Consider the following 276502-nt stretch of genomic DNA (forward strand, 5'->3'; position numbering starts at 1 on the left):
GCGGTAACACAAACCCACAGCTGCTTTCTGAGGAGCATTGTCATCTTCAGTATTCACATATTGATCTTATTTTCCGTAATATGTGGTTATGAAAATCAAATGCAACCTATGTCATGGAAAAATAGCGTAATGTTGGCTGATGCTGTGTGTGTGTGTGTGCTGTTATTGTTTGTTGTAACTGTGGTAGGTGGATGATAATCAGCGACTTTACCAGCAAGCTGCACAGACATATTTTGTTAAAGACTTTTACCCGTAAAAAAACACAAAAGATGAGAATCTGAGATTCTTTGTTTTTGCCGACTTTGTGCTTTTGGAAACGACTCTGCAGCTGTCACTGTTTTTAATTAAATAAGCGTAAGTTTTGAAAAGTGACAGTACATTTGTTTTTTTCCGTGGCATTGAGTCTGTACAGATAATGGACAACAGGACAGCTCCCAAAATAACTGTCACTGTTGCACCGATCACTGTATAAATGCTTCATGTCATACCACATAAACCTCTAACCCAAATTCCCAAAAAGCTGTGACGCTCTGTAAAGTAGAAATAAAAACAGAATCTCAGAAATCCATATTTTATTCAAAGTGTAACACAGAAAACATATTTCTATGTTTCTGGAGAATCTGGGTAACAACTTATTATAATGACACACCATTAAGCACTATTCATTGGTAAGTGCTTAATTCACCATTTATAAAGCATGTAGTTTCTAAATACAGTTTATTATTGATAACCTGATGTATAACATGTTCATTATATAATTTATCATGTCTAACAATCATCAACCTGTTAGTAGTTGTTATATTTTGTGTAACCTTATCTATTTATGCCTTATAAAGCATTTATAAATGAAAATGAAAGTAGATGAATGGTAAATGGCCTGTATTTGTATAGCGCTTTACTAGTCCCTAAGGACCCCAAAGTGCTTCACACAACCAGTCATCCACCCATTCACACACACATTCACACACAGGTGATGGCAAGCTACATTGTAGCCACAGCCACCCTGGGGCGCACTGACAGAGGCGATAAGATAGACTTGTTTGAGTCTAAGATAGCTTAGACTTGTTTGAGTCTAAGCTATCTTCAAAAGTGAAAAATGACACAGACGAAGCACAAAGAGATACACAACATACAAATATTTATTGGCAGATGCAAACATAATGCACCTGAGGTTTGCAGAATATTGAAATGTTGGGTAGGACCAGAGCCTGAGTTTGTAAGAGGGGTTTAAGAGAGAAAGACACACTGAGCAATACTACCACAGGGTAGTTTAAATTCTTCATTTAAAATAAAATAAGAATAAGGTGTTCACAAAATAATAGTGACTATTTCACAGAACGGTAACCATCATAATTAGAGTGCTCCTCATCTTAAACTGATAATCCAGGAACATGTCTCTGGGATTTCCTGAGGCTCAAATTTCCTCTTGTTTGTAGCCTGTTAGCTAGCTTTAGTCAGATAAGTCAGCGTAAAGTCCGGTTCACTCCGAAGTAGTCAGGGTGTCTGGTCCTGTGCTTTAACACAGGTAAACTCAGCTGAAATGAAAGAAGTTGTGGATCATCTCCTCCTCTGGTACACTGAAAGCTCTGAGCAGCTCCTCGGGGTAAAGAGGTGATCTGGTTAAGAGGTGGTTCTCCCTCGTCAAAGAGAAGGCCGAATCAATCGGCTTTTGCCATGTCAAAATCCCCAGCCTGCAAAACAGAGATGTTACTGCATCAAGTTAATAAATCCCAATATTTAACAGTCATGGTGAACATAAGATCAGAACTGCTACGACACTATTTCAGCTTTTTCTACATTTGTCAGCTTTACTACAATATGCAATTATTTCCTGCATATAAAGGTTATTTAAAAGTAAAAGTGTAAGAGGATAAGCAGTACTATATGTAAGAATATTAATCTGTTTCTGCCTGTATTAGCAGCAGGTCCACGTTCTGTAAACCTACTATACAACTAGCTGTATTTTGTTTAACGTGGAGGACTCAAATGCAACACACGCAGGGTGATTCTTCAACAAAAGCCAAGCCTTTTCTGTGGCTGATGAAAAGTCCTAAGTAAAATACAGAATTCCAGCAAAACCAGAACAGAAGAATGTGAGGCGCAAATCCATTCCGAAGACTTCAGACGGTTGCTTTTGCGCTCTTGTTGTTTTGAAACAAGTGAACTGGTTAAACCTCCTTTCTGAAACAGAGAACGACCAAAAATTCACAAAACGTAACTGTTTCATTCAATACGATACAAAATGTGGGACTGAGCACCTAAACTCATCATGGTACAGAAGTGACGTTAAAGGATCATTGTCCCATAGACTTCACTCCCTGGTGTTAATTGAAAAGTAATTGCCAGTTTAAATGATTGTCACACTAGCTTTACTTTTTGGGGCCAAGAATTTTTATCCTTCTTTTATGCTGTCTATGATGTGGTCCAAAGTGATTGATTTTAACAACCCCTCTGAGTTCCAAACGGTGGATTTTAACAGTGGAAAATGTTAATTTGGGGCACAAATCAGTACAAATTGGACCCATGAGAATAAAAGCTGTTCTGGCACATGAAAATAAAGGTGGGAAACTCATGTGCTAGAAGACCAAAAAACTGGGGAAGCTGAGTGCAGTAACACTAGTCAATAGATGGTGAGACTGTGGTAATTTTAGGGGAGTTTAGATAAACATTTTGCTATAATGTGGTAAAAAGTAAGCCTTCAAATGTATCCCTGAAGCATACTTAAGCAGAATGAAATAAAGAACTGGGCCTCCTGTAAGTGCCCTGTGTTTTTAATTTAGTTTTGAGGAGAAAGTATTTGCCCATAAAGATCTAATGAATCCAAGAGATGGAAATCATGTTAAAGCAAATTTACTAACCAATAATTTTAAAACACGGTACATAAATGTAAGAACAGGTTTACAAGCCTCACTAGGAGCTTGATACCAAACCCTGGAAAAGACTTACTTAAAATGACTGCCAACATTATTAAAGTTAATAATTACAACTGTGCTTTCAGACGGACTGCCACCAAAAAGTCTATTGTCAAAGTCTGAAATGATTTTGATGGCTAATACTGCAATCTACAACTAAAAGAATGCTTCTGAAAAGGTTGTAAGACAGTGAATTTAAAAAAGAAAAAAATAAATTGTAAAATTAACATGTGACTCAAACTGGCAGAGTACAGCAGGAAGAATACATACTTTATAAACCGAATAAATGGGCACATCTGTTCAAATCCTGGTGTTTGTGCACCTTAAGGGCCACTCAGGTTAGTAGCGTACGCACAAAATTAAAACTTCACTGCATTTGTGTCGTATGTGATTTACATTTTAGTCAGTAAATGTCACAATCAGCTGATCAGCTGTAAAATATTGTTAAGCAATAGCTAGCTATCAGCAAAACTATATAACATTATTAAAAATATTAGCCTAGCTTTAGCGTTTAGCAATTCAATTAGCATTACGTCCCATTACTGATCTTCTACACAAATGATTGTTTGTTTGATTGCTTTTTATTCTTGCGTTTTTGTTACTGGTTGTTTATTTTTGCATGTATTTATTTTTATACCTTTCCTTTTGTTAATTGTTGATAACTCTGAACAATTTCTCTAGTTGGTAAAGCAAATTTTTAAGAAATCTTCTGTCATGAACGGGCTGCGTTCAGGCAGGAATTGGACTCAAATGCAAACTCACTAAAGCAAAATGTGAACTCAAAATACAGTTTTGTTGCTGGGAACACAGGGAGCAATACAAAACTAAACTGGGAAAATCTACGAATATGAACTCCTGGGGAAACACAGGGAGAGACACGCAGCCATGAGGGAGGACGCAACAGAGAACTGAGGGAGACGCTGACCTAAATTCACAGAGGAATAACAAGGAAGTGAGAACACACTAGGAACACAGCTGACACTAATAACCATAACGTGACAGGGGAGACTGGACTGAACAGAATGAACACGAAAACGTGGGACCTTCACAATAAAACAGGAAACATGATGTGGGAGTGGAGGAGAGGCAGACGAGGGAGCGAGGGAACACGCTGGGGAAACATGGAAAAAATAGAAAAAAACATGAAGGGAACCACGGCACAAGAACTCACACCACAATATAAACACAGACACATAGAGAGACACAGAGGGCAGAGACACAAGGGCGAATCCAATAAACTAAACTGAACAACCTAGGAACCGCAGAATAAATAATGAACTAACAAAATACAAAAACACAAGAAAACTAAGAACGCTGGGTAAAAATGACCAGGACCATGACATCTTCTTCTGTTTTTTCATATATACACTTAATGGCCACTTCATTAGACACACCTAGTCTATTGCTTGTTAATGCAAATATCTAGTGAGCCAATCACATGGCAGCAACTCAGTCTGCAGAAGTTCAAAATGAGCATCAAAATGCAAAGAAAGGTGATTTAAGTGACTTGGTAAAAAGTCCCATGGTTGCTGATGGCACGCAGGTCTAAGTAATTCAATACCTGCACAGTCATTTTTAGGGCTTACTTAAAATGGGATGGCCAGACTGCTTCAGGCTGAATAGGAAAGCAACAGTAACTGAAATGACTGCTTGTTACAACCAACATATGCAGAAGAGCATATCTAGAAGTGCAACACATAAAACCTTGAAGCAGATGTGCTCCATACAGCAGACCACACCTGGCACCACTCCTGTCAGTCAAGAACAGGAAACTGAAGCTACAGTTTTCACAGGTTCACCAATACAGGACTTCTTGGTCTGATGAGTCTCGATTTCTGCTGCAACATTCAGATAGCAGAGTCAGAATTTATTGTAAACAAAATGAAAGAAAAATCTTCTGGTGTAAGGGTGTGGGAAATATTTTCTTGGTACATTTTGGCATCATTGAAACCCCACAGCTTACCCGAATATTGTTGTTGACCTGGCGACAGTGTACACATCTTCTGATTGTTGCTTCAGCATGATAAGGTACCAACAAAGTTCAAATAATCTCAAACTGGTTTCTTCAATATGACAGTGAGCACTGATTTGTACTCAAATGGCCTCCAGAGTCACATGATCTGAATCCAATATAGCACTTTTGAGATTTGGTAGAATGGGAGATTCATATCATGGATGTATAGCTGACAAATCTGCAGCAGCTGTGTGATGCTGTCATGTCAGTGTGGTCCAAAATAACTGAGAAATTCTTCCAACTTGTTGTTGAATCTGTGCCACATAGAATTTTAGCAGCTCTGAAGGCAAAAGTGAGTCGAATGCAGTATTAGCAAGATGTAATATAGTGGCTAGTGAATGTATATAATGTGCGTAGTTGAGGTTTTGTGGTACCTTCGCTGTACTTAAATGTTATATAATATAGTATGAGATACTTGGAGTCAACTACATTTCCAAATGTAATCTACCTTTTTATCCACCTGCTTGCATTTGACAGCGATAACATTTCCTTTTTCAGCTTTTTATTCTGCTATTGCTGCTCTTACTTAAGCAAAATAAGCACTTAAATTATCAATTTAAGCTGTCTCAAGTGCTTCTGTCACTTTTGTAATCCCACACTGATTCCATCTCGGTCTGTGGGGGCCATACCATCTGGTGTAGGACGCCTTGTTCTTTTTGTAGCTGAAGATAAATCTTAATTGACTCTGGCTGTATGTTTGAGGTCATTGTTGTGTGCTACGGACTGCATTTGAGCCCGATCAGATGCCGCTACGATGGTGTTGCTTGATGGGCAAAAGTTTCAACATCATTTGTAATAGTTTAAAAAAAGGAATACATTTTGTAATTTGATGTAATCAAAATTGTGTTAGCCTGATGATTCCTAATAGCTACCTCTTAAAAACTAAAAACCCCATCCAAAAAGTGCAGCCGGCAGATTAAATAAAAAAACTACAACTACCATTTGACCTAGATCTGCTTCCTAAATAAAAAACGTGTGCATCTCATCGGCCAGGAAATTGCATTAGTGCACATTAAAGCGACCGTGGAGGGGGGTCACAAGCTGTTTCCTCGGGAGACGCTACCTGCCTGTATTATGTGCAGGAGAGTGAGAGAGGGGAGGAAGGAAAAAAAAAACCTGGGATGCTGCTGTTGCATTTGAATGTGTGCCAGAGAGATCCCTCCTCTGTGTCCTTCACTGCCTCATTTCACTTTGTGCAAAACAGCATCACACCCTCTATTCCTCTGCCCCTTTCTCTCTCCCCGCTGTCTGAGTGACACCTGATATAGCTAGGATGAGCACTGTGCATGTTTTTGTGTGTGTTTGTGTGAGTGTGTACTGCCGGTTGTAGGTCTGCATGTTTCATAAAAGTCAAATTGTCCCATTTGTTCATCCGAATGACCTTAATTTCAGCATGCCTCCTGGCTCTGCGTCTGTGTGTATTGACCAGACATTTTAGATTCGGAGCCAAGATGAGTTACAGCAGTGGAGATGATGCACTGTCACTGCAGAGGTGCAGAGTTAAAAGCTACACATACTGAATGAAAAGGAGACCTTTTCTTTCACTGGGAAATGAAGACAGATTCGCTTGTGAGCACCTCAAATGACTTCGAAAAAGACTGTAAGAGAGGGGCAAAAATAAATAAATAATCCTGCTTGATAACAGCTGAGGAGGACAGTGATTTAGAGACAGTAGATGGGAGTAGACTGCATATTGATCAAACACCCTCTTCCCCTTTAAATATAGATTTTAGAGAAAATGTGAAGGAAAGTAATTTACTTGCCAGCTATTTCCTATGGATCACTGTGTGCAAATCAATCACTTGTGGAGAGATATTATCACTTAGAGTTAAAGAGTTTCTCACTTTGAAGTAAAACGCCAGATGTCAGTAACTTTGAAAGCAGTTAATGGTGATGGCAAGAATTCGGTATTACCTCTTCTTTGGACGTTAGCTGTTGGCTAATCCCAAACTGTTTTAACAATGTTGAGGTCTGGGCTGTGGGGAGGCCAATCCATGACCGATAGTGTTCAATTTATGCTTTTGTATCCATGAATGCTTTTACTGCATTGACCGTGGGTTTGGGATCATTGTCATATTGACAAATGAAACCGTTAGCAGAGGGTTTAGAACTTGGATCAAAGTCTGATGGTACATTTCAGATTTCATAATTACATCAATTTTGACAAGATCCCCAGCACCACTACCTGACATCCAGCTCTAAAACCATCACAGAGCCTTCATTGTGTTTTACAGTAATCACTCACTAATGATTCAAATCAAAAGTTTCCCATCTGGATTCACCACTCCATCAGACCTGTTGCCACTGATTTTCAGACCAGGGCTTGTGTGGAGATACTTTAGTGTTTTCTCTCTGTTTCCTTTCCTTAAGAAAGACTTCTTGACTGCCACCTTTTTAACTGACATCATCTCTGAGGAGGCTTCAGTGATCAGCTAAAAATGCAGGATCTACCAGTGTACCACTGTGTCAGATCTCTGAATAAAATAAAATAAAATAAAATAAAATAAAATAAAATAAAAGGAACTGCTATAGGTAGTTTTCAGGCCTGCCATTAATTGACACTGCACACCGTGCTTGGATATGTTTTCAGCTAAAACCTCTTTAAGAATCATCTTGTTGCTGCCTAAATGCTATTTTATGCCTTTATAACCACATTAGCGTTGGAATTTTACAAGTATTAGATAAAAGAAATGGGAAAAAATATATGCTTTGTCACAGTTAGTAAAAAAGTGCCTAAAGATAAAATGTAAAATTGGTTCTTTGCTGAGTTCTCTGTTCTGTGTAGACACAACACTGGTTCATCCCATTAGTTAGGAGCCTTTTTATGATTTTAATGATTCATATGTCAGTGTTAAGTAGCTTCTGAAAATCGTAAGGAACAAGGACTGGACTGGAAATGAGTAAAAAAGCAGCCAGTGTCCAAGGAAAACCATCCAGAGAACTATTGATCAAGCGCACTTTATTCAGGCTCTAAACTCTCTTCTAACCCCAGTTATTGCAGTCACATGTCAGCCATTGTTGTTGTTGATGTTTGGTTATCTTTTCATATACAGAGAAGGTTTCAGTCGGCAGCACTTTGTCAGATATTTTTTTAACAGTTTTATTTTTCTTCCTATGAATGAAGAAGCTACTTTTTTTTTAGGGATATGATAATAACTTAGACACAGCTCAAAAAACTATTCATCTCTCTGAGCTCATATAGCCAAATGTGCATTGATGGATGAGTGATCTATTAATTCTTAAGGATAATATTCATAATTTAAAATAGCTGAGATGTGTTTTGTGTGTGTGTGTGTGTGTGTGTGTGTGCGCGCGCGCGTGTATGTGATTGCATTACATAACTTTCTTCCATACAGTAATGCTGTATCACTGTGACAGAACTGGCAGGTGAAGGAAGGTTCAATCCCCACGATCTCCTCTCCGAGGCGCAGTAATCTAGCGTTTGTCAGAGTAGGAAGTGCAGTTTGCGGTAACAGTGAATTGAAAGTACGCCATAAATATGGCGCCAAAAGAGTTTTCAAGCTGATGATAAGAGCTGATTTTTCTCTCATTCTGTGTTGTCTTTTTTATTTTTTTCTTTCCCGGGGGGTGGGAGGGAGAGGGCTAGCAAGAGAAGACCCGCCTGTGCATTTGTGCAGAGCGGTGTGCACGTACACAGCACCGGGCAGAGGAGTGGAAGCGAGGCAAGGCACCGGAGCAAGTGAAGAAGACGAGGAGGAGAGAGCGCTGTGTTTTATTTTTGAAGGAAGGGGACGTTGCGAAACTGGCTTGCAATATTTACTGACTCATCGCTTGGAAATAAAGCAGACCCTTTTTTCTTTTTCTTTATTTCGTTTTCTTTTTAAATCCTCGCTTCTCCTCCTGCTCCTCCTCCCGTGCGGCTGGCACCGGAGAGGAAAACAGTCGGATTTTGACACCACGTTTGGGGTTGCTTTTTGCAAAATGCGACACGCTTTCCTGTGAGCGCTATGTTGTGCGCACCTCGCAGCCCGTTACGCCGTGAACGGTAGCAGGACCGGCCGCTGCACCCGCTCCGTTTGTTATTGACTTGTGGAGGCTGTATCTCATCCTGGCTGCCACTTTTTTTGGCTGGGGGGGGATTTTTATTTCGGATTTGGACTCGGTCGTAGGTCTTTGCAGAGCTGACGCGCTGTCAACACACCGAGAGGTGAGGTGAGGTGAGGTGAGGTGAGGGGAGGGGAAGGGACAGTCCTGTCACCTAGCGTGGACCAGGAGCCAGCTTTTTTAGCTGCACTGCTAACAGCCTGCCAGGGCACCGAGTGGGCACGCTGAATTAGTCCTAAACCGCCTCCGCTGTTGAACTACATGTGCCTGGCTCCCAATGATCTCCTAATCTCTGGGAATCGCCCGCCGTCCAGGACTGAGGACGTCTCTGTACCCGAAGCAGACAGCGATCAAGGTAAAATAAGAAATAACGCTGATTTAGTAAAAAAATAAATAAATAAAAGTAGAAGAAAATAAACATCCGAAGTCCACTTTGCTGCTGCTGCTAGTGCTATATCAGAGCTAGGCTAGCAGCTGTGTACGGACTTTCTCGCAGCGGACTTGTGAGTTACAGTCGCGGCTGTGGCGCTCCGCCAGTGAGCGGGGCAAACGGGTCCAGGAGAGGTGGCGATGTTGTGGGTGAGGCGTGGGGATATGCGCTTTACGTGTTGCAGTGAAGAAAAGACAAACAGCGCCTTTGAAAGCAGAGCCGGTGCACTCACTGCAGGGACATGAAATTAACCGGGGAAACTCGGGCCATGTTGTTGTGCTTGAAAAATGTGACGTAAACGAGCCAGCTCCCCCCGTGGGAATCAAAAGAGTGCGAGCTGGTTAGTTGGAGCGTATCCAAGAGTGTGGTTATTGTTGTTATTATGCATTTATATTTTTTCGGGGCGTAATTGTTCGCGGCAGTGGGGTGAGTCGTGTGGGATATTTTAAATATAAACAATGAAAAAAAGAAAACTTGCGGGGGTGTTGAGGGTCGCACACATGGAGAGGCGCATGAGGTGAAGTTGTGAAGAGAGGAGGAGGTCTGGGGTGGGGTGGGGTTGGGGTGTTGGTGGCACCAAACAATTTGCAGGCCCTGGGGATTTGCAGGTTTCTTCACTGCTCGGTAAATGGAGGGAGGGGGGTTCGGGCAAAAGGGACCAGCGGAAGCTGTACTGCTTTTAGGAAGGCTGGGCACGCAAGCATACACACATCAAGGAATTAGAGCAACTTCTCTCTGCCCCCTTCACCCCATCCCCCTTCCTCCTGCTTCGTGCTGTGCTGATCTAGCTGGCGTCAGAAAAGGGGGCTGTTGTTTACCTCTAAGTCAGAGCTCTCTCTGAGTGTGGCAGATGCATTCATACCTGGAGGGGGGGAAACAACAACACCACCAGGACATGACACGTGGATGCAGATGGTGATGCTGCAAGTCAGATGTCTGCAGGATTAATGTGTTATAACTGGGGCATTTGCCTCCTGTGTGATTTTTTTTTTTTTTTGTGGCCACCTACTCTTCAACATTTGCCTGGAGCACCTCCAAAGAACACAAGTATATCTGCCTATTAGTGCTAATTATTAATGGATGGAGCAATTTATCAATTTTTTTTTTTTTAGTTCAGAAAGGCTGAAGTGGCTCTAGCGTTGAATCAATTGAATTGTCTGGAGATTTGTTAGATGTTCCCAGTAGTGACAGCCTTCCCTCCCACCTACCCTTCCTCACACACGCATACACATGTGCATCATTATCATCATCATCACGATCGCCACTTGCAAGCAAGACCTGTGCACATATGCCAACAACTCCACGTGCTTCATGCCTACTCTGATCCTCAAGTATGGATGCAGGTAGCGATTACACAGATGCGCACAAATACATACCTTCACCTCAGATTGTCTTCCTCACACAAACACAAACACAGACACACAACCGTCCTCCTCCCGCTGGGTATGAAACCGGAGATGAGTCACGGTGTGTGGGGGTATAACAGCTCTCTCTCTATCCCTCTAGCCCCTTCTTAATTTTTTTTTCATATCTTTTTGTGATGCAGTGCTATCTTGTTCTCACTCATGCTCATTTCTCTCCCGCTCCCCACCTTCCCTCCCTCGGGTCTCTCTTCGCTCGCCTAGAGACAGTGGTTGTTTACAAAATCAGCGAATGGGGATGAGTGCTGTTGTTATTTTGCTTCCACATTTTTGATGACAGCCCTCCAGCCAGTCGTCTGTATTTCAGTTGCTTCTTCATCTTCCATTGCTCCATCTCATTCAACTCTCCCTCTCTTTCTGTACTCCATCCACTCTTTTGTGCTTTTCTCCACCAACTTCTCCATCATCCATCCATCGATCCATCCATCGTACCGCCACTCCCTTCACACCATGTCATTTGCAGACCTTTTAAGCCTCACATGTGCCCGTACTCACACGTGTGTCTAGGCGTGGGTGTAGTGTTGCGTGTGTGTCTGTGAGTATTAGTGTCTGCTGCGTTAAGCGCTCAGCTCTGATTGGCTGGAAAAGGGGGTAAGGTCCCCCACGTGGTGTGTTGTATCGCATTAGCTGGCTACGTAGGTGATGATGAGGAGGAGGAGGAGAGATGCTGTTCATGAATGGACGGCTGACGTCACTTAAACCGTACCCTCAATCCGTCACACACACACACAAATGGATGTTTTTACGCACATCGCTGATGAAGGCTGCGAAAGCGTGTATAGTTTTTGTTGTTGTTGTTGTTGTTGTTTTGTTTTTTAAGAGTTAGATTTGGAGATTTGTCGTATAGGAAGGATGGGAACCAGCTGAGCGTGTGTGTGTGTATGGCCGCCTTCAGGCGTGTTGGCTAGCTGTCATGTTCATAGCTCTCTGCTCTGATCTGCTTAGTAACCAACTAACTAACCCAGCAGCATGTGGGCTACTAGCTGAGGAGGATTTGTGTATCTGTGTCACAATACTGTAACTGTTCAGCTGAAATTTCTTGTAGTTTGAGACGATTAAACATTCTTAATTTTTTTCATTATTATTGTTACTTTGTGTTTCCTACATGCTTTTTCACAGCACTATTTATATATTTGCCCCCTTCCTGATTTCTTCGTTTTTGCATACTTGTCACATTCAAACGTTTATCATTAGACAAAGATCAGAGTAAATGCAAAATGCAGTTTTTCAATGGTGATTTAATTTATTAAGGGATAAAAAAGATCATTCAAAACCTACCCTGTGTAAAAATTGCCCCCTAAACCTAATAACTGGTTGTGCCACCGCCACCCTTGGCAGCATAAATTGCAATCATGCGTTTGAGATACTCACCAATGATAGTCTTTTACATCACTGCGGAGGAATTTTGGCACACTCTTCTTTCCAGATTTATTCGAGGCTATTTCGGCATGAACAGCCTGTCTAGGGTCGTGCCGAAGCATCTCAATTAGATTTAAGTCCGGACTTTGACTGGGCCACTCCAAAACATTCATTTTGTTTCTTTTGTTTTTTGAGATATTCAGAGGTGAACTTGCTGGTGTGATCATCAGTTACAGCAAAGTGTCCAGGTCCTGAAACAGCAAAGCAGCCCCACATCATCTCACTACCGCCACCATGTTTGACTGTTGATATGACCTGACCTTAACTGAGGCAAATAAGACCAGCAGTCCTTTAGATGTTGTTTGGGTTTTTTTATGACAACCTGGATGAGTCGTTGATGAGCTCATTTGGTAGGTGGACCATTACTGGGAAGGTAATACCACTGTTGACTGTCGCTGTGGTTTATTGAAGTAATAAAGTCTTAGAAATGCTCAACAGGTCTGGCACTAAGACTGGCAGCTGCTTGTAAAGTTGAACTCAGCTTTCCAAAAAAATATGGTTAATCAGTTTTTTTCATGATTTAATATGAGGAGTGGCATAATTAATTTTGGATAACTCAGGTTTGGATAACTCTTAATAAATGAAATCAGCATTTAAAAGCTGTATTTTGTATTTAACTGGAATATTAAAATGTGTCTGATGATGACAAATTTAAGACAAATATGCTAAAAAAATCAGGAAAGTAGAAAATACTTTTAACAACAAAAACTTTAATGTTTTATTCAGAATAAATTCATATGTGGAGTTGCCATTAGTTCACTTACAGTTTAGCTTAGTTCAGATTGTGTTAATTAGTTTGTCCTGCACAGATTTTTGTCGTGTCTTAGAGGTTTTGCAGCACGAAACAAACCATGTGTTGGCTTAAATGCTGCAGGCATGTTTTTATGCATTACCCTGATGTGTTCTGTCAGTGTTTGCTCGAAGCAGATGACCCCGCTGTGGCCTAGAACCTCATTAGCGGCTTCTTGTGCGTGTGCATGCGTGCACATGCTAACCTGCTGTTCTGTGAGCAGGAGATGACGTCAGACTTCAAGGGGAGAGGGGGTGTTTTCATTTTTATATATTTTTTTCTCGTGTCACTGTGAGTCAGCCTTGTTATTAAGGGATAATTGCAAAGTCTGCACACCTGCACAGAACACTGGCGAGGAGGAAAATGTGGAACATATTTCAAGAGAAGACTTTTGCAGGAGTAATTGGAATGTGCTTCCTAACTGTTTGGTCTGCAAAACCTGTCCCTGGTTGACTGAATGAGAGCAGTGGATGCTGCGGTGCACCAGATGTTTTTTCAGAAAAATTAATGATGCTTTTTTTTTGTTGTTGTTGTTTTTTTTGTTACATTTTACAGGAAAGCCTTTTTGAACAAAAACTGTGTCGGGAAAAAAAACTTGGTATTATAATTTTTTCATATCAGTGTAATGACTATTTCTGTCAAACTTAAATGTAGAGCATTATAAAATTATATTTTAAATAAAAAAAACTTAGGTATATATAGAACCTGCTATTGTTTTTTGTTTTTTGTTTTTTTTTTTTACCCTGGATGTCCTTTCCGATGCAGCTCCAAAAGGATTTGTGACAGACTGAACGTGGGGTCTTTGCTTGTTTGGAAATTTTGTGTGAAACCACAGATGTAGGTCTGACCGGTCGAAAGCTTCAAGTCTTACGGGAGAACACAAACAAAATGGAAAAATAAATTATTTGATTAGTTTAAAATAAGCAAAGTGGGTAAATTCAAGAAAAATTCACATGTAAACAAAGGAGAAAATAAGCAAAAATGAGCTATTCATTCAGCTCTGGTCCTCTTATGGCAGGACTGTCTCAACGAAGTGGGCAGTCAGGATTATATATGGACTAGATGTGTGACCGGATCACAGATCTGATGTTGGAGTGTCGCTCGCACTCCTGACATACTTGTATACTGTGTACAGCTGCAGTGGCTGCTGGATGCATTAGTCTAACCTGTTATGGCTCTAACTCTATACCCATCACATCAATGGTTCAGCACTGTGCTGCTCTCGTTGTCATTGGCCTTTCGTGTTGTCTGTCAAAACATGGTTTGAATGACTTCTGTCGACTTTATATTGGCCGTCTCATGTTGTAATTGAGTAAAGCTAGTTCACTATTAGAGCAGGGCGATAAGACCAAAAATATTTATCACGATATAGATTTGAAAATTTGCGATAACGATATAACTGACGATATAATTGACACTAGACAAAATACTTTACAACTCCACAACTTTATTAGTGAAAAAAAACCCCATCAATGTATTTTCACTTAAACAAGCAGCTGTTTTTTACATTAAAGTTGTATAAAAACGTAACAGTGCAAATGCAAATTCCTTGCTGACAGTTTAACCAAAAGGCATTTCCAGTGGAAACTGGCCGACATATCCTCAGCATAACCATGTATAATATCCACAAAACTTAAAAAGAGGTTATACACACACAATACGGTAATATTATGTTGAAGCACAGTACGTATCACTCCGCGAGGCGCCTGCCTACGATAGCCGTAATGCTCCGACAATCCATCAAGCGCTGCGGGTTCGTAGCTTAGCAAAGTCGTACTAAAACATTTGACAGATTTTCGAGCGCCGTGTACGACATAAAATCGTTTCGAGGTCAGTAAACACAACCAGAATTCATACATACACACGGGATTATAATCTGTCGACTTTCAGAAAAATCAAAGGATTGATTTTAAGTGTGCCGTATTTTCCAAAAAACACGGTAATAACGACGGCCCGCTAGCATGCTCTACCAAAAATAGTGCTTTGTTGTGTGTCTGACGGACGAAAGCCAAACCAGTTCCACACCACTGAAGTTGGAGCATTTTTACAAACCTGGTTCATCCGTTTCATTCAACGATCCGCTTTCGCCCTTGTCATTCTGCGTCGCCGCCATGTGCGTATGTAAACAAAGGCACTGCGCATGCGCGTTTTACCCTTATTCTATCGTGATATTTCATTTTCTTGTCGTTGCCCAACATTATACCGGTATTACCGTGAACGGTATGATATGGCCCAGCCCTATTCACTAGAATTATTTTTATAGTGGTATTGCACAGGAATTAGCACATATTGCTTTATCCTTTTTTTCTGATACTGTAAACCAGCCCAAAGTTTCAAATAATGAGGGATTATGCTTGTGTTGCCCACAGAACTGCTGCAGTAGCAAAGCAGGGCATGCACGCTTGTGTATGCACACGAAAGAAAGCTCACCCACCCTTTATTAACTGAAGTAATATGTAATCCCATATATGCTTTTTCAGAATAAATAGCAGAGAACAAAAAGAATCTGTTGCAATAAGTTCCTCATCCTACAGACAGACTTCAGTGCTATCATCTTGGACTGCAGCTGGTGGAGGTAGTCCTTGTTCTACTCTGTAGCCTCAGAGGACTACAGAGTAGCAGCACTAGCTGTCAGCCTGCTGCAGGCTCTGGTTAGGGTGACCCTCCTGCTCACAGTGGATCTCCAGAGGAGTATATCATGACCAGCTGTGGTCCAAGAAGGTAGAATTAGAGTTTGTCTGAGGGGCCACTGCTGTATGCAGCGACTGAACTGTCAAAATAAGAGCAAGGGTATTTGGCAAAACCTATTCGAGTGGCCCTGAATTTACACAGGCAGCAGATATCCGTAAGATATCTTCAGGCACAAAACTTTGACTATGAGAAGCCTCATCAATTTAATGTTCAGACTTTTTGTTTAGATGGGGCAGCCAATTAGCTTAAAGGGAGGGTTACATGCTGCACCAAGGCCTAATTTAATGAGGATTATTTTGATCTGTAAATTATGCAAACTAACTCGAGGCAAGTGAAAATGGGGATAATAGGACCCTTTTAACTACATCAGCCGTACTAAGAGATGCATATTATATGTACATGTGTTTAAGTAATATAGTATATCTGTGAAAATCTGTGAAATATTTAAGTTAGTTTTAAGCACACAAGATGTAGGGTCATTTCTGAAAATAGAGGTGAAGCCCACAGTTGTAGAGTCTCAGGTGACTCGTGCACAAAGTTAAAAAGCAGAAACATTTAAAATGTGTTATTATGCTCAGACACATTTTCCCCTTTCTTCCTGGTTTGCTGGGTTATTCTCTTCTCTCTCTCTACCTCCTACTCTTATTTCCAGGGGAAGAAACTAAAAATAAAAGTCTAGTTGTAAGCACATTGATGGACAGGCTGACAGATGCCGCCTGAGCTCCTGATGGGAAGAGTTTCAGGAGTAGGTATGTGTATGTTTTTGTGCTGAGCGAGGGGAGTAAACAACAGATAGAAACAGTATGTCCGGCCTTCCTTTGCTGTAGGAACGCACGGTGATTCGAGAGGAAAATAAGCCTTTACTGCGCTTATTTGTATTTAATGTACATGTGTCGAGATGCTACATGTGTGTTTTGAACTGCCAGAAATTAGGATAAACTTAAAAGAGAGGCAGAACAAAGGCGATGAGTTGTTGAGGAGGTAGTCGAAGACAGCGACAGAGGGAGGTGAAAGGTAGTAATAGAAGATGAAAGACAAGATGTAGGGTAAAGGATGGGAGGTGCAGGTAGTCGGGGTTACTAGAGGGTGAAGGGCAGAGTGCTCATCCTCAATCTCTGTCCTTGTCGTCCTTCCTTCCAAAGGCTAATGAACTCCCGATGTGGAGACGGGAGCTCTGGATCAGCCTTCCATCTCTCTGTGTTTCTCCCTCCCTCCCACCTTCCCTCCTCCCACCTGTCGTCCCCTTTTGCTCTATCTCCTCCCGGGTTTTTGGCAGAGCCCGAGGCTCCCTGGCTCCGATTCACCTTCTTTATTGTTTGTCAGCAGATTTTAGGAGATGGAGCGGGAGGCTTAGTTAGAAAATGATTTGGACCTCAGCCTTGTTCCCGCTTTTTTTTTTTTTTTTAATTCCCTTTCATTCTCTCTCCTATCTTTCTGTTTTTCGCTCACTCATCCCTGCTCCCATAATGCAGCGGCAGCAGCAGGAGCAGTGGCAGCATCAATAAATATTGTGTTAATGTTCTGGTGGCTGGAGCCAGCAAGATGATAAAGGAAATCTATTTGATTTCTGTGGCTCTTTTGTTTGGCCTCTCAGGTTTGTGTGCATATATGTGCGTGCACATTTGGTGTAGCAGCATTAAGTGTGTGTAAAGGTTTTTGTCTTTTGCTCCATTTATTCCCTCTTCATAACGCAAGCGCACTTCCTCTCTTCTGCTGCCGTCCTCAGAGTTTCCTTATTTTCTTCCCGAGTTTAACACTGTTTTACTGAGACGGAGTCCCTTAAGGATTTAACTGCTTCTTTATAGCTAGCATGAGCATTGTACTTAGAAACAGACACTGTCGAGGGAAGCTGCTTGAGGTATTGATATGCATAAAGTAAACTAGTTTGTATGTGCGTAATGCTACAAGGTATATGTGAGATCAAAGGCTTCAGGTATGGTCTATCTGTCAGGCAGCTATTTTTAGACTGAGCTATTGTGTAAGGTATTCCTAGAAAGCATTTTATAACCCTACCTACTTTGTCTACACTGCAATGCTGGGCAATTGAATTACGTGGGTGTGATTGTCTGATTTTGATTCTGATATGTTCATTTGTACAAGCCCATTTTGTTATTTTTGGTTGTAATCCTAAGGATGTAAACAAAGCAGTTTGTAACTCATTTACACATCTCCCTCCATGAGCCCTGTCCCATCTGGGAATGCCTGTACTTCCACATATGTGTCTTATAATTGCTTCTACGGCCGAATTTGATCGCACAGTCTTTCCTCGAGCTTGTCCATTTTGAAAATAGCTGTGATGGCAATGGCAAATGCACAAGGTTATCAATAATGAGAGTTGTACAAGCTGCCAAAAGAGCAGCAAAGCACAGCTTGCGTGGATGTGATGTCATTTTTGGGAGAGATTGCTTTCCCTTTGGTGTGTTTTAAGTGATGTGTATTTTTATATTTGATTAGGCAAGCACTGCTCTTCTTGGTTACCCTGCTTTCCCCGATGTAGTGCCACTGCACCCACCACAGTTTTCTTGTCATGAAGGTCAGCGGTCCCCAACCCCCAGGCCACGGCCCGGTACCGGTCCGTCAGTTGTTTGGTATCGGGCCACAAGAGTTGAAATTTATGGTTTTCAGGGTTTTTATCAATAACTCGGTTTCACTGGGTCTTTTCCCGTGTTGTAGTTTCGTATCTTATTTTGAAAGAAACATTTAAGCGTTACCATAGAGACCAGAGAGCATTAAGGAGCAGAGAGGAGGATGTTAATTTTAATGTTACTGGCTCATTTCAGGAGGACGCTGCTAATAAAGTTACACAATTACACAGTGAATTCGCGTTTTTTTTATTATATTTACAAACTATCGCAGCTTTTGTCTTGGTCGTATCGTTTATTTAGTTGTATTTATCTGCGTCAGCTTATATTGTCTGACATCTATTCAGCGTGCAATAGACATCAATTGTCAAAAGCTGATATATTGATCAAGTCGCCTGAGTCTATAAAATACTGAAGCTGCTTTTCTTATGGTTGCCAAAGTACATTCAACCAGTGGATTGGTACGTGTCAGTGGAGGAAAAAGGGAAAGGAAAAAATCCTAATAACAAAAAATAAAGTTACTAATAAAGCACCTAAATCGTAATCGTGAAATGGAAACAATATTCCTTTAGAAGCCTTTACAAACTGTCGTTTCTAGCATCGTTAACGTTCTTCATTTAAACCATGCTACTGCTGGCAGGGGGTCTTTGTCTTTTGCTTCTCTCTTATGTTACGCTTCACTTAGGGAAGCTTTGCTCCCCTGAGAGCAATACCAGAAAACTAATTCACTTTACGGAGACAACAGTCTTCTGTATTTGACATGAGTAGCAAGTTTCCTTCCATTCGGCGGATCCCCACGGAGCGTTCAGCGGGAGGGGGGGACCACAGGGGAGAGGGCTGATGGGAATGGTGATGGTGATATCAGCATCAGAGAGTGACTCATGACTGCTCTTAAGTGGCTCTGAGCCTAACAGTCAGTTAGATGTGAAGGGGTGGAGGTGTGTATTACCGAGTGAGGTCGTGAGCGCATGGAGTTTCCGGCTGAGATGTTGAGTACTGCTGTGTGCTGCGGTTTGTTTTCTTTTTCACTTCAGGTTTATTGGTGGTTTCTACCTTTGTGATGGAGCTCTCACTGTATCAGTGGGTTGCACTATACAGCAGCCTGTGTTTAAAAAATGTATTGAATAGCTGATCCACAACTTATTCCTTTTTTTGTTGAAATGCTGAAGGCTAGTTTCTTAGATATCCTAAACCCAGAATATACGTCTATCTCCAAGAGCTGAAAGTTAGCAGCACCATTTTAGCAGAGTTAAACCATAATATTGAAGCAGCTTTTAGATGTTGCCTTCACATGACCTTCTCACCACCATAAAACCCTGGAAAGGGTACAGACTGCACAAACACAAGGAGTCCAACTCAACTCCTAGAGCAGCAGTCCCCAACCTTTTTTGCGCCACGGACCGGTTTATGCCCGACAATATTTTCACGGACCGGCCTTTAAGGTGTCGCGGATAAATACAACAAAATAAAGCTAGTACCGGTACCGAAAAAAAGGAAATTTATTCATAACACACGTGAAAAGACCCAGGAAAACCGAGTAAACGATAAAAACAATAACAAAATAACGCTGAAAACCGATAAAAACCCTGAAAACCATACATTTCACACCTGAGCCTCAACTCTCACGGCCCGGTACCAAACGACTCACGGACCGGTACCGGTCCGAGGCCCGGGGGTTGGGGACCGCTGTCCTAGAGGATGGAGGAGGAAATTCTAGTTCCCTGTCACTGTCTATGCAGGATGCTTTTGGTCACATTATTGAGTTTGAGCCACCAAAGAAAGTGAAGCACGAGCCTGTGCACAGTCTGCGCGGACAGCTGTATTGATTACAGCAGAAGTTGTACGTATCTGTTCCTTCTGACGTGTGAGGATGGACAAATGAAAAACTTGCTTTAAATACCTCATGTGTTGCCATGATGGTCTGCAGCCATGATAGCAGCTATTTGAGGCTTTGCTTACACATACATGCACAAGGCAGTACTTTAAGTTTAATGCTTGCCATTTGTAATATCCCAAAGTACTGGATGTTTTGAACTGACAGTGATACTAGTTAAAAAGTTAGTGCGTAAATGGCCTGTATTTGTATAGCGCTTTACTTAGTCCCTATGGCGCTTAGTCCCCTTAGTCCCCAAAGCGCTTTACACTACATTCAGTCATCCACCCATTCACACACGCATTCACACACTGGTGATGGCAACCTACATTGTAGCCACAGCTGCCCTGGGGCGCACTGACAGAGGCGAGGCTGCCGGACACTGGCGCCACCGGGCCCTCTGACCACCACCAGTAGGCAATAGGTGAGGTGTCTTGCCCAAGGACACAACGACCGAGACTGTCGGAGCCGGGGCTCGAACCGGCAACCTTCCAATTACAAGACGAACTGCCAACTCTTGAGCCACGATCACCCTAGACAAAGGGCTTGCATGAAGATTTGTTGAAATATTACTGAGATACACTCAATTGGCAAATTTCTAATTAGCCAATCACATGCTAGCAACAAAAGTGACTTAAGCGATGGCATGGTTGTTGGTGCCAGAATTTGCTGGTCTTGGCATTTCAGAAACCGCTCATCTACTGTTACTTTCCCCATAACCGTCCCTAGGGTTTCCAGAGAATGGTCTGAAAAATAGAAAAAGTCCAGTGAGTCGCACCTCTCTGGGCGATGTTGATGCCAGAAGTCAGAGGGGAATAGCTAGATTGTTTGAAGGTGATAAGAAGGCAACGGTAACTCAGTAACTGCTCGTTACAACCAAGGCACACAGAAGAGATCGAACTTTGAAGCAGATGTGCCACAGCAGCAGGAGACCACACCAGGTGCCACTCCTGTAAGCTCAAAAGAGGAAAAGGAGGCTATAATTTACATTGGCTTACCAAAAGTAGACAAGAGAAGTCTGGAAAAAGGTTGCCTGGTCTGATGAGTGTTAATTTCTGCTGCAGCATTCAGATAGTAGGGCTAGAATTTAGTGTAACCACAGTGTAACCATGTTTTGATGGCTGCTTCCAGCTGGATACACACCATGTCACAAAGCTTAAATCATCTCAAACTTGAAAAGGACAAAGAGTTCACTGTACTCATACGGCCCCCACAGTCATGAGCTCTCAATCCAGTGGAGCACTTTTAGGATGTGGAGGAACAGGAACTTTTCATCATGGACCAGAATTTCTGAGGAATGTTTCCAGCACCTTGTTGAATCGGTGCCACGCAGAATAAACTACTACCAAAAACCGTAGGCGCACCATCCTTCCAGAATCATGAGTGCCTACACAAAATTTCGTGGCAGCTTTTCTCAGGACCAAAATTGAAATGTTCCCTCTGAATGTTTACTTGATAAATTAAATTTTTGATCACTCATCAATCATTTGCGACAAATTTACCGTATGCGCCAGAACAAAATCGCTGCATTACACATCCTTGATAGTCTAAACTAGAATAGCTTCCAGTTATATTTTTTCACACAGTGATGCCATCGAGTCCCCATGTTTGCCAAGATTATTAACATCTTAATGCCAGATAAATCACAGATGGGAGTGACACGTCCAAATAAACGAACTACACACAAAACTTGTTCTAACCCGTCGCACTTCATCTAAACAGAACACCAAAAAAAACTTCTTCCTCTTGAAGTGTCAGTGTTGAAAGCTGGATCGCAGCCTAATACACTTAGCACGAGAAACGCGCGTGTGTTTCGCTACCTTTCATGTTGCGATGTGTGAGTTAGTCGCCGCCTCCTTTCTTGCACACCTGTTAGCATGAACCTGATGAAGATGTTTGATGTGTGTGTGTGTGTTTTCTCTTCTCCCCCTTTTTTTTCATCGAGCACATACGTCTCTGTGTGCATGCACATACGTTTGATGTTGAGGTAAATACTTGATACCCAACATCACACACAAGTAGACACCCACTCTGACATTTCGATTCTTTCAGCTCATTCACAACAGTTGCCCTATTTCTCCATCTCTGTCTCTCTCCCTGGTCTCCCCGCCTCACTTTATGAATCTTTGTGATTCCTTTCTTTGGTGCTCTTTCTCTCTGTACCTGTCAAACTCTCTTTTTCCTACCTTGTCTCCAGTGACTGTCCAAAAATAGCTGTGTGTGTGTGTGTGTGTGTGTGTGTGTGTGTGTGTGTGTGTGTGTGTGTGTGTGTGTGTGTGTGTGTGTGTGTGTGTGGGTGGATGAGAGACGGGTTGGGGAGAGTGAAAATAGACTTGGATGTGTGCGAGCGTAAGCGTCGCAGTCTTCCCTGCGTGCCCTCTAGCAGTTGTTGTCTTGCTTGTGCACGCAGCATTAGGTCTGCACAGGAACACACACTTCATTAATTGATTCCTGTCCATCGCATCTCATTTTTTCACCCCCCCCCCACACACACACACACACACACACCGCCATGAAGGAAAGGAAAGAGTCAGTATTGATGAGGTGATCAGTAAACTGGGTTTGAACAGAGGATTGAAAGTGAGAAAGCGTCAGGCAAAGAATGACTGAGCGAGAGGTGGAATTTACCAAAAAAATAAATAAAATTCAAGGACTTGAGGATACAGAGAGCAGCAGCGAAGGAGATTGGATACTGTGATGGAAAGAAATGATAAGGTTAGAGGTGGAAAAGTGAGTGATGGAAAGGAAGCGAGTAAAAGAAAAAAGAAGGAAGAGAAGAAAGTCGTAAGTGGGCGGGGGGGCGCAGCTCGGCGTCCTCCAGGTTTGGATGTTGCCAAAGGCTTTTAAGATTTTTTTTTTTTTTTTTTTTAGGCTCTTTGTTCCCCGGCCAGGCAGGTCTTTACTCTGTTCAATCAAGCTACACACAACATTAGGATCATAGCAAAAGAGACACACAAATAAACACACACATTAAATGCACAAATACACAAATCTTCTCCCGCACGCACACGGAGCACTGCCTCAGAGAGATGGCTTGTTATGAAGCAATTTATATGCAAGGATTCTTTATCAAACCGACTGACCTCTGGCAAGTCGAGGAGTGCTGAGCACTGGCCAACTGTTTGTGTGTCTGTGTGTTCGTGTGCGCTGAATGACAGGAAGCTTTACTTCCCGGGTTTTGTTGTTGTTGGTGCTTGCGTCATTTCGGCGCGTGTACGTGCGTGCAGTTGCAGAGCACCTTTGCTCATTTGCACTGTTTAACTATTCATTTTTATATGCTTGTTTCTCTTTATGAATAATAAACCAGCATGTATCCCAGCCTCTCTTAGGTCGTGCATACGTGCCCAGATGTTCCAGCAGTCACTTAATGTGTTTTTATTGTTGATGGATCTGTTTTCTTCTGACAGCCAGACTGCATGCTCATCTCAAGAGAGGGCTGCATGTGTGTGTGTGTGTGTGTGCGCTCACTGGGCTTCTACAGCTACAGTCTCTTAATAATAGATCGCCATCATGGTAACCGTTGTTGTGCTGACCTTAAGTGCTGCACAGTGCTAAAACAGACACCGGCCACCGACTAGTGTTTTCCTGCTGAAGTAAGTGCACCGTCATCCACAGTCTGTCTCTCTCTGACTGGGGACAGACAGACAGCCAAGCAGAGGAGCGACATACTTGCAGACAGTTAAACAGATGGCAGGCAAATGGGTAGACGGGCAGAGAAGCAAAGAGTCAAGCAGTCAGACAGACAGAAAGACAGATGGCAAGCTTATAGGCAGACAGACGGATGGACAGGATGACAAATGGGATGCAGCCAATCATAGATCTGGAAGCTGGGGGACGGAGAAGAAAGACTCTTTTTTTTTTTTTAAGTCAGACTAGGCCAAATAAAAACTCGAATAATCTTTTACGATGCAAATGTGCGTTGAGCTGCACACGATCACATGTGGGTTAACTAGCCGTGATTAATCTCAGACCCTCAATCAATCGCTCAGTTGAGAGGAAGTGAAATGCTGTGGACTTAGAGTATTGATAAGGTATTTAAAGCAAAGCGAGCACATTTCCTTATTTCAACGCTCCTTAATGTATTTTCTGCTTTTCCCTGGTTTATTTCCTTGTTTTTAGAATTGTATTTTTTTAGTTTTAGTTTTATAGATGAAAGAATTCATTCAGTTATCAGAAAGAAATCACCCGTCAGCTGCTCTACAGGAAAAATCTTTGTTGTTATAGCATCCCTTGTTATTTTAAATGATGTGAAAGTTTTAGTCTTGCTTTTGTTTAGAGGAAACTTACTTCCAAAGGAAGTGACAAAACTGACGGAAAATTTGAAGCGTGGAAAGGTGGCACAGTCCCACTCACGGTGTGATTGACAGATCGGATTTGACTATCTGAGTGCAATACCTTTACTCTTGCCCGAGGTGGGCCGTATGCTGCTGTCAAGATGTTCTAAAGCAAACAGTGCTTTTTTTATGACACCTTATTTCCCGTTTTCAGCTGTAGTAGCATCTGCTCACTTAATAACGGTGCTGATGAAGTTTTACTGGCTGCAGCGACACACAGTGATCCCTATAAAATGATCACAAGAGTGGACTGTGAAACTCTGCAGGATGCCATGCATGCTGTCAGTATTAGCTTTACTTTTGGGAACTTCTTTAAGTGTTAACATGGTTTTAGAATTAAGGTACTAAATAAAACTTGCAGCTTTGGGGCTTTGAATTTTCTCCTAAACGTTCTTAGGGATAAAGAGTTTAAAGCCTGTGCTAGCATACACAGAATTAGGTCTGATTACTTTTAAATGTATCCTATTACTTTAGGATTTTATTCATGTGACTTTATGAGGTCTGCTGTGCTATTACTGGGTTCAACCCTCTTTTTTCTTGAGAACTGTGTTAATTGTTTGTGACTGGAAACATTTCTCAGAGATTTTGGTCCATATTAATATGACAGTAAACTTTTTTCATGCTTCTTCTATTGCCCAATTTTGGTGATCATCTGAAAACTACAGCCTCAATTTCCTGTTCTTATCTGACACCAGTCCCATCTGGTGAGGTCTTCTGCTGCGTTCAGAGATGGTCTTCTGCATAACTTGGTTGTAACGAACAGTTATTTGAATTACTGTTGCCTGTATCAGCTCAAAGCAGTCTCGCCGCGCTCTTTCCGTGAGTTATGGTCAGAGGGCCCGGTGGCGCCAGTGTCCGGCAGCCTCGCCTCTGCCAGTGCGCCCCAGGGTGGCTGTGGCTACAATGTAGCTCGCCATCACCAGTGTGTGAATGTGTGTGGATGGGTGGATGACTGGATGTGTAAAGCGCTTTGGGGTCCTTAGGGACTAGTAAAGCGCTGTACAAATACAGACCATTTATCAGCTTTGGAGATCATAAGAGTTTCATGACTTCAAAAATCGGTGTTTCTTATAGTATTATTTGGAATGACGACTGTATTCACTGCCCAAACGTTGTAGCATATGTTTTAGGAAGGCATCAGACCTCCTTGCCTTAACGGGTTACCAATTTACATCATATATTTATCTGTGCCTTATTTTGTCTGGTGACTAAACCCTGGTCTTTTAATTCAAGAAATTTTAATTTGGTGTGTGAAAATTCCCAAGCTTTGTTTACTTTAGTTTTGCCATTTTAGATTCTCAGCGGCTTCTTGTGAGAAACGTCACAAACAAATTTAAACAAGTGAAGCGAACTCCCAAAAACACCTAAGGGACATTCGCTTTTTATGACTAACTGTGGTAATTTCACCAAGGAGTACTTTCTCCTTCATTTTGATGTGAGCTGACAGGCTGCACCTCCTTTGCTTGCTGCTTTCACAGTGCAGTTAGATTGGTGAGTGCATGCACTGGAGCATTTTTAATAAATGTGATTTAATTGTACAGACTCGATGGTACACCTTTCAAAGTGAATAAAGTTTCTGAAATCTTGCTTCTAACATGCACGAATGTGAATTCATCCTTCGTCTTTGAGGAGCATGCGTACTTGGTGTCTGTGCTGTAGCTCACTCTACTCTATATGAACTGCTAAAACCAGCTGAGTCATGAATTTCTTTCCCACCTGCTGTTCGCTGCCCGCGTACGGCCTTTTTCTCAAGCCTTATATGTTGCACATTTCAGAGGACAGTCCCCTTTAAACATTCAGTCAGACACAGTGCTCTCAGCAGTGTCATAGTCAGCCAATTAATTAGCTCCCCAGGCAACTTGGCTTTTCCCAGCATGCATTAGTCAACCTTCTCACTGTAAATGGTTTGGGCTGACAGAAAAACCATGAACAGAAAATGTGGCTTATACCAGCTAATACCTAAGGTGTCTTTCTAAGCCCGGTAAAACTCACCGACACGTGCGCGTGCACACATACGCGCAACATACGTGTGTGTGCGTATACATATTTGTATCCAGAGCATTACGCAGCAAAGCTCCACCTAGTTTTAATCTCAGCAGAAGTGTAATCAGCCAGAGTAACTGGGGAAAAAATAAGTCACACCAGTGGATTCTGCTAGAGTAATATGGACTAGATTGCACATGACAGCTAATCTGAATTAATCTGAGCTGAAGGAGACCGGACTGGTTTTTGAAGGCAGACTTTAAAGGCTGATAGTAACATCTTAACGTTAAGCAAAGGGATGATTACCACTGGATCAATCACACCATTCCTGCATATTAATTGGGACACGCGGTTTGATGTGGAAAAATTTTGGATGTTTTTTGTAGTTTTCCTGCGTATGGAACAATCAAGATGCAATTAAGGTGCAGACGCTCAGCCTTAATTCATTGAAGCTAAATTAATTAACCACTGAGGAATAACATCCATTTTTATACACACTACCCTATTTTCAGGGGCTTAAATATAATTGGAAAAATTTAACTGATTATTTTTAACACTTTGTTAAGACTGCCTGATGTCTGGAAACCACAGACATCACAATTTGTAATGCATTGCTAGGCCTTTATTGTAGCTGTCTTCATTTGTAGTTTGCTTTTCTGCCTTCAGTTTTGTTCTCTGGTTGTAAAATACATAGTTAATAAGGTTGAGATCATGTGATCAGCTCAGCCACTGAAGAAGATTCTGCTTCCTTACCTTTAAAAACTTCTGGGTTTACATTAACAGTATGTTTTGGGTAATTTTCCATCACTACTGTCACATGCCTGAAAGAATAGCTCTATATACCGCAGAGAGCTTCTGTCTGCTTCTGCTTTCTGTCACGCCATCAATAATTATAGTAACCCAATGTGACTGGAAGCCACACATCCATGCATCCCCGTGACACCGGTATGTTTTGCAGGTACTGCGTTATGCATAGGCTTGTAGCCCATTCCAAGTTCCCACCATTCGGGTACAGGTTGATCTTAGTTTCTTCTGTCCACTCTGGTGATCATCAGTATGAGCCTTGTGTGCCTTATGATGGGCTTGGAGAATAATATACCTCCTTCCTGGAGCAAAACTGCTCATTTACGTCTGTAGTCCCGGGCAGATCACATAAAAATGTAAATCATTGAAAGGATCCTGCGCTCATCTACCTTTGTGGGAGTCTGTGGACATCTATGGTTGGTCATGATGTCGAGCTCAGCGGCCACTGATTTGGTCATTCCTAATAATCCTGCATTTTGTCTGAGTTATTATTATTATTATTGTTGTTAATTAAGTTAATTATTTGCCTGTTTCACATGCATTTGGTCCTCCTGTGACTGGATGTTGTGGTTCCCAGAAACAGCTTCCAATAGCAAATACCACATTTGGAATTAACTCCAGACTTTTAACAAGCTTTATTTATGGGAAAAAATGAAGAAAAAAAAATCACATCTGGCTCATGAAACAGGGAATTGTCCAATTTCATTCAAGCCTTAAGTCCTCACTGTGTAATACAATAATTTTGGGCAACCCTTTGAATTACAGCCGAGAGTCTGCCCTTCAGTTGCGCTCTGATTGTTTCCTCTGATATCTGTTGTGGTGTAAAGAGGCAAAATGGTGAAAATTAGAGAAAAAGAGAAACCATAACTCTTTTGGCTCTTTTTTTGTTACATACTTGGGCCACAGGGCAGCGGATAGCATGTCAACACCTACAGTGTGTATGAGTGAGTATTTGAATGTGGTCTCCGTCTCTTTGCCTGTACGCTTGGTTTTTTTTTTGGTTACTGAATTTAACTAATTCTGAATTAGATGAAATGGAGACCAGGTTGTGATGCATTTTTTTAAAATGAACCAGATCAATAGGAAATGTGGTTTTGTTTAATGTACTTTAAAGTTCTTTTATGGTTTAAGTGTTTGTTCATACTTCTAATTTGTTGTCATTACACTCAGATTTCTGTTGTGCGAGGCTAACAGACTGCTGTTTGCCTCTGCAGCTCCTCTGTCTTCCACTGAATTTTTTTTTAATAGTCTCCCGGTCGGTTTAACCTCCGAGCTCTGTGAACTCTCTGCTGTATTGATCTGGAATTCCCGATACCTCAGTCCTTCTCTCTGCTCTTTCCTAAACTTAATTCCTTCCTTTTCTTTAGACCTGTTTAGCCACACCAAATCACATCAGTTCGTGACATAGTTAAATATTTCATTCTGTTTGATGGTCTTCTCCTCTTTGTACAACAGGGTTTCATTGATTCTGACAGCTGGCTGCCTCCAGCTATTGTCCTGCTTCAACTCTGACGGAGTGCAGAGCTATTATAGTACGGGAACATAATGCAACACAAACCAACAGCATTGTGATGGAGTGAAACACATGAATGCAACAATGTGCTCTGATAGAGCACTATTTAAGTCATCTATAATTTTTGGGCTACAGAGTAATAGAAAGTACTTCCCAGTATTTTTCCCAGTGCTTCAGATTGTTTGGATTTTGGATTTTTGACTGTTGCTTTTTAATAAAGAATCTTAAATCCAAACATATCATAAAAGACTGTCTCACATTTATTTCTTAAAAATATAATATGTTTTTTAACAGATATGGAAAGTTGTTGGGTAATTGACTACTTGGCTCTATATTATCATGTATTACATTATATCTAAAATGATGCATTGATGCAGTATAATTCGGTACAATACATCCAAATGTGCTGCAGCTGTCGACTGATACGCATAGCACTGCATCATAAAACATGGGGCTGTTTGATGCACTCAAATAAAACAGTCTCATAGGACTGATAATAAATGACATCAGGCAACAAAGTCCTGTAATCTGCTTTTTGAAGGTTCCTGCAACATAATGCCTCGGCCTTTGCCGTTGTAAATATGATATGAGGATGTTTCTCTTTGCTGGGATTTCCCTCAGTGGCTGGCAGCCAAATATTACACTGTTCACTTAAAACCAGCTGGCTTCTTTTTACGTTTCTTTTTAATTCCAATAGTTTTAATTAACAAGTTGATATTCACGTATGTTTTACGGCTACAGTAAGATGGCTCGATATTATGGCAGTTAGTTTGATCAGATTAGACATCATTACCTACGAAATAATCTAAAAATAATCTGCTCGCAACTTAATGTTCATCCTGCTCCTTATCTGGGATCACCCTCTAGAGGAAGCCCATTTCAGTAGCTTGTATCTGTGATCTTATTCTGTCACGAGTCACAGATCCCGACCATAGGTGAGGGAGGGATTGTGAATCGAGTGGCAAGTCAATAGCTTTGCTTTCACACTTGGCTCTCTCTTCACCAAAGTAGATTTGTATGTCATCCCCATCCCTGCCAATGCTGTGCCAATCTGCAGGCCACTCTCCTGCTCCTCTGCTCTCTTATTCCTGAACCTAACCCTGAGATAATGTTCTCCAATTGGGGCAGCAGCTCATCCAGGAGTGGGCAATCCAACCTTTTCCAGCTGGGAACCATAATCTCAGACTTGGAGGCGCTAATTCTCAATCCTGCTTGGCTGTAGATCGTCCCAGTGTGATCAGGAGGTCAGTGTCTGATGAAACCAAAAGAACCACATCATCTGCAAAAAACAGAGGGTTGGTCTTGAAATTCTGTCCATTAATAGTTTGGTAAGTCCAGGTGGAGTCCTTCCACTGGGAACAGGCCCGACTGATATCAGATGTTTTACACTGATATATTGGCAAATAGCTAATGTTGAGCTCTACTTTCAGTGTGTTTGTACAGGGTCCTCATGTGTCAGGAAAAATAGATACAGATGAATACATTACGTTTATGTACGGTGAAAAAAATACATCTTAATTCGGAGAAAAGACTTGTGAGTATAAAAGTTTCAACCATTAGTTATAGGTGACCATGATGCGTAAGCATTAAATGTAGGATGCTTGTTTTTTCTGCTCCTAGAAATGTGAAAGTCACAGTGTCCTTTACAATCAAGTACTTCATTCAGAGGAGCTCACCAAAAAATAATATAAAAGATTTCATAAACTGCTTTCGTGGTTAGCTGCCGTTTTAGTCAGCACTATGGGTAAGCAGCAAAAGGAAAGTCAAAAGTCAAATTAAAAATAGATTCAATTATATAAAAAAGTGATTTAAACCATTCTGGCTCCAGAGATAAAAGCATGCCGTACCATCTGTTGTAGCCTTTTGGCAAGAAGGCAGACCATCACATACTCCCTCTTGTTTCTCTCCTTTTGTCTCTTTCTTTTTGGTTTTCGATTCAGGACGTAACCCAGTGCAGACCTGGTGTTTGCTTCGCTGCACTGATAGATATAAAGTTGTACATTTGCGAGTCGTTTCCCTCTCCTTTTCTCCCTCACCCACCCCGTCTCTCTGTAGAACACAAAATATCTCAATCTGCAGGCTAAGCTGGGATTCACCGAACTGATTGAAGACACGGTTGTGCATACTGCATGAGAGGAAGGAGGACGGAGAGACATACAGTAGAAAATAGGAAGTAAGGTCGGGCGACTGAGTGAAAGGAAAGGAAGGGTATCAGGTGCAGATATAGAAAAAGTGAGCCAGAGCTGGAGAGAAAAATTGAGAAAATGAACTTAGTGGCTGTTCTTGGCAGTTGTTGAGCCGTTGGTCTGCTTTCTGCCTTAGGTGATTCTGCTCCCCCCAAAAAAACAGGAGGGGAGGGGGATTTTTAAGGCGATACAGTGACATTTCCAATTACTGTCAAGTCTTTCACTTAAACGGGCCAGCAATTCCCCCTTTACGCATGCATTGAGAAATGCTGGGTTACCACAGGACAGGAGGTTAAAGAGACTGTCCGCTAAGCTTACAATCACAGCTTCAGCCCTCATGATAGCTTTATGTCTGGTTAACTAAAGATACCAGCAGCATCTTAAATAACAGGTGAGATTTTAATGGGCAAAATAGAACAATTAATCCTTTATTTTTTGTATTTTGAAAATGGTTGGTAGGTTAAATAACTTGAGCGGCCAAAATTTGCCAGATTGGCTGACAACGCTTTGTCGTTCTGGTCAGTTCAGTGAAAAAAATTGAAAAAGAAAGGGAAATGGTGCAGCCTTAAGAGGAAAACTCTTTATAATTCAGTCCAAAACATATGAGCGCCTGGCTACTGCTTAAATGTACTGCTTGCCTACCAGTTGCAGGACTAAAAAAACACCACAATTGGAACCAAAAGTGGGCTGTGATTAAGTAAAATGAACCCAGCTCTCCAACTGCTACTCTAACATTATACAGAAATCGCTTTGGACTGTCTTCACACAATGGGGAATAAGTTTCGGGATTTTGTACTTCACTAAGTAACAGCTTGTTAGCATTAACAGCAAACCAAATGAAATCCAAGTGTCAGAAGCTAGCTCACAGTGCCAGGGTGCAAACATTCCCTTCCTCTGTAAAGACAAGAGTCTGGTTGAATGGCTCTGTAATCAACCATCTGTTAAATGCAAAACCTCCTGTGCAATAATTGTCGCATTATTTACGCCTATGCTGTTTTGCAACCAGCAGCCGCTACCTCGAGGCCTTGGTCAACACAAAAGACAAGCTGAAAGAGTCGCTTTAGGTAATAGTTTTTTTCCCTACATCTTTATTTATTTTAAAACTAAACAAGCCGTTGACCTTTGCCATTCAAAATTTTAAAGTAAACTATATTAACGACTCTACAGCGTTCCGACTGTGTTGCATGCAGGTTTTTTTTCCTGGAAATATCTTTTTAACCTGTTATAGAAATATTAGAAGGTTTGCCATGACAAGATTTTGAGTTGTGACGGTACCAAAAGCACACTTTCTATGCATTACATCAAACACGGGTCGCGACTGTGAGCCAGGATAAGCAATCCCAGAATCCCTAATTTTAATATTTCCGGCTTTCTCTACAACCCCAATTCCAAAAAAAGGATACCGGTTAAATATGAATAAAAACAGAATGCAGTTATTTGCAAATCTCATAAACCCTTATTTTATTTACAGCGGAACAGAAGAAAAATGGCATGGCAACACATCTGAAAAAAGTTGGGACAAAGCCATGTTTACCACTGTGTAACATCGCCTGTTCTTTTAACAACAGCCTGTAGATGTGTGGGAGCTGAGGAGAGCAGCTGCTGGACTTTAGAGAGGAATGTCGTCCCATTCTAGTCTGATAGAGGATTCTAGCTGCTCAACAGTCCTCTGTCTTCTTTGTCTTTTTTTCTTTTCATATTATGATGTGTCAAATATTTTCAATTGGTGAGTCCAAGTCCAGCATTTGGACTCTTCTACTGTGAAGCCATGCTGTTCTAATAGATGTGTCATGCGGTGTGGTAGGACTCAGGCGCAGAGCAGAGTTCAGGGGAAAACAACGTTTATTTACACAGTCACCAGGTGCAGATATATACAGTGAGGGGAGCGGGGGTCCTGGGTCCGAAAGGGAAGTCCGGGATAGGAGTCACATACATGCTAGCTCTTCTTCTTTACAACGGTTCAAACAACAGGTTGGTCATGGGTCTGGGGAAACTGTGCACAGGAGAAAAGAGGGTTACACAGAGATCACAGCAGGTCCACAACGCTTAAGGATACCAGGCTAAGGTTTACTGACGTGTCCAGCACAATCATCCAGCGGTGAGGCTGTCTGCGTCCCGGCCTCAAGAGTCCAACCCATAATTAGAGCCTGGCGAGATGCAGGTGTGTGTGCCAAAGGCGGGAGCTTTCAGTGAGCTCCGCCCTGGCGGGGAGGAGAGAGGAGAATGTACACAAAACACATGTGGCCTTGTGGAGCCGGCCGGGCAGACACGGGGACCATGACAAGATGAAGGATGCTGTTGATCGTATTGCTGAAATATGCAAAAAAGACATTATGGGAGCATATGTTGCTCTAACACCTGTATATATGTTTTAGTATTGATGGTGCATTTCCAAATGTGCCAGTTCAGTAGGCACTGTTGCACACCGATACCATCAGAGGTTAAAGTTTTTGAGCTGAGTGCTAACAAAAGCCTGATAGTCCCGCTCCTCTTTAGCTGGGAAGATGCTGCGTCTGTGTTTTACAGAAAGAACTTCACTGTTCGTCTTCTTTAAACAACATTTTTCCACTTTTCCACAGTCCATTTTAAATGAGCCCGAGAGAAGACGGCGGTGTTTCCAGACCGTGTTCACATGTTGACTCTTCTTTGCATGATAGCGAAGTGAACTGTTTTTAGTGATTTCTGGCAGTTTTTCTGAGCTCATGTTGTGATTTCCACGACAGAATCACGTCTGTTTTTGATGCAGTGCCACCCGAGGACACAGACATTATTATTATCAGCCTTTTCTCCATATTTCCTGAATCTGTGCACGGCAGATGATGAGATATTCAAAGTCAGTTCTACTTCAGGGAACATTATTCGGAAATTGTTCCAGAACTGCAGGTTTTTTCTTTCTTTCTTTTTTTTTTCAGAGTGAGGGACTGCTGCTCATCTTTACTTCAGAGAAGCTCTCCCTCTCTAAGATGCTCTTTTTATACCCAATCATGCTGTAAATTAATCCAGTTAGTTTCTTTTCAGTGCACTGGTAGAGCTGTAGTATGAGATGTCCTTGTAGACATTTTAAAATGCCAGGACATTTTGCATACCTTGATTGATGCTCTTTAAACTCTCGTGGGATCCAGTGAATAATCCTTTTGTCTCTCTCGACTGCAAAAGGTTTCCTGACGTACGCTCTGCACCTTCTTCTTGGTGTGTTTTCATTCAGTTTGGGTTTACCACCTCGTTCTTGTCATCACCACCTCCTGCTGTTGATCTTTGGTCAGGCTGTTGAGCGACATCACTGTGTGTGTTATTAGGCAGCTGGAAAAGGAGATGCTAATGCGCACACGCTGTGGTTTGCTCAACTCGCACAGAAAAATAAATAAATCGAATAAAAACCAGCGTTTTACAAGAGAGACACCTGGTTGTTTTTAGTGCTCAGTAAATTGACCGGCCGGCTCAAACCGCAAACCAGGTCGTCTGAAGCTCAAGCTCTGAATCTTTGTGCTTATTCGAGCCCGTGCCTCAAAATGTCTCTGTTGCAGTTGCTTTAAAACACTCCCAAAATGACTCATTTAGCAGGTTGGTGTAAAACATAGACCCTCAAACTTATTTTATGTCTTATTTTCTCAGCGTTGACATTTTCCTTTAAGCGGTCAGGAGAGAAATGACTGAGCTGCACATGGAAAGAAAGAAAAAAACCAAAACGCATTGGTAGCCCGAGCGTGGTTTAAGTGGGTCGTCTGCGAGTTTAATAGGCGAGGGGAAACCCTGAGATGGATCCAAGCGTGCAGACTCGAAGTCAGACAGTCGTAGCCGGAGGAAGTCGGTGATGTACTTAACAACTCCCCTCAAAGGCAGGAAGACGAGGTAAAGCTAGACAGATGGGAAGAGGTGGAAAGACGGCGAGAGAGAGAAAGGCAACAGAGGTTGAGGAAGTCAATAATGTACTTAACCTTACTCCACAGACTCCGTGTCCCTGTTATTGTAAGGCAAGTAAAGACGGGAAGGGGGGAGGAAGAGGGGAAGAGTGAAATGGCAGGACTCTGGAGTGGAAATGGTCACAGGCAGCAAAGAAGCGCGGCGTTTTTTAGTTTTTTTTGTTTTCGTCAGCATAAATGTCAGAGTACTTAAGTGTGTGCAGGACAGGCGGGGAGGCCAGGCTACAGGAAGAGCCCCATTTAAGAGGGAATAGCCCAGTTTTACTGGCACATAAATCTCTCCTCCCCACTCTGAAGGTTGTAAGACAGCTCCTCTTTTAGGCTTCCTCCTTCAGTTTGGAAATACGCTAAAACCCCTTTTTTCTGGACTTTATCTTTTCCTTTTTCTTTAGCTCAGTCTCTGTCTCCTTCAGACTCTCTTGACCTATACCCTCTTTTTTCCCCTTTGACCCTCAAGCTAACAGCAGGCAATAGATTAACAACATTTTATTGGGCTGTTTGTCCCCACCCCCTTTTTCTCTTCACTATTCTTTCTATTCGATTCTAGCCAGAGATGGATTTTAAATTAAACTCAGTTTGTGAAAGTAAGCTTTATTTTTAGTCTCTCATTATAGTATACCATCGTTAACATTTATGTGTCTGACTTTGCATTTATTTGTGTGCTGATCTGACAGCATTTTGACTTTCATGCCTGTGGGTTCCTTCTGATCTTTGCCCACATTTTACAATTAAGAAATGCTCAAATTCAGGGTGGCAAAAGATGCCGAAGCTTAAGTGATTTTTGACACGACACAGACTGTCAATCTCTTTGCTTGAGTGAAGAATGCAATTTCCTCTAGAGCGTTCACAAATATTATAAACACATAGTTTATTTCATTACGAAAAGAGGGTCTCCAGATATTTTTAAATGGAGTGTTTATTGAACCTTTTGACTAAAATAAAAAAAAGTAATTTGTTGAATATGTTATTTTTTAATTTGTTTTCAATCTTTTTTTTGCATAAAATGTGCCATTTATTTAGCTCCTTTTACATCTCATGGTGTAGAAGTCGCAAAACCTCATGTATCAAATATACATTTGGCTTCAAAGGGATACGTTTATTTACAAAGTTGCTTAACGGCTTTTGGGGAAACTTTTGTTGGCTAATCAAAACCAATTTTTGGCTAAATATTTGAAATCGACAAAAAAGTTATTTAACAGTATTTTGAATTTGAATTGAAATAAATATTTCAATTTCAATATTAGAATCATTAATAAAGCCTGAGGGGGCTTTATTATGTATGTATATTACAGCAAGGCAGATGCTTGCTGTAATATACATAAGAAGCTAAATTACATAATTGGAAGGCTACTGTGGATATGGGTACCCGGTGGCTTTTAAATTTGCACTGCATGTATCTGTTCTAATTAAAAAATAAAACCAGCTTGAAATGGTTACATCTGAAATTAACGGTTGTTAGATAATAAAGTTGAGTATCTCCCTGATACACTCAATCAGGGGTGCTCAATACGTCGATCGCGATCGACCAGTCGATCGCAAAGGTAGTATTGGTAGATCGCATGGCATTAAAAAAATAGATGCCAGCCTATCATCCATCCCGTCACTTGATTGATACAGGGAAGCCAGTCAGATGACAGCAGATTTTTTCTGACGCTTAGGTCGCTGCGCATGCGCAAACAGCGGCGCGAAGTGTAGTAAAACTGACAAGCTAGTCAGCGAGTTAACTCCAATTTTTAGCTCTCGGTTTTTTCTCTTAAACCTGGCCGTCAGCAGCTACTGTCCGGACTATGCATCCCTGGCTGATTCAATTCAGTGCAAGTCATCAGAGTAAACTCAGGTAATGACAAAAAATTTACATAGTTAATTGTGTTGTGAAATATTGGATATTGCGGTTATGCATGTATATACATTGTAGATATAAAGAATCCTCAATATATTTATAAATAAGTATATGTTTTGGATTTTTGTAGTGGGTAGATCATTTTGACTTGGTCATTTTATAAGTAGCTCACATGCGGAAAAAGTGTGAGCACCCCTGCACTAAATGCATCTGCTGTGTTATGTACAGTAAGCTGATCTCTTGGCAGGGGCCCATTCATGTTGAGCGATATCCTTTATGACTCAAGTGTTTTGCAGTCTTTTTGCGGAGGAGGCAAACTTTCTGTATTCTTGGTTCTCATAAGATGAAGGAGTCCTTTGGAGTTTTCTCGCTTATATCGAGTGTTTGCAGTCTTTTACGTCATATAAGCACATCGAAGGCGTTTCCGATCTTCAAAAAACAACACAAAGCGGAGAATTTCTATAGAAATATGCTTTTACTTCCAGTCTGTTTACGTTACCTTGCTCCCTTTAGTTTCTGTTTGTTGGTCTTTTAGACCTAAAGACCACCGCATGATTTTTTTGTTAACCTCCCGCCGCTACTAGCGGTAGTGAAGCTGTGAAAATTAGAAACACTTTCATTGTACAAGTTGTTCCTTAGTATTGCAAACATGTTTCGAAAGCTTTACTTTGAAGGCAGATGTTTCTGTCGCACTTTTCACATTTTGATTACTGTTGATGACTGTTTGCAGGCAAATCACTGCCTCATATACAAACATCTGCAAAGCAGTAGCGAGGAGGTTTCGGTAGAGCACCGTATACCTCTTTGTCAACTCTTCTTCTTTTTCCTTCAACTTTATCTTCATCTTCTTCTGATTCCCCCCTGGCATCCTCTTCTGTCTCAACCACCCTCTGCACATCCTTCTTCACTATATCCGTGAACCTCTGCTGTGAACTTCCTTTTTTCCTCCCGCCTGACAACTCAAAATTTAATATCCTTTGTTGAATATATCCACTACACCTCCTCTGTGCACATCCAAGCCATCTCAGCCTTGCCTCACCAGCGTTGTCTCCAAATGGTTCAACCTGAGCTGTCCCTCTCACGTACTCTGATGCTCATCCTGGTCTTTTAAACTCGTAAGCATTTTGTAGACCTTCCCTTTAACTCTTGCTGTCAAACATCCCCCCCCCCCCACTACACTCGTGTCCACCCTCACCAACCTGCCTGCGCTCTCTTCTTTACCTCTCTTGTTGCTTTGGATGGTTGACCCCAGGTAATCTTCATCATTACACCTCCCTCTATTTCGCACACATGTATTCTGTCTTGTTTCTACTGACTTTCACTCCTTTTTTTCTCCAGAGCGTGCCTCCACCTCTCTACATTCTCTTTTACCTGCTTCCTGCTCTCCCTGCAGGCCTTTCATTGTAACCCCACAATCAGTCTGTGAAGGTTCTCAGTCATCCAGGTCATCGTAGTCAAAGGAGCTTGGAAAGAAAAGCGTCTGGACTTCTTTAAGTTGCTTGAAGACGTTTCACCTCTCATCCGAGAAGCTTCTTCAGTTCTAAGGTCAAATGGTGGAGAGTCCCAGATATAAACCTAGTGGGAGTATCCCCCCACAGAGGGACAAAAGGACCCCCTGATGATCCTCTAATCGCCTGAGCCAAGGTGGGAAACTGGGTGTGGGTCCCAATCAGCCAGAGTTTCGGGTGTGTTCATTGTGAAACCTGGCCCCACCTTATCATGCGACTCTCCACCATTTGACCTTAGAACTGAAGAAGCTTCTCGGATGAGAGGTGAAACGTCTTCAAGCAACTTAAAGAAGTCCAGACGCTTTTCTTTCCAAGCTCCTTTAACCCCACAATCAGTAAAACTGAAAATGTGCAGGAATCGCCACTGAGTTGCTTTGCTCTTGTGCGCCTTTGCGTCTCTTAGTACAGAAGGCTCCCAGTGGATTTGAAGGAAATTGAAAAATGTTGCAGGACAAAGCGAAAGGTGGTCAAAAATCTCATAATCTTCTATGCCTTTACAGCTTGCTTCCCCACTTCTTTAAAAAAACATCACTGAGTGAAAGCAGGTTTTAATCCCATCACTAAAACACTGCTGTGACTTTGCAGTAGAACAAATTCCTTCTGGATCAAACTGAATAGCGGCCCAAAGCTCAATTTTAGTTTTCAGTGCTTATCTTAGAATTAGAAAGATAAGGTGACAAATGAACATAATGCTGTTATTAGAAAGAGATGTCCAGATGATAGAGGTTGCTTTTTAGTGCGCTTTATCACAAAGAAACACAGCTGCTTAGAGCTTTAGAAAGCGTCCTAGATTTTATCTGGATGAGAGAAGCCTGTGTTTTTTTTTTTTTTTTTTGCTCTCACTTGATTTGGTTTCACTCCATTATAATGAAGAAAGGAGTACCTTCAGTATTGAAACAGATGCATAAGAAAGGGTCTTGTGCCAAAGCTGGCAGTGAATACAAGGCTAATAAAAGGATGGATTCATTGTCGACTAGTACAAGGATTCCCTCTGTATGTGTGGTGGTGGTGGTTGTGGGGTGGTGGGAGGAAAAATGGAACAACTGTATCCCAGGGAGTCCAAAGTGCTAATGTGTAACGGTGATCAAGTCAGTTTATTCTGGCAGGCTGCCTGCTGGAGGCTCTGACAGATTGGTGCCATCAGCACATTATTTCATTAACACTTGTGTTTTCATGGTGAACATCTTCTCACTCGTCATTTTTCTCTCTCTCTCTTTCCCCCCTCCCTCCCTCCCTCCCTGCCCGCCTGCCTGCCTGCCTGCCACCCCCCTAACAGATGGAGAGCGAAAAGAAGAGGAGAAAATACTCCACGAGCAGCAACGACTCTGACACCACTGACAGTAAGTTGGGATTCAGGGAAAGGGTATCTGTGTGTGTGTGTGTGTGTGTGTGTGTGTGTGTGTGTGTGTGTGTGACGATGGAATCCTGAAAGTGTGAGAAACGCGAGTTCCTCTGCTGCTTTTATACGGTGAGCTGCCTGGTCTTCGTCAATTCCCAATTCTCGTATTCACTCTCCATATAGACTTTCCTCCTGTCTCATGGTTGTCCTCCCTCTGCTCATTAAGACTTGCCATTTTAAAACCGAGCTACACTGGAAACATGAGCGCGACTTAACCAGTTAGCATAACAGAAATCACCGGTGGGAATAAGAACTTAAGGTTTGAAGAATAAAGTCTTTATTTTTAGAATAAGTGCGAATTTGTCGGAAAATGTCGTTCTTTGAGAGAGATGTTGCTACGAAAACAGATTGTAGTGCATCATTACTGGACGAGCAGATTGCAAAATTTGAGGCATTTTGAAACGGAGCCTGCAAATACAGGTGGTTTACTTGGGCAATACCACAAGGAAAGCCATCTTTTTCAGTTTATGCAACACAAAACAGCCATCTGTGTAGTAAGTACGACTTGGGGGTCTCGGAGGCTCGTCTTGTCCCTTTTAACAGAAAAACCTTCTTGTAGGTGTTTTGTATAATTGCATGTTGATCCAGTGGTTATCACCATTCCCTCACACTGGTTTAAATCCTTCAGTCGGCTAGGACCCCTCTGCGTGGGGCATGTTGTCCGTGTGCTTGCGTGGATTCTCTCTGGGTATTCTCCCAAAGTCCAAAGCCTTGTGTTTTAGCTTAACTGGAGATTGCTTTGACCGTATGACTTGTTATCTGTCTCTCTGGCTGGGCCATAAAGGGGCACTGGATTACCCCTCCAGGGTGTATCTGACCTTTCGCCTCATGACAGCTAGGATAGTCTCCAGCCCCCACGACCTTGAATCGGATAAGAAGTTAGGAAGATAGATGGATGTCCCCCTGCGTGTGACATTTTAACCATTCTTCCCATGCAAAGTTCCATTATTTGCAAAACCTTGAGGGTTTTCTTGCACGTATCATCAGTTTCAGGTCCACCCACAACATTTCAGTGGAGCTAAGATCTGTACTTGACTGTATATTGTACAGTCCCTTGTGTCTTTTCCAATTTCTCTAACTGGTACAAAGGTCTGTGTATTTAAGTCTTGTAATACTTTGTTAAAGTAAAGAGAAGATGTGCAGATCCAGATAAACCCTGATCTCTCCGGGGAAATCAAGTTGATGCTGTTTATTACGATACGAATTATTAAAAACAAAGTTGGAAGTTGCGTTTGAGTGCAGTTGAACTTGATGAACTATGTCAGTAAACACACCACAAACTGCAACCACGCTCTTTTTTTTTCTTTTCAGAAGCTGCATTATCGCGTCAATTCTCACGCCTTCGCCAACCTCTGCTGAGGTTGGCATCTCTTTATCACCACCGAAAAAGTAGATTCAGCTCACAATGTTTTGGCGTGCATCAGGTTTGGTTCTTTATTAATATCTGGACTTAGATATCTCAGACAAAGCCGTCTTTTGCTTGCAGGGCATGTCTGGATGTCAGTTCTGGATGTGTTTGAGCTCCCCACTTTACTAAATAAGGTGCTTAATACACGCAGACTCAAAGTCAATAAAGCGGACATGTCACATTTGCATTTTGCAGTTATGTCTGGCCTTGTGTGCTTTACATTTAATGTTGAGCACATAGTTAATTAGCTGAGTGACAAATTGATATTATAGGGTGGGATGCATGGTTTGACGGAGTGGCAGATATGTTTTCCTCCCAGAGTTAATGACACAAACTCAAACAACTTCTAAGACGAGCAGACAGGCAATCCTCTAAGACGAGAGGATAGGAACATCTGGCCAGACTACCGCATGTCTGACACTGGCAGCTTCTGTAGAGAAATGAATCTTTTAACAGTCTTCGAATGAAATACGTTGTTATACAAGCACAAATGGCCACAACAGCTGATGACTGTCTTTAAAATACGAGGGTTTATTCACTGAAGACAGCCAGCGATTTCAATTTCATTTTAAATGTCATTCTTCTCGGCTTTTGTCAGTTCAGTGTGACTAATTCTTGGCATTTTCGCGGCACGCATTTTTGCAGTAAGCAAATATATTTGTTTGGCTATTCCCTTGGCAATATTAGAGAACAGATCAAAATTAGACACATCAGAAAGCGAGCTGTACAATTTAAAAAAAACACAACAGAACCTGGCATTTGTTTTGGTGTCGCTAAACCCGGCTGCGCTAATGAGGTTTTCAGATATTATTTTAATGCTTGTCTAAATGAGTATAAATAAAAGAGTTATCCTTTCACAGCGTGGTGCCTTGAAAACCCATCTTGTTGTATTCTCACCCATCTTGTGGTACATTTGTGTGTACGCCAGAGCAAAATATTTTCATTTGTGACAATCTTTTTCTGGAATTAAATCCAGTTTGGTATTTCAGCTTAATATAAATGGAACTGTAGTGATAGAAGAGATTAGATAAAGAGAAGCACTGACATTACTCTAGAAGCTTAAACAGGGATCTGATCAGGAAGAATTGTCAGTACTTTTAATACCTTCTCATTGAGCTCCAGTGTGCTGAGAAATCTTGGACTGTGGAATTCATGCAAATGTTCTTTCACACATACCGCCAATTTAAATACTGCCGCTGACCAAACATTGCAGTGGAACTCCTCGATGACAGGGGCCTTCGCCACAGCAAGACAGCGGGCGTCAGGAATGTCTTGAGGAACACAACAAAGAGCCTGGTTGCAGCCTTTAAATTCCAAATTCTGAACATCTGCCAGATGCACCGGAACAGGCCCGATCCCTGGATGCCCCACCCACAACCCACAGGACCCAAAGAAACTGCTGCCAACTTCACAGCGGTAGACGCCACAGGACACCCAAGATGTGTTATGCCCATGCATCGAGGCGTCCAGGATGTTTTGGCAGCACGAGGCGTAGCCGTACACAATATTAGACAGGTAGTATAGTCGTGGCTGATCAGTGGGGATCTGCAGCCGGATTAAATCTGGGAAATGTAGTCATTCAAACTGTTTACACTACAGGCTAAAATGACCTCTGAAGGGCTTAACTGTTGTGTGGTCACAGCCCCGCGTGTATAATGCATTTTACAACAGGTTTAACAGGCTGTTTTGCAGACGTGACCGAGCCACCCCGCGTTGGAGGCCATGCACTTTGCTTTATAATCAGCCTTTAGCTGTTAGCTTCCCCTGCTCACTGCAGTGTGGGCTCCAGCTGCATCTGCTCACTGGAGGTTATCAGGTTTCTAATTGAAGGATGCCCATGATAATTTTGGCTGCTGTGCATCCAGCGTGGCTTTTAATTAACACGCGGCCACGATGGTAACTTCCAACTGCGCCGCGGCCTGTTTTGGTTATCTGGCCACAGTGATTGAGCTCTGCAGCTGCACTATGTTGGGCACGTGTAGATGTAACCTGCCTGGACACACACATTCTTGAGGAGTGCAGATTCATGAGTAAATGTAAAAAATCCTTAACAGATTAGTGTGCAGTCTGTTTTTATACCCTCGACGCTTACACGCATGGAACACAGTACTAAACAGAGAATGGTGGACAAGAAAATCAGCGGTGTCTGAGTGAGGTGTCATTCATCATCGGACTTCTGGAAGCTGTTTGGCTTTTTTGATGCTTGCGGTGGAGGCTGCTGCTGTGTAGGTGTCAAACGATGTTGCGACTGAGATGTATGATTAAAAAACTAATAACAGATTCTTGGCCGTTCTAGGATCTAACTGCCCAGTTTAACTTTGAAGAATGAAGGCTGGTTCTGTCTGACACAGATACTGTATATACATACAGCACCACACACTGTGTCCTATATCAGCCTGTAAGGTAAGCACACTGTGAATCTACGCCAGCGGTCCCCAACCCCTGCCGTTTGGTACCGGGCCGTGAGAGTTGAGGCTCGGGTGTAAAATTTATGGTTTTCAGGGTTTTTATTGTAATTTTTAAAATTGTTTTTATTGTTAACTCAGTTTCCCCAGGTATTTTCCCTTGTGTTATGAATAAATCTCCTCTTTTTTTGGTATCGGTACTGGTGTTATTTTGTTGTATTTATCCGCAACACCTTAAAGGCCAGTCCGTGGAAATATTGTCGGACATAAACCGGTCCGTGGTGCAAAAAAGGTTGGGGACTGCTGGCCTACACCTTAGAAAAGAAACAGAAGGATTCATATTTGAAGGTGCAGTCAAGAAGTTCTGGCAGTCACTCTAGCTCGTTTGTCCAGCAAGCACCCAAATACCTTATTGCTGAAATCCAAAGGGCCCGACTGTCCCTTTACTACCTACCCTGGTCTTTCCCCCTCTTTCTTGTCTATTCCTTAAGCAAAACAAATAAAGCCGGAAAGGCCAAAAATAAAGACGTTCTGGGACTGCGTTATGTCTAAATCAAGTTTGTATGAGCTGATTTTGAATATTGTGTTGACATTCCCTTGAAGCGCTCTGTATCTTGCATCTCTGGACCACTTTCAGTGCAACTTCTGTTTGCACTTTTTCCTCTGAGATGCCCTCACTCCAACCGGTCACGGCCGATGCCCCTCCCTGCCTGAGGTTGGTTCTGCTGAAGGTTTCTTCCTGTTAAAAAAGGATTTTTTCCTTCCCACTGTCGCCAAAGTGCTTGTTTGGGGGAGGTCATATAATTATTGGGGTTTTCTCTGTTTTCTTTGTATTATTGTAGTGTGTCAATCTGTAAGTAGAGCGGACCGTTAAAGAGGAAAAGATCACACACAAATATGTCTGTGTGTGTGCTGTAATGACTGACAATGTAGGCAAACTGTGTATGGTGAAAAAATGTAGGAACATTGATGTGTTAGTGGCTTCCAATACAGTATGTCTTTTTGTGTGTGTGTGTGTGTGTGTGTGTGTGTGTGTGTGTGTGTGTGTGTGTGTGTGTGTGTGTGGTGTTGGTGATTTTTGAAGAGAGGCTCTCAGCGCAGTTTGCTCCTCAGACGTCATGAGCAACATTAGCGGGGTGGCAGCACTGCTGTTGTGGAAAGGGAAATATGTTGAGTGGGAGGCAGCGCACGCATGCACACTCGCATAAAGTCACGGTCGCAGATGTTAAATCGCAGAATGTTGTGTCGATTTTATGTTTTATCCATTATGCGTGTGATATAATTTAATTGCAGATTCGATCCAATTTTTAGTGAGTTTCTTATGGTCACACGAGAAAAGTGTCGCAGGAGGATTTGGGGTTTATTTATTTTAAATTTAGGAAACAGCATAAGGGGCATCTTTTCCTCAATCGGTTTGGCCTCCATTCACAAACATGTACAGGCACACTTGGAAAGAGGTGTGCGCACACACACACAGCTGTTGATTGAAGCGGTGGGTGGGATATTGGCTCCGGTGTCTGGTTAATTGCAATTAGGTTGTGTATTAATAAGGTTGTAAAGGACCACAGTGGACTAACCGCTTAACAAGATGCTATTTATGCGGCCATTACTTATTAAAGCTTTTAATAGATCATCATCAGTCTGCTTCAATTAAAGGTCTGACTCATAGTGGTAGTGCTGCCACGGGCGTTCAAAGTCACAAAGAAGGTTTTTGTTTGGCTGCTTTCTTTAAATGCTTCTCTGCTGCGTTTGAATCACCTCCACTGGTGTGAATTACAAAAGTATTGAACCCCATCGCATGCTCATTTTAAGAACCTTTGATGAGCAGCTTCTTGCTCTCTAATAAGTAACCGATTCCCCGCCGGTTGGTGCTGGCTAACAGTGTTTAAAGAAACAACAAAAAAGTATTATCGTTTTATTGTAAACCCTCTCTGCAAAACAAATTTCTCCATAAAATTTCTTTGGCGTGAATTTCAGCACACGCTGTGCGCTCGAAGTCCAATCTACAGCCAGAGACCTGTTCCTCATTTTCCCCACTTTAAATCAACATTCACACTCATTAAACATTCTTGACAAATCAAACGCAGATTAAGTTGGCTTTGTGTTCTGATCCAGATGAATGAAGACTTGAAACACTCCCTTCTTTCCAGCTGTGAGTCAGAAAAGGAAGGTCAGAAAAGGCTAATTTGTCTGCCAGAAAAAAAAAATATTGATGTTTTCTCCTCTGGTCCTCAGCAGAAAACTTCACTGAGTAGCGAAAAAGATGTTTGCAGCTCTTCGGTAGGTTGTCTCCTTTGTGGCATCCAGGAGGGCAGATTTCAAAGATACATTTACGAATGTCATTCTCTCTGTTTTGAATAGATTAACACTTGTTAGAATGTTTTTATTGCAATAAATGCAATTAATTGCAAACAACTTTCTGTGCAGTCCTTTCAAGACATCTTTTGAATCCTTAATTGAAATCTACTGGTGAATTCTGCTACAGCAAGAATGGTTGTAGGAGTTTAAAAGGTTTTTAAAAAGTTAAAACCTTATTTGGGTGCAAAGATAAATGAAGAAAATCAGAGAGAGAGCAAAAGAGAGGAGGAAAGATGGAGGAACGTTAATAAATGGGCAAGTGCAGTAAAGAAGAAGTGAGTGCACCTATGAAGAGGACAAAGAGTGGATAGACGGTCCTAGTGACGTAACTGATGACATACATGGAGGTCTAGGTGAGAGGTTGGTGCTAGTACCGATTGTAAAGGACAAGAGTGATGTGCAGAGCTGTGACTGCAGTGGGATAAAGCTGATGAATCATAGCATGAAGATATGGGAAAGAGCTGTTGAAGGTAGGTTAAGGAGAGAGGTGATCAGTGAACAGTATGACTTCGTGCTGAGAAAGAGAATTACAGATATGATGTTTGGTCAAAGAATGTTGATTGAGAAGATCAGAAGGAGCTGCACTGTTTTTGTGGATCTAGAAAAGGCATATGATGGAGTGCCAAGAGATACTGTGGTACTGCATGAGGAAGTCAGGAGTAGCAGAGAAGTATGTGAGGGTGGTCCAGGACATGTATGAGGACAGTGAGACAGTGTGCTGTTGGAATGATTAGGTGGGTATGGGATTACATCAGGGATTGGCTCTGAGCACTCTGTTGTTTCTAGTGGTGATGGACGGGTTAACACATCTCCATGGACTGTGATGTTTGCACATGACATTGTGATCTGTAGTGAGAGTAGAGAGCAGAATACACGTGTGAAAAAGAGGTAGACAGGTGTGTCAGTGAAGAAGGAGTAGATGCAGTGGATGAGGGTTGAGCTGGGGTAAACCATCCAAAGCAATGGACAGTGCACGAGAAAGATGAAGAAGAGAGTACAGGCAGCAGTGAGTTGGTGGATGTGAGAGTCAGGAGGGATTTGTGACAGAAGGAGGAAGAAGAGCAAGAGTGAAAGGGAGGGTTTACAAGATGGTAGTGAGACCTGCTATGATGTGTGGTTCAGAGACGGTGACACAAAAAGACAGGCGGTGGAGCCGAAGACCGTTAAAGTGAGCCGTCGAAAGAAGAAGACAGTGATTTTAGAGAAAGATTAGATAAGATTCAGTATTGATACATTTTGCACTAAAGGATAAAGAAACTTGATGAAATATCAAATGATGCAGTGGCTCGAAATATCACTGTGCTACACCTGTTGTATCCTGTTCGATGGTGACGATTATGGTTTTATTGATCATATTCATGGAGGAAGTACTTCTGTTGATTGACAATAACATTGAGAAGGTGTGATTGGGGCTTTCGAAGAAAACGTCTTTCTGTGCATCACACATTACAACAACCTGGGAATTATGATGGGTTGTGAGCTGGATGAGCTCACGCTCTCGTTTTGATGACATTTCACTGCTGATTATATAGATGCAAGTGGAAACTAAAGTCTGTTTAGATAATGCTTCAAGATAAACGCCCAAAAAGGTGCCCAAATGTGTTTCAAGAGTGTTTGCCAAGTGTGCTATTTTTTCATTCCTTTGAAGGGGACTTAAACTCCTCCATTATAACCAGTTCTGGTAATTTCAGGTTCTAAAATAGTATGGCAACTTTGTTTTTTGTTTGTTTTTTTCCCAAATTAACTTCGTTCGGCTCTGGAGTAGAGCACATGGTGAGATAAGGTGTTAAACTGAGAGCAGAGGAGAAGAGCAAAACTAGAAACTCTAAAAAGAATTCACATACTTACACTGACTGTGGTATCATTGCTGTCTTTGTTATTCCTGCAGGTCAAGTGACGTCGTGGTCCAGGTCATCCAAGAATACGGGCACCAGCAGCACATGGGTCCGCCACCAGCACAAGAAACCATCAGAGGTAAGTTAGTTTGGCAGCTGGGTTTAGTGACTCAGACCCATAGAGTACACCAGCATGTGTTTAATGAAACCCAGTCTCTGTTTGACCGTGACAAGCTCACAATTTTGCTCCACTTCAATGAAAGAAATTTGTTTTTGGTTTGCAAAATTGGCAGAAATGGTCACATTCAAACATTTTTGGTCAGCTTGTCCATGTTTTTGAACAGTAGAATGATATTCAAATACCCAGTCACATCCTTTGTTTGCTTGGTTGCATGTAATGTGGGCATTGTTGCTACCGTCTCATGTTTCAGAGCTAGTTGCCACTGCAGATCTGTAAGAGACCACAGAGTATTTGATAAAAACATATGTCAAAACATGCTTATTCCACTGTCCAAGCGTACACAATCAGTGGAAATCAAATAAATTCACACAAAAGGCATTTGAGAGTCAGTGAATCAGTGAAACGGTCGCTTCTGTCCAATGTAAATACAGCCATCTCCGTCACCGCAGCAAAATCAACCAGGCGCACTGATGGCATAAATTGGTTGGCTAAAATACCAGGTTGTAACATCCATATGGTCATGATGAATGAGCCACGGGCTCTCAAATGACCACTCTGAGCAAGAAACTGGCATAATCCAGTTGGAAAATGGTGCACTCTACCAGTTGTGGCAATGTGTTGCCTGCCACAATCACACATTGCTCCCACTCTCAGTGAAGTGGGCTCTGATCTGTTTAAGGAGAACTCGTCTCTTGCTTTTTGAAGAGTTTCACTTCAAAAATAAATCTGCCATTTGGAAGAAATTGCATTTACTCTTAAAAAATTAGCAGGGGGGGAATTTTTAAATAACGCAGAGGAGGTAACTGCCTCTGACGGCAGATCTGGGCTTCTAAGGATGTTCAATGACAAAGTTCTTTAACAAAATGAATTCATATACTTTAAGTTAATTTGCTCCCACCTTATCTGTATCTCTGCATCGTGGCTCAAAAGAAATGTCAAAAACTAGCAAAAGTGAAGAAGCTCAAATATTCTGTTTTTCAGTGACTTTTAAAAGAAGAATGAATAAAGCAAAATGGCATGCATGCCCCGAACCACCCTGAAGTACGAGTCATCAGCAGAGCATCTGTCAGGCCTGTGCATTTGATGCTTCCTCCCCCTCAGCTCCATCCAGTTAACCACAGGCTGTTGGAAGGTCCTGTCAGCAATCAGTCTCTCAGTAATTACTACTTTAGCTCTCTGCTCTGACCCGGGCCTCAGCTGAAGAGCCAGGGGCCATGTTCCCTTTCATAATGCTGCCTCCTCGCTCCGGGGCACGCTGCTCTTTCATAAAGGATGGTGTTTTGAAGTAATGTTTCTGCTTTTTCCGAAGCAGTGAGTGACAAGAAAGGTTGAACAAACAAAAAAAAAGCGGGTGGCAGCTGACAAAGGTTCAGTGCAAAGTTTTCAAAAAGAGTTGTGAGTGCATTTGAACTGGTGTCAAGACAGCTTAACTCATTTAATGTAAAAAATCTGGTGCTTTTTGCTCTCTTGGTGCTGATAGAAATATCACGGCTGTTTTTCCACTTTAGTTTGTTTGGGTCTTTGAGCCTTTCTGTTTCCACTTTGGCGTAGTGTCCATCGCATTGACAAGGTAATGTTACAATTTTGTGATATCATTTCGCAAACATGCGAAAGGAAGGGATTTGTGGGATTGGTTACTTACTGTAACCCTAGGTTCTATGATTACAGGTGCAAAAGCTGGTTGCTAGATCTCTGTTTGTTTTACTTAAACGGTGAATCTTTACATTATTTGTAACGTTTTGAGTTTACCTGTTAATATTGCAAACATTCAAAGTGATGTTGCTTTGCTAACTGACAATGTCCACCTACTGCAACCATCAGAAGGCTAGGTTCTTTAAGCTTTTGATTGTTAACCCTCTAGAAATATCCATAATTGAGTTTAGTGTAGATAAGTAGAGACCATTTAAATCAGCCATGCGATTTAAACAGTGAAGAAAATGGATGGATGGTTTCAATCAGGAATTGTATAATTCAACAACATTATTGCTGGTATAAAAGTGCTCACTTGTAAATCACTTATAACTCACTTATATCTGTTACAGTCATTTTTTAAAATTCTCTTCCGGAAAGGCTGGAGGACAACTTCAGATTCGTTATTTCACGTTTAAATCAAGAGGTTGATTATCAGTGTCTGACCTACTTTTTCAACTTTAGAGGACTTTGTTTGTATCTGATTGTTTTCTGACAGCCAATCCAAAAATCAGGATCTCTTTGCACGGTAATTTACCAGGTGTAAAAGTTGGATCTAATTCTCAAAGTCTCTTTAATTTTTGACCTAGTTTTTTTTATTATAAGCAATTACCCTGCAAAATCAAGGGAAGACTGTTCTTCTGAAATTGCTCAGTGTCATCTTCAGAATTCATACAAAGCTAATGAGGAGGCAGTGGGTTGCAATGAAAAATGGCATTGATGAATACGGAAAACCCACACATGACTCAAAAAACTCCTTGATTACATGTGTAGTTATTCCTTCTAGCCTGTTAATTGGGCTCATGACTAAATGTTTCAAAGGGAAGTCATCCTTTGACAGCATTTTGAGGAGCTAACAAAGACACTGTCCTTAAGCCAGAATACAGGACTAACCCATCTTTGAGTACTAACTGGTTGCCTGTCAGCACTTCAACCAGAGGTGGCTGCAACTGCTGTCAGAGTGTGAATCGTCCTGAGGCGATAGCAACACCTTGCTGTGTGTTTTATAGTTCAAACGTCACATGCCTAAGAAAAAAGGCCTTCCTCCCTTGCTGATAATGCTAACATTAGTTCCTTGTTTTTACTTGATAGGCAGTTAACTACTCTCCAGGGTCAGGAGTGAGGTTTCCTTTGCTTGCCAAGTGTGGTGAGCACCAGCCTGGACACAAACCGAAAACAGACGCTCTGCAAAGCTGTAGACTCAGCAGCTTTTAAATGAGAGTTTGTAGTTTCCTTCTGGATTGTTGTTACGAGTGACATGACTATTTCACTTTTTTCACCTAGCTAATGACAAAGGATGAAAGGAAGTATGTAAGTGGTAGATAAATGTGGCTAATATAGACGAGCGAAACAACAAATGTCACATTTCCATGTGGTTTTTGTTCTCGAAATGGTTCACTGGGTGAAATAGACTTCTAGGCTATGATGCTTAAGTGTGCTCTATCAAAGATTTCTTCTAGTTTTTAACCTCCCTCCCCTTCATCCTTCCATGAAAAGCCTGGTTCTGTCAACTACTGTACATGGCGTGTTTTGTAGTTAGTCCAGTGGTTGGAACTACATGCTTTTTTTAAAAACATGTCAACAAAAACATTATTTTTAGGTAGTGAAGAATCCTCACGATTTGCATCCCCACTGGTGAGAAAATTGAACAGTAGCTCCAAATGTGGGTTTCTGGGTTTAAAAGTTTATGGGTTGATGCATACTCTTGGTCGGAGGGAGGTGTGGCAAATGTTAAACACTATGGACTTTGTAATGACAACGTAGTGCTTTTCTAAAAATGAGCCATCTTTATTTGCGCCTTTGCGAGTCGTACTCCAGCTTTGCCTTTTCTTAGAAGTGGTTTAGATGTTTTTTTCTCGGCGGAAGGAGGACACAGTCAAATGCTTCCTTTTTTTCCCTATAGTTTTTTTTTTTATCTTGTTTTAGATGAGGGTGGAGATGGAGAATTTCAATGGTTGCTAGATGCATAAACATAGAAAACATGAGATTGGCATTGTTGGGAATAGTTCAAGGCTGCAGGTGTGAAGAGATGAAAACTGTCTGCTACTGCTTACATGCAGCTTACACAGAAAAAGAAGCTTAGTTTACAAAAATCTTTTTTGAGGGAAAAATCAATCCATTCGTCATGGTCTCTATTGGGAGATGCGAGCAGACACAGCAAGGGTTTATGTTTATGATGTCTGTTGGTGTTTTTTCCTTTATGCATAGTGTATGCATAGGGAGAGCAAAGCTGCAGAATATTAAATATGCATAGTTAACATTAGAGAATAAAATGAATAGCAACTGGTCTCTGTGACCTTGATATTTTGATAACTTACTCTGTGAGTTGCACACAATTTAACGAGGATGATCTGTTATTGAGCAGATTGCTGCCTTTGAAATGAGGACTTTTGTACCGCATTTAATTAGGCATGTAAAATTCATCAAAAGTATATTTAATGCTGTAATACAAAAAAATAAAGCTATTTGGGACAGGAGTGACCCAGATGGTATTTTAGGGTTTAACAAATCTCAACAAACAAAATGAGGTTTATATTGTATAAACAGAACAGAAATAAGCTGTATACAGTCTGCAGCTGGGCATTTAGCAAAAGCTGTGACCTGCAATCAGTGATGCAGTTAATCAGCTATTTACAACTGGGAAGGGGAACAGTTAAATATTGTGTACCCACCAAAGGCATGAAGTTAAAAGCGATTAATTTAAAAAATTTTTTAATGCTATATCATGTGGGTAGTCTTGATTAAAACAAATAGAATACCTACACTCAGTCAAAGTACTGTAATCTGCTTATTAATCCAGATTAATGCATCTTAAGCCGTCATCATCATCAAAACAATATGGCAATATATAATATGTAGTCGCAAATTATGATTGCTTTATTTTCTGGGCCTACCAAAGCGGGATGGCATGATCGGAAGCACTAGTTTCACACCTTTCAACTTGTCACAGTATTTTCAATAACAAATATCCAGCAGCCCCGTGGAGGCGAGAAGGGTAAGATAAATGTTACCTGAGTAGGCTTTACAGGCAATTTACAGCAAGAAGGCTTTGAACTAGAAATGATAATATCAGCCACTTCTGGTGCAACATGGGAGGAAGGAAGTGGTATCAGCGGGGGGATTGCCGAAAAAGATGATGAGCAGGTGTGAAGCACTTTCGATAGCATTGTTGTTTAACTGTGTGTGTGTGTGTGTGTGTGTGTGTGTGTGTGTGTGTGTGTGTGGAGACAGAAGTCAGCTGTAGATGCTGTATATGGATTTTACATCAGCAGGGGTGGTATACAATATATCAGCACTTGTTCAGTGAAAGTAAACCAAAGTAAAATGAGATTAATATAGATTGTTTTATTGTTTAAGGTGTTTGATATGTAATACTTCCAAGATTTTAATTAATACTGCCTCGATTTTCCTTTTAGTGAGCATGATTTAATGTTAGTAACCTAAAGACAGCTTTATAGGATGAGAAGTTTATTTTGCTTATATGTAATTTATTCATTTTTTGAAATCATATATTGAGTGATGATATGATTACAAAGCAAAAATGAGTGGGTTTTGCAGTGGAAAGTGTTTGGGGTTTGACTAACATGTCTATTCATGTTAGTCATAGACTGTGTGTATGAAACATAGACATAACCACTTTGACATTACCCATTAGTCTGTGAAGCCATTTTTTATAGTCTCAAGTTAGCATTTTGACCACAGTCATGTTGCTGTGAGGTCTACATGTGTCTGTATTTGGAGGAGAATGTGGAGTGCTAAGTTATCGGCTAATGCTAATGCTAGCATGTTAGCAAGCTTTATCTATACGTTAGACACAGGCACATGCTAATTAGTGCTAAGTAATAGATAAATGGATAAGAGTTTTATTTACAAAAATGTAAGGGAAATTAGGACAGTTAACTGCACAGAAAACTTGTAGTATTAATTAGATAATTGCATTTCTACCACAAATACACTTGACATGGCAGCGATTGGAATTAGCGCAGACAGTGAATGGCTAACGGTGCTTTGACCAATACGCACCTTTAATTGTAAGCCTTAACAAAACAAAAATGCAAACATAGGTAAGTTGTTATCTATAAAAGGTAACAAAAAGGTAAAAAAAAATAAAGCATTGTCCGTACAGTTAATATGAAGTGGAAATTTGGTAGCAGCGAATTGTATGGGATTCTACAGATAGATGAGCGTTTTCATTGTCACCATCTTGCGCTTTTGAAAAATGAGAGATGTGATGAAATGTGAAACTGCACACACACTAGCTAAAATGTGTAATATTCCCTATAGACAATAGGTGGCCTCAGTTTTTGGTATTTTTGCATGAGCTTTAATTTTTTAGTCTGCTTGGTTTCTTAAATTTTTAATATCTGATTTCCCCCCCCTTTTCTAGTGAAAAACTTAAAAACTTAAAGTTTACCTTTGTCAGTTTGATGTAGTCCTTTTAATGTCTTCAAAGTGTTTTGACGTTATAGTTTTTGGCTCTTTGTTATTTATAGTTATCACGGCTACAGGTGTCTTTCTCATCTATAGCATTGATAAGAAAGTAGGAGCTGTTTCCGGTGTCCTTTTAATTTGCAGTAAAATAACAGAGAGATACTCCTTACTTACTAAATCCACATCCAAGCCCTGTCTGAGTAGAACAGCTGGGTCCACCTTTTCCAATATTTAGGTCATGCTCGTTGGCTTTAGCATTAACATTAGGAGTACCACAGCTACCTGTTCTGTCCGCTGAAGAACTTCAGATGCTGGATTTAATAATCTTCATACTGTTATCTGTTTGAGAGCAGAAGCTGTAATGCTTGATGAAATTAATACAATAAGATTTTTTACAGTGAACTGTAGATCCATTTTTCCTGAGGTGGAGGTATATGATCATCTGCCCATTTATAAGTAAGACTGTGCAAAAACTCATTTTTAAACAGAGGAGGAATCTGTTTTGTTTACATTACATTTACATTTTTTTTTAAAATTGTGAAATAAGCTATTTGTTCCATCCTTTAATCTAATGCACTATGTTATAGTGTGCTTTTCACACATATCAAGCCTTATACTTTAATACTTGTTAAAGTCATGTTCCAGTAGAAGAGAATAAAAGGGAAATTGAAATCTGTCCTCGGGGTATTGACAGACTGTGTGAACCAAAGCATTTTTAACAGCTTGTGTGTCAAGATTAGGGTTATTGTTCCAAAGATTAGGGTTATTGTTCCAAGGCAGATGTTATAGATGGATCCCTGTCAAGAGTCGTGATTGTGATATATTGTTATTTAGATCAGCCTTACTGCTGGCTCAGATGCTCTGCAATCTTGTATATGTGAACAATAAGGCAAGTAAACAATCACAGGTAACGATACAAACTAACTAATGTGTACTGTATGTATACATGTTAGTGTATTTTTACGTGTGTGTGTCCTCTAAGCTAACAGCTGCTGAAGCTCATTAGGGTCTGGTGGAAACAGCTGTGAAACTCCATGGCAACCAGATGCAAACAGCTCGAAGTTGATGTTACAGTTTGTCTCTTTCTCTCTCTCTCACACACACACACACACACACACACACACACACACACACACACACACACACACACACACACACACACACACACACACACACACACACACACACACACACACACGTGCCAAGCCTAGTGAATGGATGAGCAGGCTGGATGGATGGCGGAGAGTTTTGCATGTCGACACATACCAGCCGGGAGATGAGTGCAAATAAACGAATGCGGACACGCTCACACATTCACACGCCGCGAGCCAACATAGCGCCGAACCATCGTATTAAACTGTCAGCATTGCTCCCCCCTCGCTCACCTGCCAGGTGTTGAAAAGTTAAATAGAAACACATTGTTTGCACTTATTGGTAAGAGAAAAGAAAACGTGTCCGATTAGCAACAGGACTAGTTCTCCAGGGTTCTTGTAGGACATTTGAAGCTCTTCTTTGGATGTTGGCTGCCTTCTGTTCTGCTCTCAAGATGATCCCACATTGCTCTGGAGTGTGGGGAGAAGCCCATAGTGTTCCACTGTGTGTTTTTCTATCTAGTTATGTTTTTACTGCATTGGCAATATGTTTGGTATCATTGTCATGGTGAAAATTGAAGCTGTTTCTAATTTAAGTTAATCGCTCCATCAGACCTGTTACCACTGTTGTTAAGGCAGGTTCTTGTATAATTCAGCATACTTCCGCCTTTTCTCCCTGTTTCCTAATAGCCACCCTCCCACTGAGACCATTTCTTCAGTGAACATCAACTGAAGGACCAGATTTTTCCCCCCCCCATTTCTTAATCAGGTACACGGTCCAGACTGAAAATGACTGAAATGCACCTTGAAAGACCTTCAGCAAGCCTGCAAACATTTTTACTCAAGATCACTTTAAAAACAAAAAAAATACCAAAAAGTCAGGCCCATCAGAAGGAAAACATAAAGAAATGAGGGGTGGCTCGGTAGTTTTGCACAGTACAGTGCTCAGTTCAAAATGAGTTGTCCTGAGGTGTAGACAGTACTAGGTGTAGCCTGCGCCGACCTCAGTGAGGGCTGAAAAACTGTTATTTTGGACATTGCTTTTGTAGATATTTTCACTTGTTGTGCTTCCATCTCAGAGCTCTAAAGTTTGTTGTTGACACATAAACTTAGCAGCGTTGGCCAGAGAACTTCTTTGGGGAAATATAAACAATAATCAGCGGGTGTGTATTTTGTCTGGTGCGGAAAGTTAATATTTGTGCACTCATGTGCATTTGTTTTATTTCTAGTTAGCCATCAGCAGTCGGTGTGTGTCTGCGCTTGCCTTTCATGGCCCATATTTGTACTTTCGGTCATGTCTGATGGTTTCATGGCAGAACATCAAAGGGCTGGACACTAACTGCACCTGATGGGGTGGAAAAGTCTACAGAGAGAGAGAGGGAGAGAGATGAGTTTGGAAAGAAAGTACTGAATGGGAGGCATAAATTTATGTAGAGCTTTCCTGGTCTAGTCTGAGCACTCAAACCGCATTAAGCATTTACACATTTGCACACTTGCACACTTGCACACCCAGTTGTGGCTTAGGACCTGCTTTACCTCCCAAGTCACAGCTGTCCGCTTCTTCTTTCAGATTCCTTCTGATAACTGATGGTTTTATTGTCAGTTGCTAAATGTCAGGTTTTGCTTCCAGTCGCTCAGAAACAGTGAAAATGCCTTCCTGGAAAGCTCGCGCTGCGCTGACATTCAACAGTGAAACCGAGAAAATAAAAACTTGACAAACTCAGCAGGCGGTCCATCCACAACACACCATCCGTCTCTCACTTTTCTCAACTAGCAGAAAATCTCTCATTAAATGCAAAATGATCATGCTCATTTTCTGCCTCCTATGCATTGTGTGAACCAGAAGCAGATAAAGCAGACTGAAGGACAAAATGGTATGAAAGTTGAAAATAAGGAGATTCCTGCATCTCGTTGAACGCCTCATATCGACGACACAAGGCAAACGTGTCTGTCAGCGGATCTCTCCTGCTTTAAAAATAGATCTAGCATCAGAGTGGGCGTTAATATGAAGCCACTTGAGAAGTTGATGTACTGTTCTAGGACCCTGCGGGCCCACTCTCGTCGCATTTACTTTGGCCGGCACACAACACCAGACGGGTGGACTTTAATGCATCAGATGTTAAAAGGAGAACTCAAAGCCAATGGCAGAGACTGAGACAGGAGAGGCGTGAAAATGAAGCTTACCAAGCGAGTGCTGAAATAAGAAAGGCTTACAGTGAGCACAAAAAGGTGATCCAAACCAGCAAACAGAACCAAGGGGGCAAGAAGGGGTGTCAAAAAAGATGGCTTGGATTGGTTAACAGGACAGGCAGAGATGGGACCGGGATGGCAAGAGTTCAGTGACAAGCTGGCATCGGTGACTGTGTGAGTTGGGACCAGACTCAGTGGGAAAGTTTTAGCGGATCTGGTGGATAATGGCAGGTCTTCAAAGTTGTAGTGTAGGGGAAGCGAGGAGCGGCGCTGAGGGAGCTGATGTAGCCGCCATGACAGAGGGAAATTGTTCTTTGGGTCAAATACCACCCCTGATGTGCTATTTTAAAAAATGGGGGAAAAAAGCTTGACTTTTTATGTCTTTTTAAAAAATATTTGTTTTAGAAAGCTGCATTTAAGGTAAATCTCCTGGAGCTCTTGGCGAGCAGACACAGATTGGCTTTCATTTGATCCACTGTGTTGTTCCCTGTTAGTAAATTTTGCTTCTAAAAAGCACAACAACCGACTCAAGTTGCAGTCGATGCAGACATGCAAAGCAGCATTAATCATGCAGTTGTTTGGTTGTTTCAGCCACACATCTCCTCCAAAACTAGGTCACATCTCTCTCCCCAGCCTTTGCTTGCCATTTCACCAGATCGCCTGCCGTAGCTGCCGTACCAAGAATGATGTTTTACATTGGACTCTGCAGGGGGAAATTGGCTTATCGCTTCTGCCTCTTAAGTCGCCTTCACTCTTTCTTGTCAGTGACCCAGTTTTTTAAAAAACTTTATTTATTGGAGGAAGTGTTTCGATGCCTGTTCGCCCTCTTTCTTTTGCTCTCTCTAAAAAATCTTGCTTCATATTCATGACTGTACACATGTTCACACCTGGGAGCTGCAGAGTACAAGCACAGCCTCCACTGATCTGATCCACTGGAGTGGGTTTGGGGGCTGCATGCCTTGGTTTAGTCAGTTATTGTGCGGAAATCTCTGTTTTTAAACAGGAAGTTAGTTTTTTGGATTTTTTTAAAATTACAACTTAAAAAAACTTAGCAGATATTACATTTATTATAACAATTCTGCTCTAATTTGTTCACTTATTTTTTTCTGTCATATTTAGGCATCCAAGCTGCCCCAATACAATTCACAGTGCTGTCCAAAAATGTTGAGCCACCATTAGGGGCTCAGAGATTTTGACTATACCGCTCTACCGCGATAGCGCATGTTGATGATGTCATCAAGCTGCGCCTGTTTTGATCAAAAGCATCGCAGCGGCTACAACCATTATCATCTGCAAATTATGCCGACAGTCATAGCAAAGAGATGAAGCACTTTTGAAATATGGGGAAATCCAAAAACTGCGCTTCCTCCACTTCCGTAACATTGATTCATTAATGTTGAATTCTCTCGCAGCTGTTCTATTCCCATGTTGTTGCAGTATATTAATAACTAACCTCGTATTGTGGATGAATAATCTTAGTTGTTCTCCTGACTGAAGTTTGGCCTGTGTATAGCATCCAGCTATGCGATTGCATTTGTCCCTGACCACCAGAATCCCTCACGTTAACTTTTATCGAGTGGAAAAAAAGTTGGCATTCATCCTCCAGCTTCACTGTGCTAATGTTATGCTAACATAGCTGTGTCGCTAGCAATCACGTAGCACAACATTATATACCAGGTAGTCCAACTTCAGTAACCCTGCAAACGTCACTGCTGTTTAGTTTTCTGTCTTAATTTATGTTGGAAGTGGTAGCAGAGCTGTACGTTTTAATTAGTTTCAAAAATCTCTCAGTCAGAACATGGTATGTCATGTTTAGGTGGAAACTAGCGAGATAACTTCCTGTTAACTTCTAACTCTGGATGTTAAACTTAACTGTTACACCTGGTAAAGCAGCAACGCTGATGATTTTATTAAAGATGAAAGAATTTAGACCGTTTTTAACTCTCAGTGTTCGTTTGACTTTGGGATCTGAAGCGGACGGAGTTTTGGACCCAGATTACTCTGAAGCTCCTCACTACAGCAGCCGTAATGCTCTGACAATCCATCAAGCAGTGCGGCTTACCAAAGTTGTACTAAAACACTTTTTAACAGATTTCTGCACGTCAAAATTGGTTCGAGGTCATTAAGCACAACCAGAATTCATACATAAGGCACACTCTTGATTTTTGAGAAAATTAAAGGATTTTAAGTGTGCTTTATAGTGTGGAAAATACATTATACAGAAGAAAAGAATATATCGCGATATATATCGTTACCGCACGTGCTTCAAATTATACCACAATGTGGATTTTATCGCCCAGCCCTAGCCACCATTAATTTCTTGAAATCTTGCTCCCAAGAAGCCAAACTAGTCTTTTAAAATGGTCTTGAGCAATAGTTTTCCAGACTTTCTGAAGGACTGCTTTTTCACTTATTTTCAGTCCCGACCTCATATCTGACCATTTTCAAAGAAGTCTTTTTATCTTAAGTCACTTAATTCCAATCTTTTACTAATTCAAGCACAAAGAATACTTCAAGGAAAACCAGTGCTGTGTCTATACATAGTAGACAACTTGGCAAGAACCAAAAAACAGTTTCAAATTGTATCTTTATGCGCTTTATGCTAGCAGTCTGTCACAAAAACAGAACATTTGTGTCCATTTCTTTATTTGAATGTGTGAAAATTGCTAAAGGGAAGACAGTTTGACAAGGATAAAATGATACTTTTGTACCAACAGTTAGTTGGCAGTTAGTTGCAACAGGACTAATTTTTTGTTTAAATTGTTGTCATTATTTATTGAGGTGTGAGTGTCTACAGCCATCTGTAAAACATGGTGCAGGCTCTGTCATGTGGCTGCACTTCAGTCAGCAGTGTTGGAGGTCGCGATAGAAAAACACACAATGGAACACCGTCAGTCATGGACTGGCCTCCCCAGAGCCCGGACCTCAGCGTTGAAGCAGTTTGGGAGAGAACAGAACAAAAAGCAGCCAGCCAGCGTCCAACGAAGAGCTTTGAATGTCCTTTAAGAAGCCTGGACAGCTATTTGTGTCTAAGTCAGTGGTCCCCAACCTTTTTTGCGCCACGGACCGGTTTATGTCCAACAATATTTTCACGGACCGGCCTTTAAGGTGTCGCGGATAAATACAACAAAATAAACCAGTAACAGTACCAAAAATAGAAGATTTATTCATAACACACAGGAGAAGACCCAGGGATACTGAGATAACGATACAAACAATAAAAAAATAACAATAAAAACCCTGAAAACCATAAATTTCACATCAGGCCTCAACTCTCACGACCCAGTACCAAACGACTTACATGGCCCGGGGGTTGGGGACCACTGGTCTAAGACATACCAGGTCTAATCACTGCTGACATTCAGGCTTGTTAGAATTGTAAAAACATTTTGTACCTTATTTACTGTATTTCCATGTATGTTTTTGTGTATTTCAATAATATAAAGAATAAGAGGTGGCTCAAGACTTTTCCACAACACTGAAAGGCTGTTTAGTAGCTCCTTTGAAGCACTTTAGAGGTTAAATGCCTTGCCCAAGGACATTTGGGGAGAAGAGCTTATCGCTGATAAGACTCTCATTCAAGCAGTTCCTGGCTCCAAATCCAACTTACTTAACCTCTACCACACTGCCTCCTCATCCCTGAATATCAATATTAGAATTTAAATTTGTGGACAAGCTACACATATGTTAATTTTTTTGTGATGATTCTTCTATCTCTGACTCGTTTCTTTGAATACGTGATTGTGGACATGAATGGAGGGCAGAATTTTAGCTCGCTTGAGGCCAAAAATCACATCTGTTCAGACGGAGGAGCACAGTAAGTCAGTCAAAGCCTTATTGAAGCGGGAACAAAGCTTAATTGCATGACCTTTGAGTGAAGCCTTGGCAATCAGCCTGCCCTTGGCGTGGAGGGGAGCGCCGTCGCTCCACGCATCATTCAGGCCAGGGGCTTGTGATGAGGAGCTGGCGCTCAGAGAAATCTCAAAAGGACTTGTTCACTGTCTTGTCTCACGCTAATGAGGGGCATAAATTGTAGACTGAGTGTCTTTTCAGAGTTCAGCACTACGGAGCTAGGCTAATAGCTACGGATGTGACATTTCAGATCTAAGAAGGGAGAGGGGACTATAGAAAGAGCAGGAGGAAATCCTTTTCACATTCCTATCATGTCCTTTATGTGTCTTTTGAAAAGTGTCAAGCCGGTAAAGGCTGTTGATGCGAGTGATTTATGTTAGTGAGAAATGTTTCTGCATAATAGCGGCGACTCCCTTCCCTGTTGCTTTTTACGCCTTTTTCCTCCTTGCCATCCATCCTGAGTTGAAGCAGTGTGTAGCGAGCGCACTGAAAGGTTTCTTCAGGCCTGTGCTCTCTGTGCCCTGCATGGTGCCTGCTCTGCAGCGCTCACACAAAGAACAAGCTGCCATCCGAACCGTGTCTGATGCCATATACTGAGAAGAAGTGAAAAAAATATGTTTTGAACGGCACCTCAGGACTCAGTAGTAAAAAATCACAGGTGGGATATCAAAGAGTTTGTGTGTGTGTGTGTGTGTGTGTATATATATATATATATATATATATATATATATATATATATATATATATTAGGGGTGCAACGATACACAAAATTCACGGTTCGGTTCGGTTCGATACTTTGGTGTCACGGTTCGATATTTTTTCGATACAAAAAAAATGTTCATGCCTTTTTAATTTGTCATTTATTAAAATTATAAATATATATTTTAACTCAAAAGTACAGTTTTTAAATTTAACCCTAACCCTTGTGCGCGTTTTTTATTTTGACAGCGAATGCGCACCTGCGGACCACTTATGTGCAGCCCTGGTTATTTAGCTCGTCATATTGCAGCCACAGAAATTCTTTTGTCCATGAAACCATAAAGCTGCACTTTCTTTTTGCCTTATAGTCTGATTTGTCATAACTTCTCCGTTTTGTGGTAAGCTTTTCTTTGGCTGTCACTTCTTCACCCTGACCTGTCTTATTTGGCTCAGCAGAACTAAAATATATATCTGTCTGTGAAGGTTCTCAGTCATCCAGGTCATCGTAGTCAAATATATATCCTGCTGCTTTTACACACGCACTCACATAATCTCAGCGATTCTCTGCGCGATCAACCTCTCACATGTTTAAGCTGCGGGAGATTTCACTTGTCATGTTTGCATAGTAAGCTAACGATTAATAAGACGATGTCAGAGGAATTGGTGCACAAATTATCATCACTCACAGATCAGTGCTGTCGCTCTCTATACACAGTTCACGCGATTGCAAAGTGAAAGCAAAAAAACAAGCGCAAATTCAAACGCGATTTCAATATGTCACATATTGACAGTGGCTCACCGATGCCAATGACATAATAACCCAGCTACATTTCTGAAAGAATGCAAAAGCATTGACATATATTTTTCCTTCCTACAATAGCCCGACGGGCAGGGCAGAGATAGATTTTGGTACCCCGACTGAAAAAAATCGCTAGCCCCGGGACGTCGGGCTAGCGATATTGCGAGCCCTGTATCTGATTGAGGAATCACTCATCTTTGGAAAAGAGAGTTTATTACAGAGAAATGTCTCTTTCCAAAATAAAAGCTATACTATCCGCTTCTTCTGGGCTATATTCTCAGCAGCATAAGGAGAATCATGTGCTAACAGCTGTCTAAATGACTCGGCTAAAGTTAGTAGCATGCTTGCTTGTTTTTTTTCTGCTTCCACTTGTCTTTGCACTAGGATGATGTCGGCGTAAATGTGCAGTCATATTTGTTGTGTTCCCACTAGTGCTTTCAGGTTAATCTCGTTGAAATGACCTTAACGCCACAACACGGCAAATCTCCGTTAACGAGCTACCGCCGATCGCCCTGTGCATGGGGCTAGACGGCCAACACGTTAACGAGCTAACTGCGCTAACACACTAGCTCCCACCCATGTAATTGAGCATTGCGTGGCACATCCAACATACTGTTTTACTTTAGTCCATGACTCGCTTACCTTCAGGGTCATACGTCACATGAAAACCAAAATAATTCCAACGCCAGATCTGAATGAGGGTGGGGGAGGTGCCCTGCGCTCTTCCTTCTGATGATGCTGTCTGTGTTGAGCACTCAGTGAATCTGCGTTTGGACTACTCCGCCTAGGCTGCACTGTCGACCCTAGGCAGAGTAGTCGAACGCAGATTCACTGAGCGCTCAACACAGACAGCATCGTCAGAAGGAAAGTTGATCAAATAAATTACAAATTTTGTATTGTTCGATACATATGCGTACCGAACCGAAAGCACTGTATCGAACGGTTCAATATCGATACGAATATCGTTGCACCCCTAATATATATATATATATATATATATATATATATATATATATATATATATATATATATATATATATATATATATATAGACCCAACTGACCGAGTGCTCAGTGAATACCTCAGGCAGCAGAAACCCAAGAAAGAGGAGGGAGACGAGGAACCATCATGGAAGGACAGGCCCCTGCACGGTATGTACCACCGGCAGGTAGAGGAGGTGGCTGATATCCAGAAATCCTACCAGTGGCTGGACAAAGCTGGACTGAAAGACAGCACAGAGGCACTAATCATGGCAGCACAAGAACAAGCCGAGTATAACCTGGAAGTCCCGAGGTCAAAATGGGAGATGCCCCCAAGGGTGGTGGAGAATGACCGAGCTAAGATCCTGTGGGACTTCCAGATACAGACAGACAAAATGGTGGTGGCTAACCAACCGGACATAGTGGTGGTAGACAAACAGAAGAAGACGACCGTAGTGATCGATGTAGCGGTTCCGAATGACAGCAATATCAGGAAGAAGGAACACGAGAAGCTGGAGAAATACCAAGGGCTCAGAGAAGAGCTCGAGAGGATGTGGAGGGTGAAGGTAACGGTGGTCCCCGTGGTAATCGGAGCACTAGGTGCGGTGACTCCCAAGCTAGGCGAGTGGCTCCAGCAGATCCCAGGAACAACATCGGAGATCTCTGTCCAGAAGAGCGCAGTCCTGGGAACAGCTAAGATACTGCGCAGGACCCTCAAGCTCCCAGGACCCGAGCTTGAAGGATAAACCGCCCGCAGGGGCGTGCTGGGTGTTTTTTATATATATATATATATATGTATATATATATATCCATTTGTGACTTGAAAAGGTGCTGTAGATATATTTTTCATGTAGCCTCTGCATACTCTTTATTTTTGACGTAACACTTCTTGTTTTATATTCTGATCACTTAAGCAACGTGATGCACACAATAACATTATAAACTTGTAGAGATTAAACATTCACCTGCTGCCTGAAATACTAACTGTACTGAAAAATGTTTAGATTAATCAATAATAGATATTATGAGCAGCAAATATAGATGCTTAAAAGTCTAAAGTAGTCTTCTAATCCAGCCATGATGATACTTCTGTGTAGTTTATTGGCTGATTTGGGATTGTTTTTCACTCCATATCGCCTGCTTGATAGCCTGTCTCACTACTTAATCTCTTTAATTGTTGATTTGTTTTTCCTCCAACCTTTTTGTCCACTGTTAGTTTGCTTCTTGTTGCACGTGGAAAACCAGAAAACCTAAAATTGAAAAATCGAAGATGCAAAGTGAAAGCCTATTTGAAGAGGAACATCAGGAAAAGATGCACTTTGGTTCTTTTCTTTTGTTTGTCCCCTGGTTCTTTCACTTTTATTCTCTGGCTGTCCTGTAGAGGTGTCAGGTGTAGAGGTGTAATGTAGCACAACGTGGATGTGAAAGCAGAGTTAGGTTCACATCAAGTGTAGTAACAAAATACCAGTCAATACCTGCAAATCTGTGGTTTCTGCAGCCCTTTGAATATGCTCCATATTAACGTAAGACAAAGAGCAAAGAAATGTGTTTGGTCAGTTGTTTCTTTGTTGCAACAATCCTTCTTGCCAATAAATCTTACACTGTTGGAAAGCATGTTTACTTCCCGTTAAATAGTGCCACATTTGTAAGGAAAAGGCATTTGTGGGTTGAGTAGCAGAGATGAGTTGGGTTGCATCCATGAAAAACTTGCTAAATCATCTCTGACATCCCCCATTTGGTGCTTTATTGTTTGTTTTGTAGCCTGTTGGTTGGTCTTCGTGCTCACTGTCCCTTGTATGTGTTTGCTTTAAGGCAAGCTTTTGTTCTTTTTTGTGTTATTTTTCATGTTTCACATGCACCCTAATAATATTTGGTGGATGGTAAAAATCTTACCTCCTCCCAAATCCCCTAATACTTCGAAAATATTCAAAAGTAGAATGGGAGGCAGAGTCTTCAGCTTTCAGGCCCCTCTTCTCTGGAACCAGCTTCCAGTTTGAATCCGGGAGAGTATCTCTACTTTTAAGACTACGCTTCAAACTTTCCTTTTTGATAAAGCATATAATTAAGGTTGGATCAGGTGAACCCTCCCTTAGAAACGCTGCAATAGGTCAAGGGCTCTGGGGGATTCCCATGATGCATTGAGTCCTTCTTCACTCACTATGTGTTTATACAGCTCTCTTCATTTAATTATTAGTTCTTATTATCTCTGGCTGTCTTCCACAGCGTATCTTTGTCCTGTTTCCCTCCCCACATCCCAACCAGTCGTGGCAGACGGCTGCCGCTCCCTGAGCCTGTTTCTGCTGGAGGTTTCTTCCTGGTGAAAGGAAGTTTTTCCTTCTCACCGTCGCCAAAGTGACTGCTCATATGTGGTCATATGATTTTTGGGGGTTTTCTCTGTTTTCTTTGTATTATTATTATAGGGTCTTTACCTTATAATATAAAAACACAGTATGGCAACTGTTGTTGTGATTTGGCACTGCATAAATAAACTTGAATATCTCTGATTTCTGGAATTTCACTGGTTGGCTGATGACATTAGTATCTGAATCTAAGCATCTTAACTTCTCATAGTAGGGAAACTACACGTGTGTTTAATTATAACTCTGTTCCACTAGGAGAAGTCCTGTTTTCTGCGCTCTGGTTTACTGTCATGGATTACTGGGAGTCTTAATGGAACACAGTTGTAAATTATTGCCACCTGTTCTCTCCCTGCTGTTGAAGTTCAAATTTATTCCATCCATCCATTTCTTCAGCTTCTTATCCAACAACTACCCGACAACCCCAGAATTGGGGTACATGTACTTCACAGTGATGTGCGGTATTCTTTGGCAAGAGTTTGAGCCTTCTTTCAGTGCACGGGATACAGATTCTGCAACAAGGTGATCTCTTATAAACGGCCTGGCTTTTCCCTGGGGTCTTCTCCTGGTTTGACATGCAAGTTATCAAGTAAATATCTTCAGAGGTGGGACCAAGTCATTGTTTTGCAAGTCTCAAGTAAGTCTCAAGTCTTTATCCTCAAGTCTCAAGTCAAGTCTCAAGTAATGTCAGGCAAGTCAGAGTCGAGTCTCAAGTCACTGGTGTAAAAGTCCGAGTCAAGTCACAAGTCTGAAACTTTGAATTTCAAGTCCTTTCGAGTCTTTAAAAAAAAAGAAAAAAAAGAAAAAATAATGTTGCAGTTATGCTAAATGTAAATATTAGACCATGTAATTTTAAAATCTGTGTTTTTCTCAACACATGACAAAATAGTGAACTTAGAAAATATACACAAATTGTGAAATTGCACCTCTTTAAAATGCAGCTCAATTAAACCTAGCTCCAAGAATAATTTTCACCGACAGTTCTGAGATAAGCTGCATGTTATTCTTGGATGCGGTTGTAGGACCAGTTTTAAAATCGCATGACAAAAATATCATACACATTAAAAAAAAACTGTATCACCAACGTAGCCTGGACAACATTTGCTAGTTAGATGAAGTCAGCTATCTCATCTTAGCATATTTATATGCATATTTATAATCATACGGTTCTTGGAGTGAGTGCATACACTCATGAAGTTTAGTAACTTCAGGTCACTGCAACAAGCCCAGGTACAGTTTACCGACGGATGGGTGCAGGACCTTGAAATGCACCGTGTAGAACGAAAGACCATCGTACGTATCATAAATTTACCAGTCTCACAAATTGTCGTCATAAATACAGATTCGTTAACAGTTTATTAATAGGACCTTTGAGCTCAACGGTAATTAATTAGTAGTGGAAATAATTTCTGGTAGCATCACAGAAATGTAGCAGTGACAATAATACTGTATGCTGTAATCGTACTGGGCAATTAGTGATACAAAAAACCTGTTTTATCCTGTGAATAAAAGTATATGTTTTTGTCAATGTACCATAATAACAGAAGCGAAACGCAATATTGTGTCAGGACAATTCACTATTTATGCACAATAAACAAAGGAGCATAGCGCGACAATTTCTGTTCAGCGCCAGACTTGCTTGTAACCTATATCACTAATTATGTCATGAAAATGACGTATTAACTACTAAAAAACACTGACCTTCGTGTAAATGCTTGGAGCAGACTAACCTGTGAGCTGGAGTGTTCTGGGACGTTATATTTGGTCTTTGAATGGCTGCAATCCAGGCCATCCGTCGCGTCTTTGTTACTTCGGAAACATGGCTCGAACAATTTCTCTTCAACGACTAATCCGATAACAACCGATCTCTTTACCCGTCGGCTTCCCGTGGCTGTCATGCGTCATTGCAGTTAATAATACAACAGCTTCTTGACATTTTTGTGTTTCTTTTTATCGCTGTATAACTGATTTTAATTGAAAGCCTGCGTGCGCTAGTACCACTTGCCACGAGTTCCCAGAATCCTTTGCGGTTCTACCCGTGAATGACGTCACATTTTCAATCTCTATATAATATGCATGTTAAATTTTATATTTGGGGTAAAATATCAAGTCTTTTCAAGTAAACCGGTTCAAGTCCAATTCAAGTCCCAAGTCATTGGTGTAAAAGTCCAAGTCAAGTCACAAGTCTTAGAACATTTTTTCAAGTCAAGTCTAAAGTCATAAAATTAATGACTCGAGTCTGACTCGAGTCCAAGTCATGTGACTCGAGTCCACACCTCTGAATATCTCTGTGTCTTTGTTACAAGTACTAGTACTGGTTCTGTTATGGGGCCTCTACTTGGTTTAACGTGCCTCATTCAGGAGGCATCTATAACCCATCTGCAACCCAACTCCAACCCACTCGTCTTCTTTTGGTTTGGACGAGCAGCAGCTCTACTTTGAGCTGCTTCCAAATAACTGAGCTCCAGTGGAGCCCAGACACTCCACTTCCTGTCGCTCGTGGCCACAGGTGAGGGCAAGGACATAGATTGGCCAGAAAATCGACCACTTTGCCTGTGGGATTAGTGCTCTCTTTACCACTGCAGACCAGTACATCGTTCCTCATCATTGCAGACCCCCAATGTGTGCTTCTCCACTTGAGGATGCAATTCATCCCCAACACAGAGCAGGAAATACAAACTTTTCTAGCTGAGAACTGACTGAGAGCCCAGAGTTGGAGGTGTTAAATGTCATCCCTGCCACTTCACACTCTAGCCGCCCCATTGCAAGCTGGAGGTCACATCGTCTTAAAGATATAGGCTCTAATTTGCTGAATTCAATACACATTGCTGGCACTGAGATGCAGTCCTATCTTGATGCATCCTAGAGACTGTGTTTGAGTGTGTGGATCAGCCTGAAATCACTGAGTCACTCCACTAATGCACTGATCTCTTTCTCTGTCACACACACACACACACATACGCACACATGCACACGCTCTCTCCTCTCCTTCGTTCTGCTACTCTCTCATCAACCCCTTTCTCTCCTTCTCTGTGGTTTTCTCACTCTTAATCACCCACTCAGCACACACACGCATGCACACACTTCTTGAGTCCTGTGGACCTTCCAGGCAGCCAATCATTAGAGCCCTCGCTGTGATGTGGCTGCTAAAATTATCCTTCTCTCTCTGTTAGTCGACATCTGCTGTGACGCACTGTGGAGAACCAGGTAGCCATGATGCCCAGAGGAGAAAAACAACTTTTTTTCCCTTTTCTTTATTTGAAAAGAAACTCTTATTTTATTCTCTTGTCTTCAGTTCTATGTAGATGTGCACCTTCTCACTCCAGAGAGTGACATGGCACAAATTTGAGCTGTACGGTCTGATAAAGTCAAGACTTTCACGGTTATCATTTTTTTAGTGTTGCACTTTAAAGATGGTCTTTGCACACTCGTGTTACAACCAGCCGCACATAGAGACCATCATGGCGGAGGACGGAGAGCAAGTTGTTTTGGTGAAAACGATCTTATAGTTGCCTGACTGCCTTAATATTTTATATTTAAATGAGGTGTTATTGGTCTTCTAATAACAGGTTTTGATTCCAGGAGTTCAAATAACCTCAAAAATGAAACAGTATTGCTTCTTTACTAAACCAAAAAAACCCCAAACTCCTTTTCAGAGTTTCTCGTGTGCAAATTTGCAAATTCTTTCTTCTAAATTTCCCACTGTTTTCACATAAAGCTCAAATCTTTCTTAGATTTGCCACCTTTTTTCATACATTTGCATTTTTTCTCATATCTGTTCAGTTTTTTTCTTATAAATTTATGACTTCAAAGTTTTGCAGATTTTTGTCTCCTAATTTTGAAAGTTTTTCACATAAATCAATTTTCCCCCAATAAATTTGCATTTTTCTTCTCAATTTGCCATTTTTCCTCATAAATTTATTAATTTAATCCAAAAAGTTGCATTTTTTGTACTTCTCTCCACTCTCATCCCCCTATTATCATCAGTATTATTATATTTTTCTTTTATTAAGTCATAATTTAGTGATTTATTATTTAATTCAGTGGCTTTATCACACAGTCACACATTTGATTGACTTGTTCTCAAGGAGAAAAGATAAGAATGGATGAGTGCAAACTTGGTGAGTGCTTTAAGTCTCTTGGCTTCAACAGCGAGCGTACTTCAACAACACGTGGCCAAGGTTTACTCTTGACCCAGCAATGCTCTTTTTAAAATTCTAGATTCAGTTTGGAATCACTTTGGAGACATTAAATGATATTGTTGCTGTTGTTGTAGCAGCTGCTTCAGAGAGTCTAATCAGGTATCGATAAAAACACCAGTTTCTTCCTGTTAAAAGGGCGTTTTTCCTTCCCAGTGTCACCAAGAGCTTCCTCAAAGCAGTTGATTGCTGGGATTGTTTCTGTATTACATTTACCTTACAATCTAGATCACTTTAATCTTCACTGTCTTTGTAACAAGCGCATACTCGCACAGGGAAAGAGTGATCCATCGCCTCCTCTGTACTCTGTGCTGTTATCATCAGGCAGATAGGTTCACCAATGAAAATCCAATCATTTTAGGAACTTTTTTGTACCTATTTCAGCCAGAATTTTTAAACTGTGGCCTAAAATGAGCAGAGCTAGCAGGTGCTGTGCTGCACAATCGCAGACTGGCTCGTCTATTAAGACAAAAACATACTTTGTTGTTAATGCCTGCTTGCATTGTGTTTTTATTGAAGGGTCTAGCATTGGAGAATTCTCACTTTGGTGTGTGCGTCATCCAAAGCGTCATCTGAGCCTGTGATAATACACAAATACTTAGTTTAAATGCCCTTTCTTAGAATAAACAGTCTCATCCGTATTCACAGGCTTATCACTATTAGATAAATCCATCTGTATTTTCACTGTAAGAAGGCCATGCCAGACTTGAGCAGTCTAATAATAACACGAGGGATGAAGGGCATACCATCCTCTTTCTCTATCTGTCAGTTCTCTCATCCCTTTCAAAGTCACACATGAACAAGGATGATTGTTTTTCAAGATAACCAGCGAGTCAAATGATGCTGTGTTATGTCAGCTGGCCTTTAACAGCACTTAAAGCACTTTGTCGCTGTGCTTCAAGGAAACTGGCTCCGCAGAAACATAATAACGATGTGTACTGTGTGTGTGTGTGTGTGTCACTGCAGTGCCTAAATGCATTTTTCTATGACCCATATGCTCGCCTGTGTTTACGCCTGGGTTTCCTCATCTGCGAGGGGGTGTGTTCAGCTATGTTCGGCTGCTGCGAATTGGTGTGTGTTGGTCCTTTATTTACAGGAGTTTTGGTGTTAACCAGAAATTTTTTTGTGTGTATCCCTATCTGCCTCTCCGAGCGCACGTTTCCTGGAGTGAAATGTCCGCTTTCAACGGCCACACTATGTGGTTTCTGTTCTGTTGCGCTCAGAAGGAAGCAGGCAGCGTTAATCTATCACTTCTCCGCAGATGGTCAGAAATTTAAGCCCGGCCGCGAAATGAGACTGACAGGTAGACTTACAACACATAGACGAGCTGAATCAGAGCTGCCTTAAGCTCATAGTTGACACTGTTCCTGAAAAACACATTTCTTTTTAAAAAATTTGTATTATCCCCAGTTTCATTATCAAATAATTTGGTTAACGATTTCTCTCAATCTTTCTCAACTCAAGAAAATCTCATCAAATAGCCAAACACTGGAAAAAAGAAGTTGTAAATTCTCATCGAAGCGTAAAGTAAGGTTTGGATTACTTTCTTTTTTAGCTTAAAACCTGACTTAATCATTTGATTATTGATTCGGTAGTTGTTACCGCTCGAGGTAGTGGTGGCTCACATAAGTTTGGTTCTATTCGCAGCAGCTGAAGCAACAAGTGTAGTAGCAGCGCTCACGGTGATCGTCATATTTTGGACTGGAGAGTAGAATTAGACGCATCAACCGTAATAGTCTTGGCTAAAGTGGAACGAGGTAATGGTGATAATAGCTGTAAACGCAGCATCATAGTGTTAGCAGCAGCTGTCATAAACCTTTTCTGTTCTGAACATGAGTATAATACACTATTACAGCTTCAGGTGACTAAAGTGGCACGGTCACTTGTATGTTAAAACATGCCCGTGACAGTGATTGAGAAAGGCACATTTTTTTTCTGTACTGCACAAGGCTTGTTGTAATTGTTGTAGTAACAGGCAGTGGCAGCTTTGCCTTGTGAAGGATAGTCCGACTTTAGGACATTTAGCTCTTTCCAAACTTATTACTAAAAGCACGATCTCGCTCTTTGGGTGCTGCAGAGAGAGAGCAAGACCTCTCTTATGATTCACGACAAGCAAAAGTGCTTTATAGGCTAAATAATGTTAGAAAAGGTGAGCTACCAATGTTGCTGTTTACATGTCACTGTTGCTAAGGGTGCTTCGTAAACAGTCGCTTCACAAAAGCCTGTAAAATAATGTATGCATAATGTGACGCGATGCAAATGAAAAATGTTAAATGTCAGTATGGTTTAGTCTCTATTAATATAGCAGTTACAGTGTTGGTAGCGGTGTGGCTCGATAAACAGGAATTCTTTAATAGGGAAAAAATTCTGAGGCTGTCAGACTTTTTACCGTCGTGTACACACACACACACACACACACACACACACACACACACACACACACACACACACACACACACACACACTTCACATCCCCTGGTAATGTCATCAGTTCAGACCTAGATTGGACTTAATGAGACCCCTGCATGCTAACAGCCCATAACTCATCACAGCACACTGACCTACTGACTGATTGGACAGAGGAATGTGTGTGAGTGTGTGTGTGTGTGTTACTACTCACCTCACAGTAATGCTGAACTTGAGGTTTTGTGGAGCCTTAACCGAGCAGCTGAATCTAATCAGTTTTATGGAGAGACCATCGATCATGCCGCACTGTCTGATTAGATTGTGATGCAAACTTAACCGATAATAGAAGAGTTTAAATCAACAGTTTTGCTTTAAATTATCGTTATTGTGCAAACAGTATTAGCGCAATGCAATGGCTTTTATTGTTTTAAATTTAAAAGTTTAAATGTTCTGCCTTTTAACATGTGCAGAATATGGGAGTAAATGAAGGCTGATCGTGTAAACAAAAAGAAAGAGGCTTTAAAAACAGACAGTGGTGCAAAGGGGTAACTGTGGAAACCTTGCAGAAGAGAAATCTTGTTATTCAAGATGGAGACAGCGTGTGTTGTAACAGATTGGTGGTATTACCTTCAACCAGTCACGGCACATGGCTGCTCCTCCCTGAGCCTGGTTCTGTTGGAGGTTTCTTCCTGTTAAAAGAGCGTTTTTCCTTCCCACTGTCACCAAGTGCATCCTGAAAGCTGTTTGTTTCTGTATTACCTTTACCTTACAATATAAAACCCCTCGATGCAACTTGTCATTGTCGTGATAGCACTAAATAAATTCAATTCAATTGAAAAAATTCAATTGCTGAAACAATTTTTCGCAACGTTTTCTTCTTTTTGCTTGACGTCTGTTTGCTGAAGCCAAAAATGTTCAAATAACGGATACGGCATTTCTATTTGGCACAAGCTGCTCAACTTACGAAGTTTGAGTTTTCCTCCGTGACGTTGCCATGTTGCAGATTCACAAGTCTACACACATTTTGTGTGTTTTCAAAGACACAGTTCATACCAGGGGAGTATTACTGGAACATGAAAACAAAACAAAAAAAAGGAGATAAATGACATGGGCAGTTAGAGGTTTTGAATGTCAGTTTTGTTTTTGATTAACTGCCCAGTCCTAATGTGATTACACTTAAGTCTGGCAACAAAAAGGAATCAAATAAAATGTAAAGGTAGGAGTATCCTACAATACTCTGAACACACTTCTAAACTCCTTCCCTGATGTCTTCTTCAATCATTATGTTTCACTGTAGCCATTACTATTTGGTATTTTGGCAGACTTTGCCGAACTCCGGTGTGGTCTTTGCAACATGACCGCCTTTTACATTTGGGGAAAATCTAGAGAAAAGGACACTACAGACAGAAATAATATAACCGGATGGTTTAAATGAATGACATAACTTTTCAGATGCACTGCAGTTGTACAAAAATGAGTGTTGCGTATAGAAAAGTGTAAAAAGGCTGAATTAAGCTCATACTTTGTTGCAGCAGAAACATCGAGGAAAATGTCAACAAATTTGATGAGCAACTGACTGAAATGACCACTAACAGCGGGATTACTATGAAGACGTATATTAATTACCTTCTAAAGGGGATTTTCTTCCTATTGGAAATCTACTTTAGCATTCCTCCTTTTGTAGAAGTTGGGCTTGCACTCAGTATTTTCATTTGCGAATTGTGATTTATCAAATTTGGAAAGCTGAGTGGAAATGGCAAAATTCAATCACATGCTCTCCTCAGAACAAAGTTATTATGGTTGATGGATGTGGAAAATCTCTCCAGCAATAAATAAATCATGTGATAAATGGAAAAAGAAATGCACTTTTTGAGTAATTACTGACAGAGTTTCCATTGCTGCTTCAGGCTCATTGCACAACAGGCTCTCTCTTCCAAAAGCAGCCAGAGATTTGACATTGGTACTGTCACTCCTGTACATAACTCTTCATTAGTTGCTCAGTTACAATGCAGCCAAATTGATTTCTTTGTTTTGGTCTTTGCATGAAATACAGCCGGCACTAACTGACTCTGTAAAGGATAAACTAGTTACTCAAATCTAATCAGTGCTCGAAGGTCTCTGTTTTTCCATTTTTCTGCTGGATTTGTTTTGTTGCTCTGTGAAAGCTAAAGGGAGGAGAACACCCCCCCACCCCCCCACCCCCAACTCATATGTTATATTTTGTGTAAAAAAATAAAAAAAAATTGGCAGACAGTTTGGAAGCAGGGACTGCTTTCCTGCCCCTCTACCTGCTTGACTTTTACAGCCCGTCTCCTGGGACCTCTCATCTTCTTATCGCTCTCCTCTTCCATCTATCTGACTGTCATCCGTCACTGAGTACGGGCGACTCCCAACTGTCTGTCAGAGAAAGCGTAAAAAGATGAAGAGGGTGGGCAGTGGAATAGAGGAAGAGCAGGATGGTGTTGAGCTGGAGAGGCAGAGAGAGAGAGAGAGACGCGAGGTAGAACATAAAACTGCGGGAGCTTGTAATAGTGTTTCCTAGACATTAATTAGCCGAAGTCATTCCTGTACAAACACACAGTAATAAAACTGCTCCTCTCCTCTTTTCCCCTCCTGTCTCCTCTCCTTACCTCTGGCTTCTTCTCTTTTCATCCCTAACTTTCCCCTCTTTTCTTGGTTATCCTCTCTTCCCTTTGTATCTCAGTCCTTTTATTTGGCTCTCTATTATTTCCCCCTTTTTTTTCCCAACCATGCATTTTTATTACCCCCCCAACCCCCCGCTCTTTTTTCATCTTTTTGTCATCCTCTTTCTTTTCCACTACCATGTTTTTCGGCTGATGAGGAGCATGAAAACAGAGCAAAAGAAATGATGGAAGAAGTAAAAAGAGAAAGATTAAGGAGGAGTGGATTGCCCTTAGTCTCTGTCTTTCCTCCTCTGGTATTGCTGAAGGGGAAGACAAGATTCATGATGGCCTTGACTCACTGTCAACACACACTTACCCACACACAGACGAACACACAGTTACAGTACAGGTTGAACTTGCACGCACACACGCGCACAGGCGCAAACATCCTTGCTCCATTGCATTATTTATTTGTGCTGGCTGGCAGACGGCAGAAGCAGCCAAGCAGTAGAAGCAAGGATGCCGCTTTTTACATATGGCCTTTTAATATACTGCACTTTCTCTCTCTCTCTCTCTCTCTCTCTCTCACACACACACACGCACGCACGCACGCACGCACACACACAGACCTCATCCCCGTCCGGCCTTGTCTTTCGTCTCTCTTTCCACTGACTGAAATTAATTTCACTTCCTTTTCTCTGTTTCTCTCCCTCTCACTGCTTGGCCCTGTCCTCTCTTCACATAACATAATTTTTGCTCTTCCTCTTCTCCCTCTGTCCTCTTCCTACACGCTGTCCTCTATTACTGATATATGTCACAAAATGTTGTGGAGAAAGTCAGGATTTGGTGATGCTAAACCCTAATAGCGTGATCCCTGACAAACTCCAGAAATTGCTAGCTTGTGAGTGAAAATACCTCGACGACTATGGATGTGTGTGCATTGAAATGAAAATAAACAAATTTGCGCTCTCCTAGGGATGAATTTGAGTAATCTTGCATTTTCCATCATTAAGTGAAAACTGAAATTCATAATAACTCTGGAAATTGACCGAATTGCTGAAGAACTAATGGGAATCCAGTCACCCTTAGCTGCACTTCATTTAGTGAACTGTAGTTACTGCTACTTAACAAATGTTAGCACTCTGAGATGAAAACCTACGGTGGTAAACATGTCACAGTGATCACTCACTTAGCTCCAAGCACTACCGTGCCTGAGTACAGCCTCAAAGTAGATCTGTAGTCTTCTTATTTACTTATCCTTTGATCGGATTTTGATAAGATGACTCCTGATTAAATTGGGAGACTCTGGCGGGTTTAGATTGTTTTATTGTTTTTTTCAGGGATTTTGATGTGTTGCACCTCAGAGATAGTAAAGAGAGGCTTCCCCACACAGTTATACTGCCAGTCCAGGGACAGAGTGAGCTACTTTAAGGTTACAGTTTTTATTGCTGTTCACTGAAACTGAGCCTTGATAATAATGCTGCACACTGAACAGCTGGCACAAGTGTTTTTAATATCAGTGTACGGGTTATGACTGGCTGTTAATACAGCCATGCCTCATACAGGCAGCACCGGCATTAATGTAGGTGTTAAAAAAGCTTGTGTGTCTGTGCACACTGGTGGATGTGTGTCGTCAGATTATGTGTCTCTTTGTTCCGTCCCACATGTGCTGGGCCAGAGAGGAAGAGGATGCCTGGGGAGTTTTGACTTTGTCTTGTGATGCTTAAGCTAATTGAATGTATGAAAGTATGATCATAGGGAATAATGGTGGTAGGTTAATAAGGAAGATCATTAGTTGGCATGCAAGCTGTCTTTTCTGTGTACAGGATAACTAGCATCGAACCATTACAGTGATCACGTTTGAATGGATGAACAGAAATGAAATGTTCATCTACCTGTCGCACCAGATGGTGACCACTCCACAAAGAGTCCCTTTGACTGTTTGAGTCATCTGAAATCCTGGATGGCAAAAAAAAAGTGCTTTCACTGAATGACCCTTTCAAGCTCTACAAACATTCTCACCGAGGCATCGATATTGGTCTTTTATCCAGCCGCGTCCAATTTACTGTTAAAAATCTTGGTGTTTTTTATGGGTAGCTCCTTGACTTTTAACAATCAAACCAGGAATGTTGTGAAGGTCAGCTTTTATCAGCGGAGAATCATCACTAAGTCAAAGCCAGTGATGTAGAAACAGTTATCGACGACTTGGCACCTCTTGGCTTGACTGCTGCAGCTCCCTGTGTGTAGGATTGACAGTTTCCACCTTGATTGGAGATGGTTCAAACTGCAGCTGCTCAACGCTTAACCGGTGCAAAGAAAAGAGAGCACATCACTCCTGTTTTCACACAGCTGCACTGGCTACCAGTGAAGTTTAGAATAGACTTTAAAGTTGTATTTTTTTTTTTTTATAGAGTCCTCCATGGATTATCTCCACAGTGCATTGCAGATCTTAAACTCAGTATTTTGCCTCCAGGTCAATGAGTCCATCATCCCAACAACTTCTCTCAGTGCCCTCCTCTCGCCCAGGCAGCTGGGCCTTTGCTGTTATTGGCCCCAGGCTCTGGAAAACTTTTCCTTCCGACAAAAGAACCTGCTCAACAATTGAGAATTTTAAATAAACTCTAAAGAGCTACCAGTTTTTGCTTTTTTTATTTTCTTTCGACATCTGTTGTTTCAAAATGCGCTATATAAAAAAAAAAACAACATTTTATATTAAGTGTCCATATTGTTAACCATGTGCTATGGGAAGCTATGCTGTGCCTCGGTGGTTTGTTACCAGACTTTTTGGATGTTGCTAGAGGAGGTTATTGTAGATCAGATCCAAGCTAAAAAAGCCTTGAAGTCCAGTTTAGCTGTCCCTTTTCAGGTCCAGGTCCAAAGAAGAGTGGCTTCTATTGTTATCTTTGTCAGCAGAGTCAGCACTTTGCGCTGCCGTTGTTGCTTTTGTAAAGTAAACTGCTGGTCAGTAGTGGTTATGGCAAACCGGCAATCTTCTGCAGGCTCTTGCATGGCTGCAGTTGGAAGGTTGCTGAGCGTGGCCGCTTGCAGAGCACGCAGAGGAGATCATGGGCAGGTGAAGTCATAGTGGGCCTCACTGTCCTCAAAACAGAGCAGTGGATGAGCAGAAGTGGGCACCCTTGGTTTTGTTAGACTGGCATTTAGAGGATGGTCAACATTGGATAGCCACATTGCAGATGCAGGAGGTGACTGCTACGTCTTAAAGTAAAAATTCCATTCACATTGTACAAGCGAATGAATTCATCTGCGGGCTTTCTCGTGGTCCACTGGGAGACTTAAACTCCATCTCCATCCGTCGCTTTTTTGCTCATTTTTATCTCCACCCAGTTTTGCTTCTGTTATCTCTCTTTTAACTCCATTTTTCGTCTTACAAGTCTGTTTTTCTTCATCGTGTCTCTTAGGTCAAAATAGAGAAGATAAAAACACACATTGGGGATGGAGAGATGGAGAGGAAGGAGGGATGGAGGGAGGGGAGGGAGATGGGGAGGTTAATAGAGAGACAGATGGAGAAGAGGAGCTAATATAGCAGGGATAAGGAGGCTTAGAAAGTAATGATAAAATGCAGAGTGAAGTCATACGGTTGATTTGGCACCACTGCGAGGGAGTGTTGCTTGTTTTTTGGTTTTTTTTATGTGTGTGTGTGGCTTTGTGTGTTTATGCCTGTGTGTTCTTGACTGATGTCCTTGACTATATGACTGATAATATCGCTGCTTCAGGTCCCTGGTAAAGCAGACGGAGAATTTATGTGTGTGCGTTCGCATTATGTGCAAGAACGATCGTGTCTGCTTGAATGCATCCACTCCCTCGTGTCCTCAAATGCCGCATCACACTCAGGCACACCTAGTTTGTTTTTGTAAAATCCTCCCAAGAATTGTACTTTTAATGATTTCATATTGGTTAATATCAATAATTTACCACCACTTGAGTTTATCAGTGTTCCACTTGCTTCTTCCTCCTTACCTTTTACTTCTTCTTTCATCTGTCCGTGTGTTTCAAAATGTTTTATTCCCCTTGCTTGCAACCATTCCTTACATCTCAGTCTGTCCCATTCAAGATGTGAGAAAGAGGCTGAATGAAAAGATGAGAGAAACCAGGAGACGCTTAAAATACACGAAACCCGCTGAGTGAGAGATGCTAGGATGCACGGTTGTAGTGAAATGACACGTCCCTTCCCTCTCTGTGTCATCTGAAGTAACATCAGTTGATGGTGTCACATATGGTTCACCTTCAAGTTTGTATTTGCACTAAAACGTAATGCACTGCAATTATTTTTAATTGCAGAGGGAAGAAGCACCGACTGTGTGGTGCGCTGCTGGAATACTGGAGCAGCAAATCCCGTCCCTGTCATCCAGTAAAACTTTAAAAGGACTCCAGAGTCTATGACCGAGTACCCAAGAGAGCCAAAGACATTAAGTGCAACAAAATCTGGGATTTATACTTTACTAGACAAATGCATCTCAGTGCCGTTGCACATCTGTTCTCAGTGTTGTGTTGCCTGATCAAATGTTACACCAGTGTTTAGTGTCAGGCAGCCGTCAGCAAAAGAAATGCAAAAGATGCATAATTTTGAGGCCGCAAGAGATTTATGGTAAATCTGAGCTGGGAAGTCAAACACAAGCCTGACATTTTGTTGTTGTAAGTAACGGCTTTATCATGAGCAGTCTGAGCCTACAGGCTGTGAGGATCATTGAGGATCACTTAGGCCCTGAGACGGGGCTTGACTGACTGGAGGCTACTGAGGGAAAATAGATTGCATAACATAGCATCAGTCATTGTGAAAACGGTCTGCCTTTGGAACCGCACCAGGCTTCCATGTTTTTGGGGTTTTTTTTGTGTCACAGGTTATCTCTGGCCACGAGCATTGTTTTCCTGTGCATTAGTTGCAGTTTTGGAGTTACATGCTGGCTTTCTGTTTAAGTAAAACCCAAGAGCTGTTGAAGATATTATTCGTAGGACCAGCTTTCAGATGAACTGGGTAGTTTAAAAATGTGTTGTTATTGTGGGGTTTTCTGTGGGCCTAATGGTTGCACATGCTGTGACCAAACTGGTCTACAGTTTCATTCCCAGCTGGGGCTTTTGCTCTGTGTTCTAACCTTTTTTCTACCCTGACTTTGTCTCTCTCAACACTGTGCTAAAAATGATATATTCAAGAATTGTGCAAGAGAGTCAATAGTAAGTGTTAAATACAGTCTACTTTGAGGTGCTGTATAATATTTAGATTTGTAAACTCATATCAATATAAAGATTTATAAGATTTGTTTTTGCTGAAAGACACAGGCAGAAATTAGAAGATTGAAGAAAATAACAAAGCAGGGCGAGACTGTGTTAAAATCACAAACCATGCATAATATGGGTCACTGGTTCAGAAAGATATCTGACTCTGGATGCTTCCCAGTTTTTCTTATTGATGTTCTGTTGTGTACATGTAAACATGTGCCATTTTGCAGTAACTCACAATATTAAAGAATGATTCTGGATCCAAAAATCCCTTTTCAATTGGGCCAAGTCCCACCTTGGTAAAACCTAGCCAATCACACGACCTTCTTGCATTTTTTTTCTCTTCTTCTGTAAAGGTATTTCGTACTGACTTCATCACTGCCATGAAGCTGCCAGATTCAGCCCAGCTCGGCCCAGACGACTTCTACGTGCTTTCAGACCCTTGGAGACAAGAGTGGGAGAAGGGAGTGCAGGTCCCAGCCAACCTAGAGGCCATACCGGAGCCTGTGGTCAGGTAGGAAATACACAGAGAACACACCGATAAACACCCAAACCCATGCAGTAGTTTGGTATTTAGTACCAAAGGTATTTTTTCTTTTGTTCTCCATTTCATTAAAGCCTGAAAGGCAGATTTAATCTGCATTGCTCTTGTAAGCACTAACAGCTGCCAATGGGGACATGAAGTTGCTGCCTTTAAAGAGATCTTGGAAAAGTTTTGCATTTGAACTTTTGTTTGGCATGACTAATTGTTTTTCTTTTTTCTTTTTGGAATATTGTTAGATTGTAGATTTTGTTGCAAAGTTCATACAACTGTGAAAATTAAATTTGCTAAGGTAATTTTGATAAGCTCTTGTAAATGTGGCTAAACGAGCAGACGAGATGCCTGAAGTTCCAAAGAGCTTTTGCTGGAATGATTAAAAATAACAAACAAAGGGCAATTTTTTTTTTTTTTTTTTTTTTTTGGGGGGGGGGGGGGGGGCAATTAAAGTGTAATAACAGGTGTGGGAAGCCTTTACATAATTACATTTCCTGCAATTACACTAATTAGCAATACATTTGAAATGGAAAATATGCACACTCACTCCTGCACATGGAAATCTACAAAGGTATAAAGTGAGACGCTTTAGCTTTCTGTGCTTCAGTTCATTCATCCGTAAAAACACACACACACACACACACACACACACACACACACACACACACACACACACACACACACACACACACACACACACACACACACACACACAACATCAAGCTGGTAGGCAGATGTTTACAGGCATGCACTTTGACCCACTTACATTCACTCCCATACTGTAAATTAGTCGCCTTTTTCTCTTTCTCCCTCTGTGTGTCTCTCTTATGGCGGTAGTCTCTCCAACTCTCTAGTACTACTGCAGCTGCTTCACGTGCCCGTGTGGTTTGTTTGGTGTTCTAGGAACTAATAAAAATGCTCAGACTGCCTGGTAATGCCTGTTGCACAGACATGCCATACTGTGAGACCACACACGCACTGGCAAGCACACACAAGTGTTCAGTCTTTTTGAGAGACGGAGAAATAAACGAGTTAACCTTCTGCATCCATGAATGCTTCCCCCCCAATTTACATGGCTCAAGAACCCCAGTCGCAGAAAATTATTAAACAAAAATATAGAGGCAGTGGGGTTTTTTTTGTTTTTGTTTTTTTACAGGAACATGGAGTAGGTGAAGAGGTGACACACATGTTGGTTAGAGGAAAGCAAAAAATTCCCACCATGGTAGATGTTTCTCATCTTTTTTTGTTTTTTTCCACTCTTGACTCAAGTTAAAAATATTTGTCCACTATTTAAAGCTGTTGGAGGCATTTTGTTTGTTCTAAATTGTTTTTAATTATTCAAGGGCTAAACTGGAAGAAAAATCACCATCTTGCCCCAAGTTTATCAGCGAGAGGTCCTAGGTCTGAATCACGGACAAGCCCCCAATTAATGAAATGGAATATCTATGGGGGACTAATGCAGTACATGAAAAACTCCTGTCTACTTTAAATCCCAAGTAGCCACAAGAAAAACTTGAGTAAATCAACAGGTGTTGTATTTATTAAGTAATAGTTTCAGAGGAATGGTTTAGGTTGAGCCTTTTGGAGACCAAAGATAGAGAGGCAAGGCTGAGATAATTTAGACATAGTGAAAATATTGGCCAAAGGATGTTGAAAATGGAGCTGCTAAGCAGAACGAAAAGAGGAGGATGTCAGAGAAGATTCATGAATGAATGTAGTGAAGAGGGACATGCCGAGGGTTGGTGTGACAGAACAGGATGCTGGGATGGGGTGAGATGGAAGCGTATGATCTGCTATTACGACCCATAAAGGGACCAGCCAAAAGACGAAGACATAGTAGTTTCACAAATTCAGGAGTACAAATCAATGTCAGAATGAGCCAAGGCCAAAATAACAAACAAGGAAAAACTGTCTACACTCCAAACTGAGATAACTTACTCATAAGAAACAAACCAGAAAGCAACAGCAGTGGCTCACTACCTATCATAAACAAGAGAAAACTATTCAAAAACGTGGCAGCTCAGCCTTATCCACTCCTTTAAATGCAAATCTTAAAATAGAAGTTGGAAATAGACCCAAGTGTTTCTGGGGGGAAGTTGGAAAAGTGAATAATCCTCTACCCAGATGCCATCTTGGCTCCTTATGTGTATGATAATCATGTTGGTGCCAGTCGCCTTTGAGCTGTACATGGGCCATACCATATCGAGGTACCTACACATTCAAATTAGCTTATTCTTTTTCACACTATTGAGATGTTCTCCCATGTACTTTAAATGGATTACTTGTAAGTCTATGAAGGTGCATCAGCATGTTAGAGGACTTATTTGCACACTAATCATTATGTTATGAGTAAATTGATTTATTTTAAATTAAATAACCTCAATAATTACTTGCTGTACCGATTGTTTAGCTATTTGAGGCAATAACCTTTTTCCCTAGCTGTTTAAGGACTAGACTGGAAAGAAATCACTGCGATGCTCGAAGTTCAGAAGTGGCTGCAGGTCAGGAGGCAGCAGGGATGTTCACAAGGCTGGGGGTTGATTACAAGCTCAATCTCTTACCTGTATCACAGTGTTGTTTGGCAACACTCTGAACACCCATTATATTATTTTGCACATTCATGGTCGCCATGAATAGAATTGAAGTAATTATTTTTCATTAACCATTCAGCCACTCCCTTATAAATAAAACAGAAATTTTTAGGATCATGACAGCAGAAAAGGGAGTTGGAATGGTCTAATGCCATGTCTAATAGCGATATCTCTCAGTACGCAGTTTTGATAACAAACAGTTTGTCTTTCAGTTTTACTTTCTTTTCAATTTGAAATCAGACAAAAGAATGAATGAGTCTGACTGCAGGCAGAAGACAAATGTTATAAATAATAGAACAGGAAACGGGAAAAAATCTGGTCATCTATGAGGTTTGACAGGATTGCTGTGCCACCCTTACTGTTTGCATTGCTTACCAGGTTAATATCATTTGTGACATATACACACACGCTCATGCTTATAAGCAATATGGCGCTAACAGATTGAACAGGGCCTGGAGGCAGAGAGATAGATGAGCATATTGGGAGAGAAAGAGAAACGCATAAAAGAGATAGTTGAGGATAGATGGATGCATGCGGGCATATCTATTATCTTGTATGTGATAGGACGAAGAAGGGATTTACTGTGACGCTGAAATGGAGTGATGATGGATGAATGGTGGGATAGTGTTAAAGAAGAGTAAGTGTGAGTGAGCTGATGGTCTCTGTCAGAGCCCCCGACGTTCATCCTTTTTTTTCCCCCTCTCGTGTGTCACTTTGACGCCCCTCGTTTTTTCCTCTTCCTCTTTCCTATCCTTTCCTCTCCACACTTCGTTCTGCGATATGCTTGGTCTGAAACTGATCCCTGTGATTTCCTAGGTTTTACCCATATACGAGCCCCTGCGGTCAGGCAGAATCGGTGGTAGGAGAGCTTATTTTCACAGAGTAAGTGATGATGATGCTGAGACATTTTTTAGGTAAAAGGTCACAAGTAAATGCAATTACCAGACTGTAAGGATACCTCTTTAAGCTGTCAGTTTATGCAGCTTATCAACATAAATCACTGCTATTAGAACATTTTTAGTTAGAAATGACTTGTAAGATTGTGGGAAAATAGTTGTTTTTTTTTGTCTGCTATTTGCTTTAGTGCTTTTATGGGCAGCTGTTGCTTTGTTCGTTGTCGCTTGAAAGGTCACCAGTAAACAATGAGCTTCTTCTGTCTTTTAAATTCATTACAAACAAGTTAATAGCAGAGGTTGTCGCCCACGTAGAACAAGACATATGGCCAATAAGGCTGTTATGGCTTGTCAGCTGAAGAAAGATTAAACATAAATTCCATAGCAGGTTTTTTTTTTCATTCTCATTTGATAAATTTGATAACAAGTATACATTGTATAGCACACAAATATTTTTAAGGAACTCATTCATCAAAAAAAGTACTTACAGCAATAACTACTGCAGGGTTACCATTAAAAATTAAGAGTGATGCTTGGGTGTTTCTATGTCAAATTGTAAACAACACAAATTCAGTTAGAGGAGCACTCTTAAGTCTGTGTTGTTAAATATAAACAGCAGCCTTTTAGTTTAGCTTAGCAGATCACTAGCACTTGGAAGGAAAACTGGCTAACAGATAGTAGGAAGATATTCCTATAAGCACCAGTGTTTAAGAAAAATTAGAATTTCACCGTATGAGCAGATATAGCCCACAGACAACTATTTCCCAGAGGGCTGGGATATAAGCAGACCTTATAAATATAACCTGTAAGGTTCTGAAGGGAAAACAACCCTAAAAGGGATTTTTAAGGCTGACATGGAAATTAAAAATCAGATACAGATTTGGATACTGCTCCCGCACTAAAACGCAGTTCACCTTTTGTGGCCTCGCTGTTTCACTGATTTTTTTGGTGCAATTTTGCATGATTGTTTTTTTTCCACAGCTCGTTGTTTTCTGCATCCTGATTGGCTGTAGACCATTGTCAATCCATCTCGTGCCGTGTCTCCAGTACAGTACAGAATGCGTTTAGCTTGCAAAATTTATACAAATCTTCGATCGCTAGCAGTGTGACTCTAAAGTGCCGTACTGTATGTTTGTACGTTTTCTCCCCAACAAACACAACAATACTGTAAATTCCGTATTGTTTTTTTAAATGCTTTTAAAATCCTAAAATCCTACCCTTGTATACTTTTAAAATTTGAAATAACCTGGTGCCCAGTTACTTAACAGACCTTCTCGACGTGTATTGCCCCAAGACAGCGCTCAGATCCTCTAATCAACTGCTCTTAGTGCAACAAAGGCAAATCAAGTTGGCTACTTCGCAGATTTCACCTATCACGGGTTATTTTTAGAACGTAACTACCGCGATAAACGAGGGACGACTGTATATTGGTCGATCTTTTCGTCACTTTCAGACAAATAAACAGATTTCACTAACATTTGCTATTTGTAAGCATTAATGAGCCCTTACAAAAAATAAAGTCTGTGGCTTAAAAAAATTCTTTGTTATTGTCAGAAATCTTAGATTGCTCATTTATGGTTTGCCCAACTCTGCTCAAATTAACTATGCAGCAACAACACTCATAACGTGGTTAAAAGGCATTTCTCTTATGTCTTCATTCTTACATTTTTATTGATTTGTTATTATAAATGCAGACACAAGTATATCGGTAGATATTTATATTCATATATAAGATGAGTGAATAATATTTTTAGTCAAAGGATCTTGCAAAGAAAAGCGTCTGGACTTCTTTAAGTTGCTTGAAGACGTTTCACCTCTCATCCGAGAAGCTTCTTTAGTTCTAAGGTCAAATGGTGGAGAGTCCCAGATATAAACCTAGTGGGAGTGACCCCCCACAGAGGGACAAAAGGACCCCCTGATGATCCTCTAATCGCCTGAGCCAAGGTGGGAAACTGGGTGTGGGACCCAATCAGCCAGAGTTTCGGGTGTGTTCATTGTGAAACCTAGCCCCACCTTATCATGTGAATTCCTGAGGTCAGATGGCCCAGGATGTGAGTGGGCGTTAAGGCGTCTGGGAAGGGATCTCAAAACTGGATTATAGATGGCAGAGAGTTGGTGTCGTAAAGGGCCATCTGACCTCAGGAATTTGCATGATAAGGTGGGGCCAGGTTTCACAATGAACACACCCGAAACTCTGGCTGATTGGGACCCACACCCAGTTTCCCACCTTGGCTCAGGCAATTAGAGGATCATCAAGGGGTCCTTTTGTCCCTCTGTGGGGGGTCACTCCCACTAGGTTTATATCTGGGACTCTCCACCATTTGACCTTAGAACTGAAGAAGCTTCTCGGATGAGAGGTGAAACGTCTTCAAGCAACTTAAAGAAGTCCAGACGCTTTTCTTTGCAAGCTCCTTTGACTACGATGACCTGGATGACTGAGAACCTTCACAGACAATAATATTTTTAGTTTGTAACTTTTGGTTGTGTTTAGTTATATGTAGCCCTATATGTAGGAGTGGGTGTGTTGTGTATTTGTGTTGCATTTTAAAGTGTGACTCTATAAGTGGCCACCAGAGGAAATACATTTTTCAGCCTCAGGTGTGAGCTGCAGGTATGTGATGACACTATTAATAAATTACCCCAAATATCTTTTTAAATTAAGTATTTTATGTTGGTGCATATCAACATATATACTAACTAAACCAATATATTGAATTGGTAAATGTTTTATCTGGTGACTTCTTTATTCTCATTTTCTCATGTTAAAGTGGTTTGGTTAACTCCATAATCAGAATAAATCAGAGGTAGAAATTACCTTGTTTCTTGCTTTTCCTTGCATCTCGACATCCCTCCCTCCCACAGCCTTCCAACCTTCCTCTCTACCTTTCGACCTAGTCGAGCTGAAGGCGCAGACACATTTTTCTTTTTTCTGTTTTTTATGAATAATGACATCATCTCCAAAAATTGTTGGAGAGGAAAAGAGCTGCAGGCCCCGTCTGGCTTTGACAACACTCCTCTTCTACATTTCCCTCTCTCCTTGGACCATATTTGGCTGCTGTGGCATGATTTTCAGTAAAACAGCTGTGGCATTTGGTGAAGAGGTCATTATGGTTTGATGCTCTTTTTCTGCACCTATCTTTACCAAAACACAGCAGGAAGATAAATAGATAGCAATTCTCAAGCCCTCCTTGCTTCTCTGTGTCTGTCCTTCACCGCTGCCTTCTTCTATCTCTTCTTTTTTTCTCCTCATTTTTCTCTTTTCGCCGTCTCGTCTCCTTTCTGTTCATTTTTATTTTATTTTATCACACACTCCCCCTCCCTTTCTCTTCTCTCCCTCTTTCCTCTCTCCTTCTCCATGGTTTTGTCGGGACTGAGTGGAAGTAATTAGCCGTTGCGTAATACTGGCTATGTGCAGATAGTGAACCAAGCTTTGCCAATGTCTGGACAGTCTTGGGTCCCCAGTGGCAATGCTAAACCAGAGAGGGAAATAATTACACATGCACATGAGAAGATCTTTTCCTTTTCACAAAATTTAAGAATTGGGATAGTGGTTATGTTATTTATTACTTCATTTTTCCCCCTTGGACCGGTGGCCAGGGTGGTGAATGTGAACCCGTTGTTTGCGGTTTGGCGAAACATGTTGGCTTTTGGTGCGCCGTGTAAAGCTGCGGTCACTGAGAGCATCGCATGGAGAGAATCCTTACCAGAGTGGTTTACATGCTGCAAGACTACAGCAAAGATTGATTATGCAGATTTGTGTGGGGGTTTTTTTTAAGTTGCTTTTGTTGGAGGGAATCGCTCCTCACTTGGCACATCGACGTGCTACAGATTTAATTTATTGACGCGATTGCTTAACTTCAAGAGTCCATGGAAGTCCTGAGATAAATGTGTAGCTTTAACTGTCAAAACATAATGAGATACATCATGTGGAGTGCATTGGTGGAATATCAGTAGGTCAGGTTTCGGGCAGCTTTGATCATATGCAAAACTTGGCTCTAATATGTAAAACCTGCAACAAGCTTGCAGCCTTATTCAAAGGGGATGGAGGGTTTGAACCCAGAAAGGCTGTAAAAGCTGTTGTCAGATAAAGCAGGAAGGCAGTGGTGAGAATAGATACCAACGATATCTGTGAAATTCCTGCTCAGACAGACAAGCTTGTTTTTTTTAATTGGCTTAAAGTTTCCTCATTCAGAGCAATCCTGAAATATTTTCCACAGAATGAAAAAACCTTCAAAACTACTCACCTGTTGATGCTTTACATTCCAGAGATTCTTGAAGATGCTACCTGCATCTGAAGATCTGCTTATTTTTTTTGTGCTGCAACCATTCTTGCATAGAAAACATAGTAAGGCTGTGTTACACAACAGAAAAACAGCTGCAGACTGAAACCGAGTCCACTTAGACTATTAGCCTGCGTGTGTTATGACAGTCTGACAGCTGCCAAACACCCAACGCATTATTACTTTACATAGATGTCAGTTCGTTAGTGCAGCAGAGGAAACATTTGGTAATTTGTTCCAGAGTATTTTTGTATTCTCTGGATGGCCAAGCACTATGGACTTGGCAGGTTGGGACTGGATAAAAGTATAATTGCCCTGGACCTCCACCAGTACCACTGATTGAGTTGGAATGGGACATTAGAGAGGGGAAGCTCATATGTCAAGCTTTGCATTCAGGTATGGGTAGGGAAGGAAATGCCAACTAACATCATTTGAATAGATGCAATCAAATGGAACATCGTGCAGCATAAACATGGGTTGTTACTGATTAAAACAGGCTGTTTCTGTTTCTACATAAAGAAAAAAGTCAGTCTGTTTGACTCACGCAAACACACCCTTCCAGCGGGCAAGTCAGACAGTGGGTCAGGAGGCTAATCGGCTACTAATAACTCAGTGACTGTCTCACACACACACACACACACACACTCACACACAGATAATGGATTGAAGGCAGCCTGAGGGCAGTGAGATGGATGGAGAGATGGTGAGAAGGACAAATTGCAGGATGGTGGAGATGGAGGACAGTCTAAATGTCATGTATCTCAAAGCTTCAGCTGTATTTAAAGCATAAAAAGTATACGTTGACATTTGCAGATATTGCTGATTTTCTTACTCCACCAACGCTCTTGTCATACAAGGAGTTGATAAAGGTTAATAAATTTGGCTTTTTAAATAACATTTCTTTTGTTTCCACTTTTCATTTAAAACATAGGACCCAGCAAGTCTCTTAAGTTAGTATAAGAGATTGCAGATTCATCGGCTACCCGACCTGACCACCTTTTTTGAAGATTCTGCTTCTTCTTTGGAGACATTTTCCAGTTCGGTATCCTTTCCCGTCTTGGAATAAATGTGACATTTGTTGTTCCTCTTCTGTGTAACTAATGAAGAGACATTGCCAGTGAAAGGTCGGAACAGAAGCACTCATTCAAGAACATTAATAACAGGCGTAAAAAAAAAAAACTATGGAGGAATGGAGAAAAGCGGTGGGTAGATGGCTGTGAAGTCCCTTGTGGTTTTAAACTGCCAGGCCCAGCTGCAGCTCACTATGAAAAGGTTCACGTTCCTGAGTGTTGATTGTATGTGCACACGTTTCATCCAAGTATGTGTTTGTATGTGTAACAGGTGTTCACAATAACATCTGGAGCCTTGGCTCTCTGAAAAGGCTCTTTATCAGATGATAAGATGAGTAAGAGCAGCATCACCAGCACCGTCATTCACTGGGTCATCGGGTGCATGTGAAACTAATATGTTCCACACACAGCGCTGATGTTTGTTAGTAGTCTGTTGTACTCTGATACTCTCGATGCCTCTTTAACTTGGTTAGATGGATGAATGCACATCTAATGGGCTGATGTATATGTACGTGTAACATGGTGCTTGTCGTTCTGGGAAAAGCTGCCTACATAAATGACCTTCAGAATTAATATGTGACAGAACAGGTGGATAATCGAGGCACTTTACACTGTATAAATGTGTAATTTGTAATTTACTGCCTACTATGTCTTCATGCAGTGTCATTAAGATTAAAAACACTTAGCTAAAAACATTTGCAGTCTGCCCCTTCAAGACAGTTAGGAGAAATTATACATTTTACTCAACAATACTTGAATACATTTCCTTCCTGGTGTGTGTTTCTAGTGCTGTTCATTGTGCATGCATCTGTCCGTTTGGCAGCCGAGACGAAAGAGTAACAGGTTGGACCAACTTGTGATGTGTAGTACACAATATCATCAAAACGTGGAGATCCTTTCAAACAAGCCATACTTGTTCAGTCTTTTTCTAATTGTGCTGTCCTGAACTTGAACATTTAACCTGCTCTTTGAGGCGTGTAGAGTCTGAGATGTAGTTCTTGGGTTTTATGTAGATTCTCGGACGGTCCAACCTTGGCGTAAATTTGCTGAGACATCCACTCCTGCACATCTGAATGCTCCAAACTGCCAAATCTTCTGCTTTAATTCCTATGGAAGCAGTGAGGATGTACTTAGTGTTTAGCTGTATATGACAGACATATGTAATTCCACAAAGAATATAAAGTTGTGCTATATATCAAAGAGGAAAAATCTGTAAATATGGGGATATTTTATATGTGACTTTCTAAGTACAAACTAGATCATTTCCTGATGTAAATGGCATGCAGGAATGAAGAGATAAACATCCAGTGACTTTGATGGATCACTTATTGACCCATTGATGGACTGTTAGGGTTATACCAAAAACCACAGTATCTCATCACTACATTGCTATGAGGGGTTAAGTAGCATATCTCTCGACCGCAGGCTGATCTGGTTGCTTTTGGCTCGGTGAGTGAGCGAATATGAGAACTGTATTTCTTTAAGTATAGGCTGAGGAGCCAAACAGGGCCATTGCTGTCTGTATCTGGTAGGTCCTCATGACAAAGCTAATAGCATGTTACAGTGAGAAATAGCTTTTGATGTCTTTCCTCGGGAAGGGGTTTAATAAACTTCCCACTGAGGCTGGAGGGGAACCATAATGGCAAATAAAGAAACATAATAATACATGCTCATTTCTGAATGAGTTCACCGAGTCACTGGGTACATCTTTTACCACAATGGAGACTATTCTCAATAAACCATGCCTGGTTGTTTGAGTCATTGGCTGCCTGAGTGATTGGCCAGGTTGCTGGCTGACAGGTTTATTGACTGACTGATTGGCTGGTAGATTTCACTCTGCTTGCCACTTGCCTGATTGGTGTCTCCCTGGCTTTTTTGGTTGAAAAAAAAAATGGAAGTATGATCACCGTGTTGTTTTTTGCAAAAAACCCCAACACTGCCTACTCACTACTTGACTGGGTCAGTGGTGCTGTTGCTCACCACATTTCAGGCTCTTTTCCTGAATGGCTGACCAGCCCCGTGACTGCTTGCCTGGGTGGTTTGTTTGTCAGATGCCTGGGAGAACAGCCACTTCCTTGACTGATTGAATGGACGAGTAAAGGGTCAATGAGTGGTTGCATGAAAATAAGAACAAAACCCTCTGCTCTCGCATTACCACAGCGTGCGGCTGGGTCTCTGGGTGCTTTATTAATCACATATAAGACAAGCAGCCTTGTTTGCTCACTGATTGCGGTGACTGAAATCTGGCAGTCTGGATGAATTTTCTTTTTGTACTTCTGGCCAGTATACAAGCAAGCAGCACAATGGCGGTCTGAGTGTCCCATCTTTGACCACTAATTTTAGTACTGTATTGACTGACTGGCTGGCCGACCTCTGTGGAATGACAGAGCTGAAAAGCGGACTAAATGACTGGTTGCCTGAACGGCTGGCAGGCTGACTCTCACACTGACTGATCATCGGCCAGAGCTGAGTTAGCGGGTGAGTCACTCTCCAGTTAAACCCATTCACCTCAAGCGGCTTGTGGGCAAAAACTGGCTTAAGTCTGGGGACTGAAAATTTAAACATTTCACTTCTAAACAACAGGTTTAACTTGCTAAGGTGTGTGCATGTGTGTGTGTGTTTTGGAATTGGTAAAGCAGATTGCCAAACTCTAAATATGCTGGCAGATGCCTCTACATTTCCTACCCAGAGATTCAGTTGGCAGTTTTTGATTTATTTAACCTTTTTTTTTAACCAGGCTACTGTTATTAAGTGCCATTGACAAAAAACTAATTTGAAGGCTCGACTGAAAAACGCAATGACTAGCCGGATAAAGTGTGAAGTAGAATCAGTCTGAGTTGATAAATGAATGCAGCTTTTCTTAAATTACAACGGGGTAAAAGCATTTCTGTGTGTGTGTGTGTGTGTGTGTGTGTGTGTGTGTGTGTGTGTGTGTGTGTGTTTGCTCTTGTGTGTATGAAAGCAATTTCCCTGTTCACAACACAGCATGTGTGGCATGTGTGGCTGGTGGTGTTTACTCCAGGTTACCCTTAGGCTGAGTGTGGGTAGATTTTGTGTGTAGATTTTTGTGTGTGCATCATTGTTGTTCCCCACATGGGTGTCATGTGAGTAAACCCAAGAGCCATGAGTGGGAGTCTGGACTGTGTGTGTTTAGGCGCCCGCATTTGTGGATGCACAGGATGTGTGTGTGTGTTTGTGTGTTTGTGTGTATCTGTTTGTGATACATCTGAGCTGTCCCTTGGGTAATTTTTTCAGTAAACACTGCTACATCTTGCATCCCTTGCTGTGCTACACCAAGTGTCTCTTACACACACACACACACACACACACACACACACACACACACACACACACACACACACACACACACACACACAGATGCAGACACACATGCAAAAGGCGCTACTGCATGTATTTCCTAAGTTACTTATTATTAAATAATAACTTTTTATAAGGAGCTCTGCTAGTGTTTTATCCACCAAGTACTTTCTGGCAAATGAATAAAGGAGCAGTATATTCACATTCAGCTGGCTTTTTAGTGAGGCTCTTATCCTGTGGTCGTTTGAACAGCTCAGTGTAGTGGACTGTGAGCCATTTACCTTTAGTGTGACGAGGATTCATCTCCACTTGCTGAAGTTAGGCTATACGGCCGTGGGATTAGACTGCATGGAGAGGCAATAAACTATTGGCGATTGAGACATCCGATGGGGCTAGCCGGTTAGCAGCTGAACTTTCAAAATAAAAGTGAGGGGGCTGTCGACTGGCAAATCAATCCCGGATGATGTTGGCAGCTAAAAAATAGTTTTTCTGAATATACTTTTGCACCTGTAAATATAGCCTTTTAAGTCTATATGCTGGAAACACCTTTCTTTCTTTGAAGGAAGGACTTCAACTCTGTTGAGATCCAGCAGTTCTTCTCTGCTATGGAAGATCAAAGCCCTTTGCCTTCTGCACTGTGGGTTCAACAACATCTGGACCACGCTGTCTTCCTTTTACCAATCTACCATCTGCCAGCTTCACTTGACTGTGTGTGTGTGTTGTGTCTGTATGTTTGTCTATATTAAAAAAAAAGATGGAAAGAGAGCGAGACACATGAGACGATAGATGGATAATTAAGCTTGCCTTCCATCTTTCTTTTACTGATCCATTATGTGTGTGTGTGTGTGTGTGTGTGTGTGTGCGTGTGTGCGTGTGTGTGTGTGCACGCTCACTTTGACTAATACTGTCACAGTAAATGTCCTTTCCTTTCTATTTGTGCGCAGTCTTCCTTTCCTCTCAGGCTGTTGCTCAAACATGTTTCAGATCAGTTTTGCAAATGCAGGTTTATTGTATTTCTTTTGTCTCTCTCTTTAACTCCTCTCTTTCTGTTTGTGTCCCCCGCCAGTATCCTCAGCCTGTTGTCAAGGTGAAGCCATTGACTTTAATGGTCACATTAGGGAACCCGGTCCACCCACTCTGGCCACTAAAACCTAACCGCCTCCAGGAGAGTAAACATTGTTTACTGCTTTTTTTTCTCCCAGTGGAGTCCTCAAGCCCAAGCCTCAAATAAAATAATATCCATTGATTTGGATGGATGCCTGGACGGACGGATAAAAGAAAGGGAAGATAAACCAAATGGAGAGCAATAGATGTAGACATTTTCATCCTCTGTTTTGAGCAGTAGCACAAAATTATTTCCAATAATATGACTTCATGTTTTTATCTGAAAAACAAAGACTCTGGGTGAGTGAGGAAAGTCGATCAGCACGGCATAAAAGCAGCTTTGGAGGCGTTTATCTCGTAAAATGGTGCTCGCATGCTTTTGCGGTGTTTTCTTGTGGCAGCATTACTTAATGAACAGCCGGTCTTTTGGTATTGCACGAGTCACTGAGGGAGGATCACTGACTCCAGTAACAGAATGTCATACAGTTGTGCTTCTTCATAAAACCACTCCATGCATCTGCATGCAGGTTTTATTGTATAATAGACCATCATATCCTCTTACAAGTCACAAACATCAACCTATTCATTGTTTAGTAGATCTCCTCCCATGGGCTAAGTCCTACCTCTTCAATGGTTTTACCTGGTGGAGCGACGGTGATGAAACACAGACTTTTCTGGAAAGCTTAGAGAATTCAGAGCACCCCTTGCATGCATAGGTAATACTTTAGAGTTTAGAGTTTTTGATTTCCTTTTGTCAAACTTGAGTGCAAATGTTTGTAGCTGCCCTGAAGCATAAAAAAACCCCATGACACATTACACCAGTAATGAACTGACTGCCTTTCCTCCCCTTTTGCCTCATTTATCAGCACGCATTGTAGAGGATGACCTTCTCAATAGCCTCTCACTGGGTATTTTCTCCTGCACCAAGGGTAAGCCACAAAAAAGAGCTGAAGTAAAAGGGAGTGAGCATTGGTGAGGGTTGTCTGCCAAATAGAAGAATGGGGACAAAAGAAAGGCAAAATGAAGGGACAGAGGCAGGGATTCAGGGTGGAGCGAATCATCCAGAGAATGAGGGATAGAGAAACTGTGGGGAGGAAGGATGTTGATGGTGGAGGAACTGAGGGAATAAGTAAACAAACAGGTAGATGAGGCGGTTGAGTGGAGCGGTACAACAACTAGATCTGCTGGGAATGACAAAAAGCAGGAAAGAGAGAGATGGACACACAGCAGAGCTTTGCTTATGCTTTAGCAAATAACAGCAAAACCCTCGTCCTTCTCCTCTCTCCTTTCCCTTGTGTTGCCTGTTCGCCTGTTTCTCTGTATGTGGGTTTAATCGAAGCTTTGTGGCATGTGGGAATGTATCTCAGAGGAGCAGACTTGACGCTTTATGCCCTGCTAATGCAAAGAAGAAATTGAAACAAAGCTCATAAGAAAGGCAGCAGACACAGATAGTTTTTAAGGCTTCCTAGTAATCTGAGAAGGGAGTTAGTTGAAAATTCCTAATTTTCTGTACAATGAGGTAGTGACACCTCATCCCTGTTGCTGTTTTATTAGGTTTGCTTAGACTGATCAATACTAAAATTGGAAAATACTAAAACGTGATAACAACACTTTCCTAGACTCAACGCATTGACTATAAGTATGGACGTAGCGAAGGTGGTTTGTAAAGCCTTGATTTTATGATTTTAGCTGTTTTTGTCTTCGTGATCTATTGTCAGATATTTGTTGTAACGTATTCCAGAAAGCAGAAACACCACCAGCATAGTCTACAGCTCCAGCATAGTGATCCTCAACAGACATTTGTGAGTCAAAGCAGGCTTTCCTTTAATAATGCCTAACTTACTACCTTAAAGCAGTTGAAATAGATCTGTTATTCAAAAACAGTGACCCCAGGACAGTTTTTCATGAAGGGTCAATTTATCCTAAGGTCTGGATGTGTGATGGCCATGCAATCACAATGTCCCAGAGATTTGTCACTGACCACATGGTCCCTAGTAACTCAGAAAAAATGTGACTGGTTGGTGAGCAACCTCATTACAATTCCTTTGGTTTGTCTGTAAACACAGGGGAGCAGTAGTGAAACTGTGAAAAATGCACAACCCAGAAACTTAAAGTTCTTTTGAAACATGTTGATTACAGACTTTTACTTTGAAGGCGAACGCTCTCTGGTTCTGGTTTGTGTCACACTTTTTCAAGTTTTCCTACTGCTCGGCTAGTAATTGGGGAGTATTTGCTAACAAAATTGACATCTTAAGCTAAAATTCATGTAGCCAGTCTGTGGGCTATTCCCACGGACTGTTTGCCGGCTGCAGAAAAGAGAATTATAACATACAAAGAGTTGAAGTGAAACTGTGTTAAAACAATGAAAAATGTCCACTGCAGTCATCACTACCTGTACTTTTCCCAATGCTCCACTGTCGCTTCTGTCTTTGTTGTGGTTCAGTTGACGACCAATTGGTATTTAATGACAGACACCGTCATCCACTTGCAGCATCATGCGGTTGGGATTTTGAAGAACTGCACGGGTGCAAGTTTGCAGTGGATCATTGCAGTGGATTACATCGCCTGTATGGAGAGCTTGCAGCTCTCAGAGTGCAGGCTTACTTATAGTGTTTACTTATGCAAAGAGACAGAATCGTGGGATCATTAATTACACATTACAGGCGACCACGGCAAACTGCTCGCAACCAAATGATTCACGAGGGCTGCCAGCAACCTCCAGAAACCACTCGCTACACATTTCCCCCCCCAGTGGTTGTATCATGGCCAATATGACGGACAACTCTCGAGGAGAACAAAGATCTATAAAAACTGAAAGTGTTATATGCACATGGAAACATGTTTATTTTTGCTGTGACATAGGATTGTAACTAAATGCGAAACTGTCACAATTCGATGAAGGATTTGGCTTCACCTGTGGCTTGTTTTTACTGTTTTTGTTTTTTCCAAGAAGAAGATGGTGTTTGTTTTTGTGTGACTCTGCTGTGCATGTTTTTAGCAGGCACTGTTGTCTGAGGGGCTGGTGCTGGTGGTGGAGGGCTGTTTTTGAAGTGTTGGTGGGCTTACTGGAAGTGTGTCAGACAGGGGAAGAATGCAGGAAGAGGGTGGGAGTCTGCGTGCACGTGTGTGAGATGCATGGAGACGGCGCTAAGTGTAGGCTCGCACCGTTAAAGTGAAGTATGTGTATTTGGACATGTCTAAATGTGTGCATGTGTGGATGCATCCTCAAGGCTGCATTGCTTTGACCTATTATTCCACCCCCTTGTCTCAATTTCAAAGCCCACAGGGGTTCCCCGCAGTGTCTCTGGTAATAAAGCTGGGCTAAATTTATGTGTTTGATGCCTAGACACTGTGTGTTCAGTGTATAAAAATGAACACAACTATAAATTTTTGCACCCCCTGAGCGAATAGAAAAACAAATGCCATAAAGTGTGTCTTAGGTTTCCATTTTTTAATGGACATAAAAAAACAAACAAACAAAAAACAGTTAAATTAAGAATCATATTTACCGTCCCTTCAGAGTAAATTAGTTTCCCAAGCACAGGAAGAAAAGTAAGCCATACAATAACAAACACACCACAAAAACTGATATCATCCTTGGTATGTAAACATCCTGGGCCTCCCTTGGGCCTGTTTAAATAGAGAATAAAGGAATAAATATTGAGTGACGTGTTAATATTCATACTTTTAAAAGCTAGTGTGCTACAGCGTTCTGTCGAAGCCCCTGGTGGTTCAGATTCATCGAGATTGCGACATCAGAGGACGAGAATCACAACAGTTACGGCATGAAAAGAATCAAAGCTTCTGCGGATTATTAGCAGATTGTTCTGCATCTTTCCTCAGTGTGGTCAGGTTGACATGTTTTTTCCCTTGGGTGATCTGACTTTTTCTCAGAATCCAAGCCAATTACTGGACTGTTCTGCAGAGCAATTCATAATAACAAATTCCTTTCCCATAAGCTGTTGCATACTCTCTACAAACCCTCACTGAATTGAAGTTACCTACCAAATGCTTGGTAGGTAACTGGAAAAACCTTTTTTCTCCTGTAAAATAAGCCAATGACTACAGTGTTTCTGGCTGGTAGTTCTTCATAGGATGCCAGTTACTGACTTCAAGCTAGTTACGTCGGACTCTATCAAGGTTGTTATCTTGTGAATTTTACAAGGACCCAAATACAGGTGTTCAATTGTTTGTGTTCACATGCACACAGTGAACACAAACAATTGCAACCCACCAGATTTTAATCATTAATCAGTTGTTTGTTAATGCAGTGTGAAAGGCCCATATATAGGAAATGTGATATAGGAGCATTTCCAGTCTAGGATTTAAAGCTAGGTTTTTGAGAAGGACCTAGTTTGAGTTGAAATGGACTATTTTACATCAAACCCATGTCAGCTTGATTACATCAAAATGCTTCTTGTAAGCACCCATCCTCACAGCTGCTAGATGCTGCTTTAATACAATACTCGAAATTGTAATAACACCTTGCACAAATTACTTTTGACTTCTGGGAAAGAAATCTGATCTAAATTTATTCAAATAACTGAAAAAGTCTGAGACATGGCCACTGGGTGAGGCTCATACTTAATAACATTATTATACCGTCATTCAATATTTCAGAATGATATACTGGATCTGCACTGGTTCATATCTTAATAATTTCATGGCATCAGATTATCCTAATAGTGCACTTACAGGCTTGTGGTTTGCAGAGTTTCTGAAAAGTAGAAAAGGCAATAGAGCCTTCATTTGTCAGGCTCTGTGTCTACCATGAAGACCAAGCTTCAAACTTTGCATTTTGATAAAAGCTTATAGTTTTGGTGGAATCACATGATCCCGAACCACCCATTAGTCTCTTCCTGTCACTAGGGAGTTCTTCCTTCCCACTATTGCCAAGCGCTTCCTCAGGATGGTCGAATTGTTGGGGTTTTCTCTCTCATAGTGTAGTGTTTTTTTTAATTCACAGTGTAATAAAGGCAGCCGTACATCTTGGCAGACACCCTGTTTACTTATGGTAGAGCAATTTCTCAAAATAATTATGCCAATAAATTACGGATGTTAAAATTGCTACATTTAGTGCTTAGACCCTACCAGATTGCAAGGAAGTGCTGCATTTGCTTGAGAAATGTTGATTTAGCAAAAGGAAGAAAAGAAATGGAGGGGGAAAAAACCCCTGCGTTGGCAAAAACACAAATTGCCGGCAGTGTTGCTGGAGGCTCTGCAGTGAAGCAGCTCTCAGTGGCGGGTTGCTGAAGGAGCAGAGGCAGAAAGCTGGCCTATTAACTTTTGTCTCAGAGTGACACAGAAGAGCACACATGGAGAGAGGTGGGATTAAGTGCTCTCACTTTCAGTCTGTTTTAATCATCCCTCCCTCCTTCTCTTTTCATTTCACACTCTCTCCGTGTTTCTTTCAACGTTCCTGCTCCTCGACCCATCTGCTTTCGCCAGCTCTTTGGGTTTTATCTCTCCTAGGGTTATTGGCTAAGTGGCGACGCTGGTTCAAGTTGGGTTCAGTGAGCTCAAGTCAGCTTGTGAGAGTGACTTTAGCAGTGACCTTGTCACCGTCACGCTGTGACAATGTTTGCGCCCCGCTGTTTTGAAGCGCTACGGCCGCGTCTTGAGCCAGACCTATCTGTATCCAATGTGCTTGATGCTGCCAAGTGTGTCACTCGGGCCACTGAAGTTTCAGCAGTGTCTGTCACCAGTTGTCTGCCTGACTTCAATGATTTTGTGTTTGCTGTTTAGCTTTGCTGCCTACTGTCTTTTGCCCTCTTTCTCTGTCACGATGGCTTTTTTTTCCCCCAGACAGTATTCCCATGCTTTGTTTCGCAAACAAAAGCACAAACACTGCTTTGTTTGTCAGGAGAGGGTAAGACGGACCAAGAGAGATTTCTCCTCAGCCAAACACACATGATATTTGAACTAGCCAAATGTATCTGGACACACGGGCTCTGCACACATGCAATAATTGGACATTTCATTCCAAAAATCACAGGAATTAGCGTGCTGCTGTAACAGCCTTCGCACTCCTGGGAAAGCTTTCCTCGTGGTTTTGGAAACTGGCTGGAGAGATTTGCTTCCATTCAGCCACAAGAACATTAATGAGGTTGCCCACTGATGTTGGGCGATAAGTGGCTGGCTCACAGTCAGCCCTTCGATTCATCCCACAAGTTTTCTGTGAGATTGAGGTCAGGGCTCTGTGCAGGCCAGACCATACTGCGTGAACCATTTTCTTTGTGGACCTTGCTTTGTCCGTGGGGGCATTGTCCTGCTGAAACAGGAACAGGACATTCCCTAAAATGTGGCCACAAAGTTGGAAGCACGCTATTGTCTAAAATGTCATCGTGCGGCACACAGCAAAGACACAGACCAAAAGCACACAATTGCGTATGAACATCTGTGTCCATATACATACAAGCTGCACGAGTTTCTTTGGGAAATGTGCATGTTCACATTCTTTAACTCACTTTGCACCGAAGTGAGTGTTTGTAGGCTGTGTTTGGATCGTTGTGCACAGTGACCACTTCTGTCTGTGCTAGGTTTTTCATTTGCTGAATAGTAATGTGCGTGTTAGAATTTCAGAGCTCATGACTCTTTCACCCTGATGCTTGTTAAGAGTGATGACAACGAACTGATTCTGGACAGTTTATCGGAGCTAATTGGTTGTATACTCCTTCCCAGAAACGCTCCTCCTTGCTATCTCTCTCACTCACACTCGCACACGCGGACACACTTTCGCTTCATGCTTGACAACATGACAGCAAAACCACATTTCTCTCTCCCTCCCTCAGCCACCAACTGGTTTGTGTTAATATTCATGACCTGTATATGTTTCACAGAACTGAAAACACTTGACTGTCTGCTCCCATCATTTTCTCTTGCTGTGTGTTTGCTTGTGTGTGTGTGGTGTTTAAAGTGCCAAGGGAAGGACGGTTCTTCATTTTGTATTTATAGTCCCCCCCCCACATCTCTCACACATACACACACACGCACACACACACACACACACACACACACACACACACACACACACACACACACACACACACACACACACACACACACTTTTCCTTATCTGCTTGTCTGTATTCAGGGCAGCACACTGGGCTTTGATAGGGAGAAGGAGTGAGTTAGGACAGTCTTCTGGCGCTTCTTCTGAAATAGAAGATAGCGCTATTATAAATCAGAGATTAAATTCGATTAGATTTGATTAGATTAAATCATCCCTGTGGGGAAATCAGGTCATCGCTTGCGCAGATAGCAGCCTGCAGCAGAAATAAAAACAACCACAGAAAAACATGCAAATGAAATGAGTGAAAAATGGAAAATTGTAGCCATAAGATGACCCACAGCCAGCGTTTCCTACACTTAAACTGAACCCTGGCCCAGCCTCCCAAGTATATTAATGGCTACTGAAGTATTTTACTGTCTTCTAAAAATCTGCTTGACATTGCAGTCCGTGATTAATTAACTAGTTGACAGTGTTTCCACACCCTTCCCCTCTTTTATTGTTCGAAGACACTAATCGCCAGTGTTGCATGCTTTCTGAAGAAAAAAATACACAGAAGATATTTTCAGACATTTTGGAAAAATTCTTGTTGTATTTTGTTTTCTTGAAACTTTTAAATCCATTTTCCCTCCACCACTCAAAATTTAAAATCATTTTCTCAATTTTATGTTGTTTTCTCAGAAGTTTCAGTTACTGCGTTGTAAAGTTTAAGACACCTAGCCCAAAACCGTGACTTATGGATGGCAAAAAATGTTTACCGTTAACCATCTCCCAAGTAAAGTTAGTCTGTGATTGGTTCTAGTGACTGGGCATCATGTGTGGTGTACTGTCGTGTGTGTAATGTCAAGGTTTTACTCTTCGGCTCACCTGTGCTCATAGTAAGTGGTGAGAATGCACTCTCTACTAACCACTCTATGGCTGTTTTTATTTCTGCTGCAGGCTGCTCTCTGCACAAGCAATGAGCCAATTTCCACACAGGGATGACTTTTTGGAAAACAACCCAACAACTTTTAAATAAATGTGAAATCTCAGCACTGTTTTCTTTAACCTGTTATGGTGATTCAGTCAGATGACACTGTGGTTTTAAAACTAAGATTTTACCTTTGCAGAGAAGAATACCTGAAATATTCTAATGACCGAAGTAGCTGACTATCACTACTACAGCTATAAATGAGAGTCACTGAATTTCATTACAAGACTGGGTTCTGATGGTTCAACATTAGAGTCAAAGTTCTTAAAGAGCTGTGATGTCTTACTTTTTTCCTGTTGGTCAGCTCTTTTTTTTTTTCTTAAGGTTTTTGCTTTTATTTGCTGGTCACATTAGAAGGCCAATAACATGAGGAGAGAGCACAGCATTACACTTGGAACATTGTGGCCAAATGGCATGTATCTTAACTACTAAGCCACCAGTACTGACAGTCACTGTTGCCAGGAGTGATAAAAATTGCCCCCAGCAGATTTTATCAGACGTAGCCGACTAATGTTAGTGCCTCAAGTAATTTGATGGCCAAAAATCTTTTTGAGGGGTGTTGTTTGGTTAATGTGCTTGCAGATACCCAGACACTGGCTTGTGTAAGTACCTCTTTCATATACTGCACTGATGAGTTGACAGTGTTAGGCTACGTTCACACTGCAGGTCTTAATGCTCAATTCCGATTTTTTGATCAAATCCAATTTTTTTGTCTGCTTGTTCACACTACAAATAAAATGCGACAGCGAACGCGCTCTAGTGTGAACGCTCAAAGCGGCCCGCATGCGCAAAAGAAGACGTCACACACAACGCGCTCTGTTTAGACCAAGAGCAAACAATATTGTTTGACTGATGGCCGCTAATATAAAGACTTCGGACTTTACGTTTCCCAATTTTTGCTTTAAGTTATTTTGTTATTTACATAATAATGTAGATAACCTAATAATTATCTTTATTGCTGTTTTAGTGGAGCGGTGCTTCAAAGGATAGTTGCAGATTTTTGTCAGAATCTGCAGATTATGCAGTACAAATAAAATGGTCACGTTTCTCCAACGTTGTCTTTCCAACAGTTTCCCTGACATCTACACTGGATGGCCAGGAAGCGTTCGAGATGTCTTCTCGGGCGCTTCTCCGGAGCTGATAATTGGCGTCTGTCTTGTGTCAGTGACGTAAAAGACGGATTTAATGCGACGTGACCGTTCAAACTGCAGTCGCTTTCTAAAACATCGGATATGTATCGGATTCAGTACCACATACGAAAGTGACCCAGATCGGGTTTGAAAATATCGGATTTGTGCCGTTCACACTGTCATACCATGATCGGATATGGGTCGCATTGTCACGGTCCGGGTCAGCGGCCGTGTGAAGAGTGGAAGGAGGACTCAAACGCAGCACTATTTCAGACGTGAAGGGTGATTTATTGACAATACCAAACATAAAGTGGAGATGGCAAAACTGAACTAAGGACGAACTAAACTGGGAGAAACTACACAAAGGAGTGGCAAACCTGAACATGAAGGGAGAACAGCAGGGAGAGCACGCAGAGGATTTCACAGGGTATGAACACAGACGACGCGACGAGGAGCAGAGGAAAACACACACTATAAGTACACAGAGAGACACTGGGAAATCACACACAGGTGGGAGACACAGCTGGACCTGGTTAACCTGACGAGACAGGGGAACACTGACACCAGGGACCAATAGAGGGAGCACAAGCTCAGAACCCAGTACCTAAAATCCCAAAACACAAACCATCCCAAAACAGCCCATGAATAATAAAGAGAATAATAACAATAAAGAACACTGAGTCATGGTCGCAGGACCATGACACGCATAGGGTCAAGAAAATCGGATTTGATGCGCTTTCGCCTGCAGTGTGAACGTAGCCTTAGTAATAGTGTAGGTTGTGTAGGAATCACACTTTCAGCGATTGCATGTAAAGACCTGAGAGATATATGTGGCTGTGGTTTCAGTGGAAGAATGGCTCTGAAGAAGCCAGATTTGGTCACAAGAGAAGTCCAAAAGTGAGTGTTTAAACCTAAAACACGGTGGAGGCTCTGTCTTTGTTTGGGGCTGCATTTCAGACAGTGGATGTTAGGATTCTTGTCAAAATTGAAGGAATCGTGAACTCAGGACAGTACCATCAGATTTTGATCCACCATTGAATGCTATCTGGAAATTATCTGATTGGCAATGGCTTCATCTTTCAGCGTGACAATGATCCCTAATCTCACTGCCTGTGCAATAAAATCATACCTGGACAGAACACACAGAAGACGCTGGAACAGCATCAGTCATGGGTCGGCCTGCCCATCTTGTTGTCTCGCCTGTTGTCGGTTGAATGTCTTTTGCTAGTACATCTCTACTAGCCTCTGCCTGTGTGGACACCATTTAAGATGGACCAGGTCTCTACTGAATCCCTTTCAGTATCTGTGTACAGTTCTCCCTTAATGTCACACAAAAGAACGTGAAACCACCAAGTTAGTTTTTGACAAAGCAGATGTACGGGGAGCTACAATACTGTAATAAAACCTCAAAAATCAAGTTCCAGAAGTGGAAAAATGAGGGAATGAAGAAATATTCACCTAGTCGTAATAAAGACCTAATCTGTACTTAATCATTTCTGGTTATTCATCTAACAATATTCTGTTTACAAGTCTTATTTTAATCTCCGAGGCTTTTACTTTCAGTATTTGCATATGCTGAAAGACGAACAAAGGTGAATTCAATTTGTGGAACTGATGATGGATTCAAATTAGATAAAATACTATTTAACCCCGGCCATATTACTGAGAAGGTCACAGGTGTGAAAGTGTAACTGATGGGCTGTGAGGCAAAGAGGTGATGAAAACACAGCTTCACCCACGCGTGTGTGTGTGTGTGTGTGTGTGTGTGCGTGTGTACTGAAACCTCATATAGAAATGTAATCCTTTCCATCAAGTCAGTGTAGAAAGGGCTTAGTGCATGTATATATATACACGCACGCACACACCACTGTATAAACACCATAACACACTGCATTTGTTCCTGGAGAAAGGTGAGTCATCCTCATCCCGCAGCCGATGAAAAGCAATTTACACACACACACACACACACACACACACACACACACACACACACACACACACACACACACACACACACACACACACAAAGCATGTCCAGTAAGTTTAATGACATCATCCAAAGCAGGATAGCAGGTGAGGGCTGAGATTACCACCTTCCCTCATTTTTCTGTCCCTTTATTGTCTTCCTTTTGCTCTTTCCTCCTCCACCTGATCTTACTTCTTTTTCTTCCTTTTTTTTTTTCTCTCTGGCTCAGTAGCCCTCTATCTTTTTTTCTCTTACTCTCTGGTCTCTTATCTTGTAAAGGAGCTTTTTTAAAACCACTCCCACACACCTACTCTGATCTGTCTTACAGAAGCATACCAGCAAACACATGTATACACATACACCCACGGACACATACTGTTTGCAAATTGCATCATGCATGTAATGAGGGCCGAGCCCTCAAACACAACTGGGCATTCGCAGACACGCACATACTGGTGCACACAGTGACCCACACCGCAGCTGCAACTTGCACAAGCGCTCACACCATCTCATATTCATAAATGCTGAGATAACAAACACACACAGTGAAGAGCAGAGGCTAGGCAGTGCTATCGGACTGAAAACCTGTCAAGATGTTTTTCCACAAGACTCTTTATTTGTTCCACCATCTATTTTTCTGCAGTGCTTTATTGGATCTGAATGAGGAGGCACACTTTTAAAACTCCAGGCTGTAGTGTCGAGTGAACCAAAGGGCACACTAAAGCTGTCAAAATGTTTGAAAATGATCTTGGGACTTAAACGCTGCCTCAGATAGCACATGGCAGTCAAACGTGGGTTTTTTTGTTTGTTTTTAATGTGGTGTCCTGCTAGAAATATGAGCTGATATAAAACAGACATAGTTTCAGTTGTGGGGAATGATGGCAGACTCTATCAAGCTATATTTCAGTCTTCAACGCAAAACATTTCAGTAGGTTTGAGAGGTGGAGTGGTGTCACCCCTCATTGTGAGCAGAACAGGCAGATTTATGTCTTCTTAAACAACCCATAATATTTTGTCACATTAACACAAAACATGGCAAATTTAAGATGTTACTTACTAGAGCAGGGTGATATGGCCAAAAATATTTATCACGATATATATTTGAAAATTTGCGATAACGATATAACCGACGATATAATTGATGCGAGACAAAATACAACTCCACAACATTACTAGCGCAAAAAGACAACCTTCCATTTATTTTCACTTAAACAAGAAGCTGGTTTTTATGTACATTAAAGCTTTATAAAATGTAACAGTGCAAATGCAAATTCCTTGCTGAAAGTTTAACCAAAAGGCATTTCCAGTAGAAATGGGCTGACATATCCTGAGCATAACCATGTATAATATCCACTGAAGTTAAAAAGAGGTGCTTTGCAACATTAAACTGCAGTGTGCAGTACGCATTTTTCGGACCATAAGGTGCACGGGATTATAAGGCACATTAAGCGAAACAAAGCAGTCAGATAAATCAAACTTGATTAAACTCATTCTTCTTGCTTCCTCCACTTCTGTACCATTGATTCATTAATGTTGAATTCTCTGGCAGCTGCTCTATTCCCATGTTGCAGTATATTAATGACTAACCTCGTATTGTGGATGGATTATCTCAGTTGTTCTCCTGACTGAAGTTTGGTCCGTTTACAGCATCCTGCCATGCGATTGCATTTGTCTCTAACCATGAAGAACCTTAACGTTAACTTTTATAAGTGGAAAAGTGTTAGTGTTCGTCCTCCAGCTTCACTGTTTATGTTATGCTAACATAGCTGTGTCGCTAGCGATCACGTAGCACATCATTATATACCAGCTAGCCCAACTTCAGTAACCCTACAAACGTCACTGCTGTTTAGTTTCCTGTCTTCATTTATGTTGGAAGTGATAGCAGAGCTGTACGTTTGATTTTTTTCAGAAATCTCTCAGTCAGAACATGCTATATCATGCTTAGGTAACTAGCAAAACTAGCGAGCTAACTTCCGCTAGCTTCCTGCTAACTTCTAACTCCGTTAAATGTAATAACTTTTGTTTTCATGGATGCCTGGAAGTTAAACTTTATAGTTACACCTGGTAAAGCAGCAATGCTGATCGTTTTATTAAAGATGAAAGAATTTAGACAGTTTTTAACGCTCAGTGATGCTGCAGTGTTGTTTGACCTGAAGCATACGGAGCTTAGGACCCAGATTACTCCCAGATTTAAGAGCATCTTAGTCCGACAAATACGACAATAACGACGGCCGCTTGCATGTTCTGCAAAAAAATGTGCTTTGTCGTGTATCTGACGGACAAACACCAAATAAGTTCCACATCACTGAAGTTGCACCATTTTTACAAACCAATTCTGGTTCATCTGTTTCACTCAACAATCGGCCATGTGCGTATGAAAACAAAGGCACTGCGCATGCGCGTTTTACTCCCATTCTATCGCGATATTTCATTTTCCTATCGTTGCCTAACATTATACCGGTATTACCGTGAACGGTATAATATGGCCCAGCCCTATTACTTACACACACAAACCTGTTGTGCAAAAATTTGGAATGATGTGTAAAAATGTTGAAAAGGCAAAAAACCTGACGTTCCCCTAGGCTGACTCCAATCTCAATAGAGTCCCTTATTAAAATGCCTTTCTTTATAGCATTAGAAAATACTTTTATAGCCTTGTACAAAACACCATTGCTTCTATTAGTAGTTTCCCTGCTCATAGAAATTTTGATTGGGTAAATGTTTTATTTTAAATTTCTGTTATACTTCTTTGAAGTCTTAGACAAATCCGTTGCTTTGGGCGCAGCTGGTAGATTGTAACGTTGATTCACGTGGCTACAAAAAAACACAGATACACAGAATTCTGCAGAAACTTGCGCTCACTGTCTCAGTGGACTTGCAGACACAGATAGTATAAGCCTAGCCTAACCCAGAAAATTCTCAGCAGTTTTTAAAATTAAACTAAATATCTAACTAAATTTGCATACAGGAGTTCTAATTTGTGTTATTTTTGCTGTATCTGGCATTTTCGTGCAATTGATTTAAAAAAATTGTGTAATTTATTCAGGTTTTTCAGGGGAAAAACATTCCAGTGATGATGTAGACGTCTCAAGAAACCTATAAAAACCCAGGTTTGAAATATGATACACTTTACATTACTGGGCTAATTTGCTAGTCGTTAAAACAAGCCCCGGCTAGTTTCGCACATCCTTAGCACTAATTAGCTTACACATAGCTTTATAACCAGTTCGTTTCAATACAAGTTTAATATGAATAAATACATTACTGTAAATATGTAACTGTACATACTGAAATGACGTCATTTCAAACTGAATTTCTTTTGTTACTGCTCCCCACCTGCAGTACCTTTCTATTCCACTAGGGGGCCCGACTCGCACTCTGGGAATCACTGGTCTACGATATTACTGGCGCCCTCACAGACATGTGACTTATCCATTTCATGAGCACTAACCCTATCGTACCCCCATACTACATGAATGCCTTGAATCAGACTTTCACACTATGATGCTACATCCTGGTCCAGTTCATTTCTCCATCGATCCTTTTTCGCTTGTCCAAAGGCAGGGTCATGGTTTGGCTGGAGATATCCCGAGCTGTCACAGAGCGAGAGGCAGGGTACACCCTGGACAGGTAGCCGTCTGTCACACGGCTAACACAGAGAGACACATTCACTCCAGTTCATTCCTGTGGTTAAGAAATACAGATTTACTCTTTCATTCATGTCCAATTACCATAAAACAACTCACATCGGCATCAGTGAAAAGGTACTAAAGTGGCTTGTTGGTTGCTGTGGAGTCTTCCCAAGGTTGTGTTCAAATTGGCACTGAATTAAATAAACAACACTGCCTTCAGTCACATCAGTAGGATGCAACTGAAAGTGTGCTTGCTTAAAAAAATATAAAAAAACAGACCAAAAAAAGGTAGACTGTCTAGCAATAGTCAACACGTTTTCCAGATTGGGGGGTATCATTTACTATTTATAATAATGTTACTAAAAATGAATAATAAATTCTTAATTGTGCAGCGTTTTCGACTCAAAAAGTATGGAACGCCAGGACTGCCATAATGAATTAATTAAATACACCATTAAATAATTAATTAAATGTGGCAATAATTAATTAAAATTGGAATTAATTAATTAAATAAATAGTTATGACACATGTAATTAATTAATTATTGACACATTTAATTAATTATTTATGTATTTCACATTTTAATTAATTATTGACACATTTAATTAATTAATTATTGACACATTTAATTAATTATTTATGTATTTCACATTTTAATTAATTATTGACACATTTAATTAATTATTGACACATTTAATTAATTATTTAATGATATATTTATTTATTTCATTTTGGCAGTCCTGGCGCCTGGCTCTCGTCATGAAATAATTTTATCTGTCAGCCTCACCCATCAAACTCAGGGGGCGGGGTTAACGCTGCCCATGCAGCTTCTCTAACATTTGATTGGTTGCCGTGCAAAGTAAGTCAAAACAGGTCGATCCTAGATAATCGATTGCTTGTGTAGACTTGGGGCAGCCAGGTATCCCAGAATGCAGATCAAATCACAGGCAGCAATGGTGGTGGTGTAGTTTTAAAATACCCCGTTTTTCTGTCACCAGCTACACTTTTAACAGTGTTTTAGCCGCGAATGTCGCGACGTATGTCTGGTCAGGTTGTCAACATAGAATATGCTTGCAAAAGTGCTCAGATGTTTTCAGAGATTTCACTAGCTCTGCTAACAGTTAGCATGCAGAGTGCACCGAGGGGGTTACGTTAACCGGTTTGTTTACATATTCCACTCTCCGTGTTCCACATGTTGCATTCGCAGATTCTCATTTTCACCGAACGATCGTCTCTTTCCGCCTGGTCTTGTGTCTCTGTGCTTCTGTAACATAAAGAACGAGCTGACATTTTTCTCACGAAACCAGCGATCAGCTCAACAGACCCTCAGTTTACCTGCATGCATCCTCCTCCTCATCTGTCAGCTGTTTAACACCTGCTGCTAATTCAAGAAACACGCCTACATTACCTGGTGATAGTCACAGTTTAACTGCACAAGATAAGTAAATATAGTATTTTCCCCGAGCGCAGAGCTGCTGGAGCTTGTTTCCTTACAGAGCACTTTATAGGCGAGCCAGCTTTATCAGCGGCTGATGTCCAATCACCGGCACACAGCTTTCAAACCTCAGCTGAGTTATAGCTCTCAGTGGTTAAACGCTGGACTTCATTCACTCAGGTTCTGTCTGTCGGGTCACGTTTACGTCGCTGTTTTATTTACAACTGAGCAAATCGGTTTGGCTGAGGTTAAAGTTACGTTTCATAACTGCATAGTTTCACAGACGTTTAATGGTTCACTGGCACATGTGTTAGACTGAACTATTATCTAAATATCATCTGTTTTTTAATAGTTATTCAACTGTATTCTAAGCACCAGCTGTCTGTTAGAATGTGATTTTTTTTCTCTCTCTGTTGGCAGAGGTATAAAAATGCGCAGGAAAATCTGACGTGCATGGCGAACTTCACCGACGATATTTAGGGAGGAATAAACACACATCAAACATAAATGAACCATTTGCCTGTCTCCATAATTGAGAGCATTTTCTCTTCTTATGTCAACACACTCTCTCTCTCTCTCTCTCTTTTTTTTTTTTTTTTTTTTTGCTTTTTCGGTCATGTTATGTTTACCTGTCAAAGGCTTGTTACAAACTATGAAACACATCGTGCAGACTTCTGGATGTTAGAAGAAAACTAATACTGCTCATGAATGAGACTAAAGGCAGGAAGGTGTCCTTTAAAACTAAACATGTTAATAGGACCTCCCTGTTTATATCATAGTTTAAGATATAGCACGTGTATTTCAGTAATAGCCTGCTGAGGCCACTATACGTGCTGGCCTCATATCAAATGTGAAGGCAGACTGAGTCTATGTTTGACGTTTTTTATATCTAATCTTCCTTTTCAAACATTTAAACAGCAGCGAGTCTGCAGCTGAGGGAATACAAATTCAAATTGTCGGAACAGGTTTGCTCGTTTCTTGGATTCATTTGGTGATTTATTAAATGTATAACTGTTATTCTAATCTGCTGCTGAGTCTCTTACACTTTTCTTGATGCTGTATATTTTCACGTCTCTGGAATAGTTGGCAGTTAGATAGTCAGCTGGGAAACTTTGTGTTAACTCATGGAGCTGAGGATATCGTGGATATGCTGACCTCGCTGCGTGGTGTACAGAGCGAGGTCAGCATGATTAATATTCACAATAAAAATATTAGCCGAACATCATGAAGTCTGTATGTGTTTCATAGTGTCGAACAACCTTTGTACAGTTAAAGCCAGCAGTTACTACATGACGGAAACACCAACGTTATCTCTTTTATGCGTTTATACACAGGTCACGCTGATTACTGAACAAAAACCCAAAGATCAGATGTTAAACAGATTTATTTGCTCTCTCTCCTCCTTAAACATGTTTTTAATGTTAGTTATAATTCAGAATTGGCGACTGAAACACGTAGGACACATAAGAACTTCAGGAAATAAAACACCGATAAATATAACCTCAGTAAAAGAAGTCAGCGGGGGTTACTACAGCTGTGTACCGGGGCCTGCGCTTTGTCGGTGGGATTGCTTGCGAGGCGAGCGGGTCTATCCCACGCTTTGCCGTGAGACTGGGACGACATCTCCGAAATCATCGAAACACTTTTGCAAAGAGGCTGTATCTTGACAAACCGACCAGACACATGAAGATTAAACCACTACATTCTCGGCTAAAAAAATATTAAAACGGTATTTGGTAACACACAAACAGGGTTTTTCAAAGCTCAGTTCTGTTAGCTTCCACATGCCGGTTGTTGTGTGCTAGAAACAATGGCCACCAGGCCAAAGCAATGGTTTTGACTCGATCAGCGTTAACCCCGCCCCCTGAGTTTGATGGGTGAGGCTGACAGATAAAATTATTTCATGATGAGAGCCAGGCGCCAGGACTGCCAAAATGAAATAAATAAATATATCATTAAATAATTAATTAAATGTGTCAATAATTAATTAAATGTGTCAATAATTAATTAAAATGTGAAATACATAAATAATTAATTAAATATGTCAATAATTAATTAATTAAATGTGTCAATAATTAATTAAAATGTGAAATACATAAATAATTAATTAAATGTGTCAATAATTAATTAATTACATATATCATAACTATTTATTTAATTAATTAATTCCAATTTTAATTAATTATTGCCACATTTAATTAATTATTTAATGGTGTATTTAATTAATTCATTATGGCAGTCCTGGCGTTCCATAAAAAAGCCTTTGACATGACAGAATCATATGCAGATCAGTGTTTATTTTTTATGCAGCTCCATATTTTTTTTTTGCCTGTTTGCAAAGTAAGTCCAGCCAACACTCTGCAGTTGCACAGATAAAACTCACTATTGTAGCAATATTAGCCTGAACAATAATATTTTTAGATTATAATTTCAAATGAGCCCATGTGTGTGTGTGTGTGTGTGTGTGTGTGTGTGTGTGTGTGTGTGTGTGTGTGTGTGTGTGTGTGTGTTCAGCCGAGAGATGAATGAGGGAGGAGTTAATGTTGACAGAGCTGCACAATGAAGGCGTTTCCCACCAGTGTGGCTGTCCCATTCATTGTGTCAGTGTGTATGAATGTGTGTATACAGACTCTTGCTAGCAGTTTGTGTTTACTTGCGTCTGTATTTTCTCTCTGTCTGTCTGTTTCGGTGCATGGTTGTCTGTGTTTGTTTTTCAGCCTTTTTATCTGTTTTTCCTCAATGTGTGTGTGTATTTTTTTTCTGGTTGTGTGTGCGCTTTAACCAGCTACTCCCCCCACTTTCCCAGCATGGACTCACACACACACACATGCACGCACACACGCGTGCGCGGTGCCTCTCTTGTGAACTGGCCGAGCGTTGTGTAATCATTTATATAAAGATGTATTAGTGTTTCCTCTTAAAAGGAACATAGGGAACATTGTGGCTCAGCTGGGTGACACTCCTCCCCTGCTTTGAGGATGAACTGTGGAAAACTTGTCAACATCAAAGTTGTTAACATCATTCTTCACAAAACAAAGATCAGAGCTTGTTTTTGTAAGGCGTGGGGGCATGTAAAGTGAGAAATAATTTGTACGTAATGGTGAAGTAATGTTTTACTGATTTTTCCTGAAAGTGATTGCTACCCTCTTAAAGGGGCAGTACACCAATTGCATTGTCATACCTTCCATACAAAGTGAGTTTGTGGAGTTTTTTTGTTTTGCTGCTTTCTATGAGAGTTTAACTAGAAATCGCACCATAGAAAGTGATGATCTGCAAACACAGGTCGTTTTATTAGCCACACCGTGCTCGCATTGACTTCAGAACTACCTTAATTCCTGTTTCTAGCTTACGGAATTGGGCCCTTGTGATATCGTCTGCTTCTTCAAGATATACAGATGTGCTCCTTGGTGCATACCTTGGTTGTAATAAGGGCTTAATACTCAAGTTACTGTTGGCTTCGTATCAGCTTGAAGCATCTTCTCTAAACCTTAGTTATGGTTGTGCTAACAAATCCTGCAAGTAGGGCATGCATGACTCACTAAAATCACTGCTGCCATGTATTTGGTTGATTAGATATTTGCATTAACAAGAGGTTGAACAGGTACACCTAAAAACAAAAGTTACCAGCAGCTGTCATTCTCTTTCAAAGCTATTCATTTGGCCGACAGTTGTAGCAGCGTTCAAGCAAAGACTTCCGGCTGATGTAAATAATGTAGGTTTCAAATACCCGGGTCTGCAGATGTCTGCAAACATATTGTGCTTTGGTTCGAAACTCCTAACAGATGCTTATTCTGCTTTTTTTTTTGTCCTCGTCTCTGGGTTTAATAGAATTCAAACTCATTCATCGAGAAACTGTAAGAGTAATTATCAGATTGCATGATCTAATGGTCAGCACCGGCCTTCACTTTGGCTGGAAAATAATAAACAACATTATCTGCAGGCTGTCAGCTGTAGTTATTTAAATTGTGCGTACAGCTTGACAGGTGAAATTAAGCTGTGTGATATGGTCAGCGCAAGCTTTTCACGTGCTTTCGTGTATCCTGCCAAACATTGTTTGTTAGTGGAAGAAATTCCAGCGTGCACTAACGATCAAAAGTGGACTGGTAAACTTTTAATAAAATCAGAATTTTTTTCTGTGTTACCTCCAATCAGAATTTGATATTTTAAGCGTCAGACTCACTTTTAGTGCGCATATGATAGCTGCATTTGTGTTATTTCCTTAATGAATTATTGAGAGCCAATCAAATCTCTGGCATTTCGGTAGTAATGGGAGACTGTGTGCTATAATTACCTGGCGGAGTTTAGGCTAAACCTCATTTTCTTTTATTTTGCCCCACACAGAAGTTTGTGACGGCTGATTGTCTTTTGCTTTGGATGTTATCCTTGTTTATTTAATAGCATCTAATCCCACATGATATTTTGAGCCCCCAGGTAGAAAAAAAGTGCCACAAAACATGAGAAACATCCTCAGCGTCTCCTATCTGCTCTCACTCGCGCTTTCTTTCCCACTTTTTTTCAGTGTCTCGCCCCTCTAACTGTCTCTCTCTCTCTTTCTCGTCTGTGCCTCTCGACTAACTGGGTGGAAAATATGAATGAAAACATTCCCCCGCCTTGTTTGCCCAGACCCTGCTCCGGGCGCAAATACACAACCCATCCCTCTCTCTCTTTGCGTTTTTCTTTCTCATATCCCCCTCGCTGCATACATTTCTTTTCTTCTTGTTATTGTACGCTTTGTCTCTTTTGTTAAACATTATTTGCACATATCTGAGGACCGGGGCAGAAAGAAAAAATTTTGATGTTTCTTTTTTTTATATTACTGTTTATGTTGGATCTGTGGGAGTTTGGAGAGGGGAGAGGGAAGGCAAACAGGATGGCATACTGAGAGTGGTGTGTCTGTGTGTGTGTGTTTGCGCTTGTGTGTATTTATTAGTGTGTGGTTAGTGTGTGATTTTTGTATGTACTCTGAGGAAGTTTTGACTGTGTGCATGTGCTTTTGAGTCTATGTTTATGTACTCTGCATTATCTGTGTGTAAGTTATGCATTGTTTGTTTGTGTGTGTGTGTATGTGTGTGTTTCCGTGCAGACGCCTGCAGTGCTTTAGAGAAACACTGTTAAGAAGTCTGAGTAATATCCATGACAACGGGCAGACCGCACTGGCATCTGAACCACTGAACAAAGTGGCAGCTCACTATAAATGCACTCTGACATTGGTTTCCTGTGTACACAGTGCCTGAAATTCAATCCCCTTGTTCTCATGGGTTAAGGGATAAACCAAAAGGGCAAAATTATGCACTCATATTCTTGCATTGTAAATCCTTTTTAAAAAAAATAGTTTTTCAAGAATATCTAAAAACTGAGCCCATAGTATAAATTACAGTTTACCTCTTTACTCTTAAAACCACTGATATTTGCTATTTTTAGGATTTTGCATTTGTTTTGAAGTACATTACTTTGAGTGGAGCTTCTTGCAGCAAATAGTTTAGATTTCCCTCGAGAGTTTCTAGCAGTCATAGACTGTATATAAAGATGGGATACAGCTTGTCTTCTTTGTAATGGCCAGCAGGGCGAATGGAAGGAAGTCTGTGAGGAATTCACTCCGTTCTCACTCGATTTATTACGCCGGTAAACATTTTTCTTAGGGTTTTATCATCTTAATTGCTTTTTTTAAAGTCAGGTTTAACACAATATCATAGTACTTTGTTACTGACAAATTTGACCTGAGTTTCAGGCCTAGCGATTGCTTAGCAACCATCTAGCAACCACTGGTCGCAAAAAGTGTGTGGCAGCTGAGGTTACTGGATACTGTTGTGAAATCGGCCTAGACATTGGTCAGTGCTCTAGGGAAAAGTGTGTACAGTGCTCCCTCGCTATATTGCGGTTCACCTTTCGCGGCCTCACTTATTCGCAGATTTTTTGGGGGGTGCAATTTTGCATACTCTTTTTTTTCTTTTTTTTTTTTTTTTAACAGCACATTGTGTTCTGCATCCTGAACACAATGTGCTGATTGACAATGGCTGTAGACCAGTGTTGGTCAAGTTACTTGAAAAAAGTAATCAGTAACTAATTACTGATTACTTCCCCAAAAGAGTAATCCCGTTACTTTACTGATTACTTATTTTCAAAAGTAATTAATTACTTAGTTACTTAGTTACTTTTAAAAACACGATTTACAACCTGAATAGGTAATAAAGCAATAGCTCTGTCAACCCAATTCTACTTTTTCTGCATAATCCATCATACAAAATGTAATCAAATGGAAAAGTCTCTTTTTTTAAAACTTGTTTTATCCATTTTAATCTTTTAACTTTATGCATCAAGCAAAAATTAAATTATATGCAACATTCTCTGACTTGAAGAAATTAGTTTAACATTTAAACCTATTTTCTGCACATTCCAGTACATAAAATAAAATATTTTTTGTGTTTACACTCAGTCTTTCAAATAGATGCAAGTAAAACACAGCAGAAAGTAAATAAAATCAAAGACTAGCGGTCCTGTTGCTCTATTTTCACCTGTAAAGCAGGAGTGAGGCAGGCGGAGGTGTGCTCTGGTGCAGGTTTGGCACAGCGGTCAGTGGAAGAATCTGCGAGTTTCTCTGTGAATTTCCCATTACGTCGTTGCGCACTCGGAGCTTGTTTAGGGTTTTTTTCGGAGTAAAAAGAAGTTTTCTTCCCACGCACAACGGACGCTAATGTTTTTGTCACTTTTTATGGAATCAAACTCAAAGTAAGGTCAGTACTTCCACACTTTAAACGCTGCACGCTCATACTCTCTCCTGCACTGATATATGATCCATTGTTGATCTGCAGACAGCTGTTGTCACGAACGTCGCACTCGCTTACGTCACTGTCATGAGACATTCTTGCAAACAAATCACGGTTTTAGTAACGCAGTAATGCAGCGTTCCTACGGGAAAGTAACGGTAATCTAATTACCGTTTTTGCAATAGTAATCCCTTACTTTACTCGTTACTTGAAAAAAGTAATCCGATTACAGTAACGCGTTACTGCCCATCTCTGCTGTAGACCATTGTCAATCAATCTCGTGCCGTGTCTCCTGTGTGGTGCAGAATGCGGTCAGCTTGTCGAATTTACATAAATCTTCGATCGCTAGCAGTGTGAGTCTAAAGTGCTGTACGGCATGTTTGTAAGTTTTCTCCCCAACAAACACAACAATGTCGATGAAACGACGTCACCTGCGGTGGCTTTGGTTTCATTCTGTAATACTGCACTTATTTTTCTTCAAGGTTTGAACTTTGAGTGTTTAAACAAGAGAGAAAAGTGTGAAAATGTTTATGCCTGTCTGAGAAAAGTGTCTGAAGTATGTAGTGAGGGGTTTTACAGCCTTAAAACATCTATAAAAATTGTAAAAAAATTTAAAAAAAAATCAAGTTGGCTACTTCGCAGATTTCACTTATCCTGTATTCCACGAGTGGTTTCTAGAGGTTTCTGCCAGTCACCAGCATAAAATTGGTCATAAACAGGTGGCTGCAATAAAAAACTTCTTTGCTTTGATTGCTAGCAGGTTGCCTCTCCTATAATTTGCATGGCAGTGCATTTTAGAATGTGTTGGCAACTTTTATGCCGAAGGCAAATGTTCTCTGTTTCCGGTTTGTAATTCAGTTTGTAATGAAGTTTTACTAGAGCTCTGAGAGTAAAATGAGTTATCGCAGACAAGTAGGTGTTTGTCATTGTCGTGCAAACTGTGGTCGTCTGCAGCAATCAGTCGACTTAGCAACCAGAGCAATCATGATCACTGACCCATTCCACCCAGCGTCAGCCAGCAACATCTAGCAATCGCTTGCAACCAGTTGGGGTAATGCACATTTTTGTCTGTTTTCCATTCTCTTCTTGGTTTTTAGGATTTTCCATTAAGTGTTAGTACCTGGGACCAGGTACTTTTTTAATAGCTACTCGACCGGGGTTGTAAGTGAGCTAAGTCGAGCCGAAAATGTGACGGCACCTCGCTATAACGACCCTATAAGCCCTAGTGTTTGTAGGCTTCTAATTGGCCAACGCTTCTAAATGGTTAGAGTTAACAAGCTCCTGTTGCTTTGTCATCCTCTTGGCAGCACTTAATTTTTTTGGGCATTTTCACGTCAATCGAGATGGAGGTATACATTTTAAAAAACCCCACCTGTGTGGATGTACTCTCAATGATGATCATGGTTGCTGTTCACAACTTAATCAGTTAGATCTTCTTATGTCTTTCCTTTAGCTTATCCAGAGTTCTTTATATTGAATAGTATATAGATAACTTATGGCTTCCTACCTAGAAAACATTTTATTGGCTTATTTCTGTATGATCCAAACATTAACTCTTCCTCGCATTGATTCTAGGAATCTCTTTTTTATACTGTCTTATATGTAATTTTTTGCAGCCCTAACAGATAAACTTTGCATTAAAAGCAGGTATAATGTTTTGGTTGTGACAAACAGATATATTACACCATGTAGGAGGTGGAGAGCGAGTAGCTATGACATAAAGAGAGAGAGAGGGGTGAAAAGAGACTATAATGAAGCCACATTTTGCATTCATGAGCTCCTACTTAAAATGGTAATTTTCAGTCTCCTCATTTTTAAAAATGTTCTCTCCATCTTTGGTGCTCAGCGCTCATTATGGTGGCATTTCTACACTGCACCTCTCAAAGATCAGCTGTCAGTCACGCAGTGTGGGCAGCTCTGTAACATCATCTTCTTGGTGTTTCTATTGAAAAAAGTTGGAATAGTTCTTCATACTGTTTTTCCTCTCTTTTAATCCCTCAAGTAAACTTTTTTTTGGGGGGAAGAAAAGTTGGTTTCAGTACATTTATGTATTTTGGCTATTAATATTTATGGCCTATTCTGTCTTCTCCTGCGATTCGCTGCTACTTGATTTTTATATACCACAGGGGTGATTAATGTTTCATTTAATGGGGTCATCTGATGTGATTTGATAACAGTTTTATGAAGCATCTGCGTTTAAAAGAGGAAAGGCGTTTGAAGCCTATGCAAGAGCACTGAGACAATCAGGCTCTTAAAATAAGGGTATTTTTTAAAAGAGTGAAGATCGCGTTACATGATTTGTGCTTGTGTTTTAATGAGTGTGTGTATGTGTATGCGGTACACTAGCTGATTGCTATGAAACCCTCACAGGAGTGAGTCATCTCTTAAAGGTCAATGTGCAAATGATGTTTGTGTATTTGAGGCGATGATTGATTTCATTGACATGAATATGACATGAAGGTGACTCACTGCTCCCAAGGATCACAGTTTCTGTGTATATACATATATATTTGTGTGTGTGTGTGTGTGTGTGTGTGTGTGTGTGTGTGTGTGTGTGTGTGGGAGATGAGGTTACATTATTTATTTCACATAAATATAACAAAGATGGGATCACTCTGTGTGTGTTTTTCTGTTTAATATGACTCACTTTCCCAAAACAACACTGTCAGAAATCAGGAAGGTGTGTGTGCTTATATCACTGATTTATTTATTGGTATTTATTTAAGGTAGACCTTACAGTAACGCATACAGAGAGAAATCCAACAATCAAATTACCCCCCCTGAGCAAACACTGGCGACAGTGGGAAAGAAAAACTCCCCTTTAACAGGAAGAAACCTCAGTTTAAACAACAATCCCATATTGAGTAACTGACACCAGGGCTGTTCGATGTAACGATATATATCGGATGACGATATGAAAACGTCTATCGTTTCATTTTACGCTATGGTTTGTTTCATGGTGTTGCAAAATAAACTGTTTACGGCAATATTTTTTCATCGTTTTGTTGGCCACTGTAGAATTTCTTAAAGTTATCTCTTTCTCTTATATTTAATATAACCGCACTACACAAGCGACTGTCGCATGGCTCCGCCGTCCGCTTGTTTATTTTCCATATAAACCTTTCACAATAAAGCTGAAGACCCTGTTGAGATTTTTCAAAATAAACCGAATCATGTGAAATGGTATGCAAAGTGTTTACGTACGAGAAGCTAAAAAGAGCCGTCAGGTGCTACAAAATAAACCTCACAACTCAACACTCGACTCTAGGTACACACTTCACGCTAGTCGAGTCGCCAGAGATTCACAGAATTTACAGAAAATGTAACATTTTTGTGATATATATTGTTGTCGTTGTCTTATATCGGGGACAAGAGATTTTGGTCATATCGCAGAGCCCTAACTGACACAATAAACTCAGCAGGACAGTCTTTAGAAAGGTCAGACCATCGATCATTTTAACATAGACTTCTGTAGAACATAAAGGCTTTTCACAACCACGGGTAATGACCCCTGGTGGTCATTAAAAGCAGTGCAGGTTTACCTTGACTTGACTTTTCAGACCTGTAAGTTGCGTCTTTCTTTTATACTGTGTACAGTCTGATGCCTGATTGTTATTGTTGTGTTCTTTGTCTGCTGTTGTTTAATGGTCGCTTGCAAATAGTTTGCATGATGCCACCTTCCTTAAATATTTTTATGCAACTATTTGAGTTGCATAAAAATATTTGCTTATATATATATTTTTTAAAATATCTTCATGACTATTAAAATAATCAAACCTAATTACCGTCCTTAGTAGTATTCACATTAGTATTTTGGCTTACTCACTGCTTCGAAGTCGCTGTTCCGACTACATAAGGTTGCTTTTTTCAGATAAAGGAAGTTATCAAACATTGCGCACATATTGGCCAATTTAGCATCTAAAACGCTTTAAAACGACAACTGCTCGGTGTGACACTGTTTGTGTATTAACGGACTGCATGACACTTATTTCTGCTGCCCCCGAGTGGTCAGAAAGTCGATTATTGCAGACGCTACCACAGATATAAATATTGCAACAGCGCTGTTGAAAACTTTGCAAAGATGCACAGGCATTTTTGTCGCTGAGTTAACCCTTTCTTGCACGCACACACACGCATCCTCCAGCACCACATGATGGGGTTTGCCCCTGGATCCCTGAGTCGGTAACCCTGTGGAAGTTGGATGCTGACCTGATTGTCCTGCTCCAGTTTGCATGCAGATATGAGACTGTATTTTAGAGTTGGGGATTTGTAGGGGTTGGCCAAGGACAAGGGGGTGTTGGCACAACACACCATCTCTCTCTGTTTCTCTTCCACTCTGTCTCTCTCTCCCTCTCTCTCTCTCTCTCTCTCTCTCTCACAGCCACACAGAGTCTGGTGTGAAAATAAGGGAAGAAAGAGAGGGATTACAGGGAAGAAAAGGGAATAGCCAGTTTTCTCAGCCGTACTGTGACAGTGAGGTATTTCAAGAATGAGAGATTATTTCAAACGCACACAGACCCAGTGTGTACACACTGGGAAGTGATTGTTTGCATCTGACAAGAATGCTATGTCTGGATAAGTGGTTTAATCTTGTATTCAGACCCTTATCAAGTTTTTGTACATATACAGAATGGCTGCAGGTGTTTGGGGATTTTTATTTTTTGTTCCCAAACTTTAAAACGTCGTCGTCTGTGATGCGATACTGTATCTATACTGTCTGGATATTCTCTGCTGTGATATACTTTCATGTAACATGCTAACATTCATGTAACACATTCAAACTAGAACTTTAAGTCTTGACTTTAAGTGAACTGAACTCAGTCGATTCCTTCTCATTTTCCTTTGCTTTGACCTGTATTTTATTACTGCCTCTTTTTCCAGCTATAGTGAACATTTCTCCCCTTTTTTCTTGCCACTCCTGATTAGCACCATTATGCTTTTACCCTGCCCTGATCACTTTCTTGAGTATTGATTAATATAATATTGTCACTCTCTTTTCTTTTCATGCCCCCCACTCTCAAAGTTGATTAATGAATTGTTCCGACAATAACAGAGTGTGGCTTTCGTTTCTAAAACTCTCAGTCTAGAAGGTCTCACTCGGTTGCTAAGGTTTGATGAATGGATTTGAAACTTATTGGTTTATCTGTAAACATCTTTTTTTTTTTAAAGATGCATTGTTATTGTATAGGGTGTTATGTTTTTTTTTTTTAAAAACACACAGTCTTTTCCTATATAAGCAAGTATTTTGAGTGCCTAAACCTAACCAGCAAGTTTAAAGCAAAAGTGAAAAAGCAGTGAAACCAGTTCAAAATACACAGCTCCCAAACCAGTGCCTCCTAAATAAAGATGTCTCTTCAACATCAGTGTTTGACTCCATGGGATGAAAATAGTAAAACATGTCTAGTTAATAACAATCAGCCTGTTGAATGTCCATTTTCTCTCACACCTTCCATTTCGTGACTGTTTGCCTCCATCATTTCACTCTCTGCAAATTACCTGGCCCTCAAACGATCCCACGAAGTTCCAATAAGTTCCTGCAAAGCCAGCATAGGCTTTGATTTATCGACTTGCTGACACATCACAGATTAGGACCCATTTCATTTTGCCATCAGTGTAGTTAATTGTTTTTCTGCAGTATGATTTAGTGCCAGAGCTCATTTTCCTTGAAGCTCAGTAAGCATAAATAGTGTCAAATAGCGTTGAATTCCTTCTCGTCGCAAAAAATGCACCCATGAGGGCTGGAATTTTAATTATGGCTCTCATTTTTAAGCAGGGTGTCTTGTTTTGAAGAGGTGAAGGTTTTGGTCACTCCTGCCAGCAGAAGTGACAGGTGTCGCTGGCAAATTTAATCATCTGGAGCTAATTAGCAGAATTTTCTTTTCAGAGTTTGCTAAAATACATGAATTTCTCTCTGACAGGTAGTGTGGTGTAAAACTAAAGTGGCAGATGGAGAACGTTAAGGCGAAGCTTAGTTAAATCTTATTATATAACAGCAGACTTTCTTTCTTTCTTTCTTTCTTTCTTTCTTTCTTTCTTTCTTTCTTTCTTTCTTTCTTTCTTTCTTTCTTTCTTTCTTTCAGCTCATTTTTAGCATACGGATCCATGCCCTCCCCTCTTCCCTTTTTCCCTGTTTAGTCTTCTATGTTTCCATCCTCATTTAGAATGGCTTCCTGCTCTTCCTGAGTGATCTATCAGGAGTTGAGGTCTGTTTAAACTAGACATGTCCTGTGTGGGGCAGAGAGTCAGACAGAGAATTAAGCCCAGCCACTGTCACTTTACTCACACTGGAAATATTTTCTGTAAACACCATCCACTTCATCCCTCCTTGAGAAGAGATTATTATTGGCATTTCGTGTAAAGGAGGAAAGTGAGATTTACACAGCGGTGAGAAACATGGGAGTTGGGAGATAGAAGAAGGCTCGGCTGACTTTTTACAACCCAGTGTATCAGTGAAACTGTACAGCTCTTTCTGCACCTGTTGCATGACAGTTTCACTCGCTTACTGATTAGGAACACCTTTCTTTACAGGTAAGCTTTTAATATAAAATACTGGCTTTGGTACAAGAGGATTCCCCTAAGCTTCCTGCTATTTCTATGTGTATGATAAAGATCAAAAGGCCACCAGGAAGACGCATTATTCTCCCTTTAGACACAATTCAAGTGACCTGCCAAACATTTAGCATGAGAAAGTGAAATGAGATCTAGCATAGACATAACATGATTTTTTCCAGTAAGGCTGCCAAAATCTTGGTATATTTCACTGAGGCAAAAGCGTAAGAATCGTTCGCATCAGTAATTTGACCCAGTTCACTTTTTCTTTTCACTTTTGCACAACCAATCATGTAAAACTCCCGTCCTCGCTGTCCAAGCTCGCATAACATCCTATTCAGCGGTGTTACGCCGCAAAATATACTTTTACAGTTCCCACTCCTCGGGTCCCCAGAGGCACATCCCGTGTAGCAGAGGAACGGCAGTCCCGCTCAGGGGCTTCAAGCTGAAGAGAGGGATTTAAGGGGAGGTGGAGGGTGTTTGATTTGCATTGTTTTAGGATTCAGAGCCCCCAACGCGTGGAGTTCCTTCTGAATATTTCATTGCACACACGATTAAGATCAAAGCCAAGTCATGTGTTGTGTTGTTATGACTCCGAGGAGGAAAGGTTTAAATTCTCTCCCTCCGTTGCTTTTCTCAGTAGAGCTTCTCAAACGCAAACAGAAGTGTTTCCAAAGAAAACAGAAGAAAAAGGGTTAAGAAATTAAAACAACTGCATCTTATAGAATAAAGATTTTATTGGCTTTGGCTTAAAATGTATTTACTGATTGTCTTCTTTTATCTTTCTAAAATTTTCCTAATAGTTCTCAGGTCAGATGTGTATGCTTCTTTAATTCCTTCTAATGGGGAAGAAAATAAATATGTAAAGTACTTTGTCATGATCTCAATATTGTCACAAAAATATACATCCAAAGAAAAACAGCGTTAAGGGCAGAGGTGATAGGACAGCAACAGTAACTCAAATAACCACTCACTACAATGACGGTATGAAGGAGAGCATCTCTGCTGTATAAAGAACAGCACAATGAACCGTGAAGGAGATAGACTATAGCAGCAGGAGACCACACAGTAAACTCAGGCTCCAATTCACCCAGGGCTCACCAAAATCTGAACAGTAGAAAAAGCATGGCTCCATCCTGCCTTTTATCAGTGGTTGAGGACACAACAGCCTGGTATTGAGCATCCCGTTATGATCAGTGTACTATGGCTGATTTCAACAGGATATGTCGCAAAGCTCAGGTAGTCTCAAGCATTCTGGTTTCTTGAACCATGACATTGACTTCGCTGTAGTCAAATGATCTGCACAGTCATCAGATCCCAATACAGTTGAGTACCTTTGGAGGACGATCTGATATCCTCGTGTTGGTGTTGTTCCCGCATCATCATAATAAATGTTGTTCCAGGTTCAACATTGCAAGTGACCAATCACATTGTTGTGACGTCCCCCTTTTGTGCCTTTGAAAATACCGCCTTAAAATAATCTACTTCACTTGCGAGAAGAGAAACCGCTTCTGTCCGCCGATCCAGGAACTTGAAGTCTTTGAATTTCAGGATACTTTTCTTTAATAAACGGTAAGCATTATACATATTGTCCTTACAGAGGCGGTTTCTCTTCTCGCAAGTGAAGTAGATTTTTTGAAGGCGTTTGTTTTTTTCGAGGTCGCGGATGACATCAGGAGAAGGTGATTGGTCACTTGCAATGTTGAACCTGGAACAACATTATTTATGATGACGAGGGAACAACACCAACACGAGGATATCAGATCATCCACCTTTGAATGTGGTGGAATGGGAGATTCACCTCATGGACGCGCAGCTCAAAAATCTGCAGAGACTGTGATGCTGTCATGTCAACACGGACCAAAATCTCCAAAGCCTTGTTGAATCTATGCTGTTAAGGCAAACGGGGATGGTGGGTGTATTTTAGTGCAGAAATCAACCTGAATAGCGACACACTTTTTACACATGAGAAATGCTCGCCTCACTTCATGTTAACAAAGCTATAAAAAGGTAGTACCGTTGTTGAAATTTGATGAGCCAGCCTTTGTGACTTTGAAATAAATCTAATATTTAAAAAAATAATTTCTCCAGTTTGCACTTAACCATAAAAGGGCAGAAAATCTATTTACAGCTTTCCTGGAAACTATAATTGTCTTCAGTATTGACGGATGACTGTGCATTTTATCTCCACCTCCTCTGATTTGATAAAACCTGGACAAAGGGAGAAGTTGTGCACCTACTTTTGTTTACCTACGTTGTGTAACTGAGTGAGTGTGCATGAATGATGTCCATGTGATTGTAGGATACACGATACTTATCAAAGGAGGAACACATTTACTCCTGATAAGCATCACGTGGTATGACTGGATGTTATTGTGAGGTAATCTTTTCCCTTCGTGTTGTTTCTTTCCATCTCATTTAACTTACATCTAAGCCAGAGTATATCGCTAAGAGAGTAAAATGAATTGGGAAATGGTTCCTAACTACTTTACAAGATGAATCAGTATGTCTCTTGTATGTTTGTTCTAGCTCTTTCTGGACTGATTAATGCGAAAAACTCAATCTATTTTCACAGATTGATGTTGGTACCGGCTGGGCGATTGACATCTAACTTTTCAGCTATTTTACGGATATAACTGGTGTGAAAATTTTGAATTTTCATCTCTGTTTTTGTTCTTTTATCATTTTCATGTTTCACTAGAAGCCAAACAAACACCATTCCAGTCATAAAACAAAATGTAATAAAGTCCATATTAAAATAAACAACATGAAGAGTATCATAAAATCCAATAGCACTGGGCTGATAACATCCCAGCATATTACACCGCTGATGGGTTATTACATTATGGACTGGGTATTCCGTTTTTGCTGGATTATACTGAAAAATTTTTCTTAGTACTGTTCATCCTATTAACCAGAATCACCTGTGCTATCTGCAGAGAAATACTTCCCATCAAAGGAAGGATTTTCTCCTGCTTAAAATAAAAATTACCCATGTGCTATATGTAGGAATCATTTTAAAGGATTTATGTTTTCAGTAAGATCCAGTGGGATACGGGGAGGAGTAAGGAGTAGTGAACTAACACAATTTTGGTTCTGGGCCTTTTCTTACAGCATTTGCTGTTAAAGCCAAGTGTCTATAGAATGACACCAGCCTTATCCTTTAATAATGAAACAACACCAGCCTCCATTGTAATAAGACACTTGTTGCTTTTAAAGTTACATAACGGAAACAGCCAGCCCAGAGTCCCCATTATGGAACCTATTCTCCCTCTGTGTGTGTTTGTGCATCTCTTTTCTCCCCTTTGCCACTTAACTGGCCAGGCCTGTTTGTCCAGTGTCAGATATCAGCCTGAAAGCAGGCCAAAACAGGGTCTGATTTCCTGCTGTTTTGTCTTCGTATATAAATATATTCGAATTCAGCTTTGCTTTCTACCTGATACTTGGATGATGGAGGAAGATCAGTGAACCACAGCTGCAAGAATGTTACTGACTTTCAGTGGAAAGTATATAACTCCTTTCCACTGAATGTAATTCCATTACTTTTTTCAAGTAACGAGTAAAGCAAGGGGATTAATTAGATTACCGTCACTTTCCACTAAGCATGCAGCGGTACTGCGTTACTAAACCGTGATTTTGTTTGTGAGAGTGTCTCATGACAATGACGACAATGACGTACGAGCGTGTGGCGTCCGTGTAGATCAACAATGGATAATATGGAGTGTGGGACAGCGTGCAACCATGTAGCGTTTAAAGCTTGTAATTACTGACATCACTTTGAGTTTGATTCTGTAAAAAGTGACAAAACCATTAGTGTCTGCTGTTCACTCTGCGTGGGAAGCAACACGCATAAAGTTAAAAGATTAAAACTAATAAAACAAGTTTCAAAATGAGACTTTTTTATTTGATTAAATTTTATATGATGGATTATGCAGAAAAAGTAGAACTGGTCTGAAAAGATAATAAATAAAGTAAAGAATGACTTTTTTAATAAAGTCAAATTCCAAATAACGATGGATCTCGTTCTGCTGTTCTGATCTAAACATGCCAAACAGAAATTAAAGACAACATGTTAACCAGCAGCTGTTTCAATGCTGCTTCTCTGTACTGCTAAAATTCTGGTTTTGAAATACTAATAATAATAATCAGAGTACACACAAGTAGGGATGGGTATCGTTTAGGTTTTATCTGATACCGGTGCCAAATCGGTACTTTTGAAACGGTGCCGGTGCTTAAACGGTGCTCGAACCGGTGCTCGAACCGGTGCTTAAAGAATGGAGAACACAAACTTTGTCCAAAAACCTCTCATGTTCAGCTGTTTTTTTTTTGTAAAAAGATAACAATGTGTGCCTTTTCTGCAGCTATGTGGCATATATGGTATCACTCTTGGCTGGAAGCAGTGCTTAAACAATGGAAAAAACACAAACGTTGTACAAAAACCTCTCATGTTTAACTGTTTCCCACTTTTTCTTTGGTCATTTTAGCCTTTTTGGCCAGGGTGAAGGGAGTATCTGCCATCAAACAAGAAGACAGCGGCATGTAGCTATGATGATGTTTGCTAGTTCACCTTACATGCATTAATGTAATAACGTGGTTAGCCTACTCAACGTAAATTACACACGAACAACATGAAGCTACTCACGCAGAGAAGAACGGCTGCTGCTGCATCATCATCCTCATCATTTCTGCTACACTGGCAGGGCTAGGGGCCAGGACTCTATTCTTCGGGTTTTTGGGGGATGTTGCTCCGGGTCCGATAACTGGCAACCCACCCGACGTGCACGGTGTGAGGTCTCGCAGCAAGCTATCAAATACGGCGCATTTCTCGGCTTTTAAAAAAACCGCTATGCGTCGCCAGCTGTTTAATCGGATTCTTGGTGTTACCTCCTTTGACAGTATCACAGTATCAGCTTAAAGCACTTGTTGCAGGCTGCTGAGTTTGCATATTTTGCTGTGAAGTACAGCCAGACTTTTGACCGCTTCGCCTTGGACATTTTTAATCTGTAGCTCTGCTCTAACTGAACGTACGTACCTGGCCCCGCCTACTATCCTCGGAAACGTAAAATGATTGGCTAGAAGTGTATCACAGCTCAGGAAAAAAAAGCACCGAAATAAAGCACCGAAATGTGCGCTGCTTTTCGGTCTGGTTACTACCGTTTATGTCCACCGGACACCGGTACCCATCCCTACACACAAGTTAACAATGACTGTGCTGTGTTCTGGGCTACTTTGACTTGGATGACTCAAAAACAGATTAGACCTGTGTTACAAGAAAGTTGGGGTAAATGTTGTGTAGACAGTATATATTGAGACTAGGGAAAACAAAATTATTGCAGTCTTGTTGCTTTTGAAATAGTTGCCTTGAAGATGGGGACCAGGACAGCGCTCCCCATCCTGCAGTCAATTGGAGTCTTCTAAGGAGCTTTGGTGATAAAAGATGATCAAGACTGTGATAAAACGGCAATAAGACAGTGATAACTCAGATTAAGTGTCAGAAATTGCTAATCTGTTACTTTCTACATACACAGCTATAGAACTGTAACAGAAACGCACATAAACTGCTTATGTTCAGAGTCAGAACATCACAGTTTTGAACACTAATCCAGAAATTCCTCCACAAATAGTGACATAGTTGCTGCAGGATGCCGACTTAACTGGAAAATGACATAGTTGCTCAGCAACCTTGCTTCTGTATAATAATACAACCAGAAAGCAACCAGTTGAGTCGAGCCTTTTATTGCAGAAAGCTCATTGGATGAGATGACTGTATACACCAGATTAAAAACTTATTCTGGTCTGTTCATAACATTTATCTTAAAAGCTTTTTTGCTTTTACATCGTCGGTTTGTGTTATTTTCACGTTTAACTGAGCTGGCAACTCCCGTGAAACGTGATTCTGGTGAAGACAGCGGATTTAAATTGTGGCAGCTGTTTTGTGATCACGACGGCACCAGTGGTGGCGGTGATAATGAGGAGGATAATGATGATGACGAAGATGAGGAAGATGATCTCAGCGCTGTTTGATGTGACAGTAGTAATGGAGGAGGCTGGTAATAAGTAAGCGGTGCGATAATGAGCCGTTGAAGGCCGGGAGCAACACCGAGAGCTAAAGGTTGTTTGTTGTTTGTTGCTGTGATCGTGACGCACTTCACCTTTTCACGCAAAGGTCTCGACTTCAGTGGCAAGCGAGTGAATAAAAGGGTGTGTGTTTGTTACTATGCTAAACACAGAGATGTTTTGGAGAAATCGTGGTGTGCGTGTGTGTGATCTACTGTAAATGCTGTCTTGTTTTTTTTCGCCTATTATTCGGGTGTGGTCACTGCCTTCGTGATGGCGGGTATGCGATTTATTTTGTGTCTTTTCACGTGTTTGTTAGTTCTTGCAGCGTCCCAATGCTTTATGTGGGCCTGCGTGTGTTTATTAGTCTTTATTGGTTCCCAGTGGGTTGAGCAGAGTTCCTGACCCCATTTCCTGCTGTTGTTGACAGACAGACATTTGGTCCCCAGGCTCCAGAGACTAGACAGTGCCTGGAGGAGCGTTGTGTCACTGCTGGCCACAACTGCTTGATTTGTCATTGGGTCTTTTGGGTCTTTGTTTTTTTTTAATCCGTCATACTGTGATTCAGTACTTGTGGACAATGAGGTCAGGACCTGTCTGTAAGGACTTCCTCGTAATTCATGTTGGTATAATGAGCCACTTTCCTCACAGAGCACATGGAGTTTTAAAAAAAATTCACAGATCTGTGAATTTCACAAGGACTTCAAAGTCACCGAATACAGTGTAACACTAAAAGAGAGTAGAGGATAGCGCATGGATAACAAACCAAACTTGAATTTTGGCAGTTATCCGATTCTGTGTGACAACCAGTGACATCGACACAACATGTGACATTTGCTTCAGAGGATATTCTTGGATACTAGAGTTATTGTTGCTTCCAGGCCGCACAAATAAAACTCTCTGCATGCATCTTCGTTTTGGTTGCAGGTCGCTGCCGGAGTCGACAGGTGGTCTGTCCAACAACGGGCAGGAGAGGGAAGGTGATACTCGGCCTCCTCCCACCCAGCTCTACAGCTGCTATGACCTGGATGACCTGGATGTTGCCTGGCTACAGATAGTCAACCAAGAGTTCAGACAGATGGGTAAGCACTGCATTATTGATAATAATAGCCTGAAAACACTGAGGAAAATCTCACTTAACCTGTGTAAATGTAGGGCCGTTCCACTCCGCTTGCGTAGCGTCAGAAGACTTTCCAAAGGCTGTAAACACGGTTGTAAAGGATGAAGCGCTGGAAATGATGTGTTTTGACTTGTTTTTCGTCTGAGTGTTGACCTCTATGAAGTGACTCACCCCGATGTGTCATAAATGATGTGTTTTCACTTCATGGGAGTTGTTAGCTGGGTAGTGTGTGAATTTCATTCCCCCTGTAGGGCTGAAGCTAAATATCAGAGATTCTGCCCAGGGTTTTATAAGCTTGACAGGAAAGCATGGGAGCGACTCTTTAGTTTGTTTTAAAGAGATAATAATATCAACAAAAAATAAACAAAAATCAACAAAAATAATTAAGTAATAATACTTAATTATTTTTGTTGATTTATTACTACATTCAGTTCATTTGGAAAGCTCTCCTGAGGAATGAGACTGGCAGCTGGTGTTTTTAAGTAAAGAATTAATCAGCTAAAGAGGTGCCTTAGCATTTTCTTTTCATTTCACAGGTAGGTCTGTGTTTTTTCTTTTCCATTACCACCCATTTATAGTCTCAGAACCTTTATCTTATAGGTTCCAGCAAACACCAGCCTTTCCTTTCATTTCTTTTTTAAATTGAAAAATCACTCTATTAAAAAAAAATACAGAAAAAGCCTTAAAATGAGGTTTTCTGAAACTTGCAGATGCTGTGAATATGTTGTAGTGTTGCTGTGTGGCCTCTTTTCTTTCTTTTTTCTCCATTCTCATTATTCCTTCCCTTTCGCTTCCTTTTTTCCTGACACTCTCCTCTCTGCTTTTCTACATCCCCCATTTTGCCATGGTGACAACTGCTGACCCCGAGCATCTCTCTCATCTCCGCCACTTTACTCAATATCTGATTGGCTCTTTTCAGATAAAGCATAGTAATTGTGTCTATAAATCCCCGCTGGGGTTTCAGGCTTTATTTCTGCTGCACATTCACTTTAAATCAAACTCGGACGTGCATGCGCATACACACGCGTACTGGCAGAAGCTTCTCATAACCTTCAACGCTAAACAAAACAAACAGACGGCTGATTGGTTCTGCTGGGTGAGGCTGCCGAATCATGATGGGATTATTCAGCGTTTTCTGTCTCAGTGCTGCACATCCTATTTAGATTTATCTGTGTATTTTTGTTTGTGTTCACAATATGCTCTTGGAGACCAAATGTTGATCCTGGACATGCTGCAATCGCTGATTATTTCAGGACTTTTGTTCGATGGTGTTGCATTATTCAGCTTTAGGGTTGTCAAAATTGGCAAAAAGTCTCAAATATACATCTAAAGACCTGGACGGGTACGGCCAATTCAGACACCGCACACTGTTACTGAATTATTCAAGGCCCAAATTGAACTCCTGCAGGCTCAGGTTGCACAATGTACCACTGCATAACTTCCCACTAAGCACACAAACTACTAAAAACTACTAAAGAAGAGTAACAAAGCAAAGAAACTTGGTAAATGTTAAGCCCTAACACTGTTTGCTTTCAGCTGGTAGCTGATTCTACAATATTAGCTTCTCTTCTTTGGCTCCATGTTAAATCAAGAATTGAATATAAAATCCTTCCCTCTACATACAAAGACTTGTATAATCAGACTCCGTCACATGGTACCTCTTGGTACCAGATTATACCAGTAGAGCACTTTCTTAATCATTCAATCATTCATGGCAAGGCAAGGCAAGTTTATTTGTATAGCACAATTCAACAACAAGGTGATTCAAAGTGCTTCATGTAGCACACCCTTCAGTTTCCAGCACCAGTTTGGGTTCAGAACACAAACACGATCTCTAATTTCAAATTAGGCTTAAAACTTTACTTTTTTTCTTAAACTTATAATCACTGCTGGATGAGGTGACCCTGAATCAGGCGCATCATATTGCGCCATCGGCCCTCTGGCCAACACCAGTAGGCGGTAGGTGAAGTGTCTTGCCCAAGGACACAACGACCGAGACTGTCCAAGCCGGAGCTCGAACCGGAAACCTTCCGATTACAAGGCGAACTCCCAACTCTTGAGCGACGATTGCCCCTTGATGTAAATCCAGGATCAACAGTCCAAGTGACCAGTCACATTGTTGTGATGCCACAGTTTTGCTACCTGGAAACACAATTACTCCTTAACCCCGGACACTTTTTAATTATTATTTCCAGAATAAACAAGGGTGGGTTTTAACCACATCGTAAAAAATATGGCATCACAGCAATGCGATTAATCAGATGCACCAACCTGTCATGGAATGTGGCCCCGCCCCTCCCTGGGCTCGGTTCTGCCGAAAGGTTCTTCCTGTTAAAAGGGAGTTCTTCTTCCCCACTGTTGCCAAGTGCTTGCTCATAGGGGCTTATCTGATGGGTGGGGTTTTCTTTCTTGTATGGTCGTTACCTTACAATCTAACGATCCTTGAAGCAACTGTGAATTGGCACCATATAAATAAAATTGAATTGAATTGATAGTTTTCAGTTATGTTTCCTAATCACACTAGGCTAAATCGTTCATTTTGTTCTCCTTCTCTGTCTCTTGTTCCCTATCCTTTGCTTGGTTTGCACAAACAGCAGCGTACCTTAAGTATGAAGCTGCACGAGATGCACCAGCCTGTGGTGACTTTGCCACACAGTACATGTGGTATTACAAGCGGATAACTTGGAGCCTAACAACTTTTCTTGTGAAAATCCAGCTTTGTGCCGCTGGGACACAGCCAGCTTGTGGCTTGTGCTTTTTGTTTTTTCCCCCCACAAAATCAAATATAATTTTTTTTTAACATTCAATGATATCATACGTGTTTACAATATTTGTTGGCAGCTGTGTTTTGCTGTAGGAAAATGTGTCTTCTTGGAGAAAACTGGGTCAATACAGCAGCTAAATACACATGAATTCTGATTATAAGGATGAGTAACTCTGGGTTACTGTAAGATCAGAGTGTTTAGCATTATGCTGCATTGAGTAGATTAATAGAAATACAATTAGAGAAGTGCATTAAGGCACAGTGTACATGAAAGTTTGAAAGCCAAAGCAGTCAGGCAGACTAGAAGAATCAAAGCATGAAGAAAAGGAAGTTGTTTTTTTTGTGTGTGTTTGTGTTAATTTCCGTTTTACTTTTAAGCACACACACAAATACTGCACATACACAAAAATGAAAGAATCCCTGCATGTGCTCACAGCTGCCACATGCAAACACGGAGACAACAGATAATGCGGTCTTAGGTATGTGTGCTTAGTTCATGATGTAAATGTCACGGCAGGTTAATATCTAACTCCGCTTCCCCTTTTCAGCGGCTTTAGAAGCAGCTTCTGAATCCACGACAACGATCACGTGTGTTCTTCTTCTTGTTCTTTCTTTGTTCATGTCGACGTTCCAGCTCGAGGCCCAATTCACGTGTTTTCTGCCTCAGCAGCAGATGTTGGCTATCATAATAAAGTCGATGTTATTTTCAGTACATTGCAGGGGTACGGTAGGTTAAACAGCAGCTCACCCTGTTGGCAAAAAGAACCTGAGCAGTAAATCATGCTGCTGCTTAGTTAATATTATTATTTGATTGGAAGAGAATGAATGACATAAATAAGATCCACAAATTGACCCACTCCAGTTATAAAAACCTCCCAACTGAGTGCAAAATCCTACAAATGAGTCAAAAAATAATGCAGAGCTACAGACTTGATAAAGTTTTATTTTGATTGCTGCATGCAGGACTCTAATGACACTGGCCTCTGATTAGCTGTATTAATCAGGAATCATCTGAAGGGCGTACCGCGTACTTTAGATGGACAAATTTGTGGCATTTGTTTTTTTGGAACAAGCTCGAATTTTACATCTCTCCTACAGGAGTTCAAACTGCCCCACTGACATCCTGAAATACGTACGAAAGCTGTCGTGATACAGCTTCAACCTAAGGCTCAAACCATGAAATTCTCGCTGCTACAGCTTTCTCGTTAGAATTGGATGAAACCAGAATCCCCGATTCTTCCTTTTCTTGCTTAGAAACATGAGCATCAGATCATCATCGCTCGATGTTGATTTCCACGACAAGTTTGCATCTGAACAACTCAAAAGTTTCTCTCGTTTTTTCACAACTCTCTCCGTGCGTATCAGTCTTTACTCTAAAGCAGCGATGCCAGACTCATTTTACATTGTGGGCCACACACAACCCACTTTGATCTTAAGTGAGAATCTCAATATTTAAGAAAAAGGTGGTAGAGAAATTCTGCTGTAGTTATTGAAAGACATCAGTCAGCACAACTCATTAAATGGAAAGAAATAAATCTGTAAAATTAGGGGAAAAGTTGCAGAGATGTATTTCATTATTTCCAATCCAATTTTTGAATTCATTTATTTATGTATTTTACTGTGGATACATTATAAAAAACATTTCTATAACAAATAGTGAAAAAATAGGAACTTTTCTTTCATTTAATGTTTTTAACTGTTACTTTACTCTGCTCTCATTTGAATGGCTGTGGTGGAGGACTAACTGTGAAGTTTATTTAACACTGTTGAAAGTCCAAAATTCATGCATCCCATCTATTTTCCAAAGATGTCAAATGGGGCGCATTGGGGTGTCTGTTGGGCCGATCCCGGTCCCTGGATCTTAGGTTTGCAAAGGTTTCACATAACTTTAAAATGATGACCAGAGATTGTGCAGTCTGTGATTTAATCTGTGTGAACATCATGTACGGCCAGCATTCACACTGGTGTGTCGTTTAGAATATTTTTGTACGGTTTTTAAACTGTTATCGAAATAATCATTTGCATTTCAGGGGAAAAAAAAAAAACAAAACCAAAAAAATTTTCACACTAGATTTAATGCCTTCCTGTTACCCATTTTGTATAATCACTGTAATCTTATCGCAGGTAATGAGATAATAATATTCTGCATCTGTTCGCCACGATCCTGGAAACCAGACTGTTTGCTTTCCTGGTATCTTAAACGTTTTATTTTTCATGAGGAAGAAGGCTTGCGTTTGCCAGTTAGATCAGTCTTCATCAACAATTAACCAGCCTTAGAGCAAGGCATTACTTTGAGATGCAAATGGAGCAGGGATACTGATGCTAATGTCGACACATTTTGGCACAGTGAGCTAAGCTGAGGGCAACAAAGGCTTAATGGCACTTTTTAATTAATTTTTTGGTTGCTTTTCTTCAAATTTTGGCTTTGGTAGCTAATGGGCCTGCAGAGCACATGTGATATTTCTCTTCTTACTCTGGTTAGCAGTCGACTCCAGCTGACACTCTCTCGGCTAATTTTCAGCACGCTTCGCCCTGAGCCGCCCTGAAGAAACAGAAAGTGACCTTGTGAGATAAACACGCAAATGAAGGCTGTGTGTGTTTCAAATTAGTGTTATGCAAAGCATTTAGGCCCAAAATAACTTGAAATCTGTAAATTGGCTTGCTTGTTTTGAACTTCATATGAGCAGCTTCTCGTTTCTGTTATCCTTGTCGATAAAAGGAACTCAAAGAAACCAGTGAGTGTTGACCTTGGAACTCTACTCTTAGCTTTAATTGTTTTGTACAGGCTTAGTATTTTCTTAAATACTCATCCATTCTCCCAGAGGCCGTGCTTGAGTCTTCAAGCTTTCAAAGAAAACAATATGTGTAAAACAAAAAACAACTTAGCACCAGACAAAATATAATCCTCTACTCACCAAGAATTCCCTGCCTCACAAGAGATGGATGATTAGTTTCTGTCTGGTTCAGTTTTCGTCTGTACGACAAATGCAAACTAATCTTTTTTGTTTTTTACTTTGTTTTCTCACCGCCAGGCTTACCGGAGCTCGATGAGCTCACCATGGAGTGCGTTCTGGTGGAGCTGGAGAGTGTGTGCCAGGAGAAGATGCAGCAGGCCATCGAGACAGAGGAAGGCCTGGGCATCGAGTACGATGAGGACGTGGTCTGCGACGTCTGCCGCTCACCGGAGGGAGAGGACGGCAACGAGATGGTTTTCTGTGACAAGTGCAATGTCTGTGTTCATCAGGTCAGCAATTATGGGCTCAAGTTCTTCACATTTTTTGTTTGTGCACACTTGTGGAGTTGTATGCACTGTATGCTCCTTGCATTTGGAGTTTTTGTAGGTTTCTGCAGAATAAGAAGGCGACTGAGTACATGAACTGCACAAAGGTGCACATAGAGCAGTTCTTTCACAAATACTTCCCGTGACAGCCTGAAGCTGGAGGGGCTCTGCTGTGTTTGTCACACGGTGACAGAATATTAATTATTGTGTCGGCTCAGTTGGCACTAACACACTATCACTCCCTTCAGACTGCCCCTGCTTACCTGCTGTTATGACACAGAATGGAAGAAGTTTCCCACCACTGCAGAACTGATCTCATTTTAATCTGTCACCTCCAGTTCCTCTAATAAACGAGTCCTGGGCGACTAATTCAGTGTTATTTTCAGTTATGGTTTGTGGCCTCCGATGGTAATGAAAACAAGATAATCGTGTTAAAACAGTTACTGTGTTGCACTAACTGCCTTTCTTTTTTTTCTTGCGTTACAAATTCAACTCTCACCTTTTATTTGACAGCTGTGTGTCGTGACCCCCAACTTAAAGCTCTGCAAAGTTCAGTCTGAGCCAAGATAATTCAAAGATTTGAAATTCCTGACAAAGTTTCCGTAGGTAAACCTCAGAAACCCACCTTAGCCTCTCGTTTGCAACAGCAGACCGCCTGTGGTGGAGGCTGCAGCCGCCTGGGACTGGCAGTTGACCTTGCGAGCCGCGCTTCAATGTCGAAAACAGCCTCAAGTCTGGGCTTTACTCCCAACCAGACGACCTTGTGTCCACCTCCGCCTCCACCTCAGCTGAATTTTATTTAAAATCAAAAGAAAAATCCAAGTTAAAAAAAATGTTTCCTTTAAGTTGCATGAGGATTTTATAATGAGTATTCAAGTTTAGGAAAAACATCCTGAGCTCAGTGCTTTTGATATTTCAAACAAAACCTGCTCGGTTTCCCACTATCAGACAAAAATTAGCAATCAGAATCTGGAGGTTAAGTCTCCTCTCATTTTTCAGAACTATAAAGAATTTTTTTCTGCATATGAAATCAAAAGCCAGACTGTGAAACAGGAGGAAATATGAATCATCTTAAATATAACGCATTTTTACTCCATTTCATAACAGCTTTGCGTGGCTGCTCTTACTGTTCATAAAGAAGCACAGCAATATATAAAATATCTCAGTTTTTCTCACCTTAGCATGTTTGAAAGCACGCTATTTCCATTCAAGTCCAATTCTTTTCTTTTTGTTTTTCAATTCCATTTTCTTTATATTGCACCAAATAACAGCAGTCGGCTCAAGGTGCTTAGACTGAAAGGTAAGGACGCTAGGAAGGAAAAACTTAACAGGAAGAAACCTCCAGCACAACCAGGCTCAGGGAGTTGCTGCCATCTTCTGCAACCGGTTGGGGGTGAGGGGAGGGGGGCAGGTTTTTGGCATAAGCGTATATTTCATCACCTCTTCCTTGCATGTGTGCCCTCATGCACATATTTCAAGAACGCGGGGCATAAATAACTTTTGGATCAAGTCATCAAAACATTACTCTTAGGAGCCTCTGGTGTTTTCCTAGTAGTATTTGTTGAGTAAAAATAGGTACGAGCCAAAAGTTGAGGTGTCATGGAAACAAATTGTAGCAGGCGGTGAAAGAAAAGGTTGCTCCCAGCAGTATTAAGTAATATTGCTTTTAGTGTGTAACCACACTAAAATATCACTAACCAGCATCGTCTGTTCCTTCCCTGGTAAAGTGGTCTCCCCAACGCTCGGTAGGTGAAACACGGGCCATGCTTGCTGAGGTTCTTTGTTTGATCAATAAAATCATTTCATCAATAGAGTCCCTTAATTGCTTTTAACAAAGACTGAGACTTTCGTGTTTCATTTCCTTGAAGGTTGTTTGTTTTTTCTCTCTGTCTCTGTTGTTTTATCATCCTCTAAGTCTAATATGAATGTGTGTTCTGCCTTTTCAGTTATATGAAATATGATGTGTCCTTCCCTCGTGATGGTCTGGGATTTGGGGCGTCTAAATTTCATTTGAGGCTCAACTAAAGGAGTAATGCTTTGATATGATAGATCTGAGGTGATAGGGATAATGGTAGAAAAAGAGGCATTACGTATGCTTCGCTTGCCACAGTAGACCCTTTCTAACAATGAAGGAGTAAATAATGTCTGACAATAAAATAACACTTTGTTTCTAACCCTGGGGACTGGATCTTATCAGAAACATATAAGCATGCTGTTATGCTGGCATGAAAGACTTCCATGGCACCCCTCTGTGATAGCGGAAGGGGAATTGGGTGGAGCTCTGATCATACAAAACCCAGCTGTGCTTTAAAAAACAAAATAAAGTCTATGTGGCATTTCAGATGTGTTGGAAGCTCATGCTGTTTTTACTAAAATAAAGAAATATTAAATGGAGATTTGTAATTGGAGCAGCAGTGGATAAAACCTTTCAGTTAATAAAACCTATATGAGAATACAGAAGTTGTTGCATTGAAACCAAATGTATGTTGGGGATTTTGACTTAAAAAGCAAGACGACTCGCAGGCTTCAGGGTGTAGCTGGTGAAAGTTATGCCAAGATTCCTGTTGGGAATCGCCCAATGTCTTCTACGGTTACTGTTGCAAGCAAGTACGTCATTAACACAGGAAGGCCATTCCCCATTTAAAGCAAGTTATTTAGGTTTTTAGTCTTTCCTAATGATTTTATTGTTGCTACTTCGCACACTGATGACCTTATTGGTCTCCACCCAAACTGTGCTCAAACTAAAAGCCCTCTGATTTGTCCGTTGGTGTGTGATGTTAGATTAAAAGGGCTTAGGCATAGGAACAGGCACTTGTGTGAATGAGTGAATGAAGCTTGTAGTAAAAAGGAATAGAAAAGTGCTCTATAAGTACCAGTCCATTAACCATTATGCTGACATCAGTAATATGGTCAGTGCTGTGACATCCTGATGCGTTTACACATTTTCATGCTTTTTATGGCCGAGTGATTGTATTGCAGCAGTCATGTCGAGATGAATGTGTCCACCATATAACTGCTTGAGAGCGTTCTTAACTTTTCAGCAGCTTGTAATTCTCATTAGTTTGTGCAACCGACAACAAGAAAACTTAATGGATTGTGAACCCGATCAGCTGCGGCACCACTTATGTGCTCAATCACAACAAAAACAAAACAAAATTCACTGTTTTTAGGTTGGCTTGAAAAGCTGACTGTCAGTCATCTTTTTGCCAACACAGAGTATATGGAATACAACTTTTAATATACACCTAATGGTTTACATGGGGTGTATGTTAATGTGCTTCAGTGTACTAATAGGTCTTTAATGAACTTTTTATTTATGGTGATTTGACGTAGTTTTCCATTCTCTTATTAGCAAGGCTAGCAATCTGTCCACTGCATAAAAAGTTACAGCTATTGGCTGGTTAGCTTGGCACAAAGACTTTGTAGGTAGAATTGGTTAGCCAGAATAAATTGGCTTGCATGTTACGTCATGGTTGGTAACCTATGTAAATTCAGAACCATCGTTATGCAGCTTTCGCATTAAGACCTGTCATAACTTTCCTTTTTTATTTCTTTCCCTGTTGCAGGCGTGTTACGGCATCCTGAAGGTACCCCAGGGGAACTGGCTGTGTCGGACCTGCGCTCTCGGGGTCCAGCCAAAATGTCTGCTCTGCCCCAAGAGAGGGGGGGCACTCAAGCCCACCCGCAGTGGAACCAAGTGGGTCCACGTCAGCTGTGCCTTATGGATCCCTGAGGTGAGACACTGAGAGAAAGACACAGAGGTGGTCACATACAGTCAGATACTGATTGGTTTCTTTGTGCAATCTTAAAATTGCAGCCAGCATGTTAATGAATTTTTAATACATCCCTGGAAGTGTAACCTTTTCTACATTCGCTTTTAGGCATTGTTGGCTTCACAGAATTGTTCCCACAATGTTGGGAGGATGAAATTGTTCAAAATGTCGTGGTATGGTAAAGCATTAAGAAGGCAAGCCGAACTCCTGAAAAACAGCCCCACACTGTGATACTTCCTCCACCAAACTTTGTACTTTGCACATTGCAGTCAGACAACTGCCAAACCCAGACTCTTCCATTGGATTACCAGATGAAGAAGCGTGATGTCCATCCAGAGAACGTCTCCACTGCTCTATAGTCCAGTGGCGGTGTGGTTTACACCACTGCATCTGATGCTTTGCATTGCGCTTGGTTCTGTAAGGCTTGGATTACACTCCACTCCATGAAGCTCTCTCTGCGCTGGTCTTCAGCAAATCTGAAGGTCACATGAGTTTTGTAGATCAGTAGCAACTGACTGTGCAGAAAGTCGGCGACCTTTGCGCACTATTTGCCTCAGCATTTGCTGACACTGAGCTGTAACTTTACATAGCCTACCACTTCATGGCTTCAAGTCACTTCCACTTCCACTAACAGTTGACTGTGGAATATTTAGTAGCAAGGAAACTGCATGACTGGACTTGTTGGACAGGTAAGTCCTGAGAGCAACCCATTCGTTCACTAATATTTGTAAAAGTAGTCTGCACGTCCAGGTGCTGCATGTTATACACCTGTGGCCGTGGAAATGACCGGAGTTGAATTCAATGATTCGGATGCCTGAGTGAATACTTTTGGCAATGTAGCGCATCGCTGTGGTTTTACGGTGAGGCCTTTGCTTTGCAATTAGACTCAAAAAAGTCTTTGGTGGAAGATTTTGAGAAGCATTTGCACCTGTTACTTGTTTCCACCACTTGTTTAGAGTAAATGTTTAAAATACCAGTCAACACCTTCCTCTTTACAATCTGAAGAATGCATAATGATTCCCGAGGAACCTGGCTGTCAAGCGTGCTTCTCCCAGCAGCCGCTCATTTCGTCTTGACGTTTCTTGATGACATCTTTTGTCACCGTCGCTCATCTGAAAGCCCCAAACGGAGCCCCCTCATTTCAGAAGGTTCGTGGATGCGCTTCGAGCCTTGCACACCTTTAAGACAGCCAGTCATATTTCTTGCGACTATTCAGCGGCACACTTCACCAGCACATTTCTCTCAATAATAGAGTGGCTTTTGGCACCTCAAACCTTTTCCTCCTAATTGCCTTCTGTCACCCTTGATTGGGCTAATTGTTTTCGTTGCTCCATTCGCTTTTGTTTTCTCTTCCTACCATGGCGGAGGGGGTTAATTTGCATGTCTGTGCTGTGTGTGTGTGTTTTGTGCTCTTGTCCTTGTGTGGGCTCAGATGTATGTGCTTCATGCTACTAGTTGGTAGATTTGTTCTGAATATGTGGTGGAAAAAACTGTGTGTAAGTGTGTTTTACATTTATAGTGTATGTGTGTTTGTTTTTGTATGGGTGTGTGTGCCTTCAAATGATACAGCCTCTCCAGAGCTGTGCATAGCTGCCTTATGCCTGCCTTCAGCTCCTAGAGAAAGGTCTCTCTTTAAACAGCTTTTCACCCCTCATAGTTACACATAGACACACAAACACACACACTCAATCTCAAAGAGGAAGAGCCCCTCTTTTAAGAAGGCTTTTTATTTAACACAGTGATTTCCTCTAAAGCGATTTTAGATTTTGTCCCTTTTTTCATCTGTCTGCTTTGAAATGTGAAGTGCAACTTCTGCGTATGTGTGTGTGTGTGCGCGTGGGAATCACGGTTGTGAACAATTCAATCAATTAACTGTACCATTCAAAAAGTGGAAATCCTTTTCTTATCTACCGGCTCTTATATCAGCTGCATAAAAGAAGTGCGCGTTGACAGTGATGGCTGTGGCATCATAGTCAGAATTGCACTTTCTATTGACATTCTCAATGGAGTGAAAATTGACCCCCGCATCAACTGTGTGAGTGTGTTGTACAAAAGACATCGATAATAACAGAAAGAGCAGAGGCCATTGGTTTGTTCTGTGGTTGAGCAGATGAGAGGAGGAAAGAAAATCAGATAGAAGGACGAGTGGATGATGGGGAGGAGGCGTGACCTGCGGAAATCAGTTGTCAGCTTGTTAATACAAGCGTGAAGGACAAGGAGAGAAGGCCGTGCCTCAAATATGACAAGAAGTGGATGTGAAAGAAGTGGAATGTTGTTTTTTTTCCTTTTTTGTAAAGAAATAGGCAGCAGAGGAAGGAAGGAAGGAAGGAAGAAACAGCGCTTTGGTGATGAGTGCTCTTCACTTCTTTTCTGCATGGCTGGTTGGCACAAGTCAATGACTTCTTGGTTGTATTTGGTGCAGGGAGGTCTGGGGCCAAAGCTGTTCTGAATGAACTGCTCAAAGAGGAAGTCACACAGAGCTTTACAGTAACCTTTTTCCAAGAAGCACATGTGTCTCTGCTCTGGGTCCGAGGACAGTTTTGGAAATTGGAAAACAGGTGAAGTTATTCAAGCTAAATTAGGGTGTAAACTGTCATTCATAGGATGCGTTTAGGGAGGTTACTTTAATCAGAAACTGAAGAAGTTGCGTAGCTGAGGTGTTAAATATATTTAAGAAGATGATAATTATGTTGTAACTTCAAATGTTGTATTTTATTAATACTTTATATGGCGCCAAATCACAGTTGCTTCAAGAAGCTTTTGCTTTTTTTTTTTTAAGGTAAAGATCCTGCAATAGTACATAAAAAAATCTGAACAATCAGACGACCCCATATGAGCAAGCGCTTGGCGACAGACGGAAAGAAAAACTCCCTCCTAAGAGGAAGAAACCACCAGCAAAGCAAGGCTCAGAGAGGGGCAGCCGTCTGCCGCGACTAGTTGGGGTTGAGGGGAGAAAAGAGAAGTGAAAGACAGCCAGAGATTAATAATAGCCAATGATGAAATGCAAAGTGGTGTATAAAAATAGAGGGAGTGAAAAGGAACACATCATGGGAAGCCCCCAGATGCACCAAGAGTCTTTCAGCCTCAGTTGCCTGTATGACCATCGCAGATGAATATTAACTTATCCCAAAAAAAGCTGCATATTCCAACATTTGAGAAGCTGCAACCAAAATATGTTTGGCACTTTGCCTAATTATTAAGTGAGATTTTTTTAAAAAGAATTTAGAGTAAGATGAGTCTCATCAGTGTTGTTGTGCTTTCTATGTTTGTTTCTTACTAACTGTTTTGTTTTCCTCCTTAGGTGAGTATAGGCTGTCCAGAGAAGATGGAGCCCATTACCAAGGTGTCCCATATCCCCGCCAGCCGCTGGGCTCTGTCCTGCAGCCTGTGTCGAGAGCACACAGGGACCTGCATTCAGGTATATTATCAGTGCTTTGCCCGTCTATCTCATTGTCTTCAAATGTTAAAAGAAAAACCCCAAAAACAAAAGAAACACAAGCAGCATTCAAAACGTCCACAGGTTCTACAGTGCTCCAGATTATGGGTTTCAGTTTTTGCTTCTTTTCCTTCTCTGGTTGCTAAATCTCAACTACCAGTTTGCAAACATGTTAAACCAAGATAAGTGAGGGTGTGATTTCAACAGCAACAAGTTTCCTCTTTTTAAATTATCATGCAGCCTGCATGCATGCTGTACATCAGCCAGAGGTGGTTTGTGGATATGTGAAGGTTTCCACTATGTGTAATATTTATTACAAAGGGTGAAACACTGATCCATGAATTTATTAATGAAGCCTTGCAGGTAAAAAGACACAAAATGATGTGCTCATTTTGTGTCTTTTTACCTGCAAGGCTTCATTAATAAAGCATGCTGTGTTTGGAGCATGCTGTGCGCATGCTCCAAACACAGCATTTCTCTCATCAAATTATTGTAGTTTTTAGTTTCCTGATAGGCAATGTGGATGTGTTTGAAGCGACTGCTTAGTATGCAAACACAGCCCCTGCTGACACACTTACACTAACCCACTTCACAGACATTAGCCTGTGCATGATTTAGCTTCAAAAGTGCTCTTAAGGTGAACCGCAATCCTAAAGCATTGCAATGCTTTTGCATTTGCTTGCAGCATATGCACATCCCAGATGTATGTACTGGATACGAACGCGTGTGTGCGTTTGCGCATCGGCGAGGGTGTTTCCTGACAGTGTATCCCTGCTGTAGACTATCAGCGAACCCCCTGAGTTGGAGTCGTCCGTAGGGAGAGTCTCACTCTCCTGTTTCCATAGCTGAAAGCAGACTGCTGTACAAACATACTTGCTAATCAGTTGAGATGCTTTTCTGCACAGCAGCTCGAGCAGCAGGAGTTCTTTGTAAACCACGTTGTGGAGAAAAGTCGGAAATAAGAAATATTTTTCCGCCTCGAAAAGTTTCAGTCCAGGAGAGAAAATTTCTTTTAATCTATTTTTCCGATTTAAGTGTTTGCTGTGATTTGTGATACAATCATTGTAGATCAATTGCAGGACAATGTATTCACACTATAGCAGACATTAAAGCACAAAGCATGTGTTACCACTGATATCTGTGTGTTTTTAATGTTGAGTAGGTCAGACAGCTTCAGCCTTGAGTGTTCTTCACTTCGGCACCACTTCCAACAGTGAAATCCACTTTTTGAAGCCTTCGTCTAATGACACCTTGTCCTGTCTCTTTTCATGCTGAGCTACTAACAAGCATCTCAAGCGCTCATAACAAAGTATACATATCTAACAACCATTAGCCAGGACGTTCTGAGTTAAGAGTCTCTTAATTAGTATTCTACTGAAGATCTGTGCACTAGAAGGTCAACCAGTGCCACCTGTACTGTATATGTAAAAGAGATTCTGTGTACAGCTTTTAATAATGAGATTGTTGTAGCTCTAAGTGTGCTAGATGGATTAAGTGAATAGAAAAAGGTCTTGAAAATATGTCGTAAGAATTTAATTTGCTTTATTATGACTCTGGTTATTCCCATATCAAGCGGTGGACATCCAGCAGCTCAGATGTTGGAATATCATAGGATTGGAGCTGAATTCTGTTTAAACATACAGAACTTTGTTTTAAAGTCTAGTCCTGTGCAGTGCTGCACATTTTGTTATTGAAGGGATACCAAGTAAATACAGGGCTAGTATTGCGAAGAACAATACTTATACTTTCAACTTATAAAAGCAACTTGTGTAGTAGAGATTTAAGAGATGTGACCCTTAAATCACAGTTTTTTTTACTTTCCACGGTTACAAAGCACACCAATCAGCCTTTTATGTATTTTGAAACTGGGCTTTTTGGAGGAAATTTGCCTGCTCTAAAGCACTTTGGATCAACTTCTGTTGTTTAAATTTGCTTTAGGTCAAAAATAAAATAGATGTATTGGGAAACACAAAAGGGTTATGACAGTTTTCATAGTGCATGTTTGAGGTATATTTTTTCATTTTCAAAAAAGAAAACAATTTAACACGATTCAGTGGGCTACATTCTGAACTTGGAGGATAGGAACAAACTATTGATCCTATCGCGCTACAATACTAGTATTGTTATTGATACAATTGACTATATTGACGATTGATTGACATATAAGGAAGATGCTTGAGATCTCTCAAGTGATCACACTGATTAGTTACTGTAGGTCCAAGCTTCTCTCTAATCTCTGCCCCTTTCTGGTTTTTGGGTGGGAAAATGGTGCAGTGGTTAGCACTGCCGCCTCACAGCCTTTCTCTGTGGAGTTTGCCTGTTTATGCTCCCTCTGGGTACTCCTGCTTCCTTCCACGATGCAAAGGATTGCATGTTAGGTTAATTGGTGACTCTAAATTTGCTAAGGGTCCAATGTAAGTCTATAAGCTCCAGTGCCTGCATGACCCCGAATTGAATTTGTGGTAATATAACGAATGGATAGATTTGTTTAAAATTAATTATGGAGAGTGATAGAAAATCGGCTAAACCTAAAGATGAAAAAGATGGGAAGTTGCTTCATTGATTTTTCTGGTTGGTTTGTACCAAATACATGTGCAACAAAAAAAGAGAGGAAACAAATCCAGAATTTTTCAGGTCAAGGAAATGTTGATAAATCGCAAGTTGATACACAAGTTAAAAAATGTTCCAGAGTAAAGTATGAACAAACCTCAGTCTGAATAATGTCGGGGGGGTTTTCTCAGTTAAGTCTTGCAAAGATTATTTTAGAGAAACATGTTTTCTTCACAAACAGAAGTAGCCGGCAGCAGTGTGGGCACTGATAAAAACATTATTAATGAATCCCTGCCAGAACAGAGCAGGTGCAGTCGAAAAGGCCAGATGAGTATTTTTTTTCTTTTTCTTTTTTTTTCCTCCGATGACTTGGCTCATACCAAACAACACATTTAGCCAACTCCACGCTGTGTTCAACCTTTTGCCACCGAAAAAGTGAGAGCAGCTGCAGTGGTCTCAATCTGACATTTGGTTGGTAATAAAAAAAAATGGGTTTACAGTGGAGACCTTTGACCGTAACTCCACGTTTTATCAGGATGTTGTATTTATTGGGGTGTCTTACACAGGCTAAGCATGTGATTATTGGATCACACCTTCTGTTTCTTCATCACTGGCTTTATTTTCTTGGTGATTTATCTGTGCATCAGGTGAAACTGTCAAGCTTTAGTAAACAGTGAGTGTAGGACTCAAGTGCGGGACCCGGGCAAGACGTAGAGAAGTAGAGTGCATTTTGAGATTCTTTATTCGCTTAGAGACATTGCACATGAACTAACTTAAATGAGCTCTTACTCACTTTAAAGAAACGTAAACATAGAAACAAACTTTATTTAAATACAAGGCTGAGCTCAGCTGAACATATGAATGCAATTAACAGGAGAGAGAGGCAGGCATGAGGAGCGAAGGCAGGTAGCGAGGGTAAGATCTGTGAGACAAGAGGACAAGTTAGACAGTGCAGAGAAGGAGGAGGAGGAGGTGAGTTAGGCAATGTTGTCCAGAGGATTATTGTGAGAAAACCTTACTTGAAATCCGAGGTAGTCGGGCCAGGGGAGGGTGCCAAAAGGGAGAGGTTTTGAGCCCGCAAGGAAGCTGGTGAAGGGTGGAGCATGGGAAGGCTCCGAAGAGTGGCAGCGGTGATCCAGCAGGTGAGTAATGATCTCAAGTAGCAGCAGAAGAAGTGGCATTCGTGAGAGGTGAGTGGTTGCACATGGATGTGAGATCCGGGGCTGGCTGGCTTAGTGGAGACGAGGAGAAAAGGCACGGAATTACATGAGAAACAGATCATAAGAAAAAGCAAATAAAAACAAGATTAGCCTCTTCACCACGTCGGGTGAGCTCATAATCTGGCGGAGTGTGGATTGCTGCGCTGGTCTTTTTGTTCAGCAGTTGATTGCTCTGATGATCAGCAGGTGACCTGAAGGGGAGGAGAAAACGTGGTTGCAGCTCCACTCCGATGGGGTGGAGGAAAACAGCTGCCTTCTAAACCCACATCTGGCAGCTAACTCATTGGTCAAAGCTTCTTATGACAGAGAAAAGCCATTTAGTTTTACCTTAAAAAACAATAAAGGACAAATTAAACTCTTTAAACACGAGAATGTACACTGAAAAGCCAACCAAACTGTCATAATGATTTGAGGGCTGTGCAAAATCCATTAGAGCCAAGGTTTCTTTGCATTAGCTAGCTTGAAAAACACCTAAAACCCCAGTTAAAAATAATGGATAGTTATCCACTGTCTTTGTTAACCCAGGCTGTGTTTGTTGATCGCATACAATGATGTGCCACTTCACTCTTCTTTGACACAAAATGGATGGATTGAGTTAAGCCTGATGAGTCAAGATAATCAGGTCATGGAAAGAAAATATGGATATTAAAAATATATATATATGGTCAAATCTAGCAGGTGTTGCCAAGAAGACAAAATGGTAATACTGCAGAATGTTCACATGCTTATGCTTGTGCATATGCAGTCATTTCAGACTGCTGCACATCAAAAACAGATTTCATAAACGTGATCGCTATATCAGACCTGATACAGTCCCATAGTGAAAAAAATATGGAAATCATTTGTTTTTTGTCAATAAAGGTAAAATTCATATAAAATATATGCACAATATGAAGTGGGACTTAAACAAGTGCTGTGAAATAAACTTTATGGGTAGAATGTTGTTATCTATTGGACACAATATCTTGGATACATTGTCAAAGTTTTAGGAGAAAATTTGCCACTCAACAACCATCTTGGTAACAAAGTGGCAGCTGTGGTAAACGCTTACTCCATTTGTAACTAAGATGGGCAATTATCAGTTATCATAAAGCCCCGAGTCAAATAAACGGGGAGAGATATAACGTGAATTCCAGTGGTTACCAGAATATAAAACTGTCTAATCTGATAAACAATGAAATAGTTTGGTGATTTTACCCTAAAATAAGGTTTCTTTTTTTTGTCATCTACAAAAGGCGTGTATGCTATGCACAAAGTTACGCAATATATGCTATATCAGTGTTTCCAACTGTTTAGGTGTTTATGGACTTTCTTCACCATAGCACAAGTGTTCTGCTGTGCCACATCATACATAAGCCGAGAAACAACACTAGGCACGCTTGCATCTTTACCACGATAATGAGTAGATATACAGTGGGGGAAATAATTGGTATTCTAAGTGTTTTGACTTGGGGAGGGACGTTCTCGTCCAACATTTAGTAGGACATGACCGCATCCATTGGCCCTTTAATGTGGTGAAGTCATCCTGTACCCTTAGCAGAAAAACACCTGTGAGGATAGTGTTCTTTTTGTCATACTTGGAATTTCTCTTTTTCCAAACATGGCAGGTTGAGTTGATGCCAGAAAGCTCGATTTTACTTTCATCTGACCACAACACTTTCTCCTGCACTTTCTCTGAATCATTTAGATTTTCAGTGGCAAACTTAGGCAGGCATGTACATTACCAATGCTGTTAACAGTGGTGTTTCTTGGCAAACTTAAAAATTTTAGCAGGGGATCAGATACTTACACTGGTTTGAAAAAGTGTTTGTCCCCTGATTTATTTTTAGTTTTTGTATACGTGTCACACTTAAATGTTTCAGATCATCAGACAAATATAATATTAGAGAAAACACAAGTAAACACAAAATGCATTTTCTAAATGAAGGTGTTTATCATTGTAATAATAATAATTCATTTATAAACTGTAATTAACTTGTGTTTTAAGAAATCGGGAAGGGGGCAAACACTTTTTCACTTCACTGTATTTCCCCCAGTGTACAGGCTGCCACACCTTTTGAACTTCTAGGGTTCATCTGCATTAGCACAATAACACAGTAGGTTTATGTTTTCTCATTTTGCTGTTGATTGACTGTTTGCAATCAGTAGTGTTCATATTTGCTGTTATAGCACTTCCCTATAGATTTCTAACGGGGTTTGTTTGAGTGGTAAATCTCCCTCATAATCTCTCTGATAATGTATCTGGTAACGTTAGGGAAAGAACTGGTGAAAATGTGGTATTTGCAGGCAGTTTTCAATAAAAACCAAGCTTGTCGTGCTCAAAAGACTAAAATATATAACAGTGACTGTACAACTTGACATATTGAGCCAATTAAAGCAAGGAGTCTATCATCATTATCCACATTGGGGAATAACACACATAGGAGGTCTCCATTAGTCAGTTTGCGGTTTCACATGGATTCACATGCTGTTTCACAAATCATGTAAGTTTAATGCAGGATATCTCTGTTAATCCTCCCACACACAAATAGGCTCTAATATTAAGTCCATAAAAGATGAAATGAGAGTGGGTTCATCTGGATCTCTCAGCATACCTGAGATTACAGTCGCACACTTTTCCATGTGCTGCTGAAGGTTGTAGTGATAGATTGGTGTTCGGGCTGATGATGACCTACTTTAGTGTGACAGTAGAGAAGACCGCAGCACAGTCCAAAGCCAACCCGAAGTTCAAGCAAAAAAGAATATGCTAGCCAGTTATGTCTCCTTTTTTGCCTCATCGTACAAACCACATTTGGAAATGCCGAAAAGCCCAACGCCAGTTAGGACTGGACTGTTTCTTTGGTAGGAAGTAGTTCCAATTAAAACTTTTTAAAGCTTTTTAGAAAGTTTTTATGAAGCATAAAAGCCAAATAAGGATAAGAGAAATAAAGGGAGAGAGAAGAGACATTTGTAGAAAAGTTGTTTTCCAGATGGTTGAGTCGGTTGGATCAGTGAGGTTTTTTTTTATTATCATGCACTGCAGTGCAGAGAGTCACCAACGAGCCTCCTGCCGAATCCTGAACTACTTTGATAAGTGCAGATCTACACACACACTCACACATACTAAAAAAATGTGCATGCAGCAGTGACACCAGTACAGTCACAAGGGTTCTCGCTTTCTCACACACACACACACAAAATCGTAGCATGCCTGGAGGGACTCAGTGGGAGGTCAGCTCTTAGTATGACCTGTAATGGATAGCACTGAGAAACATGCACTCACACACATATTGAAACATATCCCAAGTTACCAGAATGTCAGCAGAAATGGGAAAGCTGTGTTTGTTGTGACTTGGTCTGTCTTTCTGCTTTGCTGCACTTGTTCTGGAACCTTGATAACGCAATAAATGAACCGAAAATGACAGCTTAAAACAAACAGGTTTGACAAAATGTCTGAGAACATGAAGACATTTTTTTTTATTGCTGTGTCCCTTAACTCAATTCCCTCTCTGTCCCTGCTCCCAGTGCTCCATGCCCTCCTGTATTGTGGCCTTCCATGTGACCTGCGCCTTCGATCACGGCCTGGAGATGAAGACCATCTTGGCCGAGAACGACGAGGTGCGCTTCAAGTCCTTCTGCCTGGAGCACAGCAACACCAGTACAAACACCAACAGCACCTTCAGCTCAAGCGGAATGAGCAACGGCAATCACGTCACCGCTTCCACCGCCAACGGAGCACACGGTGGAGCCAGACCCGAGTGGGCCGCCCCCGGTCTCACCTCCGAGCTTTGGCAGGACCAGCAAAACGAGACAAATGGCAGCAGCGATCCGGCGCAGAGGTCGGTATCGCACCTGGTTTCAGTGTCGGCGTCGGAGCGGGCTGAGCGCGACCAACTGGAGAGAGAAAAAGTGAGCCAGAGGAAGCAGAAGCTTCAGGAGCTGGAGGATGAGTTTTACCGACTCGTGGAACCCAGGGAGGTTGCCGAAAACCTGGGGCTACCCGTCTCCCAGGTGTGTTAAGCTAGGACCCTACAGCTTCTCATTAAGTTATAAGAAATGAGGTTAAACACTCGTTGCGATAGGATAGGTACGCCTGTATGTGTATCAAAAAATACCTGCTCTTCTAGGTAGTGACTCAGGTATAGGCACGAAGTGCACAGACATGGTCAACAAGATGAGTGGCTGAAAAAACTCACTGATGAGAGAGCTCATAATAGCAGCACTTGTTCCTGCTAAGAGGGAGCAAGTATGCAGATACTGTGACTGCTCAGTACAGCAGCGACGTGCAGCAGAGCATTTCAGAACGCCCGATTCACCGAAGCATGAAGCTGTTAGGAAGTGCCGTTTCTGTCCAAAGAACAAAAAGCTGAAGGCTCCTATTGATTGATGAAATCTGGGAGAACATTGCCTAGTCGGAAAAATGTGTTTGTGTTAAGAGTATAAAATTATAGAAATATGAGAAGACTAATCATGTACTTGCCTCGATTTAGCACACTGGCTCAAGTGTTCCCCATTCATAGGTATTCGTAGACCGCATGATGAGTTACAGGTATTTGTTTAGACCATGCTCTGTTCTGCTTTCCAAACATGGACGCTGCTGCTGGAAAGTGTTTTATTTATTTATTTTTTTTACTAGGAAAGCTAAACCATGGATTTGAAAGAGTTCTTTTTTATAAAAAGAATTTTTGATACTGAGTCAACACTTCAGGGCCATTTTGGGTTTTAAAAATATAATAGAGCTGAGAGAGAGAGGAAAAAACTCAGGTATTGTCTGGTTAAGGTCACAAATCTATGAGAAAATATTGTTGTGTTGTCAAAGAACCGCTTCACTTTTCTTGGCAAGGTTGGGGCAACCACATTACACCACAGTGCCTCAGTGTGCTTTGTGTCTTGTCTGCAGTGTATGATCTAATAGAGGTATTCATTGTAGTTGGATACACTAATGAAATACTTGCGATTGTAGCCATGTTGTCAAATACCCAGACTTTGAAGAGTCATTGCTTACTCAGATCACGAGTGAAACGTTTTTCGTAGTGCTGCACTTCTTTAATGTGTGCAGTCCTGTTTTATTTTCATTGGTGTAAAAGGTTGATCCTTCAAATGTGAATATGAATGGGGATTTTTAACAAAAGAAAAATGTCACGTCTACAATCATGGGAAAAATGAAGTTGTCACAGGACTCTATACAGCCCTGTGAAAAACTCGGTGAGGTCGAACAACTTTTAGCGTCAGTAACTTCAAGTAATTATTTTCTGTATGACTTTATCAGCCTCTCAAACTGTTGTGGAGGAATTTTGGCCCACATTTCTTTAAAAACAGTTCACACTCCATGTGTGCACACCTCTCTTAAGGTCCCACCACAGCATTTCAATCAGGTTAGGGTCATTGCAACACGGTGATTCTTCTTATTTTCAGACAGTTGTAGGTTTGCTGCTGTGCTTAAGTTCATTTACTTGTTACATGACAGAATTTCAGCAATGCTTTAGCTGTCAGACAGATGGACTCACACTTTACTCTAAAGTACTTTGGTGTAGAGCTGTTCGATATAACGATATATATCGGATGACGATATAAAAACATCTGTCGTTTCATTTTACGCTATCGTTTGTTTCGTGGTGTCGCAAAATAAACTGTTTACGGCAATATTTTTTCATCGTCCGCTTGTTTATGTTCCACATAAACCTTTCACAATAAAGCTCAAGATCCTGTTGAGACTTTTCAAAATAAACCGAATCACATGAAAGAGCAGATTATTTACGGATGAGAAGAAAAAAGAGCCGCCGGGTGCTAAGAAATAAACCTTAGACTCAAACGTTAGAACAGGCTTTTCCCCGCAGCACGCCGTGTAATAAATACAAAGAAACTCCATGAAATTTCTCGGCCGTTACAACTTAAGTCTAAAAATGTATAGTTTCATGCATCGGTTAAAACACTCGACTCCGGGTAAAGGACGCGCAGTTGGAAACACTTCACGCAAGTCGAGCTGCCCGAGATTCACAGAATTGACAGAAAATGTTAAATTTTTGTGATTTATATCGTTATCGGGACGATAGAATTCTTATATCGGGATATGAGATTTTGGTCATATCGCACAGCCCTACTTTGGTGTACAGAGGAGTTTCTGGTCAACTGAATGGCTGCAGAACAAGCCCGAATCATCACCCCACCACCACCATGCCTGACAGTTGGTGTTTGTGTTTGCGTTATACATCATGGACAAACATCTCTACTTTGGTCTCATCTGTCCTAAGGACATTGTTCCAGACGTCTTCTGGTGTTTTTCAGATGCAATTTTGCAAACTTAAGATATGCTTTGGGCTGATTTTGTGAGGATCCCCATTCCTGACCAGCAAACTACCAAAACTTCAGTGTTTATAGCATTGCTCACACTTGGTGATGATCAGTTTATCAGGTGTATTTGATTAGCAGCACCTGGTGGCTATTTAATTAAAAAAATTCCTACAGTATTGAGGCTGTAATGGTGCACCTAGTTTTTCACAGGACAGTAGAGAGTCCTTTCTTCTCTATGTGACTATATGTGTATTTTGTAATTTTGTGAGACCTTTGTAAAGTTTTTCTTTGACTTTAAAATCACAAAGAATATCCAAGTATTTGATCCTTAATTTGAGAAAATTATTGAAGTTTAATATGACTATAAAGTTTCCAAAGCTGGATGACTTTTTGAAATAAATCTCCTGCAAAAATGTGCTCTAGAATTTCACATTATAATGCTTCAGTGCCTCTAATTCACAATTAAAAACAACAAAAAAAGGAAATAGTCTGAAAGCACAGTACAGTGGCCTTCCATGTGACCTGCGCACACAGCACCTTCATTGACCAGATGCTCGCACTGATTTTTAACTCCATGAAATTTCTCGCTGCCATCTTTGACTTGAATTGAAATCAAACATGGCAGCGATGCGAACATTATGATAGCGTAACGGGTAAATGTGTGTCTACGTTTTAAGGTGGACTACTTATATCAGTTCTGGAAGCTGAAGAGGAAGGCCAACTTTAATCGACCTCTGGTGACCTTAAAGAGAGACGAGGTGGACAACCTGGCCCAACAGGAGCAGGACGTCCTCTACAGACGCCTCAAACTCTTCACACACCTCCGACAAGACCTGGAAAGAGTGAGTTGGACAATCAGATGCAGACGTTGTTTCGATGTTTGTTTGGTATGAAGCCAAAGAAAACTTGTTTCTTTGCAGAGTGCTTTATTCTGGGATCATTTCTTTCTGTTCGTGTGTGTTCGGTGTGTGTGTGTGTTTCGAACATGTGCGAATATTCGTGCTCGGTGCTTGATCCATCCCTGTATCGCTGATATAATTTCCGAGTTAATTTACATTTTTCCGAATGTTAATTAAAAAGATCATTGACAGTATCATATGAAGTTGATTTTTGCTCTCATGAATATTGATGTTAAATGAATGAATGGCTCAAAGGATGACGGGGTAATGAAATGACTCAGGGATATAATGAGTGACTGACTGATAGCCAAGTGTTGGAAATGTAAGTGAAAATTCACCAACTGTGGAGAATTCATTTGTTTTTTCTATGATCTGTGATCATTGTGACAGATTAGTTACTTCATGTAAAAAGTCAGCGAGGCACTCTCGGAATTTCCTCAGATTTGTTTGTTTGTTTATTTGTTTGCCGTGTCTCTCCCACTCTTCTGACTTGGAGAAAAAAACTTCACAGAAAATTCAGTCTCAAGTGACCCGGAGCACAGGAATAGCATACATTACATACTGTAAAGTCCCTCGGGAAGTGGAAAGTCAGCTCTATAGTGGAAATTGGTTCAGACGTTTTTCGTTTTCATTTCTCTGAGAGCCTGTGGGTTCGTTTTGTGATGCTCCTGAGCCCCCTGCTTGGAAACAGTTTGTTATTCCCCAGAGAAAGAGATGGTAATGCTTGTGCAGCTGCCGTGCCATGGAGAGAAAGGCTTTGATCTGGAGTTTGTTGGTGGATACCAGAAAAGGTGCTCCGCAGCGACTCCCTACTTTTACTGAGGCACCTCAGATGGTTTCTAGCTTGGCCCAAATGACATCAGTAATCAAATATGGTAAATTTCATGATACTGTCAATTTTTAGAACTGAACGCATGGTGTGATTTTTGGGAGTGTGCTACATCTACACCTTGATTGTTGATGAGTTCAGGTAGACCAAGTGTCCTAACGTAAGAGCGAGCTAATGGGCATTAATTGTACTGGAGGCTTTAAACCCGGCGAAGAATACTTTTCCGGCTTCTGTGGTTGTGGAAGCAGAAGTTTAGGGAGGCTTTTGAAGCTTTAACTGCTAACTCTAATTAAAGGTGTCTGTGGATGAGAAAATTGAAAGATCTAATGGAAGCCTGGCCCATCTCTCAGGTGAAGAAATTTCAAAGGGTAGTTGAGATTCGTGCTGCATGTTGTGTTGCATTCGTAGTAGCTGTTGTAACTGGATTGATCACATTTTGGAGGGTTAGCAGTATCTTGGTGCAATGAGAAACTTGTTGATCTATTTATGGAGAAAGGAGGTTATGGAAGTTTTTTTTTTTTGCCCTGCCCGACACAATGTTCCTTAACATTTAAATAAAACACAAAACTTATCATTATCTACATGAAATCTTTGCAGCTTGTAGTTTGTAACTGTAGCTGCTAAGAGTTGAGGTTATTTCTGAATGCTGAAATATTCCCCTGCTGATTTCAGTATCAGAGCTTGCATTTGGCTGCAGAATGCGCACTAATATTTTCATTTTTTTGCCTGGTTTCTTGAATTAGTTGTGCCCATCTTCAAAACCTCACTCCAGAGCTCTGTTAGTACATTGGCATTCTCTGCTGCGGCTGCAGTGCTCTCAAAACCTCTTTCTGACCCTGCAAACTATACAGGATCTAAATTACAGCGAGCAGCCAAACATCTACTGCGGCCAAAATTTAGGGGGATACACGTAAATGCGGTTCGCTAAGGACATGCGGCAGGAGTCCTCTGTTTTTTTTTTTTACATTTAGACAACTGTTTATATCATTCCCACAATGAAAAAAAAATCTTATTATATCTGCTTACCTTCACGTAATAAATTACCAAAAATGTTCACTGCAGAGAGATTCTTAACCCCTGGATATTTCTGTCAGCAGAGTCTAAGGTGCCTTGGTTTTGTTCAGCTTGGTTGATTTAATTTCGTTCATAGTAAGAAAACCTTTTGGTAATTAGGTGGCTCCATATTAACCAAATGACCTTTCTGTACAAAACTAAAAGAGTTCAAATACAAACACAAGAGATAATTGGAGATTTTTTTTTTTGTTAATTGCTCCTTAGTTTTTCTCATTTAGCCTCAGGTGGTAAGACCAGTGGACTTAAGTTCAGTGCTGATTAGACCACGGGATCAGCGTGCTTTGTCCAGCGTCCCACGGTGTTAATTTGGCTTTTAGATGATAATTCCTCCACCTCTTAACTTAAAATAATGGAATCACAAATCACTTCCCACAGAGCCAGGTTGTCATTTCTAAACAGTGGGCTGAACTTTTTTATGTAGGTCACTTTTTATTTGGGTGAGCCAAATAACTGAAAGCCCTTGCTATACTTAGATATTCTGTAGCTGTGCAAATCACTGTCGATGTACACTATTTTCTGTGATTGGAAGACCACTCTACAGATGTGTAGAGAATTGTGTAACTGTAGCCACACCGCAGTGGTCTCTGGTGGTCAGGGTTTATTGATTGTTGCAGTTTTCTAACCTCTCAACCAGTCAGTGTGTCCATGGACTCCATAACTCTTCTCCCTCCTGACCACCCATTATTGATGTGTGTGTGTGTGTGTTGTAGAAGTGAACCATACCACTTCAGCTTTCAAAAGTTAACTCTCTTCATTCTGTCACAAAACAGCGAAGCAGTCAGTAGGAAATAACAGTTGAAACAGCTTATTTACTCAGAGTATGTAAAGATGGTGCCTACGTGTACCTCAGTGTTCGAGGCAACTGCGTCCTATTTGTGAAAAATGCAAACACGTGGTGGATTTAAAGCAATCCATGAACACATGTTGGATTTAGCTTGAATATTACATCCAAATATTGCAGATTTATGGGGAACATCATTTGGCTTTCACTTAATACAGAAATGTAAATAAAAAGGTCGTCAAAGGAGCTTGCAAAGAAAAGCGTTTGGACTTCTTTAAGTTGCTTGAAGATGTTTCACCTCTCATCCGAGAAGCTTCTTCAGTTCTAAGGTCAAATGGTGGAAAGTCCCAGATATAAACCTAGTGGGAGTATCACCCCGCAGAGGGACGCCCCCCATACGCCTTAACACCCACTCACATCCTGGGCCATCTGACCTCAGGAATTCGCATGATAGGGTGGGGCCAGGTTTCACAATGAGCTCACCTGAACCCCTGGCTGATTGGGACCCACACCCAGTTTCACACCTTGGCTCAGGCGATTAGAGGATCATCAGGGGGTCCTTTTGTCCCTCTGTGGGGGGTCACTCCCACTAGGTTTATATCTGGGACTCTCCACCATTTGACCTTAGAACTAAAGAAGCTTCTCGGATGAGAGGTGAAACGTCTTCAAGTAACTTAAAGAAGTCCAGACGCTTTTCTTTGCAAGCTCCTTTGACTACGATGACCTGGATGACTGAGAACCTTCACAGACAAATAAAAAGGTCATTTTTCTGTGATTTTTAATGTTCCATATGCCTTCTTTTATCAAACAAAAAACATTAGGAATAATAGAGAGACTGATTTTATTTATAAAGCGCCAAGTCACCACAGCAGATGCCTCAGCGCTCTTTATATTACGAAGGAAAGACCCTGTGATAATACAGATAAAAACCCAGATGAACCCTATGAGCAAGAACTTGGTGACAGTGGGAAGGACAAACTCCAGGTAGAAACCTCCAGGAGTCCAAAGTCAGCTCTTAGTAAAAATAAAATGCTGTACATACTGTAGACCGTGAGAGGTTTTGGTATCACTCTGCTCGGCACCGTTCAGCGTTCTGTTGAGACGCTGCTGCTACGGCAACACTGGGAAAGTGACAGTTGTATTTGATCCCTATTTTTTTCAGTTCGTGCGCCTGAAAGACTGATGGCTCATGTGCTGGCAAGGCTGTCCGTACTCCTCTTACAGTACTGGTCAGAATTTAATTAAGCTGACACACAGTGATCATCTGATGGGTCTTCAACCACATTGTTCTCAAGGTTAAAGTCCCATTTGTCACTGTCAATTAATTTGAATTCTCATTTGTTTGTGCAGTACAGCGAATAAATGACAAGGAAACTTTGTAGTAACCTATGAGTGGTGACAGATGAGCTTCTAGATCCCTGACATTTTGGTTTTGGGGATTTTGTGATTTATTTTCCTGATTTATTATGTAAAATAACTTTGCTGTTTTTAAGCCCTTCTTAAGCTCTTAGAGACAAATATCTGACACTATTTGCTTCATCTTATTCACTATTATGATTCAACTAGGCTCACACTGAGTGATGCTGATATGCAACTACAGTAATGTGTCACCATCACCTCACCTCCATTTAGCACCATTAATAATCAGGTGTATTGGAGCTGTTCAACACTTGTAGTAGTTGAACTCTTAAATTCATGTAGTCTTGGTTGAATTGTTGGAACTCCTGGTAGCTATTGACCATACTTCACCATAAGTACTCTGTTTTATATATTAGGACAGACACCCTGAGTATAGCGACTTTAACTCAATGTTATTGTGTTTTTAAGAAGCTTCCGTGGAGTTGTTGGGGCACAAAGTCTGAATTTTCAAATTGTTTTTGTGCAAATGAGGCAGAATAATGTGTCTGATCATTTTGTTGAGGCATGTTCAAAACAGCATTTAATAGCCTGAAAGCTGCGCTGCGATTGCAGATCAAGACGTGAGGTTGATCTGAAGGTGTTTAATCTGGCAAGCTCCAAATCTAGCAGTGTTCTGCTTGACCACTGCCCAAGTGTGTAACGGAGAAAGTCGGATTGATTAGAATTGCTGCTGGCAAGTCACCCATGAGGAGGATTGATCTCCAATTGGTCACGTTTTGGCCAAGTGAGTGTTGACAGCTCACTGCTGTGATGCCACTGGCTGTCGATACACAAGCTCTCTTTCACTTCATCCGTCTTCTTCACTTTTCTTCCTCCTTTTACTTTTCCATCTCTCACGCCGACACCACCTGTAAGTATCTGCTCTGTCATCCATTGCTGACCTGTTTTTCAAGTGGTCCACCTGCTTTGCTTTGTTTTTTCGTTGCATATGGTATTTTTCTGTGGAGGTGTTGTGTGCATGACATTGTGTTTCTAAGTGCATGTATGTGTCTGTGTGGAAGATAGTGTTGCAATCATCTCTGATTTGCGGGCAAATTGAAAAATCCTCTCCATCCTTCCATCCCGTCATCCCCAGACCCCAACCCAATCAGACCCCACGACCAAAGCCTCCAGCCTGCTGCTTTTGTGAACAAGTGTGTATGTGTGTCTGTGTGTGAGTGTGCGGGTGTGCATGTTGGTGGTGGAAGATTCCAAGGGCTAATGTTGGGGTGGATTATCCCCCTCCTCTTCCTCTTTGAAGTGCTGCCAATGGAACGAATTGCACCGTGCTGTCCCTAATGCACTGTGAGCTTTCTCCATTTCTGTACTCCTCTCCTGAGTGCTGCCCCAACACCCTCCCTTCACCCACAACTCGCATCCAATCAGCGTGCAACATGTTGAAGCAATGTGTGACACAGTGATTGGATAGTGTAAGTTAGGTAAGTGTTCGACCTTTAAAAAAAAAAGAGAAGAAGAAATCTGGGCATAGGTGCAGTAGAGGATGACGTAGAAGCAGATTTTGTGCAATTCTTCTTCTTTTTAAATTATACTTTATTTTTGGCCTTTTTGAATAGAGAAGTGAAGAATGACAGGAAAGCGGAGGAAGAGAGAAAAGGAAAGACATGCAGCAAAGGGCCGCAGGTCGGACTCGAGACTGGGCCTGCCACTCTCTGCCACACAGCATGTGGTTGCCCGCTCATCCCAGTGAGCTAAACTGGTGCCTAGATTTTTGGCAAGTCTAATGATCTTGACTCCATATTTGGGATGACCACCTTTATTTTTCAGCACAGCCTGAATTCAACTCTCTTTGCCAGGCTTTCTTCTCATTTCTTTAAGTAGTGTGAAGGAATAAGTCTCCAGGCTTGTAGAAAGATATTCAAAGCTGGTCTTTGGCTGCCTTTTGTTCTGTTTTCTGTCATGATGATCCCACACTCCTTAAATAATGTTGAGGTTTGGGCTCTGGGGAGGCCAATACATGACTAATACTGTTGTAGTGTCTGTTTCTCTATCAGGTATGTTTTTACTGCAGTGCGTTTGGGATCATTATACTGAAAAATGAAGCTGTTACCAATCACTCCATTAGATCTGTTTTCAGAGCAGTTCTTGTGTAATTTGGCATCTATCAGCCTTTTCTCCCTGTTTCCCTACCTTAAGAAAGACTTCTGGACTGCCATTCTTCCACCGAGACCATTTCTGATGAGCTTTAATTGAAAAGTAGATGGATCAACTGAAGGGTCAGATATTTAGGTGTCTTTTTTGTTTTAATTCATCATAGATCTGTGTTAAGTGATTCAGCAAACACACAAACAAAAGAAAACTGGACTGAAAATGTCCAAAGAAAAAACATTTAAAAAAATTATAAGAACATCTGGGCTGCTTGGAAGCACAATATAAAATATAAAAAGATTGAGCATCTACCAAAACTAGTTTGGTAGATGCTTTGAGCAACATATTTAAATAGGTGATGTTTCCATCTAATGAAAATCACAGAAAAAAGATATAAATTGTTAATTAGAGAGTATCAGAGGTGTTGACATGTATTTTTCCTTTGGATAGAACCGGGCTTTCCCCCTGTGACCTAGCCCAATACTACAAGCTGAACACCCCCTGGGTCCAGATCCATACTTTAACCAACAGACACGAGAGTAATATCGATCTTCTTTATCCAGTTCTGAGCAACTGAGAGTGAACCATAATTCCCAAACCATTATACCAGGGGTCCCCAATCCCAGTCCACGAGGGCCGGTGTCCCTGCAGGTTTTAGATCTTACACTGGGTCAACACACCTGAATCACATGATTAGTTCATTACCAGGCCTCTGGAGAACTTCAAGAATGCTGAGAAGGTAATTTATCCATTTAAATCAGCTGTGATGGATCAAGGACACATCTAAAACCTGCAGGGACACTGGCCCTCGTGGACCGGGATTGGGGACCCATGCATTATACCATTCCTCTCAGATAACAATGGTGTTGGGTTATATCAGTAGTATGAAATAGAAGGCAATGATAGCTGCAGTATCAAAATGTGCCAGAAACCGTTATCAGAAGTTTAGACTGAAGAGTTCTGGAAAAGTTCGGTTTGTGGCGTTCATACCTGGTTTGATCACAGTTCTGGAATAATTTCCCAACCAAACTGAGACCGATGATTGTATTTTGTTTTGTAAAACTGCAAAATATACACAGTTATACATTTATGATGATACTGGAACTGAGAAATTATAGATTTTACTCAGCATGGCTTCTCAGAAGAGCTCACTGAGATTAAATAAAACTGGCAAAAGAAGGGAGAGCTTCATGAATATTGAAGGGGAGGTGAAGGTTCAGGCTCTGGAAGCAAAAAGAAAAGAGTAGGACTGGAAATTAAAAGTTAAAACTTTAGTGAGGTGACCTGTAAGGATTCCCAGAGAGGGGAAATGACTGGGACGTGATTCACTGGGGAAATGGGGATGATGGAGAGAAAGCAGGTGTGAAAGAATATATTTTCCTTTCTCGGTTCTTCCTGCTTGTTTTCAATTCTAAAACCACTCGAGTCAAACAATGGCAGTTAGTCTTTTCCCACCGGTCAGTCAGTGCATCGGTACTATAGCCAAGGCTGGCAGGGTGTCTGATGGCATGCCGCCGTTCTGTGTCCTGCCCTCTGCTCTCCCTCGCTCTCTCACGGTAACGACTTGGCAGTACATTTGGTTCAGCAGGTCAGCAGTCCCACACCCAGGAGGCCCTCAGAGCAGAACACAGCAGTACACTTATGAAACAGTCCATTTAAAGAAGGGGAAAGTTTTCATTATGAGTAGCTAACATATGTTTTATATCATATTTTTCTCTCTTTTTTTTAAACTACAGAATGCTGACAAGGAGGGAGTGTAGAGAGAGGTTATATGAAGAGAAATTAATGAGAAGAAGGGATATTGTATGTATTTAGTACAGATTTAGGCAGAGGTGTTTGGACAGTGCTGCAGAGATTGAAACCTGGACAGAAAGCAGCCGTGACAGCACCATCAGCCTTCAGCTGCAGGTATCTGCCAGGTAAACTGTATCGCTACACTGTGTGCCGAGGCACTAGGGAGGAAAGCCCATCAGCTAGTTTTCCTTGGCTACAGGTTACAGTTTCACAGTTTGTTTTCTTTCCGCAAACCCCCCTCGGCGCTTCGTTCTGTTTGAGGAGAGAGAGGAAGTTCGGAAGCAAAATAAAGAATGAGAGGAAAATGTATGTGTACACAAGCCCGCAACCCCTAATCTGCTGACTTGGATTTGCACTGCTGTGAGTGAAACTATTGGCAGGAAGAGGTTAAAGGGAGGAACTTCACACATCAAACCAAGCCTAAAGACTAAAAAAAGTGTCTGGGCAGAAAAGGCTTGCTGCTTGTGTCTTTGTTTTTTTTTTCTCAGGCAATCGACATGTATGGATTTACTGGATTTTCTTCATCTTGGGTTGACGCACGTTTACAATCCACACACGGCAAAATCCACACGAGCCACCAGAGAAATCTTCCTATTGCTCGATTTTCTTTTAATCTTTTTTCTTCCCCACAGTTAAAAGGAACCACAGAAACACAGAAGCATCTTTCTTCTTTATAGTCTCAATATTCTTAATATTCTCAAGTTGCCTCAAGTTATCCAAGAATTCCTTATTTATGGAGTCATTTTTCTTTATTTATTTTTACAGTTGTGACCCCTCAGATTACCTGTGGCTTCCTTTTTAATTAAGTGATTTTTTTTTACTCCTTGATGCTTGTGAAGCATAATCTCTGCTTGTTCTTCAGACTTTTTACGCCCTTAAGGTGGGTGTTAAAAATGTATCAAACTGAACAAAAAGGAGTCTTTTTAGTGTTATGTATTGCTCAAGCTCCAAAACTCCTGGATCCTACTTTTCCCCATAAAGAAACAGGTTAATTTCCTTTATGATTTTGAAGTGATGGTGGGGCATCTGATAACGATAGTTTGACGTTTGATGTGCTTTTTAGGTCATTTAGATTGCTTGGTAGATAACTGTCATGACTGTGACACATGTAAGACAAAGCTAACTGGGATATCTGTGCATGTTCAGAGTTTAAGCGTAGTGGATGATGAATAGCAACTTCGTCCAGTAAAAACAAAGGCATTTTACTTCCTTTCCCGCAAAGGCCAACTTTCTTCTGATTGGCTGCCCCTCATAAGCTGAGCATCTGAACAGCAGGTGAGTGTGGCTGTCCATAATAGACGTGCATAATAGGGATTTCCCCTCTAAATAAGCAGTGAAGGAGGATTTTATACATAACCTGAGCTCAGTGGGTTTTTCGTTTTGTATTTTTATTATGGTAGGGGGTCCATTTTACCCTACTGTAAGTCCTTAATGTTTGTGCTACAGCAGGGGTGTTAAACATGAGGCCCCAGGGGCCTGAATCAGCCCACTGAAGACTCAAATCTGGCCCACTGGACAGCTTGAGAAAAGGTGAAGGACACAAGTTTTACAGCTTTTCCTATTGAGAAAGACTGCCTATGCCAATTGCCATTCATACTACACCAAAGCAATTAACTATCAAACAATTAAATGACAGGAAAGTTCCTGTTTTTCCATTATCAGTGAGTCCATAGAGAATTTACAGAACATTTATGTTTTATAATTACAAGACAATCTGTGCAATGAACTATCAGAATGTTTTATGTGATTTTTCACATTTATCCTGTAGCTTCAATGGTCCAGCCAACTAAAGATTAAAGTGGGCTGTATGAAGCTTATGATTTAGAAGGAGTTTGTTATCCTTCTACAAAATTTAAAGAGGAGAAGATGAGCTCTAAGGCGATATTTGGTGTATGACGGTAGCACAAAGCGTTCACAAAGTAATACTGTCTGAACACAGAGAGAAAAATCATCTGAGTGTCACATTACTGCAACACCTCAACCATTGTGGGCTATTTTGTAATGCATTATTTTGTTATTTTACAGCCAAAGTTACAAAATAAGTCCAGACAGCCTGTATGATACTTGGGTGATAAAGGTCTAATGTGTATCCAGCTTTTTAACAGTATTTAAAAGGCAGAAAATGAGCACATAAAGCCTCATTTACTCAGTTACCCTGGTTTGTACAACAGTTGCTCTTCTGTAGGCTCAGACCACACTGGCCGGCCTTCACAAGCACACCCATAAGCCTTTAACCATTGTTGAAACACACCTAAGACGTGCCGTTCTGACCAAGTCCTAATCTGCTTTCAACACAACAGTTTCAAGATCTGACTGTTCACTTGCTGCTTTATTTAGCACACTTCTTGACAGCCTCTCTTGTAATGAAATATCAACTGTTATTAACTTTTTCTGCCGGTAGTTTTGTTGTTTTGGCTGATCCGTTTAAGTGCTTTATGACTTTATGACCTTCTACCTGTAGCTTCCCTTCAAAATGGATTTTCTTCTTTTTAGCCAATCCTGAAAATGGCATTTGACTTTAGTTTGTTGCATTCATGTGGTTGATGTAACCGACTTGTAACCTCTCACACCCTCCCATAATCATCCCCCAGCCACTTCAACATCATACATCCAGCCACTCATTTGGCATGAAAAAGTCCCTGGTGTTATGCAATGTTAGGTAGGGTCAGGGCGAGGACAGAGAAATGGAAAGAGCGACACAGACTACTTGGCTATGTGAGCCCTCTTCCTCTTCTCTTGCAATCACACAGTTCACACCAGTGCATATGCACTCAACTTCTTACGCTGACTGACATGCCTCACAGTAGCGCGTGCACAAATCTATGCATGCTTGGCACCCATACAGTGCAACGTCACTCATTGGCCTGCGCGCTTGCCTGCAGAGATGTGCACACATGCATCGACACCCTACGCACATTTTTTACAGCTCTGCATGTCTGTAGGGGGGGTTGGGTGGGGGAGATTTCTCGCTCCAGGCCAGACGGGCCGAGTCAGACAGACCCACCCTGTTGGATCAGCATCAGCCTGGCTCCTCACACACAGCTCTGCTCCAAACCTAATACTGGCTCTCTGCACAAAATCCCTTCTTCTTAGGCTGCTGTCTGTTTCCAAGATGCTTCAAGTTACCAGGAGAGGAGAAGACAAGGGCCTTTTCTATCCACCAGCAACGGTTACTGTTAAGTTCAACATTCAGCAGACACTGTAAGTGTTTTACCAGCCAACCAGGTCTCCTTTGTACATTTAGTACAGACCTGGAAGTCAATGTTGGCTTACTCCCAATGTGCGAGGCAAAGTAACGTAGACTCCTGAGGGAAGCAGTCTGGTCCTTTCAGTGGTTTACAGCCTTTCTGCTGCAGGATTTTTGGCCCATGTTCTTGCTTGCTGATGGATTCTCCAGAGAAAAAAAAAAATCTTGAATAATGTGAGTAGGATGTATAGTTTTGAGGGATGTTTAAACACCGCGCGCCACTTGCTGAGTCTGGGCTGATTCGAATTAGATGAGCTGTGACCTAACTGTACACCTCACGCGGATTCATCAGCACATTTAAAACTTCAAGGTTCATTTGTCATTTTAAATCAAACATTATGTTTTGCTTGTTATGCTTTGTGTATTTGAAAGCTATGATTTAAGGTAGGACATGTTTTCACAATTGTGGCATTGCCTGCTTATTAAGTAGTGCATGAGGTGCAATCTTCCTAAAGGGTGAAGATGCGCTGTACAAACCTGTCGCTCTGTTTAGATTTGAATAGATGCCTCGTTGGCTGCAGTGAAGATGAACATGTTTTTTTTTTCCTTTGATCTATTCTGAATGTGTTTTGTTCAGTGGTGTGTGAGTTTCACTGAACACAATTCGACAATAACAACTGTTTTCAAATTCTTCTTTTCAATTTGGAAAAAAGTCAAATCTCAGCTTAAGGTACAACTATTGAAGAATTTAGTTTTTTTTTAATACTTGTATAATCACCGGCCACTTCTTTAGGTACACCACCTTTTGCCTTATTTGTGGCACAGATTCAAAAAGGTGCTGAAAACGTCCCTCAGCTATTTTGGTCCATATTGCAATGACAGCATCACAGTTGGTGCAGATTTGCCGGCTACACGTCCATGATGTGGATCTCCTTTTCCACCTCATTCCAGGGATGCTCTATTGGTTTGAAATCTGGTGATTTGATTGAGGCCATTAGATTAGAGTGACCTCTTTGTCATGTTCAGTGAAATCAGTCTGAGATGATCTGAGGTTTGTGACATTGTGCGTTATCCTGCAAGAAACAGCCATCAGAAGATGGTACACTGCAGTCATAGAGGGTCATAAAGGGTCATGGTCAGCAGCAATGGCTAGGCAGGCTGTGGTGTTTAAATGAATCTCAGTTGGTATGCCGACAAAATATTGCCCACACCATCTGTGGATTCATGCTTTCTCGTGCTGTTATGGCAAATTCTAACCCAATCATCTAAATTAAACTGAGACAAATCCAAAGAGGCTTTTCAGTCTTCTGTTGTCCAATTTTTGTAAAAGAAATTGTGTTCTTAGCTGACAGGAGTGTTCCCCTCTGCTTCAAGGTTTAACATGTTGTGTGCTCAGACATGCTCTTCTCCAATCATTGATTATTTGAGGTACTGTTGCTATCAGCTCAAAGCATGCTGGCCTCTGTCTTCATTTTCCTGTAACACCTAAACGTGTGGAACAAACACCCTGCCACGTTTAAAGTCACTTATATCACCTTTCTTCCTTATTCTGATGCTCAGTCTACATGCCTAAATGCGTATGTAGCTGACATGTGATTGGCTGATTAAACATTTGCATTAACAAGCAGTTGAATAGCTGTACCCAAAGTGACAGGTGAGTGTATGTTCATACAGTAGAATCTGACTTTTTCCAATAATGGTGGACTTGTAGCTGTTATTCAAAAGAAATTCTACCAAGGTAAACTCTGTCCAACTGATTTATGTATTCTTAGTAGTGGAAGAAAAACTCTGCTCTAAACTCTGTGTTACTGATTGGAAAATGAGTCTCTGAGTCACATATAATTGCTAATAAGGTGTTTTGTTTTTGGAAATCATTTCACATGTACATTGAAGGTGCTTTAATTGCTGGTGGGAGTGAGTAATCCTTTCATCTTGAAACATTCCCACTAAATTTGCAAGTAATTACAAGTGTATTCAAGAAGAAAAAAAAATTTTAATCCAGTCCTTTCTTTGTTTTTAGGCAGGCTTTTCATGAATGTCTTTGCTATGATCATAACAAACTTAAGTTTAGGAGAAACTATGATAATGACTATATATGACTGACTGTAATTAAGAGTAGGCTCATGAAATCTATTAGAAAAATAAAAGAGAGTATAGATAATTATATGGGGCAGCACGGTGGCACGGTGGTTAGCACTGTTGCCTCACAGCAAGAAGGTCCTGAGTTCAATTCCAACATCAGGCCGGGGTCTTTCTGTGTGGAGTTTGCATGTTCTCCCCGTGTTTGCGTGGGTTCTCTCCGGGTACTCCGGCTTCCTCCCACCGTCCAAAGACAAGCAGCTTGTGGGAATAGGTTAATTGGATAATCCAAATTGCCACTAGGTGTGAATGTGCGAGTGAATGTGAGTGTGAATGGTTGTCTGTCCCTGTGTGTTAGCCCTGCGACAGACTGGCGACCTGTCCAGGGTGTAACCCGCCTTTCGCCCTATGACAGCTGGGATAGGCTCCAGCGCCCCCCGCGACCCTGAAAAGGATAAGCGGAAGCGAATGGATGGATGGATAGATAATTATGATAAAATGCTTCCAGCAAACACACCCAAACCTTATACCTGTTGGCAGGGGTCAGTCTGCGATATTAAAATGTTCAAAATAAACTCCAGATCATTTCTAAAACTCAGTGTAATCTTGAAAATATTCCTTTTCTTCTTCAGTCTCCTTAAGAGTCTGGGCTGCATCGTTCTGCCTTCAGCTCAACATTCTGCATGAGCTGACAGCAAGAACAGGCTTTCCACCTTCAGGTAGCCTCAAGCTCCATTCACTTTGCTAGGAACCGCCTGTTGAGATCCACCGCTGTTTAAAATGCTGCATGCTAAGCTTGACTGTGTAACACAGCCCCAAGGCTTCAAAGCTTACAGAGAACTGCTCCTTTGGCTCTAGCTTTTGATAATTCTGTGCCAAAAGGTCACTGAGTTGCCTTCCAGAGCACAAGGAGAGATCAGAAGCACCTAATTATGCCACCTACACGTACTTTGGACATACAAAACCTAGATCTAGAACTTCTTGCGCTGAAGGGACAGTCAAGGCTTCACCAAAAGATAAAGATTCAGGCAGGTTCGTCGTGATACAAATATGAAGTTCGTGAGGGAAACCCAATGCAAAGATGCAAGCAGATTTATTATTATCAAATGTGTAATATTTGTATATCGTCATTAGATTTTGAAAAATGTCGTTTTCTCACTGTTATCTGGCAACATGTTGTACTGCAGTGTTTCTTACATAATAATAATAATAATAATAATGTAGCTTGCCACCACCAGTGTGTGAATGTGTGCGTGAATGGGTGGATGACTGGATGTGTAAAGCGCTTTGGGGTCCTTAGGGACTAGTAAAGCGCTATACAAATACTGGCCTTTTTTTTAAAGAGTTGAGCAGATGACCCCATATGACCCCCCCATATGAAAGGGGGAGGGGCTTACAGCACTGGTGTATACATATGCAGGGAGGTGCACTGACTTTTTCTTAAAAGAATGAATTAATACCATATAAAAGTAGTCCTCAGTCAGCTTTAATTGCTAACGCCATTGTCTTGGAGCACAGTTTGTGACAGCAGCCATTCTTCCACCTTATCTCAGTGAGCTCTGTGTATCAACACATGGACCATTTCTCTTCTTGATCCAGGTCCCGGTTAAAGTGTCTCTCAGTCTCACTGCAGATCCTGAAAGCAGAAAAAGCACTATAGCTGCCAGTGCGCAACCATAGTGCGGCTTTGAAGTTTGTCCAACAGCAAAATGAGAGGTGGCTGAATGATGTTGGGGACTGTTCAACCTGGGGTTGGCAACAAAATAAGAGTGAGGGAGGGCATCGCCCATTAATAAATCAGTGGTAGATTGTGTTTTGTCATGGATGAAGAAAAAGAAAAAACGCTCTTGCCAGATATTCTTGGGTTTCCATTAATATACCTGGGCTAGCTGCCCAAGTAATCTCCAATCTGTTTCAAGGCTTTGGGATTACAACTGCATACATGAAAGGTGAAGTCTTAAGATATTGCCTGAAGCGACAGTTCATAGTGAGGAGTGTATGTCTGAAAATGGGAGGAAAAAAATCCCAGTAGCCCTCACCTCATCTCTTCTTAAGACTAGAAGCTTGAGTGTACATAAACTGGTACTAAGATAATCTGAATCCAATCCAAACTGCCAGCCATCAAGATGGTTTAAACTAAAATGCACATAACGAATACAAAACTCATCTTTTACTTTGCGCATTAATAGCTGCAGAGATCCACTGTTTGGTTTCATTTAAAATATACCGTCTCTGATGCACTGATGGAAGGCACATAAGTACGTGTTGCTGGAATATGCACCGTGTAATCAAGTGGGACTCTTAGAGAGCAACATGAAACTTTTTCTGCAGCTCTTGGGGAAACAAAGCATCTGCTTGCTGCCTGACTCCAAGTGCTTTCTGACTTTTAAGAGTCACTGTGATATTTTCCCTGACATTTCCTCTCTGGCAGCTACAACCTAGCGGCCGGTATTTTTTCCAGGCACTGCAGAAGGCTGGCCAGCACAGGCTTTCTATCCAAGCTAAGTGGCATGGCCAGCTTCAGTTTTGCAACTGAGAAATAGCAATTCTAACTGACTTTAACTTAACACTTGGCTAGTTTCAGTCAGTGTAACTGTTTCTTTTTATTGTTCTCTTCATTAATTCACTCTTCCAACTTTTTCCATATATTCATCCATACAGAACTTATGTCCCCCCCTTTTCGTTTCACCAAACTTCTTATTTGTAAAGGAATTTCACTATTCAACATCCTGTCTAACTTTCTGTCTCTTCCTCCTTCATCACTCCACTTCTCACCTCCTCCTCTCCCCTCTTCTCCTCTTCTCTCTCTTCTCTCTGTCTCTGGATATCCTCACCATCCCGATGCCCCTCTGATATGAGCTCTGCTGGATGAAATAAATATGAGGCGGGAGAGGTATAAATATTTATAGCTGCTCCGGCTGTATAATTCTGCACGGCAGTGTGATGTTGCACTTTGTGTGTGCATGCATACATGAAGGTCTGTGTGTGTGTGTTTGGGGGGTGTATACGTTTTCAAACCCTTGGCCAGTGAAGGTGCCAAGCTGCTGCAGGGATAAATAATTCAATTCACATCACTTTGATAAGACAATAGGAGTAAAAGAACATAACACACACACACAATGTAGCACTAACAGTCAGTTTGTGCCCTCACACATGTGTGAATAAATGCATCCTTGCATATGTGTTTGATACCGATTTTGTGTCTTTCAGTGACCATGCATGAAAACACACTTGTGCAAACTTGAACATGCGTTAAATTCGATGCACACTGTGGTAATGCAGAAAAAACACACACGCACTTCCATGAGCTTAACTTGCAGCATTGTTGCGGACGTTTTAACCGACTGTAAAATGTATATTACACATTCTTCCTCGTGTCTTCGAGATTTTGTTCACTCTTTTTGTGGTGAATGTTTGCGCACGTCAACCATGTTCGTTTTTCGCAACACACTCCTACAGGCTCACTGGCTGTGTTACACTCAGGGCACGTCAATAAGTAATGAGGGAGATGTAAGGGGGGCCCCCAGTTGACCCGGACCTTAAATATTTTACAGTATGGTCTCTCAGACGGTACCAGCCAATGCACTGCTGCAGCTCAACTATAAAATCTCTCTTTGCAGGACTTGATGGGAAACACCGCCCTCCAAGGTCCAATTTAGTAGCATCCTCTGAGAGCCTCTCCGTGTAGTCAACACTAATACTGACTTTCAGTAGGCATTTCTCTCAGCTGTATCTGGTATAGATGTTTTTATTTTTAAGCTGCTTCTTGGTTTTTGGGTTAATCAGAATCTTACTAAGCGCCAGCAAAAAACATGACAAATATACGCTCACCTACTTCATTAGCAATGTCACGTAAATCACCTTTCATGTCTAAGTTTTTGCCTTTTGTCTGTATCCCTAGATCCCTGAGTCACTGCCATGGCATAGGCAAATTAGGCATAATGGCCAGTGAATGTATATTTCATAATAAGTCTGTTTCTTTCCAACTTCAGACCTGTATTTTGTAGGGAAAAAACAGGAATAGTTATTCATTAATTGCATACATTGTAAGATATAAAGTCAGGTTACCCTTCTGGTAAACCCTTCTCATTTTGAAGCACAAACCTTAACCTTTAAAACATATTTTGTTTTGAATCACAGACGTTAGAAAGACAGAAGAGAAACTTTGAAGTGTGAATGCTTCCTTTTAGTATAGATTAGCTCAGGAGGTGGCCAATCAGGTTCAGTTTTGGAGAGTATTGACCTGCAATAAAACAATGCAAGGTTTCTGCAGCATTTAGGAGGAATCCAATAGTTTTTTGTTTGATAAAGGCAGAAATATCGATTCATGTAAATGTTAGGGTGTATTTTAGCTCACACAAAGCAACCACTGCTTCTAAAGTCTTAAGCCTGATTTCCAGAAAACAAATGCACTGGGATGACAAATCAGTTTTAATGTGGCTATTTTTTATTTGGCTTTTAAGGGAAATGCCTAATTGCAGTCTAATACTTCATTTGATTCATCGTCAGCTCATAATCAAAGGCAGACTGCTTTACACATCAAACACAAGATGCTATTCAACTTTCTTTTTCTAATAACAGGCACATTTATTGTTTCCCATCATAGCTAACTGCTTTCTCTATCCAGATGAAATATTCAAGGACTAAATTGCATAGCCAACATAATTCAGGAACATTATCGTGGAAGCTTCAGGAATATTTTGGCAGTTTTCTGAACAGTTTTATTAATACAAACCCTCTTTGGCCAGACGTTTCTTGGAAATTGATGTTTATGGCTGGAATATGAGGTGCTTTAAGGTTACTAAAGCAGGCGTTTATGGTTTAATGCATTTGCAATAAGAACATTTTCTTTTCGTTGTGTCGTGTCTCTTCACAAGAATTTTTCAATCAGTGCTGAACCAATAATATATGTGGTTTCAGTGGCCTAGTTTTTGTATCTTTGCATATTTTGTGTAGTCGTACGTGTTTTTTGCTGTAGATAAAGCGGTGAGACGACTGACCTTTCCATGTTCGAGGCAGTTTTACTGAAGCCTTTATTGGCTCAGCAAAAACAGAAATGAAACCAAGTACTGAAACAAACAACTGAATCGAGCTGAGGTCTGTGTTTTCCATTTTCAGCTCCGTGGTATGTATGTGGGACAAATTCACCTCTTTGGTTTACACCTAAACGGTTGCTGCATTAGTACTACTCAGCATGCACCCAGCTTGCTGCACGCTAACACAAGTCTTTGACATTTAAGTCAGTGTCACAATATTTTCACAGACTACTTCGCATTAAATCATTGAGGACTCCAAGTCCTCAATGATTTAATGTGTTTATGTGTGACACATATAAAGTGGGTGCAGACCCAACAAATACTCAAATTGTAATGGGTCTATTACAGTTTTCTTTTCTGTCATAAGGAATTATTAGACATGCACCAGGGACCACATTTGAAAAATTTTCAGTGTGATCATTGGCTGGTCAGTCAACAGTCCAGACCAGCCCGGTCACGTGTCCGAATACAAGTCTCTCTGTTTTATGCATGCACAACACACACTCACACAGTGGTGCAGGCAAATAAGCATGTGGCTGTGGTTGTTAGCAAATTCTTTGCCATATTTTAAGAAGACACAAAGTTCATCAAAGTAAGCCATAGGGCAACCGCAATAAAAATGTTTGTACAAACAAACCTAATCAGACACTTAAATAACCCTCACACAATTAAACATGGTCATGTCAAACAAGCTAACTAAAGCAAAATAGCTAAACCTAAAGTATCTAAAGCTCAGAGGCAGCCACAAGCCAAGAGCCTCGGTATGAGCAAAGGATCAAAGCAGCTATTAGAATGTACAGCAACTCATTCTCAGTTATCTGACCTTTTTTTCAGTAACTGAGCACTTTATTTTCACAGTTGTTTATACCAATAATATTTTAGATCTAAGAAAAGAAATTGCCATTATGTGGCCTGCTGATTCCAATCTTTTCATCGATTAAGTAAGACAGTATCCTTAATGTGTTCATCTGTGATTAGCTCAGCAGAACAACGCAGCTACTGTTTAAACTTTGTGTTTACGAGGGGCAGCCAATCAGAAGAAAGTTCACTTAAAGTGTTTAAAACTCTGTTTCAGACAGAGGATGAACTAAGGGTCTGCGCAAACCCCCAATATACAAAAAAGAACAATTACTGTGAATTGTGAATCACGCGCAGCCAGTCTCGTAGAGTCCACGATTAAAAATAGAAAGCTGGAAGTGAGAAAAAAATACGTTAACCGATGTTTATAATTCACCCGCATCCTGGTTTAACTTTCTTTCTCTCAGTTATAAACAAATTCAGCCGTTATCTGATCATCAACCATGTAGGTACAATAACAAGCACCACCCAGCCCCCACTATCACAGCTCCATACCCAGGCAGTTAGATATAACTCACGCTGATCTTTAGCACCTTCAAGATTTCAGCTCCACCCATCTGGTTGCCGTCATAACAATCCTTTTGGCAAGACAAATAAACTCAAAACATCGTAAATTCCAGCTGTCAGAAACATGATAAAAGAGCAGCAAAGGGTTTGGTCCTGTGACGCATGAACAGATTTGCAGATTAAAGTCTGGTATGTTTTTTAGTCCTGAATGTATATTTGATTCTGCATGCACTGAATAATAGACGAGGATGTTTTACTTGTCTGTGCATGATAGTTAAATCACCCCCAACAAAAGCAAGTTACAGCAACAAAAAGGGGCAGATGTATATTTGTGTATCTCATATTTACTAAGAGAATCCTAACGATGTCTTTGAAACTAAGAGCAGAGATAAGATGCAAGAAAAGTATGTGGGGGGGTTAACTGCCTGTTTAAGAGCAGTTTTAATATCATCACCTGATTATTATGCTTTTATGGTCAGCACAGCTACTGGCTCTCTTTCAGCAGGGGAGCCTGTCCTCAGTCTGTAAATCCAGAGTACAATAAAGTGGAGCTAATTGGGAGGTTACAAAGATTACCGTCAGCTCAGCCCACCCCGTTGGCACCAAAAATCCATCACTTCCCAAACAGCGTTTCACCCTAAAGCTCTGAAAACAATTTCGATGACGTTCCCTCATGCTATAATTGTATCACAGCCGGCCTCTCAAGCCATTATAGAATAAGGCTTCCCTGTTGAGCACCCTGTAGCATCTGCAAACACATTCCTCAGACCTCTACTTACCCCTGGCTGGCTGGGTAATAAAACATAGCCAATTAGGCTTTACTCCTTGCTGTGTGAAGCCCTTCTCCTGCTGCTAAGTGTGATTTGAGTCTGAATAACTTCCTCTCTGACTTCCCCTCCTGAGATGAGGTGGGTGTAGAGTAACCTCTCTACTCAACCTGACAAATAGTGTGAAACTTCTCGGGAGGTAATTCCATATCAGAGTGGGCTTGAGCGGTGTCTATTTTTTCACGTCTTCATACTTTCCTGGCATACTGTGGCTTCACTGGTCTGTACTTAGACATCCACCATACCTGCTGAATCACGCGTACGTTGAGAGCAAAGAAATAGCCGGCCCCAGGTCCTTGTATGTGTTCAGATTAATAGAGTTGATTCTGACTCTGATTGGTCCATAAGAAGACTGGGTTGGGTTTGAACCTTTGTAGGGCCTATCTGCAGGAAGTTTGCATGCTCCGCCTTGCCTATTGCATAACCACATTTCACAAAGACTTTGTTAGCTACTCTTTCTCATCTTCTTTTACACCTCAATGAACTCAGCTTACTGTTAACTAGTACATACATACTGCCTTCTGGTCTCTCTCTTCTTCTTCTTCTTTTTTTTTTTGCAGTGCATGGCCAACACACAGCCTAACCATTTTGGTTTAAAAAAAAAACATGCCATGACAGTATTGAAAATCTTACTGCCACTTTCTAAATAACCAGGAGCTGTAATAATGTAATATCACCAAACTGATATCAGAGCCTTTGGATGTCTGTCCTGCAACAAACAGGAATCCAAAAACCAGAAAACATAGTACATCACAAACGTCCAAGTGGGCGAGGACCAAATAATAATACATTTCGCTTGTTTATTGGATCACATCATGGCAAAAATGCATTTACGTTTCGGCACAGAGCCTACAAATTCCACTTAAATCCCTGGGTTTGTACACAGCTGAAAGTCAAGTTATTTGAAAATCAACTTTTCTCATCCCGTGATACTATTCATAAGGACTAATCACATGTGTATAATTGTATCTAATCTAGGTCTCATCACACAAAACAAAACTTAATGCACCACCAAGCTCACGCACTCGATGAACACAAAGGGATGTTTGATCTTTACTGCAGGACAGTCACACAAAACAGCAGAAGACAAATCCAGCATGTTTTTGGGCTTTAAAAGCTACAAACTGTACTAAAAAAAATGAAATACAATTTTTATAACAAGAGACCAGGCATGTTGAGAGGGAAATGCAACACAGGTTCCTCAGTAAGATTGACACTGGTAAACAACTGGCTGTGACTCAGGAGGTAGAGCAGTTTGTCACCTAATCAGGGTCGGCAGTGATGACTCAGCCTTCATTCAGTTCTTATGATATAACACATTGTAAAATGTTGTATGAAACACAGGAGAAAAAGAAAAACTCTACAAAAACTGAAAAAAGTAAAAAATAAAATAAAATAAAATCACCAAACAAAATGGAAGTGTATTTGGGAGGATAGTAAAGTGAACAGCTGTGGAAGGGACGAGCTAACAGTAAATGGCTAATAGCAAACGTATAGCTTCAGGATTATATGAATCATGTTTGTTACAGCACCGATGAACCTTCAGCCTCTTTTAAGCGCGTCTCAGTGAAGTCCTTTGCATGTTTTGGTTTCTGTAACTTTCAATTTCTTTAGAATTTGTGCGTTTTTTCCTATTTCTGTTGCGTTCAACTTGCGTTGTGTCTTTTGTAGCGTTTTTCTATTTGCTGCCCCTCATACATCTTTCAGGAAAAGGAAAAGGGCATTTTTGATTGAATTAACAAAGAAAAGGAAGAAAAAAACAGTGTAAATGTAGTTGATTTATATGAAGGACTTGCTGATGCTTTACTCCGTAAAACTATCTATTATATCTTTTCGTATTCCATCCATTTTTGTCCACTTATCCAGTTCAGGGTTGCGGTAGGGCCGTGGCATATCACAGCAGTCAATGGATGAGACCATGGACGGGTCACCAGTTTATCAAAGGGCTAGTATTTTTGTCCAAGTCCACCTTTTTTTTTTCTATTAAATTTGGTTTAATTTAAATATTTAACGTTTAATTAATGCCAGTGTATTTGCGTACTGTAGTATTTGTGATTATGGTTTTAATCACACAGCTCTAGTATTAGATTCAAAAATAGTTAACACAGAACCATGTGACCTGAACTGTTTATGGCAATTTCAGACAAACATCGACTCCAGCACTTAGTAATTGTGAACAAAGTGCTGCTGGCTGGAAATGAAAGACTGTATTTAAGATGCGCACAACAGGGGATTCCTTAAGGAACTGTGGCAAGGACTAAAATTTCCGAAAGCTCACACCAGCCTCTTCTTTAATCCTGTCAGGGCTTATGCATGCTGCATGCAAGACAGCCAATCCATGGTGTCTGGATACATTGTCAAGTGAGATTTTGGAGACAATTTAATCCCTCCCCAAATCCTGTTTTGTTTGCTGACATGAAACAGTTTGTCCAATAAAACCTCAATCCAATGGAGACGAGGGGCTTTAGAGTAATAAGGTTTTCATAACCGGGATTTGATCTTTAAATATTTGCTATTAGACACGGTGTGGTGTGTACACACTTTCCTCTAGTTTTAATTAAACTCTGTGTGTGAAGGCCTGTTTGTTGCTCTCTCTCGCTCTCTCTACCTCGCTCTTTTCTTCCCTCGTTTTCTCTTTTTTCCTCTCTTTATCTCTGCACGGACAGTGCATGAGGACTCTGCAGAAACAGGGGGTGGGGGTTGGGGGGTGTTAGATAAAAGACACGAGGAAGGTAAAAGAGTTCTTGGGGAGAGAGAGAAACTGACAGAGGGGGCTGGGGAAAAGGAGGAAAAAGAGAAAAGGAGTGCAAGAGGAGACGGGAGAGCAATGGATGCAGATTTGAGAAAGACGCAAGAAGAGGAGGCAGAAAAGGGAGAGGATTAGCGCACATGGAAAAAGAAAAGGGGAGTGTGTGATTGTAGAGGAATGAAAGGAGAGAGAGGAGCAGAGCGTTTGTGTCACAAGGTTTATTTAGAGTTTATTGTTTTGGCAGCGCTCCAGACTCCCTCCCTATATTCCTCCAGCAGTCTGTGTGGGTAAATACAATATGTGTGCACTTTGTGATGCATACCTGTAAGTGTTTGAGGACGAGTGTGAAACTGTGAAAAGTGACAGAAAGTTTTCACACCTGCGGAAAGCAAATAGTTTAAGGCTCATGCACGCGTTTAGATGCATGTTGGGAACACACACACACACACATAGAGCCAAAAAGCCGAATATCTGAACTCTGATTGGAGAATGATGTTGCTATGGATCCCAGATGGGTGTGGCTTCAGTGTCAGTGAGTGATATGCAGGAGCTAATAAATCATGTAGTTTGTGTGTAAGTGTTTGGGGGCGATAGACTTGGGGGGTGTGCTTGATTATAGTGTGTGTGTATCTGACGGCTGTGTGCACTGCACATCAGGGAGGGCTTCACAAAGCTTCAGTCTGCTGAATCCAGCCTCCACTGTCTGTCTGCTTGTCTGACCCACTTTCTCCTCTTTCCTTCCTTCTTTTCATCCTTTGTTCCCTTTATTGTGCTCCTTCCTTCCCTCCTCTGTCCATGCTTTATGCTATCCCTTCTGTTCCTGCTACCCTCATCCCTTTTTTTAAATGCCCTCAATTCTTTTTTCCATCATCCCTCTATTTGTCTTTGAATAGAGGTTTCTCTTTAATGACTGGATGAACAAGTTCCTGCACATCATTCATTTTCCTTTATTTTCTTATTAAATTTTTTTCTGCCTGTGTTCTTTATCACCCTTCTTGCACACCCTCTCTGTTCTTGGTTTGTTCTTCTTTTGTTGCCCGTCAGCCTTTATGAATGTCTACCTGTCCTTTGCCTTCAAGACTCTCATGTGCTATTCAGCAGCTATCCATCTTCTGCTTTTAAAATTTTACCAACCTAAGTACCAGATTTATTCTCTCGTTTAGCTTCAGGTCTCAGGAAAAAGAAATGGTGCCACTGGAGCTGAGGATCTTGGTTAGGAGGTCCACAAAATCTTTTGGTGTCCATCCTGTCTTTGCTGGATTTCTTTTTATTTCTTAAGGACGGGACTTTAAGATAATGTGCACAGTTTGTTAGCCCCTCCACAAATTCTTTTAGATCGCACCATGCCAACATATACTTTGACTTTTTTGTAGATTTAACTAAAGAAATGGGAACAAATTATGTGCTTGTCTAACAGGCTGCTGGTAACAAAGTGCTTAAAGATGAAATTTAAAATTGGTTCTTTATTGTTTTTTTTATGCTTCAATGATTCATAGGTCAGCCTTAAGTAGCACAAACAAAAGCATTCCTTTGAAAATGGTCAGGTATAAGGACTGCAAACTGAGAGAAAAAGCAGTCAATGTCCAAAGAGAAACTTTTAAAGACCTTCAGAAAGCTTGGAGAACTATTACCAAAGACATTACAAAGGAGTCTGCCTTCTTAGAACCAAAATATAAAGAAATAAGTGGTGGCTCAAGCCTTCTGCACAACCCTGTACTATTCTACTTGTAGTAAAGTGCAGCTGTTGGTTCAAAAGAGAATCTGTCCAAGTCCACTCCCAAACTGACATGCTGTTTCTGCACAGATGCCAAACAAAACCTCAGAGGAAGCACCCATTTCTGAATCAGGACGGGATATACAAAAAGAGAAGAAGCTACAGATGTTTTTTCTTACTCAGGTTAAATGCACTGGTGCATAAGAAGTTATTAGTTTTATATTTCCAGCAGCACGAATCACGTAAACAGAGGCATAAGTTTGCAATAACGGCATTTCCTTTGGGACGATGCAGAGCAAAAACACAAACACTGTCGACGTTCAGCAGCATGAAAAAAGTAGCAGAAGAACTGGAGATGGAAATTTAATATCGAGCTCGCATTCAGGCTTATATTGCTACTCTTATCTTGTGGGCGCCCACTCGCCTCACATGTTCATGATCTATTTTAGGTCGTGACCAGTAGTTAAAGAGTCAAGATAATGCTCACTGGCTAGAGTGCCCCTGCTGTGAAGATTGTGATTACTCCGTGTTCTGATAGTTTCAGTGGGTGGCATTAAGCCCCTAACTGTTTTAGGACCCTCTAAATGGCACCACAGAGGGAAGGTACCAATCACACTGAGCTACTTTATTCTCCAGGTAGCTGATATTATCTGAAGGTCTTTAATGATTTGCAAGGATATTTGTGTTCCTGCTGCCAAGATCTGCCTTTATGGCAGCGATTCAGTCCACAGTGTTTAATGCAGTCTGTAGTCAGGCAAAGCAAGTCAAAGCAAGTCCAGGTTTATTATTTTTGTAGCACAATTTAAACACAGCGATGTTCCATATGGCATGAGATATTACCGAAAGCATAAGCTGGGGGAAAAATATAATAAATACATTTTAGAGACCAAATGCTAGAAAAGTCTTTAGCCCTGTTTGATCCAGATGCATTTTTAAAGCTAAACTCTGCACTCCTGAGTTCTGGGTTAACTTTCAGAATAGCCCTGGAGGATCTGAGTCTATCTATTTAGCCCGAAATCGCTGTTTGCTTTATAAACAGTAATAATATTTTAATATTATGTGAAAAGCCAAGGCTGAAGAGGTGGAATAATGCACTGTACTGCTGGGCTGTGCTGTCAGTGAGCTGTAGCTGTTTGAAGGTGGTCTGATTTAATCCAGTCTCGTTAGATATAATCCTCCAGTGTTTGTTCTATTATAAAGGAAAGCTTCAACAATTTGCATGAAAGCAGTAAGCAACGCAACCCTGCATTAAATCACACATCAGGTTAGGTTTGACATTCTGCTTCCTGCTGAAGCAAAACAATATTCCTGATTAATAATTAGTTCTTCACCACAGGTCTATATATGAAGTGTGGAATCAGTGCATGACTACAATCTTCTGTGGATCTGTTGTGCTTGTTCAGATGCTCACAATTCGAATAATTTACCCAGCGTGCTTCGACGTGTGATTGATGGTCGAGATATTACCGCGAGCTAAACTTTGTCTTCGTGTCTGAGGCAGCAGAGGTAGAGTTAGTATAGTTTGCATCTCTCAGGCAGGTTTTTATTTTCACTCATAAATTTGTAATGTTTCGAGAGATGAGAATGTAAGATGTGGGAGTTACTCAGCCTTCCCTCTAGGATCATGAAAAGGATTCATGGCATAGTGCTCAGGTGTTTTGCTCTGACTGTGCAGCTCACTGGTGTGTAATATTCCTGAGTGAGGACTGCACGAGGAAGAACATTTAACGGTGCACTTTTTTCAAGATCCGAGTTAGTGAAGTCACTTTGTTATTGCTATTTCCTTCAGACTTTTTCTTGCATAACTTTTTTGTAGATAAAACAGTCAGATTTAATTTTGCTTAGGGATTTTTTGGCGTGACGTGCAGCACAGTGCTGTTTTCTTTGGCTACAAGTGGAAATAAAAGCACCAAAATGTTTGGTATCAGTTATTAGATTATTGTAAGAATGTATGTTATTCGCCAGATCTGTCTGTTTCAAAAGCTTTAAAATTACTATTTCCCTGTAGGAAGCAGATTCTACAATCTATTAATCAGTCCACCTTCCGGCCAGTTGGCCAGTGAAAGTCAAATGTTCTCTCTCTCATTTTTGTTCTGCTTCTGTATCTACTCAGGAAGCATTAGGCTTACTGTAACACACACGTTACAACAACTGTGATTAGTCTGTTAGTTACAGTATAGCACAAGGATAATTCCTTCATTAAAAGAAGAAAAAAAAGAGTTTTAGCAGCAGTATAAACCATGATTCAGCGTCTCGCATCTTTAGCAGCAATCACTTTTTGTGGGACTTTTTTGTTTACAACATTGCTTTGGTTCAGTGAAGTTTGTGGGTTTTTTGTGCACAGCTCTCTTAAGGTCCCGCCACAGGATTTCAGTCGTGTTGAGGTCTGGACTTGAGCTGGGCCATTGCAACACCTTTTTCTTTTTCAGCCACTTGGTTGTAGATTTGCTGCTGTGCTTGAAGTCAATTGTCCTGTTGTGTAACCCAGTTTCGGCCAGACTTCAGCTGTCAGACAGATGTCCTCGCGTTTGACTCTAGAAGTCTGCAAAATTCAGGTTGTGCGGCTGCAAAATGTATGCAAATCTCCTCTCCACCACTGCGCCTGACAGTTTTTATGAGTTGTTTGTGCTGATATGCTGTGCTTGGTTTATTATGGCCACTTTATGTTGTTTGTCCATAGGACTTTGTGTCAGAAGTCTTGTAGTATTTTCAGACGCGACTTTGCAAACCTAAGCCATGTTCTTTTTAGAGAGCAGAGGCGTTCTGGTGGGGACCTGTCCAAACAGCATCTACTTGTCCACTCATTTTCTAATTGTGCTGTCTTGAGTGTTAACATTTAACATGCTAACTGAGGTCTGTAGAGATGAAGATGTAACTCTATGAACATTGCTCCACTCCTGAGAAGACTATGGTATTGTTTTATCACACAGCTTAACAAACTGCTCAAACATTTGCTTTAATAGAGCGTGCTCACACAATTATAGCATCCTGTACAGCATTAGTATACACCGTCTTTTCTCTTGCCTTGAGCAACAGTAGCTGTCATTCAATATTTATCAGCTCCAAGTCCAACATGATCAGCTCAGTTTGACTCACGATGGCACGGCAATGCTGACACAACAGCACACACACGTACAAGTGCAAACGACAGCATCGTCCAGTGCTCCACAGGCTCTACAGGGATTCAGAGAAGGACTTAATCTAGCTTTAGGGCTCTATTTGAGAGCCTCTCTGGTTTCAGAAACAAGTCTGTGAGAGACATGAGTCAAACACAGTGGTGAAGTCGAAGGCTTGAGCTGAAACTGGGTAAGCTTGGTAAATCCAAGGGGAACTGCAGTTTCAGGTGATAATTATGTTCCAAGATTCATCACTAAAGTGACCCCTGCCTGGATTTTCACATTAACAAAGACCTGCCAGTCACCAAGTCAGCGTTTTTGCTGGTTGTTGCACAAGTGCATGCAGCTTGCTTTAAGCCAGTGATTTGATCTGTTTTTAAATAATCGTCTTCATCATTAAGTGTTCAAATAGATATGAACAGGAACTCTGTCCAATGTAAATCACCTCACACACACACACACACGCACACACACACAATCCCAGCACTCTATCCTACACACTTGAGCAACATGTGACAAATTGATTACGTGTTTACACTTGCGATCACAGCAGAGCTCCGTCTGAAACAAGCCGTCTACATTTAAATACACGCTCCACTTTAATCATTCCAGTTGGGATTGTCTTGTTAGTAATTAACCCAGGCTCTACATATTGGGGTTGGGGTGATATTGGGCCAATTAAAGATCAATAATCCTGATCTTTAGCTGGCTGCTTCCTCACAGTGGTGTCTGTGTATTTCAGGGTGAGTGAGCAGTCGATGGCGCTCATTAGTAAGCAGCACAGGTTTTTAGTCAATATGGTGAGAGCCGAGAGGGTCAAATCAATATGGATCTGAGCTGGAAGTTAGTTGGAGAAGTAAAGAAAGAAAGTGTTATCTTCTTTGTTTCTTGGCTCATTTCTGCTTTTCTTCTAAGACTTTTTTGTTTCACTCAAATTTTGTTTTATCAGTTGTTGGCTGAGCTGTGAAACTCGAAAAAAACAAAACAAGCTTTGTTGTTATCCTTGGATCAGTTCTTTACTTTTTTTGTCTTTTTGATTGTACTGGATTCCCGCCTCCCTGTCTGTCTTTGTAAGTATCTAGTCACAGTAATTTGCCACATGTGCGTCACATATTACTTAAGTCGTTACCATGAAATCCATTTTTAGTCACAGACCCTTAGAGACGCGCACACACGCACGCATCCCCACATACAGACGGATGTTCCTGTTTTCACACACACGCACATTCATTCAATCTCTGGTCCCCCCCCTGGGTTTTTATCTCTATCTCAGAGATCACTTTGGGAATTAGTTCAGACTTAAATAGGTCCTGCCTTTTTCCCGGGGGCAGCACACACATGGATACACACTGTCTTCCTCAGACCTAAACACAGCAGCTGACTGAGGGAAACGGAGGCACTCATTTCCTGTTTGTTTTTTTTCTTCCACCCACCTTGATATTCTGTATCAGACAACCTGATTTGAAATGTCAAAACTAAAAAGCCCTAAATATCGTAGTTTTAATTGGTGGTTGAGGTGTACAGGTTGGAGGAGGAGATCATTACCGATGCTGCTGGAACTGTTTCCTAATAAAACATTTTCAGGTTTTGTTTTCGTTAGTGTAAACTTAGCATTGCATATAGTTAAGAGAAGGCAGACACATTAATAAACTTTACTTTTTAAAACCTGTTTTATACATATTTCATTATAGATCAATGGACAAAACTTTGACATTTTTATAAAATAATGTTTTAAAATACAGAAAACTGTTCAAAATATATTTTGTTTGTATTTGAGCCCCAGCAAAAAAAAGTAATCTGTTACTTAAGTATTGAACAGTTATTAAAAACTGTGCCAATGCCTCCTGCAGGTAGGCTGCAACTTAACATTTTATACCAAATAGATAAATACATAATAGTAATTAAGTTTTGATAATTAAGTGCTGCCCTTCATTTATTTTATCTGGAACATCTTGTATCTCGTCCCTGTCGTGGAATGTACTGCTCTACGTCCACAGCATCGCCGTCCACGTGCAAATCCAAATCCAAAAAACAACATGTCAAGAGCATGCCAGAGCAACGGGGTAGAGATAACTGTCTAAACTATATACTGTAACTGTAAACTGCATAACAATGTTGGCCAACCACAAACCTAAAAACAATAAGACGGTTGCACAAAAAGGGAGATAAAGGTTTGCACTTTTGATGTTACAAGACAAAATTTCCAGTTTTTTCAAAATTTTCACTTTGGAGGGAGTTTTAAACGAGCTCCCTTTTCTGTAAACAAAATTCCAAAGTCTTATTTACCAAAATACAGAGAAGTATCACGGCCTTGGAAACTGCAGCTTTCCCCGGCTACTCGTAAAGGACATGAACTAAAGCTTGTTTTGGCTGCTTTTTTATTCACAAGAGGTCGCCACAGCAGATGGATCTGTATGGTTGATGTCGCACAGATGACACAACCCTCACAGGGATTTGTGTCTCCTCCTGTTCTCGAACTACTGATCTTTCGCGTTAGGTGAATGTGTCAACCACTGTACTCCCGAATCACTACTTGCAGGACCATGAGTACAAATTGAAAAATAGATAATGAAGTTGGGTTTTTTGTATTTGTACTGTATGCTTTTGTGTTTCACTAAGTATTTAATAGTAGAAATGGTGAACTTTAGGTTGCTTAAACTTACACCATTGACCAGAAATGTCTGTGAAGGATCTCAGTCCATTGACCAAAGTATCACAGACATGACAATACAAACTTGACAACCTGAAATACATGAGACTAACCAGAAGACGTAAGTGAAACATAACTAGATTAAACTCGAGGCAACTAAATAATGACCCTAGAACTTAACATTATTTTCAAAATACAGCAAAAGAGATCAAAAACCAAATGAAAGCGCTGGGTCACAGAGTGCGGCCACTAAACTTGCAAACAGGCAGGCAGCCTCACCAAAACTTGGCAAAACCTAGCAGATCGCCAAAATCAACAGGCTGCTGGTAAGAGAGGGGGCTAATGTTTTTTAATATAGGATGTATGGATATACATTAGTGTGAATCCCAAAGCACAAGCACACTTAGCCTTAAGTAAGACCGATTTCACATGCTCTGGCACCGTACGGTCAGTCTAAATGCACATTAGCCCGTTCCCAACTCTTAGCTGATGCTCTCGCTTTGCCTGTAAATCTAATCGGGGGTCGATTCTCGTATCGTGTAGATTCCTTGTACATCTGGCTTTCATAAGAGCCGGTGCATAGCTGCTCTTGTGTAATGTTTGTTATGCTTGTTATCGGAGCGTTGTTGACGCCCACACTTCCATTCTAAATAAGAGCGTAGGCGTGCATTATTCTAAAGAGTCCTTGTAGGTGTGGTGTTGTCTTTGTTTGTTGACTTTGATAAGTAGTATACAGCGTCGATGGACACCGTCGTGTCAGCGTAATCCGGCTTTACTGTAAAACAGTCATTTTACGTGTGTGTAGCTTTGCCTTCTATATTTTGTAGATGGCAAATTATATTTTTAACCCATTCATTTTGAAGTGCAAGCATGCATTTTACATTTACATTACATTTTACAGCATATTTATTTATTTTTTGTTAAGAGATTCAATCTCAACGAGCACAAAATAAATAAATATTTAGAAGTATTGTTTGCCGATCGCAGTTGTGCTTTGAGTTTTGAGAAGGCTACAGAAGATTTCCATATTTCAAACTGTTCTGCAGCGTTTTCTCAACCCGTGGAAGTGTGTTTAAAAATGGGCAGTATTTGGATGAGCGAGCATGGCGCTCTCCTGCCAGATGACTCATGATGAATTTAATAGTTGATAACAGACCGTCTGTTTGTTTGAGGAGGGAACATAAACAGGCAGCAAGTGATACAGTGGGGCAAAAAAGTATTTAGTCAGCCACCGATTGTGCAAGTTCCCCCACTTAAAATGATGACAGAGGTCAGTAATTTGCACCAGAGGTACACTTCAACTGTGAGAGACAGAATGTGGAAAAAAAAATCCATGAATTCACATGGTAGGATTTGTAAAGAATTTATTCGTAAATCAGGGTGGAAAATAAGTATTTGGTCACCTCAAACAAGGAAAATCTCTGGCTCTCACAGACCTGTAACGTCTTCTGTAAGAAGCTTTTCTGTCCCCCACTCGTTACCTGTATGAATGGCACCTGTTTGAACTCATCATCTGTATAAAAGACACCTGTCCACAGCCTCAAACAGTCAGACTCCAAACTCCGCCATGGCCAAGACCAAAGAGCTTTCGAAGGACACCAGGAAAAGTATTGTAGACCTGCACCAGACTGGGAAGAGTGAATCTACAATAGGCAAGCAGCTTGGTGTGAAAAAATCAACTGTGGGAGCAATCATCAGAAAATGGAAGACATACAAGACCACTGATAATCTCCCTCGATCTGGGGCTCCACGCAAGATCTCATCCCGTGGGGTCAAAATGATCATGAGAACGGTGAGCAAAGATCCCAGAACCACACGGGGGGACCTGGTGAATGACCTGCAGAGAGCTGGGACCAAAGTAACAAAGGTCACCATCAGTAACACACTACAACGGCAGGGAATCAAATCCCGCAGTGCCAGACGTGTTCCGCTGCTGAAGCCAGTGCATGTCCAGGCCCGTCTGAAGTTTGCCAGAGAGCACATGGATGATACAGCAGAGGATTGGGAGAATGTCATGTGGTCAGATGAAACCAAAGTAGAACTTTTTGGTATAAACTCAACTCGTTGTGTTTGGAGGAAGAAGAATACTGAGTTGCATCCCAAGAACACCATACCTACTGTGAAGCATGGGGGTGGAAACATCATGCTATGGGGCTGTTTTTCTGCCAAGGGGACAGGACGACTGATCCGTGTTAAGGACAGAATGAATGGGGCCATGTATCGTGAGATTTTGAGCCAAAACCTCCTTCCATCAGTGAGAACTTTGAAGATGAAACGAGGCTGGGTCTTCCAACATGACAATGATCCAAAACACACCGCCCGGGCAACAAAGGAGTGGCTCCGTAAGAAGCGTTTGAAAGTCCTGGAGTGGCCTAGCCAGTCTCCAGACCTCAACCCCATAGAAAATCTGTGGCGGGAGTTGAAAGTCCGTGTTGCTCGGCGACAGCCCCAAAACATCACTGCTCTCGAGAAGATCTGCATGGAGGAATGGGCCAAAATACCAGCTACTGTGTGTGCAAACCTGGTAAAGACCTATAGTAAACGTTTGACCTCTGTTATTGCCAACAAAGGTTATGTTACAAAGTATTGAGTTGTATTTTTGTTATTGACCAAATACTTATTTTCCACCCTGATTTACCAATAAATTCTTTACAAATCCTACCATGTGGATTCATGGATTTCTCACAGTTGAAGTGTACCTCTGGTACAAATTACTGACCTCTGTCATCATTTTAGGTGGGGGAACTTGCACAATCGGTGGCTGACTAAATACTTTTTTGCCCCACTGTATATGTGCATATAGTTTGTGTACAATCATTTGTGTGGGTGTGCATTTGTTGTCAGGACAGTAGCGGTGTGGCGAGTGCAGGAAAAGGTGATGATACACACAGAGGGGGGGGGGACAGGGCCTTGCAGTGTGAAGGTTAAAGAGCGAGGGAGTGATATGGAGAGGCGGTGGCTTTGCTCAGCAGAGTTAATACACTTGTAATGCTGATTATCTCCAGCCTGTCGTGTCATGGATGGATGACAAAGGAGGGAGGTAGCTTTAGCTGTCGAGGGATTAAGGGACGGAGGATGGATGAACCAGCACGAGGAGTTGTAGATGGATGCTTTCAGCCGAAAGGTCCATTTTGTCTGTCATTTATCGAACGTTATTGTAAATCAAGTGTTAGGCGTTGCATTGATAAGCAAATGTACCACTTTTATTTTATTATTCATATCGCGGCCCATGTACCTGCCAGAAAGCTAATTGTCTGTCAAGTTTAATTTTCAGTGGACAAATTAACGAACGACCGGTCTCCAAAAATGTGTCATATTGACTCTGTCATGACAAATGGTGATGAATCAGAACGTCTCTCCTGACTGGGGAAGAAAAAAGGCTTTTAAAACCGCCCAAAAGAGGACGTGAGTGATTTTTTTTAAAAATTCTTTTCCTGGATATCATTGTGGAAATTGTCTTTGTAGTCATTTCCCGATGTGTCGGGTAGATAAACACGTTCACAAGCCATCTGCATTTTCAAATGAAACCCTCGCGGCATTTAAAAGGTCATGTTGTTTTATTGCTTCACACTGGCGAGATTATCCAAAGACAAACAGTCGTCCCTGATAACTGATGTTTTTATAAACTGCAACAGCCGCACGTCTCTCTTTATCAGGAGAGGAAAAACAGTGAAATCATCAGCTTCTCAATCCTGACAAGAGAGCTGTTCTGCTTTCCTTTCATTGTCTCCGTCTCATGCGACTGAGGTTTTCAAGTGTCCTTGTCCAGCGGTTAGCTAGTCCAAAGACAAATTTCATAACCGTTTGTGCTGACAAACAAAATTAACTCTACACGTCTTGTCAGATTTGTGTCTGTGGATCAACACGTCTGAATGAGACGGACACATTTGTACTTAAGGAGGAGGAAAAACTGACTTGAGGTTGAGGGCAGTATTTAAAAAAGGGGCAGGGAGAGTTGGTAAAGGGCAGGAGGTTCCAGCAGGCAGTGGAGTAAGGGAAGCAAGAACATTTCCTAAGATACTAAAAAAAACATGGTAAAATAAAAAGAATATAAAAAGTAATTACAAAATACAAAACTATAATAACTCAGCTCCTAGCGTGCTGGACAGACCTTAGTGAAATAAATGAATTTAGTCCTGGATGTGACTGTTTGCCAGCCTCCTTCACTTCTCAGTAGATTTCATTTCTCATCAGTCTGTGCAACAGAGCCGACCAATAACAAGGAAACTTATAGCTCTCTTTCTGCGCTTCACACATAACAATAACCTGGAGTTGTGATGGATTGTGTGATCTTCTGGTTATTATTGAAAACGCTTCCGTTTGGTTCAGTATGACTTTGCTTAAACAAGAAAGCTGAAAAACTGCTCAGTGCTTTGGACGGGTAGCTTTAATATAAAGGTTTGAAGAAGAGGGCTAGAGGAAATCGCTAACACGCGGAGGTAAAGCAAAGCACAAAACAAGCAAGCAAACAAACACCAAGATGCAGCTTATTTGTTATTTTACTCCAAAATCCCCTCATCTGTCAATGCTCTCCCCTTTCCTTACCCACCCCGCCTCCCCACCCCTCATCCTGCTCTCCACTCCCCTGTCATGTTTGCAGGCAGAGGTGGTTGTTTTTGAAAACAGACACACAGTGTCCTAATCAAAGCCAGGCTCTGCACATTGTGTCCCAGTTGAGCAGCTATTTTTATCCGCACTGCTCTAACACAGGGATGGAATGGGTCAGATAGGCCAGGCTGACGAATCCGTCAAGACCAACGGAGACTGTAAACAGTCAGCCGGCAGGACTGCCAGCGCACACGAACACACACCTACACACAGCTGCCCCCGTTTAAGTAAACAAGTAAACTGATAATGGCAATCAAAGATCGTTCTCTGTCCTGCATCTTTGTCTTGTGCTGACCCACGTGAGTGCAGGTAGCTCCAGTCCAGGATGTGGATTCGTGTTCCTACCAGTACAAAACGTTGCTGCGTGTGGTTACATGTTGGCTGTATTGGTAGTGCTGCCTCTTAAATACCTGCATTTGTGACTTTCTTTCTCTCATGAACAAACACACACGCGCACGCACACATAGGATGCTGACACACACACATAAATGTACTTAGAGACCCATGATTACTGATGCACCGTTGTGAGAGAAAGCCAATTGGCAGAGATCCAGTTTCTGGCTTGTTAGTTTGAGACTCAAGTAGTCTGGCTTGGACCCAATTAGTTTTTCTCCCTTTCTATGCACACATGACAATTGTGCTGTATACCGCAACAAAACTGGAAACCAACACAACACTGGTACATTTTATATAACATAAGGGATGTCGGCGCCTATAATAGTTCTTACTGGAGATTCCTGCTGTCAGAGCAACAGGGAATAGCATCTATAAGCGCATTAAACGGCTCTAAACAGTATGCACGGCACATGGTGTTTGGTTTACAGAGCAGCAGCCGTGTTAGTCTCGTGGTAAATGCATGCAACCACAATGTATATGGTTCAAATACATTTATTATGGCCTAACTTATTGTTTCCTGTTACTCTCTGTTCTGAAATCGTGGTTTAAATTACCATCATTGCTGTGGTTTACAAACTATGGGGCGCTTATAACGAGGGAAAAACTATAACTTGAATTTAAATTGAATAGATGTGATTTTTCTTTGATATTCAGTCAGCTGATCTTTGATTACTTAAAATTCAACTTGGATCCTCAGAAGAAGGGGCTCTTGTGGAAAATCATGATTTAAACTATGAGCTGCTGATAATAACCGGCTGTTGTGGTTTGTTTGTTTTATAGTGTAAAAATAGAATTAGCTGAAAACAAATTGCTGCAGCAAAACCAATTGGGACGTTATTAATATTAGATTATCTGAGGGATAAAGTGTAAGTATAACCAGGGCTGCACACAAGCAGGTGTGCATGCGCTGTCAAAATAAAAGACGCACCAGATAAGAAGTTACAACGCGCGTTTGCGTGCATAAGATTTTCTGGAGGAGGACAGACATTTGTTTAGAACTTTTAAAGATGTTGAAGAAGCAAGCTCCTTTAAGCAATTACTTTGGTGTTCCTCCACCTCCAAAGAAATCTCAGAACCGCAAAAAAAGCGTGTATTCTCTGAAAAGTGGTTGCAGGAGGTGAGCTGGCTTCAAACAAATGATGAACGCACAGAGATGTGGTGCAGAATATGCTGTGAAAATCCCACTCTACAGGACAAAAACAGTGCCTTTTATATGGACGCAAACGCGCGTTGCAACTTCTTATCTGGTGCGTGTCTTTTATTTTGACAGCGAATGCGCACCTGCGGACCACTTAGGTTATACTCAGGGGTGCACATATCTTTCTAATGTCAAACCCGGGAGTGGGTCTCATGTGCAGAGTTAAGAAGTACTGCAACGAGTCATGAGAAAAACTAAGGACATCCCATCACTCAGTAGCTTGTAAAACCACCTCTTTAAGTAATTGTTTTATGACCTTATTAGTCTCTCCTGTGGCTGAAAAATAAGCCCAAATCATCACCCCTCCACCATTGTGCTTGACAGCTGGTATGAGGTGTTTGTGCTGATATGCTGTGTTTAGTTTTATCCAAACGTGGTGCTGTGCATTATGGCCAGACATCTGTGCTTTGGTCTTGTCTATCCCAAGGAATTGTTCCACAATTTCATTGTACATGCATAATGTCAATAAAATGCTATATTCTATTCAGAGTCTTACAGTTTTCCAGATGCAACTCTGCGAACGTAACCCATGATGCCATGTTCTTCTTAGACAGAAGAGGCTTTCTCCTGGATAATTGGAAGCTGTCTTGAATTTTTTCCGCTTGCAAATAAGCATTCTCATTGCAGGATAAACCTCCTCCAAGGAGGCAGCTCACTCTCTGGGCAGTGTTTACTTTTCAGAGTGAAGGATTGTATTTTGTATATATTCATTTTGTTTCCTCAAATTGTGGTTGTGTTGTATTTAAACAGCTTTAACCTGGTACTCGAATGTACATTTAAAGTCAATAAAATCATCATATATAATTCCCTATATAGTTATATGTTGTCAGTACCAACAATGGCAGTAACTCTAGCATAATAGCATTATTATCACTTTGGCCTTGAAGGAGAGGTCATAGGTCAGATGTGATATTTTAAATCTTTATATAGTTTTTTCTGTATGTTGACAATATGTAGCACATAGTTTCTAAGTTTTTTTTTAAATCAGTTTTCATCCAATAAATCATTAAGTTGACCTTAAAGACCTCTGTGGAAATGAGTTGAATTTGAATGGATTGTGAACATGACCCCACTCCACACCCCTGCAAAGTTTGATCAGAATTCCAAACTTTTCGAGTTATCGTGTTTACAGACATAATAATGACACAGACACGCTCACAAATGCTAACAAAACCATAACCTCCATGGCAGAGGTAATGATGGACCGTGAATTGTTTGAAAATGACCTTGTAACCCTTCCCTGGAGAGCAACAATGGCTGCTCTAATCACTGCTGACGTTTTTCCTCCTTGGCATTGTGTTAACCCACACAGGCTTTACTTTTCAGTCGTGCTAGTTTTGGTACTAATGTGCATCAAGATAAGAATGAAGATCAATAGAAAATGAATTTAAGAAAAGATAAGCCAACTTAAAATTTAAACACTTGTTTCTGTTTTATGTTTGGCGGATTTTTAAATCAAAAGCCTCAGAAGGAAAAGTAAGAACACGGGTCCAGTGATCTATAATGAGATGTAAAGTACTTTGTAGCTGGATAACTCGGTTCATAACTAGAAATTTGCCTTTGCTCTCTCACTGAAATGACTGTGGAGCAAATGTTTGTTCAGATGCGCTGGACATTTTCTCTTCTCATCATCTTACTCCTTTTCCCCTTTGAAACATACTGCTGGAGCATACACAGGCTCTGTCATCATTTTATCTGCAGATAGATTTATTGGTTAGCATTTAATAACTAAAGCTTTTTATGTATGTCTATATCTTTGAATCATATTTATGTACCTGTCTTTCTCAATGTATCCATCTCTTTCTGCCCGTTAGTCTAATTCTCAGCTATTTCATTTGCTTTCTTCTTCATCTTTTTTTTTAATGTCTTGCCAATACGAAACAGTAACACATGCATTTACAACCACAGATTTTCTTTGAACATCCATATGCGCATGACATAAACATGCATGCTCGCACATCCATCTTCCAGCTCAGCGCAGACACTAATGCGGTCATATACCGCTTGCAGGGCCATATGATAGTAATTTGGCAGAATGAAGGAGCACGAGGGCTCAGCTGGAGTTTGGGTTCGAGTGGAAGAAGATCGAGTTTGTTGGCAGGAAACAGGATGCCGCCTTTTGACTCTGTGACCGTGTCAGAAGCGGAGGGATGCACTATAAACCTCTGATATTATGACATGTATCATTTAAACCTCATGATTCTTTTGAAATGTGAATCTCTTTAGTTTCACGAAACACTAACAGACAGTTATTGATACTCACAGAGCAACTTTAATGTTTGCTGGAGGCCATTTTCGGTCCATCTGATGGCTGTAATTCTAATGTGTACATTTGACTTTCCTCTAGTTTGGTGGTTTTGTCTGCATTGTGTTGCGTTTGCTGGCTTTAATTTTTGCTTCTCGAAGTGTTGCTTGACCAAACAGCACAGGTAGAATCACAATAACATTCATCTGACGCATGTTTGCTTTGCTTTGTCTCATATTCACAACTACTGTAACTAACATAGCAGTTCTTTTGACGTGGTCTCGACCCAGTTGTGTCAAAATCAGTTCAGAGTTTACTTTGGGTAATGTAGAGAAGCAAACACTGGTGAGTTTGGAAATGGAGATCTTATAACTTAGCTGTATATCATCGCTTTTGCAGAGTCTCAGTGGTCTGTGATCACTCTGATTAGTTAACATTTGTTGCTTGTAAGAATAACGCAATATTGGAAAAAGAGAAGGGTCTGTATAAATGATGAAAGTAGCTTATGCTTGTTTTATATATATATAAGTGGCAATGTTCTAATAGCAAGCATAAACATAAAGTATACAAAGGTTATATAATACCAGCTACCTGTATGAACCAACTGTTGCACAAAAGCCAGATGAGAGCACTGCTAACATGGTTACATTGACACATAAAACAAGAGCCTGAAATCATTAACTAATACTTAATACACTCTTTTTATAACCTCTAGTCTCTCACTTACTCCGGTGTGTTTCTTATTAGGATTAGCCCGGCTTCCATAGCTCGCCTACAGCTGGTGCAAAAAGCACCAATCGATTTTTAACTAGCACAAGCAAGCGAGGGCACATTACTTCAATTCTGACTTCCCTTTACTGGCTTGCAGTTTGTTTGCAAATCCATTTAACTTTTTTTTTTTTTTTTGCTTGTTTGTTTGTTTTGTTTTTATGGTTTTATGTATTGCAAATAGGAACAATTTGCGGCTGCAGCTCCAAAACAGTGGAAAGTTTTGCCATTGCACATGAGACGAGCTCCTTCATCTTTAAATCTTTTTTAAAAACGCTCTTTTATTTCCTGACTTTCGATTTAGTGTCATTTGTTGACTATGAATTTTATGTTCCTCTTTTATGTGCATTCATTATTACCTTCTACAGCTTGTATGCGTCCCTAGAACTTTTACTCTCTGGGCTGTTTTTGTCTTATAGGTTTGGTTTTGTTGTTTGGTCAGACCTGTTTTTCTTTAAATGCTTTATAAAGAAAGTGATATAATAATGGAAATGGGGGGCTAGCGCCTGTACCAGCTGTCGTGGGGTATTTCAAGCAATAATTTGAAACATCTCACAGGTTTTCTGGTCTGATGCGTCCTAGTTAGTGGCTCATTCTTCCTTCATTTTGTGGTTTAATGGTGGGCCCCAAACCATTAAAAAGAAGAAGAAATTTGTATTTTTGACAAAAATAAAAAATTCACCTTAGCTATTTGACTTTTTTAATAACCTAATGACTGTTCAGATATTCAAAATCATGCCTATGTCTAGGATGTCGACATGCTTGGGCTGTCATGTGTTCTGCAGGTGCTGTTGTCATATGAATACACTTATAGCTTATTAGTGCTTAATAGCATGCCATTATTATAAAGTGTTGCCTATTTTAAATTTCATTGGCATTTCCTTGTACTGTTCACAAGTCAGTTCACTATTAAACAATTTACTTAACACAAATATTATATAAAATAATGTGCAAATAATAATTAATTTGTAGCACCAATCATGCAGGTCTGCTGCCATTAGCCAGGTTGTGCTCGAGCACTCGTACTTCCTTGTCATCCAAGTCATCTTGTTTTTGGTTTTTTTGGCTGATCTTTTCACTGCATCATGATAAATTATGTTGCCCGTGCACAAGCCTCTAGTTATAGCTACTGCTCCTCTTCCTGTGTTTCAGGTGCGCAACCTGTGCTACATGGTGACACGGAGGGAGAAAATGAAACACACCCTCTGTGACCTCCAGGAGAAGATCTTCCACCTTCAGATACAACTGCTGGAAGAGGACATGGCTGGAGGTAAGGGTGAGACAAAATGTGAGCATGCGTCTCCACTCATCTAATTGCAGCCATCTAAACGTACCAATATAAAAAGCCTGTTACCTTTCACCCACTCGAGCTCTGCAGCCAATGCCGCCAACACGTACTCTATCCTTCCACCACCCCCCCTTTCCCCCCCAAAAAAGTACAATTTGGAAAGCTCAAGTGTATAACAGTTACATCCAAGCCCTTGCTGCCTGAGTGTGGTGGGTGGATAGTTTTGGAAATGGCCTGTCATCATTTTTGCACAGTAGGCCACACTTGACACCTGCACAGCAAAGAACACTGGAATAATAGTTCAGCCAGATATTGTGACACCGAACATCCGCATAAATGGAGCTCGATTTTCTATCCACTCTACACAGATGACTGACCTTGGTGCATTTTGTGCAGATGCTTTGTGATGGAGAGCAGGAAGGATGAAGAAGGCTGCTTGAGTTGTTCCTGCTGTGGTGGTCAGATAACTGCTCACAGTGAGATTTACTGTCCTAGTGAAACATCCAGGTTAAATGGAGTCTATTTCTTTATATATTTGTATTCTCCTCACAGTTCCCCACTTGCTATCTTCATCTAGAATTGTGGGTTTTTGTCTCTGTGGGTTGTGGAAATATTAGAATTTCACCTGGAAATGAGTCCTTGGTAGAAGCATCACAGATTATTATACGCTGATTGAGCCTTAGTGTAACTATTCCAGACCCAGACTGAGGCCTTCACAGCTTGTGACGCCATTGGTAGAAATTGTGCAGTATGAATATTCGTATTTATAAAGTACCATTTCTCTTGGGTAGACCTGTACAGTTTTTGATGGTATAAAACAGGGAGGTTGAATTGTTGATGCATTTTGGTCTGTTTCAGATGTTTGTGTCTTATAATCCAGTGGTTCTAAAACTGCAGGGGGATAGAGCCACTGAAGGTGGCGCTTGGACAACCAGGAAAAAATCTGGATTAAAACAAAGTCCGTGTAGATTCAAGTCCCACAACCAGCCAGCCATCTTGGAATGAATTTGGACAGTTATTTTGAAGCCCATGTCTAAGTAAATGGAGAGAGACTCATAACTTCAATTTCATGGGTCACGGAGAAATAAAATCTGCTTCTGAAATTTTATTTTATTTATGTTTAAAAGGCACACAACCACAGTGGCATTTAAATCAAACAAGACTTAAGTGTAGACTTTCAGCTTTATTTCAAGGAGTCAATAGAAATATTACAATAACTGTTGAGGAATTACAGCAACTTGTAAACATACCCCCAATTTCCAGCAGGTCAAAGGTGATTGAACGCTTGACAATTAAGTAGTTTCATGGGGATGGCTGCTCTGTACTCAGCCAAAGGCTGCAAAACCAATCAGACAGCACTTCACAGTACAAATGGATACTGGCTCAAAGCATACTGCAAAAGCAACCCGAGAGTTTCTCAAGGCAAAGAAACTGGATTTTCTTCAATGGCCAAGTCAGCCACCTGATCTCAGCCCAACAGAGCAGCTTTTCACTTACTAAAGGCAAAACTGAAGGCAGAGAACAAGCAAAGCAACTGAAGGCAGTTGCAGTAAAAGCCTGGCAGAGCATCTCAGGCAGGGAGGAAACAGCATTTGGTGATGTCCACGTGCTCTAGACTTCAGGCAGTCATTGACAACAATTTCATCCAAGTATTTAAAATTAGATTTAAAATTATTGAGCATCTGTAAAATGGGAGGCCGTGTATAAAAAGGACTCCAATTCCTAAACCGTAAATGCAATACTTTTGCTAAACTGCTGATCCTTTTTCATTATTAATGATAAAAACGGAGTGATGTAGGGCTGGAACATTTTTCTGAAGTGGGGCATGACTTCAAACATTTGATGACCTCTGATGTAATCCTTCAAGACATGTTGAGATCAGCGCTGTCTGGATGTGCTACCATTTGTTGCAGGAAACCCTGTTCTTGTTGTTACTGCACATCACTCTAGTTTTGAGGTTGTTCTCGTGCTGAAGCCTCCTCGATAGCACTTGATATGATGTATAAGACAGAACCTTAGTGACAGTTATCACTACAAACAGAGATTTGTAGTGGGTTAAATAGTTATAGAACAAAAACAGTCATTTAAATTGGTCATATTTGTTGCTATATTGCCATCCTGCTGGAAATTCTGATCTTGTTTTGTTTAGGTTTTTTTATATTGATGATGTTTTAAGAATAGTTGTTAAGAAATTACAGCGATCCGCATCTTTGTTGCTAAAAGGAAGCTTTTCAGTTCGAGGAGTCGTGACCTGCAGCTGTCATGGCGATGACAGTGAAAGCTTGTTGTCATGGTAATACCACTAACGTCTTGCTGGCATGGTAATGATAGTGAACTTCTGTCAGCCTGCTCCTGTGGCTGTGTGTGTGTGTATGTGTGTAGTTGGAGTGTTGAGTTTGCAGTGCTCTTCGTTCCCGAAGAAGACTACACACACATTTACGCACTCAAGTAAATCGAATGCGAACACTTTCACTCTCTCTGTTTCTCCGTAACACACTCCCAAAGGCACACACGCACACACACACCTACACACACAGACACACACACACGCAGTGCAGAGCTCCTGACTCAGCAGATTGCTGCCATCAGGTACCAGGAGCTGTGCTGCTGGCACTAAACAGCCATATCTATTCACACTGCCACAGGAGTTAGATTAGAGAGAATAGTTGGTGTGTGTGTGTGCGTGTGTGTCAGGGAAAAAGAGAGAGCACCAGAGAATGAAGGATGAGGTTGTCTGCTGTAATGATTTGTCGTGTCTCTCAGCATCTTTTCCTTTTAGTATTTTCCACTCTCCATTTCTCTTTATCCTCTTCTTTAATTATTTTTTCTCCTCCATCTGTTTCCCTCTCTCCTTCTCTCATTTGCAGTCTCCTCTAAGGCTCGTATCTTCCTCGTCTGTCTCTTTCAGTTATGTTATTTTGGTTGTCTCATCTGACATCCTGTTTTAGTCAGTCCATCAGTTGTATCGGTCTGGCTTTCCTCCATTTAGACTGATTTCATGGCATTAAAGGTAGGGCTGCTAGATTATGACAGAAATTATCATTATGATGACTTTGGTCAATAACTGTAAGACTGGTTATTTAATATTGTCATTTATGTAGTCACACAGGAAATCTTTTTGAATTGTAAAAATAAAAAATAAAAATACAGATGACTAAGTAGAGAACAAGTGTCAGTTTCTTACCGTGGAGTAGAAACTGACTTTGTTGGCATAAGGAGAGAGGAGACTGTGAGGCGGTGGTAGCCATGCAGAGAGTAATAAAGAAGCCTTCAGGTGAGCAAGCGCAACCATTAGTGATCCTTCAGCAGGTTCACCTGTTGAAACCTTTTACGATGTCTGGACAGACTGGGCAGACCGTAGGCCACCTCCTTCTGGCACCTTGGTTCCATCTGCACTTAAAGACTAATCAACAACATTTAAGGCTTCAGGTGCCAAGGTAACCCTTATTTAGCACCATTTCATATGACAGCTGTATCCTTAGTTCTCATTGGTAGCTGCTTCATTCACTACTCTGCGAATTAAGAAAAATCTAGTTTCACCATTGACTCTGTGTTGCTGGAAATTGCTTCCACTGTAACCGTCAGTGAACTTAGGCTGCAAGAGAAATTTAAAAGACTTATGTTAAGTCGTTATTGATCATGTTCAGTGGGCTCGTATCTTCGGCCAAATCACATGTGATTGCTTGTGTGTCTTTGTAAAATGGGTGAATACGCTGAATACACAAAAACGATGTACAGGCTCGTTTTTTGTGAACATCTTGAGTTGATGTTGGACGATTCACGTTGGGAACCATAGCACTGTTTTTCTTGGCCTTCATGCATTCCTTATACTGGAGTTTGTAGTTTTCAGGCACTATCTGACTGCCATGGTTACAGTCATATTCAGTTGGAGCAATTTGGGGTTCAGTATTTTGCCCAAGGAAGTTCAGGAATGTGGACTGTCCAACACTCATTCTAGGCTGCGCACAAAGCGTTTACAACTATAAGAATCAGGTTTTTCAGATACCCTTAGTTTCCCTTCCATAAACTGCACCACTCTTACTCCCTTTATGGGCTTGTTTCCAGCTTCTTTAACTCACCTAAAACAGATCCACTACCCTCTGTCCGCCTGTCTGTCTCTCATAGTACTTCATCTGTCATCCATGCTCTGTCTGCCATTCTGCATGCCTGTCTGTCATGTCGGGGGCTGCCCGCGTCATGCTTTGTGAGTGCTAGCATGGTTTCAGCAAGGCGGAAAGGCATGCGGGTGATATCCCAAGTGGTCTCCCATCGAGACAGAGAAGCTACACAATGCTGAATGCATAAAGCAGAAAACTGCATTTTGTAGCAAGAAGCACAGAAAGTAAATAAAAACTAATTGAGACGAACTGTGTGCAGAATTTGAAATGGGGAGATTCCCCAAGCCTTTACATGTTTACAAAACGGATGGTCAAGAGTTTTTGTCATTGCTAAATTTTAAAGTATACGCACAAAATAATTCAAATTTTAACTTGTTCCGCGTGAGGGATGTGAATTAGCTCTCTCCTTCTGTGGCCTCACTTTAATGATTGGTTTCTGGGCTCAACTGCTTGCTTCATTTGTATTTTCATTATATTCTGGATAGGTCCAAAATACAATGGGTACCTACAGTTACACTTTTAGATATTTTAAATGGGGGTAAAAGACTTTCTTGTAAGAATTAATGACATTAGATACTTTGATGTCATTTTAATTTTACACCAGTGATTAGAAGCAGAGAATTTCTAACAGCAGCTGTCTGACAGCAGTCAGTCAGCTACCACAATCAGCACAAATGTACAGTTTCTGATAAGCTTTTGTTTTGATTTTAACTTTGCTCCCAGTCTCTTGTAGTAATCAGTTGAAGACTGATGCCATCAAGCGTGTATGTCCTCTTGCAAATTAGGAAAACTAATACATGGCCATGCTGAAGTGTTGTCAAGCCTGTTCTTGCTGTTAGCTGTGAAATTAAACGACAGGTTTCGTTGAAGGTAGGTGCAGAAAGGAAAACGCAGTCCATTTTCCATTTTGCATGAATGCTAAAAGGTCATTTGAACTCATTTTTGGGTTGCTGGTAGACAACATGATGGCATCGTAACATCTAATATAGATAAAAACCTTCAGGGGCACACGTTGTAACCGTGTGCCACGTTTGCCTCTTCAAGTCCTAATTGTGTAGGAGGTGTTGGCAGCCAAAGAAACAAACACACACTCACAAACAGGGATTTTGCATATTGTAGTAAGAAGCTGTCAATTTATGGTCAAAACTAGGATATGGGAATTGTTTTATTTCAATTCTGACACAATTAATATTATATGTGGGCTTTTTGTCAAGAAGCGGGTGAAAATTATTTTAGCAGTTAAGCTCCTTTCCTTTTCATTGAGGACTATCTGTAGGTGTGCTGTAGGGACAGTGGCTGTAGTGCAGTGTAGTAAGTGAACACGCTCTGGTTAAGCCAAGGTAACATGTTCTTTTTAGGTTTTGAAAAAGCTTGACTACTTTAAAGAAAGCCATAAAAGAAACTCATATCACACTTAAACCTCCTCTTCTCTTGTCAGGCCTTTAGAATAACAGTATTTCTTCCTTGTAACTACTAAAGCTGGAGCTGGAGTCAGGTTTCCTTATTAATTTTGTGCTGGTTTAAGTTTTATCTATCGCTTACCAGCCTGCATTGCTCATTCTTATGCGTTTTTTTGTAATTTGTCAATGTAACAAATTGTTGTACAGCACTATGCGGGTAATATTTTTTGCCTTTAGTGGACACACCTGCAAAAACAGCTCCAGTTATAATCCCCATTGTAGGTAGGACTTCTTGAAAAGTGCATACACATGCTCTCACGCAGCATTATTATTATGCAGATAGTGCACTGCATTTATATTCTGGCTCAAACCCAACCGTGACAAGCTGACAGCGGTTAGTATTGGCCTCTCTGATCTGCTTTCAGCAAGTGTGTGTGTGTTTATGTGTGTAGGAGTGCGAGGAAGACAGAGAAAATAAGGACAGAGGAAGACGAGGATGGGAAGGGACAAGAAGGTAATGGGATGAAAGAAGTAGTGGAAGAAGAGAGGGAAGCTGAAGTAGCTACAATGAGAGAGAAATAGCAAAAGGATGGAACAAAAGGTGGCGAGAGGGAGGAAAAGACAGTAGGGGAGGGGAGGAAGTGGGAAAAAACTTTCTCACATTGCACTAATGAGCTCAGGTAAGAAATGGGACACAGTGGCTACACACATACATAGACGCTGCAGTTCAGTGCGCCTAGAAAGAGGGAAAATTAATCATACACTTCAAAAAGACAAATCCCCCGGTGCTGTTGCACCTTCTAAACAAGAAAGGGAAGGAGGTTTTCAGGGAGGGAGTAATACTGTGGAGATTGAGAAAAAGCAAACAGCAGAACGTATAAAAAAAAAAAAGTTTAAAAAAGAAAGCCCAGATCTGACAAAAACATGTTTAAAAAAAAAGGTCTCTTGTGCTGATGGTTGGATTTGTGGAGAGATTACAACCTGCAGGGAGGAAGTTTCCACACATTCAAGCAGAGCCTGCAGGCGTCCTTGAAAACCCACAGACTAGTTTTTTCTCCTATTGCATGCTGTAGAACATATAAAAGAACAAGATAAGATTAGGAAAGGGGGGGGTGTTGGAAACGGTCGCTGGGAGATCAGAGGATAAGATGGTGCTTCTGTCAAAACAAAGAAAGAAATTATAATTTAGAAGCTGTGTGAAGAAGCGTTCCCTCTGGGAGCTCCCTCAAAGATCCCCCGGCGTTAATGGCCTCTGCAGTTTCAGCAACAGCCATAAAATAAATTGGAAAAACGGGGGAGAGTGTCGAGGAGATGTACCTGCGCTGTTTTACAGAAATGGGGGGGAAAAAAGTTTCACGCAGTCATACATAACTCCTACAACCTTCACACCAGCGTCAAGTGGTTTTACAGACCCACCGTCCTTGGAATTCACATGGATAAAGATTTAGACAAATTTCCTAAATGTATCTTTAAGAGGGAAAAGTGGAAGACGAAGATGCATGCACTCACCAAGTGTACATTACTGTTTATTAGGGCATACAAAGACTAGCTATCAGGTCACATGTATTGCTCCAAACATGGCTTTTCCCCAGCCTCCTTTGTCTTCATGGTCTTGATTTTTACCACAGTGCTGACTGGAAAATTTTTTTTTAAAATGGGCAGACTTTCCAGGAAATTTCCAGGAATTAAATGATACCAATAACAGGTCGTCTCTGTTTAAACAACAGAGGTTTATAACACCAGCTGGCTCCCCCAGTGATTTAAGTCTGTCCTGTTTAAAGACCAAATTATTTGAATGCGTGTTTCAGTTTCTGAGTTGCTTTAGATTCGGGTAATAGATGTTTGCCAGCAATCCAAGTTCTATTTAAACATTTCTTTGCTTTCTGACAAGTCGTAGTGCACCTTACAGGGCACCGAGAACTGCAGCGGTAAAGAGGTACTGTGTAAATTTGCCCTGCCAGCAGTGTAATCTCAATAAATTTACTTCCCTCTGTAGGTAAGTCAGGTTTAAATAGCTGATATTTGAGGCTCCAAGGTAAGCTTTTGATTTACTCATTTCTGTTGTGGAGCAGCGAATTCAAGAAAATCTTTTTTTACTCATCTGGCACATTTAATGCAAAACCTGATGTTGAGACAGGAAGGATGCCAGCTTTGTTTTTGGTGCAGATACAGGCGAAGTAAGGAAGCACATAGTCGTAGATGCTATCTTCTCGAAAGGAGTCTAGCACCGATAAGAACCGCGTATCACAGCAGACGTCTGAATGAAAAGAGCCTCTGTGTTTCCTTTGAGGAACAATAAAACAGTGAAAAGTGGAGGAGTGGAAATATTATGGCAGAGAGAAGTGTAAAAAATTTCATAATTTAACAAAAAAGCTAACCACTTTCCCTCTTTATTTCAAAATTTTTCGTTGGTTGGTTCAGTTCGTCTAAAATTTTAATTCTGCCATAAAGACGACTTTTAATGACCTCCCCTGTTTCTTTAATTACAAGTTTTGATACATCAGAATATATCAGTAAAGATGAGATTTGACAACCAATTGAATAGGTTCACTAACTTCACTAGAAACCCCTCTGTTCATAAAAGAGAAACAAGAGTTACCTGTAGTAGGCATCCAAATGGGAAAGAGTTAAGGCTCTAAAAGGTTTTCCACACCATTAACCTCCAATAACTTTAACAGTTTTCACTTTATATAACTTTTCAAATCGAATATTTCCAAGTATCCTCCTGTCTTTGAGGATGTCCAGCACACGCCTGCGTGTAAGACCTTTTTGTGTTTATTGCTGACTGTTTTTATAGCATCACCATCCCTTTGAAAATGTGAATATTCCTAAATAAAAATGGAAAGATTTTTAGTCCACATAAACACACAGTACAACCAAATACTCTGCCTTTTTTCTTAACATTTGGCGTTGTGCTCTTACTGAACTAAGCTTTCACACTCGTCTCTCTGGACACACACAGAGGTAGTCTCAGTGTGAAATCGCTCTCTGGTCTCTCTCAGCTCCATTCATGCATGTCCTGCTCCTCCATGCTAAAGTAACCATGAGGACAGCCTGCTGGTGGCAATGACAACCACACACACAAGTAACACACACGCCTTTAAAAAGGTCTATTCTGGATGTTACAGAGCATCTATGATATAATACTGTGTGTATTTTTTAATATAAGATCAAATTTGATATAAGATCAAATTGAGCGCTCAGCTACATTGAATCATTCAGCCCATCATTTGGCCTGACCCCTTTGGTCCTTACTAAATAAATATCTCAGCAGCTTCTGGATGATAAAAGACTCTGTAGAGACGTGCCCTGAGCTTTCCTCTAACTCCTCCATGAATTTGACATTTGTGGTTCTGAGTGAAATACCTGAACAACTATTGAACAGGGCGCAAAAGACATTCAATCCAGATGAAAAGTCTCACTCAGGGTAAAATGTAACAAACCTGATATCAATTATGTTTCATGTAGACCCAAAAAATGTTTAAAAAACACCTTATTAAGTTTACTTTATGACCAAGTTTCTAATAAATGACTCCATAGTGTGTTTATATGTGTATTGCTTATGAACTCCTACAGCATTCTCATACAGATGTATGGGATAAATAGCATTATTATGATTAATAAATAAGTATTTCTTATCTTAACACAAAGCTCGGTGCACTGTCATGTTTACCAACCAGCTTTAATGGTTGTTTCTTCCTTTATTTAAAAAAAAAAATCAGTCTTTTGTTTTGTTTTGCTTTGTTTTTTGCAGATTTTCACAGAAAATGTATTTTTTTAATAAAAACGAGGAGACTGGTTTTAAACTGGTTTTAACGAGGAATTAAACTTTGTTCCATTTCCTGCTGCGAACTGCACAACAAGGGTCATCTGGTGGTAAAAAATAAAAAAAAACAACAGCTGCTGCTAATAAAAAGTCAAAAGAAGAAAAGAGAAATGTGCTCGCAAAAGAGCTGCTGCTCATTATGCGGCACATAAAAATAATTAAAAGCGATAAATTGGGCTTTTCTGTGTTTTTAATTTTCACATTACAATTTTTTTTTAAATCCAGTAAATTATTTGCTGTACTGTTTAGACACTCGCTGTAGTTTTCAGATAATCTATTTCGACCGTTTCACCCTTTTTAAAACCTCGCTATGATCTCGCAGCTGCCACCTGCTGTACTGGTGCATGCATGCGCACACAAGCATGTATATATAAACATGATGCACAGCAGCAGGAGAGTCAGTGAGCCGTGCAGTCAGGACTCTGTTTGTGTAAACAGCGAGAGCCTGTTACAACAAGACATTCCAACATTAAGGGCTCCCCATGTTATACAATGGGAGGGAGAGATGGAGATCATCGCTGTGCTGTATATGCGAGGCTCACTGAAGTATGACTGCATGGGTCTGCGCCGTTTCCTGGCCTGCTGTGTGTGCAGACATGTGTGTGGAGTGTGCATGTGTTTGTCATTATCTGGTAAACGTAGAACTCGGCAATCCTCTTTCTGTTCAGTTATGGCATCACAAATAATGGGCCTGAAATGATTAGCCAGTTATGAAAACATTTTGATAATCCATTAATCATTAGGGTTGGTTTTTTGTACCGAGCAAAAACACTATCCATTATCTAACTCCAGCTCTGATTGTTACACACAGAATATCTTGAAGGTTTGGGTGGACAAAACAACCAATAATAATATCTCACATTTGGGCAAATTTGCAACAGTTTTTCTTAGGTAATATTCTGACTACCAATTAAAAGAGACAATGATAAACCAATAATTAGTTTCAGCCCTAATTGAATTACTCTCAGTATAAGAAAACATATTTTATTGTAATGTATTATTACACCATATTTTTTATGTAAAATCACCGGAAAAACCAACAAGCACCTACACAGCTTTTCACTTGTTACATTTTTAGTTATTGTTGAATGAGCCCCTGAACCCTTATTTATCTATTTATGGACCTTGGTGCAACTCCTGCATTCGTCCACAGTCTGAAACGAGCCGTTTTAGATCCGTTTAAGACAGCCTTGTCCTTATTGGCTGTCCCCCACAAGCACAAGGTTTGAATAACAAGTGGGTGGAGCTTCTGTGGTCACAGCTAGGGATGTGCAACCATATTGGGGAAATCCCTTCTCTATGTCATCATACAGACCCAAGAGTAGAGGAAAACTATTGGACATTCTGCTCATGTTTAATATAAACATCCATCATAGTGACAGTATACAGTATCTAGGCAAGTAAAGAAAAACATGTTAGGTGAACCAAGTGCCCCTCTGACCATTTTTAGGAAGCAGTTACCTTAAAACAGAAGACTGACCCTTCAGTGTCTTATTTATTAAACACAGAGCTTCTCACTAAATAATACTTGAATGTTTTTGTTATTATGCACCCGTGACATTATCTTCTTAATTCTCTGAGGTCTAAGTCATTACCAGTGATAATCCAGCCCTGACCCTAACTGTGGGCAATTAGCACAAAAGCATTTTTGTTTTTTATTTCACTGTTCTTACAGGTTTGGGCAATAAAGGACCAAAGAAAAGAATCACCTGCCTTACTTGCATTAAAATCTACTTCTTTTTTTCCATATGATCCATTTTGGCTCTTAAATTTAAGGTAGAGTTACCACCCAAGGTAAATAACAAAGGATTTTTACATATGTGTTAAATGTTGTAAATGCCCCATCTTTTTATTTGTCTCTATCATGGCTGGCACTGCATATGAAACACTGGATTGCATTGTGTCTGTGAAGGTTCTCAGTCATCCAGGTCATCGTAGTCAAAGGAACTTGCAAAGAAAAGCGTCTGGACTTCTTTAAGTTGCTTGAAGACGTTTCACCTCTCATCTGAGAAGCTTCTTCAGTTCTAAGGTCAAATGGTGGGGAGTCCCAGATATAACCTAGTGGGAGTGACCCCCCACAGAGGGACAAAAGGACCCCCTGATGATCCTCTAATCGCCTGAGCCAAGGTGTGAAACTGGGTGTGGGTCCCAATCAGCCAGAGTTTCGGGTGAGCTCATTGTGAAACCTGGCCCCACCTTATCATGCAAATTCCTGAGGTCAGATGGCCCAGGATGTGAGTGGGCGTTAAGGCGTCTGGGAAGGGATCTCAAAACTGGATTATAGATGGCAGAGTTGGTGTCGTAAACCCCCGCCTCTGTTCAAAGATGGTCGCTCACAGGGGACATAGATGGCTTCTTTCACTCCTCTTTCAAACCATCTGTCCTCTCTGTCCAAAATGTGAACATTGGCATCCTCGAAAGAATGTCCTTTGTTCTTAAGATGCAGATGGACTGCTGAGTCTTGTCAGACAAAAACTGGTTCACCCGAAAGACAAAACGCCAAAACACAGACTTAACAATGTGGTGTATGCTGTACAGTGCAGCGAGGAATGCCCAGACCTCTACATTGGAGAGACCAAACAGCCACTTCACAAGCGCATGGCACAACACAGAAGAGCCACCTCCACAGGACAAGACTCAGCAGTCCATCTGCATCTTAAGGTCAAAGGTCACTCTTTCGAGGATGCCAATGTTCACATTTTGGACAGAGAGGACAGATGGTTTGAAAGAGGAGTGAAAGAAGCCATCTATGTCCACTGTGAGCGACCATCTTTGAACAGAGGCGGTGGTTTACGACACCAACTCTGCCATCTATAATCCAGTTTTGAGATCCCTTCCCAGACGCCTTAACGCCCACTCACATCCTGGGCCATCTGACCTCAGGAATTCGCATGATAAGGTGGGGCCAGGTTTCACAATGAACACACCCGAAACTCTGGCTGATTGGGACCCACGCCCAGTTTCACACCTTGGCTCAGGCGATTAGAGGATCATCAGGGGGTCCTTTTGTCCCTCTGTGGGGGGTCACTCCCACTAGGTTTACATCTGGGACTCTCCACCATTTGACCTTAGAACTGAAGAAGCTTCTCGGATGAGAGGTGAAACGTCTTCAAGCAACTTAAAGAAGTCCAGACGCTTTTCTTTGCAAGTTCCTTTGACTGGATTGCATTGGCCACCTACGGGTTACACTGTAGGCTCTGCAAAGATTCACTAAAGAAGTCTAAATCAGACATTACACCTGAAAGGGTTAATAAATTGCATTAATAGTTTGAGGATCTTTTTTTTTTTTGTTTTGTGCATTGTCATTACAAAGAACTAGGCTTCACTTCTTTCTGTAAGAAACATCTATGTCTTCCACACTTTTCAACCAAGAATCAATTTTACCTGATGTTTGCCTGAGTAAATGCGACTGGGCTTGTTGCCTCTGCCTTCTGTGAGGATTTATGGCAGTTGGCAGTTTGCAGCAGCTGACTGAAACTACACTGGAAATGAGAATATTGAATATAAAACTTGATTTATCTTTTATTTAGCTCACTTTTTTATTTATCTTCCAGGATTCGTGTTTGACTGATATTTTTGTTAACGTTAAACTTACCCCATGCGGGACTTCACAGAACCCCTGGCAGTACCACCATTTGACAAGCACTGCATTAGACAGTATTACAGTATCTTTCACGGTGTGTACTTATCAGTGTTTCTTGTGTTTCCTGCCACGCTCCCTGCTGAAGGGAGTGAGCGAGGTCTCCTAGAGCGAGAGGACAGCTCCCAGCAGGGAGGCGCTCTGCAGGGCTCTGTTACATGCCATAAAGTGTGTGTGTCAGCATGCTCACAGGCCTTGAAGACTGATACACAACTGATGCATGTGCTTTTTGCACACATAAAATGTGTCTAAATGGTGGGCTAGGCTGTTAGGGAGACTGAAGAACACACACTGCAATTCTGAACAATCCTAAATAAAATGATAGTTGACAGAGACCCCCCTGCTGTCCACATCAACCCAGAGGCATTTTGCTTATCGGCAATATCTTGACAATATAAGAATACAAAACGGCTTTTTAACCTGAATCCACTCACGTAGATAACCCCATGACTAGACTTTGTTTTAACTTTTAGGTTAACTGAGGTAACATCCATCAAGGCCACATGGGGCAGGGATAGCTCAGTAGGTAAAGTGGTTGCCCCATGATCGGAAGGTCGGCGGTTTGAATCCACTTAACGGCTACCCTGAGGTACCCCTGAGCAAGGTACCGTCCCTACACACTGCTCCCCGGGCGCCTGCTTCACTGAGTGAATGGGTCAAATGCAGAGAAAAACAAGTAATTTCCCCATGGGGATCAATAAAGTATCTATTATTATTATTATTATGGGTCCACATGGACAGCCTTACCCTGAAACTTCAACTGGAATACTAAACAACCTTTACAACAAGCATTAACATGCGCCACAGTCAGCTGCGGTTTATCAGAGTAGAGCAGAAGTGAAAATGAGCTGCTGAAGATGAACTGTGGCTCCAAACCACTAAACCTCATTAGAAGGGGAGTCACATTTGGCCAAGCTGATAAAAAGGTGTAAACCTGTCACCAGGTCTCATAATAACGCTGTCAAATACAGCAATAAAAACGTGTTACTATAGCTGCATGGCAGTAAAACCGATTAGCAGTGAAGGTTTCTGTTTGGGCTGTTTTGTGCACTCACTAACCACCTAGGTACATCTGTTCAACTGCTCGTTAACACTAACATGTAATCAGCCATTCACACGGCAGCGCCGCAGTGCATTTACACATCTAAACATGGTAAAGAACCGCTGAAATTGACACCGCGCATAAAAATAGGAAAGAAAGGTCATTTAAGTGGCTTTAAACATGCCATGACTGTTGGAGCTGGTCTGAGTATTTCAGACGAGCAACAACTGCATATCAGTAACTGCTGATACGCTGGGATTTTTCCATACAGTCATCTTTAGGATTTACAAATCCTAAAAAAAAGATATCCAGCAAACAGGAGTTCTGTGGGGTAAAAAGCTAGGGGAGACTACTTCGAGCTGATAAGAAATTACCTTTTACCAAGGTATGCAGATGACCATCTCTCAACACAAAGATGTGGTCTTCTGCTGCTGTAGCCCATCGGTGGCAGAAGACCACACTGGGAGGCTACAGTTGACAAAGGCTCGTTAAAATTAGACAATAGAAGAAAATATTGCCAAGTCTGATGGCATTAAGATGGTAGCGTTAGAAGTTAGTTTAATTAGCATGAAATCCTGCCTTGCGTCACACAGTTAACCACGATTACACACGGTTTTGGGCATCCTAGTACCAACTTGTTAAAATTCCACAACCCACCTGAGTGTTGGGTTGACCTCATGGCTGCTTTCGATCAAAACGTGCGCCATTCACAAAGTTCAGATCATCTAAAACTAGTTTCTTAAAGATGACATTGAGTTAACCGTACTCAAATGGCCTCCACAGTTATCAGTCAAATAGAGCACCTTATGAATGCGGGGTAACGAGAGATTTGCATCGATGTGCAATGACAAATCTGCAGCAACTGTGTGATGGGATGTTGGAATGTTTCCAGCAGAAATGATTAATTAAGGTAGTTCTGAAGGCTAAAGTTGGCCCAATGCGTTAGTAACAAGATATACCTAATAAAGTGTCCAGTGAGTTTAGTTAGGGAGCTACTGTGTCTGAGGAAGGGCATGCCTGTCTAAACTATCAGTAAATCACTGGTCCCTGAATGGTTGTAGGGAGTTTCCGCTTGTTTTAGTTGTCCTTTCAGGATCAAACTTCTATCATTTTTTGTTCAGTCTCAAAAAACAGAATTTTTGGTGTGCAGGCGGCTGTTTTCTCTCGAAAAGCTCTGCTTTCTTAGCACCAAACAGCAGAAAGACGCTATCAGCAGCTACCTCAAACACAGTGGAGCTTTATGGAGCTTAAGAGCTTTGTATTTCCCAGAAGAGTCAGTAGAGACCAAAAACAGCAAAAAGAGAGAGAATATTTGAGTTATGTCTGACATTACTGAATGATAATATTGCTCTTTGGAGGCTACTTTTCTTAAACGGTGAGGGCAAAATGTACTTCTCAAAGGCCTGTTTTACACTCTGCCAAACTTTTCCCAATATAACATTTTCTGGTGTTTTTTTTTTCTTCCTTCAGAAATTATTCGTCTCATAAACTACAAGGAGCTCCCTCTGTAAAACTAATTTTCCTTGAGATTGAAATAATATTGGTGTCATGCAGTAATTTTTAAATTATATAAAACAAAGAAATACAGCTTTCTTTTTTTATTCTTATCAATTGTTCAAATAAGGACAAACATGCTCTTAATTATGTATCTTTTTGCACTATTTTCTCCAACTTGAAACTTCACTTTCTTACTCAAACTGCACCTGAAAAGAAGACATTCCCCAAGCTCAGTGACACTTTTTGGTTAAATCAAGATTAAATTGAATAAATCAACTAAATCCCTAAAATGGGCCTGTCTTCTGTGTCTCCTTGCAGAGAAAACCCAGAAGGGAGAAAAGAGGAAGCAGAATGGAGTGAAGGATAAAGGGAAGGAGAGAAGGAAGAATAGTCCTGAGAAGAAAAAGGAGAGATGGAAGTCAGAGAACGGCTCCATGCTTAAAGAGCTAGGTACATTGTGTGTGCGTGGGTGGGTGGCTGCGTTTCCTGCAGTGTTTGCAGTTTTTCCAAACTACACGTCATAGGCTGAACCTGTGTGTGTCTGTGTGTGTGTTTGTGCATTTGTATAAGAAGGTGCCCACAGTTTTGTAGCCTTGATGCTTGATATACAATCCCTTAGTGCAAAACACCAAGACCTTACAAAAACTGAAAATCTAAGGATTTTACAGTTACACTTTGCCCTATAAACACACTATTAGATGATTTTGTCTTGAATAAATTATTTATCCGCTAATAATCAGTTTTTATACTGCCACTTTAGCATCCTCTCCACACTCTGTGTGTGTGCTATTTTGCCTTTTTTAAAATTTTCTTTTACAATCTTCATGCCTCCATCACGCCTTTTCCGTGATAGCTGCTGATCAGCTGGCAGGTCCGATGGCAAAATCTTTAATAGAAGCTGACAGCAGGTCTAATATGATCTATCAATCTCTGGGCAGCGTTACGTCACTCACAGAGAGAGAGGGAGAGATTAAGAAGCACAGTGTGGTGTAGGGATACACGACGACTGTTTTTTAAAATCATGTCAAGTAGAGTTTTAGTTATAGAAAAACTAGAAGGACTAGTTATGGTCAGACTGGGAAATGTGGAAATCTGTATGTATAAGCTTACAGACCCTAACAAATCAGATATTTATCATTTATTTGAGAAGTAAGTTTTGGTTGTTGTTGTTTTTTACTGAAACTTCGGAATTTCAGGATGTCCCAAAGAACATTGTCTTAATTTTTTAACAATTTAAACACTTGAAACATGTAAACGTTGCCACCTCACAGTAAAAGGCTTCTGGTTTTGAATCCACCGGCCAGTACAACCTAAACAGCCCTTCCTTAGTGTGTGTAAATATGCAGGTTGGTGTATGTAGGTTGGTACATAATGAGTCCACTTAATTTTTTAGTCTCTTACAATGGGGATCTGTATATACAAATGGTGGCTTAGGAATTACTAAGCAATTAATGCAAAATTGCTACAAATGTCAGGATATTTGGTGATTCTAAGTGATTCATAGGTGTAAATGTAATCGTGCATGATTGTCAGTGTCTATGTTGGCTCTGTGACAAACTGGTGACCCTTCCAATGATGTACCACACCTGTCACCAAGGGACAGCTGGGATAGACTGCAGCTTCACCGTGAGCTTGATTTAGACAAACAGTTTAAAAAATGGATGGATGGATGGCAAAAGACAGAAAACAATTCCACAGATAGAATTAAAAAAAAAGGCCAATCATCAAGACTTTAAGTGGTGCTGTAAAAAGAAGGTTTAAAACTGTTGACATCTACGGTGGGAGTCTTTAACTCTTTGCATCAGCTGTAAATTCAGGTTACGTACATTTTTCAAAGCCATTAAAGAGCAACTTGCATCACTTGGCAAAATGTAAAAAAACTAAATAAAGTAGGAAAAAATAGACCCAGAAATGATGGTAAAACTAAAAAGAGTAAACAGCTTCAGTGTGACAGGAGGCCTTTCATCGTTGGGATAAAGATGGAAGATAACGGCTGGCTGCCGTGTCAGATGATCCATCCCTCATATGTGGCTGATTTTTGCAGCCACCTATGATGCTCAGAAGATGGATATTATATGGAAATTGAGCAAGCGGCTTATACAGATTTTTTTTCTCCTAACATTGACAATTTATAGAGATATTTCGAGCGCACAGCGAGTCGAAGCGAGTGAGTAGATAAAAGCTCAGTGACTCACTCGAGGACAGTTGAGAGACGTTTGATGGACACGCTGGCGGCTCTGGTGATTGAATCTGGAGCTTTTAAGTTGTCAACACAAGACAAGCCACCTGCCTGACTATTGAGGTGCAAATTAACATTTCAATGCGCTGACATGCATATAAAAGTCAAAAAAGATACTCTACTCTAAAACAGTTTGTCCATCACTAAGCAGCAAGAGAAGGTTTTATTTCTTCTGAGTAGGAGAGACAGGCTTAGCTTCGAGGAGGCTATGAGTCAGTGTATAACTGTCGTGTGTGTGTGTGTGTGTGTGTGTGTGTGTGTGTGTGTGTGTGTGTGTGTGTGTGTGTGTGTGTGTGTGTGTGTGTGTGTGTGTGTGTGTGTGTGTGTGTGTATTTCTTAGGAAATAATCCAGGTTCTTGTTAGCCCCAGTAGAAATATGTTGATTGATGTGTTAAATCAGGGGTGCAGACACCAAAGCCTCTCTGTTCAGAAACATGGGAGCTTCAGATCTTAAGCTGAGTATTTACCCATCTGTTCACGTCCATCTATTATCATGGCTCGCTTTTAAAAGTTGGCACAAACGACTGCAGCATTTCTGCTGCGCTGCTAAAGTCACATTTCCTGACATTTTGAAAACATCATCAGGTTACTTTTCTCAATGCTGCGTCTTCATGGGACAGTAGCACTGTGACAGTTTGATGAGAGCTGGTGCTGTCAGAGCACGCCGTCCGAATCAAACGCAGAGTTTCCTCCTGTTTCAGGTTTTGTCTTTCAAATTATCGCTTTTATCTCGGAAACGTTTTGCTCCAGAATTCCATAACTCTCAGAAGCCATTTGAAAAAGGTGACAACCATGCATGTTGAATGGTCTTAACATGACAAAATCAAATAAGAGGAAAAGCCTCTTGGCTTAAAATATATATGTGGAATCCTTTGTGTCGATAGTGATTATTATTGAATGGACTGGGGGGGGGGTTTGTATGCCAACACCTTTAACCACTCCTATGAGCAAATTACTTGTTTTTCACACATGCACTGCAGCTCTGAAGTTTTCTAGAGTAGACATTACCTGATGGAGATGCATGTCAGAACATATACCGTACTTTAGACTTCAGAGGGAGACAAAGTTACAGATGATTTGGAAATGTGCAGAGGAGGGATAGTGAATATAGTAGATAAAGGATGCTGGACATGGAGATACCAGGCAGGAAGAAAAGAGGAAGACTGCAGAGAAGATTCATGGATGTGGTGAAGCAGGACTTGCAGAGGGTTGGCGTGACAGAGAAGATGCTGAGGATAGGGTGAGATGGAGGTAGATGAACTTCTCACAGTGAGTGAGTGGATTACACATCCTTCCTTCTGCAGACTCTTCTCAGGCAGAAGCCTCACTTACACCCAACTGTTTCCAGCAGTAATACAGCTGACACAAACCTTCTTCTGATGTGTGCTACATTTGAAAAGAGGGGAACATCAGACGGCGACTTGATTCTGCCAAGATCGCCTGGAGTTCATGTGTGAAAATGGCTTAGTTTTATTATTTAAACTGCACCATATTGTCATTCTTTCCACTCACCAGTGCCCGGAAAGTGGATTTGCAGTTGTTGACAAATACACTTGTAAACACAAATGTCAACTACCTTGAAGGGTGCTATAAACCATTCTGCAAATATTTATATAGTGCTTATAAATAGGAAGACTTGAGTAAAGTGTTTCCAGAGAAACGAAAAGACCTCAATTTCAGGGGGAAAAAGACACATCAATAAAGTCTTTTTTTTTTTTTAAATTGTGTAAGAAAAGAAAAAAAATTAACACGCAAAAAGTGAACACACGAGTTCTGACATCCTATATGTTTGCGTGGGTGTCTAGAAACAAAAACAAAGTCTTCTGTATCTTCAGGCCACCTCTAAAAACAAGCTGCTGTGCTCTAAATAGCTTCTATATGTAGGACATCAAGTAGGTGGTTTCGTAGCCTTATGTAACCCTTGTTTTTGTGTACCCATATCTAAAGATTTGTGAATATTGCTGCATTCCATAAAAAGCTGTAGGCTGCTCAGACAGTCACTGTACCTGATTAATATCTGAGAGCCTAAATGAAAATGAGTTCTAATTAGACGACTAATTGTGCGCTCTAATTTGTCGTCCTTTCATCTGAGTTTTTACGTGCCCGAAAGCAACTCGCGTAGGGGACGGATAGGCACGGGTCTGCGTACGACGGCCAAGACACGCGAAACGCATTAAAAAAATACATAAACGGGAGATCTCAGCACGCTGGCAGCGGCACTAAAGCAACACGTAAAACGCAGAGAGCTCGCTTCCTTCCTCTGATCTCAGAAAACGAACATGACAGAAAGTTGCTGAAAGCTATGAAAACCAGCCGACAAAGATTTCACGCTGTCATCAAAGGATGAAACCTGAAGCTGCTCTGTTGATAACAAAATGGGCTCTGGCTCTGAGGGATTAAAGCTTTTTTTTTTTGGTAGGAATTATATACAGCCAAGCTTAACCTCACTCTACTGTTATAACATTTCTGTATCATAAAATTCATATATACGCCCACAAAGATTCAGGTTCCACTGTGAGCCTCCTGTGTGACAGCTGCAGGCTTGACTTCTGAGAAGCGCATTGCAGTAAAGAGTGTTTTGTGTCTTAGTATCAGTAGATTTAACTCAGAATCTTCAGAAAACTCAAAATAGGCCATCTTTCCTAACCTTCCCTCCAAAGTCAGTTTCACATTTTAGCAACACGAGTTTCTTTCAGTAGTTTTGCCAGCGTTACTTTTGCTAATTCTAACCGATTCTTGATTCAGTAAACGGAAAAGGCGGGGCTGCTTTTGATAGCCCTCGTACGCTGAAGTCCCTCGGTATTGAACTAGTCACTTTGGTTTTAATTCAACCAAATTGCTTATGTTACAGACAAAACAGATTTTTTATTCAGTAAAATTGGAGTAATGACGAAAACTGCAACCTTAAAATTTCACATTTGCATGCTTTGTCGTGCCGTTTTTTACTACACTCTCTCAACAGCAGAGAACTAATTCATATCCAAGCAAATTCAGGCCTTTGAAAGATGAGTTGACTGATCCTAGTAGTTACCACCTGATCAGAGCGAACACTGTGTGCTATTGCTGCAGTTTAGCCTTCACTCTGGGTGACGACATACAGCTTTCTACTGTAGATTTATTTAATTATTAAAACCTTTACACACCCTAGGATTAAACCTGCTATCCGAGTGCTGCACTGCACCCTGTGCCACTGCCAAGGGAGGTCATGTGATCGGTTCAGTTTGTGTCTGTTAGCAACATTACTGGAAAAACTTAGCGATAGATATTAGACGCGTGGCTTGGCCCAACTAAGAAGTCATTAACTTGTGAAGTTGATGCACAAATTTCTGTCTTGATGCACGCTCAGAAATACTGGAAAGTTGTTTCTGTTATCTGGAGGTGGCGTTTTCAGTGGGAGAAACATTTCATCACTCATCCAAGTAACTTCCTCAGACTCAGCTGAATAATTCTGAATCGTTGGAGACTGCAGAAGTCGCTTGGATGAGTGACGAAATGTTTCTACCGCCAAAAAAGTTAGTCAGGATTCTTTTCCGATGCAAGTTTGGGCAATTTTTAATCCTTTGCATGCTATCCTCCCAAATACATACAGTACAAAACAATAGGAATACACTGCTCTCAAGAGAATATCACAAACTGATCTACCTTCAGATACACTTTTGAGACTAAGTTTATGGATGGCGTGTAGCAGAGATATGCAGTCTTGAAGTGCTCTTGTTAACATTGTTGGGGAGATTTTTTAATTTAGTTACATTTGAGTTTTATAAATTCTTCATAACGGTGATATGATTTTTCTTCACCCTCATGAAGATTTAGTTTTGTCCTTTAGGTTTTGTGCTTTATGCCCCAGTGGAGCACAAAACCAAAGGTTTGGGAAGATTTTGATCCATTGCCTACCGACTGCAAAACGCTGTACTGTGTTGACCAGTGAGGTGCCAGCTGTGTCTGTCTGCCATTTGGTGCTGAGCGGGTAGTGCACTGTGGGTTTTAAGAGCTTTTTCAAAGAAGAGAGGTACCTGCTGCAGCTGAAAACACCACTGTAAGAGCAACAAGAGTGAAATGATCCGATGCAGTCATCACTCAGTAAAAGGATCCATAAAGCTGAGGGAAGCAGAGCCACAGACCCTCTCCCGTTGTCTTCATATTGGTATCTGATTGATTGGTAGTATCGATTTCCACTGGTAGAGCTGTTTGCATATTTTGAACTGCACTGTTAAAAGTTTATGGCAGACTGACTTCAACTTACAGTAGGATGTCGGTTGGTTTGAAGGTATATTTGGTCATTACTGATTTAAATCTGAGAAGCCTTTTGTGATTTTAAAATCACCAAAATGATTTTTACTATATTACGATTCATGTGCGTCATATCATACATAGCTTGTTTTTTGGGGGTTTTTACCGATCCCAAAGCCCAATTTTAAAAATGGCATTGTCATTGAGGACTGTCATTGGCTCACTAAGGCTTAGGGGCGGAGTCCAGCCATCCAAGGCCATTACGAGGCTACATATATACTCAGAAAACTGGAGTCAGTTTCTCCACAGATACTTTAAAACAGCACAACCATCATTTTATATTAGAAATATAAAATTTGATCTTTCTTGAGCTTTATCAGCAATTAAAAAAGAATAACTAAGAGGAACCATTAAAGCATTTTTTAATTAAATGTTATTAGTGTAAATTACATGGAGCTGCTCCATACTTTCACAAGGCATACCACTGCTTAGAGGTATTTTACTCAGCAGTAATTTAATCAGGAGAAAATACAGAGTCGTGTTGAGTTTTTGGTTATATTTGACTGATTATTAATTGTTTAATTAAATTTTTGACTTCAGGGATACAAATATAAAATATGACAAAACTACATACCTGTGGTTTGTGTAGTCCAACGTAGGATGGTGCCCGGCTTAGTTTTCACATCACATTTTAATCCTTTTTTTGCTCAGCTGATTACTTTTCAGTTTTTTAGTCCAACTGGTGAGTGAAGACACATTTTTCCCTCATGAATGGGTGGTTGTCAGGCGGTTGCTAAATGCCTTGTATCTCTGTTCATTTACAACCTGACCAACTAACTGCAGGTGGCTAAAATAAATACAGGGAGTGCAGAATTATTAGGCAAGTTGTATTTTTGAGGAATAATTTTATTATTGAACAACAACCATGTTCTCAATGAACCCAAAAAACTCATTAATATCAAAGCTGAATGTTTTTGGAAGTAGTTTTTAGTTTGTTTTTAGTGTTAGCTATTTTAGGGGGATATCTGTGTGTGCAGGTGACTATTACTGTGCATAATTATTAGGCAACTTAACAAAAAACAAATATATACCCATTTCAATTATTTATTTTTACCAGTGAAACCAATATAACATCTCCACATTCACAAATATACATTTCTGACATTCAAAAACAAAACAAAAACAAATCAGCGACCAATATAGCCACCTGTCTTTGCAAGGACACTCAAAAGCCTGCCATCCATGGATTCTGTCAGTGTTTTGATCTGTTCACCATCAACATTGCGTGCAGCAGCAACCACAGCCTCCCAGACACTGTTCAGAGAGGTGTACTGTTTTCCCTCCTTGTAAATCTCACATTTGATGATGGACCACAGGTTCTCAATGGGGTTCAGATCAGGTGAACAAGGTGGCCATGTCATTAGTTTTTCTTCTTTTATACCCTTTCTTGCCAGCCACGCTGTGGAGTACTTGGACGCGTGTGATGGAGCATTGTCCTGCATGAAAATCATGTTTTTCTTGAAGGATGCAGACTTCTTCCTGTACCACTGCTTGAAGAAGGTGTCTTCCAGAAACTGGCAGTAGGACTGGGAGTTGAGCTTGACTCCATCCTCGACCCGAAAAGACCCCACAAGCTCATCTTTGATGATACCAGCCCAAACCAGTACTCCACCTCCACCTTGCTGGCGTCTGAGTCGGACTGGAGCTCTCTGCCCTTTACCAATCCAGCCACGGGCCCATCCATCTGGCCCATCAAGACTCACTCTCATTTCATCAGTCCATAAAACCTTAGAAAAACCAGTCTTGAGATATTTCTTGGCCCAGTCTTGACGTTTCAGCTTGTGTGTCTTGTTCAGTGGTGGTCGTCTTTCAGCCTTTCTTACCTTGGCCATGTCTCTGAGTATTGCACACCTTGTGCTTTTGGGCACTCCAGTGATGTTGCAGCTCTGAAATATGGCCAAACTGGTGGCAAGTGGCATCTTGGCAGCTGCACGCTTGACTTTTCTCAGTTCATGGGCAGTTATTTTGCGCCTTGGTTTTTCCACACGCTTCTTGCGACCCTGTTGACTATTTTGAATGAAACGCTTGATTGTTCGATGATCACGCTTCAGAAGCTTTGCAATTTTGAGACTGCTGCATCCCTCTGCAAGATATCTCACTATTTTTGAGCCTGTCAAGTCCTTCTTTTGACCCATTTTGCCAAAGGAAAGGAAGTTGCCTAATAATTATGCACACCTGATATAGGGTGTTGATGTCATTAGACCACACCCCTTCTCATTACAGAGATGCACATCACCTAATATGCTTAATTGGTAGTAGGCTTTCGAGCCTATACAGCTTGGAGTAAGACAACATGCATGAAGAGGAGGATGTGGACAAAATACTCATTTGCCTAATAATTCTGCACTCCCTGTATGTTGTGGATTAGTTACTGAATTCTTCGATTTTTTTTCATGTGAAACGCGAGGTGAACTTTGCACGTATGGGGTAATTTTATCGTCATGAGCATCAGTTATTAATCTGATCACACAATTTTTAGGCATATGCAGTGTAAAAACTACAGTGGGTCCAGCATGTCCATCATCATGTGTATTTGCACCTCACAGTCCAGTATCTAATCTGGCAGAGATGTTTTTCACCCACACACACAGTGACTATCAGCAGTGACGCAGGACTGTCTCTCATTTCCTTATTTAACCAGAGCTGAGCATCGCAGAGCCGGCAGTCGAAGTGAATGTGATCAATAAACAGGCAGATAATAACACGGGGCACAAGAGCAGTTTGGCTGTGCATACTTGCTTCCTTTTCTGAGATTATCTCCATCCTTTTTTGTTTATCTCTCCTTTTCCCCCACTCATCTGTTACAGTTATTTTTTATACTGAATCTCCCCTCTCTCTCTCTCCCTGGCTCTGTTGTTATGAAACTCCCTCTTTCTGTTTATCTTCTTTCCTGCCTTTCTCGGTTTTTCCACCCGACTGCTGAGGGATAAGGACTGCAACTTGATGTTGAATACTTGCTGGGAAATCATAGCTCGAATCGTCTTTCCACGATAAACAAGTCCTTCTGTATATATGGTGTGCTTCTGTTGTTTGCAACTGTAACATTTGTCTGCATTTGTGTGTCTATGTGCGCCTTCTTCTGTCAACCTGCTCTATATATCATTCTCAGTGTGTCGTCTCTGTGTTTGTCTCTGTGTGTGCGTATGTGTGTGTGTTTGTGTGTCCGGCCATCTGTTCTCTGTCGGGTCTGGTCCTGACTCTCAGGGCTTTGTCTTCCTCTCTCTCTGTTCTGGGATCAAGATGACAGACGTGTATCATAACTCCTTCTCAGATGTGCTGTCTAGGGCTGCCACAAACGATTATTTTGATAGTCGACTAGTCACCGATTATTTCTGCGATTAGTCGACTAATCAGATCATCATCCATTGGACGCAAAACTACAGCTTATTGCACCAGCAGCATCTGCTCTTATATAACTATCATTAGCTTACAGCTTTAAGTGTTTAAGGTCTGTGCTAACTAAAAATAAAGACAAGATGATAGTTTATTAAATTTTAATGAAGTTTTCAGATTGTTTCGGTGGAGTTTAATAAACTCCTTGCTATCTAAAATATAACAGGACACTGGAGTAAATTCTGGAGCATCTCACACTTCTGATAATCAGCTGTCTGCTTGACGTTTATTCAGCTGTGTAAAAACTATAACTTTAATCTCAGACAAACTGATTTACTCAGGAACAAATAAAATACTAAAAAAAAAAAAGCCAAACAATAACATTTTAAGTTATCTAAGTGACTCATATATATTCAACCTGAGTAGCGAAAGACAGCGGTGGGTTTGAAAACGATTTGCGGGGAGTCCGGTGTTCTCACGGCTCTAGTGAGCCTCGCCCCCGGCTCGCTAACGAGCTAGTGGGTAACAGATGTCTCTGAAAACGTCGGAGCGCTTTTGAAAATATGTGGTGTCCTGATAAACTGAGCAGATATTTGAGGTTTACACAGCTACATTCTCGCCTGAAAATATGTTAAACGTTTATTTTGTGACCCAGAAAGAATAATAAGAGTAACATTAAAACTAACCAGCTGCCGCCATTGTTGGAAACTGCGCTGGGCCGCGCTATGAATTCTGGGACACAGCTGCTTCTTCTTCTTCTTCTTCGGGGTTTAACGGTAGCTGACATCCTTGTACATGCAATGCTGCCATCTTCTGTTTCAGTCCGTTATTACACTCTTAAATCCTGCCACTTATTCCTGCGTCTTTTGCGATCTTACAAAGCTTCAAACGACGCGTCGACTATTAAATCAGTCGTCGACGATTTTGATAGTCGACGTAATCGTGACTAGTCGACTAATCGTGGCAGCCCTAGTGCTGTCCCCTATCCGCACTGTTTATTAGTCAGGCCCAGAGGCTAGTGATGATTAGAAAAAGGAAAATTGCTTTGAGTTGTTTCTAATGTTCCCCACGGGTGCTGAGGAATTTCATCTTAAAAGGGGACGTTCATTCTCAGCTTCCTTTTTTTTAAATCATGGGCTCCATTAGAGTAGCTATGAAGTTCACAATCAACCATATTTATCCTGTATTGTGCTCAGTTCATTCTCCGTCTTGAGCCAGCTCTGTTCCCCCACCCTGTAAGCCAACTTTCTTCTGATAGGCTGCCCCTCGTCAACAAAAGCTTCGAACGGCAGGTGGGATGGACTTCAGAGCTACGCGTCTGAATTGATCGCATTAAGGATGTCCACACTCGCTGACATCATACAGAGCCAAGAGTGGGGAAAAAAATCCGAATTCAAGCGCTAAGTAGTTTTTCACGTTTAATGTGAACATCCAACATTGTTTATAATTCAAAGTTACATGTTTGATTCCAGTTAGATTTTATGATTTATAAAATAGTACACAAATAGTAGAGCCAAACTAATATCTGATTTTTTAAGACCGATATCAATATTTGGTGATTGAAAAATCCAATACTGGGACAGTTTAAGTTTTTCTTTCAGACACTGAAAATAAAATTTAAATAAATGTCCTCGTTACGTGTGGGAATTTATTTAGTTGTTTACTTGATTCTGCTCAGATTATCTGATCGTGGCTTCGAAAACCATGTGTTACTTACAGGGAAGTTTCATAGCGCCCTCTGGTGGACAAGCTGCAAAACATGAACACTCACAAAATCATTGAAGGGTGTTTCTCCCGTCTCTTCTTTACTTTTTTAAATGTCATTTTTTCAGATGTGAATAAAGTCGATGCCTTTAGATATCAAATACCTGTAATAAGACCAGATGAGAACATTGGTCTGCACTGCCTTAGTTACAGCGACTTTAAAAGAGCTTTAAAAGGCTTTTAGATTTAATAAAACCTTGAATAAAAATAAACTAAACCACATTGCTAAAAATATTAAAAACGTGCTCTCTGTTTATTAAATAACAGTTTATTAAATAGTGGATCATAAAAGCAAGGTTAACATTTCTGAGAATCTCTTGTTTTTCTCTTGACTTTGAAATTTGAGAGCGAAGATTTTACAGCAGAGAGAGAAACAAATCGGTTATCTTAAAACTATCCAGTAATTGGTTTGTGCCTTCTGACGACAGCTCTAACGAAACAAGATGCCTTTTGGTCACAAAGATAATGAGGCCAACAGTAATGTGTGAGATGAATTTGCTTTTGGACAAATTGGTAGCACAGAGTGAAAAAAGAAGAAATGGTAGGCAACAACAAAAGATTTTATTCTAGTTCCCATTATTGTGTCCCTTTATTTGACTTCATTCCTTAATTAGGAAAATGTATTTCTGATTTTTAAAGTCTGAAAGAAAGACATCAGTACGGTCAACACAGTTGCATAAACTAGAATACACAAAATACAAAGACAACCAAAATGTATAAACATCAGTGGCAACAGAGCCTGAAACATCAATAAAAACCCTGTCTTATGCCAGAAGCAAGCTATTTCAGGCAGCCTGAACTAACTGGAATGTAACCTAGCAACTGAAGCCATTTGTAATCACATTTTGTACCAAGTTGTGGACATTTGCACGGAAAAACTACTCCTAGCATTGCTAAGTTTAGCAAACTAACCCAACACTATGTGTTTGCAACGTTATACATGACACAAAGTGCTGCACATAAATGACGAGCATATTAGTTACAGGAGCATCTTTTCGCTCTCTTTCTTATGTACTGGCTCTGGTCTTCGCCCTATCCTGCTGCTGGTGTGTCCCTTACCCTGCATTGCATTAGCTAGCACTAGCTGGCAATTCTTGTTGTTCTGTGTGCCATAAGACAGCCTAGTGTTTACTAACTCCAACACCATTTTTTCCTTAGCATTAGCTTGCAAAAGTACCAGGAAAAGAAATATTTCCTTGTCATTAGCTTTACTGCAGCATCAGCTAATTACTTGACTGTACCAAAAAAAAGAAGAAGGTAGAAACAGTGTTGCAATTTGGTTTAAATGACAAAGTGTTGCCATTAGTAGGTTTCTCATGGAAATCTGTTTGAGGACTTTATCTTCCCTGTCTCCTTAAACAGAAAATAAAACAATACTTTATGTTTATTTATACTCGTGTTTATATCTAAAGGTTCCCTTTCCTGATGTTAGCATGATGATCCAAAACATATGAATGCATAGGAAATGAAAGGAATATCTCTAGCATCAGCAAACATTTTTAACTGGGGGTTTGATTCGCAGACATTTATTAACATTTTTTCTTTATCACATGCAAAGCAACAACAGGAAAATACTAAATAAAATAAGGTAATAAACTGTGGCTGTTATTGTACCTGGGCAGATTGTGCTTAAATGAGAGATGCTGAGGAAAAACCTGGATAAATGTGGAAAACATGTCCTGAAAAAACAAAGACATTGCATAATCAGTTTTTTTTTATACATGCCACAACTGCCACCGTAAGATGATACACAGAAATACTACAGACAGAACTCAGACCCAACAACAGGCTATAAGTTAGACATGAAAAATTGTTCCCAGATAAGTCTGTAAGATGTCATAAGGCATATAAAATACACCAGATTTCTGTCTATTATGCAATAGAATGGATTTGTGTTAAATAATCACATCTAAACAAATCATGTTGTACATGGATGTTGTACCTGACCAAACTGGACATAGTAACAGGGTGGCATGTTTATGTTGGTCTCCTGATTTCCTCTCTCTGAACTCTGCTCATTTCCCTTCTGCTCCATCACCCCTCCCTGTCTTCTTCACACTTCTTCACTGTCTTTTTCCCCCTCCTTCCGTCACCTATTCCCTCCCTCTGAGCTCTCTCAATTCCTGCAGAGACATGCTGCGTCATGGAAACTACCAGCTCAGTGTGTGCGTGTGTGTGTGTGTGTGTGTGTGTGTGTGTGTGTGTGTGTGTGTGTGTGTGTGTGTGTGTTAGATAGCTTGTGTTAAAGGCACCCTAACAGCACCTCCTGCTGTCCTGCTTGCCAGATCATTATAAGCAGTGATGATTTACAAGGAGGTTGCAAAAATAAAAGAGAGAAAGATGCTCAGATCACAAAAATATCCACATTTATGAGTACATTTCAGTTTCTGCAAAGTTTTGTCTTCATTCTCTGCATTCCTGATGATGTGCATATGGCTGCTATCGATTATTTAGATGCATTTGGTCCCAGAAGACAGTATGACTATCTCCCAGTGCTCTTGGTTGGACTAAATTAGATCAATAAACTTGATTATTTTTATTCACTTGATGCCTACAGAGTCCCTGAGAGGTCATACTTAGATTTTTTTTGCAATAACATTTGCACTTCATTCAACTCACAGTAGAAGTGAGCTCTATTATGATACTGTATATACACCCAAACCTGTACCTGATTAAGACAACTACAGACTGTATCATAGGTTATGATTGCAGTCATATTGGTGTCACTGAATGCCTCATGCAATATATGAGTTTTTAAACATTCACTACTAGATAATATCAGAGGTTGGTCATTTAAAAAGGAGAACAGGTGGACTCCGGTGGTCCCCGTGGACTCCCACGTTCAGTTATACAGTAATCGTGTTTACAGCTAAAGAATAAAATGTTTTGACCTCCATGGATAGTTTTCCCCCTTGTAAGAGCTCACCAGGGGGTGGGTTTTTAATTCTGCTCATCCATCTGGGTGGTGGTAAGTGTCCTGACATAGGCACCTTTAGCAAGTCTGTGTACTAGGTTTCACCTAAACTAATTTGAATTGCTGAATTGGACCTCTCTGCTTTGATTGTGCCGTCTGTGCCTGTTGATGAATTTCAATGGAATTATGTGGCAAATAATAAATATTATTGCTGTGAGGTACAGCCTGTCCAAGATGTTTGCGCTTGGTTTTAGTGATTGAATTTCTAGTATTTTATTAGTTTGTTAATAAATCCTGATTTGCGTATCGGTGTCTGTGTGTTGTCCCCAAACGGTTTATGACTGCAGATGAAAAATCCGCTCACGTCTGGATTCTCACTGATATTGAAGTCTAGTCAAAAGGTGATGTCTATCTTTTATGTGAAATCCATGGTTGCGATGAGTTGCCTTGTTTCCTCGTGTTTGTCTGCCTGTTTTCTTTTGGGCCACTTCGTGATGCAGTGTTTGAGCAATTACCGTCACTTGAACACTACTTTACACTTAGTGGACTAAATACCACATAATTATAATCACTGTATATTTTGACACAACTATAAAATGTTAGATTCTTTCTGTTTTCCAAAATATAATGAGTGAGGATTTTTGACACTTGCTTGTTCTATGTGTTGGGTTTGTTTTTATCATCTTTTTAACTGTTAACATTGCGCCATGTCCACCATCCATCTTTCTCCACTTAAATTAAATATTTGACAAGTGAAAGTGTGGGTACATTGTTAAAACGAGTTTGTCTGTGCTTTTATATTAGAGGAAGAAATCCTAAAATGCTGCAGACAGACATGCGGCGCTTTGGCAGCACTTCTCACAGCCCACAATGATAGAAAAGGAGCCATGAAAATCTCCTAATTATACAGACACACATGCAAACACTTAAAAGGAGGGAGCATTGTCTGCAGACTCACACAAACACAGATACTGAACACACTCACACTGCACATAATCCAGGCTGAGATAGTCCTGTAAACACACCAGTGTTGGAGAAGTCATTAAACGCATCCTTTTTCTTTTTTCTTTTTTTTTGGCGAGGAGACATCAACTCTATTTTTACTTGGACGTTGTCATCTAATTTAAGTGCTTTGTCTTTGATATTCCCGAATTTTGGATGCAAACTTTAAAACACAAAGCAAAAGCCTTCATTGGTAATTTTTCACCGAATCCAGACCATTGTTGTGTTTGCTCTACTTACACATATACAGTGCTGAGAAAAATTATTTGCCTCCTTCCTGATTCCTTAGTTTGAATATTAGACAAATACAAAATGCAGGCTTGAAATTATTATTTGATTTTGTTTAGAGAAACGAAAACCCACCAGTCTAACCTACCTGGCCCTGTGTGAGGAAGTCGTTAATGCCCCTCCTTGATGATTTAACTGTGATTAACTACATTGTTAAATACATTTTGTCTGAGTTTAATTTCACTAGCCACACCCAGGCTTCATTACTGCCAGACCTGTTGAATCAACGTGCCTGACAGACTGATGATTCAACAGTAAGGAGGAGACTAAGCTCGTTTCACATTTACCAGAAAAACATTTTCATGATCCCCAAAGCTTTAGGGAAAATATTCTGTGGACTGACAAGACAAAAGTTGAACTTTTCCAAAGATTTGTGTCCAACATCATACCAGCAGTCAAACATGGTGGTGCTGTGGTAGTGTGATTTGCTGCTTCAGGAGCATCACAGTTGCTGTAATCGATGGAGCCATGAATTCTCCTCTGTACCAGAAAATCCTGAAGAAAAATGTCCATCCATCCATTCCTGCCCTGAAGCTCGTGCTCCCTTTGGATATATATGTAACATTACAGTAATCTAAAACACATCAGATCGAAAGGAGGCTTTCGATCTTTTACCTTTATTTTCTTATTCATGAAAAATATGCAACACTCCTCACCTGTCTGCTTTGTTTTCTCCCTCCTCTTCCCTTCTGCCTCTTCCCTTCTATTCACTTCTACCAATTTCATCCAATTTTTTCTCCCATTTTTCTTGCTTCCTCTTACTCTCCCTTCCTGCACCTCCCCTCTCCCTGCTTGTGCCCTCTTCCCCTTTCCTTAGGTTTGTCAAAGTCATTCCCGTTGGACAACTCTTTGTTCGACAGCTGGCTCGCCCAGTCGGTTCAGATCACCGCTGACGACATGCTGAGCCAGTGGGCTCTGGGTGCCCAACATCGGGACAAGAGCGGCAGCCTGCTTTCTGACCAGGTAGGGCTTCAGGAGCAGAGGGCACAGAAGACGATGTGTTAGCAGAGAGAGACAGAAAGAATGAAACGCAGCAATGGGTCTGCTGTAGTAAGGACTTAAGCCTTCAGTACAATGGGGTGCCTGCTTTACCAGGTGAACTGCAGCTGTTACATGTTATGATAAGAGATGAATACAACACAAACGTCTTGCTCAATACTTGGAAAAGAAAAAGTGGTTTGCTAATGCAACATTGTGAGTAGACCGTTACATCTTGACCTGAATTCCTGTCCACTTCACCGGTGAACGAAACGAGTGCCAAGGACTTTCCTGTGAAGAGGCCACGCCGACACAAACAGCTACATAAGTAAAAAAGTGAAGCGTTCTTCTTAGTCGAGGAAGGAAAAACGGCTAAAGTGTACAAGAAAATGAAACATACACAGAGAATTTCACTTTTATGCATTAATTCAGTCTAAAACACTCCACAAGGACGACCAGCGTTTCTTTTCCACATATATTAGAAATCATTTGATCAGTTTAATTACTTTTTGTTAGTTTCAACTAGAATTGAGCACTGGTACTATTCCTGAATGGTGCTTGTATTAATGGAAAAGTATTTTTTTAAAAAGCTGTCATAAATTCATCTGTGTATATTTTGATCACCATCCGAACACATGAGAGAGGCCACAGTGTTTCCCACAGAACTTTGTTGCGTTTGTGTCCACAACTGTGGACATAGGCGAAGCTAATCTGTGCTTTTTAAATAATGAACAGATGTGTACATGCATATTTGTGACTACATACATTTTTTTTAAAAACTGAGCAGTAGGCAGCTGCCTCGCCAATAAATTCCTCATCCAGCGGACACATTCCAGTAGCATCGTCTTGGATGTGGCTGGAGTCCCCGCTCAGTAGCCTCTGTGAGCTCAGCAAAGAGGCGCCAGCTCTCCACCTATCCAGTCTAACCAGACCCCACCTATCCTGGGTCTGGTTAGACTGGTCCCTCGAACTGACAGGGGTCACAATGACTCAACTTATCACCTTTTTGATGTTGAAACATAAATTCAGATTTAGAAATTAGATTCTAAATTAGTTTTAGACATTAATGTGTACATAAACACCTCTATGAAGCCATTTATAAAGATTTGTTACTTAAGTGGGAACCAGTAGTTTTAGGGCTGAGAGCCACAAACAAGTTGGGGAATTCAGAAAGTATTAAACAAGGAACTAATGTGTTTTTCTGATCGGAATATAGAATATCATCAGCATCATACCAACATGAAACAGCTGCTACAGCTGTTTGTGATGGTCCAAAAGTTTGCATGATGGTGCTTTTCACTCAAGTTTCAGTCATTTCATCGAGTCTGCGGTGAGCCAGTCAGCCAGCACAGCGTCAGTTTGTAGTTTTGACACTTGAAAAAGTTCATCTGACTTTGAACAAAGACCTGATCATCGATTCTTTAGATTGGCTGTGGTTTTATATAGTTTAGCTTGTTAGTTTTTTATTGTAAATTGATCGATCTGCTAATCAGAGCAAAGATGTTCTCCCCCCAGGAACGTGCTGTTTGTGTGCTGGCTGGCAGAGCGCTCTCACCAGATTGCGCTGCTGTTTTTGGATGTGCTTAAAGAACAATAAACACAACCGCAGTCATTTTTTCCAATTAAACAGGAACCTGATATCTTTCAGAAACAAAGATCTGCATAAATAAACAATGATGTAATTTAAACAAAGCCCACATGTCGCAAGTTAATATTAGGGGTGTAGTTTAAAATCAATAAACACCAGCCTTGTTTATTAAAAACAAAAAGTGTTAGAGATTCAACAGAATCACACCCTGAAGAAATAAAAGATCACGATGTAGAGTGCCGTCAGAACAGATCAGCTTTGTCATTTAGTCGGGCTTTTTTGCTCAGGAACAAATTGTGACATCGGCAGCTCACAGTCTAAACTGCTGAGCTGTTGGACGTGTGGGTAGGTGGGAGTGGGTGGGGAGTTTTTGTTCCAAAATATTCCAAACCACAAAATCAAAAATGAGCAGATTAACTGTTGTATCAGTCAACTTTTCGCTTATATCATTTATATATTTTGTGTTATTTCACTTTTAAACATGAAAAGATTTGTTTGTTCCTCATCCGTTTTCCTCTTTCATCACCAATTTTTGCCCTTTCTTACCTTTCTCCTCTTTTCATCCAGCTCCTGCAGGGCGAAGAGAGCCTGCTCAACCTAATGATGGAGAACTCCATGCAGTCCACCTGGAAAACACCCCAGTTGGGGCGCAAACCGAGAGGGAGCAACAAGCCCCGTGTTCGTGCACAACCATCCGCTCCAGCCCAGCCTCAGACGCTCCTGTCTGCAGCTGCTGCGTCCGCAGGCGGCAGCCCCTCCACCGCAAAGAGGCTCTGGGCGAGCATGGCGGAGGAAAAGTCTGGCCACGTGAGTCGGAAAGGGGAAAAGAACAAAGGCTCCTCCAAGAGCGTGCACTACCCCCTCCATCACCACCAGACCAGGAGCTCTGACCTTCACAGGGACCCACCGCCACAGCCGCCCATCTCCAAAATGGATTCCTGTCACATCTCGGAGGATAACAGTCCTTGGGATGGCATCCATGCAGGGAATGGTGTAGTATCAGGGGCTGGATCTGGTTTCACAGTGGGCTCAAACCCACCGGTCTCTGGTCTTGGGTTCACAATTCCCGACGGTGGGACAATCTTTCGTGGCGGGACCCCGCGGCACCGTCTGTCCCGCCAGGGTAAATCAAGAGGGAGGGGCGTCACCGGAGGTGTAGCGGGGTTCGAGTCCATGAACCTGCCACTCGCAGGGAAAGACGTATCCCTGTTAGACGCTGCTGAGACTGATGGCTACTTCTCTGACGGCGAGCAGAGCGATTCGGACACGCGCACTGGTGGGCGCAAGCTCCGCCTGCCGCAGTTGCACTCCGGGAACGAGGACCTGCTGAGAAGAAGCGTGCTGGCTTCCTAAAGTACTGAGTTTCCAATAGACAAATACACACAAGCAGTTATCCAAGCAGAATCCCGCTGGCTAATTGTTTTTTGTTTTTGTTTTTTCCCACCTGTGCCCAGCATACAGTCTATAAAAACACGGCTGGATCGCTTTGTTCAACCAAAATCCCGATCGCATCCATCAGTGGAAAATCCCCAGCTCCTAACCTGCTCTGTTTTTTAGGACGGAGGGGATTTGAATGTAGCCGTTTGCCTATCATACAGAAAAGCTTCTCCACTGGACTGCAGTTTGTTGTTAGCTTATCATAAGATGTGATGCATTCAGCAGATTGAAAACAAACATTACCTTCAGTCTCTTTCTCTTGTTTTTTTTTTTTTTGTGTTGTATATTTCAGAATCATTTCATTTCTGGGCGTCGAACGAAGCACCCAGTTCTGGCCTCATGTCTGTGGTATCTGCCAGACTTGGGAACAAACACTTTGGGGCATTATTATTATAATTATTATTATTATTCAAGCTGGTTTCAGGGTATGCTTCATTCTCGGCCTTTGTGGCCCGAGTTGCATCCAGTGAGTGCTTGTTTTCTTGAATATGTTCAGTGGAAAAGACAATTTCACACCAGAGTTGGTCTGAATATGTACAGCGGGTGACAACTTGTATTCAGCCTTGAAAAGCACAACATAGCTAGTCATAAGAGCTGTAATGTAAGCACTTGTGTGTATAATAGATGCTCATTCAGGGTTGGGGTCAATTTTCCTCCCTCGTTGACTCGGTTTGAAAAATGTACACTGAATCCTTCATTCTCAAATTCATTTTCACGTTTTAGTTCATAAAAGAAAAAACAACAACAACAAAAAAAATCTACAAATCTCCAGCTTTGCCAGTTTCTGAATAGCGAACACATTGACCCCAACCCTGGTGCTCATTCAGATTTTCACACAGACACACACAAACATACTCACACACAAACTACCATAAGCGGATCCCTTTTGCTCACAGCCGCCGTTGAAATATTTGGTCTGACTTTTTGTCAGCTGCTTTCAAATTCTTCCTAATTCCGCGTTCTTTTAACTCCCGGGTCTTTGGAGAAAAATCGTCGTACAAACTCTGTGCCTTTCTTTCACTTGCCCTGTGGCCCTGCGTCCCCCTCAATCGCCGCCAACTTTCCAAATCAACCAAACAATCGCTGAGTAGATCAATCAGTCGTTTGTCAATCGGATTTGTAACAATCAAGCCAAAAGGAAATCCCATTGGAGTGGCTACTGAGCGTAGCTGGCATTGGGCTCCTTGTCACCTTAACAATTGTGTAGTGCCTGAAAGGATGGAAATGCATCACTTGCCATTTATCAACAGAGCATATGCAGCAGCTTGCAACGCAGAGCAACATCGTGCTTTCAGTGCAAAGAGCTGCCTGCTGCTCTGTGCCCCCTTATGTTACATCACTGCAGCCCAGAGCCATCAATAACTAGAGTTTGGCCAGTTACACTGCGGGCACAATGTTGCTGCCATTGAAAATTAGACCTCTTATTTAAAATTTCATGCACATTACTGCAAATAGTATTCATTTTGGGGTTTGGTTAATCAGCAGTACAGTTTTGCTTTTTCATATGGAGTGGGTAGCTGTGTTCATGTAAGCCAAGCCTGAGAGACGTGTTTTATAAACAGTTTCAGAGTGGTTAGGGTGGCCATGCATTGTGTAGTTCATGGGTAAATTCTTGCTACAGCAGCTGACATCATGTGACACAAATTCAACCTCAAAAGCAGCTGAAATTCTGCTTTGGTTCATAAGAGGAGGAATCCTCAGTTTTGGCATTCTGATGTTGCTATTTATGTGTCCACTGGAAGCGGGATCACTTGGAATGCATTCAGTGCATGTGGATATACATAAAACTATATGTAAAATTAGAGGAAATTAGTCATTTTTATTAGTCAGATCACCCACGTGTACCTATGCAGCTTATTATTTTGTTCTATGAAGACGTAAACACTGTCAGGCACCAAGGTGGCAGCCGCTTTTGTTTGACGTGGCCAAGCTTTCACAACTGATGGCTCTGAGGCACGTCTTGTTCCTACTAGATGGACGTAGACAGTGTAATAATCAGCTTCAGAGGCCTGCGCTCTTAAGTCCCTGAATTGATTTGATTGTAAATTTGTTTTTGTTTTTTAAAAACGAAACACATGAGCCGTTCTTGTTTTTCTCAGAGAGTTGTATTTTGTACTTAAAGCAGTCCGTGGTATTCTCAGGGGTTAAAAAAAACTTATAAAAAAGAACAATAAAAGGTTAAGAATTTATGGAAAAGCAACGAAAGACGTAGATATATATATATATATATATATATATATACACACACACACACACATTTTATATCATATACAGTATATATATATATAAATATATGAAGTGATGTGTGTTTGTCTAGAAACTTCCTTATTTGGAAAGCTTCACTGTTTGAACTCCAACACGACTACTACTGAGCATGCTCCTTCTCTCAGTACAGCATACGACCATCAGCCCTGGGTTCAACAGTCCCACTTTAACCCATCTGATCTGAGGTCAGATAGTATCGGCTAACAGATGGAACTGTCTTTTGGGTCTCACCAAACTGGGATGACTTAAAGATTTGATTTTAAGGGCTGCTTGACCCAGGCCTGATGAACACACATTTAAACAGAGGCCCAAGTCCATTCTACTTTCTCCGTTTTCCTGTATGAACAGCTTCTCCCCGGTTTTCTGGAGTAACCATGCCAAAGAACAGATCTGTGTTACAAGGCAGCATATTTCAGTCTTATCTACGCAAACATATTAAGCTGTCAGACCGCTCGAACAGTGATGTCCAGGTCAGCAGATGTGATTCGACCTCCTCTAACCCAGGGGGCGCTTTTAATTCCCAACCTGGATAGATCTGCATTCACGGGGGGATTCCCACAGGAAATGCCCGGTGATGGTTGTTAAACACACTCGCATGTATTAACCCCCTCCAAAAAAGGGAAAAAAAAAGAAAAAAGCCAGTGCTGCTGAACTGATCACACAACATACAGCTCTCTCTCTCACACTTACACACATGCACACACACACACACACACACACACACACACACACACATAGACGCTTACACAAACCCCAGAGCTGGTATAACAGGGTTACAATGTAAAAGTTTTTGTTATGTATATGTGGTCCTGACTGCATCAGGAAGCATGAGTTTACTCAGAGCGAAACGCCACCCCCTCCCCAACAGCAGGAGAGTATTATCACAGGTCAGGTGACAGCGCTGCGTCTCTGTCCCCTCTTCGTCCCTTCAGGTGTAGCCATGGTAGAAGCACTCGCATTGTTGCGTCACAGTCTTGCGAGGACAGGCGGAGAACTTGGGACTTCTACGATGGCTATTACAGCTGACACATTACAGTAACGACAAAAAAAGAGCAACAAAGCTCGTGTTCCGATGCGAGGACGCGGTGACGTGTCGCCTCCGAATCCTCAGCCAGGTGTTCGTTACCATTCATGTGTTGCTAAGACAGAAAAATGTAATCTTGGTTTCAATATTCAATGTTCAGAGTAGCCTGACGTTGTAGACAGTGGTTTTAGACAAGGCCTCACATGTATGGCCTTAACATGTAGTAGCAAAGGCTGAGGCTGCACAGTGCCTGAAGGACAAAAAAAGGACTGAAAAATACTCATTTGGGGCTAAATTAGTGGAGCTGGTTAGCAGTATATAAGATTTCCTGCTGGGTGATGGTGAGATTCCACACAAAAACAAAGCAAATTGTACTTCTGATCTTCTTTTTTTTTGCCTTGATACTGTGCAGCCTTAGCAAACATAACTGGTTATTATTCTATATTTACAGTGTGGCTTCAATGCCCTCTCCTTCCGCTTCGTAGATAATGTAGACTGGAGTCTCTTGCAGGTTCTTTTTATCAATATCTGCTAGAATGCAACTTCAAAGCATTGCTATCCTCTGTGTGGTACGCCGGTGTGGGTGTTGGCTCGCAGCCCGAATGTGCTCTGATGATCTTTGAATTTTGCAACTCTGTCAGGTCGAATATCCACACTGAAAGGAGATCTAGTGCAGGGGGTTTCTCGCGCTCTCTGTCTATCTATTTGGGTTGTGTCCCATAAAATTAGACACAGTGTGAAAGTTTTTACCTTCATACTCGGAGCATCCGTGTCGGTAGGTCACGTTCCTCTATGATAAGTCACCACTTAGAGAGGCAATAAAATCTGCAACGGAAAAGCTGTACAGTCCTCAGCTTGCTGTATGTTGAGAGCAGAACTCTTCCCTCAGGTGTTGGCACTGACGCTGCACCACGGAAATAAACTGACGGGCATCAAGCACATAATGGCAGGTCAGAAACACACCTACACACAGTGATGCTTTCCACTAGACCGATTGCTTGCAGGTAATTGGAACCTCGCCTGCGCACAGCTGCCGTTTACTGTACTGACTCTGTTGTAAAACATCAGTGCACCAGCAGGGCTGGGCTCCTCAGAACCCCCTCAGCTGGGTGAAGGGTCACAGTTACAGCTTTCCATTAGCAAGAAAAGCAGTTTAGGGTGATCCAGAAATGACAGCAATGTTCAGTTCTGGTGAACGACGACATTAAAAACGGGGCTTTGAATTCCATGATTGCTCCTAGTGGGTGGTAAAAAGTTGGATTTCTACAATTTAAAGTCATTTATTGCACTGAGGTGGTTCTGGGGAACCACGAGGGCATTGGGATGCAGTTCATAAGATGTCGTTTCTTCTTCTGTGGTTGCTCCTTCATCCAGAAAGTGGTCTGAGGCTGTAGTGGGATCAGTGAAAGCAGGACTGGGTATTGCTTAGGAAATAAATACCTGCAAGCGACAAGGGACAGCAGTCCAGTAATAAAAGCAGGATTAGATCAGAAGTCTTGAAATGTCTGTAAAGCAGAAAATTGCAGGTCTGTCGAAAAATGTATCCACATGACAATAGAGATTGCTTAGTGCTTCCTGTTTCTGGTATCAATGCCTAGTCCTTGTTTCGCTGCCCTACACCAGCCGTACAAAGCCGCCCACCTACCTACCGCTGGAGTTTATACTCATCTACAATAATGTATATTACTGTTCAACTACTACTACTAGACATTTTCATTTTCTGTGTTTTAAAGAGGCTTTTGCAAGCTGTTTGTTTTGTTTTTTTTCCTTTTATAATGCTTATCTAGCCGCTGTGGCACGTATCAGACTAGAAAGCTGACTCATTATCTGCTTCTACTGTTTTTACTGGCGCTTTGCTCTCCTCTCCGTTACAGCAAAGTTATGGCTTAAAGGTCTCAGCATCCAGAACCCAGACACACACTCCACAGATCGGAGGTTTAGTCGCACAACCGGAGCTGCTGCCGAGGAAGAAACTGATCTCAAGTAAAACTCAACCTTCAGAGCTCGAGACTCAATCAGTCGCATCTTAAAAATTTATTTGGTTAATTTATCAGAAATGGCAGATATTCATTCCCCAGGTTCAGCTTCACAGCAGTGAAGATTTGCTGCCTTTTTTTAATGTAATGGTAAATGCAGCAGCAATCTGATAGCACCGCGTTGCTTTTTTGGATCAAAGCCTGCAACAAACCTCAAGAAGCACTCATCCGAAAAGCATTGCTTCTATTTTTGTGCCTTTTTTTAGGTGTGTGTGGGGGGGGGGAGACACTGTTTGTGTCCAGCATCTCTTGGTGACTGAAGGTGGAACCAAAGAGCGATTGATGCTCTACCTGTGTGATCGCGTCATCCTCCACAGCAGCTCGGAGAAATCTTTTCAGACTAAATCTCCCGTCTGTACCCACTGCGTACCTTACTCTGCATCCACCATCCAGCAACTTCCTCGTCCTCCTCCTCCTCCCACCACCAGCAAACTCCCCTCTTCTTCTCCATCCTGAATCCCCTAAAAACAATCACCCTGTTGTCTCCCTCCTGCCCACAACTCTTCCTCTCCCTGTCCGGTGATCAGCCTCCTTGGCCCTTGGCACATGGTTTTTTAAAGGTGATCAAAAAAGAAGAAGGACACCTATAGCTTTAAGGACAAATAATGACAGACGCACGAGGAGCTGAAAACATTGCACTCAGCTTTGCTTAACTCTGGCTTGAAAAGAGGGAAAGTGCGGGAAAGGGGAGAGTTGTTTAGAAAGAAGGAGAGGAGGGAGACTGTTCGCTGAACTGGAGCCAAAGAAAGACAAAAGAGTACAACTTGTTCTTTCCTCTGCATTCTGTTTGGAGCCTGTCCGTACAGTCAGGTTAACAAGCAGCTAATATAAACAGTACCAGGCCCTCCCTTTCCCCTCCTTGTGCCTCCTCTCGCTCTCTCGCCTCACACAGCTGGGTCCCCGTCCAAGATTTGTCTTTGAAAAATGTAAAAACTCAAATCGGGAGCGCCGAGCAGAGATGCTTCCATTTTAAACGGCTTACAAAACGATTCAGTTTTACGTCAGAATATATTATTAATCACCAGAACTTCGTGATATGAAGCTAATTAGAGCATAAATTAAAGGCCATTACCAAACAATTCTTTAAACAGAGTTTAAAACTCTTAAAACTAACCATTCTCTATCTTACTAGGCCGAGGTTCATCCCAACTCTGAAACAGTTATTAGCTCCTTTCAAGTTAAAGCTTCTGTGTTCACAGCCAGAGCTGCCATATTAGGCATGGCCCCTCTTTTTGACATCACACAGATCCAGCAGTGGAAAAAACTCTCTGAAAGTGGGAGCTTAAGGCATTGTAACAACAGTAAAATGAATGTGAAAGAGGCTCTTTTTGTAGCTGTGATGCTAACAGACCCCATCATGTCTAAGATGTCTGAAAATCTTTGTAATAAACCGCTGATGGCTTTGGTATTTTTCTAGGATTTGTTCAAATAAGGAAAAAAAATATATCATAACACCAACTTTGTCCTTTAAAAATCACAATGAAGACCAGATTTTCATTTATCCACTTTCAGTTTTACACTCTGGTTGTTTATGTTCATAGAAAAAGATACTTTTAGCCAACAGCTCATACCAATAAAAAGATCCAGGTTTGGAATCCAGTCTGTTTTAATGTTTACTTTTGGAAATCTCACTTGAAACCTGGAAAACCTGGAAAGTCCCGCTTTTTCACACTGCCTCACCCACCAAATGAACAGTTTATTCAACTGTCTTTACATCTGGTTTTTCCATCGCGCTCCTGTGAGGTTCAGACATCCACATAACAGCATACAAATTGAAGTGTAAATCCAAAAAAACACTCCCAAGATCCATTTAGACAAACCAGCCGTCTCCCAGCATCTGTTCTGAGTTCAGCCAGGAAGCTCGCCCAAAGTGCAACAGGAAAGAAAGCGATTTCAACACTGTTTTGCAGGTGTAAATGTAATCTGGCTACATCGCGCCGAGGCAGAATGGATTTCAGATGCAGGTTAAAATAATTTGTTAAGAGGCCGTCTGCACTGTGTCTCTGCTTCTCCCGCTTGTAATTTCCACCACGCAGTCCATCTGTCTCGCTTTAATCCTCCTCCTTGATTCCTTCCATTTTTATCCATTTCCCCACTTTTTTGTTCTTCTTCTCTCGTTTCATGAGCTGACTCATTCACGCAAATGTTTATCTCCTGCCTCTGAGTCACTTCTTGTGTTTATCCCAGATTCGATACTTGCAGGGAACCAACAGGTGTTGTGATTGCCTAAATTGGATCCCTCTGTATGCTTAAGGGTGTTCTGTTAGTTTTATGTGGTCACAGGAGGCAAAATAGAGAGAGTCCACTGGCATAATTCTAGTTAAAACTAAACATAGGGAGCCATCCCTCCTACGTGGCGGCTGATCTTTTGCACCTCCGTCCCTTTGTTCTTCTGAACTCCTTCTCCGCTCTTAAAGGTGTGTCCAAACAAATGTGAAAGGAACAGAGAGAAGCAATTTTCTATAATTAGATGCTACAAACTCTTTGCGAGAAATGAAAAAAGTTTCTGCTTGAATAATGCGCTCGTACGAACACACAGACGAGGAGAGAAAGGGAGACAGACGGATGGAAAACACAAATAAATTCAGTTTCTTGTGAGTCCTCACATCCGTCAGGGGCTTCAGCTGTCACGCTTGATTAATGCATACCTTGCAATCAAGCTCACAGCTCATGTTTTTCCATTGGGAACATCAATTGAGAGGTGCAGCCTCAACCTTCACACCCCCACAGAAATAAGAATTTATGACTCTTCGTTTTGTCGCACACACCTTTAGAAAACATTCGCACAAAATTGTGGTACATCTCGGTACATCTACAGCCACATTAAAAGCCTGAACGATGGGATGAGCGCTAATCACGTCTTCATCCTGCAACAAAGCTGCATCACAGCCAATATCTGGTCACCAGGAGGACGGGTGGACCGGTTCCTCTGCTGAGTGTCAGCCGAGGTTATTATAGCCTAGGGGACATTATATGATGGTGTTCTGTATTATTGTGATGCTAAGAAGGAGCTGCTCTTTAACTCCCTTTCTGGGTAGCTCCACATATTGGATTTTTATGCTGGATGGCCCATCCCCCAAAGGGGACCTGTGTTTATACCTGGTCTCAAACCAGCGTCCTTTTGCCCGATAGGTGAAAATCCAAAAGGGGAAAAATGCTGGTCGCAGCAGGTCAAACCTTTTAAAATTTATAAGGTCTCTACACAATATAAGCAAACTTAAAAACAGTGTGCCGGTTATATGATTAAATGCAGTGACGTTTAAAATGATTAATCACAGACAGGTGAAAGGCCATCTTCTTAAGTGCTTTGACATGTCTCCTGACCAGGCGTGTTGTCTTCCAAAAGGCTCAGCTGCAGGAAACCAAAAGCCAACGTTCATCTGTTCTAGTTACTGCTGAACGTTAAAAATTGATGGCTCAATGTGGATGAAGTGCCAGAACAGATGTGGGGTACCTCGCTCTGTACTGTACTCTGCATGTATTGCATTTTGCCACTCTGATCTCTCTTCATTCCCCAGTCAGTCCGTCTCTCTTGCTCTCCTTAATTTTGTGTAACTTTCTATCTGATTGATGTATTTCTTTGGCTTTTGTTTTCACCATTCTCCCTCAGCACGTTTCTTCTGTGCAGAGCAGACAGTTCCTGACTCATTAAATACAACAACAACAAAAAAAGGTTTCACCCTCAGGTTTAAATAAGTAGAAATTTAAATTAGCTTTTTTTTGGCAACCTCCAAAGAGCAACTTTTAAACATCACCCTTGAATCTCCATTTTTGTGACAAGATAGGAGTCTCCCTCTCTCCCTCATTTCTACTTTCTCATGACATACTTAAGTACGATTGGACATCCTTATCCTGAATCTTATTGGTTGTATTTGAACGACATAAAGCCAATCGGCGCTGTCTATTCAAAGCAGAGCTCGGACACATTTTTCCTCCTCCTGCTGTCTTTATTTGTCCTTATAAAACGGTTAAAATCTCTGCTGTCATGTCCAGTTTGTCCTCCACTCTGCATCGGTTCTTCAATATAATAATATGAATGTTGCAGGAGTTTATCCTTCTGTATTCTTTGTTTCAAAGAATGTTGTGCCATTTGTTAATAGCAAAGAGAACTATTGAACATATATGAAAAAGAAGAGCTATTTTAAATTATTTTTTGGCTTTTTTTGCTATATTTATTTTCTTGTATTAGAATCTTCTTTGTAGGAGGGAAAAAAATCAAAAAATGTATTTTTCATTAGTGCGAAAAACCTATTTTCTTCCTTTTTGTACAATTTCGATGTTTTAAGCGAGACTTTGAAAAGCAATATGATGATGATGATGATGATGTTTCCTGTGACTGTATCTGCATGCTGTTTGTGTTGCCTTAATGATGGCTGCATCCCACTATGCCCCTGCCCACCCCGTGCCTCCCCAACCTGACCCAACCCACTCTGCTCCCTTCCTCCTCTCAACTTCATCTGATGGAGTCCCAGTCCCATCCAACCCAGTCCAGACCAGTCCAGTCTAGTGCAGTCAATAAAGCAGTGCTTTCTGTGTACATTAAACTCTCTGCCTCTCTGTTCATTACACAAACACAGCTGATTTAACAAAGATCTTTATTTTACTCTGGCTTTAGCCGAAGTAGATTAGATTTTTAATACCAGCTTTCAGCTGAAACAAAAATAAAATATCTCTTTGACAAAAACTAGGCTAAGCTTTTCTACCATAATCATCAGCATTTAGTTACTTTCTCATTACCAAAGAAATCTAGAATCACCAAAACTCTTGTGTAGACTCTAGAGGAGTAGAGAAATGTCAAAGGTCACTATAAAAATCTTTCTGCAGTGTCACAGTAAAGTGAGTTGAATTTGATAGTTTGATTTATGAGGTGTTTGCTGCTCTACCAATAAACCGAGGGAGAATAAAGTACAGGGGAGAGGAGAGTAAAATTTCCTTTCTGCTGCTGAATAAATAAAAAGGTAGGACCATGCAAGCGGCTTTGTGATGCTACATGAGCCTGATAACATTTGCTAATTAGTGCGAGTCTAGAGTCTCCTGCGAATTTTTTTTGTTGCAGGTATCAAAAGGAGGAAAAGTTGAGGCTCTCCAGTCAAACTTATAATCGTTCATGGGCCACACACATACAGTGTGATCTCAATTTGGCCGGGACAGTAAAACTATTGTATGGAAAAAATGTACAAATATATTCTGAAAACATTCCCATTTAATGAGACATCCACATATAAAATAGATGCGGTACAGGAGGGTAAGTCTTAGAAAATATGTGTAATTTCAGCAATGTCTCGTGTTTTTCTGCATACGGTGATTTCACTGTCGTCACATTACCAATAAAGTACACCGATCACAGTGGCTCTAAAAAGGCAAAAACTTTCACGTGTACGGTATTTGTGACCCTTTGATGCCAAATGTATATTTGATACGTTTTTGATCCCTATACTTCAAAATCACATCTCAGTGTAATTTTGTGCTTTTTCCATTAAAACCTGATGTATACAATGTCAGATGTAGCAAAAGTAATCTAAAAAGAAACTCATGTAACTTATGCAAACTGGAATTTCTTTTTTTTAATCATTTTTATTATTATTTCTCAGAACTTTCAATAAACACTCCAGGCTCAAAAAATTTAAATTTACTGGCAATTATTTATCATGGATGTGCAGCCAAGAACGCTGCAGTAAGGTGTTTGGTTTCATCCTGTTTCTAACTGAACCATCTGACTATGGCAAGTTTGACTTATGACTTATGGCAAAATTGAGACTCGTTGGACCAGACAAGATAATTTGATTGATTGACTGATGTCTAAATTTCATATTGTAAATAGTATAAAGAATCTGTAATATGGGGAATAAAATTAAACTATAAAAAGGGTTTGAGGATCAACAGTAACTCAAACCAAGAAAACATGAAAAAAGCAAAAAATTTAATTATCAGATGTATTCTGGACAGGTTAAACTGTCATTCCTTCTTTTTGTTGATCTAATCAAGCGACCTGCCAAGGAGAGACCTCGAACCTCAAGATAGCCAACAACCTGCCGACGATCCGGCCAGACTTGGACGTTCTTCATTCAGGCTGGAATTTCTTGTCAGGCCAGAAACTAATACTGTGGCAACCGCCTTTAAGAAAATCAGGCTCACCTGAAAAGCACCACATGGCAGCAGCCTGGAGTTTGTCAAAGCATAGACTGAGCAAAGAAGAAAAAAGATCTGATGAAATACAAATCAAAACGCTTCTGCTGCAATGCAGAGTGCTGTGTCTGCTGGAACTGGGGAGGCTGATCAAACCTCTAAGACCATCTATACCTCGCAGCATGATGATGCCGCTTCAGACTTGGCCAGAGACGATGGAGAGACTTGGCCAGAGGTCCAAAGGAACAATGCAGGAATCCAAATGCAGGCAAATCTCAAGAAGAGCATGTTTCTGACTGCCAGGGGCCTAAGAGCGGGGCCAATAAATTTCTCCTCCAACAGGACTCAAACAGGCTGCCAAATCAACGCTGGAGTGGCTTCACAACAGGAATGTGAAAGTCCTTCAGTGGCCTCAAAGCCCAGACTTGAATCCCAGAGAAAATCTGTGGAATGACTTTAAGATCGAGCCATATCCAAATGTGCCAAGCTGTTAATGTTTCCAGGAAGAGTTGAAAGGGAGCTGCTGTGACAAAGAATCCTCTCACAGTTGAATAAGCTGAATTATTTAGAACCTGCATATTAATAATGGCTCGAACAAATATCTGTCATTATGGACCAAAGAGAAAAGCGAGCAGCTAGCTGATGAACATGGAGCGTTTAGCAGCTAATCTTTGCTCAGGACTTTCCAGAGCAAAACTAAAACAGAAGGTCACTGGGTGGTGGCCAGAAACACCAGGAACTGTGTGGTTTCAATTAAGCTATTGTCAACTTAACAGGTTACAATATGTCAGACTACAGCGTAGATTCAACAAGATGCTGAAAACATTCAGCAGAGATTTTGCTCCATATTGAGATGTTAGCATCACACCGTTGCTACAGATCTGTCAGCTGCACAGCCTTCATGAGAACCTCCCACAATGAAGGTGCTCTCTTGGATTAGCTCTGGTGAAGGTGGAGATCATTTGAGTACAAGAAACCAGTTTGAGATAATACTCTTTTTGTCATCATTCTTTGTAAGAAATGGTGACAAGGTACTATCCATCTATTAAAATATATCAGCTAGGGCTGTTCATATAACGATATATATCGGATGACGTTATAAAAACAACTATCGTTTGGTGTTGCAAAATAAACAGTTTACGGCAATATTTTTTCATCGTTTTGATGTTCACTGTAGTGGCTATATTAATTTCTTAAAGTTCTCTCTTATATTTAATATAACCACACTACTGAAGGACAAGTGCCTGTTTTTATGCTTTGTCCTTGGCAACAATGATGGTAAAACCATCGCGTGTCCGCTTGTTTATTTTCCACATAAACCTTTCACAATAAAGCTCAAGATCCTGTTGAGACTTTTCAAAATAAACTGAATCACGTGAAAGAGTACGCAGTATGTTTACGGATGAGAAGCAAAAAAAAAGAGCCGCTAGGTGCTAACAAAATAAACCTTAGATTCAAACGTTAGAACAGGCTTTTCCCCGCAGCACCCCGTGTAATAAATACTCACAAAGAAAACGGAGGCCGTTACAACTTATGTCTAAAAATGTGTCGTTTCATGCATCGGTTAAAACACTCCACTCCACATGACGCCCAGCTGCAAACACTTCAGGCAAGTCGAGCTGCCCGAGATTCACAGAATTTACAGAAAATGTTAATTTTTTGTGATTTATATCGTTATCGGGACGATAGAATTCTTATATCGGGATATTTTGGTCATATTTCACAGCCCTAATATCAGCTGATATGTATTGAAAACGGCCCAAACAGAGAATGTTTCCACGGGATCATAGTCATTCTTCATTACCAAGCACTTCCTATGAAACTGGAAGCACAGAGTGGAAGCTGTCAACTATTCCAGATTTGGTAAAATTATATTAGATCCAAGCAAGCCATAATCCACAAAAAAGCTGCGCTAATGGCATGAAGACAATAAATTACACAAAATCAAAACCACATATGAAGAAGGCTTTTATATAACATGATATTTAAATCTGATACACTGTAATTTGTTTTCAACTCAGGCAGCAGCACCATTAAGATGCAGCTGCCAAACAGCTTTCTCCCCTCTATTGATTTTTCATCAAAGTGTCAGATTAACTGGCTGCCAGCACAAAAGGCTCTTAAATGGATCCCCTGATATTTTGAATTTTGGTCTGTCGTATATCTTAGCCAGATGCTTGTCACGTTGCGGAGGAAACTATTTGCTGCCCGATGTCTTTCTGGAGTAGGACACAGCTTATTATCATTCCTTACTGACCATGTGATTTAAATAGGAAGCTAATGAGTCAGCTGATGACCTAAAATACTTTGCATTCACTGACACATGGGAGAGCAGCTGAAGGACCTGTACATAAATTAAATCAATCCTCCTCCTCAGGGTCAAAGAAAAGCATCAAAGGACAAATAAAAACTCTGATAAATGTATGGCGCAGAAAATATCTCTCACTAAAAATGTCATCAGTCATCTCAGCCAAGTGGCATGTTTTTAATAACTAAATTCACCATTCCTGCTATCCTTCTCATTGTTGTTATTAGCCTTTCTTATACTTACACATCATCCAAAAATGACACTCTCTGGGTTTTGGCAGGGAGTAAATAATGAACAAAAATTCATTTATTAAGTCTCAAATTTAAGCGTTCATCATTTCCAGAGCTTCTTTAACCAACTCAGTCTTCAGTGATCAGCCAGCGATCCCAGTGGATTTTTGCACTTTCAGTCAATCAGGCTTAGATTACTGCACAGTGGGGATAACAGATCAGTCAGCACACTGCATGACGCTGCCCTTGACTAATTTAATAAACCTGCAATATAATTTACATTTCCATAATTTTCTACTTCAAATAAGAGAAGAAAATATACCCCCAAAAATGGAAAAGCAGCTACAACTGAATGAGAATTCTTCCTCAGCTTATTCCTAGCTAGCATCTAAAAGTGTCACCTCAGCCTTCTGATGTTCTCCTGACCAATCCTGTGTACATCATGACTAATTGATAGTTATGAACAGTTAATGAAGCTAGTCAAGTCAAGTGGCTTTATTGTCTTTCCAACCGTGTGCAATGGTACAGTACACAGTGAAACGAGACAAGACCATGGTGCTGCATATGACATATAACAGACAATCAACACAGGACTACATAAAGTGCAATGTGCAAAAATTGCAAAAAAAAAATAAAAAATCCCAAAACAAAGACAGTGCAACACCAGACAGATCAGAACAATACAGACACAAGACCGTGCAGACACAACAGTGCAATAGAAATGTGCAAAAGACTGAGTATTGTGCAAAAAGTCATTTGGTGTATGAAGGTGTGCATGTGTCAGTCCAATCACTGAGTGTTCAGGAGTTTGACGTCTTGGGGCAAGAAACTGTTTTGCCGTCTGGTAGTGAGGGCCCGAATGCTCCGGTACCTCTTTCCGGAAGGCAACTGGATGAAGAGTGCGTGTGAGGGGTGTGTGGGAGTGCTCCACCATGCTGGTGGCTTTGCGGATGGAGCGGATGCTATAAGTGTCCGTGATGAAGGGAAGAGAGGCTCCATTGATCTTCTTTGCTGTTTTCACTATCTGATATGGTGCAGTTACCATGCCGGACAGTGATGCAGCTGCTTAGGACGCTCTTGATAGTCCCTCTGTAGAAGGTGGTGAGAATGGATGGTGGGAGATGGGCTTTCCTCTGCTTCTGCAGGAAGTAGAGATGCTGTTGGGCCTTCTTAGTTATGGAGCTGGTGTTGAAGGACCAGGAGAGGTAGAGGTTCTCTGCCAGGTGGACACAAAGGAATTTGGTGCTCTTGACAACCTCTACAGAGGATCCATTGATGTTAAGTGGACAGTGATCTCTCTGTGCTCTCCTAAGGTCAACAATCATCTAGTTTGTTTTGTCCACGTTTAGAGACAGGTTGTTGACTCTACACCAGTCCGTTAGCTGTTGCACCTCCTCTCTGCATGCTGATGAGACCCACCACAGTCGTGTCATCAGCAAATTTTATGATGTGGTTCGAACTGTGCATTGCTGCACAGTTGTGAGTCAGCAGAGTGAACAGCAGTGGGCTGAGCACACAGCCCTGAGGGGCTCCAGTGCTCAGTGTTGGTGGTGTTGGAGATGGTGTCACTGATCTGGACTGTCTGAAGCCTCTTTGTCAGAAAGTCCAGGATCCAGTTGCAGAGGGAGGTGTTCAGGCTCAGTTTTCCAATCAGGTGCTGAGGAATGATTGTGTTGAATGCGGAACTGTCTATGAACAGAATTCGTACATGTGTGTCTTTATTGTGCAGGTGGGTGAGGGCAAGATGTAGGAATCAAATAACAATGGTTTGTTTTATCCAATTGCTCTTTATATTTTATCTCAGCCTATTCCGTCTCTGTGGACCAGCCTCCTCTGCTGATAAAAATCAGCTTAAATAAGCACTCGTTGTAAAAAATAAATAAATAAAACTAAATAAAACCAGCACTGCGGCAGGTGCATAAAAAAGTTTGGCCGGATCCCCTGTGGTATGCTCAGCTCTGAAACTTCATCCTGCTGTTACCTGCTGGAGATATGAAGCTATGTGGTAAAATATAAAAATTCACACAAAACGAGGGCTCTCAAAAGCTTCTTTCAAGCTCCCTGAAATTGTTGTGGGATAGTGTGTCAGTAGTATAACTATACAGCAGCTTGAGCTAGTTAAACCTTCATAATAGCCCAGAAGAATAACATTTAAATTGCGAAAAAGGGAAAAAAAAGATTTTCAAAAGCTTCCCACAGGAATGAAAATGAGTGCTTTGTAAAGAAAGCCAGGTGCATGAAATCTCTCCAGGTGCTTTTGCTTTGTGCATCTAAATTGATTTCCATTATTATGAATATGTCTGTTTGTTTGGCTCATTTCCAAGCTGTGCTTGTGTGACGCGCTGAGAGAGTCGAGGTCCATCTGAATCCAAAGGAGCCTTTTAGATTGTAATGCAGATAGAAGAGAGAAGGAAAACAGCTGGAGGAGATGGTCAGTTTATGATCAGGCGGGGCATGATGCAGAGCTGATTCACCAACCATTTTTTCTTGTTACGAGGATCTAAAACAGGGGTGTCAAGCAAACAAGTTAAAGGCTCCAACTGGAATAAGGAGCAGTAGCAGTTAACGATTTCAGCGCCACAAATCTGTAGACCTGTTGTGACGTGTAGTTTTTATGCACATTTGCACGTTTTCTAACTGTACTTCAAAGTAAAAGTTGTTTTTTTTCCCCAAAATATTTAAAAGAAAATGGCACCAGGAAACTCCAACAAATGGTTTGACTCACTTTAGATCAAATGACACCTGTGTGTTTGACACAAGGGTCTAAAATAAACCCACACAAATAATCTTCTGTTGTTACTGGGTGCCATCCACCATCAATGGATGTGTGCCATCGGATTCATGACATCCTGCAACGACAGAGGAAGGAAGTGGGCGTTTTTGCTGGCAGGATCTGAACAATTGTATCTGTTACAATCTGATATACTGTCCTCCACACACAGACGCACACAAACACACGCATGCACTGTGACAACACACAGAACATCATCTTAGTCCCGACACAGGCGCTTGAACTCGCACTTTTCTCTCTTTTCCATTCCCAGATCGTTATCAACAGCAGAATCGCATCCAACCAAGACAAGGATTTTCACATGTCAGGTGTTGAAATCACTGAGTACAACAGCGGGCTGAAATGTCGAGAGGCCACTAGGGTTTAGTGTGTTCCACTGATGAATTATAAGCCATCTCCTCTTAAAGCAACAAACAATGGTTTCACCAGAGGGGTGGGCTTAAAAAGAAGGAAAAAAGATACCAGAGCCTGCTGACATGAAAGATAGTTTGTGTTTGTTGCTCTTGGTCGAGGTCCAGGGTGCTTTGCAGTAAGTAATGCAGCGCAAGAGCACTTGTAAATACTTAGTATAGCCAAACAAGGGTGGAGGTGAGGAGAAAAAGACGAAGGGTTATTAAAGGTATTAGCAAGTTGAAAGAGCGAGTTATAGCTACTAAATTGTAAACCAATAAGATTACTGATAAGAGGCTTCATATGTGGCTGGCCAAGAGTGACCAAGATACAACATAGGGCTTTGCAGTTAAATTTTATTTTATTTCATTTTATTTTATACATATCTACGTACAATTTTTCTATACATATTTCTGTATAGTGTTACCTGTATATACGAAGTTGGTTATGTATATATGACCACTTTGTGTCTTCCTTTTATATTTTATATTCCACTTGCTATAAGAGCTGTGTAACACCCAAATTTCTCATCCATGGGATAATAAAGGTTTATTCTATTCTTTTCTAAAATGCACAGACTGTGTGATTAAATGGTCTCGTTCTTATATAGCGCTTTTCTACTCCTCTGAGCACTCAAATCGCTTTACACAACTTGTGCATTCACCCATTCACACAAGCACATTTTTCTAAGTAACATTCACACACACATACATACTCAGATGGATGCATCGAAGAGCAATTTGGGGTTAGTATCTTGCCCAAGCATATTTGGCACGCAGACCAGGGGAAGCCAGGAATCGAACCACCAACCTTCCGATTAGCAGATGACCTCTAACGCCTGAGCTACAGCCTGAGCTAACAAGCTTATGCACTTTTTTGTCTTGTCAATGGAAGCAGTTGTAGCACACTACAGAGTGAGCCCTGACCCTTGTCACTGGACTTTCTCACACACAGCAAATCAAAGCTGAGCTAAGTTACCTGGATAATCCCACTACACAGAGGGATTATCCAGGTAACTTCAGGGTTAAACTGGGGTTTCCATTGTTAAAGACTTCTCACTGGGGTACTTTTGCCATGGCAACCTGTGCTAGAAACTCTAGTTCACTGGTTATATTTGAGATGAGAGATCAACAAATGTGAAATCACTTCCGACTGACTCGTCAGTTCAATAGCACCACTATTCTTGGAAGATCCCACTGACCTGTGTTTGCAGGTGTGCAGAGAGTAAGACAGTGTAAAGTCTTTGAATTTCCCCAATGAGCATCTCAAGAAATAAAGACTCTCAAAAATAATTTCACCACAACTTTACTGTTTGACAAGCACTATAATTAAAACTGTTTCATGCACATCTAAACATTAGTTTAATAGAATGTCTTCTTTGTCTTAACGATAGAGCACTGATACTCTGTTACCTCGATTTTATTGATTTTGATTTTATTGCACATCTTTTACAGTCTGACTAATCAAAGTGCTAAAGGCACACAGGTACTCATACAGCACTTTTAAAAGTACCTCAGTGCTTTTAGCAGCTCTGATGCTCACAGATTATCCATGTCTGTGATTGTTCACATGCAGCCAACTGCACTCCTTTCATGTAAATGTACTTGTAGCTAGGATGCTACACTTTGGATTAACTTATTCCAGTTTCTGATGTTAGGGTAAGTGAGGTCAGAAAATGCAAAGATACCCCTCAGTATGTTGCTTCATGATCCTGCCCATAGATAATTTTTTAGCAACACAGTGGCTTGAATGAAGCGCCAACCAGTTATAAGCAGAGATTGGGCAGTAACGATGGATAATATGGAGTGCGGGAGAGAGTATGACCGTGGAGTGTTTAAAGTGTGGAAGTACTGACATTACTTTGAGTTTGATTCCGTAAAAAGTGACAAAAACTGTGCACTCTGCATGGGGAAAAAAACAGAAAATAGATTTAAGAATGGCAGGACTTAGTGGTGCTGAGTCTTTGATTTTATTTATTTTTTGCTGCGTTTTACTTGCATTTATTTGAAAGAGTGAGTGTAAACACAATTTTTTTTTTAATTTTATATGTTGGAATATGCAGAAAATAGATTTGAATGTTAAATAAATTTCTTCAAGTCAAAGACTGTAGCATATAATTAAATTTTTGCTTGATGCATAAAGTTAAAAGATTAAAACTAATAAAACAAGTTTTTAAGAGAGACTTTTTCATTTAATTCAATTTTATATGACGGATTATGCAGAAAAAATAGAATTGGGCTGAAAGGTCTATTGCTTTATTAGGGATTCAGGTTGTACATGTTTTTAAAACGTAACTAAGTAATAAAGTAACTAATTACTTTTGAAAATAAGTTATGAGTAAAATAATGGGATTACTTTCTTGGAGAAGTAATCAGTAACTAGTAACTAATTACTAACTAACTTGACCAACACTGGTCATATGAACCCATTTTTTGCAGACATATACAATTAAATAAAAGGCACTGACAACAATGTTGTTGGCACGCTCGACTGGGTTGCATTGCTCATAGTGTATTAGACGAACATCTTTAATTTTGTTCTGGCAGATGTTAATTAGCTTAGCTTAACAGAGTCAGAATTGCCAGGGCTTACATAGTTTAATATTATATTCAGATCAAATTTTTGACCATTTTGATATTTCTCAGATCTTTGAAGCAGCTCGATATCCACTTTTACTTGGACTGGTTCTTATATAGCACTTTACATGAACAACATGCACTTTACAATATGTCTCATTTACTCATTCTTACATGCACTTTTTTCTACATCTACAGTGGGGCAAAAAAGTATTTAGTCAGCCACCGATTGTGCAAGTTCCCCCACCTAAAATGATGACAGAGGTCAGTAATTTGCACCAGAGGTACACTTCAACTGTGAGAGACAGAATGTGAAAAAATAGATTTGTAAAGAATTTATTAGTAAATCAGGGTGGAAAATAAGTATTTGGTCAATAACAAAAATACAACTCAATACTTTGTAACATAACCTTTGTTGGCAATAACAGAGGTCAAACGTTTACTATAGGTCTTTACCAGGTTTGCACACACAGTAGCTGGTATTTTGGCCCATTCCTCCATGCAGATCTTCTTGAGAGCAGTGATGTTTTGGGGCTGTCGCCGAGCAACACGGACTTTCAACTCCCGCCACAGATTTTCTATGGGGTTGAGGTCTGGAGACTGGCTAGGCCACTCCAGGACTTTCAAATGCTTCTTACGGAGCCACTCCTTTGTTGCCCGGGCGGTGTGTTTTGGATCATTGTCATGTTGGAAGACCCAGCCTCGTTTCATCTTCAAAGTTCTCACTGATGGAAGGAGGTTTTGGCTCAAAATCTCACGATACATGGCCCCATTCATTCTGTCCTTAACACGGATCAGTCGTCCTGTCCCCTTGGCAGAAGAACAGCCCCATAGCATGATGTTTCCACCCCCATGCTTCACAGTAGGTATGGTGTTCTTGGGATGCAACTCAGTATTCTTCTTCCTCCAAACATGACGAGTTGAGTTTATACCAAAAAGTTCTACTTTGGTTTCATCTGACCACATGACATTCTCCCAATCCTCTGCTGTATCATCCATGTGCTCTCTGGCAAACTTCAGACGGGCCTGGACATGCACTGGCTTCAGCAGTGGAACACGTCTGGCACTGCGGGATTTGATTCCCTGCCGTTGTAGTGTGTTACTGATGGTGACCTTTGTTACTTTGGTCCCAGCTCTCTGCAGGTCATTCACCAGGTCCCCCCGTGTGGTTCTGGGATCTTTGCTCACCGTTCTCATGATCATTTTGACCCCACGGGATGAGATCTTGCGTGGAGCCCCAGATCGAGGGAGATTATCAGTGGTCTTGTATGTCTTCCATTTTCTGATGATTGCTCCCACAGTTGATTTTTTCACACCAAGCTGCTTGCCTATTGTAGATTCACTCTTCCCAGTCTGGTGCAGGTCTACAATACTTTTCCTGGTGTCCTTCGAAAGCTCTTTGGTCTTGGCCATGGCGGAGTTTGGAGTCTGACTGTTTGAGGCTGTGGACAGGTGTCTTTTATACAGATGATGAGTTCAAACAGGTGCCATTCATACAGGTAACGAGTGGGGGACAGAAAAGCTTCTTACAGAAGACGTTACAGGTCTGTGAGAGCCAGAGATTTTCCTTGTTTGAGGTGACCAAATACTTATTTTCCACCCTGATTTACGAATAAATTCTTTACAAATCCTACCATGTGGATTCATGGATTTTTTTTTTCACATTCTGTCTCTCACAGTTGAAGTGTACCTCTGGTGCAAATTACTGACCTCTGTCATCATTTTAAGTGGGGGAACTTGCACAATCGGTGGCTGACTATCGCTGACTATCGCTGGCAACAGCACCGCCTACAACTGCAAAGCTCTCCAGCGAGTAGTGCGGTGCTCTGAACGGATAATTGGAGGTGAGCTTCCCTCCCTCCAAGACATCTACAGGAAGCGGTGCCTGAGGAAAGCGGGGAGGATCATCAAGGACTCCAGTCACCCCAGCCATAAACTGTTCAGACTGCTTCCATCAGGAAGGAGGTTCTGCAGCATCCGGTCCCGTACCAGCAGACTGAGAGACAGCTTCTTCCATCAGGCCATCAGACTGCTGAACACTTCATAGACACCTCAGCTTCACTACTGGAACTTTAACATTATGCACTCCATACTGTACAGTAACGCCACTGTTTTGCACATGTCTCACTCTGTATATTTTATTTTATATATTTTATTTATTGTTTACTCTATTTAATTTGTAAAATATGTGTACACACACACACACACACACACACACACACACACACACACGTAAAAAAATATTTAGTATACACATCCAGAAATGCATATACTATTATATATTGTACATATATTTATTAGTTTCAGATGTAGCCATTCTTGTATTTTGCTTGTTTACATTATTGTATTTTGCACAACTCTGTTGCTTGTGAAGCTCGCACACAAGAATTTCACTCACATGTGCTGTACCAATGTACCTGCACATGTGATGTGACAATAAAAGTGATTTGATTTGATTTGACTAAATACTTTTTTGCCCCACTGTATATGTTTTCTATCTTACATTTACACACACATTCATAAGCCGATGAATGGGTCAGTATCTTGCCCAAGGATACTTGGGGAAAGTTGGTGAACTGAACCAGCAACTTTTCGAATGGCAGATAATCTGCTCCTTCCAGAAGCTTAATGTTAGCCTGCTACATCCAGTCCAAAACCAGTTATAATGTGTGTTTGGGATAATCATCCTGCATGAACACCCAAGTGTGTCCAAGTTTCATACATCTAGTTTTTGATTTGAAGTGGCTTTCACTATTTCATCTATTATGTGCAATGTGCAAGTAACACTGGCAGTAAAACAGCCCCTGAGCATGACACTACCACCACCATGCTTAATAGCTGGTACAGTGTTTTCAGGTATGAACATTTACTCCTACAAACATACCTCTTGTCACTGTGGCCAAATAGCTCTTTATCTCATCTGCTTATAAAACCTTTCTCCAGAAGGCCTTTGGCTTCTCCATGTGGACTATCATCATGTTTATGCTTGGCAAAGAAAAACTACTAATTGTAGTCAAGCAAGATCACTAATAAGAAGTTCACAGTCCTTTGCGTCGTCAAGTTAAAGATTTAACTGTGTATGTATATAGATATATATTTGTATATTTGTATATTTGAGTCTGTATGCATTAGAGAAAATCCAAAATAAATTCAGGCTTGTACATCCATCTTTAATGACTCACTAAAGTCATTAAAGATGGATGCTGAATTACCATGACATTCATGCCCATGAGAGTACGTAAACCTCTAAACAACTGTGTTTTAATGGTTAAAATGACCAAATGTTTGGCTAAAATGTGATTCATGTATTACATAAAGTGTCACTTTAACATCAAAATATAAATGTACTGATTACTCTGTACTACTCTGATGAATTCACAGTGAATTCCTAACAGTCAGGGTTTGTTTTTTATTTATTTTACAGTCATTCTTATTTCTTTGTCACTTCCGTGCTTTTAAAAAAAAATCTAAAATATGTGGTTTCTAGGTGTGTAATATTTTAAATAGTTATGCAGAAAAACACACATATGACCCTACACAACATTTCATTATCCTTGCCACGCCTATGGGCCAAGTCCTTTATACCTCACTCAAAGGTTAGGTACAGTAGTTCTGCAGCTACTGCTCCACTATTGTAGACATGATAAGAGTATAAAATGCTTTATCAGCTTTCTTTCTGTGTGCCTTACCCATACAGAGAACTTTTTAGAACAAGAATAATATGCATGTTCTGCTCAAATACAGTATAAAAGACAGGAGCTGGCCTAAAAGTGCTTTCTGCAGCGTAATATCATAATTAAGGAGGAGCAGGACAGAATCGTATGCACCTGAACCTCATTTGTCATCTAGCAGATGGTTCTTTTTTCTTCCGAGCTAAATAACTGAAGTCAAATCTAGTTTTAAAGATGCAGATGTATGTGAAATAGCTACTTCTCCTATAGGCACACATGTGCACAGATCACTTTAATAGACCGAAAAAGCAAAAGACTATGATCACCTCAGTTAATGATGCAGCAGCACATCGGCACAGGGTGGTGAAATCTGACAGACTTGCAGGCAGTTTGTTTGCCTCACACCCATGTGACTTAGAAACACAGCTGAGCAATGTTTGATTACTGATGCCAGATAATATTATCACTGCATTATGGGCTTTGTTAGTGCACTCAATCTCCATAAATGTACAGGGCACAGGAACAGAAGAAAATATTAAACTACAACTAATCAAAACAGCCGATCAAGTCTGTGAATAATTAAGTTAAACTACAGTGTACTGTATATAAAAGATCGCTTCCAGAACCACAGAACTATGATAAAATAACTCATAGCAGGTCATCTGATTGACTTTTTCCTTGAGGCTGCACTTGTTGTAATTTGACACCATATGCATGAACTTGAATTTAGTTTAATTTAATTTAAATCCACAAAGGAAAAACCAATTCCTGGACCTGGACCTGGACTTCCAGGTCAGTACAACCTCCACTGCTCACCCTCTGGTTTCCTCTTGGCCTGTTTGCCAAGAAGACAGAATCAAGTAAGAACTTACGTCAAACAATTTTAAAGAATTATTAATCACTTTGTTTGTCCAGATATTAGCCTTGCTCTGACTAGCCTCTCCTCTCTGGCAGAATCCCAGCTCCAAAAATTTCTGACCTGTTGCATTTCTTGGTTCCCAAGCTTTGGGTGTGATAACCTGTTTATTTGCAACAAAATCTGTTAACTGGTCTTCTTTTGGCTCCAGTGTTTTGTTGGCAGTATGACAGAATATTTACAGATAGAATAAAAGTTGTAAACAAATATTAAAGTAGTGTTTTTAACTCCTTCAGTCAACCAAATGGATTTTCCAGATGTGCTAATTTGCTTTATCAAGCCCATAATAGTTGTAGTCCAGTCTTCTGAAATCTTCTACATCATACAGGTCGGCCAAAGCAGTGTTTTAGAGAAATAATGGAAACAGACAACCTTTACAGGATAGAATACTATTCCAAGAGCAAGAATAGAGATCAGTTTACTTTGTGATTTTTTAAAACTGATGACTATTTTTCCACAACCAGGAAGAAAACCGCATTGTTCCTCTTGAATCTGAGGTTACCCTGGCATTTCCTAAGGAGTGTGATCTCCCTGTAGCTGGAACACATCCTCCACAGGGGAACTGTCACCCCAGTTTGCCAATCCATAGGCACTGCCCCAGACTCCCCACGACATTGCAGACACGTGTTAGCCAGGATAGCCCAATAACATTCAGAAACTTGAGGAATTCAGGGTGACTCTTGTGAAACACTGGACCAACTCTTCATCCTCTCAAGTATAATTGAGAGTGAGTGGGAGTTTGGTGGACTTGGAGAAGAGGGGGTCCTTTGGGAGTATGGGATGTCTGGCCCAATGCTACACCCCATTATGTCCATGTAGAGCTTGGTTTGTATTGGTTTGCAGAAAGTCTGATCTTTTTTTTCTGGTGGGTTTTGGACTCCTTCAGGGGTTCCCTGTCATTGATTCTGTTCATACTTTTTATGGACAGAATATTGACTTACTACCCAAAGTGGAAGAGTTTAAGTATCTCAGGTTCTTGTTCACGAGTGTGGGGAGAGTGGAGTGTGAGACTGTCAGATGGATTGGGGTGGCTGTATGATCTGTTGTGGTGAAGAGAAAGGTGAGCATAAAAGTGAAACTGTTGATGTATCTGTCAGTCTACGTTGTCCACCCTCACCTGTGTTCATGAGCTCTAGGTGACCAAAAGAACAAAATCACGAATAGAAGCGGTAGAGTTTCCTTTGTAGGGTGGGTGAGTTCTCCCTTAGAGACAGGGTCATGAGCTCGGCCATTTGAGAGGGATTTGGAGAGCCGCTGCTCCTCCACATCGAAAGGAGCCTTTTACGGTAGTTTGACAAGGATGACAAGGATGCCTCGTGGACTCAATCGGTATTCCAGGGATGTCCTACTGCGAGGAGGCCCCAGGGCAGACCCAGGACTCACTCCAGGGATTATATCTCTGTTTCCCCTTGGATAAGCTGGGAGGTGGCCAGGGTGAGAGAGAGGCTGAACCTGGATATGTGGCAGAAGATGGATGGATGGATGCGTGGGTTACTATTTTCACTTGCTTGTACTGACATCATGAACATGACAGTAAAACCAAATAAATACATAAATTACATAAACCTTTTTTGTTTATTTTTTTAAATTAACTTAATGATCGCCAAACATGGCGGCGTGAAGAGGAGTGTTTTTTCGAGCTCTCGGCACTAGAAAGATATAAAGCATTTTTACAACACCTATTTGACGTCTTTCTAACTTTCGAGACTTTTTTGAAGATCAGCGCACTAAACCTGTGGTGGCTCGTCATTTGCGACCTCTCGAAAACTCATAAGTTGATGTTTTTGAACCGTAGCGGTGAGTGAGAGGAAGGACGCTAGCATCAACTAGCTAGCCGGTCGTCACGGCAAAGCTACAAGAGCGTCTCTCAGCATGGGCCCGAAAAAAGTTCTGTCAGCCGAGGAAGGAGACGATATTAAGAAGTCGCTGGAGTTTATGACAGAGGAGATTTCTACTGTCAAACTGCAGCAGAAAGCCATCCTGGACCTGGTCGAGGAAGTTAAGGCTCTCCGCATCCAGAACGCCGAGAAGGATCGGCGGCTGGCGTACCTGGAGAACAGAGTGGCGGATTTGGAGCAGTACACCCGGATGAACGATGTTATCATCACGGGGCTTCGCATCAAACCCCGGTCATACGCCCGGGCGGTCGCCACTGACAATGTAGGAGGGCCAGGAGAGGAAGATGTCAACTCCACGGAGCATCAAGTGGTTACCTTTCTACGGTCCAAAGGTGTGGAAGTGGAATATAACAACATTGAGGCTTGCCACCCTCTACCCCGAAAAAATGACAGTGACAAACCAGCCATCATTGTGAGATTTGCAAACAGAAAACAGCACTGTTAAAACAAGGAAAGAAACTGAAAGGATCCGATGTCTTCATGAACGAACATCTGATAAAAAGAAATGCGGACATTGCCAGGAAAGCACATTACTTGAAGAAACAGGGAAAAATTCAAAATACATGGACCACCAACTGCAAAGTATTCATTAAACTCAATGGAACACCGGAACAAGCCAAAGTGTTGGTCATCAGAAATATGGAAGAGCTGGACAAATACTGAGGTCAACTTACTCTGGAGGTATGAATACACATGTGACGTGACACACAACACAACACATGGCACAGTCCAAAAGAACTTCATCTGCATCCGGCAACAATATCAACATAACTCATTGGAATTCTCTTTATGATAATCTGGAACTGAGAACATTTCGATACACAGACCATAATGTTCTAGACTTAGAAAAGGATATAGACCCGGAAAATAATTTCTTCTACAACATCAGCTGTAACTGCTGCTACTTCACTGATGAACAGTTTAAGCACACCATCAACACGGAAAATAAATTATCAATAATCCATTTTAATAGCAGAAGTCTGTATGCCAACTTCAACAATATAAAGGAATATCTAAATGAGTTGACAAATCCATTTGGAATTATTGCCATTTCTGAAACATGGATCAATGCGGAGAAAGGAATGGACTTTGGACTGGAGGGATATGAAGTGAATTTTGTAAATAGAAGGAACAAGAGTGGAGGGGGAGTAGCTGTGTATGTGGATAAAAACCTAAACTACAAGGTGGTAGAAAGTATGACAACTGTAATTGATAATTTACTAGAATGTATAACAATTGAAATTTATAAGGAAAAAGAAAAAAATGTAATAATTAGCTGTATATATAGAACACCTGGCTCTAGTATTCAAGTATTTAATGACTTCATAGAGGAAATATTCTCTAAAACAAATCAAAAAGTTATGTTTATCTGTGGTGATTTTAATATTGACCTGTTGAATCCAAAAAAGCATAAAATGACCGACGAATTCCTAAACACTATGTACAGTTTGAGTTTACATCCTAAAATAACCAGGCCTAGCAGAATTACACCACATTGTGCCACCTTACTTGACAATATTTTCACTAACAATATGGAAAACAACATTGTGAGCGGATTATTAATTAATGACATCAGTGATCACCTACCAGTTTTTGCAGTTTATGACACTAATTATAAGAAAAATCAGCATGAAGAACAACTGAGATACAGACGTGTAAGGACAGAAGAAACTATGACTGCATTTAAGAACGATCTATTAAATCAGGACTGGGACAATGTGTACAAAGAAGCTGATATTGATATTGCATATGGCATATTTTTAAGAATATTCATGGAGTTGTACGATAAAAACTGTCCAACAATAAAATACAACAGAAAGCACAAATATTCAGATAGACCATGGCTCACTAAGGGTTTACAAAATGCATGTAAAAAGAAAAATACACTCTATAGGGAATACCTAAAACAAAGAACAAAAGATGCTGAAAATAAATATAAAAAATACAAAAATAAGTTGACCAATATTATACGTGTATGTAGAAAGGAGTATTATAGTAAAATATTGAACAACAATAAACATAATATGAAAGGAATATGGGATGTTTTAAACGGTATCATTAAAAATAATTCTGGACAACAAAGTTATCCACAATACTTTATCGATAATGGCAATATTATGGAAAACACTGCTGATAAGGTCAACAGCTTTAATCATTATTTTGTAAATATTGGACCAAAACTGGCAGAACAAATTCCTGAGTCACTGCCATCAGTAGAATGTAGTGAAAACCTGATTGATAGGAACCCTAACTCAATGTTCCTCACATCAGTGGAGGAAAAAGAAATAATTGACATTGTACACATGTGTAAATATAAAACATCTACTAATTGTAATGATATTGACATGAAAATCGTCAAGAAGGTCATTGAAGGAATTGTAGGACCTCTAACATATATTTGCAACTTATCATTTCAGACGGGAAAAGTGCCAAACAAAATGAAAATAGCTAAAGTTGTGCCGCTGTATAAAACCGGGGATAGACGCCACTTCACAAATTACAGGCCTGTTTCTTTACTACCACAATTCTCCAAAATCCTAGAAAACCTGTTTAATAAACGATTAGACAAATTCTTAGATAAATATAAATTACTCTCTGACAGTCAATATGGATTCAGATCAAAAAGATCAACATCTCTGGCATTAATCGAATCAATTGAGGAGATTACGAATGCTATAGATCAGAAACAGTATGCAGCTGGAGTATTTCTGGATCTCAAGAAAGCATTCGACACAATCAATCATGACATATTAATTAATAAACTGGAACGGTATGGGATTAGGGGGGTTGTACTGCAATGGGTGAAAAATTATTTAAGTGACCGGAAACAATTTGTGAAGCTGGGTGTCCATTCCTCATCATGCTTGGACATTGCTTGTGGTGTTCCACAAGGCTCTGTACTGGGTCCAAAATTATTTATTATTTATATAAATGATATTTGTAAGGCATCTGATATATTAAAATTAGTATTATTTGCAGATGACACAAATATTTTTTGTTCTGGGGGGAATCTAAAGGAGCTGCTGGATACAATTACTTCAGAAATGTGCAAAATTAAAAAATGGTTTAACAGGAACAAACTATCGCTAAATCTAAGTAAAACTAAAATTATCTTATTTGGGAATTCCCTTAGAAATGCACAAGTGCAGATTCATGTAGATGGTGTGGAAATTGAAAGAGTACTTGAACATAAGTTTCTTGGTGTGATTATAGATGATAAATTAAACTGGAAGTCTCATATAAATCATATACATAACAAAATTTCAAGAAGTGTCTCAATCTTGAGTAAAGTAAAACACATTCTGGACCACAAATCACTCCACATTCTCTATTGTTCCCTGATTGCACCGTATTTGAATTACTGTGCAGAGGTTTGGGGCAATACTTACAAATGTTCGCTATCATCAATCTTTATATTACAAAAAAGGGCCATAAGGATAATCCATAAAACTGGTTACAGAGATCATACAAATCCACTATTCTTAAAATCAAAAATTCTAAAATTCACAGATCTGGTTCATTTTCTCACAGCACAAATTATATATAAAGCAATAAATAACCTGCTTCCTGACAATATTCTAAAAATGTTTTCTAAAAGGGAACGGGGATACAATTTGAGGGGGGAATTAAATTTAAAACATCCTCGTATCCGTACAACATTAAAAAGTTTTTGCATCTCTGTGTGTGGAGTGAAGCTGTGGAACAGACTAAGTAAAGATATGAAGCAATGTCCAAGCATGGCGCAGTTTAAAAAGCGGTTTAAGGATATGGTTTTTACAGGGTACAGGGAAAAGGTAGAGATTTGATAGGGTGTTCTTGTCTAATATTTTCATGTGTGTGCGCATGCACGGGTTTGTTGATATGGGTATATATATATATATATATATATAATTGTAGGCTGTGTATCCTTGAGGTGTTAATGGGGTTATTGAAAATGTGTATATGTGCGTATGTGTGTATATACGTATGTATGGATAGATAGAAACATATATGTGTATATATTTAAAAAAAAAAATTACACATAACATATAATGTAATTGCAAGGAGGTATTTCTGTAGTCTATTGATACTAGATAGTGGAAAAGGGGTGGGATTAAATAAGCTTATGCTTCTTCCTGCTCCTTTTTGAACATGGACGTTATTTGGAGTTGTGGTTGCTCGTTTTCCTTTTGTTTGCTTTGTTCATTTGTCTCTTTTAATTCTATTTTTTTTTATACTTTTCAACATGTTCAAAATAAAGATTCAATCAATCAATCTTATTAAATTCTAAAATCACGACCCTATCTAATAATGAATAAGTGCAATTGTTGTAAACCAGCAGAAGAAGCATATCAGATAGCCTTTTAAATTTCCATTGAACCTTATCTTATCTAACTGATACAATCTTAACAAATATTACAGCATTTTTTATTAACCTTTAAGCACCATTGGCACCAGATGACAAAGTAAAGGGAAAAGGCAGGAGATCTTATAGACAAACTGTCCAGTCATTATTATTGATAATAAGTAGGATATCAGATTGTAAAAATCTGAGCCTTTCTGTTTTCTCCAGTTACAGCAAAAAAAAAAAAAAAAAAAGATTTAGAAGAGCTTGTGACCCTCAGCTGCCTTCCTGTACTGCCCTCTGCTGGTGTTCTTGATCTGGCTTAACAGTAGTGGGGTTTTTTAATATGCTATTGGGCCTATTAAGAAACTGTCATATTAAGACACTGTAAGTTGATAAAACAACTTGACTTATAATAATACATCAAGCCCCATGACAGTGTATACATACACCTCCTCCAAAAAATTTTTTTTTTCATATTTTTCATATTTTCACAACTACAAATATCTGTCATCTTCAAAGCAGAACTTACCAAAAACTTATATTTACTTGCACTGTACTTGCAGTCCAACCTATTATTTGTACTTATGTTTGACCTGTGAACACATCTATATCTACATATGGCTCTTTAGTAAATCATGCTTATTGGATATTTACAAAGATTCATTATTACTCCAGATTAATTATGCTTTATAGTACATTTTTCTCGGGGGTCAGGGGCTATAAGGTTGATTTGGATTTGTTGATTTAGTTTAAGGTTATCTGGGAAAGAAAGAAAGAAAGAAAGAAAGAAAGATCTCTTTTGTAATTAATTTTTCATTGAAGCTAATAGAAAACACCATGTAGTTAAATAAAGATATTAAGGGGAAATAATAACAAGTCAGAAAAAGAGAACTGTGTTCAGAGAATTCAACTGCACTTACATGAGGCTCCTTTAATAATGTGTAATTTGTTGACATGGGTGTGAAATGTCCTGAGAAGAGACAACAAAAAGCATACCTTACACGGTCTGTAACGCTGGAGCTGAAGGCTTTTGGACTTCTTTTTTTGGTTCTTGAAGCTGTATCCCCTCTGCTCTGAACTGAAGATGATCCTCAGATGATCCTGAAGTGAAATATTAAGATATCTGTTTATTTTGGGATTTCAGTGCTTTGTTCAGTGTAAACTTTGTCTTTGATTCTTGTGCTGCTCTGTTCACATTAAAGTAATTGTGCAGTTTTGTGATTGCTATAATTTTGTAAGTGCTGTTTAAACAAATATTGTTTAAAAAAAAGTCCAGTTGCCTTAAACTTAAGCATTTAAAATGACCACGATCTGGAAAACTCAAAGCCTATAGACATACTGTACTTTAAGTATTTTACCTAAGGTGTTCCAAAAATTTTGTTTCATGGAGATCCTTTTTTTTTTTTTTTGCCTGTCCCGTTTGGCTCTTTTGCCATCAGAATTATTGTCTAAAGGCAAAGAAAGATGCCCAACGGATTTACTTTACCACATCGACCAACCCAGCCTTGCCGTACTGGTCTATTTGATTCGCCTTTTATTATTTATTTTATTTTAACCTGCTAAATACGGGACAGACTTAACTGGGGAAACGAAAAGGGGAGAAAGAAAGAGGGAAAGAAAAACAGCGGGGAAGAGGAATGGTGATAAAGGGCAAAAAACCAACAAAATAAGCAGAGAAAAAATACATACCATATATCGATCATCTGGATCACCTGTTGAGAAAGAAAAAAGAGAAAACAAGCAGAAAAAAGAGCAATATAATAAACAACACCATTACGATGATCTATGGGAATATAACAGTAAATACTAAATATTAAACATTATTGTGCAGCACGTAAGATCGACAGCACACAGTGTGCTTTGAGGTAGGAGCCAAAAAGGGTGTAGTTTGTGTGTGTGAGCACCCGTGTGTACACCTGTGAGCATGAATGCACTTGTTTTTAAAAGGTTCCTTCATGTAATGATCTGCTAGAGGGTGTGGGGGTCCACAGCCCCGTCCTCCAGAGCATGAAGCAGGTATGGAGGAGATCAAGACTCCAGACATCCAGAGGCCCCCAGAGCACAAGAGACCAAGGAAGACCAACAGAGGGGCAGCCACGCCACTGTCCCAGAAAGAGCTGAGGAGAGCCACAGATGAGGGATCACTCAGCAGCCGCGAAGCAGAAGCCAGGGGGTGGGGGGTTGCAGTGACGTGCCCGTGAGCTGTGCCAGAGTGACCGAGCCCCAGGCCGAGAGTCCGAGGGCACCCCACCCCCCGAAGGGGCCCGAGCGAGCCCCAGGCTCCAGGCCCCGACAAGCAGCCACCAGGAGTGAGCCGGTAGGTACCTGGACGCCCATGCCCAGATACAAAGAACCACCAATGCACCGATGTCTGAGGGCATCTGCCACTGGCAGGGGAATGGTGGGGGGAGATAGCCTCCATACCTTGGAGGGCCTGAGATGTGGTGTCTGATACCCGACCTGACATATAGACACAGACAAACAGGCACACACAGATACAAACATCCATTCCCACCCTCGTGCTCTCATATGCAAATACTCAACACTCACCCAACCTGGAGACAGACATAAATAGACACTGTACACACAATCACACTCCCCAAGCGTACTCTAAGCCCCAGGTCTAGGTACCCTTGCCCCTGGAGGGGGAAACTGCACCCAGACCCAGGTAGTGTTACCCTCTTCCCTGGGGTGGAGAGAATGTTTCATGGAGCTCTTATACAAAAGAACCACTGGTGAAAAATATTACTTCATTACTGATGGAACTGGGTGGAATTGGAGTTTTGCCTTTCTTAAGGCTTTCTGTGACAGAGATAAAATTTATGAATGATAATCCCAAAGTCTGCTATACAGCAGCTTTCAAACTGAGGACATAAATTATATATAGTGTAATGAACTTCATCATTTTAAACTTAAATCTTAATCTTTATTTCTAGAGTTTTAAAAAAAATGCTCTTATTACAAGGTGACAACTTCAGAAGACGCTGATTCTATTAACTGGTTATGTAAAAATTACCTTTGACATTTTTCTGAATGGTCTGTTGTGCAAAGACATCTCTGCTTCCATAAAAGATGGTCCAGTGTATCCTATGTATTGGTAAGGTAATAAAGAAAGCACTGAAATGCATTTTTTGGAGAATTTGACCAGTTTTTTTCATGGCTGCCATGTGGATACTTCTGCATCACTTCACACAACCTTACTAATTACTCCGCCTCTCTACCTCGTAGGATCCACACCTATTGTTTCTGGGTTGTTTCAATGAAACACTCAGTGACGTGCACCTCAATTAATAACTTTCATGTAACGTGTTTTCAGGATTTTGGGTAGATATTCTGTCTCTCTCCATTAAAATGAAAGTACGGTAAAACTAAGACTGTTCATTTCTTTGTACATGAGCAAACTTACAAATTCAGCAGGCAATCAAAAAAAAATTTCCCACACTGTATACCACTTATCCATGAACCCTCGACATCACTTGCAGCTTGTCTTACCTCTTTATCACTGGCTGTTAGCTAACTTGTGATACTGCTACATTTTTACATTTTCCATATTTAAAATCAACCAAGAAGTCAAAGCCACTGTTTCAGGTACACAATTAAAAATTCATATCTGTTAACAGTAGCCCAGTTTTAGTGTACTTACTTTATTTTACAAGTCTTTTAGTTTCCAAATAACATCCAATGATGTGAGTTTCCTTTGAAGTTACAAAAAAAATAGAGGCTGCAATTGCAAAGCTCCTTCTTCTCTTTGACTTTGCAGTGTGATTTTGTTTCCCTGTGTGTTTTCATGCACATGTGCCGTGTGCTTATGTGTTAGTCTATATGCATGTATACTGTTCTCCACACTAACTGAGTTCCCTCTTGCAAATAAGTGTTTGTGAGTCTGGCACAGAGCATTGTTCACAGCAGTGGTGAAGGACACATCCCCATGGCTTGTATACACCCCCACACTCACAGACACCTACTATAAATAGCCTTCACTTTCAGAACCATTAACAAGACTGTTGGCTAGAAAAAGGTGACGCAAAAGCGGAAGAACAATGTCGGAGCAAAATGGATAAAATGTTCAGCTGCCAAAGTCCAAAACGTGCTATGAGCTGTATCACCTCAAATACTTTAAACTACCATGCATTTTAGTCCATTTTTAATATGTTTGCCAAAATTATACCAACGATTTCTTCTTCTTCTAGCAGGTGCCTTTATGGGTCACCACAGTGGATCATCTGCTTCTATCTCACCCTATCCAGCATGCTTCTACACTACATCTATGAATCTTCTCACTGGTCTTCCTCTTTTCCACCTGACACTCATCTCCATCTGCCCCACCCTTCCTTTACCCTCTTCTTGACTTTTCTTATGCACTGCCCATTTCTATGGTTGGGTTGGATCTCAGGAGATCGGTATCTCATTTGAAAACCCTTCAGAATACATACTTCAGTATGAATGATACCACTCAAAAGTTACAGCCATGCTTGATTACTTTTGTGATTTTAAGACTTGGGCCAGATATGCAGCTGATCCATAAATAGAAAATGTTCAGTTTTGTCTTGTAACTTCAATAAGACAGTTGTGTGATTCTATTGTAATTTTCTTGCATTAAATCAAATTTAAATTCAAATTCAAATTTTATTTGTCACATACACAGTCATACACAGTATGATATGCAGTGAAATGCTTACACAACTGCTCGTGACCTAAAGAAAATAAAGACTGAATAAAATAGGAAATAAATATGAAAATTAAAAAGGGTCAATTTAACTAGGAAGGAATAAAATAAAATATAAAGATTAAAGTTAAAAATGAAATAACTGTACAACAACAAATTAGAATGAAGGGTAAATTTAACTGGGAAAGAATAAGATAAAATATATAAATTAAAGTTGAAAATAAAATAACTGTACAACAAAATACACAATACACAAATACACAGTATAGAAATATATAAGAATGTATGAAGAAATATAAATATATATATATATACAATAACAGCAGCTGTACAGTATTAAGTGGAAATTAAGAAATATAATGTCCAGTGTTGTGCAATCCACATTTGTAAGTGTCTTGTGCAGTGCAAATATGCTTAAAGTGATTTAGTGATGAAGTGATTCGATTTGATGACCACGCATCTAATCGAATTAGTGTAAACAAAGTCCAGAATGTCCAGTGTCCATTATTAAACCAACGTTTGTGCTTTTTTAGTCAAGAAAGTGCAGCATGGTTTAACAGCTACAGGCCCTGTCTTAGTCTTCTTCTTATAGTGTTTTCTTATGTTTTGAGTCACTTCTTGTTGATCAGATTTTTTTCTTTCTTTCACAACAAGGAAACTGTGTCTCTATGTGAGGACAAAACTTTTGTAGAAGTTTCTTAGAAATGTTCTTAGAATAGAACTTAAAATGTCTTTGTAATCTCTGTTGTTTCAATGGAATGATGCCCTCTTTTTTTTTTTTACAGTAGAAAGTTCCTTTGCAACAGTTTTTTATCTGCACTTTTTTATTACTTATACATTAAATTAAAGGTAAATCTGTAGCTTTAAGCTTGTAAGTAATTCTTACATTTGCTTTATTCTTGGAAACAAAGATGTCTAAAAGAAAATTGCAAACTGAGTCTGATGTGCAACTCAGTGTTCTGTTTGATGAATAGATGTAAGTGGTCTCATTGTATTCAAAAATTTTTTAAATATTTAAAAACATTTTAATTTTAATTTTTAAGTAACCATTTTGGGAGGTTTGAACTGTTGGTTGGACAAATATTTGATTGCCTTCAATCTGGGGAAAGGTGTAAATGATCACTGACACTGGTGGTGTTTTATTTCTTGTCATTCAACTACATTTCTATATTGTACAGGGTGGGCCATTTATATGGATACATCGTAATAAAAGGGGAATGGTTGGTCCTGTTTGTGGCACATTAGTATATGTGAGGGGGCATACTTCTCAAGATGGGTGGCGACCATGGTGGCCATTTAGAAGTCGGCCATCTTGGATACAACTTTTGTTTTTTCAGTAGGAAGAGGGCCATGAGACACATCAAACTTATTGGTAATGCCACAAGAAATGCACTAAGAAACTGAGAAACTAAGAAACTAATGTGCACAGGGTCAAAGTTATAAATATAAATATACACCTCTGCGAATATTTGGTTAAATGTGCAAGTTGCACCTCATCGACAAGCTTCTGTCTGCCAGATTTCTGAACACTCTTCTTAGCAGAATTCGTAAAGTTCATTTAAACTGGTTGGTTTCCTGGCATAGTCCACAAATTCGAGGCAGGATTAAGGTCAAAGCTTAGGGAAGACTCTTCCAGAAGCTTAATTTTAGCCTGCTTTAGCCATTCCAAAACTAGTTTTTGGTTTTCTGTTTGTGGTTGCTGTTCTGTTGGAACACTCAACACTTACCCATCTAACTACTGATTTGATGTGAAGTTGAAGAATTTTGAGGTAGACCTCCTTCTTCATTATTCCATCCACTTTGTGCACTGGCAGCAAAACAACCTCAGAGAATGATGCTAGGTTTGAAAGCCTCACATTTACTCCTACAAACATACCTCTTATCATTGTGGCCAAATAGTTCTTTATCTCATCTGACCATGTGGGCAGCTGCAAAGTTCAGTTGAGTTTGAAGGTGTTAATTTTGGTCACCCACTCTCAGTACATGTTGATGTAAAACTGGCTTCACTGTGAAAAGTGACAGTGGTGTTCCAGTTTCCAGTTCACGGCAGACTTGCCATGAACTGGATGTTCAGCACTAAGTTACGCCGATGCCACTGTGATTAGCTTCAATGCCTTTAGAGATTATGTGCCAAGCTTCTGCACATGGGTGCAGGGTAAAGTCCCACTAACACCTACCACTCACTTTCATAAGCATACTTGTCGATCACTTCCACACGTTGTAATAAATATAATCCCTGGTAAAGTCAGTTAGCGAACACTACTGGCATGTAATGCCAATGACGACCATTTCACACACTGTCGAAAATGCTCAAAATGTTGTCGGCACCAAAAGTGAAGGGCTGACAGTTGTGTTTACATACCAACCGTAAGCGCTAATGTTGGTTAGCATCAGCTAAAGTTAGGAAGTCTGACACTTGAGAGGCAGTGAACGCAGAGAGAGCTTAAAAGTGCATCTGTGTTTTTTGTTTTGTTTTTGTTTCCTTTGCTTTGTTTTAGGTTTTCTTGCATTAAGATGTTGCGCACAGAATCCGAGATATAATGGTGACTTAGCTGCTTGTTGGATAAACCCATGGATCTTAGAAAAGATTAACATTTCCCGGATTTAAGCACACGTGTATAACAAAATGGGAAAAATTACGCTTGCTAACTTTTCCACATCATAGGTTTCAAAGTAAATAAATGTTTTTTCAAATACTCACTATGATCTGAGTCAGTTTAAACCTTTTTAATATGGCTGTACGGCGCTAAACTTTTCGCTTGACAGCTAGCGCAATGCTAAGATTTACACGGAAATGATCCGCGGAAATCATTAAAGTACTATTGGTCCACATTTTTCTTCTATGGTAGCACCCTGGGCAGAGTAACACCCAACTTTAAACTGATCTGTTGACACCAATGACTGTAGAAAACATTATTGCGACAACACGTTTTTGGGGGAAAATAAAAGAGATTGAAACTTTACTGATAATTTGTCCAAGTTGAAAAATGCCCTCCTCCACAAATGTTATGTGACAACCTCATTGCCTTACAGAATTATGACATCACACACATGTAGAATCTTACCACCATTCCGATCCTTTGATCCTTTAAACCTATAAATAGGGGTGAAGAGCAACGACTTTTAGTCCGTTTCTCGCAGCATTGATGTGTGCAGCATTGAACCGTTCGCCAGAAAAACCTTTTGAAATATTTGGATCCTTTGCAATAGTAACTGTATCCAGACCCAACATGTCTCAAACAAAAGATCCAAAGGGACAAGAAGTTGACCCCTACGCTCTTCCCTGGGATGAGCCACTAGACCCTTCCCTCTCCTCTCTTCCTTGGTGTGACCAAGTAGAACTAGAGGAAAAACGTTTGGAAGAAATGGAGGATGAAGCGCTCACAAACACAGAGAAGATGAAGTTCTTGATGGAGGAAAATGAGAGAAAGAGCGCTCAACTAAAGAAGTTATCATACCAGCTTCAAAAACAGGAAGCTATTATTGAGGAGAAACAACAGGATCTCCAAGACATGGACAAAAAGAACCAGGAGCTCCAAGGAAAGCTTGATGAAGCCCTGCGACAAAATAAAAAACTTGTCCAAGAAAAGATACAAGATGGCATGAAGAAGAGAGGGCTGCAGAGCAATCTCCGAGACATGGAGCTAATGTACAGTGTTGACAAAAAAAGGCTTGATCGCACAGAGCAAGCAAATGAGAAGCTTCTTCAAGAGAAAAGGGAACAAAAGATCAAACAAAAACAAATGGATCGCAAGCTTCAGAGCATCGAGCAACACAATGAAAGCTTGCAAGGAAAGCTTGATGAAGCCATGCGACGAAATAAAAAACTTGTCCAAGAAAAGATACAAGATGGCATGAAGAAGAGAGGGCTGCACAGCAATCTCAGAGACATGGAGCTCATGTACAGTGTTGACAAAAAAAGGCTTGATCGCACAGAGCAAGCAAATGAGAAGCTTCTCCAAGAGAAAAGGGAACAAGAGATCAAACAAAAACAAATGGATTCGAAGCTTCAGAGCATCAAGCAACAAAATGAAAGCTTGCAAGGAAAGCTTGATGAAGCTCTGCGACAAAATAAAGAAATCCTCCAAGAGAAAGAGCAGCTGGTCATTAAGCAGAGAGAAGAAAAACTTCTTCTCCAGGAGTTTGAGAAGAAAAACCAAAATCTGCAAGAACTTTACAACAAAATGAAGTTCAAAGCATCTGAGCTGGAAGGAGAAAATGAAAAACTGCAAAAACAGGAGGCAACATCTAAAGTGCTGAAAGAAAGGTTGGAAGAAAAACAAGCCGAAATAGAAGAAGTGGAGAAAAAATGCAATAAGCTGGAGAAGCAAAACACAGAAACAACCGAGGAGTTGAAAATCCTCATCCTCGAGAAAAAGGTGCTCGTGGAAAAGCAGCTGGAAAAAAAGAAAAAACGCTTCCGCTTCTTCTGGAGGAAGAACACTCCTTCTTTCACTACTGCCGATGTCACCTCGTCTCCCCCCTCTCCCTTTAACTCCTAACACCTCTCCCATCTCCCTCCCCTCTCTCTCCGTTTTCACACTCACCCCAACCAGTCCCGACAGTTGACTGCCCCCTCTAGAGCCTGGTTCTGTCATAGGTTTCTTCTTTTAAAGGGAGTTTTTCCTATCCACTGTCGCCTAGTGCTTGCTCAGAGGGGATTGTTGGGGTTTTCTCTCCTCTATCCCTTTACTCCTTTCAACACCCCCCCCCCTTCTTTTTTCTTAATAATATAACAATAAAAACAATTGGCTGCATTTTAAATGTGTCAGATCAATGGCTTTATTCAAGAATACAAGTAATGGGTAATAGCTGCATGTGTGTTTGTGTGTGTGCATAATATGCATACTTTACTTGTTGGATCCATATCCTACAAGGAATTAAATAAAACAAGAAGACAAACAAAAACAAAACAAAAATATTTTTCTCTCCCTTCCAAGGTCAGGAATCAGGATGAGGAAGAAATTAGGTCAGATCAGTGCAGGTTTTCGCACTGCTGACATTGAAAAATGTATGGCGAGATTTTCAAAATACATTTGCAATCAAATAACTTTGGAGCTGGAAAGACAGCTTAGCTCAACAGGTTATAGGAGATCCAATGCCACCTACTTTTCATGCCAATCTTCTTTGTGGCATAAATCTCCCCTTTGATCATTGATCAGTAAATCACTGCATATAAATTCATCTAACTGTTATAATTTAATGAGTAAAGATTCTCAGATGATTGAATTGCGGTTTTAGTAAATGTTGAACCTTTTTGCGATTTCTGTTTTTAGAATCAATAGCCCATATTTTCATCCACTGCTGAAACGTGCCTTTGAGTTTTTCATCATTTAACAAGAATAGGTTCAGGCAACCATTGTGTAATTAGGCTTTCGCGGTATATGTGTTGTCTTGTGTTGTTAGTGTGTAGTGTTGTGGATAGTTTTGTGTTGTGTGTCAGAACAATGAGGCTACTGCTGTCTCCAGGTAGAAACAGGAGTGATACACCTGATGCTGTCAGACCTGCAGGTACCAGGCTGTGATGTTCTCCTTTATAGTGGACAGAAATTATTTTTTTGGAGTGACACAAATAATTTGATTGTTCTGTAAATAGTTTGAAATGGTTATTTAAAAAAGGGTAAAAGGTAAATGGCTGCAAATAACTTTGTTGTTTGCAAAACTTGTGCATTGGATTTTAAAATTGACAATTGCATTTAACTGCATTTAAAGTTATGAAAGTTATGAAATATGAAATATGATTCAATAAACATGTTTGTGGTTGTTACAGAAATAACTTTTTCTACTTGGATTTTATGTTTTTTGTCTGATTTTAGATGAATTGTGTTAATACAATATGTCAAAATGAAAACATAACTGCAAATTCAGGCACGTGAGGTTGTGCTGAACAGGATGATACCAAACAAGGCAAAGTAAATCGATTTTAAAGGTTAAATGTAAAGGAAACATCAAAAGTAGTGAAAAATGGCCAATTATAACCTGGACCCCAGAGGGTTAAACACTTCACACAATAGTTACTTTTCAAGTAACTAATTACTTTTAGAATCTTGTAACTCTCCATCTTTCCATCTTGTACGGGTGAGAGTCGGCTGTGGCGAATATTCTTAAATCAGTGCTCGTGCTCTGAGAAAACCCATGGGCTTTATGTGCTAAAATGTCCTGTGATTGAATTTGATACTTCATTTCAAGATCATTTTTCAAATTCATACATTTGGTCGATTGATAAGAAGGGCTTCAGGTTGAACATACCGTAGCTGTGCTCTGAACATTTTAAATTAAATTGGAAGTGCTTCAGGAGTGTGCACATTTCAGCTCTGTGAGGGGGAAAATTCTTAAGCTTTAAGCTCTGCGAATACAGAAAGTGATTCAGATTTCTGCTTACTCAGGTTTCCAGGAACTATTCCCTCCTACATTTCAATATATTACCACAGTGTATGTACATATTGCATTTTGCCTTTATTGGATTTCAGCAGTGTGTCAGAGAGAGAGAGAAGAAAGTAGGGAGAGAAATAGAGGTAGAAATGTACCTGTTACTAATTTCTTATTGCTCTCACACAGCAGATGTTCTTCAGTAATATAGGTTTTTATCTATATTACAGCACATTGTTATTTAACACTAAAGCACAGACGGACTGGTGACTCTGCAAGACTTTGATTAACAGAAAATTACAGTGTAGACATCAGTAATAATAGTCAGGGTGTTTTGGTTCATCCATTGTTACTTGCTGGGGTCATAAATTATCCCAGTCTGTCTCTTGAGGGTTAAACTCAAAACAGGTGACATTGCAAGCAGAGAAACAAATAAGAAACGTGCTTTTCTCCTCTCTGGCACACATGACAGCATCAGGAGAAAAAACTATATCCCAAAAACTGAAGAATATGTCAGGTGACCAGTCATATGAACCATCATTATAAGTCAAGGCTTCTGCCCTTTATCGGTTTCATCACATACACATTTTGTATGTGTGTATTTGCTCTATCTTCCTTTTTAGCTGTAGATAGTGTCTGTCTTAAAGTAAACTCTTCAATAGATTTAATGGTGTGGATTTGAGGGTTAAAGACAGAGAGTAAGAAAATCCCTCTGGGTCGAGCAAAAACAAAGGTTTCTTTGTGAAGAAGTTCGTCGGTGTTTGATGTGAGCTTCAAAAATGGTATCAAAGATTACATCAAAGTTTCCAGTGAAAGAAGAAAATTTCCCCATTTCATCTGCAACATCTCATCATGAGCTCACAAATCAAGCTGACACAGAATATTTCCTCTTACCTTCATGTGGCTGCGCTACTATTTCACAAACATGTGTATGCACTTACATGCCCTGCCTTTACATTTTTCTTTGTACTATGAATATCAGGTATTGCATTTCCTTAATGATCTAACAAAGCCCTGTATATTATTTCATTAACCTGCTCACAGACACCCTGTCACTCTCGATTGTGCTCCTGATTGTACATAAAGTTGTGTTTTTGTACAATCAAAAGACACACCTCACTGTTGCTGAATTCATGAGCTGTCCAGCTCTTTAACAGGAATGATCTCTTTTATAGAATATCAAAAAGCATTTCCCCATGACTGGAATAGCCTACACATCTTGTTAACTGCTGATGTTTTGTTGTGACTGGGTTGAGGTGTAAAAGGAGATAAGACAGGGTAAAAGTTCCCAGTAATACCGAATCGCCTCCCCTATTGTCTTGTATCCTTAAATCATGGTAAAGGAAGACTGTTGGCATCAGTTTCTTAGGCAGAACAACGTGTAACATCCTGTACTGACCCAGACTGAGTTAAGACAACAGACAGCTAACTGCCTGTCTATATACAGTATATTATTTAAAGTAAGTTAAATAGTGTTAGTGATTGTATTATTTCTGTTCTCCTTAATAATATATTATTTAGGATGATAACTGTGTCAGAACCAGTGCTTTATTTTAGTATGGTATGGTATATTATATAAATATACCATGGGTTCTGTGAACAGTATAATCACATGCACAAACTCGGTTTTGTTGTTGTCATTCTGTATTTAAGGGTTTTTTATAATCATAAAAGCATTGTTTGATTTTTTTTCCTCTTCCTTCTCAACAATCTCACAAGCTAATAATCCTCCCCACACATTCCTGCTCCAGGCCACGTCAGATGCCACTTGAATCAGGAACAGACAACTTGTCCTGCGCTGAGGCAGCTTGCCCAGGATTATCCGAGGCATCGCATTCAGGCCAGGAAGTTCTTTCTTTGGGTGCCCATTGTTCAATAACCCCCTCAGATACATCAAGTCAACCACACAAAAAAACAGACGTGCATTTTACCCCGACTGTACTTCAACCGGGACCATTACCAGGTGTACAAACCTGTGTCAGATCTCAGCCCAAACTTGGAACGTCAGCTCCAATCAGTGAGAGTGCAAACCTGGAACGAGGAAACTGAGGGAAAGGTGAAGGGATACTGAAGGGAAGTAAGCATTGAATTAAGCATTACCGTGGGGTGTGTGGACACCTGATATTTGCCGTAGTCCTGTTTGTATTCTCCCCTCTTTTTGCTGTGGGAGTCTGTATCGCTGATATTTATTCTGGAGAGTGTTGTAATGTAAATGGGAAAGAAATGGATGACCCATAGACTGCTTATAAATACAGTCCCTACATAATCTACTGTATAGGGATTTGTATTTATCACAAATTGTGACCCTAACAGAGAAAACCAACATTTTTCTTAACCTTTTACAGGTACAAATTATTTATTGTTTATAGCTATTTTCTTTCTGTTTTTAGACTGGTTTACCATATTTTCATTGCATAATAAATAGACTAAAACACTCTATTGCATTGAGAATCTTACATACTTTATGTTTAGTTAGGTTTATGTGATCTTATATCATACAGTAGTTGAGGTTGGGAACAGCAGTGTCCCACCCTCAACTACTGTGGTTCATTCAAGAAACCTCCAGCATTCAAGTACTGCTTCTCTAGTTGGAAAAGCTAAGCTCAAAGACAGTGACAAAAAGAGCTGAACTGTGAGAAGATTGTAATTTTGTGTAACTTATGTCTTTACACTAAGCCTGATGACAGGATGGGGAAAAACAGTTATAAATTATAATGCATTTAGAAAATGTACCTGTGTTTTGTTTAAAAATTGAAAGGAAGATTGTTTAGGCTAAGAGGTACTGTTTACAAAGTGCAAGAAAAAATAACCAAAGACAACAAAAGCTCTATATTTAGATTCTAAAAAGCAAACAAAATTAAAACATGTATTATATAATAATGACAGTCATCACAACTATTTAAGAAAAGAATTTAAAACCATTGAATTTGCATTGGATGTGCTATTTAGAAACACAATTTTTTTTTAAAAGATCTGTACAGTTATGTTCCTTCTCTTCAATGTACCTTTTAAATCTCTTTTGACAAAATTTTATATTTATTTTTCTTAAATGATTTAAAAGAACTTTATTAGTAATAAAGCGCTTATGAGGCAATGAGTGCACTTTCCTTCAAAGACTCTATTGTACCCCCCATTGTTCTATTATTTTGTTGTTATTTCTAGTATTTACTGAGATCCTTCAAATATACTCTCCCATCTCGACTGCGCCATCTAGTGGCATTACACAGTACGACGCTTGTGCTGAAACTAAATAATACACATAAAGGCAAAATGGGTTTTTTAATGTCGACAGTTACGTAATGCTTCC

At 40.7% G+C, this 276502-nt stretch overlaps 1 protein-coding gene across 3 annotated transcripts; it reads left to right on the forward strand.

The window, feature by feature from the left end:
• The first annotated feature begins 8435 nt into the window (after positions 1–8435).
• Positions 8436–241454, forward strand: jade2 (jade family PHD finger 2). 3 transcript variants are annotated; one of them, XM_080866369.1, is made up of 14 exons: positions 8436–9346; positions 39562–39625; positions 47744–47829; positions 80780–80937; positions 130654–130808; positions 136643–136854; positions 140457–140624; positions 143965–144081; positions 151374–151859; positions 154817–154981; positions 196111–196234; positions 212088–212219; positions 228417–228562; positions 230733–241454. In XM_080866369.1, the coding sequence occupies exons 2-14, from the start codon at positions 39562–39564 to the stop codon at positions 231516–231518; spliced, it is 2799 nt and encodes a 932-aa protein (XP_080722495.1). In that variant the 5' UTR covers positions 8436–9346; the 3' UTR covers positions 231519–241454. The 3 variants fall into 3 exon arrangements, with proteins under 3 accessions (XP_080722495.1, XP_080722496.1, XP_080722497.1); XM_080866370.1 differs by having other exon boundaries at positions 196111–196228; XM_080866371.1 differs by lacking the exon at positions 212088–212219 and having other exon boundaries at positions 196111–196228.
• The last annotated feature ends 35048 nt before the right edge of the window (positions 241455–276502 follow it).

This window comes from Rhamphochromis sp. 'chilingali' (genome assembly GCF_963969265.1).
Source record: "Rhamphochromis sp. 'chilingali' genome assembly, chromosome: 19".
NCBI classification, from domain to species: Eukaryota; Metazoa; Chordata; class Actinopteri; order Cichliformes; family Cichlidae; genus Rhamphochromis; species Rhamphochromis sp. 'chilingali'.

Coding starts and splice junctions, on each gene's coding strand:
- jade2 (XM_080866369.1), top strand. CDS start 39,562: ATGGAGAGCGAAAAGAAGAGGAGAAAATACTCCACGAGCAGCAACGAC. Junction 80,938..130,653: donor ATACCGGAGCCTGTGGTCAG/GTAGGAAATACA, acceptor TTTTGGTTGCAG/GTCGCTGCCGGAGTCGACAG. Junction 144,082..151,373: donor ACACAGGGACCTGCATTCAG/GTATATTATCAG, acceptor CCCTGCTCCCAG/TGCTCCATGCCCTCCTGTAT.